This window comes from Drosophila hydei, unplaced genomic scaffold, assembly GCF_003285905.1.
Source record: "Drosophila hydei strain 15085-1641.00,03,60 unplaced genomic scaffold, DhydRS2 tig00008122-arrow-pilon, whole genome shotgun sequence".
NCBI lineage: Eukaryota > Metazoa > Arthropoda > Insecta > Diptera > Drosophilidae > Drosophila > Drosophila hydei.
The window spans coordinates 6,116,699-6,405,056 of record NW_022045833.1 but is presented as its reverse complement, the minus strand read 5'-3'; the positions used below and the strand labels follow the sequence as shown (position 1 = coordinate 6,405,056).

Below are 288,358 nucleotides of genomic sequence, written 5' to 3'. Positions count from 1 at the left end.
ACATATGCCACATGTGAAGCAGTTTCAATTGCATACGTTGCGTATACTTAACGCTGGCACAAAGGCGTGCAAGCAAAATGCTTATAAAACTAAGCGGCAACACGAGCCGCACCGCTTTATAATTGCTTTTTAAATAGTTCAGATTAAATATTAATTAATTTATTACATATAGACTTACCGATTGTGTGGGTGAAAGTGATTGAAGGACTGAAAGCAAGAAAAAACTTTTTAGTTAGATGAAGCAAATTAGTTAAAAAAAAATTATATATAAAATATTTTTTATTATATATAAAAAATTATATAAATAATAAAATATAAATCAATTATGCATTTAAGTTATTAGCTTTAGCAGCAAATTATAGTAGTTGATTGAATATCTAAACCATAATTGTCAGCCAAGAACCAGCCCAGTCGAAGCCAGCCTAGTCTTTAAGTCAATTGATCAAGGGTTAAGCTACTTCAAGCCTGAGGCTAGTTTATAAATGTTGCATAAATTTTCCCATTAGCTTAAAGCCAATAAAGAATATTCTATTTCCTTAAAACTGAATACAAACTATTGTTAAAAATAACTAAATTTAGTTTAAAAGTCCTAATCCACAAATCTATCAAAAGTTTGCAGTCCAATCAGAGCTAAGCTAAACAATAATATTTCTAAGATTATTTTACACAAATTTTGTGCAGTTTTCTTAAAAACTTTTCCTCTCTGGCAGCAATAGCTTTTCAGTTCACTATTCTAAGACTTTTCACTAACTGAAACTTAACAGTTTTCTTAGTAAAAGTTGCTCAGAGAACAATTCAACTGTCGCTTTCATCAAATATGCCCTGCATATTTGCCAGTTCCATTTGAAGCCTTAATAAATAGCCAAATGAATACTTTAAGGCAAAAAACTTTATGAAATACCTTAATTTGCTTAATGCTAAATTCGTGGCAATTTTGTTGTTGGCCTTCTGACTGCCGGAGCTGCCAGCACAATTGGTCAATTACTTTGTTACATTCCGACAATGGCCACAAGATTGTAAATAACATGTAAGGGTACGCGAGTGGGCAGTGCACGACTAGCAGATACCTCGCACCATAGCAACCAGCTGCTATTGCTGAGTTTCTTTTAGCTTCTTAGTTTCCTATATCAACAATATGATTAAAGCATTATTCCACAAACTGAGCATTATTTGTTAAATTTTATAGAAATTTCCTACATATATTACTTGAAGCGGAATTGAAAGAGTATAGAAGAATCGATAAACCAAATCAGACTCTCTTAAAGAGTGCGAACTACCAAGTTCTCAGAACTATAATCTATGAATCTATATGCCAAATATTCTGGTTCTGGCTCTAAAAATTGTAAACTATTCAAAGAACTGGAGCTTGATATGGATTTTAATCTATTTTATGTAAATTCAAATAGTTATGGATGCAGTAGAACAAGCTGTCTTCTCACAAACTATAAAGAGCGCTGAATTTTCTAGCATGCCGCTCTGAAAAGTTATAAAATCGGGATTTTTAAACAGAAGGACATTGCCTTATATGAATAGACCGGGAAACAGTTAAGCAGCCAAGGCTAAATCGTCTAACCCTTTCAGTCTGATTCAAATATATGTATATTATTTATGGAGTCGACCACGCCTACAACCAATATACCCTTCAATTACCATTTTCAAATTGGATCCACTCGGGTATATAAAAAGCGGGCGTAAATTAAAGTCATTCAAGTGCAGCGCAACGGAAACGGAAATGTGCGCAAAACAATTACGTGCGTGCGTGGCAAGGCGAATCTACGCACACGCACACACACACACAACTGTACACATACACACACACATATGCAGATATAAGCCCCAACCAGTTGGTCAGCATTTTAAGAGGCAAATTTATATATAATGCGCGTTTTTATGCTGGCACTCAAGTGCAATCAAAATGCGTTACGCGCAATTTACATTTACAAGTGCAAAGGGCGAGGGCGAGTGCGGAGAGCTGAGCGCTGCGAGCGGCGGGCATTTTGGCTTTCACAATGCTGGCCACAGAATGGACAAAATGTACCAAATGGAGACATGTGAAATTTGCTGCCTGCAATTGAAATGCATTCAACCAATGACAGACTTCCCGCATGGAGAGCTCTCTCTCTCTCTTCCACTCGGTCCACGCCTCTTTATGGCGTTAACATTATCTATTATTTTGACCGACAAAAGTAATTATGTAAATTAGCAATGCTAATTAAAAAACCAACGCCTGCGGGTCCCCAATTGACAAACGCAAAACACAAAAAAAAACTAAAACAAAATCATTTAATAAAAGTTCTAAAAACACGCGTTTCAACAGCTGCAAATGCTGAAGCTGATTCAGCAGGTGAAAAGAGAAAGAGAGGGGAAGAGAGCGAAAAAAGGAGAAGATAGAGGGGAGCAGAGAGTATATGGGTTTCCTTGATTGCCTGGCGAGTTTAAATTTAAATTAAATATAAACCGAACTCGCTTGGTTGAATGAGAAATTGGTAAAAATTAAAATATTTATTAAATAAACTCTATTATTAAAAGCACAATTAAAGTTAGAATGGATATTAAAACTCTTATTATTGGCTTCTTATAAAAATGTCAGACATATGTCGCCCAGCTCATTTGAGGTATTTCTATTCATAGCCAAGAGCCTCAAAACATGGCAACTGACTGTTATTACTAGAACTCCTCTCTATTCTCTATGCCTCTCTAAAATGCTACGCTACAGCACAGAGACTCAAGCGAATATAGCCAACATACTTCAGTTCTTAGCTTCATTTCATTTTGATCACAATATTGAAATAGCTCTTCAACTTCAGCAAGCCTCAAAAATCATTTGTAAAGGGAAATTTATTGCAAAAATTATCTAATATCCTATTTCCATAACGCTCCCGATTGTTCAAGCATGTGAATAGTATTTATTGATAGACATCCAAATCGTTTTTCTTAATTTGCTGTGGATAATTTGGATAATTTCAAGAGCAAGTAAAAAAAAAATGGCAGCCATGCTCCAATTAAATGAGACCACACAGGAGACAAAAATAAATAAGGACAAGAATAAATTAATAGATAAAAAACAAAGGCGAGTAGCTCAGAAAGAACATTACAACTCAAACATTTGGTTATTCAATTCAAAGCATATCGCTATAATGAGTCAGGATCGCTTTACCAAGAATATTAAAAATCACTTATTCCATCCCTCAAGCCGAAGCACAACGCACCAAAAACAAAGTAAAAAAATTACACACTAAACTTTCCACAAATTCAGAGCTGACTTTGCAATAAATTGCCTGCTGATCGACTCTGCAGATAAAGCTATTATAAATTGGGGCGTGGCACATCAGAAATTACATAAATTTAAATGAATTTTGCTATTTTGACTACAGGGAACGAGTTTTGTGCATTCGATTGCGTGCAATTGCAATGTTTTGCATTTCTTTCTACGCCCAGATGCCACGCCCACACGCACACACACGTATGCCAAATGCCCATACTATTTTGCAATGGCTAACGCTTAATCAACGCTGTGTAAGCTTGCTGTATAATAAATATAAATAAGGCTAAAGCGATTTGTTTGGCTTTAGCTAACGACTCCCAAATGCAATTGGGCATTCATCATACGCACTGTGGTCCAGTTCAGGCAGCAGCCGCATTACGATTTCTTATACTATGCGAAATGTGTGTGAGTGCGTGTGTGCATGTGTATGTGTGTATCTGCAAATCCCCAAATAAACATTTAAATAATTTACTACGATTCTCTCAAGCCAGCCCCCTTCATGCTGCGCTCCGTCTCTCACGCGTTCTCTTTCTCCTCAATTACTGTCAACAATAATACGGCACAGCAGTTGCATATGAAATATTTATGACTGCCTTAGTGTGTGTGTGTGTGTGTGTTTCTCTCTCTGTCTCACTCTCGTTCTGTGTGTTTGTGTCATGTGGCATGCCGTTACATTTCCGACAGCGACAGCGACAACGGGGCACAAGCTCAGTGCATTATGCAACAACAACAACAACAACAACAATAACAGCAACAGCAGCATTCGCATGCCAGCTACAAACAAACAAAAGCTACAAAATGAAGTATGAGGTCAGCATACAACAGCAACAACAACAGCAAGCTTGAGCCATACAAAAGAAAAGCACATGATTGTCGCTTGAAACTTGAGCCAGAGCAACTAACCTCATGACATCAGCTTTTGGTTTTCAACTTATTACAATTTCCATATAACCTCCAACGCGCCCCGAGGCGCCTGCAGCTGGACTTACCCCCCTTCCACAGCCCTGTGAAATACAAATGTACAAATGTGCATATGCGAGTGTTATGAAAAGAAAGCAGCAGCAAAACAGCAACAGAGACATTGCTCTGGCATGCCAGCAGAGTGGGTTGCCGGGCGGCAAATGGCATGTCCTTCATTTCGTTGTGCCACGTCCCAGCTGCCCGCCCACCCATTCTTTGCCAGCAAGCAGTTGCCCTTGCGAGGCGGCGGGGTTGGCAGCAACTGCTGTGGGGGTCTTTAAGTTTTATGGCACCATTGTGTCAAGATAATAATATGTACGTTTGCTCTCTCACTCTCCCACACACACACACACTCTGCCTCTCCCTCTCTCTCTCTCTCTTTCTCTCTATGTGTATACGTGACTGCATTTAAGTGCATAGTTGTGTTGCACACACAGAGAGAGCTCAAGCGCCGGGCGACACAGACATTGGCACATAAAATAGCATTCCACTTGCATAACATTTGCCAGAGAATTACTCTAAAACTGCGCTGCATTTGATACAAAAGTAACAAAACAGGCAACACCCCCTAAGACGACACCGCCCCCACGCCCCTACCCTTTGCTGCTATTGCCAACATCAGCTGCTTTTATCAATTTAAATGAATTGCACACGAGTGTGTCATAAATTCATGCCACATGACATTTTGCTAATGTTTGTTTGCAAATAAGTTGCCATGGACATTGCTTAATTAAATACACTAACCATACTTTTACACAAAACACACACACACACACACATTTGTTTAGCTAAGTTGCCACATTGTTTTGTAATTAAAATGAGCAACGAGCGACGCGTTCTCCCTCCATTTTGTGGCCAAAAATTTCAATTTGCATTTGCATAGAGCATAGAGCACACATATATAACATATAGTATATAAATATATACGTTCACATATATATATATATATATATATCTAATACAAAGCATATCCAGCGCGCTCCTGGGAACACAATTGCTACTTCGCGTTAGATAAAAAATAATAAAAAATTAGAATAAAAATAATAAAAAAATATATGAAGAAAACAAAACATATAAAAAGCGAAAGGAAAGCAGAGAAAATAAATATCATAATAAAAAAAGCAGCTAAAAATTATGAGTTACGTTCAACTTGCTGACCAAATAGCCAAAAAAAATTTTGTTTTTTTTTTAGATTTTTTATGGGTTTTAGCATAAAAAATAAACCAAAATAAAAAACTCTAGTCACTCGTGCGTGCGAACAAATAAATAAAAAAAAATTAGAAAAAACAACTTTGAACATAACAGTCGAGCTTAGCCAACTGCAGGATGCGCGCTCAAGCTGCAAAAATAGCCAAATTTAAAGAAAATAAGAGGATGATAGATAGACTTCAGGGCAACTTCTCACTAATTAAGCTTGCAGTTCATTACTCTAAGACTATGTCTGATATAGTTCAACCCGCATTTGCTACCAAGAGACTCTACTCTTTACAATATCAAACTTTTAAAAGAAGTCCTCAGAAATCTTGAGCCACTTGCAGTAAAAGTCGAAAAGATTCTACAATCTACTAATACGATCCCAATGCACAGCCTTAAAGCGTTTTGAATTTATTTATTGCAGAGGCAAATAATAAGGAGCCTAGTTAAGTCTTGCAGTTCTAGCTATTCTAAGCTTGGCTATAGACTAAGCTGTATTTGCTTCTAGAAAATTGTATACGAGATCAGTTCAAAAAGTATCACGAATTTGGATCATGGAACTTCTTCATGAATATTGCTTTTGGTTCCTTCAGAGTAAGTTGCGTCAGATATGCTCCAAATAATATTTTATACTTGTTCAGCGGCTGATTCGCTGCCTTCTTTAGTTCCTACTCAATCGTATTATAGCTTCGTGCTTTTATGATCCTTTTCTACTTGAAGCATTAGAAAACGTCACATCAGCCGTCAGATCAGTAGCTACAGCACTACTCTCTGAGCAGACCTCGTATGAGCTTTCTATTTTCATTTGTAGCTGCTCTCAATGAGCATATATTTTAAATATCACAGTCTCTAGTTATAGGAATACTCAATAAACCATACACAAATTTGACAAATTAAACAAGCACTTTATGTACTTTATAAGATGACCATATATACATACGAATACTCCCAACTTAAGCTCATATATGTAGCCAATCGAACTAATAGCAAGACATAACCCATATACTCTCTTGACCACTTAATCAGCGAGCATAAAAGCCACGCAGCTACAACGTAGAGAAGCTGCTGCCATAGCAGCACAGCTCAACTCGGCTTCATATCTATACCTCTTAGTCGCCATCTGCCCTCTCCATCCATTCCTGCTCTCTCGCTCTCTCTCTCCCCCCATCACCCACTTCTGCTATCTTTTGTCCATTCATTACGCGTAGCAAGTTGCGGCGAGTCGCCTCTTGTTGACCTATAAATAATGTGGCAAATTTGCGAGGCACAATAAATAAATTTCATTCAGTATGCAAATTAATGTAGGAACAAAACCTTATATCTACCATACTCTACATACAATTAGGGCGATTTGTAAGGCACAGCGGTCCAATTACAATGCCAAATACAAAATGCGCATTACGAATATCCTGCTGCGGGCCAGCTCTGCGGTGGACTGCAATCTGTAACAGAAACTGCTTAAGACAATCACAAATGGTCCCCAGCCGAATTCTAATGGGATTGACAGCTTTCATTGAATGCAAATTAAATACAATTTAAGCGACTATATAGGCAATAAGCAGTTACAATAAATGCAGCGCAAAAGTTCTTAAACGGCGCAACTTTCATAATTTGCCAAATAAAATAAAACTCAAATACCAAAAGAATTTCTGCTCTGAATTTTGTACTTAAAAGTGATAAGAAATACTTTTGAGATCAGCATTTGTCAGGGTATACAGATGCGTGCAGCAAACTTTAATGCTTGGCACATGACAGCGCTTAGCTCTAGGATATCTGAAACAAAACCTTCCAAAGCTTTGAGGAGGATTGACATTTGTGCAAGCAGCAACATATAAATAATACATAAGAGTCTCAGCTCTACATCCTCTTGCACTGCTAGGGCCACAGTTTAAAGAGCAGATTTACGCAATGAATGTAGCTAAGAATGTTATATGCCATTAAATAAAGCTAGGTAAAGCTAAATATAGCTCATGTGAGCTATTTAGAACTGGGATTTTAACTAACTAACTTGATTAACTAAACTGAATTCATGTTTTTCATTGCAAAACAAAACGAAGATAGAGATGCATCATAATCGTAGTGAGAATTATCATTATCATCAGTTTTGCAATCAAAAATTTTGCTCTATTTTAACAGTGATATAGAAATTATAATCATAAATCTTTGAATGATATTTTTTATAGGGAAAAATGCTTAAACATTTTTAAATTGTCTTGCTTTATATAGATGCCCAGTAGAAACCATAAAACCTTAGCTTTTTCACTTAAAAAACACAAATTTAAGGCTAGTTTAGAGTAAACAAATCATTGATACGAAACAAATAATAAACTCGCTCTGCCTGTGGAATACAGAAATATAAATTTTAGATGACAAGTCTATAGCTTTTTGAAGAACATGGCTAGAACAACTGGAGTCATCATCCAGTTTAAAAAGTTGTATCAGTTCATGTAGAAATATTAAATAAAGGCAGAGTGTAAAGTCTTTGAATAAAAAGCAGAAAGAGAAAATTTAAGCTGAAGAAAGAGTTTTATATATTCTCTAAAAAACTTGATCTAAAGGAAAAGCCTTAGAAATATTTATATTTATATTTATATATTTATTATATATTTATATATGAATGAAAACTGATCAAAAAAGAAACATTATAATGAATTTTACTACATTACCAAGTTTATCTACAGCAAAATCCAAGTCAAGCTCAATTCATTAAAAGAAATTCATTTAGAACGAAATGAAAGTTGTCTTTAGTTGCTTCTGCTCTGAACTGAAATGTCCACTGTCAAATGAAATATTTTAAAATGTATGCAAAAATAAAATACTTAAATTAAAAATTTTAAAAAAGTTTCTCCAATTAAACCAGCAAAAAAAGAACATCAAAAAAATGTTCAGCATCAAAAGAAAACATTGAAATCAATTACTTGCTTCCAGGAAGCTGGAATCTTAAATCTTAAATTTGAACCCAAAACTGAACAGTGTAAACTTATCTGATTTATGCTCTTTTCTTTTTGCCACTTTCTTTCTAATACACAGCGACCAGAGACTAGATGGATCAGCCAGAACTTATTAAGAGAGCAGCGCAAAATAACTGACAATTCCCCAGAGTGAAAGAAAAAGAAAAAGGAAAAGAAACAAATATATATATATACATATATATATAACAAGTGTATGAAGGACATTACATTAAAAGCGATTCATCATCGACGTGACGTTGTGATTGTGTCGCTTGTTGTTGTTGTTAGCAGTGGCAAAAACAGTAGCAGCAGCGCCACAACAGCAAATTGAATGTAATTTCATAAAAAGCGAGTGTTAATTTTTTACTCTCAGCGGGCGTGTGAGTGTGTGTGTGTGTGTCTGTGCACAACAATAGTAAAAGCAACAACAATAGCAAATACATGGCTCTTGGCTTAATGTGCTAATGCGCAGTGACATGAAAAATGATGGAGAACATGCAAGTTTTACGCCCCGCCCACAGCAGCAGCCAACTCGGCTAGTGTAAGAATACGTACGGCAGGCCAAATAACAAGCTGCAAATTTGATACAAACAACAAGCAGCAGAAGAAGCAGGAGAGAAGACGAAGGCGACGGAACAGCAGGAGGAGTAGAGCAAAAGCACCGCATTGACAAGCGTCAACAATAGAGAAAAAGTGGTAGAAAAATCAGACAGGAAATAGCAATAGCAGCAGCAGCAGCAGCAGCAGGAGCAAGGGACTGCAGCAGCAACAACAACAACAACAACTAAAAGCAGCAGCATCATTTATCAGCGCATCAGCTGTAGAGCAACAACAACTAGCAACTAGCATATGTGTATTAGTTTGTGGCGCCTTTTGTGCTAGCATTTGCTGAAAGGAAACAGCGCGTTCATTCAAAAAGCCATTAACCCTAATAAGCGTGCTATAACAACAACAACAACAACAACAACAATAACAACAGCAAGTAGAGGGCGCGCTATACGCATGGCATCGATGTGCCATTGTGCAGTGTAGTCTAGGCAACTATTGAAAAGACGCCAGCTAGAGCTAAGCTGCCGCAGCTGTTGCAGCTGCCACAACACAACAAAAAAGAGCGCGCGTGCGAGCGAGAAGACAGAAACTGCCACAAATGTTGCCGCCACGGCTGCTGCGCTTGCGGCTGTTGCGTGTGCCGTTGCATTTAATGGAATTGCGCATTTTGCTGCTCTGCCTGCCCACCTTGCTGCTGGCCACAACGCTGGAAACAGGTAAGTGACACGCCCACCCGCCAAATCTGACTGCCCATTTAATTAATGCAACAGCTAGACGCAACAAAAAAAAAAACACGAGACAGTTAAAAGCGAATTCAGGTTTTAGTGGCCTCGAAACAATTGAATTTAAATGAAATTTTCCTAAGCGCAACGCCTCAGTTTATTTAGCGTATTTACATAAAGCGCTGGGCGCGTTGGCCACGCCCAACGCCCCTCGTGCCGCAGTCGCGCAATTAAATGCTATGCCTAAGCCTAGACGAAACTTTGCCAATTTACGGATTTATTACGGGAGCAAATTTTATTAGGCTGTGAGTGAGTAGGGCCGGCGGGCGAGAGAGCTGGAACAGGTAGGTGGGCTAAGCACCTGGCACCTGCGGCTGAAACTTTTTAGACCAAATATTTTCATTAATGGCCAAGAGCGACTATGAGACAGGGAGAGAGACAAAATAAGTTAAAAATGATAGACGGGTATGAACGATTGAGAAATACTAGTTCTTTTTGAGATATCAAATAAGCATAGAAGGTAATGATAGAGGATAGAGCTAGAAGTAGAGATAGATAGAGATAGAAAATAATCGAGAGAAGATAGAAGATAAAAGATGGAAGATATATGTTAGAAGGTAACAAAAAGTAAACAGAAGATAGAACGCAGAAGACAGAAGATGGAAGATAGAAGATAGAAAATGGGAGATGGAAGATGACAGATGAAAGATGGAAGATGGACGATTCCAGATGAAAGATGGAAAATGGAAGATAGAAGATAGAGGATAGAAGATAGAAGATAGAAGATAGAGGATAGAAGATAGAAGATAGAAGATAGAAGATGAAAGACAGAAGATAGAAGACGAAAGATGGAAGATGAAAGATGGAAAATTAAACAGGAAAAATGGAAGATGGAATAAAGAAGATAGCAGACAAAAAATGGAAACAGAAGATGGAAGGTTAAAGACGGAAGATTGAATATATAAGACAGAAAAAAAAGACAAAATAAAAGACAGAAAATAAAAGATAGATAGATGATAGAAAATTAAAGTCAGATAAAGGAAGAGCTCAAAAGCTAACCTCAATACACATATATATAATTAGGTTTTGTTGAATCTGTAGACTGGATTCACAGTAACTAATTTGTCATACTTTCTGGCTCTGGCTCTAAAGCGACTGAGTATGCGCTATATGGGCGCAAGTATATATGCTATATATTTCTAACAAAAGTCTTACAGACAAGTCTACTGCTTAAGTAAAACTTTAGTAACTGACGAGTTGCCACGCCTTAACGATTTGCCAGTCCAACTATTTGAACACTCTAAAAATTAAGTTTAACCAAGTGTACGACACTTCAAGTCTCTAGCTTGCTTTGTTACAGACAGGCGAAAAACCAATATGCTCTCCTTTTACTCTGTGAACGGGCATTGAAATGAAGTAGTACTTGCGCTGGTTAAATGTTTGTCATTCAATTTGAAATGGGCGTGTGGCCTAGAGCTCAAGTGTAGCACAGTTTTTAGCTAAAAACTTTTTTTTGAGAGAACCAAGAGGGGGCGAGAGCCAGGTGAGCGAGTGAGTGCAGGTAAACACATTTTAAAGTCAGCCTCGTCGGCAATTGCTTGGCAAACAATTATTAATTTTTCATCAAGCGCGCAGTGCTTGGCCCGCGGCACATTTTTGACCTTTTGGCTAATTTGGTTTAAATGGATGCGAGAGCTGTGCTAAGAGCACGGCATGCCTTAGCGCCTGCTACTTATGGAGGAGTGTGTGAGAGTCTCTGTCCCTGTGTGTGTGTGTGGCATCACGTATACGCATCGTTAGCCCCGCTAAGTTATGGCCAGCACGTAACATTCACAAATAATAAGGATAATGAAAAATACACAGGGGAGAGATTAGCGTTAAGGGCGAATCGCCATTTTTTTTCGGCTGCTGCTGTTGCTGTTGCCCTTGTGGCTTTGGTTTTGACCTAAAAGCTCCCCGAATGCGACCTTTGTTTCTGCTTCTTCTTCTTTTTTTAGCGGCTTCTTTTTGTTGCGGCCAACGCGTTACGCATAAATTATCAAGCGTCGCTAAAAAAGCGGGCAATGGCGACACCTTATCGGCTCGGCGCTCATTACGCCGCCTCTGCCGCTCTAGCAGCGTGGGCGGGGTGGGGGCGTGGCAGCGTCGCGTGACAGCGCAAAAATTGAAAATTTATTGTCACGCCTTGTGGCTTAAGAATCTATGCCAAACAAAAAATGAGAGACAAGTCAAGTTTTGTCTTTTCTTAAATTGACTTTTTAAAGTGCACGAAAAATAAAAAAAAAACATGAAATTGCAAAATGAAACAGAGAGAAAAATGGCAAGTGGCAAATGTGAAATGTGAAATATGCAAATAATTCAAACAGTCCAAGAACTCGCAACTGTCAGTTTTACCAAACGAAAAAGAAAAGCAAAGGAAAAGACACCAAGCAAAGCACGAACCCAACAAAAAGTATTGAAGCCATACAGTGGCCTGCAAAAGTATTTATATATGTATGAATGTGTATATATGTGTACAGTTATGTATATAGATTATGCAGGCATAGCTACAGCTACAGTCAAAAGTATGCAGACAATGAACACTTTTCGCAGTTTGTTGTTTAGAAATCTTTCAATTTCAGCCCAAAGAAGGCAGCGAAGGGGCAGCTGAGAAAGAAAATGATTTTTTTAAATACTTCGATCATTGGCAAAGACGTGAGCACAAATTAATAACATTTAGTGGGTAATACTTTGAAGGCAAGCGAAATGAATATTCCTAAATAAATAGAGGATTTTTGAACATAATATTAAAATTTCCTGCTACTTTTTGAATAGACCTCGTATATGCATGTTTCATGTGAGCTTGTCTAGGACACAAATAATTATCTAAAATTTGGTAATTTTAATTATTTATATAATTTTATTATTTAATTATTTAATAATTTATATAAATTTACAAATTCAATATCAATATGATATATATTATCAATTTGTTTGACAAGTTCTACAAATAATAGAGTAAGAAATATAAATTTACATTTCTAAAGCAAATAAAATGTGATTAAAATAGTTTAATAACTGATGAATATGAATATCTGCTTCAAATCTTTGCTTCATATAAACTAGCATATGTCCATATGAAGCATAGCTAAACTTATATGAAACATATATTTATATAAATCAACATCTTAAGCCGTACTCCATTTTAGCTGCATCGTAGCTCAACGTCTCCTCAACAATCTACATCTTCTGCAGTAAAATAACTTAAAAAAAAATTTCTTTGTGCACATACTTTTGATTATAAGTGTATCATATATTATATATATGTATGTTGGATAATGTATATGCTATCTGCCAGGTTCAGTGAAAAAAACGTTCAGCTTAGCACTTTCGGCTGACAGGCGAGGCAATACCAACAGCCGAAACACACGTGTCAACTCCTGTCTGTGCACACAGAGAAGAAGCTACATCTCTATCTCTCGCCCTTTCCCTCTTTCACTGTCTCTCTTTCACTCTATCTGCTTCTCTGGCATATTTGCCTGCGTCAAGGTCGACCAGAGCCAGTTTCACGCTTCACACTTCACACACACTCAGAAATATTCACAATATTTTCGTTTTCTTTTTCCTTTCCTTTCGCCCTTTTCTGTCTCCCATTCGCTTGTGACGCTCGCGCTCATGTTTCTCAAGTGCAAATGAGTTTTGCCTTCTGCATGCTCCTCTAATGCGCTGTAAAATTTCAGCTATTTTCGCTAAATTTTCTTAGTGGTTTTCATATTAAGCTCGAGGCATTTGTAACGCTAGACGCGCGATCTTTGGCTTACGGGGTTTAGATAAAATGAGAGCTCAGGTTGTGGCAGTGCTGGGGCTGGGACTGGGGCTGGGCGGTGAGTCAACGCAGCATGTGGCAGGCAGTCAGGCAGCCGAAGTTCGAGTGAGGTCGACTGTCAGGCAGCTTAAAAACTGCTAAGCACTTTGGCCACGTTGACTTAAGCAGCTTTCGGGCTTAACTGCTAGCAGACAGCGCCCAACATATTGGCAGCGCATTAAAATATTACGCATACGCACTCTCTGCCACTCTCAAGTGCGGCAGCAACGGATATAAATAATCATTTTGGAAACATGACAAGTGCGCGCCCCGAAAACAGTTCTGTTTCGTGCCAGACAGCCATAGAACGTTAAACGTTCGCAAGATTGACAAGAAGTATTTATTATTAATAATAAACATGCAAGCAGCAGGCAACGCCACTCGCACTTGCTGGCTTCATTATTTATCGCTTTACAGTTTAGCTCCAAGCAATGCGCAAAAGGCAGCGTTGCTTCATGATTTGTGTTGCCCAGCACAAACAGGGAGCGGCAGGCTGGCAGGCACTATGCTTTGATATAGGGTAACTAGCTAGTCGTGCTAGTGAAAGATAATAGAACAACCAAGATCATCTCCCACTTCACTCTCCTAATATAGGGTAACTAGCTAGTCGTGCCTGCAGTACGTAAAGTATAGGCAGTTGCTCTCTCTCTCTCTGTCTTACGTCACTCTCTTGCTATAGTGTAACTAGTCAGTCCTGTCGTCTCTGTCGCTCTCTCTATCTCTCTCTCTCTTCACTTATCTTCACTCTCCTACTACAGGGTGCCTAGCTAGTCGAGCCTGCAGTCCAGCCTGATAGCTGGCAATCTCTCTCCTCTCTCTCTCCCTCTTCACTTTCCTGCTACAGGGTAACTAGCTAGTCGTGTCTGCTACACAGTACCCAGCTAGTCTTGCCTCTCGCTCTATCTCTCTCTTCACTCATCTTCACTCTCCTACAACTGGCCTAGCAGCTAGTCAAGCCTGCACAGTCTCTAGCCTCTCTCTTTCAATCTCTCTCCATCTTCACTCTCTTTCTACAGGGTAACTAGCTAGTCGTGCCAGTCTGCTGCTGGCTCATTCGGCTCTCTGCACTGTCATTTCTATAGCAGAAAGTTTTATTACTGTTGCCCACTTTCAGGCATAATATAATTCACACTCTCGGCCGCTAAGCCGCGGGCAGCTGACATGCGCACGTATCGAGCCAAAAAGCTAAAGGCGGGTGGCCGGCCAGCAGCGAAATACGCGACTTTTAGCCATTTTATTAGCAGTGCGTGTTTTTTTACTATAATAGCGAGTCACACACACTCCTTCTACTCCCTCTCTCTCCCTGTCTCTATGGCACTTGACCTTAGACTCTGCTTGTGGGCTTGAGCGTGCGTTTGGCTTTCTTCTTCTACGTTTTTTGCTGTGCTAAGTCTAAGCATTTACATTCCTCTTAACATACGCAATATATTTTGACTTGTCAGTGCGTATGTGTGCGTATGTCTGTGCCTATGCGTGTGTGTATGCGCTGTCATGCATACAAATGCAAAGATAAAGAATTTATATTTCTTTCAGCTCTACAGCTAATATATACACACACACGCACACGTACATATATAACTGTCATATATAAGTGTTTTTGCTGTTGACCACCAACATCGACCTGACCCGCCATAAAGTGGCTCTGCCTTGCCTCCGCCTCGCCGATTTGTTGTTATTAATGACGCACTTTTTATTGTCTGCAGACTTTTAATGTATTTTATGATATTTATATATATATAGATATATATATTTATTTAAATTTACAGTCAATGCAGCATAGGCATTGAGCGAAGAGCATTCAGATATAGCAAACGGGCATCATTGACTGCTTAATACCTGTTCACACTACAAAAACCAACCCAATTGACATCTATCTGCAGAGGCAATGAAAAGAAAAGCAGCTGCTGCTAGCTTTGATATTAGATATGGTTTATAGCCGAAATGCCACGCCTTTAAGGCAATGTATAGAGTAGGCTAAGAGTAGTCTTCTAGCTGCAAGGCTTGAGTATGATAAGCGAGATATATAGTTTCTCTTGTAGTTGGTCGTAGATATGATTACGGAACTTGGTACAGCTCTAGAGTATGAGCTATAAATCTTAGATAAGACTATGTTGAGCTGCTCTTTATGAATAGGTCTGTTCCATTTATAGTCTTTGCTGATATAAATAAGAGTGTTTATGCTATAAAAGATATGGACTTGGAAGTTTTAATACTCTATAAGAAGAGGAGACACACAAATCTCTAGCTTTACCTCTCAAAACTCAAGTCTCTGGCTTCAAGTCTCCAACCTGCATGCAGACACATGAACCCACAGCAAGCTAATATACTCTTGCATTTCGCACCATGAACCAGTATTCAAATTAAAGAAGAGCAGCATAAACCAAACAAAAAAAAACACACAGTGCCTTGACGTCATTGGCAAAACAGGCGCATAAATTACATGCACACACACACACACACACCGACAAAAGGACAATGCGCATGTACTCAACAAATACGAAAACGAATACAAATTCAATAACAAATACAAGTGCAGGGCATAAGACGCACACACACACAGACACAGACAGAGAGCGAAACAGTGATATGAGTAGAGGATATGGTTATGTGTAGCTGTATGTTTTCAGGACTGCATACGCATGCCTAAAGTATGAACTATAAAAATTTACGAGGCAATAAAAGTGCGAGCTAAGCTACGCTGTGTTTTATGGCTAACAGCAAAAGGCAGACAGTAGGTAAATATGAGCGGAGCTGCAGAAGGACAGAGACGCGCTCTGCGGCGCTCCCTCGATTTCACTCACACAAAAATCCAATTGCAGTGCCGATTTGGCCAAGGCCGAAAGAGTTCATGTGTGTGTGCGCTGCCTGCTTAAAAGTTTGTGCTCTTTTTTTCTTCTTATTTTGCATCGCTGATTGATTGATTGATTTAATACACTTTTCCTTTTACAGCGTTCCAAGCTCTTGAGTTTATATGCGCTCGGGCGGCTCGTCTTCTGCTCGCTGGTCAGTCATATTCCAGCTGCTTGAGCACGCAATCCATTTTGAAGAAGCAGCAAAAGAAAAACTTAAGACTCAGCGTGGCGGAAATTTAATTTGGCCATGGGTCAGCCGCTCACAGCTGGTGGCCGGTTGCCGGGGCAATCAAAGTTTCCTAATTAAAGTAAACATCAAGTTGAGCATTATAGCAGTTAGTTAGTTAGTTGGTTAGCGTTGCACTCTAGCTCGATTCAAATTAGCACAAGGCGTATACTTAATAAATTGCTTACTAATAAGCCAGCGGGCAGCAGTGCGAGTCGAGCACAGTCCAGTTGCTGGGGTCGCCAAACAACTTACATGCTCTGCCTTTTAATTGCCATTAGCTCTTATCGATTCGTAATAACTCTTTTGTATCGAAATTATATTCTTATTAGGGTCAACTTCAGGACATGCATACGCTTATCTTGAAATCTAGCTAGAAAGCCACTTAGGCTAGACGAAAGTACAGTTTCCTTGCTATTTACCTGCACAGGTAAATATTAACTGTGAGTTTACCGTTGTAATGTAATTTACTTATCATTATTAGCGTTTGTTCAATATAAACAAAAGAGAAAAGTGTTTTCTGGTGACGTCTTTCGACCCATAATGGGTCAAGGGACCTCAGGCAGACTTTGTCCCTTTATTTAAAGCAATTTTGTTTGTCCAGACTAATTGGATTAATCGGCATTTGCTTTCAGATTAATCGATTTTGTTTTTGTATATCATAAAAGCGCGCACTAATTACACATTAAGGCGTCTGCAAAAGTTCATCAGCTATTTAACAGCTCGAAAAATTATGCGGGTCATTGAATTCTGATGTTCCATAAAATGAATGAAAACTGAAATTGGCGGTCGTTTCATGGGGTACACGTGAATGTAAAGATATATGAAACGCCTTTCTCTGCGATTTTCATCAATTCAAAATATATGTTTATTTTTCTAATTACCAATTGACTTCTTTTCTAACTCCCTTTAAACACTAATAAAAGATTCGCTTCTGTAAAGCAAAAGCTTAAAACTTGTCATAAAAGAAGTGAATTTTATTTGAACAGATTTTAATCGCTGTATTATTATACGTCTCCCCCACTTAACTTTGGCTAAATAAATTTTTCAAACCTCTTCTCCATGCCATGTATCCTCGTAATAACTGAATGAATTTTTGCTCATCTCTCAGTTTACTCTGATTATGTTTGCAAAGTTAACATATGCAAGAACTGATTTTATTTAAAACGCCTTTCTATGCGATTTTCATGAATTCCAATTAACAGCTGCACGAATTTACTTTAGAAGAAAAGCATTTATGAATGAAACTTAGGTTGAATTTTTTATTGGTATTATTAATTCCAAATATTTATATAATAGAATTTCTGTCTGTGGAGTGAGGCTATATGTTTTTTCATGAAATCAGAAAAAAAAACTACAAGCTGGTAAACGACAAATCACAAATTGAACTTATTAAATTTCTATAAATAGCAGCGCCATTCTATGCAATTTTCATGAACACCTGGCATGCCCTGACTCAGTAAACTTACATTTATAGAGACTATAATAATTCTTTAAATCTTTTCTTATTCTACTCGAGTATGGTTGGCCTATAATTATTTTCTTTCCTATAGTATTTCAAAACTTACTTCCTTCTGTCCACCACAAAATTAGTTATATTGCAATCGCAATAAGCTGCTGCTTAATTCAAAAGAAATTGTTCCAAGGCTGAGAGTGGATTCTTCTTGTGTTAACTCAATAAAATTCCAGCTAATAATCAATTTTTCAACATGGCTTCAAAGTTGATGTAATTACATTTCATATAAGGCAGTTTGCGTGCTCCAAAAATAAACACAAATTAGACAAGGACTATGGGGAGAACAGTTTCTAAGTACGAGCGTGTGTGTCTGTGTGTGTGTGTGCCCTTTCAACAATGGCTCTGTGAGTAGGACGAATCAATAAATGCCATGTAGAGGCAATAATCGTAAATAACACGCTGAGTTTTCGTATGTCAATCAAAAGCTTTATTATTTCAACAGCTCGCAGCTGATTTTGTGCGGCAGGTAAAGCAAGGATAAAGGATATCTTTTAACTAGCAATTGCAGTCAGCAATAAAAGAGAAAAGAACGAAACTTTATAGACAGATGGATTTATATATATATACTGTAGGTCGCATTTGCTGATTGCCAAACAAAAAAATAGAAGTGTAGGCGACGACCGTGTAGTCCTTTAACGCAATTTGCGATTGCACTTTGGACTTGGCTTATTTGCCAGGCTCTTGTCTAACCTTCTCTCTCTCTTCTTTTAGACCAAAAGTCAATACTCACAGATAACGATTGGAAGAAGCTATGGACGCGCAATGGCATAAATGCCGATTCAAAATTGGATAATAATCTCGACTCCAGCGACAGTCCCATGTTCGAGGACAGCGAGGTAAGTAAGAATTGACAAACTGACTCAATACAGCTACAGCACAAGGACGGACGGACAGTCGATGAAGTGCAACGAAGTGTGTCTACGAAATTGAATTGAATACAAAGCAGAGTGTGCTCGATGCCTTGTAGTCCAAATAGCTATCAGCCTGATCAATATGCTAATGTGAACCAACGAAGGACATGCAAATAGAGTTTAAAAGCGTGGCCAATGCTAATTACTATACAACATGAAGACGCGTCAGCTCTAATTAATCTTTTACTGCTTATTTATATTACACTCGTGCGCGTCTTTAACTATCTAATCAGGCAAAGAGGCCACGCCGTAAATTGGTCAAACTATGTTAATATATATATATATATATGTACATAGATATATATATATATATACATGTGAATATGTATGTCTATCTCTAGCTATACACGTGTATACAGGGTGAGGCAATTGAACTGTTAATATTACAAGGCAACTTGCTCTATGAATATTGACTTAACCTCATAGAAATCTAGAAACAAGCTTAAAAGAATTCTTTTATACATATTTTATATATATATTATTATATCTTATCTTATGACAACTCTATCAGCTATATATGCTTGTCAGTTATATCTGATCTGCAAAATACTCTTCTAAGGCCCAATAAAGCTTTACTTCTGCAGAATCTCTGCCAGTTCCTAGTAGGCTGTTGGCTTGTCTCAGTTGATTTCTTGTCTTTAAAAGTTCCATTGTCAAACTTTTTGGTTCTCAAAGATCTTCAGTCAAACTCTTTCTAGATTCAAAATCTCTTGTTAAATCTTAGGCTATTCAGGAGCTCTCCTGTTTGAGTGACTGTCCAAGTTCTGCTGTCAAACAATCTGGCTATACAAGAGCGCCTGTAAAAGTTTATGAGGATGCACTGTCAAGCTCTTTGGCTCTCAAAGATACCCTCTCAACATCTTTGGCTGTTGAAGATCTGCTGTCAAGTTCCTTGACTATTCAAAATCTCCAGTCAAAATCTGTGTCTATCTCAGTTCTCCTGTCAAAGTGTTGTAACTATCCAAGATCACCTGTTAGAGGCTTTGATCGTTTAAACTCTGAGGCTCCTAAAGATCTCCAGTCACAATATTTGGGTATACAAAATCTTAACAGTTGTTCAACAAACTGGGCAACTTTGCTTGATTTCAAGTTCACGAAAAAAGGAAAGGTAATAAAATCAAATTAACTGTTAAAACAGCGCAAATCTGTAATTGCTGTCTAGCTAGTTGAATTTTTGTTCTTTTTGAAGTAAATTCCTTTTTTGTCTTACCACAAGACGTGACAGTCGTAAAAATAAAACTTGACTCACGCAGCCTGTGAATGCAGCTTAAAAATTTATAGCAGTCTACGTTTGGTAACAGCTCAATCAGCCTCACCCTGTATATGTCTAGCTTTTCTAATTCTGCTGACTAATTGTGGAAGCGGGCAACATTTGTGGGTTTTTTAAGCTTAAATACCCTACCTAATACTATAAACGGGTATAATGTACCTGGCCAAGGGTATGTAACAGTATGGCAGAGGCAGGCGCAGATATTTCTAAGCTAAAAACCCTAAAGGCACAGTTCAGTCAGCCTAGAAGGTGATCAACCCAACTTGCAGTCGTGCATACCCGACTAGCACACTTCTACTTGAATTTTATAGCATTCTTCTGCTTGCCTTTTACCTTTTCTTTCGCAGGTAACACATGAAAAATGAACTTTTAACTTTTTGTCTTGTATTTTTCTCCTCTTTCCCACTACCTACCGCACTCCCTCCTTCCACCGCTTTCCTTTCTCCTTTTCTGCGTCTCTTTTCTTTCACCCACAGCTGATGGCGCATAACACAACCGTCCAACTGGGGGGCACCGCCTTTCTTGTCTGCAAAGTAACCGGCGTGGATCGTGTGGGTGTCAATTGGGTTTGTTTAGCTTTTTTCTTGTGTATCTAATTGTGCGACGCCTCCTGGACGCGTTTTACCCTTTATACTTTAAGCGCAGCCCTAATGTCAATTTGAACTTAAGTTTCGCTTGCATTTTGTTAGTGCATATTTTATATTGCAATTTTCCGTTTTTAATTATATAGCATTTAGCATCAGCTTTCTCTTTGTTTGTATATGGGAATTTGGCTGGGTCGTCGCGGCATCGGGACACGCAAATGTCCAATTTGTTTTGGCAGTCGAGCACGAAATATACTAAATACGAATGCTTAATTTGCAGCTGAAAGCTAGAAAACGTTTGCCATGACATTGTGTACAGTTTGTTTGGCATTCAACGTTTGCTAACAAGCAATTAAATGCTCCCCCGAAAAAAAAATGAACACAAAATGCGGCACGCAATGGAACGCAACAGCCATAGACACGGACATGGACACAGAGCCCATAATTGAGCTAAAGCATGTGACAAAATATCAATTAATCAGAGTCCGCAGAATGCCTTTTGAAAGAGCTGCAGAATATTTTTAGAAATTTATGGCTAAATGCAACAATTATCTGAATATTTATAAGAATTTAGCAAGTTGTGATATGGAGCAGAGTATGAGGTCTTCCCGTGGGGTGGAGACTGATTCTTTAGTTGACAACTTACCTCAGTCATCCTCAGCTGCTTTGACTGTCAGCTACATGCGCCTGGGGATTGAGAGTAGCACTTAACATCTATCTTTCGGTAGAATTCTGTAAAGAAACAAGGCTTAACTTGAGATATATTTTTAGAGGCAGTCAACTTGGAGCGGGAAGAGAGAGGAAAGAGCACGAAGAAGGGCGGAGAAGAGAGGGAGGGAGGGAGGGAGGGAGGGAGGAGGACGAGGAGTGAGGAGGGAGGAGGGAGTAGGGAGGAGGGAGGAGGAGGAGGGAGGAGGGAGGAGGAGGAGGGAGGATGGAGGAGGGAGGAGGAGGAGGAGGAGGGAGGAGGGAGGAGGGAGGAGGGAGGAGGGAGGAGGGAGGAGGGAGGAGGAGGAGGGAGGAGGGAGTGAGGGAGGAGGGAGGAGGAGGAGGGAGGAGGGAGGAGGGAGGAGGGAGGAGGGAGGAGGGAGGAGGGAGGAGGAGGAGGAGGAGGGAGGAGGGAGGAGGGAGGAGGAGGAGGAGGAGGGAGGAGGAGGAGGGGAGGGAGAGGGAGGAGGGAGGAGGGAGGGAGGAGGGAGGAGAGGAGGGAGGAGGGAGGAGGGAGGAGGGAGGAGGGAGGAGGGAGGAGGGAGGAGGGAGGAGGGAGGAGGGAGGAGGAGGAGGGAGGAGGGAGGAGGGAGGAGGGAGGAGGGAGGAGGGAGGAGGGAGGAGGAGGAGGGAGGAGGGAGGAGGGAGGAGGGAGGAGGGAGGAGGGAGGAGGGAGGAGGGAGGAGGGAGGAGGGAGGAGGGAGGAGGGAGGAGGGAGGAGGAGAGGAGGAGGAGGGGGATTATTAGGATTTATTATTTTATTCTTTCTTTTTTTCTTCTTCTTATTTTATGTCTTTCTTTTTCTTCTTGATTCTTATCTCTTTCTTATTTTCTTCTTTATTCTTTATTCTTTATCTTCTTATTTATTTTTATTCTTTCTTTTTCTTATTTTTCTTTTTCTTTTTCTTATTCTTTCTTTTTATTATTTTCTTTTTTTATTTTTATTTATTATTTATTATTTATTATTTATTAATTATTATTATTATTTATAAATATATATTCATTTTGCATATTTTTAAATTTTAATTTAAACCTATTTATGTAAGGAAATAAAAATCTCTTGTTAGGTTTGCACTGATCCAAAGGCACACACATGTGTATATATATCTTCATCTCTACAGTTTTAAGTGCTTTTCATAATCAAACTTGCATGTATTTGTGGCACTAATTGCATGCGCTTGTATCGTGAGTGAATTTTCAATTTTCTGTTGCCTACTTTCGAGCGCGCTGGCGCAATTAACATAGACAATAATATGTGTGATTGTGACCGAGTTCTTTATTATATTTGGCATATAATATTCTCATATTTTGTTGTTGGCAAAACAGAATCAAATATCTTGGATACGACGCCGGGACTGGCACATATTATCCTCGGGCGCCCAGCTCTACACAAATGATGAACGTTTCGCGATACTCCACTCGCCCGGCTCCAACATGTGGACGCTGCAGATAAAGTTTGTACAGCGACGGGATCACGGCATGTACGAGTGCCAGGTGAGTGAGAAAGAGAATGCATTGCATTGCAATTGCATATATTTTGTGCATGCAATGCAGTTGAAATGAACTAAAGTGCATTTGCATATGCTCCATTTCGGCGTTTGGACCCAGACAGCCAGGCGTATACGCAATATTGAGGTTTTTGGGGTTTCAGTCCCCATCCCCACCAACCTATAAACATTTCTCCCATTTTTTTTTTGCCTTTGGTTTTTACGTTGATTTCGACGGCGCATGATTTAATTGTAATATGCAAATGACGTTTCGATCCAAGACAACCTGCTGCATGTACGCATGTACGTACATGTGACGTTGACAGGGCACAGCCGAAACCATGTGGCTGTCACGCGCAGGCAGACGCTGCGGCTGCCAGATAAACTGGACATTGACATATTTAGCCAGCGAGTGAAACGCAAACCGGAATGTGTGCAAAGTAATGCAAAAAGTAAGCCAGTCAGCCAGCCAGCCAGCCATACAAAAGCCCGAAAGTCAAGCGGATATGGTCAGAGGCGTGTCTTGGCTACAGATAGTGGAGTCGAGTCGAGTCGAGTCGAGAGACTGAACTAAGCGAATGGCAACAAAGTTTGGGCAATGCCTGAAATGGACACTTGACAGTAACTCTGTTTGTGCAGCAGCCGCACAAGTGCTGCGCCGAGACTTACAGCTAAGTAGAGACTACAACTAGAGAGATAGAGTGTGAGAGAGAAGCAGATAGATTTCGTTGGGGCAGCTTCAAAAAAGGAAAAAGCGTAGCTTCAATTTCAAAAATTGTTTGCATGCAATTTCAATATAAGAACCAGGCTAGGAGAAGGTCCGCATGTCTGTCTGTCAGTTGGTGCTGCCTCCCGACGAGCACTGCATGCAAATATGCCGAAATGATTATTTTTCCTTTTGCATAGCAGCTCGTCCATCTGCCCTCTGGTTACTTTTGTTCGTATGTAGCTGCACTCCACCACTTGGTACATATATATATAGAAAATGGTTCGTTTTTGTTTCATTTTGCGTGCCAAATTGAAATTGTTTGATTTGCATTTCAATGAGTGCAACATTTCTTTGCAGTCAAAACGTTTCACTGCACCAAAGCCAGATAGACAGACAGCGAGATAGAGAGCCTGTTAGATGCAGAGATGCATTAACATTTGAGTTGATTACGACAAATGCTTAAGCATCGAACATGCGTATCGAACAATTGCCCAAGCATGTACTCAACTGGCATTTACCATTATTTACTTGACTCTGTCTTTGGCTATAGGTATCCACACCCACTGGCATCATATCGCACTTTGTGAATCTTCAAGTGGTTGTGCCCGAGGCGTTTATACTAGGCTCTGGTGAACTGCATGTTGATATGGGCTCAACAATCAATTTGGTCTGCATTATCGAGAAGGTGAGTAAGAAAATACTAAATATAATAAGGAAAATACTAATTTGAGTCAATAATATTAATGCTTGAAAAAGTGAAGGTGCTCTGTATAGAAGCATATGAGAAGATGAAAAGACTTTGCAAATTAAGTCTATCGATAACTTGACTTTTATATCGATAACTAGAAATACAAGCAAACAGGGCAACTGTACTCTAAAGTCTTTATAATCAATTCCAATTATGTATAATCCGTTAGTTCAAAATGTTACAAATAATAAATTCTTATTGATAATCGATAATAATCGAAATTATTTCTACCATAATTTACGGCTTCAATTAAATTTTAGTCAAAGTGTAATCTTTTTGTTTGAATATCGATCGTTTTCGTATCACACACGTCGTATACGTGATATAATGCCTGTGCGTATACTTAATATGCCCAGGCCATGCAATACGCTTGACTTCTGACTACTTATAAAAGCTGATATATATTCAAATAAGCTAGTATTCCTATAATTTTTGTCATACTAAAGAAATATATAAACAGTTTGACTTTTGCTTCAATAATTTTGCTTGGAAATGGAATGGCATTGATAATTATCTATAATTTCATTACAGCATATTCGACGTATGCCTTATTTAGATATTAATTACAGGATCTTAATGCGGAATATAAAGCAAACCGATCGATTACTTAGTATTTCATACCAATAATGATCGATAGACCTAAACAGAAAAGCATTTCAGTCAAATTAACAATCAATTAATTATTTGAATACTTTTACATATACTCAATGCATTCTCTTCTTCTTTCTTCCTATCTCCCCTCTCTTCTTCTCCCTCGCTTCCTTCGCTTCCACAGAGTCCCACACCACCGCAGTACGTGTACTGGCAAAAAAATGATCGTCTCATCAACTACTATGACTCGAGGCGAGACATATCCATTGAAACGACACCGGGTCCACGTACACAGAGTCGCCTCATTATACGCGAGCCCCAAATCACCGATTCTGGCAACTACACCTGCTCTGCCAGCAACACCGAGCCAGCTAGCATTTATGTCTTTGTATCAAAAGGTGAGCGAAATCATGAAATCTGAGTGGGGATTTAGCAGCTGTTGCAGCTGCCGCTGTTGTTGCTAATGCAGCTCAGCTCGTGGCAGCTGTTTAGCGTGCAAATTGTTAAAGAGGGCGTGGGGCAGGGCTGCTGGCGTTGGTGTTTTTAGTTGTTGCACGTAACAGTTGCATGCAATTTGCATGACTGCCTCGCGGCCAAATTGAATTTCTTGTGATTTTAGCATTTAAATAGCCATCGCGAGCGATAAGAAGTGTAAATGAAAATATGCAAATGCCAGCAGCGCGCGTCGCCTGCAGCTTATTAAAATGTTAATGAAAATGCAGAGTATCTGTCGCCAGCTATTGCCATCTACAACAACAACAACAAAACTGCAAATCTAATTCAAATTTATATTTCTCCCATTCACTCTCCCTTAGGCGACAATATGGCTGCCATATCGAGGCGCAAAACTTCCTCGGCCGATCGCATTACGCACATATTTAGGTCAATGCTGGCGCCCTGTCTGCTGCTAAACACGGTTGTCGTTAGGTAAGTACGCCAAGAACACAGCTATAAGAAGCAACTCAACTCAAATTGTTTTCTTTTTTGTCTACTTAATTTCCTGCTGCAGACGCATTTTCTTAACCTAAGCAACTTAAAATACAAAATACAAAATTGCAGCGCAAAAAGCAAAAAAAAAAACAAAATTAAAATATATATATATATATATATATATATATATATATATATATATATATAATATATATATAGTAAAAAATCCTATTTAAGCTATTTCAGTGTTAGAATTTAACAACAAAGAAACAAACAAGTATATATAAATACAAAAAATAAACAAAAGTCTACAAAAATCTAGCATAAAACCTAAGCTAAGTTCCATTTACAGAAAGAAGGAAACAAAAACTGTGTAAAAATCATGTTAAAAATCTGTCTCTGTCTCAGTCTCTGCTAGGCATTTACAACTTAAGTTAAATTAACAACAAAAATCATTTTTCGTCTTAATTGTGTACAGTATGTTTAACCAGTTTGATTAGGCACCAATTTTATATATATATATATATATATATAAATATATATATATAAATATCTATGTCTGTGCGTCATGTAAAATGCATTAGTTAAAGTAATTGTTAAAGTTTCAAAACAAATTGAGTTTAGTTTTTACACTTTTATTGAACTTTAGTTGGCCAAAAGCAATTGCAATTGGCTAATTGCAATTTAATTTGAGCTTTTTATGGCATACTCTGAACACAGGAAATGCATAAGACCGGGTATATTTTGGGCGGACTATATAGCTGGTATATAAACTCTCCATATGAGAGAGACATGCTCAGTAGACTTGCGTCTGCTGCTCTGCTTGTGCGTCCTTCCATTTGTCTGTATGTCTGCAAAAAGGTCTCGAAGATCTTGAAAACTACATAAGCTAACGACTTGAAATTTGATATATATAAACATATATAACAGCAGAATGCCTCAATTGTCTCAAATAGCAACTCCAACTAGTGTTCATGGTATTTTCTAGTCGAACAAGCTCGACTCGTGCACTCTAAGTTCGATTTTCTCTGGTCTTCAGCAGTTGTAAACAGCATGGATCACACTTTTAGATTTCTATACATAAATATATATCTATGCAAAATACATATTGATATATAGAAAACCATTTTGCATAAGTAGCCAATTTCAGTCCATAAAAAATATATATAAAAAACCAAACCAAAAAAAAAGACAGACATACCAAAGCGTTATTATTATTACTGTTACTAATTACTAAATGAAAACCCGAAGGCATAGAAATTAATAAAATAAACAACATAAATATAAAAAATAAAGAATAAAACGATAATTAATTGCATTATTAAGTTTGTAAATAAAATAAATTGCATTGCAAATGGCAAAAGGCAAACACAACACAGCAGAGCAAATAATATAAATATATATGCATATATTTAATTTCAAGTGTAAATACAACTAACAAAATACGACAACAGCAACAACATACAAAAATGACTGAATGAATAAATAAAACTTTATAGGGCAGCAAAGGCAAAAAATGAGTTGATAACCCACATAAAAGCAGAAAAGCTAAGAGAAAAATTCAATTGATGTAGTAGCTATAGCTCACAACTATATATACACACATATATATATATATATATATATATATATATGTGTGTATATATAGTTGTGAGCTATAGCTACTACATCAATTGAATTTTTCTCTTAGCTTATATATATATATATATACCACTATATATATATATATATAGCATAAGTGACAGCAATCAGCCAAAAAAGGAGAAGGCTTATTTTAGATGTTGCTGCTTCGAAACAAAGAGTAGAAGAAAAAATAGCAAAAACGAGGGAAAAAATCTTCGAAAATTCATTAAAAAACCAAAAAAAAAACTAAAAGTTAAAAATCAGCTAAACGAAATTGTTAGCCATAGCAAAAACAACTAGCATAGAGTATGCAACATTTCATAATTACTTTCTACGCTTTCTCAACAAAAAAAAAAAAAACAAAACAAATAAAATGACTAATTAAACAAAACACCTGAAGATTAAAACAACATCTACGTAATCAAATATGTACAATTCTCTCGACTGTTTTTTTTCTCGCGCAGCTAGAAAAAAGAATTCATAAAATAATATATAGAAAAAAATAAACATATTTGTGTGTTGTACAATTAGAAAGAAATAAAACGCAAGGCAAATAAGAACACTGCAGTCGGTTGTAATCGACTGCATAATACTTGTTCAGCTTGCAAAAGGTTACTAATGTTTTTGCAAATTTCCGATTTGTCACAAATTAAAAAAATATATAAATTAAAGAAAAAAGAAGAAAACTATAGTTTCCCTCGTCCTCGTAGTCAATTTAATTTTGGCTTTTTTTGTTAAAAACAGTCAAAACTATATTTGCCTCCCCGACGAGTATTTCAAAGCGCATATCTAACCTCGGAATGCACTTTAATAATTATTATATTTCCAGTTTAAAGTCTGCAACTCCAATAGACACATGCATTTTAAGTTATGTTACAGTAAGTCTATGTCACAGTAATTCTTATGCCTTATATTAGAGTTATTCCTAACTTGCCATTCCTCCAAAGACCTACATACTTCATACGACAAGGGCTAGCACTCCAGTACGTATTCCCAAACTCAAATCCCCAGCTTGGCCGTCATAATGTCAGGCATACATAACACATATGCGCCACCTTTGCCATCATGAACGAGTATACAAATCATCTGACATAAAAAACATGTTTCTCAACACCAGTAAAAACTGGAAAAATTTTAAAATACAAATACATGCATTGCCATATATATAAAGCATAACGACAAAATACATTACTCGAATAAAAATAATATAAATAACAAAAACAAAACCACAGCTGTTAAAGAATTCCATGAAACTTTGAATAGATTCATTAGTGTGAAAAAGACGCGTAAATTAACATAAATAATATTAATAACAAATACGAAAAAACATTAACAGTATGAAGAGAACAAAGCCGAAAATACTTTAAAATGTCTCAATATGTGTGTATGTATTTGTATTTGTGTTTGTGTTTGTGTTTGTGTTTGTATTTATGTTTGCGAAGAGCCAGCAAGCACGTTCTGATTTATGTTTTATAAAAAGATAATTATAATAATATTACTATTATTAAATAAATATATATATAAATATATATGAAACAATGAATATAATATGAATATTGTTTGGTTTCCAATTGTTAAGCATTTTTCACTGTAAATATTTTAATTAAAGCATATTGGTCTATGGCCGCTAATAGCCATTAACTAATTAATGGAAAAAGCATGCGGAAAAAGAAACAAAAAGGAAATTAATATAAGTATGTACTGTATTCAATAAAAGAAAATTGAAAAAAAAAAAATCACAAAAAAATACATAAGCGAAACGAGGAAAAAATCATTTAAAAAGTTTTCAATGTAAAATGCGCTCAGCGCGCATTTATGTAAAATTTCAACTTTGATGAATATGAATTTAAAAATAAAACAAAAAATAAAAAGTAAAATTAAAACTTTAAAACAAACAAACAAAAAATAGCCATATTGCGTGCATGAGCATATGAAATGCATTCAAAACACACACACAAACACACACAAGTGATTATCATGAGAAAATAAATGTAATTTAAATAATAACTAAAAAAATACATAGAAACTTTGTTTTATTTTAAAGTTAAACTTAGTTTGGAGCAGCAAAAAGTTGTTTTTTTTTTTTGGTACATGCCAATCAGTTAGCAGCACTTGAAGTAACATCAAATCGTCGGCCATTGTGGCACGTCTTGCGCTATAATTGGACGCCATTGTTGGCACACCACACCAATACTCACACACACATACACATATATATACTTACAGCTGAGGCATTTTTCAGCTGTACGCCAATTATATTTCAGCATTCTTTGTAAGCCTTGGCACTTGGCAGTTTGCTTTCTGTCAACATTTTATTCAACGCGCCGCCGTTCATTTCGCCAGCAAACATGTTGCACTCAAGCACTCAAACGTACACACACACACACACCCTGCCACACACTCGCATTCAATTCGCAATTCTTAAAGGCCAAAAAACTTTTGCTGAAAATCAAATGCATTGAACATTGCCGTCGCGCGCTACCAAAGAACCGAGAGCCAAAAACTTTTGTGGCCACCAAAGTTTTTCGGGCAAAAACCAAATGAACCTCGACTAAATTTTGCCTTGCACAGAGCGAGCCAGGACCTGAGACGGTAAAGAGCGTAAAAGTAAAACATTGAACTGCAAAAGTAATGGAGAAATTTCAACAGGACTTACACACACACACACACACACACACACTCGCACACTCAAGCCAACTCTGGTCATGCAGCGGCCTTTGAGCTCGGGCAAAAAAACTTTCCATTTATACACTTTATACAGGCATTTGAATTGTGAATTGGAGTTCGAAATCTCTTTGATAAGGGGCGAATATAGGCCTATAAAGTAGGCAATAATGATGAGCACTTTTGACTGCTTATTGATTTAGATAGTGTGGTGGGTAAGTACAGCCTACAGTAGATTAGACTGGAATCCTACGCAGAATTACTTGATAATCTTTTAAGTCTTTTTATTATAATAACTAATTTAATCACTATTATCAATATCGTTCTCTTTTTTATTGTCATTGCCATTGCCATTGTCATTGTCATTGTCATTGTCATTGTCATTTGTCATTTGTCATTGTCATTGTCATTGTCATTGTCATTGTCATTGTCATTGTCATTGTCATTGTCATTGTCATTGTCATTGTCATTGTCATTGTCATTGTCATTGTCATTGTCATTGTCATTGTCATTGTCATTGTCATTGTCATTGTCATTGTCATTGTCATTGTCATTGTCATTGTCATTGTCATTGTCATTGTCATTGTCATTGTCATTGTCATTGTCATTGTCATTGTCATTGTCATTGTCATTGTCATTGTCATTGTCATTGTCATTGTCATTGTCATTGTCATTGTCATTGTCATTGTCATTGTCATTGTCATTGTCATTGTCATTGTCATTGTCATTGTCATTGTCATTGTCATTGTCATTGACATTGACATTGTTATTACCAATATTATTATTATTAGCATTATCATTACCATAAGCATAATCCAATTAAACTAATAAACTATCGATTCTATCAATAGAGCTGCCCTTTAGCATTACCAATATTATGCTCATAGACAAGTCTATGGCATTCGAGCCACAATACCCCAAAATACTTTGAATGCACGGCTAATGAGAACTTCTGAAAGTTTCCCGACTCTTTGTAAGTGTATAGAAAACTTCGCCTATCCAACAATTCTGCACTCTCTCTCTCTCTCTTCGTCCGTCGCTTTCTTTAAGTCTTTCACACAAGCTGTTCGAAAATTCGCAAAATTGGCTGTTGACAGCCCCCCATTTGAGTGTGTCGAAATACTTCGACATCTGGGAGATTGAAAACTTTACCGTTTTTTCTATTTTCGATTTGCTGTTTTGATTAAAAACTTTTCGCTTTCCTTTGAGTGCTGAGCAGCGTTCACTACGGCCATGAACACGCAATAACTGGCAAATAAACGTTTGCTAATTGTTAACCAACACTTAAAAACTCTATAACAATTTACCCATAAATCCACAATGCAGCACATTTTATGGCTAGCTCCAACGCCAGCTCCAACATCAACGTCGCCGTCGACTGCAATTTATGGCAAGTGCTAAAAATTGTTAATAATCGAATTTTCTAGAGCATTAACTTTAATGATTTAACATTAAGGCGAATGAGATTATCAAATTTATTACGTTTGAAACAAAATAAATGCATATAAAAAAATATGTGAAAGGAAAGAGGAATTTATATTATTTCGAAATTCTTCTCGTTTTTTGAGGCCACAAAATTTGTCAGCATTTTGCAAATTATTAGATGAAAAATTAGGCAAATGCAGCCAGACATAAATTAGAAATCCTTTCAGCCAAGGCTTTTAAAGGCCATACATATATACGCGTATAGATAAATATATATAAATATTTGTGTTCAGTTTATGTGTGACTAGTTTTAGGGCTTTTAGGCTGAGTTTCATACAGATTGATGTAGTCAATTATAATAACTATCTCATCATAGCTGTTTCAGCTTTTGCATTAATAACTAATGCAATTAAATATTATATTCAACAATAATATATAAATTCCGATTTTAATATATTTTGTATTTTGTAAGTGAGTTTATAATATTTGTGCTTAGAGATAGAATAGGCAGCTTTCAAGACTTTAAACCTTACTTGACTCTCAGTGTATGCCTGAGCTTATACTGCTAGCCTAGTCAGATTTGGCTTTTCACTTTGTATTGATTTAACTATCTCAGAATTAGATATATATATATATATATATAATATACATATATGATTACTTCATCCATTATTGCGATAGATTGAATGTCCATGTGCACTGAGGGACATGAAGCAATTTTCAATTTTCCACAATTTCTGCACAGAATATGCAACAGGAAAGAGCTGCACTAGAAACTGATTCAAATGCATCATGAAACAGGTTTTGATAACTATTTTGCTCGTGCCACGAGCTAACTTCGGTAGTCCTCTTTAAATTTAATATTTTATTTATCAACTTTTAGCTAAGCTAAGACCTAAGCTTAACCTTCAGCTAAAACTTTACGCTTAGGAATGTTAAGCAAACATTCTGACACTTCAATTGGCTGAATGGGTTTAGCTTTGACTGCAGTTGCAGCTGCCTCCGCTATGCTTTCAATCAATGTAAGAAAAGAACAACAACATACAAACATTATTCTTGCATATGTCTGCCAAATCGTGGCATTCGAATTTCAATTGCCAATGTGCTTGGGCCGCATCAATCAAAGTGGAAATGCCAAAAGTGCATACAATAAATTGTAAATAACTTGCAATAACTGTAATCAACACACACTCGAAGTGAGCGGGGATCTTCGGGCAGCCTGGCGTTAAGCAAACACAGCACAAAACAATCATTCAAATGGCGCACACATTGCGCATACGCTCCGTGGACAGACACACACAGAGAGAGAGAGAGAGAGAGAGAGAGATAATGGAAGCTCTCTCAAGTGTATGCTGAAGGTGGCATTAAGCTGTCGCTGTCATGTACTCCGTGGCTGCCAGAAATTATTGTGCATTTGTGGAAATCTATGCCACGTGGGCGTGTCCCAACGCCCAGCTGCACATTTGCGGTAATTGATTGGAAAACATCGCGACGAGCGACGAGCGAGTCAGCCAACCAAACCCAACCAACTGGCGACTACCAACTGCCGCCGGCCACCCACTGGCTGCGGCAATTGTTTAAAAGCTTTGTTTTTTAATATGCTAAACTCGCTGCAAGTGTTTTTAATGGGGTATATTAGTTTTGTCAATTTGTTTGTCTGTAAAGCTGTTCATAATACCCATTCAGTGCTTATAGAGTGTGTGCTTCTGGGTCCTCTTTCTAGGCCTAGTTCTTCTTGACTTTGCCATGGCCTCCGTCCTTCTAGGACCAATTCTTCTAAGCTATGCGCTTATAGACCTTATCCGACCGTTGGGCTCCCTACTAAGCTCTCTTCTTAGAGGTCCTGTCGCTTTAGACCCTGACTTTTTAGACATCGTCTTATTAAGGCCGCTCGTTCTAGTCTATGACATACTAGGCTCTGTGCTTCTTGGCACTTTTCTTCTAAAATTCATTCTAGGACCTGTTCTTCTAGGTTCTGACTTTCTAGACACAGTCCTTTAAGACCCAGTGCTTCTAGGCCCTGACCTTTTATACCCAGTCATTCTAGGCCCTGTGTTTTTATGCCCTGTCTAGGCTTGCTTATTTGCTTTTGGTTTCCCTGCTCATTTTCTATTACTTCCTTCTGACCTGCTGTCTGATCTGTTCTTATCTTTTTCCTATCCATCTGTTCTTCTGCTTTGATGTTCTCCCACTGACATCTATTCTATTTGGCATATCTGTTACGATTTTATGTAGATTTCAAGCTCTCAGAAACAAATTCATATTTAACACTGTTATGCCTTGTACATCATTCACAGCTATAAAGTAACTTAATGCAATACAAACCCGTTTCCCTTCTTTATTAATGTATAACTTTTCCTCTCTTTATAGCAGCCATATATAAACCATTTTTTGAAGCCCCATTTATGCAGCTAAAAATTGCATAAACAAGGCAAAACAGCGTTGTATAAGACATCTTATATATTAAAGCAAGTTAAGAAACTAAGGAATAAGCAGATACCTAAGAATTCAGAAGCTGAACAACAGATCAATGCATATAGCATATATATTGTATAACTGAATATGCAGGACATCTGCACGTCAATCACACCCAATAGCAGCGCTCTCTCTCTCTCTCTCTCTCTCTCTTGCTTTTATATATTTTTTGTGAAATATTTTATCCGCAATATGCTACAATGTTTGTGTGGCAAAAGTTTTGCGGCAGGAAAAATGCGCGTATCTCGTGTTTAGCACTTCATATTTATTACCTGTCGAGTGCACTCAAATCAGTTGCACTCGCTGCCTGCCTGTTTACGCGAAAGGCAGAGAAGCAGTGGCAAGAGTGAGAGACAGAGGGCTAGGCAGCAAGAGAGCGAGAGTTAGCGGGGCTGCCCTCTTGCTGGTCAGTTGGCAAAAGTTTTACCCCTCACAGCGTTTTGATAAGCATAATTGATGATGCAACCGTGCACAGCATTGGCAAAAAGGCAAAACAATAACAATAACAAGCGCCAACTACAGCTGCACGCCATAAAATAAAGCCAAAAGCCATTTACGTGGTTGCACCCGTACCCCCGTCCCGCCCCTTTTGAACCCTGACCGGGCCCCCAGAAGAAATATTTTTGCACATATTTTATAGCACATTTGTGTATTGAGCGCAAGTGGTGAAAAAAGTTATCATCAATGGCTCGTGGGTAACTGAAAGGCGAGTGCATCATCACGTTCCTGTAATTCACTCAAACACACACAAGCACACAGACTCGGACAGCACGAGTAGCACTTGAAGGTCGAGCAACAGCAGCATAAAAAAATGTGCTGGAAAAACACAAGTTTAATTTTTATTTTCGCTGGGATAATTAAAAAGTTAGCCACATATGCAACGGCTTTCGCTTATGTTGCTGCTGCTGCTGCTGAAAGTAAAAGTGGAAAGTGGAAAGTGGAAAGTATTCTTTAATACGATAAAAAAAAAACTTTGAAAGACCATGAATATATAAATAGAGTACAACATACGTATTATACTATTATATTACTATAGTTTTTACTTGAGCAGAGCGCTTGATTTTAATTAAGAGATGGAGAGATAAGCAAAGTGGATTTTACTTGAGTCTCAACTGCAACAGACAGAGCATAAGAGGAAGAGCAGAAGAGAGAGTGAAAGAGAGAAAAGGTATATAGAGCGCGAGATTCACAGAAATAAACAAAGACAATGAGAGAAAGAGTGAGAAAGCAACAGAGACAGAAAGATATAAAGAGAGAAAGCAAGAATGCGAAGAACAGGCAGAAATAATGCGATAGAGAGGGAGAATGAGAGAGAAAATGAAGGGCAAAACTAGAGAGAGAGAGAGAGAGAATTATATCCAACTAGTCAGTAAGAGAGAGAGAGAGAGAGAGAGAGAGAATTATATCCAACTAGTCAGTAAGAGAGAGAGAGAGAGAGAGAATACGAAGGATATCCAGATAGCAAACGAGAGATGGATACAAAGACTTAGAAAAAGAGATACACAAAGACTGAGAGCTTAGAAAGAGAGAAAGCTGAAGAGTGCGATATTAAGTCAGATAGAGAAAGAGAGAGAAATAAAACAGGAAAGAAAAAATATCTAAGAATAGAGAGTATCAGATAGAAGACTAAATATACTGAGACAATAAAGGAGACAGAATACTAAGACATTTCTTCTTGTCTTAGAAAGACTTAACCCTGAAGTAGCAGCTTGTGTTAATCTTCGAGCTGATAAGCTGATTTCTTTAGCTGTACCTGCAGGTTACAATTCTTGGAACCTTTAACTTTTGGTATAAGTGCAAAAGAAGCAACGCTCTACTTGATTACTTCCATGGAAGAGCCTCGATAATCGTTCCTCTTTTTCCGCATTACTTGCAAGCCAGGACATTTCTTGAAGTATTATTATGAACAAAATTCAATCGAGCTGAATTGTTACATAATTAACATGATTTACCTCAACTTCGACCACCACACTCTAATAGCCACTAAGACTTAATGAGCTTATTATTAAACTGAAAAGTCAGAGTTTCGCTCAGTTACACTTGCCAAATGGCAAATGCCAAACTTGACCTTAAGTATAATATTAAATTAATATATTTATTGAAATGCATAAATATTGCTTCGAGAGGCCAAATGCAAAACAATTAAACTGAAAGCAATTGCTGGCCGACGCAATGCAAATAGCTTTGCATACATCAAGGCGCTCCCCAAAGATGGTAATGCGATCCGTTTGAGTTGAGTTCAGTTGAGCAGCGGATGCATTTATGCATATATATATATAAATATATATATATTTACATATAAGCTTGTGTGTGGGTGTATTACTGTTACCTAATATTCAATTCTCATTAGAGCAAAGCACACAGCAGCAGCCTTGAACATATATGTGACATGCGTTTGTGTGCGCAGGTTAAATCGAAATCATTAATTTTAATGAACAGGATATTGTAGGTGCATCACATTCGGGAATATGCAACGGAAAACCAACTCGCACACTCACATATCTAGTTGACATGTTGCCAACTAATGAGCGTCTCTTGGGTGTGCGGTGCTTGCATATCGCTGTGCCACATAATTGACGCGCTCAACATCAATGTCAGTGTGTGTGTGTGGGTGTGTGTGTGTGTGTTAGCCTAGGCAGCCACGACATTTGACATTTGTAATGACCTTGCTAAAGCCGAGTCAAGTCAAGCTTAGCTTGGCCAAATGCAAATGGCCAATAAAGGGTTTTCGGCCTTACACTCAGCTTACATGCAGCCAGGTCTGACTGACTGGCTGGCTAGCTGCTTGGCCAATTTGCAGTCATTGAACCAAGCATTGCTTGAAGCTGCCTCCAGCTCTTGAGTGCTCATTATGAAAAACAAACAGTGCCTTTTCTTATTTTCACTTATTTTTCCAGTTTTCCCCTCTGCTTTTCCGGCTCTGTTGCACGTGTTTGTTATGCAAACAAGTTGAGAGCTGCACGACAACGACAACGACGACGACGATACGGTAAGGAAGCCTTCGACATGCGGCACTTATAATTTGTTACAGTACGTGCAAATAAACAACAATAACAACGTGTGTGTGCGAGTCTGTGTGTGTACAAGTGGCTGAACTGATGGACACAGTCCAAAGTAGCCAGCGGCGCTTGCATGCAACTTTTATCAAATGCTTTGTGACATGCAAGGGGCTCAGTTTCTCTGCCACTTCCCACTCTCTCTCTCTCTCTCTCTCTTTCACACATGAAATCAAATATGCAAAAGAGCACACACACATACAGATACACACATGCATTGGCGTTTCGAATTTCCGCTTCCGGCTATTTTAATATTATAAGCAAAGGCATTTTATGCTGAGCGCAGCAGAAGCAGCAGCAGCAGCAACAGCAGCAGCTGACGGCCAAAAGTTGAAGTCGGAGTCGAAATTGGAGTCTGTCATTTGCCAAGAAATCGCATGTGTGTGTCTTATATATATATATATATATATATATATCTGGGTAGGTAAGAAATATGCTTGCGCAAGCAAAAAAGGAAACATTGAAGCATTATTAAGCACATATAAAAATCAAGTGAGAAAAAGTGAAACGCAAATCGACTTGAAGATATTCTGTATAGAAATTCTCTTGTTCACAAGTGTCAAGTTCATTTGAGAAACAGATTAAAATGAACCAAAATGGCCAGGCAATTATGCGCGATTGGCTTATTGAGTGAACCGATTAGTTCTTCTGAGTTGTTCAGAGACGTGTAAGAGCGAATGGTTCTTGTGAACTATTTAGCTATTTATGATAGTTTCGTTCCTTTAAGCTATTCAGCTGTTCAGGAACTACTAGTTCTTTTGAACTATTTAGCTAATTATGAAAGACTCATTCTTTTTAGCTGTTAAGCGGTTGGCACGATTAGTTTTTTGCGCTATTAAAGTGCTGAACAACTCTTTAACAGCTTTTCAGCTGCTCATGAACAGCTGGTTCTTTTGAGCTTTAGAGATACTTAGCTGTTCTTAAGCAATTAGCTCTTTTTGGTTATTCAGCTGTCAATGAATTAATCGTGTGTTTGAGCTATTAAAGTGTTCATAAAATATTCATTCTTGTGAGCTAAAATGTGTTTATTTATTTATGTTATGCAGTTGGTTTATAAGTGACTGGTTCCTTTGAGTTGCTTAGCAGTTTATGACTCGTTCTTTAGAGCTATGTAACTGCTGAGCTATAAGCATCATATATATGATATAGTTATTGTGAAAAAATTTGATTAAGCTGTTCAATAGTTCGAGTAAACTGATACGATATAGAGTCAAAAATGCATTCAATATATTGAACTAGAAGTGCCTGCAACAGAGATATTACAAAGAACAACTGCTATAGTTTTAGATTTATAACTAAGGAAAACCTGTAACTCAACAATATGGGAAGACAATAAGGAAACGCTTCAGGCATAAAATTCGATTTAAAGAAATTCAATGGCAGAGCTAAAGCCAATATTTGTGTGAAAGTCTTCAACGCAGATACATTTAGGTTACTCAACTGCACAGCTCTCGCCTCTCATTTAAACAATTATTAGCCAATTTAACTAAATATCGAGTTTAAAGACTTTCATTGTTGACACTCCGTGCTGATTAGACTAACTTGAAGCTACTCCAAGTAAGATCAACTAATCATGAGGCATAATCTGCTCTGCATTTGGCTAATTACTGCAGCTGCAGTTTCCATCTAATTTTATATTCCAACTAGCAAGCACCTCAGACAACTCAGAATTACAGCATACCCAAACACGCAACAGCACTCAACAGGGTATCCTACACAAATGTTGCTTTGTCCTTCGTTTATGTTATGATTTTTTTTGCGCACTTTTTTCGTATTCGCTTTCGCATTTAAATTAATAGGCCGCTGGGCATTTGTGTTTCATTTGCGCATAAAATACACTGCACTTGAGTGGCAATATGCCACGCCCTCGAACGATGTCACCGCCACGCCCACTGGCTTGCTCGCCTGTCCACGCCGCACCGCACCGCTCTGCACCTTAATTACAAATGTGAACTTTGCTTTTATGCTTGACGGAAAAATCCACTTTGCCGTGATATCCGGACTTTGAGAGCGACGTAAAATTAAACAGCAGCACTTAAAACTTAAAAAAACACACACAGCAAATAAGAGCACTTCGACTGGGCATGACCGACCGCCTAATACCCGGCAACCGGCATGAAGGTAACGTAAATTGATTTTAATATGAACATTTGCTGATTTGTCGTGCAGAAGCTTGGAGAGTGAAGGGGAGCTACTGAGCCTCGTTTTCGAGCTAGGATCACAATGAAGACATAGTTTCACTTCAATTTGAAATGACTTTAAGAATAATGAATTTCTAGAGGAGCAGTAGATGTTGTAGCTCGCAAATCTATGCATGATTAAAGCTTTTTTCATGAGCTGAATGAGTCTAGCAGCATATTTGTGCTTATCCTAACAATCCTCTACTTTAGTATATATTTAAAATTATATCCATATATAATAATACATGCAAATATTCTCCTTTAAGTGGGCATATGCACAGTGTCTTAAGACTTTATCAAGCAACGACTATATTAGCCCCAACTTTCAAGTCTCTCGAATTGCTTTTAGTTCGCCTAGAAGACAAGCCAATATACTCGCCAATAATACGCGTGAGCCTGTATAAAAAGTTCGCGAAAAGTAGTTGAAAATTCATTGCAGCGGCTTTTGCTGCGCCGCGCTGTTGCAGTCAAAGATTTATGGGCGCAGGCGACGTCCAGCCGAACGGCATGGCAGCCGAGTCGTATGTGGCACGTAGTTGAGGTGTTAAATTTGCCATTTGCATAATTGATAAAGTTGGGGCGCCAGGTGTAGTAGGTGGGGCAGGTGTCTTAAACTGTCCAAATGGTTAGTTGCCAAACGTTGCCGCTAGCTGGCGCCACAGTACTTAGCATGCTGATTTCTGACCTATGTCGGATGTCCGCATGTCATTTCCATTGCCTGCCAAGAGCTCAAACCAGCCAACGAAGGAACGAACGACCGAACGAACCAAAGACTCTTGATAGTTTTTCCCTTCTTCCCTTTTCCATTTCTTTTTTGCATTTTGCCGCATAATTCAGATTTGAGCCATTATGGGCCACGAACTTCCGCCCTTACCTGTATCTGTAACTGTCTGTGTGTGTTGGCATGCGGCGAGTGCATAAATTCTTGGTCGTAGTTGCTCACGTAGCGACTGCAGCAATTGCTGAGTCAAGCAAACTGGCCCTGGACATTGAGCTGCTTTCTTTAAACTTTTGATTTAGTGCCGAGTCGCAGTTTAAGTTGCACTTAAAAAAAACTACGCCCCACTCCAGCTGAAGGTCTTGACTTTTATGCCCCACTCTGAATGAGTATTTTTCCTTTTATTATTTGCTGCATTGTTCAGCACACACACATAGCTAGACTCAAGCGAGCGAGTGCTCAACTATTTACAAAGGAAATCAAATTCCACTTTTTTATATGTCATAAAATCGGGTCACACAGCTGAATAACCAACATACAACCGACATATATAGAGATAGAGAGAGCGCGCGAGAGTTATGCAAATTTCTTCAATCAACAAAAATTCTCACGAAATGTAAGCAAAATAAACAAACAAAAAAAAAACAGAGCTTTTGATACAAAGCTTAATTAGCGGAGTGCGTAACACGAGTTCAGGTTCATTTTTTTTGTTTGCTTCCGTTTTTAATCCTTTGAAGAACTGCGCGTTAATTAGACTAATTACCCAATAAACGGGAAATGGGCGCCAGCTGAGTGCGAAACCAAATGAAAAAATAGGATCTAAGGCAAAATACAAAATACTACAGCAAGCGAATGAAATAGAGAAGATGAAAAGTAGAAAGAAGCAAGAGCAAAGGCAAAGGCAAAGGCAAAAGAATGCTCCCAAATGAGTCATCAACACAATTCATCATCTTTCGCGCTGACTTGTCTCTGAGGTTCGCCTGTCTACGAGACCAACTTTACCCACTTTATTTATGAGCTTTTGGGGCGTGGGCGTGGTCATGGCCATGGTCGTGCCTGTGCTGGGCGTGTCCGCAGAAGGCATTAAAATAAACTGTTTATGTTGGAATATTAAGCGCTTGACAGCAGCATCTCAGGAGCCACGCATACAGCACAGAGCAAATCACATAAAACACCCGAAAATTGTGACCGAGCTTGTGGCTTAAATTGGCCAAGAGATAGCGCTTGAGTACGATGGGCAGCTTAACATCTTCAGATGCTAAAAATCAAATTTAGATTTTTAGATTTCGGCAGCAAGCAAAGCTGGGAGCAAAAAAAAATCAGCTAACTGCCAGACAGTTAAGCAATTAAGTATAACAGAATATAACACATTATAACAAAATATAATATAACGTTTATCGTAATATAATGAAATATAACACAATACTATCACAATATGACGGAGTATAACAGAATATAACAGTTTGAGCCACTCAATATAACAACAGACTAAAATATCGCAGTAATATATGAAAAGTGCATAATACAGTAGAGTATAACAGAATATAACAGTTTACATAATACTGTATAACAGTCCAGAATACAGCATTATGCAATAAAATAGTGTATATCAGTCAATGCTAGAGCATAAGATAAAATATCAACGTATAACAGTATAATTTTGCTCAGAACGTGCTCAAAATAACACAATATAACAATAGAACCGTATAACACAGTATAACACTTACTTTTTTTGGAGTATACGGCAATATAATAGTCGTAGCAGAGAATAGCAACTTACAATCCCATATAACACACGAAAAATAATGTCAAGCAGTATAACATTTAACAACTTTCGGAGGCAATATATTTGTTTATAACAGCCTATATAACACTTTATAACAAAGTTATATAGTCTTAATACTAATAAAAACAACATCTATAAAACACATTATAAGACTCTAAATAGCAATACATATATATATATATATATATATATAACACATTATGACACATTTCAAGCTTCTTACTGAACTCTTACACTTATAATTGCGATGTTGATACAAATTTCCAGGACCTGAAACATCAAAGTTGTCTAGCCAACCCAGCCCATTGAACTTAAATCAAAATATAAAAACTTTTAATTGCAATCTATTTATGGAAATTGAACGCAATGGACTACACCTGTACGCGCATGACTACACCTGTATGAATATAAGAGTGCGATGTGAAGCCTGGTTCTTTTGAGCTTTAGAGGTACTTAGCTGTTCTTAAGCAATTAGCTCTTTTTGGTTATTCAGCTGTCAATGAATTAATCGTTTGCTTGAGCTATTAAAGTGTTCATAAAATATTCATTCTTGTGAGCTAAAATGTGTTTTTTTATTTATGTTATGCAGTTGGTTTATGAATGACTGGTTCCTTTGAGTTGTTTAGCAGTTTATGACTCGTTCTTTAGAGCTATGTAACTGCTGAGCTATAAGCATCATATATATGATATAGTCAATGTGAAAAAAATTTGATTAAACTGTTCAATAGTTCGTTTAAACTGATACGATATAGAGTCAAAAATGCATTCAATATATTGAACTGGAAGTGCCTGCAACAGAGATATTACAAAGAACAACTGCTATAGTTTTGGATTTATAACTAAGGAAAACATGTAACTCAACAATGTGGGAAGACAATAAGGTAAAGCTTCAGGCATAAAATTCGATTTAAAGAAATTCAATGGCAGAGCTAAAGCCAATATTTGTGTGAAAGTCTTCAACGCAGATACATTTAGGTTACTCAACTGCACAGCTCTCGCCTCTCATTTAAACAATTATAAGCCAATTTAACTAAATATCGAGTTTAAAGAGTTTCATTGTTGACACTTAGTGCTGATTAGACTAACTTGAAGCTACTCCAAGTAGGATCAACTAATCATGAGGCATAATCTGCTCTGCATTTGGCTAATTACTGCAGCTGCAGTTTCCATCTAATTTTATATTCCAACTAGCAAGCACCTCAGCGAACTCAGAACTACAGCATACCCAAACACGCAACAGCACTCAACCTATGAAATATGTCAAGTGCCTGCTGAGGCGTTGGTTAAGTAACCTTTGTTGATACAGTAAGTTCTGTCTCATTTGTGGTGCGCACATGTCACATGGAAATTTATCAAAATACAGTTAGCGTCGCTGCCAGTGTTGGCTAACGACACATTTTTGGTTTAGTGCGTGCCGACGCCTAATAAACTTGATGCGGCAAGTGAGAAATTATGCTGACTGCTCAAATGTATGCAATAAAAATTTTTCAGCTCACGCACACACTGAGGCGTCTCCATGGCGACGCGAGCTGTGTGAGAAATTGCTATCACTGGCGGCACGAGCGGGGGGTGGGCGTGGCAAATGTTTTGTTTTTTTTTTTGTTGCTACTGGCTAAAAGTTATTAATTCGCTCAGTTGACTTTCTTTCGATGAAGCAACGCACAAATAGAGCGGCCAAGTAACACAGGGCATATTGACTGACAGAGAGAGAGAGAGAGCGAGAGATGGTGAGCCTGTGCTGCAGTGTGTGCAATGCGGCGCACAATTTTCATAGTTAATCTGCTTGGAATTTAATTTGCTGCTGATTGATTACAAGCGATTTGGTGTAATGTCCCCAAAGGACGTAGCCATGGCTTCGTTACGCTTTCTTTTGACTTAGCTGGACTCGGGGCTCCAGCTGCTGCTCATTGTTATGGCACTTGTGCGCCATTTGACTTTTAAGCTGCCACGCCCAGCGCCTTCACGTTCTGTGCGCTTGATTGAATGCTTTTTTGGAGGGCTGAGTGAAAGGAAATTTATTTGCTTGTTCAACTCCATTGAATATGTGCAAAATCTTTGTTAGCTGTTAAGTGCAGCATGATAAGTGCCTCAGCCTCTCGCCCTCTCTCTCACTCTAGCTCTTACTCTATCTCTCGCTCCCTCTCTCTCTCGCTCTCTCTCTCTCTTTCGTTTATTGCCACTCAGTCTGCCTGCATTTCTTGCTGCATTTCGTTTAATGACAACGCTCGAAATTAAATTCCTAACTGCGCTTTTGCTTGGCTGCCTGCTCGCTCCCCATCTCCTTCGCTCTCTTGCGCTCTTTCTCTGTTTTTGCTTGCTTTGGCCCCTATTAATTTATTGTCTTGAAATCTAAGGGCATTTATACTTATCTTAAAGTTTGCCAAGTTCTTGTCATTCAAGCTCTGCCTTTTATTGAGTTATTTCCTTGGCAAAGAAATGAATTTATCGACGCTGCCAGCTGCATTTATCTCACTCACTCTCCCTCTCTCTCTCTCTCGCTCTTAATTCAGTTTTTATAAATTAGCCAAGAAACTTTAAACTATTCGCATAATTCCAACTATTTCTTTCGCCTGATATAAATGAGCTGTTACATTTGCCAATTGGACTCTTGATTAATGTTGGCATTTTAATGCTTTAGAGACCGAAAGTGGTCATAAAACTCTAAATTAGAATACATAAAAGCGGGCATTAAAGTGACCCACGAAATTCCCATGTTAAGCATATATATTTTATGATCCTTTTGTCATCGTTCTTGGATAACAATCTCAAATAAGTTGATACAACAAACAACATTTTTAATTGCTATTCGCGCGGCTCGCGAGCTTCAAGGACTCGAGGTGTGTTCTCCCACTCCGCTCTCTATTTCCCTTTCTTTTATTTTATATAGGCATTATCAGCTGCTCTTGTGGCGAACACAAAGCAAATGGATACGCCTTTCATCAGCTGCAAATGGGGTTAAAAGAAATTTATATATATAAAATGCTTAATTGCGGCATCAATAAACCTGACTTAAATTACACGTAGCAGCAAAAAGTGAGTGATTGAATTTGCTTAACTTTAAATATATATACTATATATATATATATATATATATATATATATATATTATTATATTATATTATATTTGCATTGCTTCATGCATTATTGAAAATCCTAATTAAAATCTATTTAAAGCTCTCAAATTTATTCTGGAAAGCAACAAAAAAAGATTTGCTTAAATTGTTGATTGTTTGTCTAGGATAAAAATTTGCATTGTTGGCAGATGTTAGGCGACTTTGCACTGGCTATGAGTTATGGCATTTGTTAAGATGTTTAGAACTGGTATAATGAAGTGAAAAAGATCCCACAAATTTTGTATGTTATTGTTGAGAATAAATACTCAAGTCATCGTAGTGATAAAGAGAGCTGTTGCTGAATACAGTTTCAGCTGTTGCCAAGTGAGAGTGAGATGGCTAGTGTTCGAACAGTGTTGTTATGGACGAAAAGAGTCAACTAGAAATTGATATTCTGGAAATTATCTCCGCGGAAATTCATTATAATACGTTCCGGAAAGTATATATTAAAATGGAAAGTGGCCAAATTGACTTAATCTCTGAAATATATATCTCCGATTGGATTATAAGGCTCAAATTGAAACAGAACAGTTTATCAATCAGTCTGACAAACGGCCTATCAATCGCCAATCAAGTATTTTTAGCATCATTCACAACTTTTCCAATTTCATATCAGATATAATCGAGTCGCACACTTTCGACTAAAGAACTCATATACCCTATATATACTCTACATATATTCCATACATACTCTTCATGCTTCTTAATATACAGCTGCTTGGAGACAATTCAATTCGCATTCAGTCAACCTTTCAAAGCCATTTTGCATTCACTTCAATTCGCCTTCACTTGAATTTTCATGGAAAGAATTAGAATTATTAATTTTGAGCTTCGGGCGAAAACAGGTAGATCAAATCATTTTGCACCTATTTTTCACAATTACAACTCAAATTTTCTGATTGCTGTTAAATTTTTATGACTTTTGCCGTTGTTAAATTTTACAGCTCTTAAATTTTGAGCTGCAGGCAGCACTCAATCTGTCAGTTAGTCAAAAGCTGGCAGATAAATAAAGCTGAAAAGCTTCAAGAAATTTAATTGAAATTAGCTAGCGAAGAAACATTTTATGTATAGATAAAACCAGGTCTGGAACTAGGTTTAGGTAGAAGGTACTGCAAAACATTTGTAATATTCCGTGATCAGAGCAAGTGTTTATATGTCTATTAGATAAGGCAAATGCTTAATTATATATTATACCTGGGGTTTGGAGCCCAGATACTCTTTGTTCACTTACCAAATTACCTTGGCCTACAACTGCCTTACACTGCCCTGTGATTTGAAGCTAGATAGTCCTTGTTCAGTTGTCTAATTATGTTCTGCCATTTGTTTCGGAAACTACAGCAAGCTAGAGTCCACTTGAACTCTTGAAAGAAATCTAAAACTCACATCAATTTCCAACTATTTCTTTGCTGACGCACACATAGGAAAGCTCCACAACTTAGGCTAAGTGCCAGCTTTAATAAATGTAATCCAAATACATTTATGCATAAATATTTAAGCAAAAACTTTATTTTATTTGGAATTCCCTCTCGCCTCTAAATGAAGCTGCCTGAACTAAAATCAACTCTGAGAAGCAAGGTTTTTAGCCAAATTGCAGTGAAATGCAGAGATTTCACATTTTACATGCATCAGCTCAAGTTTTGGCTTATGAAAGCGTTGATGATTGTGAATCGAAGTGTTGAAGTGCTGCCAGAAAGGCAAAGAATGTTAAATAAATGCACTGCTCTCTGTCGACTGCACCAAACAAGGCGTCTTATTATCGTGCCCAGAGCACAGAGAGTGTGTGTGGATAAAGCGAAACTGTGCGAGAAATGTTCGCTTTGTGCATCATTTTGTCCCTTGGGGATGCACTGCAAAATGTGCAGCCAAAGAAATCTGATGACGACGATGACTGCGATGATGATGATGTTGTTGTTGCAAGCTAAAGCCATGTTGGAAGGCAAGAGCTGAGGTAGCTGTTGCACACGCAAATGGTTTCCTTGTAACTGGGCAAATTGGTAGCAGGATAAAGAACAAGGATACAAATCGATTGCCAGTTAGCGTCTGCAGCAGACAGTTGCCGAGTTGTCGAGCTGGCGAGCTGGCAAGCTGGCAAGCTGGAATCGTTTGCCGGCAGGCTTTATTGACAGTCGAATGCGTAATGCTAGCAGCACAGCAATTGCGTATACGCAACGTGCACCAGTTACCTATCTAGCTGTAGCTGCTGCTTCTATTGCATATTTGCATGTGGTCTCCGCACACAGACACGCACTCCCAGCTCTGCATATAACTTAATAAAAAAAGTGTAGGGTACGACTAGTTCAACCAAGTAACAGGCATCAATCTGTGCCAACAAAAGAGAGTGAATGCACACACACACAGGTATCTTTATATAGATATATATATATATATATATATATATATATATATGTAGATGCATGTATGCATGCAGCAAAGGCATATAGCATGCACTAATTACGTAGCCATTGAGGTCGCACGTCCAGCTAGCCAATCAAGTCTGTTTGCCCAGCTACAAAGGTATATTTCAAGGCAGCTGCAGCTTTGCGGCTTTTGTGGTCAGCAAAACTCTTTTTGCAAAAAAAGGTCTAAAAAACGGGGCAGAAAAATCAAAGAAAAAAAAAACGAAATCAAAAATTAAGCAAGCGCCAAGCTTTTGAATTGCACTTTTCTATATAAATACATATACATATCTCTCTCACTCACTCCCGCTCGCTATAGATATATACTATACATACTATATATATATATATATTCGCATTTGTGTGATCAAAGTGCTGCGTTTATATGGCAGCCATGCAAAATGCAATAAACATGAATTTCATAGCCGTTGCTATTAAACGAACCATGCATTTTTTTTGCTTCAGCTGGGGCGGGTGTGCGGCTAGCTTAGGGGGCGTGCCCGCCAGTGGAGGCGAGCTGGAGCAAAAAAAAAAAATATATATATATATATATATATATATAAGAAAGTAAGCTCCGATTGAGCATGCTCGACTAGAAGTTATGCTGAAGCCTGCGCTGCGTGCGCTTCTAGTTCTATTATCTTAATTAAGTTGGCAGAACATAATAATGACATTTTAATTAGTGCCTTTATACACTAAGAAGCCCAAGTTTTCATTAACAAATTTTTGCAATTTTGGCGACAGCATTCATATTCTATTGTTGCAGCACGGAGAGCTGCACAGATCAGTCATAGTCTCGAGCTCATAACGTATTCAACATTTGCATAAGAAGTCATTTCAAAATATCGATAATTATCGATGAGCTAATAATACAAGTTATCTAAAACCAAAATGAAAAGCCTCAGCTGCGTAGGGTATATAAGACTAGGCATTTCCAGCTTCAAGGCATCAGCTCTGGAGCCAAACAAAGGCTGTCACAGCTGGCTCATTAGATCACCTAATTGTTCCAACCTGATCAGGTACACATATATACTTTATAGTGCCTGCCGCCACGCCTATTACCGCCTGCAACATTCTACCCCTTTTACAATACATTCAATGGGTATACAACACACAGCTGAGTGCCGAGCTTTGTTGTCCATTTACGTCAACAATTTCATTGAAGGCAGCGCGCAGAGCAGCAGCTGCAGCAGCAGCAGCAGCAGCAGCTACAGCTAGCAGTAGGAGCGCTGCCGCTGCTGCTTCTATTTGCCAAGTAGTTTCAGATAGATACATAGATAAAATTGAACTGGGATTTGGGGATTGCACAAAAGTAACTGAGCAAATTTTAGCAAGCAGCTAGTTTTGAGCTTTGTGCTGCACGTTTGCTCAAAAACCAAGCAAATTGAATGCTGATACAACAACAACAGCAACAAAGACGACAGGCAGCTGCCTTTGTGTGCGTGTGCGAGTGCGTGTGTGTTAAGTGCGTTCAATTTAAAGCGCGAGGCGCTATAAAACAACGTCAAAGCTAGTGCAATTAAAGGCAGCACAAGAAATGCAGTTGCTGCTGCTGTTTGCTGCTGCTGCTGCTGCAATTTACAACAACAGGAAATTGCATGTGGCACTCGACGCTAATTCACACCGGAAAAGCAACGATGCACACAAGCTGATGTCCGCGCAAAGAGACAGAGAGAGAGAGAGAGAGAGAGAGTCAGGGACAGACAGAGAGAGAGAGAGAGAGAGCGGGCAACGAGATAGCGAGACAACAAAGGACATCTTATTCAAGCTGGCATTGTCCATGAACTGCACGTTCACTGGGGCAAACACACACACAGCTTACACACACACACACACACACACACACACATGCATACATAAATTGCAATCTACACGCGCAACGTTTTCATTTATTAATAATGCATTTGCTCTCGGGGGGTCTACGTTTTGCTTGGCTCCTCGGACGCCGTTTCATGCGCGTTTCTCTTTTCTTCTGCTGCTTTTTTTTTGTTGTATTTTCATTTGAGATTTGCTGCACCGCCACAGCCACATTCATTTGCTGCAGCTGCAGCTGCAACTGCTTAAATCTTCATTAGTTCTGATTTCAAGTTTCAAATTAGCGCAGATTTTTTTCCCACCTTTCAGCACGGCGCACACGTTTCGGTGTGCGGTTTGGCCAGTGTTGACTAACGCTAATTAGCGTTGCAACACGCCAGCTAACAGGGACTTTTGGCTAAGGTATGAATCACAGACAGACGAACACATAAATAAATACCGTTTTATTGATTTTTGCTTTTTTTTTGTTCGAAATTTGTTTTTCGAATCATTTTTGTTTATAACATTTGGCAAATTTCAATGCACTTATTTATTTATATAACCAGAAAATGGCATACAAAATTCATTAGGCACTTCCGTCTCTTACACAAACAAAACAAAATGCCAAATGAAATATTTGAGCGTCATCAAATATTAAAATCCTGCAACAAAATATGCAAATGAATTTCTTTGCAAATCTCATTTTTGTTAATGATGCGAAATAGAAATTAAATGTTTACTAATGTCGTCAGTTGCACAGTTTACCTAAGCTAAAATTACTAACTGAGCAACTGGGTGAGTACGAAAGGACTTTAATGTAGTTTAATTATTTATTTATTGACTTTGCCTTTAGAGTGGAATTACTATTTACATAACACTTTCTCTTTATATACTTAGATATTGTAGCTTTGTTAAGTTATGCTAGAAAAATATTTTAGCTCACACATTTTGAATTTTACTAGAGAAATCTTGACATAAACTTCTTTTTACATGGAAAGTAGTTTAGCGTAGTATTTTCTTTACAGAATTATAGAACTGAAATATTCTAAATTAATAAGAATTCATTGTCAAGTAAAAATCATGGTAAAGCTTTTAGTGTACCAATTTAACACAGATATCTGCTCTAATCAAACACTTATTTATACAATAACTATAATTTTGATCTAGCTATACTACATTAACTATACTTATTTAATCTTTAGTAGACTTTGCAAATAAGTAAAATTCCGCATAAAACTTGTAATAAAATTATTCAAAATAATCGAATAATTATAAAGTTCTTCATACAGGAAAAAAGTTGTTCATGCTGTGTGAAGCAGTGCTCCATATTTATCAAATTTTGGCTAATAATAAGTTTACAAAAGATATTTTACGAAATAAAACAGTTATTCATACTAGAACCACATTTTTGTCCTTCTAACTGTCACATGCTACATTTTAACGAATCCAATATACTCCGATTTCTTATTTTCAATGGATTTAGATTGAGAAGTTTTCATAGAATAGCCAATTTATTGCATATTTTTATAGATATATATATATATATATATATATCTATATATATATCTATGCATATATATATAGATACATATATGTTTCACTTGATCTATATCCCATTTATAAAATACTGCAAAAATTGAATCTCCAAAAGCCTTGCACAGATCAGTCGCATAGAGTACCTATTGATGGATATTGAACGATTTCATAGTGCAGTCAAATAAATTATTATGTTTCATGCATTTGGCATTTATGTAAGCGAGAGAACAGAAGGAGTAGGAGGAGGAGTAGTAAGAAGCAGAAGAGGTGGAGGTGGAGCAGGCAGAGGAGAAGGCAGCAACTGCGACTGACCGAGTGTCAGCAAATATATGGCCATCCACAGACACACACACATACTCTCACTCTCACACACACGCACACTCTCTCTCACACACACAATGTGTCACAGGTCACACACACGTAAAAACAGCAAATAATAGTGCGAACAAACAAACACAAAATTGTGCGCCCTCAAGGTAAGGCCCACTGCAAAGATTTATTGTGCTCGGCGGCTTATCAATTTAAACAATTTTGACAGCTCTCTAAATTACAATACATACATGCTACATATACTATATACTGTATATACTATATACTTTATATAGATATATATATATATCTGTCATAAGTCACATCAGCTATGGTTTTGGAGCTCTTTTGTTCTGTCAACTTAATCTGCTTGCGGCTGTTTATGCCTCTTTTCACTTTTCGCCTTGATAAACATATAATGAGAATAGAAAAAACTTGGCCAACTAACACGACTATTTAATACACTGCCAAATGAAGCATAGCCGCAACTAATCCCATTTCAGTTTTCTATGCTATTTTGCCTCCATTTTTTGTTTGGCCTGAATCATATGAGTGGGTTCTTATTTGCGCAGCGATTCAATTTCATGTCAAATAATGCCGCAGCACAAATTGTTTGTTTTGCAAGCGTGTGTGTGGGCGTGTCTGTTCGTATATTTTTTAATACTTTGCATTTCACTTTTATTTCGGTTTGTGCCAATCGATGGCATTAGTGGAAAATCAATTGAGCGATGGCAGCAATCAAAACCGTAAGCCATGAAACCAAAACCGCACATCAGTTTATATAGCTGTGCGTGGGTGTATGTCTGTGCGAGTGTGTGTGCGTGCCAGAGCATTCTGTGTGCGTATGCGTGTGTGTTTGCCTTTCAGCTTAAATTGCCTTTGACAGCTTGAAATATACGATTTTTATTCAATCAAACACTTTGGGTTAGCTTCTATTTTTAGCCAAAAACAAATTACGCATACGCCCCGCTTGACCAGTTCAAGTTTGCTTTTTTTTTGAGCTTCTGCGCTTCGTTTTTTATTAGTTTGAAAAGCGAAATTAAGCGCCATTACAATTAATTAATTATACACTTTCGATTGCGGCATAGCCTCCCAGGCTAATTTCAATCTTTTCACATTTCTCATGCAATGCACGGCATTTGCATTAAATATTTGTTTTTTTGCTTTGTTATGCTCGCACAACAAGTGAAAAGGCAGAGGGAGTATATTAGCTTTTGTGGCATGTACGTCTGTGTGATTATTACTCTATTTGTATGCAAGCAAAGCAGTTCTCGTTGCTTTTGAAGAAAATAATATCAAATAATTAAGTTCTAGTCGCACTACTATTTTTATGAACGCAGCCATCTGGAGGGTCTTTGAGCTCTTGCTGCAACGCGAGCGAGCATTCTGCAGTCAGTTAAACCCCTTCGCAACATTCCTACTTATTTCTACGTTTATTATTGTTGTTTTTATCACTTTTCTTTTTATTAGCGGGTCGCATTTGCCTTTCAGGTAGCAGTTGCTGTTGCCTTTGCCGCTTTTCTTGTTGTTGTTGTTGCTGTTGTTGTCATGTACTAAATTACGTGCAACTATTTTTTAATGTGTAGCTCGCTTTGTTTTGTAGTAATTTTTTCTTTTGGCTTTTTTTTCGTTTTGGTGAAAATTCTCACTGCGTATCGCACAAAATTTATCACTTTCATTTGACTGGGTTCCAAAAAGGTAAATAAAATTGCGGCCATAAATTGACTGGGCGACATATAGAAAAGGAAAGCTCAATGTAATCGAGCAGACTTTTTGGCTACGCCATGGACATAAAACCAACTGACCATGCTCGTTAAGAAAGGTTAATGAACCGAAATTTTGATATACAAATAAGACTAATATATGCAGGCAGTTCAGATTGCCTAGAGAGTTAAGTAAACTTTTCAATGGAGGAAAGTGGCAGCAGCAGCAGCTACTAGACCTGAGGAAATTGAGTTGCTAATGCAGCTGCCATCGAGTATATGTAGAGTATTTGATAAAGCTATAGAATTATTTAGTTTTTAATTTAATAATAATAATTTAATTTCATTATTTATTAAGAGTATCTAGAGGTAAGGAAACTGTTGGGCAGCAACAATTGCTAAGGCAGCGACTCGATCTCATTAGAAAGCACATATTGTCAAGTCACACAGTTTATATAGTAATAGGAAATATATATATATACTTAAGCCCATTTCACACATTCCTACGAATTTCATCTGTGAACTGACTGTTGAAATCAATAAAGCTCAGAGATTTTATTTTTAACTCTAAAAATGAGTGACAAAAATTATAATAGCCTCAGCTTTTGCAGTAAACTTATTACAAATTATTTTCACGCATAATAGACTTTCATTATGAAGCTATTAAAAATGTTCTAAAAGCGAAAAAAAAAACTAGTATTTAGTTTTATCTAGAGACAGATTTCACAGCAGGCTGTTAATATACTTTATAACATATTCATATAAAATACAAAACACGTTTTGCAGAAACCAGAACAGAAGACCAAATGGCTAAAAGATGATTTATATGTATATATAAATATATACATATATATATATATATATAGAGCCCTAGCAAAACTGAGCATGTTATACGCGCACTTAACATTAATTTCACTTTCTTTTACGAACACACACAGAGAGCGCTTTAATAGCAGCAGAAGAAAGGCAGCAAAAAAACTATAGAAATACATATATATATATATATATAGACATATATAGATATATCTGAGTATGTATAAACATGCTTGATATCAACATAATTAGTCACGTAGTTGTTATGTTTGTTTTAATGTGACGACAAAGGCGTTCATAATGCGGCATTAACATTATGCGAGTCGCAGCAGCAACCGTAGCTGCAGATGCGTGAGGCATCCAGCTAAGACTAGCAAAAGTACTTTAAGCGGGAGTGAATGACTAGAAGATACCCTGAATAGCATTAAGAATGAGTTCTAATAAGAGCACTATTCTAAGCGGAAGTATACGACTAAATAATACCCTGAAAATCTCTTAGAAAAAGATTTTGGAGGAATAGAAGTAGACAGATATAAGAAAGATAGATATGTATTAAATTTAGCTAAATATGCACATACAATTTGATGAGTTTAGCTCTTGAAATATGAGAACTTTGCTTTGATTATAGACATTTAGGCAACACATGAACTCAACTGTTCAGATCTTATATATATAATCATCAGGCATATTGGAATATTTACTTTAAGGAATCGAGCTTTATTGCCCTTACTCCCTCTCTTTCCGCCTTCATAGTAACTCCCACGAAAAACTCCGATATACCCACAATGTCCATTGCTTAATGAGTACAGGGTAAAAGCAAAAAATAATAATACAAATGTTATAAAACAAATAAATTAGCCATAAAGATGTTAGCCAGCTAAAAATAGACAACAGACAGAGAAATGTTTCTGCTGCTGTCAAATCTGCAAAACAAAAAACAAAAAGTTGGCAAAAAAAGTTTTTGATTTTACTTTCAACGGCATTTAAAGTGGCCAAAAGAATGCTGACGGGGCTCGGCTCGACCAACTAAATTAAATGCATTTTCATAATTCATAATTAATTTTATGACTCGACAATAATATTTTAAATTATTTTATTTTTTATTTTATTTTTTGTGCAAAAAGCAGCTTTCAGTGTTGTTAATCGCCGCGAGAGAATATTTTGCGTTATTAACAACAACAACAAGAAGAAGAAATGTATTTCATTGCGTTGATTATCTTTATAATTATGCGAGACACTTTTAGAACAATGCGCGAGAGCTGTGGGAAAAAATGCGGCGCTAACTAGACAAAAAACATGAAAATAACATATAAAAATAAATATAAAAAATTATTTATAAAATATTTAAGCCCACAACAGATTGTATCTAGGCGCTATACAAATGTCAAGTAACAGAAAAAAAATGAATTGAAAAAGATTTATGCAGTCGCATAGCCGCAGAACTTTCACAGCAACAGCAGTTATGAGTGAGGCAGACAAAGAGAGAGAGAGAGCTAGGAAGAGGAAGAGAGACAGAGGTCTGCTACGTGAGACGCATGCGCATGCGTCCAGTGGCTCAACAATTGTCGTTGAAGTCGGCGGCGCATCTTTTACCGTAAGTAAAATTAGCTGCATTTCGCTACAGCTAGGCGTCTACACTCATGGTGGGCGTGGCATGAAGCGGACACGTAATTCGTGTCGCTGAAGGCAAAAGGCAAACAGCAACGGAACTTGAGCTATCCACGAATAAAAAGCGAATGTTAGTTATGAATATGAGTTCGAGCATGTGAGAGAACTACAGCTGACCTTGCGCTAGAAAAATGTGTCTTTTGTGGCTTGAAGTCGACAACTCATCGTTGCTTCTTCCTCACTTCACAGTTGGCATTTATTTTTTTCTTGTTGATTTCAAATGGGCGAAAGCTTGAATGCCATTTTCGGTGGTTTTCACCCACGGTCGTCAAATGTAGCTTGGTGCTAAGCGATGAAAGCGCCGCTGACATTCAGTTTGCTGGCCATTCATCAAGTGCTGCAATTGAAATGCCCAACGCATTTTGACTTAGAAAACAACGCATACAATAATATAAAGCAAAGCGAAGCCAACTGCATGGCTGAAAGATAATCTGTTTGAGTAGATGAATAGATGAATTGAGCAAGCAAGTTTATGCCGAGTTAAGTGAATAAGTGAGGACTTGCTTATATCTCTTCTTGAATAAGCAGCCAGTAAAACGTTTAGACTGACGAAACATAGAAACGCATTTTGAGTTTCTAAGGAGACATAACTAGAGCTAGATAACAGAATGAAACAGTTGAGTCAGGAGAAGTTGAATTTGCTGGTATTTCGAAACAGCCAGTAAAACGTTTAAGAAGTTTAGTGAAATATATACGGATAGATCAGATACTTAAACTGATAGTATTGCTGTTAAGAAAGTATAAGAGAATAAGAAAGTATAAGAAAGAATAAGAAAAACAAAGGGCAAGACAGAAAGAGAAAGAAAGAAAGAAATAGAGAGTGCAAAGCAAAAATACAGACAAAGAGAAATATATATGTATATATATATATATAGAGAGAGAGAGATAGAGAGAGAATGCAAAATATAAGAAGAAAACGACAAAGCGAGAAAAAGTTATGAGAATTATGCCATCAATCCCAATAAAGTTGGTGAATTGCCAATATAGATGTAAATCGTTGCAGCTGACTGACAATTAAATAAGGTCTTACCAGAGGAAAACCCAATTGTAAAAGCAGTCACCACAGAGCACACGCCAGCAGTAGTTCTGCAGCAACTACGCCGACAACAGTTGAGGTGGGCGCAAAAGCATTTTCCGTCTTGCACATTTGATATTAAAAACCATAAATAAAACATAAACTTCTACACATATATATATATAAGAAGTTAAGTCGTAAAACAAATTGAAATTTGTTGAGAGTATTATGCGACAAGTTTATGAACCTTAAAGAACTAGAAATAAGTAAGAATAAAATCTATGCCATTTGCCAAGGTACTAGCTGCATGAATGCATAAATATAAAAGGCAAGCAACAAACTAAACAAGTTCAACAATTTTGGCTGACTGAAAATGCTGCGGACGTACACGTAGAGCCTGTCATAAAAAAGGAAAATAAGCCAATAAAAGAGCAAATCCCAATTATTGCAGAACCAAGGCAAGACACACAGTGGCACACTCGCACACTCGCACACACTCTCGCACTAATGTAGTGAAATAATTTTCGTTAATCGAAAGTTGCGACGCACGTTTAACAACTGCTGGGGACGGGGGGCGGCGGCCAAGCGACTTCGTTGCGCTCATAAAAAGACAATAAAAAAGTGACATTTTGGCCAAAAATACAGTTTTGGGCTATAAAGAAAAGCGGGCGATGGCCAAGGCGAAATGGCAACGACGCAGGCGAAGGCGAAGCCGCTGGCTTTTGGAAAAATGTCAACGGTCAGACAAAAATCAAATCAGTGCCAAAGTGGAAACCAACAGCAACAACAACAACAACAACAACAACAACAGCAAACGAGGGCAAATGCCAAATGGCAATATTGACAATTTATTGTTGCTGCCAAGTTGAATTGGAATCTTTATTTGGTGTCTTCTTGATGCCCACACGCAACGTGTCCAACTGTCTGTCCATCTGCCTGCCTGTCTGTCTCTCTGTCCGTGTTGTATTTGAAGAAAAGTGCTTTATAAGTGCTGCTCCATCAATATCAAACTTCAGCAAAACGAAAGTAGTTCTATGCGAGCCTATTAAATTGTTAAGTTTGGCTGCTGCTGCTGCTCAAGCTCAAATGAAAACATAATTACATGGCCAACAACAAAAACATCCATGGCACATTCACTCAGCAACAAAAACAACAATTTTCATAATGCCAAAATCGAAAAAAAATAAGCGAACAACGCGCTATGTCAACAGCCTGAGGCTAAGTCCGTCTACGTCGCGCCGTCTTACCGTCTACCTGTCCACACGTCCACTTTGTCCAGTTGGCTCAGTTTGTCCGTGTTTTGGCCCGCTTGGCCAGCCGAATGTCACGCAGCACGACGCTGCGGCTGGCTTCATTAAAGCCGCATGAAGAAGACATAAAACTTAACTGAAGAAGATTTATTTAACAGTAACAAAAATTCGCAGAGCGACGACAAAACTTTTGCTAGAATGTCAGCAGTGGTAGCTGACAAAGAAGCTAGGCAAAGGTAACTGACTGACTGCAAGATGCTCTGTTCTCAAGTCATTGAAATTGGGAGAGAGTATTAATTAGTAATGAAGAGAGAGAGAGAGAGAGAGAGAGAGAGAGAGAGAGAGAGAGAGAGAGAGAGAGAGAGAGAGAGAGAATATCAAAAGAAAATTTAGTTTGAGAAAAACATAGTATGAAGTGTGTCTATTAATATGACCAGCAACATCCTTCGTTCGACTGTAATTATATTAATTTGTTTGATTTTCGCATTAAATTATGTATATAGAGAAAGAGTTAAAACGTAATAATTTGTATGAACAGCACTGTAAGCAGTTGGAGTGATCGAACTGGATGTCTTGGATCGTTATAGTTTCAATTTAATTTTATATAAAATTACAAATGTTGCTAATTTTCTGGACACCACTGTATAATACAATGAACTTAACGATTTTCTATGCTCAGAGGTATACGACTTTATTGATTGAAAATTTTGTAGATACTCGTTCTTTAAAGTTAATCAGTTAATTTAAATACAGTTCTTTACAGTTCAGTTTTAATATATGTTCATATATGAAGTGTGTCTAATAGTATGGTCAGCACTGTAAGGAAGGTAGATGCCTGCAAAAAACCTTGTATTAGCTAGCATGTATTCAGCTATAGCTAAAAAGAGCTTAGGAATACGTTGACACGAAGTGCGCCTATTTATATTGCCACCACTGTTGCCATATTTATCAAACTTAATAAGCCCAACTTTTGCCTCTATTACAGAAATATATGTGGCTTTGACATTTTGAACATTTTTATGCTTAAGCATAGCTTTCAGTCTATAACTTCTGTTCGCTACGTGCCTATATACCCGCTTTCAGCCATGCAAAACAGGGCATTCCAAACTAGACTGCCCTTGTGGCCGTCAGCTTTCATGCGGTTTAGATTCTTTTGCGTTTGTTTTCTTGCCGTTGTTTGTTGCTGTTGTTACCCTTGTTGTTGTCTTTCTTTCTTTTGTCGTTATTTCTATTGTTGAAAACATTTTTTAAAACTATTTTTCTTTTTATTGTTATTTAATTTCCGTGTCTGCATTAGAGTATAAAGTCTTAGAAATGTGTTGAGATGTGAAAGAACTGAAAGGAATTGCCGAGACTAACAAAATATTTATGGAACATGCACAGAATGAAATTTGTTTAATTGTAGATTATTTCTATTACCTAAATGTATAGATATATAAATATATATATAAATATATATATATATATAGTTATATGTATATGCTTGGCAGAGCATTCGTGCTTCGTTCTTGCGGGTGGCATTTGAATTCTTTTGATTACTATGTTATTACGCGCTGACACTTTAAGCTGCGATGCTGTCGCCTGTTCGTGGATTTCAGTTTTATTTGTTGCTGTTGTTGCTTTTGCCAATTTTTTGCTTTTTTTGTATTAATTTTTTTTTTGTTTTCTAGGTCAATTCCGCAGACGGAAGCAGTTTGACCAGAATAAACTTTTTTCACTTTTGGCTTTTTGTATGCACACACACACAGGCACACACATGCAGACACGCTGCTGGAGGCACTCCCAGTGGCAACGCACACACTCACACACACACTCTCACACACATAGAGCGCATTTTTGCTAGGCGCTTTTGTTAGCGGCTTTTCTTAGCACATTATTTATGATGTTTTTTTCTTGCTATTTCGCGCACTTTCTTTGTCAAACTATTTTCGGATAGCAGAGGTTAAAAAAAATATATGAAATAGAATAAAAAAAAAAAACAAAGCAAATAGTGTAAAAGAAGTGCAAGCATAAAACCTTCGGCCAAAAGAAGAAATGAGTTATATGGGACCTGAACAATAATTAACTTTGTGTGCCCGCTGCCATTGTGCGCGGCTTTTATTGAAAAAATAATTTACAATAAATACAAAACAAAATGAGTTTTTCTATATCTATTCAGAAGGTGCCAGATTTGGCAGCGATTAAAGCCAAGTATCCCAAATTAATAAAAAGAAACCGAGCAAAAAAATAAATATAGAGACCAGAGCAAATCGAATTGCACTGCAACATTCTGAGCTGGAAAAATCAATTGCTATGCGAGAGCAGAGAAATAATGAAAACAGAACAGCATGGCAAAAAGTAGTTGAGAATGGGAAAAATTGAAAAAATTGAACTTAACTTGGAAGAGAACGAGTTGAGGATACCCTGAATCAGTTTTTCCCGCAGCTGAACCAAACTCAAAAAGTATTTTTGTCTTTACCTTAGCCAAATTTACTGATTTAAGCTCGCTGAATGCCTGAGTCTAGGTCACTGAATCTCTGATTGCAGCTGCCTGAGTCTAGCTCGCTTAGTTCTATGATTAAATAACTAAAGTTTGCTAATAGGCAAAGCTTGATATCGCTTTTATAGATAACGAAATCGTTCTTTTCAGACATACGAATATAATTAATTATACACTTCTAATGCATGCAAGCAACTACCTATCCCGACATGCCTTTAACTCACTCTCAAGCGTATGTCCATCCGACACTTCTGCCTGCACATAAGCATTAAACCCAATTTAACTGGATGCTGGGTATACAACAAAAAATAAGTAATCAGCACAATTTAAGTGCCAGGCCGTATGAGAGCTCAGAGCTCGAGAGCCCGGGAGTTCGAGAGCCCGAGAGCCTGAAAGCTCAGCTCGGCTCAGCTCTGTCTGACTGTAGATGCTGTACGCGCGCTTCTTTTTTTTTGAGGTCGAGCGAGAGATAAAAAAAAAAGACGAAAACACATTGACAAAATAATTAAATAATAGCCCTGGGGCGCAGTCAAGCGTTGCAGTTGGCAGAGGAAAAAAAAGAACTAATAGAAGCATATTTTCCTCTTGGAAAAGCCAAACAGCAATGGCAGCAGCAACAGCAACGGCCAATGTCCAAGCAGCAAAGCCGCTTGGCTTTTAAGAACGCAAGATATATGCTATATATATATATAGTATATGTAGTATATATAGAAAGGAAACATGAATAAGTAAAATTAAACTCAGCATTGCCCACTTAAGAGATGGGCATGCAATTTTAAACATGAATTAAAAGCACAAAAACAAACTTGATGCACAGATGAAACGAATGGCAAGAGTAAGCACTGTGCATGCTGCATATAGTGAGTGGATTCACTGTACTTCTAGAACAACAGCAGCAGCAGCAGCAGCATCTATTTGAAAACCTCTAAACGAATCTTCAATTACAAAATTGATTACCATTGAAAATTGAAAATTAAGTACAGTTTTGAGTTTTCAGCATAATTGCAGTTGATTTCTGTTTGCTGTATCTCTCTGTGTGTGTAAGTGTGCGTGTGTGTGTCTTTGTATGTGTGCAGCCAGAGCTTGGGCTGGGTTGAAGGCATGGGCGGCTTTAATAGAACTTGCCGTGTCATTAGAAGCAGCTTGATTAGGGGTCTATGCCTCCGCCTGTGGCTCTGACTCTGTCTTTCTGTGCAAGCGTGTGTGTGTGTGTGTGTTTATTTGATTTTCCGATGGTACTATAAATGATTAAGTGAAAAAGACAAAGTCAATTGTATACCGACATTGCTTGGCCTCTAGAGAACCAATCAAGCCGAACGTCAGCTTAATTTCATTTAATGTTCAAGTAGCATAATACACAAACAACAATAACAACAACAGCAACTTGGACGTTGGCTAAGCTAAAAGCAATAGCAGCTAATAAATGAAAAAGAAATGACAGAGCCAAAAATACCCTCTAATTGGCTGTGTAACAGATATACGCAGCACAATTATTGAGCGACCAAAGCTAATTAAGTTAAGCTATAACGATTGGAAACAAATGAATTCGATTCAAATACATATCGATAACGACTGACAAAAATCGATTATAGCCAAGCATTCAAATGTGCTTCATGGCATTGATAAGGTTCAAACACTCATAATATCGATAGTTCCTTAAACTACAACAAATTCTATCTATCCACGTGCAACTCTATCTTTCACATATCTATAAAAATATGACAAAATTTGAATTGAAGACTTAAAGCTCTCTGCCTTTAAGTTCAGCTGATCGATAAATATCGATAACTTGCATAAACAGTAAACTCGTGAACTAATGCCAAGCCCAGCAGCTGTTATTACGTTTATCAAAAACTGCTTAGGAAATCTCTTTGAAGCCGAGTCAACTATCGATAGCTAATGAAATCAATCGCTTAATCACAATCCTTTCAGCAGTTTTCCAACACTAACCTCGTCTAATAGCTGTTATACAACTCTACCAGCACAAGACCTACTCAAATAGTATAGCTTACAATTTTTGTCAGATTTTTCGTTTCCTACTTTGTTTAATTTACTCAAATATGCCTTTGTTAAAAAATATTTAATATGCTACGCTTAAGCCTCTCATTACAGGGTATTAGGCAGAATTACAGCCTAAAAGACGACAGCCAAGCAGGCAAGAAAAGAATGAAGCTGAAGAAGACGCAGAAGAGGACAAAAACGAGGCAAAACGCAAATTCGTTTTGCATTATTTCGATTCGTTTTGGGCTTTGGATTCGATTTGAGTTCGAGTTGAGCGAGCGGTTATTAGGGGTTTATAGTGGTGGCAGAGGAATGGCGGGGCAGGGCATACGACGCCGTGCTTTTCTATTTGGTTCTATTTTGTCTGTTCTGTTGATTTGGTTTATCATCAATTTTATTGTCACTAGGCATTTACGAGCGATTATTTTAGTTGTTGGTTTTTATGGACGCTATCGTCGCTTATGTTGTTGCTGTTGTCACTATTGTTTATAGCTGCGCTGTGACTATGATTATCTGTAAGAGCTGCGACGGCCTAAAGCAGCTCTCGTTGACTCTTTGCTATATTTAATTTATAGTTAAATCCGAAATGCCGCCAAACAATTATGATTTATTGGTCAGAAGGTTATTGACCATTATGTTTCGCATATAACTTGGCCAGCAATAGTTGTTAAGATTTGTCGTCGTTGTTGTTGCTGCTGCTGTTTATTCAATTGTTGATCAATGCAATTATTGGCATAACGTTGACAATTGCATAGCTGCAGTCTGTCATAGATGTGGCTGCTGCTGTTGTTGCTGCCAATAAATTTTCAGCGCTAAATGCATAAAATGTTTTACAAAGCCCAATTCGGGGCGATAAATCAAATTATTGCATCGCCCGGAGGCATTTAGAAAATATTTGTTTTACGGCAGGAGTTAGGCGAGCTGTCGTGCCAGTAAATACCCTGTATTTACTATGTAAATAAATACTTTTTTAATTCCATATAATTAAACATGATTAGTTAGAGGCGCAGCTTAAATAGTTTTAACTATAAATATTTATGGAAATTCAGTTTTGGTTTCGCTGGCATAAAAAATGGTTGAAAATGGCAGTTAATGGAATGAAGAAACTAAACAGATTTATAAATAGCAATTCTTTAAATAGAAAGATAGAAAAAATATATGATTATGGGTAAACTTAAAGCTAATCAATTAAGATATATGAATATGATATATGAAATTGAACAGCCTACTCAATCAATAATAGAAAGAGAAGCATCAACTTTTAACTACATGAAAAGAATATTTTAATATTTTAAATTAAATATAAAAATAAAATGGAGTTAAAAAAAAATATATATATATAATAATATAATAAAAAAAATATATATATAATAATATAATAAAAAAAAATATATATAATAATATAATAAAAAAATACTGTTTACATAAATTAGATAAATTGACATTGTTGCTTTGACTACAAAAACATTAAGAGCGATCATCGTAACCGACTACTTAATACCCGTTCACTATAGAAAAAACACTTACCTTGTTTAAGACATTGATGTTTTCTAACCAGCAGCGCTCCGTGTACTTTAGAGAGTTAGTTAGTTAGTTGATACCCTTACATTAACTTATGAGTCACATATCTGCAAGGAGACAATCGTTGTAGTAGAGTTAAGTAAATGTTTAAGTTTTTACCTCTGTGTAACTCTGGAATATATGAAAGTGTGATCATGGAAATAGTAGTGCGACTGAGCTCAAAGCAGGTCGTTTACTATACTATATTTACTATACTATATTTTAATCTATTTCATATGCGAAGACTCTATAGCTTCAAAGGCAATATAAAGATAAAGTAATACTTCATTTTTCACAGCTTTCTAGATCGCAGCAAGCAGAAAAACTCTTGACTTTTAATCAGAAAAAATCTATAAATGCCTGTCGCGCATATAGAAAGATTGACAAATGAAAAGATAGACGAATAGACTAGTAGTCAGCTGCGTTTGGCGCAAAAGCAATATACTCGCTTTACACCTGGTGAACGGGCAAAGTATTTAAATTGTATAAATTATAAAAAACTCATTTTCCGTATGATTTGTAATGATGAGTTTAGATAATAAAGATATAGCTATTATTTAACTTGTTATTAAATACATTAAAAATCTTATAAATTTATTATTTATGTATTTAATATCTTACATTCAAAAGATTATTAAATATTTCGCTAATACTTGCTTTCTTTACATTTAGATTAAATTTGGACTCATGAAACTGCAACTCTTTAGCAACTCTTGCTCAAATATCTAGCTTCACTTAGCCAGCATAGTGCTAATTTATTTTATATATAATAAATTGATATATTAAATATAAAAAAATAATTAAATTATGATTACAACTATAATTGAGTAATCAATTCAAATAAGTAAAGAAATAAATCAAATAAATTTAAATTTTTTTACGAAATACAGTTCTAATCTTATTCTTGCACTCTTTAACCAGAAACTTCTACAGTCTATCATATGCTTATACTACCCTATATATATACCTTTAAATACCCCAACTGCCGTCAAGATATTACACTCCAGTAAAGAAGAGAAAAAACGCAGCTTAATCAGAAGTGTTAAATGCCGCATGAGCTGGCAAATGTTCTTGCCTTCACATGACACACTTTTGCGTTGAGCCATCTCTTCTCGAGAGCGTGCAACAACAGCAACAACGGCAGCAGCAGCAGCAGCAACAACAACAACGCCAATTGCAGCTTGGCAATTGTTGCGCATTTGTGCTTATGATACGTTAGCATATTTCTTTCTGTTCTGCTGCACTCACAGATTGCGGTTAAGCATGCGGCAACAACAACAGCAACAACTACAACAACAACAACTTGTTGCTTGCAAGAACAACAGCAATGTGAGAACATATTTAAGGCCCGGCCCAAACACGCACAGTTGCATGAGCGACCGTCTCGAAACGGTAAAATGCGTGCGTCTCATGGGGCCAAGAGCATTGGGAATTATGATGCTGTGTCTCGCTCTCTCTCTCTCTTGTTCTCTCTCTCTTTTTCTGTCTTGTTGTTAATGTTGTTGCTGTTGTCTGGCTGCCTGTCTGCTTGCATCCCGAAGAAATCGAGTCACATCGCGGCACACAAAGCGGGACAGTTGGAAACTTTTGCTTATTTAACTGTAACTGCCTTTCTTTGTGCTCCCAACAACAGCAACTGCAACAGCAACAACAAGCAACACAACAACAACATTGGCAGCCACTTAGAACGGTTTGACGCTGCGCAGGCGCAGTTTCATTTCATTTTTCAACTGTCAATGGCAAGAGGCGGTCGTTGTCTCAGTAGTTTACTGTATCAACAGCGACGCAAGTGCTACAGCAACAACAACAGCAGCAGCAGAAGCAAAAGCTGCAACAGCAACGGCCGTAAGCAGAGCAATAGCAACACCTAGGCACAGCAATAATAACGCCAGCCAACAACAACGGCTGGAGTAGCAGCAACAGCAGCAGCTACAGCACCAGCAGAATCATTGCGAATAGCAGCAACATACTCACCAACAGCAGCAACAACAACAGCAACAGCACTAACAACAGCAGCAACAATACAAATATCAACAACATTCACACCAACAGTAACAGCAACAACAGCAGCAGCTACAAAAACAACAAGAGCAGCAACAGCAACTACAAACAGCAGCAATAGCAACAGCAACTGTTGCCCGCTTTAATATTTGCCGCAGGTGGAGTTTGTTAACTGCTACGCGCTGTCCCTGCCTCCAACTCAATCTATCTTCTCACTTACATCTCTCACTGTCTTCTGCTTGCCCCAACCGCTCTTGCTCCCTCCATCCATCGCACAGCTTGTTATGATTGAAGTGAGGCATCAATACAAGTGCATTTCATCTTCTACTTCAACGCTTATTCTTGCATCAAATCAAATTCATTCAGCCTTAAACTGCAGGCATTGATCATGCTGCCGATGGCAGCTGTCTACTCGCTGCTGCTGCTGTTGTCGGCTGCTGGCAGGTTGCATGTTTAACCAGCATTTAACTGAAGCCGCTTTACAATTTATGTGAGAGTCAAACAAGTCAGGCATACCAAGCCTAAGACCTTTAGGGTGCACGCACCTCTCTCTCTCTCTAACTCCTACTGTTTGAGCTGCTCATTAGCATGTGGGCGATGGCTGCCTGCTGATAATGATGACCAAGCTGTTTATGTCAATTTGGAGTTTCCTTAGAACTTTGCCGTTTTGTATGCAGCACAATAGAGCGCAGCTCTCTGAAGCAACGTCAGCAAACGTTAGCAGTTTTGCATTGTCTCAGCTATAACGGTGCCTGCAACGGTGCGTAATTGAAATGTCACAGAACAGGTCAAGTGTGCGAGCGAGCGTTGCACGCATTAACCAAAAATCCAAATACAACAAGAGACAGGGAAAGAGAGAGAGGCAGGCAGGGAGGGAGAGCGCACATCGATTATGTGCAACTGCACTTTTTGGCCAGAAATCCAATTATCCATGCACAGCTTTCGATATTTTGGGGGCAAAGCATATGTTGTTGTTATTGCTGGCAGGTCGGTCAGGTCAACATGTTATTATTGACAAATGGAAATGTCAAAAATGAAAAATTAACTGACAAAATCAACAGTCAAAAACAACCTACAACAGCAAAAGCTACGCCAGCCAATGACAATTGAAAATGTCAAAATTTTGCGAGCCCAACAGCAGCCGGCAGCAGCAGCACCATCCACTCGAGGTAATGGGCAAAAACGAGCAACACATTGCTGCCAAATCGCCAGAAATATGGGCGTAATGGTTCTGTCTATACTGCCTGCCACGCCTACTCCAACGCGAACCCTCCCTTCCCCTGCTCTTTGCCATGTAACAAGCAGACAACAAAAGTTGCGCGTGAATAACAGGCAACAAAATTGACACCAGGCGGCAGCAGTGGCAGTGGCAGCAGCAGCAGCAGCAGCAAAAGGCGCCGCAACAATAACAACAGCAACAGTTGCTGGCATTGGCTGTCGTCGCTGACCGTTGTGGACACTCGACGCGACATTTGAATGGCTGCCTGTGCCGCCTGCCGCCTGCCGCCTGCCACCAGCCACTGTCAACTGCTGCTGTTTTTTCGTTGCAGTCAAGTTGTTGTTGCTGCTGCTGCTGCTGTTGTTGTTGTTGCTGTTGTAGTTTTGGCAATAACCACTTGATAAATGATAAATTAATTGAGTACTATTGCCAAATGGCACAGTCTTTTTTGCTCTTGCCCTATGCAAAGCAGTTTGATTCTCTTAACTGTATTGATATGATTAATGGAAATTCAAGTTAACAGATATTTCTTGACTTGTTTGTGGATAAGCTAAATACTTTAAATTAATTGTTCCACAAATTATTTTTATAATTTCAAAGGATGTTTTTTAATTAAAAGTTTGTCAGTTTAGAGACACTTATTATTCTATAATTTAAAAATAATTTTTGGAGATAATTTAGATGTTAATTATTCCATAATTTTTAAAATATTTTTTTAAAGATCTTTTACTTAACTTTTTTATTTTAGAAAATATTTTATAAATTTAGAAATTCTTCATACAATTTTTTAAAATAATTTTTTTCAATAACTTTTTTCGTAATTTAGAAGTTTACATTTTTTTATAATATTATAAATATAAATATATTTTTATATTATAAAAATGTTTATTATTATCGGACTTTTCTGCTTAACTAAACAATGTCCAGCCTCTAAAAGTCAAAAGTTCTTTCAGCTTTAGTTTAAAATTATAAGCATTAAATATATTTTTAAGCAGTTTGCTAATTTTAAGGTTCTAACTGCTTGAAAGTATCTTCTAACCCTTTTTCTTAAACAAAATCTTAATTTTAATGAGTTCAGCTCTGTTTAGTTCTGGCTAAATGTTAACAAATTTGAACTTTTTAGTTATGCAAATTAAATAAAATAGAAATTTATAAGACACAAGTTTTTGAGCTATAAGCCCAAGTTCTCAACTCGAATTACCTCTATATCTATATATAAATATATATCTGCAGCACTTTATATTTTATAGAGTATCCATGCTGCGTATATTCGCAATTTTGTCAATTCATTACATTTGGTGTTTGGGTGGCAACAAATTGCAATGCATTTCGCAAGTATTTTATGTCTGTTTTTGTTTTTTTTTTTATCTTCAGCAACGTTTTGGCTGTGGGTCACAAGGACGTTGCATGTAAATACAATCTAAATCTGTTGCTGTTGCCACACATGGAGGCAACACGCTTGCATTACTTGTAATTAGTGAACAGGTACTTGCAGGCAGGTGTATACTTTAGAGTGGAGAACATAAAAAACTCGAATGTAGAATTTCCAAATCAGCTAAAGTAGAGAAATAGTTTTTCTTTTAGGTGCAAAAAGAGAAAGAGAGAAAGAAATATATAATTAGCCAGAGAACTAATGCAGCTAATGCAAATCTCTTTTAATCTCACTTAAATATTCTAGCATTTAATTAATTGCATAAAAAAAGTAAAGGTGCGCTGGTAGAGAGTATCCGACTGGCAGATGCCGTGACGAGCAGCTTTTTGAAAGATTTTAAAACTGTATCTACACAAAACGCTTACATCTATAGATATATGGCAGCAAATACAACTTTTGAACTTTTAAAATGATTTCGATTATGTGAAAGATATCGATAAATGTTAAACTATATAAAAATAATAATAAATATATATATATAGAAATCGATTAAAATCGATAGCCAATTTTTTCTTCAGTATTATTATAGGTTTTATATATATGTATATATACTTTTAAGTCAATCTTATAAAACTATACTAATACTAAAGAAAAATTGGTTATCGATTTTAATCGATTTCATGCAAATTGTAAAAATTATCGATGATTTGAAAAAAAATTTTGTATTCATATTCACTGCCCTCTCTCTCTGCCTGTCTTTCTCTCTATGAGTTACGATAAACAGGCAGACATAACGACTTAGCTTTTAGTTCCAATCGAAACTACATTTACGTAATGGAGCCTTCAGCATGTTAAAATAAAGTTTACAAACTGTTTACACACTTTCTATGCATTTGAGCTATCGAAAAGTTCTCAATGCTCAATGTCTCTAAATAATGTGTAAAATTCCAAAACTCAGATTTCAAATCTACGCGCTGAGCAAATTAAAACAAAGTCAAAGAAAGCAAAAGCTGCAGCAAAAAAATATGTGATACGCAAATATTTGCATAACACTTCGTGTTTAGCAAATGCCAATGCAAAATATACACAGAGAGGGAGAGCAACAGGGGCTGAGAGTGGCAGGCAGCCCTCCCTTGTCTAATGTGGCTAAAAGTTGCAGCAATCTGCTAAATGTTGCTTATTTTCATCAATTGCTCAGACGAAGAGGGCGGCAAAGAGGGCGTCGAGAGACTAGAGACAACAAAATCAACAGCAATGCTAAATTGTTTAATTGAATTTACCGCAGATGCGCTTAAGTTGGCAGTAATTTAGCAAAGCCATGTAGTATTTTCTAAATGTATCTCACAGATACACTTTGTATCTGTATCTGCATGCCAGCCAGGCAACCGAGGCAGCTAGCTAGGAACGTGCCGGCAGCATGGGCTCGATTGTCGCTTGCAATACAAATATAACAGAACAGACAGCACAACAAGCAATGGCAGTGGCAGTGGCAGTGGCAGTGACTGTGGCAGCAGCATTTGCAATGCAATGAAATGAAATGTATCTATAAGACACACTCAAGCGCACACATGCATCTATCAGCTCAACGACAATGTCCGTGTGTGTCGTTGCTTGTGCATCGGCAAGTGTTTTCCTCCTGTAACTATGCATTAAATTGAAAATGGCAAAGAAAGTGCCTGGCTGCTGCTGCTGCTGCTCCGACGGGTTCTAGATTTCTCCCGGGCCCAATTATGTTCAGCCTCAGCATCTGCTTTCATTTCTCAATTGGTCAGTTACGCCAGGCAGCCAGCCAGCCAGTCAGTTACCAATCGTCAATTGCTCAATGCAGTTGATATTTAAGCTTTACTTTTTTTACTATTTTATTCTGATTTTTTTTTTTTTTTTTTTAGTTCTCTGCTCACTTCAGCTTTATGTCAAAGTTCGTTGCATTGCAACACACACGAGCGGCTAATTAATTTGTTGTTTCTGCCGCTTTCAAGCAGACCTCAAGTTTAGTTCATTAGCTGCGAAGTTTTATTCTATGACATCGAACATCATTAGTCAACATTGACAATTGCAATTGGGCAATTCTTTTGCATACTGCTTAGGCATTCAGGGCAATGTGATTAAGTAAGATGTAGATACTTCTAGACAGATGTTCATACCATGTTTGCGGGCAAACGTTTAACTTTAATAAACTAAGTTTATAGATCTAACTTTGATGTTATAGTTCAAGCATTGCCAGACTTTCGTATCACTAAATTAGCTGTCAAGAGCAGGATCTATGTTGATAAATATTCAAATCTGTCTAAATTTGATTTTAATTAATTTTAATTTAATTTTAATTTAATTTTAAAAGTCAAAAGCAAGGCTAGAGTCTCTATAAAAAACATATATCATAATTTTTTTATAAACAAATTTTCAGTTTATTGAAATATTAATAATGTGTTACTTAACTACAACTGTAATTGAGATTTTAAGTATTCATAATGCTTCTATTAACTATTATAAATGAAATCTTCAAGTTCTTGTGAAATAACATACATTAATAATCGAGTATTAGTTTATGCTTTCAGCTATATATCAGAAGAGTCTCTCAACGTCTATTTAATCTATATAGATAGATATATATAGAAGCGTTTGCCAATTGGTTTGCTTCATCAAGCTCATGTAAATTTAGCAAAAATATTCTAAATATATAAAAGAATTTTTTAGTTATTATTTATCATTTATATTTGATATATTTTTATTTATCATTTATCATTTAATTTCTAAGAGTATTCAAACTGCATCAGCTCAACTAGAACCTCTTCATTTTTCTAGCTCTCTACCACACAGCAATTCGGCAAAGAAGTTACCAAAACAGTTTGTTCCATGGCCAACGCTCTTAGCTTAAGAGCGCGCTTTGAGCGTCTCGTGCGCATGCGCAGCCGGCTGAAATGCTCTTACGTACAACTCTCTCTCTCGCTCGCTCTCTCTCCCGGTCTGTTCGTTACGCTCTTGATGGTCTGCCGGTTACAGCGTCGCGTCGCATCGCTTCGTGTCGATCATCATCATTATCATGGCCATAATGATCATCTGCGCTAATGATGATCATCTTGACCATTTATGTGATCGTGTCTTCGTATATTTGTTTGTTGGCGTCTCTTTCGGCTTGGGAGCTTCCAACTTTTCTTTCTTAGTTGGCTTGGAACTTCTTGGACTTGGACTTTCTTGCGTTCAGCATGCTTAAAAGTCTTTTGGAAGCGCCAAGACGACAGTCAGTACGCTTTGTGCGCTGCAAGCGTTTGGTACGTTGTAACGGAACTTCGATTTTCAATCAAAAACAAATAAATCAAGAAAATAATAAAGCCAACTAGAAATATTTTCATAACGAAAACAATACGTAAAAACAAGGATGCCAAAAGCAAGCAAAAAGTGCGTGAAAACAATTTTTAAAAATTAAAAAACATAAATAAATAAATAATTTTAACACTAATTGGAAACGAGGCAATCAAATAAATAGTAAAAAATATATACAGTTAATTAAAAATAAATAAAAATATAGAAAAGAAAAAATATTTATCACAAATAAATTTCGCGAATTATTTTCAATCAAATTGTTTATGGATTCGCTCGCATTTTGATTGTTTTATGCATTTCCGCTCTAACACGTTGCTGCAACAACGGCTGCCACTGCCACTACTGCTGCTGCCACGGTTGCTGTTGCTTCACATCGCGTCAACAGGTAAGCCTCGCATTCAGCCAGGATTAACTTTGCTTTAAACAAGCCAAAGCGACAGCCAAACAGGCAGCTAGACAACGGCCAAAAGCGAAGTTGAAACCGAAACCCAAAAAATCCTCGTAACCAAAAGTCCGGCGCAAATGCAGTTCAAGCCACTCCAACGAGTGTCGACAAAGCGGATTACTACACAAATATTTACTAGCCTTCAATTATGTGTAGGTGTGTGCAGGTGTGTGTAGGTGTGTTATCCTTTCTGTATTGTTGTATATTATGCACATATTTCATATTTGTTTCTGCTGCTTCTGCTGCTGATAGCATATTTATTTTCAGGCAAGCAGCAACTGTTGCTGCCATTTGCCAGCTGCAATCAACACACTTTTTTCTGCTTCTACTCTTTTTTTTGGGCAACAATGTAAGTTTATTGTGGCTCAAATAGTTAAAGGCACACAGGTGAAAAGAATGAAATGAAAACTTGTCTTTAATTAAAGAAAAGGAGCAAAGCAACAACAGCAACACATAAACAAGTAAGAATGTTGCGCGTTGAGTGTTGCCAACTGTCAAATGCTCGTTCATTGTAAACAAAAACAGTTCAATTTATGTTTTTTTCGAAAATATATAGTTTAGCTGAGCTCAATCTGCTATGAAACTCCGTCACCAGATATATATATTCTCTTGATTTACCACGCTCACAATGGACTCAGCTACGTAAGCCTGACAATCTTAAGTAAAGCTAAGCTAATCTACGTATATATTTATATATCAAAGAACAAAATCTTAAGCTGCAATAACGCTGAACATGCTGTCAGCGCTGAGAGTAACCAGCACTGTTCATAAAAATAGTAGTAACATTTTTTAAATTATAAAATTTCTTACTCTTTAAGCCTGCAGCAACTTTTCACTTGTGCCGCTCACGAAAACCAATATACTTTTTTTTTATTCCATGAGCGAGCATAAAAACAAGTGCAGCAGCCCAACAAGCAGAAACGAGTAACACGCAGACACACACACATACACACATACGGATGTGTGTAACTGGAAAACAAGTTAAAAATGCCTCAGCTACATTTGGTCAAGAAGTTTACAGAGTCAAACATAACCAAACAGTTAAGCAAAGCCAAGAACTGTAGAGTAGCTAGAACGAAAGAGAGAGAGAGAGAGAGAGAGGGAGGTTGCAGAGTTTTCCTAAAACAGCTTTAGTGTGATTTTTAATGAACCTACTCAGAACACTCAGCCAAACTCTCTAACCAAACCAATGCCCAAAAATCTCAGCCAAAACACTAAAAACCTAAAGCTTGGCTTTTCCCATAATATAACCAAAATAGAAAAAAAAAGTAGATGTTATTATAAAAAGACAGAAATAACAATGGGCAAACAATATTTATGCAAGCATTAACACAAGGCAAATCCTCTGTCTGACTTTATATATATATATATATATGTTCTTCTTGGGTAACAAAACTTAAGCTGACAGCGAGAATGCCTGGGCAAAATATATATCCACTGACGTTTGAGTTACTTTCTAAATAGCATTTTACATTTTGCCACCGAGATTTGTGCAGTTGCAGTTGCCACTGTTGCTACTGTTGCTACTGTTGCTGCTGCTGCTGCTGCTATTGTTGCCGTTGTTCTTATTGCGGTTGTTGTTGCGGTTAAATAAATAAGGCAACGACGTGCTCATAGTTTAGCCACAGCTCAACAAATAAGAAATTGCCACAGCACAACTGCCGCTGCTGCTGCCACTGCTGCTGCTGCTGTGATATTATAGATGCGTTCTGTATACGACTTTCCAACCCACTTCCTTTTTGCAGCTAAATGTTATGGCTGCTGCAGTTAATAATTGCCAGACAGTCAGTCAATTTGCTGCACATTAATCAACTCCAACTTCAACTGCGCGCAACCGCTAGATAGCGGGCTCATCTGTAATTTGAGCACTCGCACGAGTATCTTTATTTCACCTCAAGCTGTGTGTGTGTGTGTGCTGTGCTGTGCTGATGGCCAAAACGTGGCTTAGGCTTGGCAACAGCTTGCATTTAGCCAAAATGCCAGCTGACCAAAGAGGCTCAGCTGTTTGCCGCCTGCATGACATAATAACCAGTCGCCTCATAGGTCAAAAGCTACAATTGCTGCAAACTTTTTAGACTTTCTATCTAATACGCAAATCAGTTAATACAATGGCTTATATATATATATATATATATAGTTAAGCATTATGAAATACTGTATGGATGCTTCGAATTCCATGTGAACCAGTTATAAGTAGAGAGCTAAATACAGACTGTGTCATAATAACTGCAGCAGCAGCAAACAAGTCGCAGTTAAATATGTGAAGAGCACAATTGTTCAATTGTTTAGGATGAGATGAGCACGAGTAGGAGTTACTTTGAGATTTGAGTTATCTAATCTATAGATATAGCTATTTAAAACAGCTCTGCGAGCTCTTAGAGAAGAAGCAACTTACTTTTAACTTCTGAACTTTTGACAAACTTATTTCAGGCCAACAATTTTGGTTAGTTAGTTTATTATTTGAAATCGAAAACTTTGAAACCTATAAATCGATAACTTCATAGATATGAATGTGGATATATTTTATGATATTTAAAGCTTTATATATTGATTCTAATAATAACTTCTATTCAACTCTATCTAACCAATAACTTTTCTAATTGTATTTGCTTATAGATACAGAGAAATCGATTAATCGATTTATCTTTTATCAATATGGAAGTACTTTGACATATCGATTTTAAGACAACATTCTCATAACATTCATATATGTAAAATTTAACTTTCATATATATTTTCTAGCTTTATGAACTTGCCTAACGACTCAATTATCCTATATCATGCTATATACGAAAAACTCTATGAACTTGCCTATATAGAACTCATATTAGACTCATGACAGATGGCTTATACTTACTATATCTTACTATCCTACTATATCTTATAGTAAAATATACATTATAGTACTATATTGAATATAATCTCCATAAACTTGCCTATATAGACCTTAGTCTACATTGATCAAAGCACGGTTTATACATTAATATGCATCCTAAATCCGGTTTAACTTAGAAACGATAGTTTGAAGTAAAAAAGTCTGCCACAAGAAATCAATAAGAAACGAAATTCGCATATTTTCTAAAGCTAACATATTCTTCTAAAAGTTCCATCTGTGTCTCTGCAGCTATCCGCTTTACACATTTAGAGTCGAGCATCAAATAAGACAACAAATTTTAGGAAACACATTGGGACATAGATAGAAGAAAAAATTCTATCTACACAATTTGCTTTGGCTCTAAACCATATTCCACTTGGGCCTTTGTTCGGAAATCAGATATTTGAGTGCATATAATTTGTAATCAAAAATGAAAATGAAAATGAAAATGAGAATGAGAATGCAAAATGAATATAGATTGCATTTGGCACAAATATTCGAGCGGCTGCTAATCAAAGATGACAGTCTGAATGGATATATAGGCCTAGACTCTTAATATGAACGTTTTGTGCAGTATTTTCAGCTGTTTTTTTTTTTATTTCTTTCTTTTCATTCTTGTCTTCTCTTTGTGTTGCCAACTTCCATTATTTCGAGCCAAGTTAAACAGCAAGAAGATGTTGCTGCAGTTGCAGTTGCCATCGCCGTCGACGTCGTCGTCGTTGTCTTTGTCTCTTGGGCAGCAGGCAAATGGAGCAAGTTTTTGCAACAACTTCAACGGCAGGCAACAATTTTCGTTTTGTTAATTAAACGCAATTCTATTTATTAGCACACACACACACACAGCTGCAGAGATTGAGCCCCATTTAGATAGCTCTGCTTGTATGTGTGTGTATAGAGAGCGTCTCAGCGTATATAATTGGCGAAAATTATTTAATTATTATTAAGTGCAGCTGGCGCCCAAACCAAAAGCTCTGCAGAAGAAGTAGAAGTCTCTGCCGCTCGAAGTTGCAGCAACTTTTAGCTTGCCGCGTTGCCACGTCTTGGCTGAAGTTATGTTTGTTGTTTCTTATTATACCCTGTATAATAATTTTATGCAAGTGTATGTAATAGGCAGATAGAGTTCTTACTTAAGCTGAGTCTGAAATCCAGTCTTTTTCACCTTTTTCTCAGTCTGTGTGCTCGTTTCTATCTCGGGAACTACGACAGCTAATGACTTAGAATTTGGAATAAATATTCTTGTACTGCGTACGCAACACAATTTGAAATCTTTTTTCCAATATCTCAACTGTTATCAATAAGTACATTTACAGTTCTAGGGTCTAGAACTTTGGTATATTAACATCTTTGTTTGTCATATATTTGCTCTAAAATTTTCATTAAAATTATTAATCTAGAGCCCTAGTTCAAACAGACTCTTTGGCAAAGTAGGGAGCTATAGGAAGTACAAGCACTAGCACGTATATAGAACAAGAGTCTTGAAGTTTATACCAGATAATCTCCCAGTCAAACACTGCTTACTTTAAGTATGTAAGTTTGGCTAGGTATACACAGTAACAGTCTAGAAGTCTATTCCAGAGTATCTGCTAGTCAAGCACTGCCTATACCAGAGCTTGAGTATTAACAAAAGCAATTTGTCATAAAGTTGAGGATATCTTTCAGTCGAGCACTCCCCATTAGAGAACTTGTTTTATTTATTTCGTTTATTTGCTTGATAAAGTTTTACTACGCCAGCTTTTGGCTGTTTCTGGCTGTCTTTTTGGCTGTTTCTGGCTGTCGCCTTAGCTGTTTTCTTCATCTGCATCTTATATTGCATTTCCAATGCCATAATTAGGCAAAATCTAATTTAGCAATCGCACGCTTCGCATATGCAAACAAAAAACTTCCAGCTTCGCATTGAACAATGATGATGCACTGACAACCCAAATTATATATGTATATGCATATATATATATATATATATATATACATACATATTTTTATGGCTGTGTGGGTGGCTGTGTTGTTGTTGGATTTTATGGTTTTGGATGTTGGCTTTTTGGGTTTACCACCCGCCGTTCGCTGAGTGCCATGTAATTAATTTGTGGCGCGCATTGTTGTTGACAGATGAACGTGGCAGCCAGTTGCCGCTGCTGCTGTTGCATTTGCTGCTGCCGCTGTTTGTTAACTTGATTAATTAAAATGCAGCAGCTTTTAATAGCATGGCGTGCACATTTGCCATAAGTTTTGTTATGTGCCAGTTTATCCAGCTTCTTATGCAACGAACAATGCCTGAGGAGTCTTAGCTCATCGTCTAAGCAGAGATTTGCCGATCTTCGATAATGAAATACAAATCAGAATGATTTCTAAAGAAATTCAACAAGAATCAGCTAAGCCAAGTTAACTAGTTAAACTTCTTCTGGGGGGTTTATAGATATTGTGTAGACAATTTATTGCAGCCTCATTTGTTACTTAAGATAAGGCGCTCAAACTACTCAAGAAATAGTTTGGAATTTCAATTTAACTTCAAGTATTTCCTTGTAGAAAATATTCTATAAATATAATGCTATAAAACTTTACCTAAAAAATGTATCCTATAAATTATATATTACAAAAGTGTTCGCAGTTCAAATGCCAGCTGAAAACTTAGGACATTTAGTCAGATATTGTTAAAGATACTCAAAAATAGTTTATATTTATTATAAATATTTTATATAAAAATATATGCTAAGCTCCAATTTACTTAGAAAAAAACATATAAACCAAATCAAGAGATTCAGATTAAAATACCAAAATTTTATTTGGCCTAAGTCAAAAGCAAGAAACATTTCAATGTCAATAAATACAGCCAGCATTTCATATAATATGTTTCTGACCTGAAGACTCTTATAGAACGTCTCATATATATCAAATACAAAACATTTCCACAATAAAAGTTCATTCCGGCACAAAGTTACGTTTCTTAAAATCATATTTCGAGTGCATTTCATTTCAAATCTTGAGAGATATATTTCACACGCAGCGCAAACAGAATTTAGTTTTAATAAATTTCAAACTTTTTCAAATGTGAACAAATAAATAGGTTGCGGTCGGGCATAGCCGACTACATAATACGCGTTCACAAACAAGACACAGTTCAATTGATGTTTTCATATGAGATCATATCATGTATAAGGCTATATCTAGAGTAGGTTAGCAGTAATACATGAAAGACGTTGCTTTGATATAAAGTTTATTTTCTATTTGCCACATAAAATATCTTTACATTCCATCAAAAGAGCATATATGTGCCCAATCTAAACTCAACCAATTAACTCTCTTTGTCTGCTGCTGAGCGTGTATCAAATTGCCGCACTTTTGCATAGTTTTCATCAAAATTCTAGTTGGCCATAATAAAAAAAAGGCAAGAAGCTGCTGCTGTTGGTGATGCAGATTGCAGCACAAAATGTTGACGTGTTGCACGTCAGTGGCAGCAATGAAAGTACGTTTGGTTGCACACTTTTTGGGCGCGCGCACACACAGACACACACAGGTTAATTTGAAAGCATCTAAGTTTTTGATGTGCCCGGGCGCCAAGCCGAGAAGACGCCAAACAGAGCCAAAGCTAAAGCAATAGCTGCTGCTGCTGCTGCTGCTGCTGCTGTTGGCTGACGTTGACTTGTGGCCAACTTGGCTGGCAAACATGACAAACACACACGCACACACTCACACAGACACACACACTCGAGAGCAAGCAGTCAACGTGCCACATGTCATGGGAACTTTTTAGTCGACGCGAAACGCTCAAATAGTTTGCCAGCCAAGCCAAAGCCAAAGCCAAAAGCAACTAAAGCAAAAATAAAAAAAAAATTATGTTGTGAAATCATGGGAGTGAAATATTTTACTTTGTTCATAGCACATTTATTAATAAAGATTTTTTTCTTTGTTTATTTTCGCCTACTTGCCGCAGCTTCTTCTTGTTGCATGCTGGAATTTTTAATTTTATTGCATTCGCGCAGACTATTCTAGATCTAAAACTAACGGTAGAGAGTCTAACAATATATATATCTTTCTATTTATAGCTAAAACAAAATAATTCATGCGCATCTGTGCTAACATTATGCTGTTCCTTTTGGCTGTCAGACACACGACGGCTTAACCCTTATTCGTACCCCTTGAACCAATTTGGTTCGACGCTTTTATTGTGGGCGCATGACTTTGAACTCTTGACACATTTGCCACTTGCCTGCCACAGTTGTTGCTGTTCGACCGCTAACAAAAACAATCAGTAATAGGTCATTGGGGACTTTATGCTCAACTAAAGGGGGCAACACATGTGCCATACACAGACAGCTGCTGCATCTCCTGTAACCTTTTGCTCAACTTCAACCTAACATGCGACCTTCAATATTTGACAACAACGATAACAACAACAATTATTCCACACTAAATTATGTTATTAAGCCGCTTAAAGCGCAGCTCATGAGTTGTTTGTTTTCTGTTTCTTTCTTGTTGTTTTTTTTTTTTTTGTATCTGATTTAATTTCATTCGCTACAATTGATTTTTAATTTTTAATTTATAGCAATTGTATTGCGGCTGCAGCAATATTTATTATTATTTTATGGCACGTGCACAGAAAATAAAATTATGAATACAATAATAATAACAATCTGATGTTACATATTTCATTCATTCATTTTTCATACATACGCCTCGAAGGGCATATTGTTTTTGTTAAACTGTGTGGAAGAGGAGGAAGCCTGAGGAAAACCTTTAACTAAATTGTATTTTTGATCAGTTTAAAGAGCTGCCACTGAGACTCCATCATATCTACTATATGCGCAACGTGCACAAAAGCAATTATGTAGAGTAAGGGTATCTCCCAGTCAGTCACTTCTGTCTAATATCATCAACAGATCGCGCTGTTTAGGGTATCTTCTGCTCGGACACTCCCGTCTAAAGCACTTTAATGCTTGCAACATCAACTTACCACACTGTTCTGGGTATCTTCTAGTCAGGTACTCCCTATACTTATAATATATATTATGTATATAATTATGGCAATGCATAATATAGTAGCTCGCCACGCTCTTTAGGGTATCTTCTAGTCGGGCGCTTCCTACGTTGCATATATAATATATATATCTCCACAAATAGCAACAATTTGTGCAGTTTTTACAATTTTGTTGACGCTTCTTTATGACAGTTTTATGCAATCACTTTCACAATCCATCAAAGGGCTCAGCAGCACAATAAACAAATTGAAATTTCAAACAGCTAAATACAATTAATCATTGTAATTGTAATTGCTGTAGTTGCTGCTGTCGTGGCTGCTGTTGCTGTTGTTAAATATATAAGTATATATAGTTATAAGATACTCATTTAATAAGCTGTAATAATAATTTTTTAACAGCATTAATTAAGCTTTTTTCTGTTGTTGCTGTCCAACGACTGCGAGTCAGAGATAACATAAATGCCACGTGATTAATTTTGTAGCTGCCACAAAAAAAAACAAAGTGCAGTTAAAGCATATTCAAAAAATGTTTTCAGCGTGGCATCATCATCATCATCATCATCATCATCATTCGGATCATTCTCATCATAAAGAGCTGCCTCGGCTTCTTCCACTTTTTCAGCCACATCATGAAATTCATGGCTCAATCGGCGCTCGAGTGCGCTTTTCCTTCCTTCGTACCATGTCCGGCGGCAACAATATGCCAAGCTAAATGCTCGAGTGCTGTCCATAATCCATTAGAAAAAGTAGCAAATTATGATTTATTGCAGCTAAAAATGGAGGAGCGAATGAGGGGCGAAGCGGGGCGTGGCCTGAAAGCCACAAAGTGTGCGCTGCAAAGTATGCAGCAGCAGCAGCAGCAGCAAGTCTTGAACAACAAACGCACACACATTTTCTATGCGAGCGCTAAAATTAGTAAAAGCCAAACACAGGAAGAAAAAAAAAGAAATGTGTGAGAACCTTTAAGGCGGGTATAAGCAACTAAGCAATGCTCTGTTGAAAGTTCATTAATACTTAATATCAGTGGATGTAACTTGTTTTGAAGTAGCTGTAGATGTCAGGCAAATATATAAAGATAAAGGCACAAATATACTTGTAGATGTAGATTAAGATTCAGATAAAGTTTCATATTTACAATAGATATAAATACATATAGATAACGATGTAGATATAGTAGTAGTAGATATGTTATATAAGTAAAGATATATTAAAAATATATAATTCTCGGATGTTCTTATCAAACTGAAGCTGTCTAGACCTTCTGTCAAAGTCATCTTGCCAAGGTGTAACTGTAAAGTTGTATCTTTGCTATATAAAAAATAAGACGAACCGATTATAAGCCTATCAAACTGTGTTTCTAAAGTTCTAAAAGTGTATGTCTATGTGCCTTTCGAACTGTTAATCAAACTTTGCCACGCTTGTCAATCTTCCTGTCAAACTTGAATACAAAGTTAGAGTGAATTTTCAGTTTGATGTGATCTTAAGAGGTCCTAGAGTCACACAATTCCATTCAAATGCCAAAGAGTGATTTCTGGCTATATTAAGTAAGCCATCAAATAGTATTTTCTTTCCTTTTGGACTATATCTTACGCAAATGTCATCTCTATCTTAAGCCAAATACTAAGAATTTACCTTTTCTAGTCCTTAAATAGCTAATCTCCCACCAATATTTGTGCCCAACACAAACCTATATGCCCCAGCACTCCACACACACACAGAGCATTGTAAACTTTGGCTCGTAAGCAGAAAGAGTATACTCGTATAACATCTAAATGTAAAAATCTTGTAACTTATTTATGGGCATGCAACTTTTGTGAAATGTTTTGTTGTTGTTTTTGTTGCGGCACAAAATTAAGTATACGCCGCATTTGGCCGCCATTGCACATGACCCCCAATTAATGCTCTATTTATGACAGCGGACCTGGCCCCGCCCACCAAACAAAAGAAGAAGCATAAAACCTTAAATACCAAAGGTCGCACGAATGATGGCTCAATTATACGCATGAGTAATATGCGTGTATTGCTGCTGCTTCTTCTACTTCTTCGGCTTCGTCTATGCGGTCATGATTGTTGTGCATTAAGTTTTACGCCTAATGAACAACAAATTGGGCCAAGTTTTTGGTCAAAACGAAAAAAAAATTCCCCACAATTGCGTTATGCAGCCCAAGCTGAAAAATCAAGCTGCAGCAATCATTCATTCTTTCATTCCCTCAATACACACACACACACACACTCGCATTCATTCACATGCTCGTTGGCTTATTTACAGTTCTGCTCGAGCTAACCAAATGCCACTTTAGTTAATAACTTTGACCGCAATACCAAAGATCAACAGCCATTAGCATATGCTTAGCACCAGAACCAAATTCCAAAAAAAAAAAAAAATAAAATAAATAAATAGAAAATAAAAGCTGAAAATCAGTTCGAGAAAAAAAACTAAATTTCGAGAAACCAGTTCCATGTTAAATTTTTGACAATAGGAATTAGAACATAGCGTTAACTCGCAACCGTTAAATGGGTCAGAAAAAAATTCTATTCATTGATAGGTTTCAATTAACAGCCAGTGGAACTTGCCGATAAAATATATATATAGAAACTACTTTTCAGATCAGATATAGATAAACTAATTCTTGTCTTTACATATATTAGTTGTAAGCTTCATATTTTTTATAGTTCTAGATGTTTTCAGCAGAGATATACAGTTTACCGCAGCTCTTTATTAGAAACCTTTTTAGCCAGGTAAGGGTATAGTCTAGTCAGTTATATACATATATATATACCATTTGGTATTAGAGATAGTAAAACTGCTAAAATAACTTTACATTTACCCTATTAAAACCTCTTTTAAAGTCTTTAAATCTCTCTTAACTATAAATAAATATCTTAAGGCTGTGATATAGACATACTGACGTATCTTTAGATACAAATCTAAAGTGTGATTTTTTTTAACTTTGGCATACATTTGTCTAATACAAAAGGTTACCAAACTCTGCTGGATGTGTTGAAAATAAAAGCTATAAAGATTGTTTCTAAAGATAAAAGTAGATATAAAGATGGAAAAACTTTAATGTACAAAAATTAATTCGAAATTCATAAAAATATTCAGAAAAAATAAATATTAATATGCATAATTAATAAATATTTTATGTAATAAATTCCATTTATAATTTCTAATTTAATGCATCAAAGTTCAAAACCATATGTGCGTGTTAGTTAGGCTTCACTGTGCTTTTTCCTAGCCTTTAAAGTAGGCTAGTTTTGCATATTTCACACGCTTTTTTTCCATGCCGCATAAATTGAAAAATAACAACAAGAACGCAACTAATTAAAGGTGTGAAGAATGCAACGAGAAATGAGCACGCACCACTTTTTCTCTTCTTCTTTAACACAGGTGCTGAACGCGACACAGGTGTAGCTGTATATCTCCATCTTTATCGGTGTGTATTTGTGTGAAATTGAATGAGTCGACAAAGGCGAAAGGCGCATAATAAACCATAATGACAAAATTACTATATTTAGTATGCGAAAAATCGGTCAAAGTGTCAGTAGGTTGTCAGCAGTTGCCTTCATTAGCACCACACACGCAAACACACACACAGACACTCACACAGAAGCCCACTCGACTCCAGACTGCGCATCAGTTTTTGCTCTCACTTTAGCCAAATAACGTCTGCGACATTCGCATGATATTGCAGAAAAATTATTTTTTTTTTTTTAACTTTTTATTTGCTTTTTGGCATTAACTTCTTTTCACCTGAAGATCAGGTAGCCGCGAGCTAGTGTCTGCGGCGTGCATGAAAATCTCTTCAACACGATTTATGAGTGTATTTCCAATCTTCTGCCGCTGAAGCTGCTGATGCTGCTTCCTCTTCTACTTGTTATTTATTTCTAGCCAGACAACTTTCATTTTTGATGCCATAGAATATCAAATATAGACAAATACTTGATGGATTAGTAAAAAGAAGAAGAAGCGTATCAATAGTTAATTGGCATGTATGTGTGAGTGCCTGCCTGCCTGCCTCTCAATGTGTGTGTGTGTGTGCTTGTCTCTGTTTTTATAGCACTTTATTTAGTCCGCTTTGTGCACTTGACTCGCCGCTTCGCCGCACCGCAGCCTCAACGCCTGCAGCTCAAGTGGTTTCTACTTGTTGTGTTGTCTAGTGTATTTTGACGCGCTTAGAATTGTGTGCATGTGTTCATGTGTACGTGTGTGTGTGTGAGCGCGCTTCATAGTGTCTGAAGTGCGGCAATTACTAGGCGCGCTGCTATACAATCATGCAAGAGCGAGATGGCATGCTGTAACTGGCATTCACAGCTGCTGCCGCTCTTGTCAATCAAATTTGTATGGAAGCGACAAACTTCAGCACAAAATGCTGATCTACAGCCAAGGTAAAGTATAAAGCAAGCGTGTAGCACAGTGTAAATTAAACGAAGCAACAATGCGCAACGACTGAAGCTGTTGATTCTGATTCTTTTTTCGTGTCTTTTGGTTAACGTTATAAAAATTGAAAGCTACGCATTCAGGTGACCCACATTTGCAGCAACAGCAGCAGCAGCTGCTTGTTTGGCATGTTTCCCATGTTCTTAGCTCCAAAAATCTGTCGATGTTCGACCAAAGCAGCAGCAGCAACAACAACAGCTATAACAGCAGCATTAACAACAACAACAACCGCTACTGCTATAAGCAGGCAGCCAGTTTTTTTCTTACACCTTTTGTTGCTCTTTGATGCTCTTCTCTTAAAATTCTTTCTTTTTTATATACACTTGTAGCGGGCATTCTGTACATTCATATCATACGTAACGCAAACCAAAGAGACAAGCAATAAGAATAAGTAAATATTAATTGAATTGTTAAAAAAAACTCATATTGTTAAATTTAATATAATATAATGCTATAACAATTCACATATATAAAAAGTTGTATATAAGCCCCTTGACATAGTTCACTGCAGGGTATTAAGCTCTCGACGAGCTGCGCTTAAATGTTAATTCTTGTTTTCTTTTTGACATGAAATCAATCTCTTTCTCTCTCGCTCTATCTCCTTTACCCTTGCCATTTGCTACTACCCGCTGTGTGCACAATTTGCGCATTTCAATTCTTGTCCCCTCGCCTCATTTTTTTCTTTTACTTATTGGCTGTTTTTTTTTTGCACGCTTACTCGGCTGGAATTTTAAATAATACATTTGACGCTTTCATTTTAGCTAAAATGCTGCGGGGCAAACGCAATTTTATTAACGCCTACCTCTTATACTCTTTCATTTCCATTCCTATTTGTGCTGCTTTGCGTTTTGTTTGGTTTTTTGCCGCTTTTTGCCAGTTGAAACGTCATCATTAACTTTTGGTCATTTTCCATTGAACTTCAATTAGCCACGGCTCGCACTCACATTTTTCGCAAAGCGCTTTTCACTTTTTGCGTATTTATGATTTTTTTTTCTGATTTATGAAAGTGTCGCAATTAAAAATGGAATTGCCATTAAATTGAAATTGAAGAAGGGTCTCGCATTGCAGCTAATTTTTCTTACTTGTCGTCAATTTGCTACACTATTCATTAATCGCAGACTTTACACTTTATACTCCAATTTGCACTTATTTAAATTTCATTTCTCTTTTATTTCATTTTAGCAATACGCACGACTTATTAACGAAATGTTTAAAATGCTAAACAATTAGCTATAAGCGGTAAGTAAACAATGAATGTATAAATAGAATTAAGGGGGAAAGCAAGAGCGAGAAGCTGCAGCTGTTTCTAGTCTAATGAACTAGTATTCTAGCTGTCGTGCACGGTCACACTGATTTTAGCTGCAGAACGTCGCGCTTTCGTTAAGTTGTAAACAGTTGCCTGTGCAAGAAAGAGAAAACAGCATAATTTTGTCAGCTCAGGCAACTGCTGGATGTTATTATTAATATTTGGATTTAATGAGCTGCATTGAATACAAATAAATTTTAGTGCAATTCATTAGCTAAGTAAACTAAATTAAGTTCATAAATAAAACATGATTAATAACAGAAAAATATATAAACTATACATACATATATAATTAATTACTAAGCACTAAAGGGCTAATAGCCTGCTTTCGTTAACCACACAACATACATATATGAGCATGTAACATATGTATATGTATATAAACAGACGTAAGAGCAAAACAATTGCGCTTAGTGGGACCACATATGAAAATAGACCATCTCCCTCGAACGCTCAACTGCAAATGACGTAGAAGCTCCATCGCTTTGCCGATCAAGCAGAGCAAGTATGAAGTTTGTTCGAGACGTTCCTTCCTGAGCTCGCTGTTGTATGAGAGAGCGAGAAAGTAGATGCATTTCTGTTGTAAACAGTTAACGGAGTGTGGCTGCGTATGAGAGAGCGAGAGCGGATAATCAACAATTGCTCGTCATTAAAAGAATTTTAATTCTTCGGTATTGGAAAATCAACAATTTAAATGCATGATTTTGGTAATTCATCTAAATTTAAAATACATAGCTTAAACTACTTTAAATATAAAATTCGCTTTTAAATTTAATTGTATTTTAAGCTGGGGATTTGGGTAATTGGCTCTATGTATATCCATCTATATATATCTGCAATAAATCTAGTTGCCAAAAAAGCAACGGATTCTATTTCTATTTCCATTTTCGTTGCCAACTTATTTTTATTGAAATTTTGGCCCACGAAATTATTTGCAAAAAAAGAAACGAAAAACCAAAGGAATGAAAGCAATCGACATACCACGCCCCCTCGGGCGCATGCAAATTGGAATGCATATACATATATATGTATATATATATATTTATAGCAATAAAAAACTGCCAAAAACAAAATGTTGAACAAATTCAAACAATATTCGCTTTATTGAGCTTTTAAGCCGTTCAGCCGCTCAAAGTATCGAGTACTTTGTGCTGAGTATCGAGTACAGCAGCACTTAATGCGATAGGGAGCTGCTGTAATTTGAATACCCTACAGACAGGCATTTGAAAAGAGTGTATATAAGTTGTAAGATCGTTTAGAGACATGAGAAAAAAGGAAACAACTATAATTGTATACAGATCTAGAATATATGCTTAATCTTGATATTTATTAAGTGAACATACATTTATACATTTATATATACCCTAAAATATTAATACTAATCCATTTCAGTTGTCACTGCGATTTTTTAGTATAAAATTAATTTAAGATTTTAGAGAGTAGATTAAATAGAACTACCATTAATAGATCAAATACTATTGTGGAAATATGTGTAGTTTTTATTAACATATATTCCTCAAATTATAGGGTATTTGCTTATTATAGCATATTAAATATTAAATATATAAGTGCGGCACTATACTCTATATAAATATACTATATTATACTATACTATATTATATATCCCTATAGCAATACATATACCCCATCAAATCTGTTATCAATTTTTTTACATCTTGATTAAAATGTATTATTATTAAAAATTCTGATCAAGAGACCAGTCCTAATTGAAACAGAGTATAGGGTATTCGCTAGTCTCTCAATACTGTTCTTAGTTTATAGTTGTTATTTGCCAATGCATTGATATGAAAGCTTCTCTGTAAAGGAGCCAAAATAAATACCCTAAAAACATATTTCCTTGGATATATATATATATATATATGTGTGTGTGTTTAGAGAGAAGGAGAGAGAACTTCTACAATCTCCAAGTGAAAACTATGTTTTTCCAGCATCCGCACACTCGAGTTGCAATTGGCATTCGCAAGTGTTGGCAAATGCATTCGGCCGAGTGGCAAATTGGAAGCGTCGATTGCAGAATTATCGATACACGATTGCAGTTTCATTTGAGCACTCATCAATGCAAATAGTACTCAAATGTAAATTACATGGAATTTTCAGCGATTTCTGAAACACAATTTCATATTGCTCAACGCATTTACAATTTCGGATTAGTGACTTATTTGTGGGTTTTTGTTGTTGTTGCCGCGTTGCTGCTGGCAGCATGCAACAGCTAATTCAACAAATCAGTGGCATTCCATATGCATATTTAAGCCATATTGACATTGAGTGCGAAAATAACTGCCAAAAAATGGGGAAAAAAATTGGAATATGCAAAGCGTTCGCATAGATGGGAAAATTTACTAACGAACTGTTCGATTTTAGATTTGTGTTGATGGACAAACAGGATGCACAAAAAATTGCAAAAAGGAAGGGAGTTGCTCAACGGCTAGATACTCTGTAAATGACGACAAAACTTGGAAATTTGCGGAATACATTTTTAATATAATAAGATAAAAAAAGAGTATAAAAATAATATTAATTAAACTGAAATCAAGTGAAAAAAACTTACTCGACAGAAGCATATTCTGTAAAATAGCCCAATGAAAAAATGTAGAAAATAATATAACATTTTTTTGATAAAAATGTATGAAGTAAAAGAATTTTATATTTAAATAATGAAACTAATTTACTGGACGACTAGATACTCTGCAGACAGGCATTAGAAAAGAAAAATGAATTGAGTAAAAATAATTTTAAAAAAAATGTATAGACGCACAGATACTCTGTAGATTACAAATATTGGTTAAACTCCCAAAAATAAAGTTTTCAGTATAAAAATAAACAAAAACATATTCTCAATACGCTGCACAGCCAGTTCTGTCTAATTGCAGGGTATTTAAGACACACAACTAACCCTGCTTGAATGTCGCTAAGGTCGTATGTGTGTGTGTATCTGCTATTTTTGGCTAATGAAGCTATTAGTGTTGGCCTTGTTATTGACCATTCATCGTTAAACTCAACTGTTTTTATTTTGTATTTTGTTTTTTTTTTTTCTATTTTTTTGTTTGTTTTATGGAAAACGTTCGCCTGCCCTGCGACGACGGAAATTCCCATTTTCCGCAAACCCCGCAACAAAAACATTTTTTACTTGATTTACTCCATGCTGGGCTACAAAATACAAAAAGGCCAAAGCAAAATGCCAAAAGTTTTTATATATATAAAATTATTTGTATTTTTATGCTCGTTCAGGATGTGAGAAGCGGGTATATGGGCTTGGTACTGTGACTACCCTTGAAGCTCTTGCCTTGACAATTGAAAATTTGATGTCCTTAGCCATCAACAAGATGAGCTGTCAGATAGACCTATGAATTCTATGAAATGCCCATTGAGATCTTAAGAATACTAAAAAATGTAAGCACGAACGGGTATACTACAGTTGAGCATGCCCTGGCATATTTCGCTTTTATGCTAACTGAAAAGTTAAGGCCAGTCGGGCGATTTCTGTAGCATATCCGTTATGTGTTTCATTTTAATTTTCATACTCGACGAAAATGCTTTGAGCCATTCCAAAAAGAGGAAGAGAGAGAGAGAGAGAGGCTGGGGTAGAGTGCGAGTGAGAAGGCCAATGTAAAGCGAATTCAAATGGAATGAAATGAAATAAAATGTTTTCGACTATTGGCGGAAGTGTGCCATAAGTTTATTTCTTGTGCGCGCCATTTTGTAGCCACTGTGTGTGCGTGTGTGTGTGTGTGTGTGTGTGGCATTTAGTTTGCTGCGCATTTGGTTATATTTTGGCTTATTGGCTTTTAGGCGCCATAATATAACGGAAATTGTTCAACTTTTTGCCAAAGATATAAATATTTAATTCAAATGTCGCTAAATGAGCGGGTCAGAGGGGGCGGCAACTGGTGGCTGCTGCTGCTGCTCCGGTTCAATTTAGTGTTTTAAGTTTGCAGCAAACAGCTTCGCTTCAAGGCAGCCAGGCCCCCCAAGCAAACATCTGTTTCTGAGCTCTGGCAGCTGCCAGCCATTAATATTTTTCAACTATTTGCATAAATTAATGTGCGCACGAAACGTTGCCCAAAATATGCCAGCAGCAACTTACCAAAAGGATGAAGGGGGCGGACACGCACACACACACTCCCTCCGCGTGTGGGTCAGCTCTTTAGCAATTGCATTTCAGCCTCTGGCACATATTACTTTCGCAAAACTTTAGCTAACATATTTTAAATACCTCGCAGCGCCTCCCACTACACCTAACTGGCCGGCTGGGCGTGGCTGGCTGGAATTAGGCGTCTGCGCTAATACGTAATTAGTTAGCGGCAACACACGGTAAAAGGTGAAACGTACATTGTGTCAGCTGCTATTTGCTTTTACCTCACCTGCTAAGCTGCCTCTTGCACTCTCATCTACATGCAAGCATTCTCTCTCTCTCTCTCTCTCTCTCTCTCTCTGAAATGCATAATACGTGCAGACTGCAAAGTTTTTGGCCAGCATACGAAGTGCATTGCATGCATAATTTAGCAACGGTTTTCTATTTCTCTCTAGCTCTATCCTTCGCTTATTTAATTAATAAATTAAATTCGTTTACGAAATTTATGATTTTAAACCTCTATTAAATATGAATAATGCATATTAAATAATTATTGCACACATCTTTAATGCATAAATATTAAAATAATGTTTTAAAGCATTTAAAAAAAATTATTTAAATTTATTTTAATACTATTTGGTTAATATTCAATATAATGATGTATGATTATTATTCCAAATAATATTTATAGAAAATTAAAAAATGTGTCAAAAATATATTTATTTTTTTAAATTAATTTTTTGTTCATTTTATTTTTGCATTTTTAAAGCTTTTTAAATTTAATGAAAATTTATATTTTTTTGTTAATAAAATTTTGCTACCAGTTTTAAATGGCTCTTTGCATAAAAAAAGTATTTTGCTTAATTTAAAATTTTAAATATATGAAAAATTTCCAAAAAAATTAATTTTTTCTGTGAAACAAATTTTTTTTTAAATGTGTGTTATTTTTTTATATATTTACTACATATATTTCTACTTGCATAAAATTCTAATAAAAAGCAAGAATGCTCTAGTTAAGACTGCCCGACTAGCAGATACCTGGAATGCTGCGTAGAGCAGCTACGACTAGATCGACTCAGCTGGTCACTCTGTTCAACAATATTTATAAATTATGGGATCTGACACGTCTCCAGTTGCCAGTTGCCAGCAGCCAGCTTAATCAACCTGTTTTTGCTTTACTCCAAGCCTCAAGCTGAAAGTCAAAGTAAAGAACATTGCGAGCACACATTAAGAATTATTATTGAAAATGAAATAAAATAATTGAATTTTCTAACCAACTTCAAGCGCTGCCCACGTGCCTTGGAAATCTAAACGTTTCTAATGGAACTTAAATACTTTAGATTTGTCAGGCAAGAATTCAATTTACAGCCAAAAAGCATAGCCACACTCGTGTGTGCGGTTAATTGCAAGTGTGTGTGTGTGTGTGTGTGTGTGGGTGTGTGTGTGTTAGCTGGAAAATGAGTTGACTGGTAATTGAGTTTTTAGTAGCTGTTAGCGGTGCCACACGAGCTCTTTGCGCCACTTAGTGGCAAAGATGCGCACACACATACTTAAATATGTGTGTGTGTGAGAGAGAGAGAGAGAGAGAGAGAGAGAGAGAGAGCGATAGCTAGCGCGTGCGACAGAGCAAGTTGTTAGCCCAGCAGCAGCAGCAAAGGTGCATTGTAGCGCAAATTAACTACATACATATGTATGCAGACCGCCAGGCAGGCAGGCAGGCAGCTCTATATACATATACACGCACAGACACATAGCCAAAATCCGGCTGTCAGGCTGTTAGGCAGGTCGGCAGGCAGCTAAATGCAAGTTAAAGTTTCCTCAGAGGCGCAAAACCAAATCAAATTTGCACCAAAAACCAAAGGTAAACTTTGAACGCTAGTGGCGGACATTTGCCACGCACACACACGCACACACACACATGCATACATGCATGACTGTGCACATATGTGCACACACACACATGCAAATTCTCACGTCGCTTATTTGTTAATTTACGCGAGTGCGAAAATGCATTGCGTGTGTGTGTGTGTGTGTGTGTGCGTGTGTGTTTGGCAGGCAAACTTCTGCACACACACACGCACACTCTGACACGCTTCCTCTGTTGCCCTCTTTGCCAGCCTTAATTAAGTTATCAAGACATTTTGTAAGCCAAAAAATAGAGAACTCTAGGCCAACTGCAACTGCAACTGCATTTTGTCAGCCGCAATAAATTCGCATAATAAATGGCCAGAGTTTAACTGTGTCAACAGCAGCCAACAGAATCTGTGAGTTGTTGGGCTCTGTGTATTACCATTGCCATTCACAAATTTGGCATGCAAAAAAACTGTAGAAGCAGCTCCTTCACCTGCACGTAAAATGTTAAACAGCGCGCTAATGTCCAAAGAGCCAGCGCACAAAAGTGGCCAAAAATTGTGCCGCAGGGCACAGGACATGAGCAGCTGTTGCTGCCGCTGCTGCAGCATTGAACGTCAGCAACATTCACGTCAGCAGCAGCAGCAGCAGCAGCATCAACTGAGTATATAACAAAAATTATGCTAAATAGGTAAAGCAGCTTTCACGAAACTGAAACTCAACAGCGAGCACTAAATTATGAGTGGGTGTGCGGTCTCTGTGTGTGTGGGCGTGGCTGTTGGCCAACTAAATGGCAATGTCAATGCGGGTCAGCACACAGGCAGACAGGCAGCCAGGCAGCCAGCAACTGCTCTTAAAACAGTTCATGAACTAGTTTAGTTTTGTAACAAAAAACCAGCTAGAGCCTTGCAGGCGGGCATAAGCGACTGCTTCAATACTCGTCAAGTGAGATGCAGAGTGAGATAAAGAGATAGACAAAGAGATAGATAGAGATAGAGAACAAAGTAGAGAGTTCAACTAAAAATAATATCAAATTTTGAGCAACTGTCGGCTATAACTGACTGTCTAATGCTCTTTTAGACACCAATTATTTCAGCTATTTAATTTGCAGTCTCAACTAACGCTTACTTTATCTAAAATTCATTAAACTATTTGCATTTTAGATAAAGAATCTCTAGATAAAGTCTACTCAAGCTGCAGCTGATAAAGCTTTCTAGTTATAGAAGCTATAGACAGTCGCCAGAGTTAGATGGAAGCGACTATTAGCCATTTGATTAGAGCTTTGGAGTAACTTAAAATTTTTTTCATTCATTCAAATTTGGACATTAACTAAGGCACTCTGGGAACTGAGACCTTTAAGCTCTGAGGACTTTATTAATTTTAATTATTATTAATTTATTATTATTAATTATTATTATTTATATAACATATATATTATATCTTATACTTTATATTTTTACTTACTACATACTTTTTATTATATACTATATACCTAAATATTTTAGCAAATTAAATCAAGCTATCCAAACATTTTGCTTATCTAACTCTTCAAGTCGCATCTACATGCCACGCCTCCAAAGAGCTTTAAGAAAAGTACTCTCTTTACAACACACTTTAACTCTCATTACCAAAAAAAAAACCAATCAACTCTCTTAACGCTGCCTGAACAGGCATATAGTAAAACTTTGCATGATCTGGCAACGCTCGCTCTGCTTAATCGATCAAAAATAGCACAAAGGGAAGAAAACTTTAGCATGTAATTAAAAGACAACACACACTCACTTACACACTCACTCACACACACTCTCACACACACACACACAGAATATAGCCAATCGAAAAATTGGCTAAAAACGTCTTAAAGCTAGCTCTTTAAAGCCAGCTGCCATTAGCACACAAATGATATGCGCAGGATATGCGGACCCCAAGTGGGCGTGGGCGTGGGCGTGGGCGTGTCTGTAAGTTGGCCCCGTGGGCATTTGTCAACAGTTGGGCAACGACATTGTTGGCAGCGGCAATTGTGACAGGCAAATAGAAACTTATCTGGACGGCATGCGTTTTAACGGACACCATTTTGGGGGGCCAAATCTTTTGGCAAGTTGGCCCACATAGGTCTAAGCCAACGCTGTCTCGCTGCAGATTCACATGAAAAATGTTCGCACATACCTTTTTCGCCGTTGGCTCAAAAGCTGCTGACTGTTAACACGCTCGCATTTGCTTGGCTGCGCCCGGCCCCAGCCAGCCAGTAAAGGCAGGACTCTGCTCTGGCCCACTGCTGTTCATCTGGCTTGTATTATGCTCCTTTGCATTGGTTTTGTTTGCCGTCTTGATAGCGCTGCGCATGTATATGTGCGAACAGCGCCCTCCAGCTGCCTTTATGTATGCGCAAAATTACACGAAACGAATGGCCAAAACTAACACAGAACGAATCTGGAATGCTCTTTTGTAGAGAGAACATATAGAATGCTTATAGTATTTAAACTAACATATTTGCTGCCTAAACAGTGGTGATCTTAATTGCTAAATTTGGCTGGGGTATTTTGAAAATTAAATAACTTTTTCATATAAGAACTAAATTTTGCACTGATTGCTTCTATTCATACAAGAACTAAATTTTGCACTGATTACTTCTATGGCAGCTATGTGATATAGTGGTCTCATATGGTTTATTTTTGTTTAAACCATAAGTATTTAATTGAATTTAATAATAAACCAAGTAAAGTACAGATTTGTGGGTAAAGCAAAAAGTTGTTCATACAAGAACTAAAATTATTATTAATAAGTCCCAGGTAAGCTAAATGACTTGGTAGTCTGATATGGATAAGCTTGTATTAAACGCTTATATAACTCAAGTTACAAACTATAAGCTAGGTGAGGCTGAATATATGTTAAATAAAAAAGTTTTTCATACAAGAACTAAAATTTCAAGGCCTCTTTATTATGACAGCTATGTGATATAGTAGTCTGATAATGATAAGATATGAGTAAATTCTTAAATATATAGAGTAACTAATTACTGCGCAGTTAAGAACTGATATGTTTGTAAACTGAAAAGTTTTTCATACAAGAACTAAAAATTTTAGTCCTTAGCCCTGAATCGATCTGAATGCTTTCAACATGTGTACTTTCTGATATAGTAATACATAGAATATAGCTGTCAAAGAGAGAAACTGATAGGATACGAGATATAGCAACAGGTACAACTGCCTATAACGAATTCATTGTCGATTCAGCTTGAGTAAACATATATATAGAGGTATAGACATACCTCATACCTCTACTTTTGCTCATGTTACATTCCTTATGTTAAATTTATAATGCTTCACATGCAAAGCAGCTCTCACTCTGTACTTGAGTCCAGGCACCCGCATCTGCACCTGTCTTTCATTTTATCTAGCTGTGTTCGTGTGAGCTACTGCTGCTTGCTGTTCTCGCTGTAGCAGTGTTTACTGTACAAGCAAACTAACTGCCGCTGGGCCAAGTGTAGCATACTTTTTACAGCCAAAATGATGATGCTCTGCTCGTACCAAGCTGCCCTTTTCCCACTTCTGCTTCTACTTCTCCTTCTACTTGTTTCGAAAAATTTAAAATGCAATTTAATATAGATTTAAGCACGAGCTCGGGCGTCTCTAATGTGCTTAATTGTTGGCTGGCTCATACATAATGATAAGCTGCTGGCCCCACGCTTAATTAACATGACTAATGCAATAAGCTGAGTCACGACTAAAAATAGCCAGAAAACAGAACAACAAAAAAACGGCTAAACTAACCGCTAAATAATGAGCTAGTGGCTAATCAGCGAACGTGTTCGGGCTACGCCTATGGCCTATGGCAACAAACGCCCACACACACGAGGCTTAAGCTGAAACTAATTTAGAGAACACAGGGCACACACACACACACACACACACACACACACACACAGGCACACACTTGTCTAGCTGATAAAGCTGAAGAGAAATTGTGCCAGTCATAACTCAAAGGATGTTTGTTGGGACGCGCTATTTGCGTCGCAGCGCGTGTCTGCATTATGGGCCATCATTCAGAGGCGTCAACACGCAGACTGAGTCAGATGGGGGCAGAGTGTGAAATCTCCTGTGAGCGTAATCATAAAAATGCTGGGATACCTAATCCTTTCACACACACACACACACGCAAGAAAAACGCATTTAACCATGAAAGGACGACGACGAGGACAACTTTTTTTTTCGTTAACGCTGTTTGCTGAATACGTAAAAAGGATTTTGTGCACCTTTCAAAATATCCTCTCTTTTTTCACTATTTCCATGATGATTGAATGAATGCCAAGGCCCATGCAAAAGTTTTGCTTGGGTCAGCGTACTAATCAGCCAGTGTCCTGGCCATGTCCTTGCCTCACTTGTTTTGATTATAAATTGAAAACTTTGGCCTGGCCACATTCTTCTTCTTTCTTTCATTTTTTTTTTTTTGCTGCTTTCAAAATCAAAGTGTTTGGCTAGGAATTTCGTAATTCTCGTCGCATTTTTTTTTGTTGCTGTTGGTGTTTCCTGGCATTTCCATATGTCGCAAACCCGGTTACAGGCGGTCAAGCGCATAAGGTCGTTCGTTCAAGTGGAAATGGAAATGGCAATGGTCGTTGGCAGCACACACACAGGCCATAAAGGATATGCTTGTTAGTAACCAAATTTTTTGTGACAATGACAAGCGAACAAAAAGCATGAACACAACTTTTGCTGACACTTTCAAGCACTTTTCATCGAAGGTGTCATGTCACATGGGCCTAATCGATATTTATTAGTGCAAATGAAACTTCCGATTTTGCGGAATTCATATTCGCAAATATTTTGTGTTAAACAAGCCATGGCCTCTGCTCAAGTGAGCCGAAAGGCATATGCAAATCAAATTAATAAGCAAATTTTTAGTTCAATGAAACTCAACAATGATTGAACATAAAATTCCATTCGAAAGACTAGAGCAAAAATTAAAATATTTGCACTAAATTAGACTTAATTCAAGAAATTCCCAAGCTGTAATTGGCTTGATGAGCTGCATTAAGCTGGCTGCTATGGCACTCGCTTGCTGCACTCGAAAGCTCATTGATATAACTGAAATTTAGTGGGAAAGTCATATAAAACCTTAGCCCTACTATATGCTCTAAAACATTTTACAACACTGGCAACAACTTAATTAAAAATAAGTTTAGATTTTACTCAAGCTTAAATTTAAATTTAATTTAATTTCAATTTAAATTCTTAAATGTTTTAATTGCTTTGACAGCAGAAGCTGTCTGCAGTTTGTGTAAAATATTCCTTTTACAACACTGACAAATATAATTGCATATATGTCACATTTAGAAATTTGGTTTTAAGCTCTATTACTCCAAAAATTACAAATATTCTATGTTGCACAAGCTTTTCGTTCACTGTGACAATGGATCGTTATACAACACTGTTATATATGAAACTGCTCAATATGAATATTATATTGATATTGAAATATATAAACATATATGAATCACCTGTAATATATTTTTGATATGAATAATTAAAACTTTTATACGACTTTTGCGTACTTTCCAACACTGTTAAAGACTTTTTGTATTTTCGTAAATTTTCTTAATATTTGTTAATAGCTTCAGCTTTTGGCTTTATCGTTAGACTTTTTAATCATTTCAGGAATTAACAAAAACACATTTTACAACACTGTTTTAGCTAGAATATGCAGCATTTAGCCATTAGCTTATTTTTTTAACAAAAAATATAGTAATAAATACTACGAGGTTCTGATAATCTCTTTAAAACTGCTAAGCTATCTCAACACTGCTGTTAAAAATTAGTGCTATACAACACTGATTACCTTTTACCCAATATACAACCCATTGAAATCCAAGTCTTTCTCACATAAAGCATTGACATTAGCTAAAATTTGTAATTAAACTCTCAACACTGCCCGTGAGCTTTTCCAACACTGTTCGATAAGAGTAAATTCCAGTTGCGGCCAACTTCACGCAGCTTTTTGCACAACTTTTGACACTCGAATCCAGTTGGGGCAAAGAAAGAAATAGAATTAATATCAATCATGTCGATCTCAAACTATAGATTACAGACCAAAGTGCGCCTGCAGCCTCTGGTGCTATTCCAAATTATCGCGGCCTACGAGCGGCGCCCGAAGACGGCCAAAATGGCTGTGGGCACACTGCTGGGACGTCGCGACAGGTGCAACGACATCATCGAGATCACCAACAGCTACACAGTGCAGCACAAGGAGCAGCAGATTGGCGAGATGGAACAGTTCAAGCTGGACACGCAGTACGCGAGCGAAATGTTCGAACTGAATCAGATCACCTATCCACAGGAGAAGATCATCGGATGGTACAGCACCGGGAAGTCGCTCTCGCGCTCGGCTGCTGCGCTGCACGCTTACTATGCGAGGGAATGCCGCGACATGCAGCCGCTGCATTTGCTCGTGGACACAACTCTGAGAGGTGGACACATGACCACGCGCCTCTATTGTGGCGTCACGATGGGCGTGCCGGGCGGCACTAGGGGCCTGCTCTTCACACTGCTGCCGCTGCTCAAAATAAACACAGATGGCGATGAGTCGGTGGCTTTGCGGCTCATGCAGAAGCAGGCGCTGCATCCGACCAAGCAGCTGGGTCGCATGCTGCCGGAGCTGGTGCACGTAATGGAGGCGACTCGAGAGCTGGAACAGAAATTGGATCTAGTGATGCGCTACATCAATGATGTCTTGGCGCGCAAACGTCGACCGGACAACAGCATTGGACGTGCTCTGCACGATGCTCTGACATCTGTTCCGCTGCTGGATGCGGACAGCTTTCGCGTCATGTTCAATGCCAATGTGCGCAACATGCTGATGAGCATTACGCTGTCCAGCATGATCAAGACCCAAATGGAGCTGAGCGAGAAGCTGTCCTATTTGCCAGATCATTGATTGTTGTACTTTGTTTTATGAATTTATTAAATGAGTAATTATTATTGGGCAGTTTCTTGAACTCCAATTGAGAGAAATGAAAACAAGTCGTGTTGCACCTAACAGCTTTGGTCTGTATTCTGACGTGGCTTATGTCTTACTCTAACTTGAAATTCGGGTTTTCCTTTTAGCTGAGTCCTTGGACACTCTTGCTCATATTAGTTTTGTCAACACTGTGAAATATCCTGCTCATTTCTGCTTTGTGTTACTTTTAAAGATATTTCGCATTATATAGAAATATGCCGAAAAAATATGAGCAAAACTAAAAAGGGAGTTTTTTATATTATATTAATATAATATATATAGTTATATATATACATATATTTTTTTTTATTTTTTAATTTCTGCAATTTAATTTTATTTTTTATGCTTTTTTTTATAAATATTTTTCAAATTTTTTATTTTTTTTAGTTTTCTCAGCAATACAATTTTTTTCTTCGACACTTACGGAATTAATTTAAATATGAAAATTTCATACGCATTCGATTTTTTAAAATTTTTTTTTATTAATTTTTTAATATTTTAACTTATTTTTTACTTACTTAATTAAAATATGTAAATTTCATACGCATTCGATTTAAAAATTTTTTTTATTAATTTTTTTAAATTTTAACTTATTTTTTACTCAGTAAAAAAGTTTTTTCTTCTGTAATTCGTTGCATAGTTAAAAAATATTGCGAATTTCTTAGATATTCGAATTTTGATATTTTTGAATATTTAAAAAAACATTTAACTTGTATATTATTATTTTATAACTGATTTTTTAACTTATTTAACATTAAAATTCTTCAATATTTAACTCTTACATATTTATAAATTTTTTTTAATTGTATATATATTTTTCAACTTGAAACTTATGTATAAAAGCAAATATTTTTCAACCGGACTCTATATGCCTAAGAAATAAGCCAAGCTCATGCAAACCATACACTCTTATACACACTTATAAACTCTTATACAAAGCCTACTCAGCACAAAAAAGAGAAGAGCCTTCGACCCAAATAAATGTTAATAACAGCAGATATAATACATTTTATAAGCAGACATTTTATCTGTGCATTGTCGCTGTCAGCGCTGCTATTGTTGTTGCCGTTCAGCTTCGGCTCAATATTTTTTTGCAGTCGTATAATAAATATATATTACAGAAGTGATAATGGCAGCGATTGCATAATGGATTAAGTGCCAGGACTCAACTGGCTGGGCCATGCCAAAGGCAGTCGCCGTTGACGTTTTGCTGTTTGTCGTTATATTTAAGCCATTATCAATGTCGAATGTGGCGCGCATCCGCGAATGCCGCATGCCGCATGCCACATGCCACGTCTCTGGGGTCTTTGCATTTCTGACTCTGTTTGCATTTCAACTTAATTTGAAGCGATTTATTAATTTTTTCCAATACCCAATGAAAAGGTGCCAAATAGGGCATATTAATTTGGTTTGAGTGTGTGTAATGGGTGGAAGTAGGCGTGGCAGTTAGATGACGAGATGAGTTTGTTTGTCTCTCTCCCTCTCTTTCTTTCTCTATATATATATATTTCTATATATAAGTCTCTATACATGCATAGAAGGAAACCATTTTGCGATAACTCTTTTCATGATCGATAAAAATCGATATGTTTATTTAGCTTTTACTTTCGGTAAGATCTTAAAAACTCAAAATTTTTGTAATAGTTAAGGCAAAAACTAATTTTATTAAGGCAAACTAAATTGATTCTAAAGTTTTTCACTTATTCTTTACTTGATCTAAATAAAAATGTAGCTTTCAATAGGCAACACTTTCAATTTTGTCTGAGCACTCTCTCACACACTAAGTTTACCTAATAGCATATCTAAGCCGAATTTATCAATAACTTGATACAGTCTACACTTGATTCAAATGGACAAATGCATAGGCTTCGCTCGCATACAAAGTGTAGGTATTTTCTAGTCAGTCACTCCCATTCAGAGCAGACTTACTTGCTTTTAAAGCAGCGAAAATGATTGTAGCAGCTGCTGCTGCTGTTGCAATTAATTAAAGCAGCGATAATATTGAATGCAGTAATATGTGCCAAATCAAAAGGCAAAAACTAACGGCTCCAGGGCTGGGCTGGGCTGGGCTGTTGGGGGCTGGAGGGCAAATGCAAATGAGCAGCGCACGCGCCATTTTGACAAATGAGGGCAATCAAAAAGTTGCATGCGCCCAGCTTAATGCGTTGCACGAGATCACGTATACGCCACGGTCGCGCTGCTGCTGCTGCTGCTGCCAAGACATTGCAACTTTTTGCGCTAATTAATGTCAAAAGATGTTATATAAATGTATATAAATGTATATATATATAGTGGAATGATTCTGCCACGTGTTTTAATACCCTGCACGCGTTGGCCTCATAACTTTTGGACAGTTTGCCGCCCCTTTCGACGTAGCTGGGCGGCAAACGTGTTTGGATTTTCAGCGCCAAATCAATGGGCGACACACACACAGAGAGAAAAGTGTGTTGCAGCGCAACGAGCTCGATTCAAGCAGGATTTATGCTTTGGCCACCGTTTAGGTGTCAGCTGCAGGCCAAGCCAGCGCTAAAATTACGATTGTGACCGCAGCCAAACGAGCAGCATCTGAGTGAAGCACAAAGTATCGGTGTCAGTGCCAACTTGCTTGCTTGGACTCAGCCAACTCAGCATTTGGCAGAAATGCCCACAACATACATACGCACACATCTGTCTGTCTATATATATATATATATATATATATGCCACAGAAAAAAAGTATAAAGGCAGATAACAAGTTGAAAAAGTGATAGATATTATAATAGACATGCTTCACGTACGCCGGCTTCAAAGCCAAAAAAAACATATAGATGCATACATATCTATATAAACATATATATGTATATATAGCAACAAAACAAATATAAATATGAATGAGCAAGAAAAAGCAGGCAATGAAAATACGAAGTCCAAATGCGCTTGCAGCTCTATATAGAAAAAATACCAGAAAAGCTTAGCAAGCAAAAACTTTTGTTTAAATTGAATCGTTATATATGACTATATGGCATAGTAATGTTAAATTACTTTTGTAAATCTTCACTTCACTAAAATATGAATTTTACTTCAGATATCTTAAGATACAATTAAATTTGTTATACATGAACTAAAATTTTAGCCTATAGCTTCTATAGCATCTATATATAATATTAGTCCTATACAGACAATACTTTACATAAGCATAAAAGGCATCATTAAACTTGCACAAAACAAGTTTGCTTTAGATCTATTGATAAACCATAAACTTGCTCATACAAGAACTAATTTTAGACGGCTCATTGCTATGACAGCTATATATTATAAGTAGCCAATCTTTACAAAATTAAGTAGTTTTTCTAAGAACTTACTCAAATGGTTAAATAAAAATTTCGTCCAAGATAACTTAAAGATCAAAAAAGTTTTTCATACATGAACTAAAAGCTTGACTCATCTAGTCCATCACAGCTTTATGATTTAGTAAGCCAAATGCTTCAAAATTTTATTTTTGCACTAAAAACTAAATAAAGACATATAAATACTAAATTCTCATGAACAATTGTTAATAGTAAAAACTTTTTCATACAAGAACAAAATATTTGAGTTAAAATAGCTACGACAACTATATGACATAGTAGTCCAATAATCCAAAAAATTGCACTTATAGCTAAAAATTAAGGCAAAACTCACTAAGGCCAAGTTTTATCAAGATAACCAAATAAACAAAAAAGTTTCTCATACAAGAACTAAATTCTAAGGCTATTCTGCCTATGGCTATATGATAGAGTCAAACAAAATATTTGAGTGCAATTTATGCTCATATTAGCACTAAAACGAGCTGGCCTAGCAAGTTTCAGCAAGCTAGGACCCAAGCGAGCTCAGTTCATACGGAATATTCCCATTCAAAGTCGAAATAACTAGCCTAACAGCACTGAGAACGCACAGCTGTCACACAAAGCATGAGCAAATTATAATACCCTTATTGGCAAGCGCATAAATATGATGTGCAAAAAAGGTACACACACACAATCGTTGGGTGTGTGTGTGTGGGAATAATAGACAGCGCATTGTGGGCGTGTAAACGGGAAACGAGCTTAAAAGTTGCAAAAGCAAAATAAAGATTGGCATAGATATGCACGTGATTGGAATGTAAGTTGGAAATTAAGTGGCTCCTGCGGCGCCAGGGAAGCCAAAAACAAGAAGAAGAAGTAGACGAAGACGAAGACGAAGAAAATCTTTTTGCAAAAACAATATATGTCATATACACAACACACGCTCTTGACTCGGCTGGAAGCAGACAAGCCAGAAATGGCCAACGAATTGAGTGGCACTGGCAAAACGGAAAATGAAATGCACATTAGCAAGAGGCAAGAGGCGGGCGGTGGGCGGTGGGCGCTCTGTACTCACAGGACGGTTAGGCGTGGCAGCAAATGCCGGCGGCATAAGCGTAGGAAGGAAATTGTTACGTAGGCCAAAAACGCAGCAGGAACAGCCAACAAGAAGAACAGCAAGTTGCTCCCGAAGAAAAGCGCACAAATCGAAATAAATAAATAAAATCAAATGTTCTGTGGAAAAACTTTGGCTTCAGCCAAAGCTAAGTTAGGTGAAAAATCTACACCTCCTGCCTGGCTGCCGCCATCGCTGCCGCCCGAAGTCGCACAAAGCGCTGAAATTACATCTTATGAGCGTCTGGAGGTTACGCTTTAGGGAGCAGCGACTGAACGCCCAGCTTTAGCCACCCAGCCAGTCAGCCAGCTAGCCAGCTTGGCGTATACGTAACGGCAGCGTAACGGAAACGGAAACAAAGCGATAAACTTTTGTTAGTGTAGCGAACGCCAATCCACACTCGAGGCCCACGAGAGCGTAAAAGTGCGAAAGTGCGCGCACCACTGCGACCCACGTAGCAGCAGGCAGCAGGCAGTTACTGTAGCAGCAGCAAGCTCGTCTAGAAGCCATTGCTTTTCAAGTTCTGTGTTGCCTTTGGTTTCGCCTTTTAAGACACAAGCAAAAAAACAGCTCCTAACGGAAGCAGCACAGTAACAGCAGCAGCAGCAGCAGCAGTACTAGTAACAGTAACTACAATAACAACAGCAACAGCAGCAGCAGTAGCAGCAGCAGCAGCGTGTAAATGTCGGCTAACACTTGGCTGCGTTTCCTGACTGTAACAAAGAAAACAAGTCGAATTTGTAAGAGTCTGTTCTAAGCGTGACTAGTAAATGCCCTGTAGTAGAGCCAAGCAATAAATAATATTTTTAATTATATTAAATTAAACTAATTTATTTAATAATTAATTATTTTTATACATATAATAAAAAATTAAGGAATATTTTTCGTTAAATACTTTTAATCATATTAAAATAAATTTATTTATTTTATTTTATATTTAGATTTATTTTATATTTAATTATTCTTTTTTTTTCATATAATAAAAAATTAAGGAATATTTTTCGTTAAATACTTTTAATCATATTAAAATAAATTTATTTATTTTATTTTATATTTAGATTTATTTTATATTTAATTATGCCTTTTTCATATAATAAAAAATTAAAAAATATTTTTCGTTAAATATTCATAATTTATTTATTATTTTAAAAATACTTATATATATTTTTTAAATTATTTTGTCAATAATATTATCAAATTCATATTTAATTTGAAATATTTCAAGCTAAAAAAAATTTGCACTACATCTATATAGATTGAATATAAAATACATGTTACAGAAGCTATTTATGATATATGTGGAATATAGCAATAAGAAGCTTTAAATATTTATATTGCCTATATTATATTATTCATATAGGAATACTCAAAAATGAATACTAATTATTTAGCTATTAGAACTTATGCAAAGTCTCAGCATAGCTTAGCATACCCCATCAAACAACTCAAATTGTGCACAGGGTATACGCAAAGGGGGTAAAAAACAAGAAGAACGAAATAAAGAAAGAATCCCTTATGTGTTACTGAGACTCAATTGCGCCGCGTGCGAGCGCGGGGGACCTCTTACAGAGTCGACTGGCTGCCAATGTGTGAATTACGAGTGTATTTGGTAGCATCTGAGATTTTTAGCCAGCTTTAAAGCCAAGCAAAACCATTGATTAAACAAGAAACCACAAGTAAAAACACAACAAATTGATCCAAAATAAAAAGTCGAATCTAATTTGCTTGACGCAACAACTGATTGACTACACGCATCGCAACCAAAATCCAATAAAACTCGCCAAAAAGAAAAAGAGAGAAATCAATGGCTAACAAGCCCAAAGGAGAAAATCCGTGAAGAAGTTTGTCAAAGGGCAGCGAAAAGTTAGGGCTAAAAATCTTAATTTTCCACAACAGAAACGTGACAAATTTTCGCTGGTCAACGCATTTCCAAAACAGTTTCAAAACTTTACACACATTCATGTGTGTGTGTGTGTTGTTGGTGTAGCTCAATTGTTTGTTGCTTGTTTTCCTTTTTGGTTTTTTGGTCCTTTGGGTTAGCCCCAAAAACCAATTTTCTTTGTGTATTTGCAACATGAAAATTGTTTCGCTTCTATTTCATGCTTTCTGTCTTCGCCTTTGTCTTTAGCTTTGTTTTCAGTTAACTCAAGTGTACTCTCGGCCAGAGTGTCTTAAGCAGCCAATATGTTAGTTGTTAGCATGTTAATTTTATGGACAAGCCACTCCTTTAGGCCAATTAGTATTTGGCTTTTGTGAAAAACAATTGCTGCGGAGTGAGAAACTTGTCGATTGCCAGATGATTGAGCAGCTGGACGAGCTCTTGAGTTCAGTTCGTAGCCCTAACTTTGCGAATGGATTTGACATTGATCAATGCAGAGCACATTAAGAACTATTTGTATGAATATGTAATACACCCAACTTATTTGCTGAAAGATTTATCTCATGCTCAAACTGTCACTCGATTATCAAGCACTATTCTCGTTTGCTAACTGACTTCTATCTTATCTGCTTCTTAACTGCTTAACTATCTTTTTGGAGAGGTTTAAGTATAGATCAAAGAGTTTGTTAAGATTGTTAAAGATGTGGTAGCTGTTAAAAGTCTACTCAGCTTTGACTTTTCTTATTGCAGTTGGGATTTGAAGCTGAGATTAGGCATAGTTAACCCTGCTTAAGTAGCTACGACGTATGAGAATATAAGATAATAATCTATAAGATAAAATATAAACTTTTCTCTTGAGTAAAGCACTTCCAAGTCTACATCTTTTACATATTCCTTCTACATTTTTCATGTTAATTTCAGTTCCCTTCAGATCAAATCTTGCCAGAAGAGTTCTCTTCAAACTGCAAAGAATATTTATGCTATTCCTTTGCATGTTTGTGTCTGCACCGCATTAAATTCCAGCTCAATTTCAGTTAAAATGAAATCTATATTATTCAAGTTTTTATGATAATGGGCACCGTACCTATGTAATCAACTGTACAATAGACCCTCGCACGATTAAACATTTCCTCGAGTGCCAAGCAAAAACTGTCAGCCACATTGGCCAAAAATGTCATTTCATCTAAATGCACCTTTTTTCCTTTTGTCAGTTTTCTCATTTGATTTATTGTATGCCCAAAAGTATTTGCGGTCTGTGTCCCTATGTGTGTGTGTGTGTGTGTGGGGTATATAAAATGTAAATGTCTGGCTGATTTGTTTAAACAAACGTGTGTGTGTGTGTGTGTGTGTGTGTGGGTGAGGGCCTTGTCTCTACAGCTGTCAGGTTCAATCTTGTGCTCGTTTGTGCCCTTAACCCAAACCTGAACCGCACTTTCTTCTAGTGTTTGCTCTGGTTTTGTTACTGTTGAGGTGCTCTCTCTCTCTCTCCCTCCCTCTCTGTGTGTGTGCCGTCGTCCACTTGTCATGTCACTCAGCGTCATTGTCATGCAGACAATGCCAAGCAGTCAGACAGTCAGACAGACAGACTTCAGTCTTCAGTCTGCTGCCCAGAGCTCTAAAGATAGCTCTCTCTCTCTCTCACTCTCTTCCTCACTCATTTTCTCTGTCTCGCTCTTAGCTATTTTTCGGCTTCTGCATTTCATTTACATTTTCAATGTCAGTTTGTCTCTCGCTGCGAGCTGTTAACCAGCAGTTTGCTGACATTTCACGTAATTTACCGTTACAAATCAATTGTCAAGTTATGGTCCAGCCTAGCTCACAATGGACACCAGCCCCCCCCCCAGACAGCCCAGATTTTGGCCAACTTTCTGTCAGCGCGTGCCATTGCGTTGATATCCTTAAGTAAAAGCAACCACAGCGCCAGCTGCCCAAAGTGTTGAGCCACAAAAATACTTAAATGCTATGCTCAAATATTTTATGCACAATTTATGTTAATTTGCCCACAGTTTAGCAATAGAAGAAACAGTCACACACAAACACACACACACACACACAGCGCAACATATTTTTATAGCCTTGCTCGATATTTATGCGCGATTTTTTTCGCATTGAACAGAAATTGTTTGGCTGCTTATAGTATGCCATATATATATGTATATATAAACACATATATGAGCGTACGTGCTTTAGCAAAAGTTTTGGGTTTCATTACACACACACACACAGAGAGAGAGAGAGAGAGAGAGACACACTCACGCACATGTGTATGTCCTGGCTTTCTGTTAACATTTTGACAGCAAAGGCTTTAAGTTGTCAGCGCGTTCTTTGGCCATATTATTGCCATTGTCATTGTTGCTGTTATTGTTGTTGTTGTTTCTGAGCATTTTGGCGCTTATTAACATATTGTTGTTTTGCGCCTGTCGCGCCATTGACAATTCATTTTGTTATCACCACACATGCTAAAGCTTAGCGACAAAAACTCTAAAAACAAAACCCTAAAAAGTTTCGCTCTAACAAACACGACTAAGCGTTTGGCCTGTAGTCAAAAAGGGTTGCCTTGCGTTAGGGGCATGCCTGATTTGTTATCGATTATTAGAAACAATAAGAAAAAACTAGAGCTAAGGCTTTAAATTATCCTACTGAGCGATTACAATGCTTTTTTGTTGGTTATCGCTTATTTAGTCTTCGTTATCGATAAGTTTTTGATATGTTCATAGGTATCGATAATCATAAATTCTGTTAACTTAAGCTCGATTTAAAATATGTATGCTAATAAGCAAAAAAATAAATTTTTTATTTAGACTTTTCATAAGAGTGCAATATTTATCGATTGTTATCGATAATTGCGTTTACTCACATAAGGTCAGTGTTACTAGCATAAAATGGCACTACTCAACATATATTTGTTTTATATTAATGAACATAGAGCAGAATAGAACTAATAAGTGAATTTTGTCGACAGCTATCGATAACATGATACTTGGTAGTGGTATTGATGCACAAATTTATCAAACAAATAAAAAAGTAACTGCGCTAGCTATTAAAAAAATTAAAATATTTGCTGAAACTGAAAGCTGTTAAAAATAAGTGAACGATATGTTATCGATAACATGATTTGTTTTCCCACAATTCTGTTCAACAAGAACTAAATATGCCGGTTTTATGCACACAGAGTGCCATACAGAGTAACATTAGTGAACGATATGTATCGAATGTTATCGATAACATATTTTTTTTTGCCAATTCAACTACACATTGGTATTATTCAACATACACTGAACATTTATTTATTTTAAATGTAATATACCCGCTCTATCACTGCCTACAGGGCATCATCAAATACTTTTTGCCAACAAAGTATTTATGTTTTGGCATGTGAAAAACTTTGCTGTCAGTTGGGAGATTTGTGCTAATGATATGCTCTGACAGTTGAACTAAGCTAAATACACAAGCTACCAAATCTAACATATAATAAAATAACAAGCCTGTCTGTCTCTCTGCCTGGCCATCTGCCTGCCTGAGTGCCTGCGTGTCCTCCTGGCTGTCTGTCTAACATGTTTGGATGATTAAAGAGCAGCTTAAAGGGTGGCAACACCAGCTAAGGTGCAACAGCTGCTGCATCAAGTTGCAACTAGTTGTGCATATGCATATGTGCCAGCATCTTATGACTAAATTGCCATACACTTTAGTTTAGGTGTGCGAGGAGGAGCTAAACTCGTGCTTAGCTGCAAAGACGTTGTTGCAGCTGCCTCTAAAGGCATTTTAAGCTGTGCAACAAACACAGACAGACACACACACACACACAGACACAGACACACACTCGTGTGGTTGCTCGTTATTATTAGCATAATTACAGGCGCATTAGCGTGCTGCGGCTTTGGGCTTTGGGCTTTGAGCCTTCCGCCTGGCCAATTGGCTGTGCTACCTGATTATGACAGCCTAAAAGCCAGCCACAAGCCCCACACCGGACGCCGCCCCACGCCCCCGCCCCTTTTAAAAGCTACTTTATGTTAATTTCGAGCACATATACATATATTTAAATGAACACATTTTGCTTTTTACGCTATTTGCCTGAATTTCCAGTAACTTTGCATTAATTCGTCTATTTTTTTGCTTTCAGCTGAATTTATCGATAGCTAAAAATCCACGCAGAACTTGAAAGCTTTAAAGAGCCAAGCAGCAAAGTCAACACAGACGAAGAGACAGAGAAAGAGAGAGAGAGAGAGACAGTGATATCTGATAGCTGTCCCCAACGCTGGAACTAGAACTAGGAATTGAAAACGATGCGTTTACAGCTGCTCGGGCTGTTTTGCCTGGCATTAGGCGCAGCCGTCGCTGCTGCCTATAACAACAACGACAACAATGCCAACACACAACAGCAGCCAATCTACACTTATCTGACCACATCGAGCACGTCCAGCCACAGGAATGATGCTCCAGCCATGCAGCCGGCCATTGTATACGAGGCGTCTGTGCCAAAGCAGGAGACGCGACCCGTCAGCACAGCCAGCTCAACCACAGCGGAGGTGGCTTCAAAGAAAGTCATCGGTTCCAGGTGAGTGCACACACACAAACAAACACACGCACACTTCTACACACACACACACACACTCACACAGTCTGAGCGCGTTTTTAATACCCTAAAGTCATTGAAAACGAATGAGTTGGGGTATATTGATTATGTGCCAACGTATGAAACAGGCAGCGGATCTGGATCTGGATAAGGAACTGGAACTAGTTCAGATCTGATTTTTGTTGACTAGATCAAGTCATTGAAAATATATTTTTTTGCAAGTTTTTCAGACTTGCGTGCAAAAATTCTATTATTTAAACAATGGCATATCATGCTTAGATCGATAACTTTATCATGTTATACAAAAACGATAAGTATCGCTATCAATCAAGTTTTATTTGACCATAACTCATTCGTATATCTGATAGACATTTGTCTTTTGGCGCACACGCATATTTAAAAGCGTAAAGGCGCTGAATCCAGTCAATAAAATCGATAAATATCGATATTAAACATACTGTATTGTGATTTATCTACTTCTTATATTATCTCTCATAGACATATAAGGCGTAATCTTGTAGATCCAGTCAAAATTGCCATTTAGACATTACTTTTCCATATCTTGCTATCGATCATGTGTTCAATCATTTTAAGAGCTCAGCTCTCTACTCTTGGTACTCTAACTATTCAATACTTTTTTAGTTCCTTAGGCAAAAATTGCAAAAATGTGGGTGGGTTAGATAGCGAGCTCAAGGTATTTGGCTTAGGCTATTTTCTAGTCAGGCACGCCCGACTGAAGCATACTCGTGGTCGCTGCCGCTGCCGCTGCTGCTGTTGGGGCTTTTTTTAACAGTACAGGCCGAGCACCACCCGTGCACCACTCCAGATCCTTGGCTTGGCCTTTGTTTGCGTTTGTTTTTGTTGCTGTTGCTGTTGCTGTTGTCGCTGGTTGTTAGGCAAAAGTCTTTTGTTTGCTCAGTGTTTTTGCAATTTTTGCCACTAATTGAAATAGAATTTGCCTTTTGTTGTTGCCTGCTGCTGGGCGGTAAGGGTGCGTGGGGCGATTGGTGGGGGCGTGGTCAGCTAGCCAAATGCCTTAGTATTTTAATTAATTTGCTCAACAGGCGCCACTTGATGGGCTCCTCGTGCTCCCCCTGCCTCTAAACCCAGCCAGCGCTCGCAAGGGCAATAAAACACGTGGCATACCTAGAGGCGCAGCATTTAAAAGCAAAACAAAAAAGTCTTTTTTTTTAAAGAAAATGGAAATTGTAAAAGGAAAAACAGCGGCAGCAACAACAAAAAGCAAACAGCTAGGCACAAATTGAGTGCTCATTAAGGTCAAATCAATGCTAATCAGTTTGGCTTTTCTCAAGCACTTTCCTTGGGCCTGCCAGCAGTGCCGCTTGCTAAGTGCGCCGCGCTGCCAACCCCTTTCGAGCAGTTGCTTATGAGAATTAATATTTTTTCTTGCCATTTTCCTTTGTGTGCTGCTGCTGCTGCTTCCTCTCACAAATTTTCCCGTTTTCGTATTAACAAATTCACGGCTGGCGCTTGCGGCATATGGTAAACAGTTCCCGCTTAGCGCTTGATAATGTTAACGAACAGCTGTCGCTGCCAGCGACTCATAATGATTATGTTAATGACAATGGTAATGATCATTAAGAGAGTTTACGTTTATGTGGCAAGGCTCTGATGCTGCACGTTACATATATATATACTATATATTTGCTTAGCTTGCTGAACTTTAATAATCCGTTAGTTTTTCTGCAGACTTTGAAACATTTCAAATTTGATTTAATTGCGAAATTTTTTTTTGCCTTCTAAAAAAGTATGCTTAAATATTTATGATAATATTTTATAAATAATTAATATTTCTTGTGCATTTAAGTATATCTAAAACTTTTTTGCCTGCATTTTTTTTCTTTATTTATTATATAAATGTTTTAATATATAAATAATTTTATATTTATCAGACTTTAATTTCATTTGCCAAATATGAATTATTTATTTGAAATAATTTTTTTTCTTTATTTTTTGTTGTTGAAAAGTCAATTTTAATGCTAGCTTATTTTAATCAGGCTGCCATAAACAAATAAATTAATTATGTAAAATGTCAAATACAATTTTTTTTAATCATTATATCCGACATAATGCAAATGGCATTGCAATGCATTGAAAGGAAATGTTATAAACAAATGTAAAGTGCTGCAAGAGCAGGCGAACGACTAGCAGATGCTCTGTTTGTAATTGAATTATAATAGTTATATAACAAATAAAAAAATTGTTCTCAATATTGCGCTTGCCAGTAAAAAATAACTTAAAGCGAAATAATTAAGATATATATTTAATTGTTGCAAGTTTTTGGCTAAACAATTCTGTTTTTTTTTCGTAATTAAATATTCATCTTTAAGAATGTGTTAGGCTTGACAAACGGAAAAATTATTTCGATAAAAATTTTAATTATTTGTTAACGTTCCTCTTGTGTTATTTATCTTTAATGAAATGCCCAGCTTGAGTTTGACTAAAGCAATTATCAAATGTGAAAAGGGTTGTCCAATAAATTAATGTTGCCAACTCAAAGTTGTGAAACTCTAAAAAAGAAGCTATATATAATACACTTTCTTCACTCAATACTAATTTTCTAAAATTCTTCAATTTCTCTCACATAACTTAAGCTGCCTCAGACCAGTCCAAAGTCAATCGTCTGGCTAACTGACAAAAGTTTTCAGTCAAACGTTTTCCCACAAATTTTTCACCTTTAAAATTTGAACCAACATCACTTGCTCGCTCCAATAGCCAAACAGCTGTGCGTCAATCAAATCAGTCAGTCTGCCATAGCAATCAATTTGAAATTTATGATATTATATTGTAGAAAAGGTTCGCTTTCAATTAAAATGAGTGAGCTCTTTTTTTTATGAATATTCAATTATTTCCTAAAAAATGTTTCGCAAACAATTCTGAAAAATATTTGCAATTTGTGAGGCCGTGATTTTTCAGCTGCCTGCTGCATAATCATGGCCAAAACACACAGGCAAGACAGTTGTATGACATGCAGTTAGACAGCAACAGCAGCTGCAGCTGATGTAGTAGCACGCGCGATTCACGTGCTTAAATGTTAATGATGTACCATGTAGAAATCCCTAACTATGCGAATGTGTGTGTGTGTGTGTGTGTGTGTACTAGACACACACACACTTGCATACTTAATGCGTGTCGCTATGTTAACTAACTGCCAGCTAGGCAAATGCAAATGCAAGTGGGGCGAGTGCTGGTGGCCTTCGAGCGTGACTGTGTGACTTTTTTGTGCTCACGCTGCGATTGCACTGCATTCAATTTCCATTAAAATGCCAACGAATGCGCCGCAAAATATGCACCATGACTTGGCTGTAAAATAATTTGCTCAACTTAATCGCATCCATTTGCCATTAATCTCCGTCAGCTCTGGCACTTGATAATATATACATGAATTTCGTTTGCTTTCTAATTCACAGCTCGGTCGCCTCGGTCGCTGTTGTGCTCGACGGCAATGAGCCACAATTTACGGATGCTCTCGGCCAAAAGGTGCCCAAGCCGCAGCCGTCGCTGCAGGTGGCCAGCCCCATTGATCTACTCAATCCCGATCGCTATGAGTTCTACACGTTCGACGAGCACGGCGAGTTGATAAAACGTCTGATGACCATGCAGGAAATTCAAAGTATTGTGGCGAATGGCGATGGCGAAGGTCCCTCGATAATACATACAGCACCGCAGCAGGCAGGTGAGCCCGAGAAGAAGGTGCAGGCCATTGTGGATAGTGTGCAGCATGTGCTCAACAAGGAGGTGGCCAGCAGCTCGTCGAAGAACAACTCTGCGGAGGTGTTGCCCGTGTTGGATACGCCTGACGTTTCGTCCTCCTGGTCGCTCATATTGCCTGCTATATTTGGCAATACGGGTGGTGACATCTTCCCACAGCAGAAGCCACAGCAAATTGTGATGACACCCGAATCGGAGCTCGTGGAAACCTCGACGCGCGCTGCATCCACCACCACAAAGCGTGTGACCAAGAAGCCAAAGCCAGCCAAGCGCAAGCCAGGCACTAGACGCAAGCCCAGCACCACCACAGAGATGACGCCACAGGTGGTGCAAGAGGATTTGGATCCACTCGAATCAGTGTACACGGGCATTCAGCAGTACCAACAGGCGGCGGCCAATATGCACGACTTTGATGTCGCTCACATGCAGCCGATTTATCAGAAGTTGCCCAGCACCACACGCAAGCCGGAGGCAACCACACGGCGGGTATTCTACAACAATCAGGAAATTGTACACACGCCCACCTCGTCCGGCAGTCCGACCAGCACCACTGAGAAGACCCAACACCTGGCCAAGAAACCAGGCAATGTGCATCGCAAACCCACCCAACCACATCGTGTAAAGAAACCCAATGGTGGTCATGCCAGCAACAGCAGCACCACTCACTCCACTAGTAGCAAGCAAAAGTTAAAGAAGAAGACAACCACGCCAGCACCCACCACCACCCAAGCGCCCACAACCACACCAGCACCCACAACCTCAACCACAACCACTCCAGATCCTGTAACAACAGCAGCAACAACTACAACCACTCAACCACCAGTTTCCACCACGCAAAAGAAGAAGAAGCGCAAGCCTACACGCACACCTGGCCATACGGGCACCACTGCCGGCGGCAACAAGCCGAATAAACCCAAACGTAAGCCAACCACCAAGCCTAAGCCGCATCATCCAGCCGCTGAACCAGCCACCGCAGCATCGGCACCACAGCAACAAGAGGTCAGCACACAGAAGCCAGCGCGCCCACATCGTCCACACAAGAAACCCAAGCCCAGCAGCACCACCACAACCACCACTACTACCACAACCACTGAGGCGCCAACAACAACCACTCAAGCAACAACCACAACAACAGAAGCTGCTCCTGCACCACATCATGGGTCGTCCGTGAACATAGTTCATCATGACTCCATGCATCACGAGCCAGCTGCAACAACAACCACAACTACAGAAGCACCCACAACCACAACCACAGCAGCTACAACCACCACGACAGCAGCACCCACAAGCACCACCAGACGTCCCACGCTACATCATCAAAAGATACATGGCAAGCCAGTGCATGTGAGCAGCAGCACCACTACCACCACCACAACCTCCACCACGAAACGACCCACTACGCATCAACACCATAAAATCCATGCCAAGCCTGTACATAATGCGGTAACCACCGAGCCCCACAAGCCACATGGACAACATTTCGAAAGCTATGGCCATGTAAATGCTGTGCCTAGTAAAGCAACCACAACAACAACCACCAGCACCACCCATGCGCCCTTCTACCCCGTGCCCAGCTACGATGCCGAAGCCACCGAAAATTTGCCCACAATAGTTGCCCAGGAAGAGGATAAGACGCAGCTAAAGAAAACGCCGTTGCCATTGCCCTCGCTTGCTCTATTGCAACAACAATTGCAGAGTGGTGCCACACCATCGCCTGCACCACAATTGACGGCGGATCAAATATTGTCCATGGATCAAATCGTGCAGAGTTTGACGCAAGATCTTCTAGCAGCCGATAAAAAGGACGGCAATGCACCACCGATCAAATATGACAGCGCGGATAGCAAAGAGCAAATGGAAAATTTGGCTAATAAAAAGAAAATACCCATTAGCAGCACCACAACCACAACTACCACCAGGTTGCCAACAACTACAACCACATTACCAACAACAACCACGACCACGACGACGCCGACAACCACCACAACCACAACCACACCTAAGCCAATAATACCATCAATTATTGCAAATACACCACAACCACTGGCAGCCAACTATGGCGGCAGCACCTTAGCCACCATGCTGGATGAGGAGGACAGCAGCACCACTGAAGACCTGAACGACTCCACCGAAACCACTGACAATAAGCAAACCACATTGAACAGCATGGAAGGTGAACAAACGCCCGTTGTGCTAATAACGGCCAGACCGCAGTACTTTACCACCAATCAGGCAGCACCACAACTGCAACCACTGACCCCAGTGAAGACGGAGCCAACTCAAGTGGAGCCAGAGACCACAGAGTTGCCCAGCTATACACAATTCCTGCAAACCACGCCCATGGTAATGGATGACGAGCTTGAAGCAGATGCAACCACAATTCGACCCACAGCTGAAGTCAATCATGTGGTTAAATTCGAGCCACTCTATGCCGATGTGCCAGAAGCTGTGGTTACGGAATTGACGGAGCAGCCCACAACCACCGGCTACTATGAACAGCCCGAAGCCGAGCTAACCACCGAAGTGGCAGCTCGCTTACCTGTTACTGAGCGCGTCACCAGCACCACCAATCCGGATGATGAAGACAGCACTGAGGTAACACCGATGATAGCAAACCTGGTGGAGCAATTGAATTTGGAGGTGCTTAAGCCTACCGATCAAATTCTGATGTCCAATTTCCAAACTCAAGCGGCAACAGTAGCCTCCACCTTGGTGGATGGCAGCAATACGCTCGTCTCCGACATCTACATGAATTCAAATGAGACAAAGGATGAGCTGCAGTTCCTCATGTCCGATGTTATACAACAGATCACACAGCATGAGAGCTACAAGCCAGCTGCGAATGATGATGATGCTGATGCTGATGCTGATGCTGCTGATAACTCAAATCGTCTGACCAACTTTGCACAGCTGAATACGTCTTTTCTGCTACCGCCAAAGCTGGAGACGAGGCCAAAGCCGAAGCCGAATCCAGCGCTAGAGCAAAAGATAACAAGCACAACGGAAGAACAGACGCAGGAAATCACAACCATAATGCCAAGCAGAAACGAAGAGGAACAGGAGGAGCTCGTCAAACAGGAAGCTGATTACATCAATACGCCCGCACCTGAAACTGAGCAGTTGGAGAGCAGCACATACAGGGTGCCCGTGTTGTCCTTGTCGCAAATTTATGCACAACAGCAGCAGGACGAAGATGATGAGCAGCAAATATTTGAACTGGAGCGACTAGAGCAGTTAAAGCCGAGCCAAGCTGCCGACAAGCAGGAAGTCATTGAGCAGGCAGCAAAGCTGGAAGAGCAGCATAAGGAACAAATGTTGAAGGAAGAAAAGTTGAAGGAAGAAAAGTTGAAGGAAGAAAAGTTGAAGGAAGAAAAGTTGAAGGAAGAAAAGTTGAAGGCAGAAGAGTTGAAGAAAGAGCAGCTGAAGGAAGAGCAACTGAAGCTGCAGCAGCTGAAGGAAGAGCAACTGAAACAGGAGCAGCTGAAGGAAGAGCAACTGAAGCAGCAGCAGCTGAAGGAAGAGCAACTGAAGCAGCAGCAGCTGAAGGAAGAGCAACTGAAGCAGCAGCAGCTGAAGGAAGAGCAACTGAAACAGGAGCAGCTGAAGGCAGAACAGCTGAAGGAACAGCAGCTGAAAGAAGAGCAGCTCAAGCAAGAGCAGCTGAAAGAAGAACGCTTGAAGGAAGAGCAGAAGCAGCAGGCGCTTTACCAGCTACAACAGCAGCTGGCAACAACAGCACCAACAGCTGATGGCTACGAAACGACAACCATCGAGCAGCTCCAATCGGAGGAGAGCAAGGAGACCAACTCAGCTGAAGAGACGACAACAGCTACCAGCGTGGAGCAGTATCTGCACGACGAAAAGCCAGATGCGCCGGAACGCGAGAGCGAGGAAGAGCAGATGCCCGAAATGTTGACAAATGGTTACAACGAGCAAATCCAAACGGAAGCCAACACAGAGCAAATGGCGGCAACCACAATGCAGGTGCCAGCAGCTGAGCTGGAGGAGGTCCACAAGCTGGCAGCAACAACAGTGGCTGGGTCAACAAATGTTTACCAGGACGCACAAGAACAAACATCAACCGAAAAGGAAGCTGAAAAAAGCGAAGAGGATGCCAAAACAGAAGAGGAGCAAGATGAGCAGCAAGAGGACGAAGAGCAGCTGAAGCAAAGTGTTGAGGATAGCGTCACAAATGCGGCACAGCTGCAGCCACAGTATACGGCCCAGCCAGCTGAACAGGAGCCTCATCAAGATAAGGAGCAAGAGCAGACAACGGCTAGCGTTGAGCTGGTCACGGAAATACCGGGTGATATGTCCGTCGTCTCATCTGAATCGGATATGTCGCTCAGCTCTGAGCAGGTCACCGAAAAACTAGAGCTAAGCACTGTGCGTACCATGGAACTGAACGAGGAGGCACTGGAGGATATATCCGATGAGCTGACAGCCACTCTAACCGAAGAGGATACAAGTGCAGAGAAATATCAGCTGGATGATGAGGATCCCTATGTAAAGTTGGGCGAGACGACGGCCAGTGTGGTAAGGCCACAGCAGTTGGCTAATGTGGACGAGAAGCAACCAGAGGAGCAGTCTACAGAGAAGGTAGAGAAGACACAGCAACAGCAGAACTATCAGATGGCACAGCCTTTGGTACAGGAAAACGAAAAGGTGCAGGAACTGGAACTGGAAGGGGACTCCGAGCAGGAGCAGAACTACAAGGTCACCTTGCCTCTAGCTAGCTATGGAAATCAGCAAGCTGATGAGGAGGATGATGAAGATCAAAATAGTTATCAGCTGCCCATACTCCTACCTAGCAGCAGCAGCAGTTCCACTACATCCACCACGACGACAACAACAACAACCACAGCATCGCCCACAACAACAACAACCAAGCGACTACAGACACTGAAACCCGTTTCATATTATGTGCAGCCTTCACTGCTCGGTGGCTACAATCAATTGGAACCACAGCCACCTAAGCTGCTCGCCTATAATGCCAACAGCAACAGCTTGGCACAGCAGCAACAGTTGCTGTCACCATCGCAGCAACAGCAGCGACCCATGCACCGACCCGCTTCGCTGACAAATTTAATGGCTGCATCCACGCAAGCAACGCGACCGCCCGTTAAACTCGAGCCTAGTCCACAGAGCTCTCAGGGCTTGGAGGCCTCCACCTCGCGACTAGATGACGATGTTTTGTCCTTTGCACGACTTTGCAATGAATTGGCGTTTAGCTACTGGAAATCCATAACCTCGGAGAAGATTAGCTCAGCTCGGAGTTTGGTCATTTCACCATTCGCGCTGACTTCAATGTTGTCCATGGTGTTCCTTGGGGCACGCGGCAGCACCTCGGGTGAAATGAATGAAATACTTAAGCTCGACGATATGGTCACCTTTAATCCACATTTGATTTTCCGTAACATCACCAACTCGGTGGAGCAATCCTTGGAGCAAGATATTGCAACGGCTGCGTTTGTGCGCGAAATCTTTAGCGATCGTGCGAACGGCAAAATTCTGCCCTTCTTCAAGGAGAAGACCCAACAACTGTACGGCGGACACGTGGAAGAGGTTAATTTCCATGTGGTCAACGATATTGTAAGACGTCGCACGAATCTACTCGTGAAACGGCATACCATGGGCAAGGTCTTGGAGTATTTGCGCACGAACAGCGTCTGGGTGAACGGGCCATTGGCCACGGTTTCAGCCAATCTCTTCCAGACAGATTGCACGCGAGGTTCGACAACGGATCGAGATGGTGAGATGTTCTTCCAGGTACATCCGACGGTGCGTCAACGTCGTCTGGTGCCCATACCCGCGGTGCTCTATCGCTCCGGCTTCACAGCGGGCTATGAGCCTAAACTGGATGCTACTGTTGTAGCCTTTGGACGCATACAGGATACGGTGAGCACCATCTATGTAATGCCGGGACATCAGAGTTCGGTGTCGCCCACAGATAACTTAGATCGCTTGGAACGCAATCTGGTTGAGTTGGCCTTTGGACAGGATAATGCGTGGAGCAATCTGATGACATCGCTAATGGATCGCCCCGGCATGGAGGTACAACTGCCCCGCTTCTCGCATCGTTCCTTCGTCAATGCCTCGCTGGGACTGCAGAAGATGGGCCTGAAGGGTCTCTTCAAATCAGACTTTGCTGACTTGCGCGGGCTCACAGGAAACGGTAATCGCGATATCTTCCTCTCCGACATGATACAGATAAACACGTTCAGCACCTGTGGCGAGGAGAAGATCTCGGATCATCATCATGTAGAAATGTATCCAGCGCCGCCTCTACGCAAACGCAACAAGGATGTGGATGCCACAGACGACGATGCGTACGATTCGTCTGAGGCAGTTGTTGACTTTGGTTCGCTGGTCCAAGAATCGGCTTTGGGTCGTGGCTTCTACGACGACTTACTGGATCCCAAGTATTTGGAGCTGCCGTTGCCGCTACGTCCACGTCAAGCACGTGTTCCAGATGCGCCAAGATTGCGCTTCGATAAGCCCTTCCTCTACTTTGTGCGCCACAATCCAACGGGCATGATACTCTTCATGGGTCGCTTCAATCCACGTCTGCTGCCATGAACAAATAAAATGCCCCTTCCCCCCAGCCAGCCTTAAGTAAGCCAAAATACAGATAAATAAAAAATGTTGTTAAAGCCTTTCTCCTCCAGAAATAGAGGCGTCAAAGCAAATTAAATAGTAAATTCAATTTGCATGCAATTAAGTTAATTTTATGATTAATGCCGATTGCTGTGCCTTAATCCCGCGTCCCAGCCACTCAAACGATACGAGATTGATGTGCAGCAAAATAATATTAAAAAGAGAAATACTTGAAATATAATTCTACAAAAATGCCGAAAATACTAAAAAAAGATTTACTTTTGCTACTCAAATATATAAATATATATACATACATATATTCATATTATTTTTTTTATAAATGTTTGCAATTTGCTGCAACAAATAATTTTGAATTTCTGTTCTTTTTTGTTCTTTTGGCTTGCATTTATTTTATTTGCATTATAATATTTTCTACGTGCCGCAAACAACAACAAAATAAAGTTAAGCAAATTGGCTGCGAAATGCGAAAGCAAACGCAATCATATTTTGGCAAAAACAACAACAACAAGACGCAACACAAAATGTAATTTTAGTTAAATAAACTTAAATAATACGCAAAACTAAAAGTTATGTATGCTATTCTGTAAGCTTAATAAAAAATACTTAATAAATATATAAATGAATAAATAAAATACACAAAATATAAAACAAAAATATTTGCAAATATTTCAAATTGATTCGCAAACAACCAACAAATCATCAGCAAAAAATCAGCTCAGCTGCACAGCTGCCCAGCTGCTTGTGGTTTTGAGTCCACAGCTTGTAACCTAAACCGGAAGTGTTCTTGTTTCACAGTTTTTGCATTTCTTTCTTTCTGTTGTTTTGCCTGCCAGTGCTGTGCAATGCTGTCCAATAAAACATGTGACACAACAGCAGATACATTTACACATACACGCACACATGCACGCACCGAAGCAAAGGCATAATAAATTGTGAAGGACAAATGGCGAAGCTTGTATGTTCTATCGAAATGCAAGTAATTAAAGTATACGTAGACCAGTTCTTTTTAAGTAAACAGTGTTGGATAATGTTGTACACTAAATATATTTCTATAAAAAGAACTAACAAAACTCATTTATACTCTCAAAAAACTAGGAAAAAAGAAGTGGAAACGTAGAAAACGCGTAGCATATATGTCAACTAACAAATAACAGTGTTGTAAAATGCTCTCAAGTAAAGCATCACATAAAACACACATATGCATTTTAGAATTGAGTATGGAAAAGCAAATTGAGTGGATATGGTCTTACTATTAGACTTTTTAATCAGTGCGAATTCACTTTTAAAGAAGCCAGTGTTGTATAATGACTTTAAATTTCAATATTCTTAATGAATACACGAAAGGAATATCAATTTTTTAATCTAAATTATCTTTAACTTAAAGAATCAATATGCTTACATATAAGCAAAGCTTAAGTATCAGCAAAACAAATACCAGTGTTGTACAACGTTATATTTTTGTAATTTAAGCTAGATTTAAATTTGATTAAAAAGAAACGCCATTTTGTAGATGCCGGCTATAAAAATGTATATAGAAAAGTAAGCATTTGTTACTTAGCTTAGTCTAACAACTGCCAGTGTTGTATAACGCCGACAAAACTTTAGAATTTTCTATATTAAAGCCATCTTTTCTTGCTCTAGGTATAGCATTTATTAGAACTTCAGTCTAGGGCATACATCTGTTGTATCTTTCCCATTTCTTGTCTATTTCTCATTAGGTAAAACCACATAAGAAATATCCATACCAATAATTGTGTCTTAAACAATGTTCTAGTTTGGCTTTTTACCCCAAATAGAGTACAAGTAGTGCGCACACAATTTACAGCTACGCAAAAACAGATATGTTGTAAAAACAACAAATGCAGATATTTTAATTAATATTTAACAACAATACATATAAACGATGCTTATAATGAAATCTGTAGGGCTTTGTGGGTGTGTGCGAGGGAACGTGGGAGAGAGCGCGTTTGTGTGTGTATTTATGGGCGTTTGTTGGGGGCGTGTGGGTATAAACTGACTGCCTGCAACTTTGTCAAACTTTTGTATACACGACTTTGTTGTTGTTGTTGTTAATAATGTTGTTGCTGTGTTGTTACAGTTGTTGTTGTTGCTGTTGTATTGCGGTTGCGTTGGCAACTTCCAACGTCGACAACTGCGGACGGCTGTTCACTTGCATGTCGTTGTCGTTGTCGTAGTCGTAGTCGTTGCTGTTTTTTGAGCTTTATGCGGTTTTTGCAGCCAACACATACGCAAGTGTGTGTATGTGTGTATGTGCCAGCGTGTGGGTGGTCATGTGCTTTTGTGAAATCACAAACAAGTAGCATACTTTTGGGCCAAAACAATTGCCAGGCAGCCAACTGTAGCAAACTTGAAAAAAATGCAACAAAAACGACGCACTAGAAAAAAGCAAATCGACTCACAACTAACGACTGCGGACTGCCGCAAACTGGTTGTGCGTGTGTGCCAGTGTGTGAAGCACAACATACTCACAGTCACACACACACACACAGTCACATGTGGTGTCAATGCACAGCAATTGAGTCTGCCTTGGCAAACAGCAAGAGCAACAGAAATAGAGCTGGATTTCGAGAGCTGCACACATGCGTGCTTGTTTTGCATAATGATACCCTGTAAGCATGGCAAGCGGGCATGTCTCCTGTATATAAAATTTGTTACCTGGCCTTAATGAGCAAAAATATTTAATAGACGATTTTACTGGAAATTAAGACTATGGAATTTAACTTTCTATAGACAGTTATGCACTCTATAATACCCTATAAATAGTATAAAAGTAGTTGAAATGAATTTAGCTACAAAAAGGCTAAAAACTTAAGTAAAACTGAATTATGTCTGTAATACGACTTTTATAGGCAGTTATTCATGCTGATACTCTGTAATCATAGCAAGAGGGTATGCTCAAGGATAGATATAAAAGAAAGCTATTAATTCAGATACCCCGTAATTATGTAATAATAGCATAAAATATATTCTAAGGCGTTTTTAATACAAAATAAAAACAAATAAAATAGCGAAGGTCTATTTTAAAGTTATTTATAAGGTTATCTAAAGGGTATTTATAAACATATCTAAAGGTATGTGAAGTAGACTATGAGGCAAAGACAAATTGCCTTCTGTAGGTTAAGAGTGCAAATATAAGCAGCCCTAAGGACTTTTCAGTTTTATCTGTCTGGAAAGTTATCCCAATGCATACCCTACAAAAAGATGAAAAGGGTATGCATATTTCAATGATATAAAAATGAGCTAAGTGCAAAATGAATATTCTCTATCTATATATATATATCTATATATATATAAAGCTGTTTACAGGGTATCTGCTAGGCTACAGTTTAGTCACAGAGAAATGTAAATTTTGTATAGGGTATCTGCTGTACTAAAACACTCAGAGCATCTCTTTATCAACTGCCCATTTGCCTAGGCAACAAAGCTTATTTATATTGTAAATAAATTATTTATTTCCATTTAATTTTTTTATAGGGTATCATCCAGGCAAGTGCGCTTATATTTTATGTTAACAGAAATTCGCAAAAATAAATCCTGCATATTTTTCTTATAATACCCGAGAGTGGAGCACTTTATTATGCTGCTAATTTGTCATGCAGCTGCGACTCGCGCCATTTTTGTTCTTGTTGTTCTGCACCAAATAATACTAAAGTGCAACTAATTTGCAAAAAATTTGTATTGCTGTCAGTTGCTGGTAGATGTTGCCGCTGCTACAGCAACTATTTCCGTTGCGATTTATAGTCGCACGTGTTGCGTCTGAGCGGCGTAAAGAAAAAACGGTTGACAAATCTGTCATTGTGCGACACGCTTGTTACTATTATTATTATCATTGCTATTCTTAATATCATCATCATCATCATCATCATCATTATTATTATTGTTGTTATTGTATTCTTTTTGCTGCTGCTAGAGGAACAATGCGACAGCTGGAACAATGTCCGCTTGGGCAAGCCACAAGCTCTCATTGTAATTGTTGTTCAACGAACTTTTCCTTTTTCCGCTTTTCTTTGGCAACTGCCATGGCAGGATTTTCGTTGATGTTTTTTCGGCTTTTCCGCTGCCATTGCCATTGCTGCTGCTGCTGCTGTTGTCTTTGTTTTCTTTCAGTGCTTTTGTGCAAAGTGTTGTCTTATGCTTTCTTAGCACCTGTCGAAATTGCGCAAGTGTCACTCGAAACAGCAACAACAATAACAATAACTACAACAATAACAAGTGTAAGAACAACAATCAAGTTGTTCAAGTCTTTAACCCTTTCAAGCACAAAGGCCTGTTTATTATTTGCATTTCATTCGGCCCACGTGTCGTATACATTTTTGTCATTGTTGCTATTGTTGTTGTGATTTGTACCTTTGACCCGCGCTAATGAGTTGTTTTTCTCGTTATTTTTCTCGCTTTTTTCCTGTCCACAAAACTAAATTCAATGTACAACTTTTTTTATTTCTGTGCACAGCTGCAACTTTTACCAGCACGCAAAAAAAAAAACGAAATAAATAAATAAAAATAAAAAAAGTTTTGACGCTTAATGAACTAGTCACCGCAGCAACCGACTCTGGGGTTACAGCTGCTAATTAATTTACATTAGCAAATTGCAAGCATGTAATTGACTTTTATTGGCATTTTCAGTGCAACAGCAGCAACAAGAACATCCAACACAAACATCCTTTATGTACTCTCTTTATATATATATAAACATTGCACAATAAGCTTTAGTAAAGTTATGCGCTAATCACGCTTTGGAGACCCATTTGTTTGACCACTTTTGTCAACATGGCTTAAATACTTAGAGACCTTAGGAGCAATAATAACAGCAACAACAGCAACTCCACAGGGTAGCTCTATGCACTTAGTTATAGAAACTATTATAGGTAACGAAATTGGGTCAGTTTTCATTAAGTACCAATTATATATGAGTTCATATGAATTTTAAAGTTGTTATTTGTAATTATCACTTTTTTAATATTTATAAATTTACTGCAAGAAAATAATCTAATTAATTAAAATAACCTAATTTAGTTGCCTCTGCTCGCTCTTATAACTTTTAAGTCTATTAATTTAAATTAAAAATAAATATTTATACAACTATTCAAAAACAATTATTTATTTACTGTTTATTATCGTAAAATTTATTAGATATTTTTTAAGGTAACAACATAAATTTCTAAATTAAATATTCATAGTCTTCAATATTTATTTATATATTAATTTATGTTATTTATTTTAGAAAATTCATTTTTTGAAAGCTTTTTTTAGTGATAATTTGCTTAGGTTGATAGTTCGCACATCTTTTATACAATATATTGCTGCATAAGAAGTTAAGAGTTCTTCAGCCAGTCCATGTATATGAATATGAATATAAAAATTATATGCATAAACAAAGATGGCAAATGTATAACATCTGAAGAAGACTGAATTTTTAAGACAATACTTAAAGACAATACTTATCAAATCTAAAGTCGTTTTTCTTAAAGCCTTCGCAAATAAAACTTAGCATAAAGCACACAACTAAAAACAATTTACATTAATCAGCTTTAACACTCTGAATTCTGCAACACAAGAAAATGCAAATAGTTAGCCAATAAAGTTCAACTATTGAAATCCTGCTAAATTCCAATTATCAGCTAAGTAAATAAATAAATAAGCTCTAAAGTGCCAGCTCAACTTATTGGCCATAATCTGCGCTAGCTACAAAGCAAATTGTATTTACTTAAATTTGTTTTTTTTTTTTTTTTTGATTATTACTTCTTTATTTAATGTCATTTTCTATACCAAGGCTTGCGGTTAAATTGCATTTCCATTGATTTAAATGACAAATCAATTTGCTGTGGCTTCTTAAGGCTCAATTAGTATTTGCAAAATAACATCAAAATAATTTGCAATATAATTAACTTTAATAAATCGAAAATGAAGAAATGTTTTTTAGTGTAATGTACGATGAGATGAGCTGCAAAAGTAAGTGAAGGACGGAAACTATATGAATTTATGAAGGAAATAGATTATATATAATGCTATAATAGATGTAGATAGCTTTAAATAAAATTATATATATAAAAAAAATTTAATTATTAGAAATAGAAATATTATATTTATCCGTAGAGAACAAAATATTTTTTTTTTTTTTTTCAAAATATAGTTCAGAACTATAATTATAAAGATTATAAAGATTCAAATCACATTTTAATTTCATGCACAAAATATCATTGTATTTATTGCAGAGTAACTACTAGTCCATCATACCCCGAAACACATTTATATGTCAATTTATTAATTACATAAATTCATTTAATAACTAAAGATATCTTTTTAGGCCTTGAAGCATATTAATTAAGTCGATTGGATTGTGAACTAGATATGTCAATCAAACAGCTAAAAACCACATTACTCAAATGTTTGAACATAATATGCATTTTAAATACATAATATTTTCAATCGACTCTGTTAATGTTTGCCTGGTTTATCAATTTATGGCTGGCATTGTGATGCAACTGCTGAAAACTCAGTTGGGATTTGTATCTAACTACATCTCTCTCTCTCGCTCTATGCACAATGCAGCTTGGAGACTTGGCACACTTGCCTACACAACTGGGGAACGTTAATTTGGCAAGGCGAAAGCGAAAATGCAAAAGAGAAAGCAAGCCAAAACACTCCAAGGATTAATTTGAGCACGAAAAGTGAAAGCTCAGCTGGAGAGAGATTTTCACATAGACAAAGCCAAAAACTTGCTCAAAATTTATGTTATATATATTCGTAACTATATATATATATATGGCCTAGGGAAATCGGGTTAAATGAGAGCACGCCAAATGCTATACGATGTGTAAGAGAATTCGGCAACGAAAGTTTAAACTTAAATTGAAATGATTAGCAGCCAGGCAGCTGAGTCAAAGCCAGGGACAGGAGGGGAGAGGACACTTACGGACGACAGTAGGCTGAGGCACAGGCTGCAGGAAGAAACCAGGTGCAGGCACAGGCAGGCGATATGCAAGAGATGAGCAAGCGGCGGGCAAGGCAGAAAGCAGCTGGTAAAGGCAGGGGATTGGACAGGCAGGCAGGAAAGCGGACATGGCCAGGAGATAGTCAGAAGGCCAGCAGACAGGCTAGGAAAGAAGATGCGAAGTAGAGGCAGCCAAAGGCAGGCAAGAGACTAGAAGTGAGCAGAATTTAAGTATTCAGGTTAAGTAGGGGGCAGAGGCACGAAGGCGGACGCTGAAAGAGGAAAGCTGGCGGCAAGGGGCAAATGCTGGAGGCAGCAGACTAGAGGCAGAGATAGGAGACGACAGGCAGCCGTGTGGAAGCCGCCAGGAGATAGCCAAAATGCCCGAAGGGAGCAGGAGGCCAAAACTGATGCTGGAGCGAGTTGCAAAAATGCACGACGCAGGCAAGAGGCGAAGAGTCTGACAGACTGCGTCCAGTTGGTGCGCCATAAATATTGCCACTAGCCAGCGGCCAAATGGCGACAAAAGCTGGCCACAAGAAAACGCCAGACACGGCTCAGCATGCATGCAGCCCATGGGGCAACACACACACACACACATACGCCAGTGTATATCGTATATGTATATGTAAACAGTTTTAAAGAGCAGCGCCGCATGGCGCCATAGCCATAGTGTCCTAGTCCCGGGTCCAGAGTCGAGAGAGTCCTGTGTGTGGACAGCCCACAGCGTTGCCGAACGATAAAACAGCAAACGAAACAACAAACAACAAACAAACAAACTCCAGCAACAACAATGGCAACAGGGATCTGCAACATACCAAAAAATGGTTGCCTAACAAGTTTTTGCTATCTGCGCTCGCCTCGTTTTTGTATCGAGTGTTTATAAATGTTTATGCCACGCATTTAAGCACTATTCAAGGGGTATATGTATGATATGAGCTTTTTTCTGAACTAAAACACAAAAGTTATTTATTACTTTTGTTTGTTGTTTAATCGGTTGGATCTTCGGTTAGACTTTATCTATTTACTTTCATCATATTTAGAGCTTTCATGTGCTTTTTAGTGCTTTGTTAGATTTTTGGATTTTCATTTTGTGTAACATTAATCAAGCTGTTGTATAAGCTATTGCATATAAACTTAATGCTTCTATGAACAGTTTTCTATATAATTCTACTTAAGCTAAGTTCTAAGTATTGTCAAAAGCTTAGTCTAAATTTTAAACCACTCTAACACAACTGTGCCTCATGAAGAGCATTTAATATTCAAGTAAGCGCTGCTGCTGTTGCTTTCTTACATGAATTTCTATGTAGTTGTTGTTCTCATGTGTGTGTGTGTGTGTGGGCGTGTATATGCCTTGCATGTTTTCTGCTGGACCGCAAATTCTGATTTAATTCTTTTGGTTTTTTTTCAATTGTTCCTTTTTGTGTGTGTGTCGATGTTTCAGCGCTTGCATTTAAAATTAGCCGCTTGTAGTCGCTGCGGTTGTCAAATTGTTGTTGTTGTTGTTAGTGTTGCTGCTGCCAAACAGTTTTCATTTGCAACTCTTTGGCAACTTGCTTCATGCGACATATTTAGTAATTAAATTTAACATGCTCGACGACAGCAGCACGAATCAGCAATGAAACGCACTCTCTCGCTCTCTTTCTCTACCTATCGCACTCTCACTCTCTCCTTCTCTCTGTCGTGGCAATTTAAAGCTCATATGAGCATATAAATTTAATTAGATGCCCATTAAAGTATAATCCTGAATCGGTTTAAGCTTCCACTAATTTATGTCATTATATATATAAAATCTTACATATATATTATTATATATTATGTATATATAACTAGCTAGAGGGCTGATACATAATTAAGATAACTTTTTATAGACAAAAAAAGTTTTTTACATAATTTCAAATGGTTTTGACTATGGCAGCACAGCAATAAATAATTTACACAGCTTCAAAATTATATGCGTTTCAGCCAATTAGACAGACTAAAGCGATTACAACCTCTACACCTTTCCTTTAAGGCGACACTAGATATTAGCTCAAATTTACCATTTGTCCTTAAAATTTTCTTGTTGTCATGAAAACAGCTTTAAATAAACAAAAAATAAATTTATACATATAAATATATATATTGCTGCTTACATCTTATAGAATTACAAAATAAAATATTTGCAAGATTTTATTGTCAACGTTTAGTTTTGCGTATATTTTTGATATACTGTAAAAATAGCATTGAGCAGCAAAAGGAATCATTAAAAGTGGGCAGCTGTACGCAAAATCATTGAATTGTTATGAATGCTAAGCTTTTCTCAGAACATAAACAATAAGAATTCTTAGACTTTTTATAGAAGTTTCAGTTTAAATCTTATGTTTGTATTAAATATTTTTTATTATTTATTAAGTGCATATTTAAATATATAATTTTGTTTTCCTCATTCGAGCAAAACACTTAGAGCCAATGAGTCCTTAAATATCATCGATGAAACTTAGTATATATATATTAAAAATATAATAATAAATATAAAACCGAAATTGGCATGGTAGTTGATTCTAGTAAACTAGCAAGAATCTAAGTAAAACATGCATAAAAACTTAAGTTTATTTTCATAACAGAAGCCATATTAATATTGATAAATATACTAAACACTTTATCCAGCTTCAAGCCTCTCTAGGCAATCATATCTGATGCCAAGGCTCATGAAATATAAAACCAAAACGGAGACTTCATCTTCAATTTGGCAATGCAAATATTTTAATCTCTTTTTAAACATATTCAAATTTATATTTCCATCAATATTCTTACAAATTTGATATTTGCCCAAGCTTGACTATGTGAACATAATATACATATGCCTAATTCGAGCGATATAGGCAAGCAGTAGTATGGCCGCATAAATGTATACTAAATAAATGAAGCATAAGCAAAATGGAATTGCTAACCAAAACTGAGCTTTATTCACATCAAATTGCGGCTCTATAAAATAAATACGAATTTAATCAAACGCAGGCAATGTAAACACACTGGTATGCATAAATATACAACTAACGTGAGTGTAGCTAAAGCGTGTGGGCGCATATGTGTGTGGGTGTGTGTGGGTGAGTGTGGATGTGTTTGGTTTATGCGGCTGCTTGAATCGTAACAACTCGCTGTGTTTTCATGCCAAATACGCTTTCATAAATAATGAAAACTGGCGCTAAAACAGCGCACGTTTGTTATGAGCAACAGCAACAAATACAACAAATTGTAATGCTCTAGTAAGGAGTGCCTGACTAAAAGATATCCTTACTTACCTACTAAGTGCTTTTGCTTTCTTTTATATATACATACAGCAACGAATATTAGTCCTTATACAGCAAATGAATGAAAAGTACATGAAACATCGATAAATGTCAACTATATATGTTATTGAGCAATATATATTTGGAATAGATTTTCTACTTCATATGATGGAAATGGCTGTATCAAATCATCATTCTCTTTAAGACTATATATTCCTTGTCAGCTCGCCCACAGCTCCTTCTGCATGTTACACTCTTTTCCACAAAAACATCACACTCCATTCACACACTTTCACTGGGCCTAGGGTATAGCACAGCAGGAGCAACAACAACAACCACAGCAAAGCCAACAGCAACGAAGCGTGCTGAAATTAGTAGCCAAGGATTACCGGCAATTATTTTCATTGTATGCATTTGCCGCCATTATTTTGATTGCTTCGTTTGCTTTTGATGCCCAGCCAAGGGAAGCTTAGTCCTGACCCCAAAACCCCAGCTCAGCCTGGTCCTGGGCCTGGGGTCAACCACATGCCATTTTTCACAATGCCCACAACCCGACAACAACAACAACAACAACAACAGCAACAAATACGCATGATTGCGTATACAGTATGTAAGGTTTATTTATATTTATGAATTCATCATGTTCACATACATAACATAGCATCATATATGCTATGATAGTGTACACTCTACAGTAAAGCATTGGCAATGACTCCTATATATGCATATATATACATATATATTCATATATAAATATATATATATATATGCCATAAAAATCATGCATTTCAAAACATTTGCTGAAAATGGAGCGAGGCTGCAAACCTACAACAATTGTTTCAATTGCATACAAACTGCTGGCAAAAAATATTTCGCATTGTAAATCTTTCATATTTATAAAGGTTTTCGCTTCTGCAAACATAGTTCTTGATTCAATACTCTGTACGTTAGGTTCTAGTTTATAGTCAAAAGTTAAACGGATATAGAACCTCTTAAAGACTTGATCAGGTATTGTTGCAGGGAAATGCCATAAATGTAATAGGCTGTGAGAGTTTACAAAATCTAGGTGTTCATATGGACGAACAGAAAGGCCGACTTAAAGCACAGACGTATAGACAATAAGGCAGATTACATAGAAGCGGAGTACCTAAAAGTCGAACTAAACGAACAGAGAGCAAGAGTGAGAGAGAGGGAGACAGTCAGCGAGGCTAAAGGGCGGATGGATGAACAGTAAGACGAAGGAAAATTAAGTCAGGCGGACAGCTAGACAGAGAGGTGGTCTAACGAAAGAATGAATGGACAGTATCTTGGACAGACTGTGAGATGGACGCATAGCTAGACAGAGAGGCGAACTAACGAAAGAAAAGACAGTAAGTCGGACGGGCTGCACAGAGACTAACGAATAGACGGACGCAGAGCTAGACAGAGAGCCGGATTAGCCAAAAGACGAAATGGCAGCAACACAAATGTAGATCAACTCAGTTGTAGTTCTTATGCGACCTAGCTAGTCTCTCGCTTTTGTACTCTTTTAGAGACAGACGTATCAATTGACTTCGCTGTTGATCACATTTTCTTCAGCCTGCTACACATATTTTGACTTAGTCCAGTTTAATTATTTTTAAAGTGTTCCCTATTACAAAACAATAAAGTTTATATAAATATGCAAAGAGGCTTAAAAAAGCCTTAAAAACAATAACAACTAAATGCCAATTATCAAATTATTTCTCTAAGCTTTTGTCAAATGGCTTTTCCGATGATTTATCACTTAAGAGTTTTCATTAGTTGCACTTCCTCCACACAAAGATAAAGAGAGAGCGAGCAGGGCTATCATAGTTGGAATGCCTAAATTTAAAGCCCAACAACTAAAACTAATTTGTAACTAGTTTGGAAAAACTTTTTAACCGGCGCCTTTGACATGTGGCCCAACAAAAAATTACGTTAACTAAGTCCTTTAGCCCTCCAGCTCAAATACGAAATGGTTCTATGTTATCTCCTTTCAAGCACACACACTCACACACGCATTAACAGACGGCGCAAGCAGATTAAAAAAGTTTGAAATTTAAACCAAGCGGAGTATTAATTTATTTAAGACCCTTAAATTATATCCTTTGATGTAAAGCATACATTTCTTTGCTTCGCTTTGCCTTTCGACAACTTTTTTGATGTCCCTGTTTTTGTTGTTGCTGTTGTTGCAGCTGTGCTTAGAGCCAGCCCCTGCGCTAGCCGCGCAACTACTTTTTGGCGTATGTAATTACATTTTTTCCACATAAGAAAATCAAAAAAACACAGCCGAAAACAAAACGAAAATAGCAGAAGTTAACTCGTAGCAGAAGTATCCGACTGCATAATACTCGCTCATGAAATAATTAAGAGAATTTTTTTGAATTTTTTGGTACATGATTTATGTAAGAGTTGTTGATCAATGATCCGAAACTGTGGAAGATATTTTTTTTTTATAGTTGACCAATGAATATCAACAATTTATCATAAAAATATATAGAGCTATATAAAAGTATACACATACATGCTTCTTCAAGTCTTTAACTAGCAACCAATATACTCTTTGCAAAGGGACCTACAAAACTAGATGCCACCTAGGACATACACGAAAAAGCGTAAAAATTACACATGCAGCAGTTTTCTGGCCTTTTTATGGACAAAATCAACAAAAAAATAACCGAGTTAATAGCGAACACAACGAAGTTTAAATGCGCTATGAACTTAAAACTTGTAACTTATATAATAGAAATTTTGTAATCGAATTTATAAAGAAGATAAGAAAACACGTACAATATGAATATAAACCAGATAAACTTTATCGTATTACAGAATCACAAGAAACGCCTAGAAGCTTATATATAAAACTAACATTTTTTTTAACTAACTTTTCAACTTTGTCAAAAAATAATATATATATTTAAAAAAATTTATATATTTATATATTTTTCAATATATTATGCAAAACTAGTTATATTAAAAATTAGATATTACTATATTCTTTGAACACACATTGCTTTCATTATAACACGAAATAAAACAAAATATCTTTTCCAAATTTTTTTTTTTTATTAATTTATCAACTATTGAGAACATGTTTATTATATATACATACTGAAACATATAAGCATAAGCAAAGTTCTACAAAATATTATAAAACTATAAATTAATTTTCAAATGTTGTAATAAATAGAATTTGTATATATTTCAACGAAAAGCTGAAAATAATAATTTATATTTGAAGTAAATAAGAAAAAAAACAATAGCAATCCAAATATCAAGCACTTAAATATTTTTACAAAAAACATATAAGCAATTCAGTTAGTTATAAGAACTATCGCAGATAAATCTTATAGAATTATTTGATAGATTTCAAAGGTTTTAAAACTTATAAAATATTTCTTTAAGATTTGAAATTTCTGATCAAAAATTGAAAAAATCATTTTAATTTTAAATAAATAAATGACAAATAGCTTCACGAAATTTTGTTGTTAGAGTACTCGCATCGGGTAATGTCTGAAGTCGCAAAAAAGCAAAAGCCTGCAAGCCGCAGCACACATATGTGCCCACACACATGTCTATGTGTGTGTGTGTGTGTGTGTGGGGGCGCAGCGTAGCGGAAATAATGAAATTATTAACACTTGAGCAACTTCCGGCTAAAAAACAAAAGCTGCAGCAGTAGCGAAGTCGGCGGCGGCGGCGGCGGCGGCGGCCAAACAGAAAAAAAAGAAAGAGAAAATAAAACAAAAAAAAAACGCGGCAGCTGCAAGACAAAAAGGCGAAAAATAAAATAAAAACGCTGGCGAAATATACATTAAATGAGCGAAGAAGGCATGTAAACGGCCGCAAAAAGGCGGAGACAGCAAGCAGGGGGGCGTGACAGTGGGAAAACAGGAATGAGCGAGAGCTCGGTTCATGCAGCAATCATAATTGCAGTGCAAACTTGGCTACGGTTTGCCACAAACTAGAGAAAAAACCAAGTGAAAAATGCACGTGTGTGTGTGCGTGTAAGTGTGTGTGTGTGTGTGCAATATAAAAACGCTTCTTCCATTTTGCATCAAGCAACAGACTGTAAATTTTGAAGAAGTCATAATAGAGCCGTTGGCATATTTTCTATAAACGAATTGTGGAAGCTTTCTCTGTGTATGTGTGCAGCACGTTAAGTATACGTCTAGTTGTGCAGACAATGAGTGCAACAAAAAAAAACATGTAAGAATGCTGTTGTCGTGTGAAACCGACTGCATGATGCTCGTTCAGGATTCCAAAAATAGTCAAAGCATTTTTGGTAGGACTGAAGTGGAAGTCTGCAGTAACTGAAGCTCCAAAACTTTGACTTTTATCAAATCAGACAATTTCAAGTCTCTTTTACCTTAAATGCTGTACCAGTAGTATAGTATTTTCCGATTTATTAAGCTTCAAAAGACTTTATAAACTGAGGCCACCAAGGAGTATATGTTCCAAAGTGCAAGCTTAATTCATTGGGATAGTCGCAAAGAACTAATATATTCTTTTCCCTTCATGAGCAGTCATAAAGAGGGAGCCATGGACAGACACATTAGATGCGACTGCATGCATTTCAAATAAAGTTGCATAATTAACAGACAGCTAACTCTCAACGAGAGACTAACTGGCTAAAATCAGTCTGAAAAGGAACTGCCCCAAGCTTAGCCAAAGTCTTCAATTTGCCTCATATATAAACAGCATATATATCTATATATATATCAAATCCTTTTTTAACTTAATAGTATATACGATTATATCTGCAGCATATGCGATATATTTTTTTGCCTGCTGCTGCTGCTGCTGCTGCTTTTGTCTTTCACTCGCTGCGCATATTTATTCATTTTATTTTTTTCTTTTTTTCTAGGCGAAGTTTTATATTATTTGTTTTGGGCTTCGCTTTTTTTTGTACATGGCTTAAAAGGCGTTCTAAAATGTTAAGCCAAACGTGCAGAGTTTTCTGCTGGGTTAGTCAAAGACAAAATTTGCTTTCGCATAAACAACGTTGGGGGTTGAGCTCCTTTTGCAGTTGCAGGTATTTGCAGTAAATGTTTGGACTGAAGTTTTTACCTAGAGTTTATCATGCAATTCGATTTAAGCATGGAGTATAGAAAGAAAATATGTAGAGCGAAAGATATTGAGCTGAAAATTCGAAATATATAATATATTTAACAAGTCGAAGGTTTGATATGAAGATTAAGCTTTAGACTATGAAATGCTCTACGATTCATCTCGCTTTTCAAATGCCCTTCTGTCAGCAACCAAAAACCATATGCTCATTTGACTGTGATAGTTTATTTGACTGAACCCCATTTATAGTTTTCTGCGTCTCTCATCTAATACTGATCCTACTGATCAGTTGATTATTATGGTTATTTTTTCGTTAGGTTCACTATATATGGCTCAAGACCTTTTCGACGTATTTACTTCAATCTGAATAAAGAACTCTAGACTTATCCATGATTGTAACTTGGGTATTCTCTGCCAGCTTTTTGACTCAACTGTACCTTTTGGCTCGTAAAAACAATACAATCGATCGACATTTAAAAAGTTTTTGTTGGATAATAATTATCAATCTGTAGCAGCATATAAAATCACTTCAGATTGCAGCAACTCCAACCATGGGCTCATGTTTGTGCTTAAATGTCTTAATCATACCTTCAACTGCGGTCAACTTTAATAAGACAGTTTGCTTTATCAGTAATGTATGTATATATATACTTTATATATACTTAATTTATACATACATATGAGACATGCACCTTATCTTTTATGCTTCATGCTTAACTTATTCTCACTTTGTCCGGCAGCTGCAATTTCTGCTGCTGCTGCTGCGGCGGCCTTTGCTGCTGCTGCCTTTAAAAATAAATGCCATAAATTACTCATACGCCGCGTATGAACTGAAAATGATTCATAAATAACATTAAGTCCGTGGCAAATTCAACGATGACGCTGCTCGCTGCCTCGACTTCAGCATCGCCAATACAAATAGCATAACTTTTTAAATTATTTCTGCACACTCATTTTGTGCGCATTTTCCGAAAATTTTTGCCATTTTCTTCTCGCTGCTCTCGTCGCTGTTTTTGTTGTTGCTGCTGTTGTTGCTTTTTCATTTTTGAGTGCATTTTCCCGTTGCGCCAAAGTTTTGACTTCCCGTTTTGCAAGCGCATAAAAATGTTTTTCAGTCAACATTTCCTCCTCCCATTCTGCATCTAGATTTCTCCTTCGCCCTCTCAACGTTCTGCTTTAGCATTTGTTTATCTTTTTATAGAGCGACAATTTTGTAATGAATTTATTACTGTGCCATGCTGCAAGGGTTATGCATAAAAGCAACAACAATAACAGCAACAAACAAATAAAAACTAAAGTAAAAAGTTAAGGCATTCAATAGAGACTATTAAATACCCTTTAAGTCAAGTAGAATATGATTCCAATCGTTCCATCGCTAAGATTGAAGAGCTTTATTAGAGAGAAACTTTCATCTCTAAGATTGATTAAAGAGATTGTTCCATGTCTAAAATTGATGAGATTGATGGGAGGGATGGAATAATCGAAACCCATTTAATATTATAATCATACAAGTAGAACATATCACCCTTGGCGCCATTGACATCTGCGTCTATAATACCCACACTCAATACCCTATTATAAACAAAAAAACTGTTGAAAATAAACTTAAATTAACTTGCGATGCATTGCCGAAGGACGCGGCTTGCATAAAGTACTTCCATTGGCTGGATGATGGCGCGGAGGGGAAATGGGTCTCATATATGGCCGACAGGATAGGATATTTCCCCAGAAATTTGTCAAGTAACCAACGACGCACAACTTTTTTGAGTGCTGTTCCCTATTTTGTGCTGCTTTAACTTTTTTTAGTGTACATTACACTGAGCATACCAAATTTGATTATTACTCTGTAATATCAATGGGGAAATATCTAAAAGGTGGAACTGTAAAGCATTGGTAGACTATGCTAATAATATTTAAAAATATATATAAACTAGTCTTAATTTAATCGCTTAAATACTTCGTAGCAAATATTTCAATACTTCAATAAGTATGCAATGAAAAACTTGAATAATTGTATAAACTATTTGTTATGCAAAACTATATTCGCCCGGCGCTGCTCATAATTATTACAGAGTATCGTCATGCACCCGACTGTCTACAACTTTTCAAGCTAATTTTCTTCATTTCTGCCTGCGGCTGCAATGCTAATTTTTTCAGCACAGCTAAAAGCCAATTTAAACTGCATAAATTATTCAAGTGGCTTGCATATTACATTTTATTCTATATATATATATATATATATATATATATATATATATGTATATATATATATATATATATATATATAATTTTTTTTTCTGTAACTCTTGCTCAAAGCACAAAAGTTTGGAAATTCGTGTCTTTGATCTGACAGCAGCTCGCTTAATTATTGTTGCTAATTGGATGCGTATACTTAATATTTATGTGCATATGTATGGGCCATAGCTCGTTGAACTCGGCGCTGAGTCACGCTGATTCTTAACAAGACATTGAACAATTTTGATACGCGCCATTTGGAAATCCCAGCTGGCTAGTGTAACTGTGTATGAAAGCTTTTACACTTAATTAATTTAACGTAATTGAAAATCAAATAAAATCTACACCAACCGAGACAATAGAAATGCAAGACAATGGCTTAAAATAGCAATTGATATTGTCATTAAGAGGAAATGAGCAAAATAATGAACTGCATTGACACGCACACTAGCACGTATACCCACCCTCACACACACCCCCACACACACAGTTGCACACTCAATACGAAATGAGTTCATGTTCGCAGCTGCTGACAAAGGCTTTATGAACTGCCAGCCAAGACATCTGCCAAAGTTGCCTCGGACAGCAAACAACGAGAATGCGACAAAGTGCATTCCTTTTCGCAATGGCAGCAAGTGGGAGAATGGAATGGAAGAGGCACAAAAGGATACCCTATAAGTACTAAGAGTTGCCTTTTTTCGATGCCGTTAACTGTTCCTGTAAAATCTTTAAATATTGTTCAGTATTTGAAAAGATTTCTGATATAAAATTAACTACGATTTTTACTGAGCATTTGCGAAATTGAGCTAAGAAATGGTATATAAAATCCAAACATAACTCATAAATCTAGGAATACCTATAAAATAAAATAATGAAAATTAAAAAAAAAAATCAAAATAAAAAAATTAAAATAAAATACATTTTAAAATTCAGCAAATTGAAAGCTATTGAAAGCTATTGAAATCCAAGCAAGAAATTGATAAACAAAAACTATTTCATCTGCTATGGTAAAAAGACATTCAAAATTTGATACTAAGAAGGATTTGAACCCTGGTCCCAATAACTTCTAATATAAAAAATATATATTCATAATAAATACTAAAGAAAAAGGTTCTTCTAAGCTAAAATTACTCTATACTAGTATTAAAGTAAATCAATTGAAATTAAATATATATTAAGATAACTGTTAATCAGAACTATTACTAAGGAATTAATACTGAATAGGGAACTTGCATTGGGAAAAGAAATTAACAGCTAATTCAAGAGATACTAAAAGTTGGCTGGAACTATATATAATATAGCTTAAAATAGATAGAATAGAATATAAACTACATCACCAGCATCTCTATTGAAAGACATTTCAATATGACCAATTTCTAGCCACCTGTTATGTAATTAGCACTTCAACATATTTTGCAAAATATTTGCTAAAATTATTCTGAACTCAATTTTGATTGACTTTAGGAAAAATAAAACAGAAAGATTTGAATCCTCGGCTTAAAGACTTTAAATGCTTAATGTATATCTATATTCTAGTTGAAGACTTCACTACCTAGCGCTATATTCTTTCATATTATACCATATTATATATCATCATATACCAATCTCAATTAGTCAAATAAATAACATATGCCAACAGTTGAGATAATAGCAGATATATCACAGCTCAACAAATTCTCTGAAGTATTAATTCGTTATTCAGTGCAAATTATTCAAAGCTGTGTAGATATAAATATCTACAAGCAGAGCAAGCCCCACTTTGACTACATACCAACAGCACATAAACAAGATGTCGAGCACGCAGCCTGGCAGCAGCTGGCAGCAAGAGCTAGAGGTGGCAGAGCTAGAGTGCAAGCTACGCTGCAACAATTGTCTTTTAGCTGCCATAATAAGGCGCGAGACTCGTTCGCCATACCAAAACTGAGCACTTGAGCGGGACTAAAGGCTGTCGAAGTGAGGGTTTTGGCCGGGGCTCGGTTCTAGTGGGGTCTCATGTTCTCATGTAGTGCAATGCAATGCATTGTATTTGGCGTGCCATTTGCTTTAAACACTGACAATTTCAATTGCTGTGTGTGCAGCTTGTAAATGACAATGCAAACAATCGTGGGGGTCCCAAAGTGGGGGGTGTGTAGCAGCGTTGGTTGTCCAAGAGTTGTTAACAAACCAAAAGCTGCACTAAATGTGTGCAGAGAGTGAGCTGCACAATTAATGGCATGCATTGACTACTGATTGATGCAACAGCAGCAGGAGCAGCAGCAACAGGTAAACCGTTAGTAGTTGGGGGCGTTACACTTAACCAACGCACTTGATTGCCTGACTGGCTGGACGCGGATGAGTGCGGGGGCAATACAGTGTTAAAACGCAATCAGCAATTTGCCAAATGACAAGCGAAACACACGAAAAACGATGAAGAAGCAGAAGGAGTAGAATCAGCAGAATTGCAATGGAAAATTAATTACCAGAATGCAAATTAATTGCTGTCCGTTTGCTTGCTTGCAGCTTGGCAAGCGCATAAATCTAAAAAAAAATTGTCCGTCCGTCTATGCTGATATCCGGACGGCGTGTGGATTGGATAAGGATTCGTTGGAGAGTTGAAAGGCGAGTGGGGGCGGGGGGCGGAGTTGGCACAGTATAAACTCAGCAGCAGACAGAATGTGGCAGCTAAAAAGAAGAAAATGCTGAGCATATACACGCTCACACACGCACACACACACAGTCGCACACACATGCAATGACAAACAAATTGCCTAGCCGTAGTCGACGGCAACCAAAAATCTAGTTGTGGCTTGCAGCTGCCTGCCTGCGCACTCGTTATGTGGTGCAAATGGGTGGTGCAATAATGCCAAGGCACGCTCTCTAAATGAATTGCTTGCCAAGGCGTAGCGCAAAGTGTCAAGATTTTTTTGTTGCAGCCAAACGCACGCCCTTTCACAGCCTCTTTCTTTTTTTTTGCTCTACTGTCGTCGGCTCTGCGTGCAAGAGAAAAAAGCAGAAGAGAAAGAAGAAGATATAAGTGTAGAGCATTTAAGCAGACAAGAGCTCACTTCTTTTGTTTTTGATGGTGTCTAGGGTTAAGCAACTATAACAATTGACTTTATCAATATTGTAGTATATCTGAGTATATTACAGTAACTATAAGTATATCAGGGTCAATTGCTGACGATTTGGTATTCAATTTGAAACAATATTTATCTTTGACTAAACAATTTTAAGAAGTTGAATTAGAGTTTGGTAACTAAAACTCTCATATTGAAGTTTCTAGTATATTGTATTTATTTAAAATTTAATATAAATGTTATAATATTATATTACATTAAATGCACATTATATATTTACATATGTGCAATTCTATCCGCAAGTAATACAACAGATCTATTTATATTTTAAATTAAACTTAAGGTATTACCAAAAAATTCTCTCTCTCTCTCAATAAACTACCTCTTCCTCTCATTCTCTCTCTATCTATCTCTTCAGCTCATACCACGCTGCCTCGACATTTTTATACATCTATCAATAAGTATTGCATACTTTTGAGCGCCGAGATGTACTTGAGAATGCATTTGGTATAAGTTGCAACTATTCTAAATAAATTATAAAAAACTATAAAATTTCAAAATTCACATAAGATTTGAATAAGCATAAAAATATATAAAGAAACAAAATCCTAGGATTTCCTAGGCTTTCGAAGAGTGTACTTCCCCATCTCCTAGACTGCAGGTATTTGCAATTTATTATGGAACTTATCTGCTGTATATTTTATATAATGTTTATTGTATTAAGCTTTTATTACTGTAGGCAGTTCTTAACTGACATTAAATGAGCCGCAGGACTTATGGTATTATACATATAAACATATAGCATTATATCTGAAGCATGTGAGATTGTTGTGCTATTATTATTGCAGCAGCTGATCCAAAATAATAACAACGTTTATCCAAAGGCGACAAATAACATAAGCCGCAGCAAATTTAAATACACATGTCGCTGGCTATTGCAGCTGTGCCTTATGTTGTTGTTGTTGTAACTGTTGTTGCTGTTGGCTATTTATGTGGCTTTATGCGGCAGTTGTTGTTGTAGTTGCTGCTGTGGCAGCAACTGCTGAACGGAAATTGTATTGCGGCCAATATGGTAAATTGCCTTGAATCTACCTTAAAACCATATTTCAACACTAGATTACACAAACAGGCAATGCCGTGGTTGTAGCTACGGCAGCAGCAGCAGTTTCTGTTGTTGCTGTTGCTGCTGCTGCTGCTGCTGCTGCTACACTGCGGTACGCCATTACACCAAAATACTATCATAAAATTTCGCGCAAGCGTGTGTCTCGGCATTTTAACCAACGGGGTTTTGGGCCAAAAGCAACAACACACGACAGCAACAGCAGCACACATACACACACACTCGCACACATGGACACTCATGCAAGGCACCGCATATAAAATGCACACACATGCAAGTGCTACCCACACGCTCACTTACACTCGCTGAGCTATGCTTGCGTTGTTGTTACGAGCTGCGGTTGCGCTTAAATGTGTCATTAAAGTAACAGTAAAAACGAACAACAAGAACAACAACTACCGTGGCGGTAGCGCTACGCCAAAGCTTAGATTTGAGCATGAAAAAAATGTTTTTGGGCAGAATGCGGCTTTATAAATCAAATGAAATGCTGACAACATGTGAGTAAACCGAAACCCAAAAGCGCCTCTCTCACACGCTCTCTCACCCTCCCTCTCTGAAAGTGGTCGCTCTCTACACTGCCAAATCATTCATAGCAACAAAAATCTGCAAAAAGAAATAAAGAGAAGCGCACAAAAAGAAGAAGTAGAAATGCAAACCCCAAGCGCTGTGCAAATATGCAGCATAACAAATGCCTCATTAGCATATGCCCAGACCTAGAAGACCAACTCCCAGTTTACAGTTACCAGTGCCCTGTTCCCATGCTCTCTCTCACACACACACACACATGCATGCACATGCAAAACGTTTTGAACTGCAAAGTCACAAAGCAAAATTGTCTTTTGTTACTTTTGCTGCTGCTGCTGGTGCTGCTGCTTCTTCTACTTGTTTTCTCGTTTTTCTTGATTTACAGTTACTTTTTTTTGGTGCATTGTAATTCGTTCACTTTTTGTCATCAGTGTTGAATTTTTGCATAGAAAATTGAGCTTTTGCCAAACTAACGATGAACTAAAATATGCAAATTTATTTAACATGCGAGAGCCAGAGAGAGAGAGGAAGACAGAAGGAGAGAGAGAAGGGCAGCATAGATTAAGCGAGATGGCAATGGGATGTCTAACGGTCGTAGCAATGTATGGAAACTACAATAAACAATCAAGCGTAACAAAATGAACGCTCTAAACTATGCTAAAAATAATACAATGAACAAGAGAATTTATATAAAATATATATACAAATAATCACATTAGTATATGCAAATTTTTAAACCAATATTCATATAAGAAATCGAACTATAAAACTATATAATATAAATAACTATCATTGGTAAAACTTAAATTCCCAACCATTCAGACTAAATCCATATAAATTATAAACTATTGCAAAGCACATAAATGGCTTTTACAGCTAAGAACTGTTTGAAACGTGAACTCAGAAACTGCTTAACAAAGTAACATTTTTTCTTTGCTACAATTTGCTGTGCGCATACTTATCCAGCTCACTGTCGCTAGCATTTGGCATATGTTTCGTACTAAAGCCAGTAAGAAATCTGCTTCAGCCAAAGTCCTATTTCATATTGTCGGCACCTAGAAGGTGTGCACACACACAGACATAAACATGACCAGAGAAGCCGCTTAACGACGCTGCGGCATGCAGCAGCACACTCACTCACACACTCTCGCCTGCACATGTGTGACTTGTGTTTGTATTAGTGTGCGCGCACATGCATATGAAAACCGCTTTCGTTTCCGTTTCAAGAAACAACTTAAAAATGGCGCACGACATGGCGTCTGCTGGCTGGCTGACTGCTGCTTGTTGTTGTTGTTGCAGCCATCAGATAGAGATAGGTGCAAAAAAAAGAGTGGCAACTGCAACAACGTACAACACGGCAACGAGATGACAATCAGGCAGACACACCGAGCCAGCATTGGCGGAAAGTGAAAAAATATGCAAAAGAATAGCTAACTGTGCACTGACGAAGCTTAAATACACTAACACATAAATATATTAGTTAATTTACATATACATATGTAGTATTGGTAGTCAAATTTAAATACTTTCTGTATAAAAAATACCAAATTGTTGACTAGCTAATATATACATATATACATACATACACATATGCTGTCCTTGCTCCCTCTCTCACACTATCGCTCAATCTTCACATTGCGCTCTCTACATCACATATTAATTACTTTTCACACTATATACTTTACTGCAAGTTAAAAAAAAAAACATTTTAATGCCAACGCGCGCAGAGACAACGAACGACGCCAACGGACTAAATTGTCTCTTTCACTCCACTTCATCTCCAGCTTGCCACTGACGTAAGTGGTCTCAGCGCTCAGTCCTCAGCTGACTAGGCAGCTTAGACAACGGGATCAAAATCCTGAAGACCAAACACACAGAGGATTAGCTCTCACGCTTACACCAAGCTTGTAGCTATGTCTGCAATTTGCTGAGTAAACATATAACGGGATCAAAAGCATCTATGCAATTGTTATGAGAGAGAAAGAGTGAAAGTGTAAATACTCTTTGAAATGATAAGGTTCCGCGATTCAGCTGCAATAAAAAAAAAAATTAAATGAAAATAAAGAAAGTCAGAGCAATGAAAAATATTATTGAAATAGTATAAGAATTGAAGTTAAGCCCAAACTTAGTACATGTTTAAGAATATCACCAGCTTACTTGCGCGCGTTACTCATGTATTGCATAAATTGATATACTCCAACTGGTAAGTGTATAGAAGAAACACCCGTTCGGAGCACAGGATTTCATTTGCTTTGCTTTACTTCGTTGGCATTGGTGTTGGCGTTGCAACGGCACTTTGTTATTGTTGTAGTTGTTGCTACTCTGGCTGTTGTTGTTGCTTTTGTAGTAATTTTTTTTTGTCACGCTGTCGGCAGGCAAAGTAAATTATGCGACGTGCAAAATCAATAAATCAACACGTTTATTGCTGTAAACGTATTTTCGGGCATGAGCGAAAAACGGTTCAAACGTGTTGCAAGCACATATGTATGTGTGTGTGTGTGTCTATATACATTTTATATTATATATATATATAAAATACATAAGTTATTCGATCAGCTGAAATTGTGGGCTTTAAATGCGCGCAAATTGAAAGCAGGCGAACTCCAGCTGCCAAATGAATTGCAAATCAGTTGCATGCAACAGCTGCTGCGGCTACGGCTGCTATTGCAATAGTTGCTGCACCAGCTGAGATTCATTACAAAAATGTGATTTTCCCTTGGCGCGGATAAAAAACTTTGCTCGCATTTTACTCAGCGCGAGCAATTTTCAAGCTCACTGAGCAAAACTTGGCTAAAGCTAAAATAAACACGCTTTAGATACACTTGCACACTTACGTGACTGTATGTGTGTGTGTGTGTGCGTCTGTGTTGGTGGTACCTTTGGCTTCGTTTGGCACATGGCAAATGTTGAGTGCTTTATTGTTATGTTTTAAAATTCAATGAATTCTAAAAATTCTTTTGCTGTGAGCCCTGCCGCCATTTGGCATCGCATTTTGTTGGCTTGCACTTTGCAGCGATTCCTTTTTTACCATGCTCGTTCACGGCAAAGGAGGAGTATATTCGCTTGCTGTTTGCTTAGCGGTTCATATAAAATTCTAGGCATTTCATCTCGACAGCAGCTGGTTTGTATACTTGACTTGGTATATGTTCATCTGCTAGGGTATTCGGATAGGCTACGCCTGTTGTGGGCGTGGCAATTGGGGAATTACTGCTACTCTCACAACATCAAAGCTCTAGCGACTTGAAATTTGATATGTCTGCTCGTGTGTGTCCTTTGTCCAAGAGAGTCTCAAGACTTTTTGAACACGCCCACTGGGCGCGTAGCAAATATGAAATAATCAGAGCTAGTTAAAGCTAGAGACTTGAAATTTGGTATATATAATTGCGTGTGCTTTCATCTGATTAGGGGTTGAGCCTATTTGAGGGTGGCAAATTATGGAGTTATGAGAATTTTGTAGTCAAAGACTTCAAATTTGAGATATGTATTTGTCTAGACGAATTTCTTATTGGAATATAAAGACTGTGGAGCAACCGCAATTGGAGGTATATCATATTAAAGAGAAATTTTACATGCTTAAAGCTAGAATAAGTAAAATTAAAGTAAAGCTTGCCCAAAATATGATATATATGCGCCTCTTAGGGGCGTGGTAAATCAAGTAGAAATATATCTGCCATAGTTTTAAAGCTAGCATGAATATACTACTGAGCTGTTTTAGATATAGACCTGGATAGTTCTTTAACGGGCATCAAGCAGTCGACTATGCTTGACTGCAATGTTCCTATTTGCGTTCTATTTGGCTCTCTAGGTTTTTGCTTTGGCAAACGACAAGTCGACAGAATTTTGTAGTCATCGCATTAACAATATAATGTGGCGCCACAATGTTGCAATTGTTGTTGTTGTTGCTGTTGCAGGTTACCCTGATCTGCACTTCATTTATTTAAAATGTGTGCAGCAGGTGCCACACAGCTCTTTCTCTCTCTCTCTCTCTCTCTCTCTATGTGTTAACAAGGTCAAACCTGCCAAGATATATAGATAGGTAAAGAAACAGAGCAAAAGAGAGAGAGAGAGGGAGAGTGAGAGGCACATAAAGTGTAAAGAAAATGAAAATGCAAATGGAAATGCAAATGCAAATGAAATTGTGGCATGGAGCAGCATTGATTAAAACAAAAAACCAACAACAAAAACAATCACGAAAAAAATGCGTATTTAAAATATCTTTTCTTTGGTAAAGTTAACGCAAAAAGTTATTAATGAAATATTGCTTTACCTATAAAAAAGAAATCGAATATGACCAAAGGAAAATGTAAAATTAACAGTGAAAACTGGAAGCTGTGCAAATAGGTAACAAAAGTAGAAGAACTAAAAGAACTTGAATAAATTAATGTTTATATAATTAATATAAATATAAGTAAAACTAAAAGTTGAAACTTCTTAGAAAGTTCGTAGTAGAAAAAAGTGCAGTTTTTAGCAGTTTGCTGCGTTGTTCATTAAAATACTTCAACTTCTTCAATTCCCACATTAATTACTATTGTTGCTCTTCCAGCTACTACCTTTAGTTGAAAGCCTTTCAGTATTACCACTAAATTACTACTAACTCGGCCAACTAGAAATGCTACTACTTCTTCTTAGCGCTACTACTATTAGTATTGCTACTATTATTACTACTATTCTTAACACTATTAGTACTACTACTTAATCTACTATTACTACCTTTTTGGTGTTACTACTAATACTACTACTTCATGATTCTACTACTATTACTACTTTTTTTACTACTACTACTTACTTGGTGGTACTATTAGCATTACTACTATGTATTTGGTACAACTACTTTTACTTTTACTACTATTTATTTAGTGATTCTACTACCACTACTACTTTTACTACTTATTTCGTACTGCTACTACTACTTAATTGGTGCTTTTAAAACTACTACTACTAATTTGACACTACTACCACTACTACTACTATTATTGCTACTACTTTTTTGGCGCTACTACTTCAACTACTACTTCGTTTACAACTACTATTACTACAATTTCTACTACTACTAAAATGATTCTACTACTAATACGAATCTACTCTACTGCTACTACTATTAGTACCACAAACTTCTACTTCTACTTCTACTACTACAAACCTATGCTTCTACTACTATTTCTAAAACGAATACCAACACAATTACTACTATTAGTAATACTACTATTATCACTACTGCAATTTCTACTACGAATGTCGCTAATAAGAGTGGCTCTGCGTAATACTCAACTCAGATATTAGTGTTTCTAAGTAGCTAAGATTATTTTAGAATAAGCTTAAAGTCACTTGTATTTAAATAACCCATTCTTAGACTAGCCGCCACTATCCGAACACTTGGCAAGTCTGTAAGCCTCAACCAAATAGAAAGCCGCATTAATCCTCTTGCAGGCCATGGAGACAATGGAGCCGCAATTTACCCGCCGACCCATTGCTCTTTGCATAAAAATGCGCCAATTGCTCTGAAGTGCAAAAATGGACATCAATCATGGGCACATCATAAATATTGAAGGACAACACACACACATGGACATACAAAAGTAGAATGCAACGCATAAATTCACGCTCGTGTTGCTGGCTGTCCGCATGCTCATAAAGGACAACAGCTGCCGCCATGTCCTTTTGCGCTTATGCAATATTAATTAAGCGACCAAAAACTGAAAGAATGGAAACGCAGCAGCAGAAGCAGCACACTTATTGGACAACGCATTGACTAGAGGCTGTCGTGCTGTGGCGTTGTGGCTCTTGCTGCTCGCATTGAGCAGCATAAGAGACGTCTCCAACTATGCAGCCACAAGAGCAAGAGATCAGATCCGGGCTCGAGGCTTTTGTGCCTGTTAATTTCCAGCTATTGTTGCTCGACGGGCCGTGCCTCAATTGAAAGCGCCGGGCATAAATTAAATTTTCAGCAATTCCTGTACTTGACGGTCCACTTGCAATGAATATACGCATGTGTGTGTGTGTGTAGGTATGTGCGTGTGTCCTAGGTTGCCTATGTGTGCTTGCTTGTGTCTATGAATGTGTGTGCGTGCGTGTGTGTGTGTTTGTATCCATCTGTGCCCATATATGTATACGTCTGTCCCTGTGGCTGCTGAGGCAGTTTCAACACAAATTTCGACTCTGATCTGATGAGCACTTAGAGTTGAGTCTCGTGACACGCAAGAGTCTATGAACTATCGTATTCAAATATTAGCACATATATTTCTAGAAACTTATACAGCCCAAGATTCTAGGTAATATATTGAAAAGTTCTGAAATCTTTAAATATTTTTATTAAATTTTTAACTTAGCTTTCTTAATCAAACCGTTCTCTGATCTAAGCCTATTTAAATGCTCAAAATTCACTTTTATTATATATATTTTTATATCTATATATGTTATATTAACTTCATAATATACTTCAAAGATTTTCACACCAACTTTATGTATAAACTTTTTAGCTGAGGTAAATTCAAAGTGCTCAAATCTTAGGTCAAACATTTCGCTTCGTAGTCAATAAGTAAAGTTGAGATCAGTTGTCTATAGCTTACTTATCAAATATATACCTCATCTGATAAGTTGCATCGTGTCACGCGACCATCTCTAAGCACATATTCTGACAGACTCTCTGCCATTCACTCTGACCCTTGGGCAAGACAATAAAAGCATCTTTCGAGCTGTTGTCGTAGATTGTTGTTGCTGCTGCTGCTGCTGCTGTTGCTGCAGCAGCTGCTGATGTTGCCTCAATTATAATTTGCAAATTGACGCCCAGCACAAATGCATATCTCACTTTCTAATATTAACTTAAATGCGAGCTAAGTGCGAACACTCACAATTGCTACGACTATATCGAATTACTATATAAACCAATATAGTCTATCCGTGTGTGTGGGTGTGTGTGTGTGTGTGTGTGTGTAGTTATGATGGTAACCAACTAACAATTTGGCAGCCACAGTCCATTGGAATTGCAGCTCTTGTGGTCATCTCATTATTGCGAATTCCAACTCATTTGGAATATCAATCGAATGCATTCGATAGACAAACATGAAATATATTCACAATTATTTGCCAATAACTATTTACCAAAGTATGTCCATAGCTATCTAAATTCATTCGATATGCTGTGGCTAGCCAATGTCCATGCGACTTTGATGCGTACTTACGGAGTCAAAGCATTTTGGCTTCAACACATTTAATTAAGATTGTCCCTGATATCTTCTTCAATTAAGGCTACAACATTTGGTATTTAATACGTTTTTTAAGTATTTTAAAGTATTTCTTGTATGTTCAGAGAACACTGAGGATGTAGAATATTGGGAATGTGGAAAATGGAATGGAATGGAATGAAGTCTAGTATAGAAAATGTGAACTAATATTAGCCTAGCAAAATATGGAATATGGAATATGGAATATGGAATATGGAATTGGGAATATGGATTATGGAATATGGAATATGGAATATGGAATATGGAATATGGAATATGGAATATGGAATATGGAATATGGAATATGGAATATGGAATATGGAATATGGAATATAGAATATGGAATATGGAATATGGAATATGGAATATGGAATATGGAATATGGAATATGGAATATGGAATATGGAATATGGAATATGGAATGTGGAATGTGGAATATCGAGTATTTAATATGGAAGGAATATGAAATATGGAATTTGGAATATGAAATGTGTAACATTGAATATTAAACATAAAATATGAATTTATAATATGTCGTAGATTATGTAGTTAGAAATATGCCAAAAGAAATGTGGAATGTGGAACAAAGTATATGAAATGTGATATTGAATGATATGAAATTCAGGCCATGAATCATTGAATCCGAAACCTAAATAAAGCAAATATGAAGTATAGAAGATGGAACTTGGAATTAAGAGTTGGAATATATATTATAGAATTTAGAATTATGGAATGTGGCAAATAAAATATGATAAGATATATATGATATGATATGAATGAAATTTTATGTTATATGTAATGGAATATATGAATTTATGGGCTAATATATAATATAATATAATATAATATATAATGGGATAATAAATGTGGAATTTGGGCTTAATAAACCTTTTTTGTTGAACATTTTCAACAACAATTTTAGATGGTCTTGAATATTATTGCGAAGGTATACAAATAAAGTATATTTATAGAAAGTTTTATTATTAATTTTATGGCTCCCAGTTTAACTTATGGAAAATATCTGGCACAAAAAATTAAACTAAAAATTAATTTATTAATTAAATAAAAACTAGCAAAGTAGCAATAAAAAAGTACGAAACGATGTGAATTAAATTGGCATTGATTTCATAGCTAATGAATTTATAGTATTTTCTAAATTAAGAAAACTCGTTTTTCCTCTCTCCCTCTCTCTCTGTCTCTCTGCAAGCGACACCTGATCAGCCTATCTAACTAGTGCGCCTCTATGTATGTGTTTTTGTTGTGTGTGTGTGTGTATGAGAGTGGTCATTTATGACTTGTCTTTGGCCGCTATCCGCTGTGGGCAATTCAAATGAATTTTTGTGCGCTGCTCAACGATTTTAATTGAAAAACATGTTCGTTTTGGTTTCGTTTCGGTTTTCAGCTTGTTTTCTGGGGCGCGGCTGGAGGAGGCTAAAAAAGAAGTAGCCAAAAAAAATAATGCCGCATGCCACATGCCACATGCCACTTGCCATACTTGCCATACTTGCCACTGGGATCTGACTGTGGCTATGGCTGTTGGGCGGCGGCGGCGGCGACGGCTGCTGTTGGCTATGTCCACTGGCTGCTGCTACTGCTGCCGCTGCTGGCAAACAATTCCCGGACGAGAGCGTACTGTGCGCACGCGTTCGTGCATAAATTCCGCCAAGTGTCCATTTTTCTGATTTGTGTGCAAAGTTTCGTTTTGCTTTCTATTTTGCTTCTTTTTTTTTGAGAATTTCTTGCATTTGGGTTTTTTTCTTGTTTTATTATTTTTGGCATTGAGTGACTGAAAGTCGTCTACGGCCTCGGCCGCTGGCCATGCAAATGCGTGGCCCAAAAGCACCAAAAATAGAAAATGAATTCATTTCAAAGCAGAAATAGTAACAAGAATTTTCTATTACATTTTGCGGCGGCTCAAGCAGAAGCAGCAGCAGTAGCAGCACCAGCCGCAGCAAAAGATGCGCGAGGCAAACAAGAAATTAAAATACGCGCAAAAACGTTTTAAGAATTTTTAATTAAAAATCAACGCAGTTGTCCGGCTCAGAGCTCAGTACAATCAATGCTTAACCACATTTCATTCCAGCCCAGCCAGGACTGAATAATGCTAGTTGAACGTCCATGCACTGCGTATACGTAATATTTGTTTATTTGTATTGCGTATACGCCGCGTGGCACGCAGCATATTAATTCAATTTGTTGCTTAATTTCTACTTATTTTACAGTTCACAGCTAATCTGGCCTTACATCTATTTGCCTAGATTTCCTTTTCGCTTTTCACTTTAGCCTTCCTCGCTTCGAGTTGATGCTGATCCGGCTGCTGCTCGGCATCGCGCGGCTTGAGATAGTCGACCGCATCCCACGGCTGCTGGTCGGTCGTACCCAAAATTATGTACACCAGGTTGCCAATGAAGAACACAATGGCCGTTAATGCGAACACAATTTGCCATTGACTGCGCGAGCTCTGCGAAATAGATAAGGCGTAGAGATATTATCAAAAACAATTGCGAGTAAATTAAGTGCGAGCTAATCGACTAGAAAACATCCTGAAATACGTTTCAAACTGTTTTCTTTTCCACTATGCACAAGTGTGCTTTAACTGAGAGTATATGACTTGTAGATACTCTGTAAATTAAGTTGAACTCTGTTAATTCTATTTCTATTATCTTTTCTTTGTTGGTATAGGCTTTGCTGCTAGGCTCCATTCTACATTTTGCTTAAAAAGTAAGTTCTTAGTATCAATTTTCAAGGGCTTTAGCTATATTAAAGACACATGGATAAGCAAAACAAATAACCAGACAGAGAGGGAGAGAGCTAGACAGACGAAAAGGTAGAATGGATAAGCAGACGGATAAGCCATTCATGGTGATGGGTATACTATATAGATAAATATAGACAGGGGAATAAACAGACATATGATAAGACGCCCAACTATATAGATGTATAGACAGTCGTATAGACGGCTGAAAGAGACGAACGAAAAGCTAATAGACAGATATGTTAAGGTAAGGCAGTTGAATATATGAGCGGATAAAAAAGCGGATAAGCAGTACAAATATGAATGTAAATAAGGAAGAGAATGATGAACACGCAGATAGATAAGGATAAAGCTGGATAGGCTCAAATGAACATGCGTGAACTTATGGATAAATGAATGAATAGAAAGGCGAAAAGACTGTCGAGTAGGCGGATAAACGGATAGCTGTAAGATAGAGTCAGAAATTGAGGTGGAAGCAAAGCTGAATAAGCAGACAAAGCACAATTTTTACACCTGCCAAAACTTTGCCACAAATCTAGCTTCATGCATAGACACTAAGGCAGATGGAAAGACAATCGGACTAACCGAAGGGCAGACAAAGGTCTATAGACACAGCTAAAATTTCTCGCACCTGTTACATAAGCTTACACCTACGGAATCGACCCCTTTTCAAGGCACTTATAATATTACTCAGCGCCAGCTTGGGCTCAAACTTACCGGCTCGGTAACAATGACGGCCACCAGCAGCGGCGTCAGCAGCGGAAAGATGTTGCCGATGCTGTTGACGATGGCCATTAGTACGCCGGAATGATTGGGCGACATGTCGATAATGGTTAAAATGCTGCCAATGCCGGAGCCCGCATTAAGGCCGGCATTAATTGTCATCAGAGCAATGGCCAAGCCCGTTTGGCTCTTGTCGAGGAAGCCGATGCCAATCAGCGCCGCTGCCGGACCCCAGTACGATATCGTATTGATGGACTTGCGTAGCGTGGTCAGCGACAGCCACTGCCTGGACATAATCACATCGGCTATTACCAAATACACGTACGACATACACCACATGGCCAGAAAAGGCAGAGCCGAATATAAGGAATTGCTCTTGATGTCCATTCCGAGGACTCCGTGCATGTATGCCGGCGTTTGCAGCTGCATCGTTGAGTTCGCCCAGCCCTGGGCGCTGCGCACAACGAGCAAGGCATAAAACGGCGCCGAGGTCCAAATCGCACGCCATGGTATCGCAATCTTTTGGTCATGGAAGCCATCGTTGCGTCGCATCGAGCGCTCTATGTAATCACGCTCATCCCCGCCAATCAGACGCGAGCTGGGCGCATTATCCGCAGCTAGCAATAGCCAAAGGATGCTCCAAATGCCACAAAGTCCCCCCGAAACGTACGATATGCCCGGCCAGCCCATAGAGCTATCGGCTATCAGGCCACTAATACCCATGGCCATAACGGAGCCACAATCGGCGCCAGAGTAGGCAAAGGCACCCAGACGATTGCGATCCTTGGGCGGCGACCATTTGGCCAGATGTTCGTGAATGCAGGGAAAGATTGGACCCTGAAAGAGTCCAATTGTAAGGCGTAGCACACTGAACGCCACCCAGCCGCCCCAGCTAATGCAGTACGGGGTTAGACAGCTCAGCACGGCCGTCGCTAAGGTGGGTATGAACAGCACCAGCTTAGCGCCATAGCGACGCACCAGAAATCCGGATGGAAATTGTGTAACGAGGTAGCCCCAATAGAAGCTAGAGAGTATGTACGATTTCTGTGCCTCCGTCCAATCGTATTCCTGCAAGCGGAGCGTGAGTTAAAGCAGTTATCAGAGACTTTGTCTAGCGTTGAGCTTACCGGAAAATCGGGATTGGAGGTCTCGGCATTTGTCATCGCCACAACAGAGACGCTGACATTGAGTCGTGCTATATAGTTCACCATGATGCCCAAGAAGAGCAGCAAAGCCTGCAAATGACGTATGCCAAGACAGGGGCCTTGGAGTAGCAGATGAGGCAAGGAAAGGAAATTGGGAAGATTAACTTATATAATGAAAATACTAACTACCCATCAAGGCAGTAGAGAACATGCTTTTTTTATATGATTATATATGATATATACACGATATACCCTGTAAAAGTTATGGGTCTTTGGGTAAACGAACCCATTCTTAGATATATATAGACTAGACTCTTAATACTTTATCTCTTTTTGGTATGAGCATATATATACCCTGTAAATTATTGAAATTTCAGCACATATCTCTAATTTACAGGGTATATATATTCATGCTAATAATTGATATGAGCTACATGGTAGGAATCAAGTCTAAATTTGCCAATGTTGATGATCATTCTATACTATGCAATGCTACTAACTTGACTAACTTGCATATTTTACAGGGTATATATGTTTTCATATGTCACATATCACATCATATATACCCTGTAAAATAAGCAAGTTAGTCAATATACACAGCTTTTTTTATATCTTCCTCAAGCCAAAATGTTTGAACGTGTTAAGTAAACTTTATTTATTAATATTACAGGGTATATGCAGTGCATTGAACGCACAACGTTTGTAAGGCATAATAATTTCTACGAATTTCCTACAAATTTCAATTAAATTTCACCTCATTTCACTGCCCTGACTACCTTCTACAGGGCATTGCTCAGTCGAGCTCATCCCAGCACAAATTTTGTTTCTATATTACAATATTTTATGCATCGAATGTCGCTGACGCTGGCATATATTAAAAACAGTTATATACACACTTGCTATGTGTTATTCAGTCTAATTTTTGTTAGTTGCGATCGAGGCCAGTTCGACCAGTTTATCGGTCATTCAGGCCGTTTTCATTCCGGTGGATCGCAAAACAAATTCGATAAGTTCAATGGAACTCAAAAATGTAAGAACTTTAGTGGCGGCAATATAACTAAAAATGTGTTTTTAATTGATTAAAAACTTGTTTTCAATCTAATCGTGAGAACAAGAATTCTTTACAGCTAAAAATTTGTGACGTCTATTAATAAACGAAACGGATGTGGGTTAAAGCAACTAATTACATTGAGGTAAGTTTATTGGCGACAATAATAGAGTACTTCAAAGGGCTTACAAATTTGTTAAGTCATCATTTTTCATATTTAATAATAAACCTGTTATAATAATAAGAATTTATTCGAAATTTCGCTTAAGCTTAGAATGAAAAAAAAAAAACAATTTGTATACGACATTAAATAGACGTAAATATTATTTTTAAATATTGTCCATAATTTTTATATTTTTTTTTGTTTTGCTGTCTCAGTCTACTCATCTGTCATCTCTGTTGCTTTGGCTATGCCTCTCCTTTAATGATTGTAACTTTACTCTCTTTTCTATATCTAACTTCTCTCTCTCTGCTTTCTTAATTTCTCTCCCTCTCTCATTCTCCATTTAACATTCTCTGTCTGTCATTCTCTCTATCTCCTTGCCTCCCTTTGTCGCTCTCTCTCATTCATTCTTTCATTCTCCCACTCTCTCTTTCTCTTTCTCCCTCTCATTCTCAGTCTTGCACTTTCTCTCTCATTCCAATTTTCTCTGTGTCTTTCTCTCTCTTCAATTTTCACTTTTACACTCTCTTTCTCTCCCTCTCATTATTCCTCTCTCTCTCTCTCTCCTCCTTTATTCTTTCATTATTTTTCTCCCCCTCTCTCTCTCTCTCTCACTCTCTCTCCTCTGTTATTCTCTCTCTCTCTCCCACTCTCTCTCCTCTGTTATTCTCTCTCTCTCTCTCTCTCTCTCTCTCTCTCTCTCTCTCTATCTCTCTCTCTTCAATCTCTCTTTATCATTCTCTCTCGCATTCTATTTCATTCCATTCGAATCTCCGTTTCTCTCTTTTTGCCGTATTATTTCTCTGTCTCCATCTCTCTCTCTTCCTCGCTCCCTCTCTCTATCTCTCTGTGCATGTCTTCATCTTTCTCTCTCAGACTCCACCTCTTACTTTCCTTCCCACTATCTCTCCAATAATTCTCTCCATCTATCTCTACTGCCTCCTCCTCTCCTTCAATCTCTATAACACTTATCTCAGCTTAGCAAGGGTATTCCCTCGTCTAGCCGTACTTGTTACTCAATGTTTTAATTAAAACTTATCATTCACAAGCGTCAAACATTTCATTTAATTAGTCTAACGTGCAATATCTGTAAAGCTTATTTGAATGGGTTTTGTTTTCAAACGATCTTTGAAAATGTTTTAAGATTAGCGGAAGTTAAAGTGACTCATGTAACAGACGTTGCTCGCTCACAGTTGAAAAATATATAAATTTTAAGTAATTGTACGATTCTCTGCTTGCTACACTCCCATGGGGTGAATCTATAAGCTCAGATCAAAAATGTTATAACTGTAAAACTTGCTGATCCTAACTCTAAAGCTGTAGGCAGTCTCAAGTGGCTATGCCCCTAGTTCAATAGTCTGTGAACAAAAGCCACCGTAAATCACTAATCATATCATTTAGGGCATAGCTGTAAAACTCTAATCGATTAATCAAGGCCTCAATCGAGTTATCTCTATAGCCTTGCTAAGTGTTATATAGCAAGTCACTGGCCTATTAAAATAGGCGCCATAGCTGAAAGATCTTATGGTAATTCCCGTTTAGCCACATTGGAAGTGCCAAGAAATTGCAGAAAACATTATCAAAGAAAGTTATAAATGAATATACTTTATATGTATACTATATACTATATATATATATTTCAAATTTAAAGTCTTTAGCTTGGCAACTCAGACAAAAATTATCTGGACTTTGTGTATGTCTAGTAAACAACAACAACAACTTTGTAGCATAGTGTTATTATATGTTTCTAAACAACAACAATTTTATAGCGTAGTAACATATTATGTTTGTAAACAACAAGAACTTTGTAGCTTAGTGTAATTTTAACTACTTTTTTCAATAAACTTTCTCTCGTTGCTTTCTTTTCTCACACAAATAAAAAATATTTTCGTGCTTCACAACATTTATAAAAATTCAATTAGATTTTAAATAAATATATATTTCACAGTATGTCATTTTATTATGCCACTTCAGCTCGTTAATCCTTTTTGCACTTCAGAATATTCACCTGTATTTTCAATTTCAGCGCCCATTGAGAACGAATATTAAAAGATCACTTATCTCGAAGGCTTTATTATTATAATATTTAATAGTTTTAAAATTGGGCACATAAAACGCTAACTACCCGTTCGCAAACACAGCCGAGTCGAGGCGTCTGCGCGTGTCAATAACTGAAATACGTCTGAGCATTATTTGGTGAGCTCCGACTTGAATATACTATTGACACAGACCCGAGCAGAGCAGACCAGACCAGGCCAGACATCACTATGCATTTATTACCGCAATTAGACGTGCTTAACTCTCTGCTCTACTGTTCCTATACACACACACATATACACTATATATACACATATATATATACATTCATATTTTATCATCTCTCTGATTAAGCGAACGATAACCGCGCGTTATTTAATTGTAAATTCCATTGGTTCATTGCAGCTCTATAGAGCTGACGATTTCTGAAGTTGTAGCAAGTGCATAACGCTCTGATATAATGTTGCATGATATTGATTATATATAATATAATGATTATAAATGATTATTTGGTTAGCATCTTTTTCGTGTTTCTGTTTGTTATTCAATTTTTTTTACATAAGATCGAAAGTGATTCTATAAAAATGTGGAAATTCTATTATATTTACTGGGATGTCATAAAAATTTCCCTGAAAGGTATTACTAAAGCTTTAGTTTTACTTCTATATGGAGTATGAATCAGAGCATTTTTTTTTTGTATATTCGAAATTGGAATATTTTGACTTTAGGCGGATAACAAATTATAACAATGGGGATATTTGCTTTTAAATATATACATTAAATATTGCTTTCCATTGTTTTATTTTGAGTATATTTTGGGTATTTTTTACATGATAATAATAATTTAAAAATACATATTTAAGGGAAATTTGTGAAATCTATAATGTAAATCAAAAAAGTAATATATCTATATTAATACTAGTTATATATATACATAAATATCTTAAGAAAACAATTGCCGCACAAATTAAATAATATAATTAGCCATATTATATAAACTGTCAATAAGCTGCTCAGTGAAATCATAAAAAATTCTATTTTATTCATTGAACTAAAGTATGTAAGTGTATAAAACGGTGTAAAAATAGAAATCATTTAAAAACTAAAAAAAAGCTATTAAATTAACTAAAGACAATTGAATTGAATCATCAATTTTATTGGCTAATTAGAATAAAAAGTATATTTTATATTAATTTGACGAAAAGCCCATATATATATACATAAAACAAAATAATTATAATTACTGTTATTAAAAATATATTTTTTTATATTACTTAAAGTTTATATATTTATATTTTTTATATATTTCAATAATTCTTTCTATTTATAAATTTGCATACTTTTATAGATTTTCAGTTCTTTTTATTAATATAAATATATATTATTTATTTTTTTTTTGGCATTATAAATAAATATTTATGTATTTTATAAATATTTTTATATATTGTAATTTTTATATTATTTTCTATCTATTTCTTGTTTCTCATTTATTTGCATTATATTTATATTGATGAGAAACAATACTATAGCAGTATTTTTTTATTATTTATTATATTAAGAATATTATATTTTGTTTTAATATTTTAGATAAATTCGTAAAAACCCCACAAAATACTCACATTTGTCACTCAATGAGCGAGTCCAAAAACCAACTTAACTCAGGCTCAGTTAGAGCTGAGATCGACGTTGAGTGTGGGAGAGTTGCGCCCGAGCCGCGAGTTGCTGCAGCGCCTCTTCAGTCGCTTAGCTGAGCTCTCCCCGATCGGACGTCCCGTGCAGTGCTCCTCTTCTTCTTCTTCTTCTGGTAAGTGCTGCTAATTGCTTAATCAGTGAAAATATTAATTATTTTAAGTGGAATTGCAATAAATGTCAAAATGTTTATAATTTAAGAAATGGTTTTTCTCTTTATTATAATAATGATTCTTAAGCTAATGATCATTATTAAAGAAACGTGCATTATGATAATTATTGTTGGCTGATCATGATGAGGTTAATAACTGGTTATAAAATCTATTTTGTCAATATCACTATGATTCGATTTAAGAACTTGATTTATTATAAGATTTTCATAATATTTATCAAATCTAAAACATATATAATCTAATCCAATATAATAATATACACAGAACTGAAGCAGTTTCTCTCGTTGCTGACCGTATTGAAGCTCGTCGTTTGCCTAAATTCAAATATATTTAATAAACATTTTTTGCTATTTTTATTATATATAAACTTTTCCAAAATCCTTCAACTTTTCTAATATACACATATATACAAATATATATCCATCTATATTCAGCATCTATTTAAGCCTTTGCTTTTTGCTAATCTCTTCGTATTTCTCTTTTTGCAAAATCCTTATAACAAAACATTGAACTGGCTAAAAATACACATGGCCAATATCTTCTTCTTTTTTATTTTTTTCTGGTATTGTTGCTGGCCAAAAGGACGCGCGCTTTTTTGGGCAGAGCAGCTGCAAAATAAATGTGAATTTCATGAAATAATGGCACAAAAATACTTGATGATGCAAAATGCATGATGGCAGCCCATGCAGACATACGTACATACATACAAATATATTTATATATGTATATCGAGAGAGAGAGAGTCTATGTATGTGTGTGTGTAAGAGCTGCCCAACTCCCTTCGTTATCCTTTTGGGTTTTGCTGCTAAGCTGTGCAGCAACTGTAAATGGTTATGGAAGCTGTGCATGTGGTCCAAACAGCAGCTAAGCGGCAAGCAGCTGCCACAATCAAGTCAACAGGAGCCCCAAAAATGCACACATACACACATATACATATGTGTGTATCTGTGTGCATGTACAACATGCATGACATGGTAAATGGACAGTGTTCATGCCAGCGTGTCTGTGTGTGTGTGTGTGTATGTGTCAGGGTCTAAGGTCATTTTCAATTTGCATAAATCATGTATGTCCATGTGAGACCCAAGCACTGCATTGGTGTCTGTGTGTATGCCTGGCCTCTCAAATAAAACCACAACAATTGCTTGGTAAATAAAACTCCTAGGCGGACTTAGAGCAGCAGCTGCTTTAAATTTGCCAAAAAAAAATAAAAGTATTATATATTTATATATACATATAAACTAAATTCTTCTGCCATATTTCATTGGCTTATTCTATTATCAGGGCTGCTTGGCTTAACGAAAAGTAAAACTAAGTTTGTAGCCCTAGTGCTAATGTTTAAGTACTTATGTAGAAAGTAGATCAAACTTAGGAATTGGAGGTGAGCCGTTTAAATGAAAGTTATTTGGTAGCCCTGGTACATAGGCAACAGCTAGGTCGCAGGCAACTGTATGCGTGCACATGCTATGTGTAGATAAAATTCAATTTCTAGCTAATTGGTCGCCCTTGTACATAAGCAATGTTAATGGATTGGTATTTACATATATAATCGCACATAAAATTGTTGGCTGTCCTGGTACTTATACAAACGCTGAAATGCGAAACGGTTAAATTATCAACCCTGGTACTTATACATGTACTTATACATGTACTGTAGATCAAATGCCGCTACGAACTGGTGCAAACGCAGTGCATGTTCGCAAAATTCAAACGAGAACTAGTTCAGCCAGTTAGCAAGCATACAATATAAGATGTATTTTTCCAATCATACAAGAGTCGTATACATAACTGCCTCAACGAATGCTTTTTTATTTTTGGGTTTGGCTAATCAAAATTTTTGACAAACTGCGCACAGTGCGAATGCGAAGGGAGCCAAAACACACACACAAACATTTTGTGCCAACTTAGCAGCTTGCAGTCAAAAACAGTCAACCGCATGCAATGGTTCCGGCCAGGGCTAACAGCAGCAGCCGCCGCCGTGCAAACACAACGCACACACTCACACACACACACACGCACAGTAGTTGATTTATAAGACTTTCATATGGCAATGTTTGGCAGGGGCAAAGGGAACAAGCCGTTGGCTCGTCTGTTTTGATCATTTGTGAATCATGTCTAGCTGTTTTGACTTTGATTTATATGCTGTGCATATGCACGCACACGAGACCGCAGGGCCAATTGCGATGACATTGCCGGAAACGTTATCTGCCATATATACATATGTATATATGCATGCATGTATGTATATACTCGTAACGACAAAATGCCTGTAAAATGCAAATGGCGCCACATTCGCAAAATACCAAATGCTATAACCCAAATTATTTGATTCAACCAAAAATTGCATTGCACTCGAATTGAGTGGGTGGTCAGCCAGAAAGGGGAGTGGCTAGGACTTGACTGTTATTGCTACGCTTCAGTTAATGCTCGCTGCCGCATTGTAAAATGTACGTAAAACCGCTTAATTGGGTCGAAATTATTTTGTTTATACGCGCAAAATTGTAAAAAGCAACCGCGATTCTAACGGCACAAAAGCGTACAATTGTGGTTGTTTAAAAGGATCATGTAATTGTTGGTAAAATGGATATGCGTTGAGCAAATAAACATACATATTAAATATTTAATCTTAGATAACATAAACACATTGCTTAGAATTTATATTGTTGGTAATAAAAAAAAATACTACTTTAAAATACCAAAGCTTTTCAAAAAATTGCCATAATTATAATTTGTAAACAATGTGGCAACGCCAAGCTCGCTCTTAACGGTTGAACGAAGTGAATTGACAGAAGATATAAATTAAGTTAAATTTAATAACTAAAATTTAAAATATATTTTATATATAAGATTATAGACAATTAGTTAAACATTTCTATCCCTGTCTTTCCATGATCAAATTGAACTTAGTTATGGCCGCCTCAACAAATTTCTCCTTTTCGGCCAGCTCCGACTTAAGCATGGTACGCAGCTGCTGTAAATTGGGCATGCTGCGACAATCGCGCACATTGAGCAGCGTACGGAATATGGACTCCCAGGTCTGACGATTGAAATAACGTGGCAATGCCGTCTTTGGCATCCAAATGCCACTCGGCTGTCTCTGTGTTACCTCCATATAACGGCCAAATAACAGCACATGTATCACGCCGACCAAGCCGAATAAATCCAATTGATATGTCCAACGGCGCTGCGTTCGCATCTCAATGCACTTGAAGGCCTCCTCGTTGTGAACGTAGTCGAACGTCTGGTTCGGCGCGAAGAGTTTCGTGTCAATCGCCACACCAAAGTCTATCAATTGCACACTCAGCTCGTTTGCATCAGCGCTCAAACTGTAAAGCAGAAAGCGGAAAAGTGTTTATGTCAAATATTTACAGGGTATATTGCATTAGTGATGAATTAAGTTGTACAGGGTATTTAAAAATTTTAAAAAATATTTTAAATAATCTTTTCAGGTAATTAATATTTAAGACATATTTGTAAGCAAAAAATAGTGCTTTAGTAGACTGTGACTGACTAGAAGACACCCTGTAGTAACTTAAAAGCTGTTAATCTTTAAATTACAGCTTAGCATGGAACAACTAATATATTTAACAACTTAAGTAACGCATAAAATCTTTAAAAGCGGTTTATGTGACTAGCAGATACCCTGTAAGTCAATATACAAACTGGAAATAATTTTGATAACAACTTTTAGTCATTATTCTTTGATGATTTATGTGAAAGCAAAAATTTGTTTACGGAGCTTGTTTGACTAAAAGATACCCTGTAGTTAATCAAAATGAGTTGACATAGCTTCCATGCTTATTAATAATTAAAAAAACGGAATTCTTTAAGTGCTTATGTGATTGTAAAATGGATTAACATTGTTTGCTTGACTAGAAGATACCCTGTGTGTGGTGAAAAGGCAATTGCAATAACTTATATTGTTGCTAAAATTAGGAAATTCGATTATTTGCCAAGCAAGTACTTTAAGGGATACTGCCAGACTAGAAGATACCCTGTTATTGGGTACATGCAGTGGCCATAATTTGTATTATGAACTAAATTACTTACGGTCGCATTAGCAGAAAGTTATCCGCCTTGATATCCGCATGTATAATGCCTATAGCATGCAGATGATCGACTATATCCAAGAGCTGGCAGCACAGATGCATTACAACATATTCATCCATATTTTTATTCGTATGTTTTTTGAACTTGTTGCAAACGCTGATCAAAGAGCCGTAATCTGAGTACTCCGAGATGTAGACGCTGCTATTATTGCCCACCAGAGCGTAATCGATGTTCATATAGGCGGGTAGCTGCAAACAGGTAATCGAAAAGCTTCAGTTAGTAAGGGGCATAGAGGATTTTTAGAGAATTTACTAAATACCATTTTCTCATTTTCCAATCGCGAATGCACCTCGAGGCATATGTAATACTCCCAGTAGTTGGTGGGACGCTCCTGCTTGAATGCCACCTTCTTGCCCGACTTGCTGTGAATGCCACTGTATATGCAGCCATAAGCTCCTTTGCCTATAATCTTTTGCACCTCGAACTGTTCGCCGTTCACCTCCAGCGTCGACTGCGGCATGAGACGCTTCACATGGCCCTGAAGCTGGCAATTGGGCAGCTTTTCGATGTACAGCGAAAACTCAATGGAGTCCAGCAACGAGTTAATAACATCCACATTGAATGGATTCACATTTTTGCTAGCCAGCGTGCTATTTAGCACAGATTCATCCATGCTGGGCTTGCGATGTGTGAAGTTCTTCGAGCGTGGACTGGCGGCCGACTCATGCCAGGCATTTTGCGAGAGCTTGGGTGTCAGCGGCGTGGTCTTGTAGTAGATGCTGCGCTCATCATTTAGCGGAGGTTCCTGAACAACAACGTTTGGTATGGATATAGAGGAGGAGGCGGCAGCTGCAGCTGGTAACGGCGCAGCTGTCACTTTGCTGGGCAACAGCGTGGAGTTCTTGATCATGCTTAAGTTGCTGGCAAACATCTCGGTAGCTGCATTCAGTTCAAAGTAATCCTTGCCAGCTGACGATGTGGCCGACTGTGAGTTGGACCTTTCTGGCTTGCTTGAACCTGCTGTGGATGTGTTGCCTGGCGTCGATGGGCAGTTGCCCAGCGCTGTGCAATCCTTCATAAAGGAAGCGGTCAGATGAGCTGGTCCCACAGTCTCCAGCTTATCCAGTGCTTCAACGCCCTGTGGCGGCGCGGCTGGAGATGGGGGCATATTTTGCAGAGATTCATCTAGGAATATATCAAAATTTGGAGCATTCGTTGACAGCGGCTGCGGCATGGGACAACTGCTCAAGTCCTTCATAAAAGATGCCGTCAAATGTGCTGGGCCAATCGTGTCCGACTGCGTCTCGGGCAGCGTGCAGTTCATCATGGGCGGCGCTACAGAGGGCGGCGGTGGCGGCGGCGGCATAGTCTCATCTAGAAAGATTTCAAATTTCTTCTGCATGCCTGCTTGACTCTTGCCCTCCACTGGCGCCTGCGACTGTGTCTCCGGCACAAAGGACAGATCTGCCATAAAGGATTCGGCTAGCTTATCGACACTGGCTTTAACGGCTGGCAACGCAAAGCCATCATCTTCGAAGACCTCAAAAGAATTCTTCTTGGGCAGCTCCAGTTGCTTCATCGATTTGCCGAAGACCTCAGGCGTCTCCTGATTGCAAATACGTTTGGAGTTGCCAGCATAAAGTGGTGTGCCGAATGTCTTCAACTTGGGTGGCGTCTTGGAGAACAGTCCGCAAATATCATCCTCGTCGTAGGACGTTGGCATCTCCGGCACTGGCTGCTGTATCATCTGCAGCTTCGATGCATTCGCCGTGTCCGGTTGAGTCAATGGAAACTTGGGCAACGTTTCGGTTTTATCTTCCTGAAAGCAGGCCATCAAGGGCCTGGTCACCGTTTCCGTTTTATCCTCCTGGAAGCGCAAAGATTTCAGCATCGGCACACTTGGTGCATTTGGTTCCCAGAGCTCGAGACGTTGAAAGTTTCCAGCGGCTACAGTCGCACTGCCAATCGTTGGCTCTTCGCCCACTACGGACAACTCGCTGACCATTTGCCGCTGGAAACGCGTCGGTCCGGGCGTATTTTCCATCGCCTGCTCTGATTTGTGGCTAGTTGCCTGCAAGCTAGGCGAAGTGGAGGCTGTGGTCGAAGCGGTGCTGGTCAGTGTGGACTTTGTGGTTGCGCCCATGCCATGCTCTGAAGTTTCCAATATGGTTGACAGTTGTTTGCGCAGCATAGGCGAAGCGGGCTGAGCAGCTGCCTCGCTGCCGTGCTCATCGCTAGGGGGCAACAGTGGTGCAGCCGGCGCTGCTGTAGCAACTGCTGCTGTTGCCTCTGGCGACGAAGCCTTGAGCAAAGTGCCAAATTGACGAGCTGGCGCCTGCTTCTGTGACGCCTTCGGCGTGCTCACCGCCTGCGATTTAATGAATACGTTAAACATTTGCGTCGAACATGTTTCATCTGCATCGAAGAAGGCGCTGGCTGTTGGCTTAAGTGCAGCTGCAGGCGGTGGCGGTGGCATGTTGGCATCATCTTCATATATCTCGATTTTAAGCGTGGGCGGCGGTGGCATCACCAACTTATCATCGTCAGGTGAAACAGATGCGACAGCCGCAGCACGCGATGTGGCAGGAGTTGGCCGGGGAGTAGCTGCAGCTGGTGCAGCTGGTGCGTCATCTTGCCATATTTTAATTGCAGACGCCTCAGCGACTTTGAGCTGCTCCTCCTGGCCCTCATCCTGTTTGTCCTCATCCTCCTCCTCCTCCAAAACATATGAAACACGCATAACCGACTTGTGACTCGTGCCCGGCTGTGTATTGGGAAAGAAGCTTTTGCGTCGCGGCATTTGTTCGCCTGGCAAACAGACCGTCTCCTCCATATCCATGACACCAAGTTTTGTGACCCCCTTCTGTGGCCTCTTAGCTACGAGCAGTTCTTCCAGCTGATATTCCTGCTGCTCCACATCGTTGTAGATCTTGGCTAGCAGCGGTTCTAAAGCTGGCACATTTGGCGGCTTATAATAGGCATCCAATTCGTCGCGTGGCTGGGGCTGCGAAACACTCGCAAAGTTTGGATAGCGACGCACGCCTAGAGCACAGTCATTGGCCCACCAGGACGCATTGCGCAGCACATAGGGATGCTGATTGTCGCGTCGCTTGAACCAACAATAGGCGCGATATTCTTCGACCGAGAATTCCATATTGGGACGCGGATAGAGCATGCACTTGTTATAGCAAGGTAGCGTATTTTTATCCGGCTCATCTTCAATGGTTACGGGCGTTATCCAGGGATCTTGCTTTACGTTCTTCGCCCTAAAGTTGGGTGGAGGCTTGAAGGCTTTCACCTGATTGCCATCGGGATCTACAATGGGCGGCAGCGACTTCTCATCCACATGTATGGCAAAGCCGGGTTCATGTTGTGCCGCGGAGCCAAAGATTTTGCCATGCTTATGCGGCTTGCTCCAGGCAATCGGCTCCTTCAAATTCTCCTGATGACGGGCTGCATCGATAATGGAACGAAGACTGGTCTTGCCCTCTTCTTCAGCAGCGGCTGGAGCTGGTGGTGGTGGCATATTCACATCCACATTCTCATCATTGAACACTTCCAGCTGACGATGGGCATTGCGACTGGCGCGACTGGTGCTGGGCGCAGAGCTCTGAAAATACCAACAAAAATTAGTGTGAAAGCGGGAAGTTGAAAGAATTTGCCATCTCGGTTAACTAACCTGGAATACACCTGGCATATTGCTTTTGATGGCGGCACCTGTGCGCACGCTGCCCACCGTAATGGTATTCTTACGTTTCTGGCCGTGCAGCGAGCGCAAGGCGCGTCGTCGATCGTTGAGCTCCTGTGTAACAGCCGTCGTCTCTTCGCCCTCGCTGTAGAGCATACGCTGAGCCACAGTATAGCCAAAATGCTGTTGCGCCTCCTTCAACTCCTCCAGTGGTTGGGCGCGGCATTCAACGCCCAAGCGAAAAATTTCATTTGCCTTACGCATATTGCCACTGAGATCGTAGCTATATGCCCAGGCTATATAGAAATCGGATAGCATGGTGCCAATGCCACTGTTATACATCTGTTGATAGCACTCGATCTGATCGCCCTGATTACCCATCTATGTGAAAATATAAAAGCTGTAAGTCTGAGTTTTTATGTATATATCTGTCTCGGACTTACATATTTAATAAACAGTTTAATCAGACGCGGATCCTGCTTGTAGCGCTCGTCGTCCTCGAATTTTGTTAGGCATTTGTGCATCACCTTTTGCAAACCCGAATTGCTGCCACCCGCCGGATAGCTTTGCTCTATCCAGCATATGTACGCATACCAGGGCTCCAGTGGATCGTCGCCAGTGTAGTTCTTAATGTCCAGCTCCAGCTGCTTGCGCTGCGCACTTAGCTCCTGCGAAGCGTCTTGACAGAGCGAGGCCTGCAGAAGGCTCACGTTTCGACCACTTGCCAAGGGCTGTATGTTCTCCTTGGCATTATCGAAATCCATTGCGCAATTAATATACTTCACTTTAATAAACAATAAACAAAAGTACGAGTAAATGCAACAAAACAAACGTAATTCGCGCGCACTAAATAGCAAACGACGCGTATTTTAATTGAATGGCGGCGCTAGTTTTGTAAACAATCGATAGTTGTATCGATAACAAGTGCTTAGACTGGTATGCTGCTATTATTGCTTAACAGAGTTATCAAACTGTTTAAATTGCTGTTATATTTAAAAATATTTAAAATATAATGCATAAAATTAAACCGTTATATTATACCAAAATTTGAAGGCCTAATTGTAATATATAAAAATTAAATGTACAAAGTTTCTGCATGAACGACTAAGTATTTAGCTGCAGCCCTGGTTGCACAATCGATATAAATATTTTGTTAAAATCTAACGGCAAATGTGTTCAACTGATATAAAAAAGTTTAATCAAGGAATATCATAATATGTATTAGCTGCGATGACAACTGTAATAATACGTAACCAGCAATTTAGTTGCAGCAAGATTAGCAATGCTTAACAAATTTAAACCGCAGAAAACTAGTTATTTAGCAAGCACCTCAAGCGCGCCATGAATCATCGATAATTAAACCCCTCTATTGCAATCGATAACAAAGTTCAAATTTGAGTATAATATTTATTTTTATTTGCTGTATACATTTCGTAATAGTAGCTATATTATTTATTTTAAATGTAATCAGACATAGTAATAATTATAATACGTAGCACAAGGTGTTTTTAAACGTTAAGCATAATTTCAATAGCGACGATTGGTAAAGCTGCCCCAATTGCCGCCTTCACCGCTTTGGAAATTGTTGTAGCCATTGTTTGATCTGTTATTATAGTTGTTTCTTCCTTGGCTGTAGCCACTGTTGCCTGCTCCTTGATTGTAGCCACTGTTACCTGCTCCTTGATTGTAGCCACTGCTGCCTGCTCCTTGATTGTAACCGTTGTCTGATCCTTGATTGTAACCGTTGTCTGATCCTTGATTGTAACCGTTGTCTGATCCTTGATTGTAGCCACTGTTGCCTGCTCCTTGATTGTAGCCACTGTTGACTCCGCCTTGATTGTAGCCACTGCTGCTCGATCCTTGATTGTAGCCACTGTTGCCCAATCCTTCATTGTAGCCACTGTTGACTCCGCCTTGGTTATAGCTTTCTCCTCCTCCTCCACTGTTAAACTGATTACCTCCGCCGCTGTTGTAGCCACCACCTCCTCTGATGTTATAGCTGCTGCCGCCGCCGCTTCCCCCTTCGTTATTATATCCGCCTACTCCACTATTGGAGTTGCTATCTTCATTATTGTAGTCAACACCAGCTACGTCTTCATTATTATAGCGACCACCTCCGCCACCATTATTGAAGCCTCCACTTCCTCCAGCATTATTGAAGCCTCCACTGCCTCCACTGCCTCCGCCATTATTGAACCCTCCACCTCCTCCTCCTCCCACATTATTGTAGTTTGCATGAAAGTAACGTGCTCCGCCGAGTCCTCGGTTGTTAAAACGACCTCCGCATTGGCCACCTCCATTATTGTAACCACCTGTGCGATTGCCATAGCTGCGGGCTCCGCATCCGCCCCCGCCTCCGCCTGCCCCTCCGTTTCTGCCTGAGCTATTGCCATAATTTGATCCACAGTCAAAGCGTCCACGCTTAGCTGGTCCGCCGCCACCTCCGCGGCCGCTCTCAACGCCGCCACGTGACATATAAGGCAATACGCTCGATTCGCGAACCAGCTGATAGTCGCCAGCATTTTGTACGCAGAGATCCCGGACGACACGCACCAGGCGAGCGTACGGCTCAGAAAGTTGTAGCACACTAGCGGGATTATCGCAGGCAATGGTAATCAGATCCTCTAGCGCCGGCTTTAAGGCGCCGATTTTCGCGGCATGTTCCGGATCGATGTCAAAGTTCAGCCAGTTGTCCACACGCACCAGGCCATTGGACGCAAGATCGATCTTACGACAGCCAAAGATCATGACCTGCAGTGGAGACACCATTGACATTTGCTTGCAGGAGACAGCGCGTGTGCGTATTTTCTCGCCAAAGACGAAGAATGGATAGGGAAAGGTAACCGCCAGGTTGCTGCAGTTCACCGAGGTCTTGTGCAGCAGCGCCGCCTTCGATTCGGTGGTCAATACCTTGCGCTTCTCCTTGTGCACACAGATGTTCGGATAGAGGCCCAAGCAGAGTAGAGCCAATGATATATCCAATTCGGGATCATCTGCATTGGCATCCACCTTATGGGGCACCATGCACTCCTCTGGAAAGCCCGCCTGCAGCAGCAAGTCGAGCAATTGCATCTTGGCATCGAACATTACATTCATCGTGGACAATTGCAGACCTTTCCAGTCGCAGAAGCGTGCCTCCTCGATATCCCCACGATTCTTGGCGCTCTGCCACATCTGTGCGGCGACGATCATGGCCACGTGATCGGAACACTTGCGTCCACTCAATGCTTTTTGATGGGCAGCCAAACGTCGCTGGCCAATGTCTAGAGAAAAGACCTCGGAGAAGGTGCTGGAATAGGAGGCCATGCTGGCCACCAGATCAGCACAGCCAAATACTGCGCCCAGCACCAACATCTTGCCCAGCCTTGGCTCAATGGGCAGACGTGCGAGCAGGCGACCCAGCGGCGTCAACTGATCATCGGCATCCAGGCAGCGCATCTCACGTAGCAACACCTCAGCCTCGATGACAGCGTCCACGGGCGGCGGCTCCAGTGCCTTGGACAGAAAATGATGAATTGCACCCAAGCGCAAGAGCTTCACAGTCAATGCGATTTCATGGAGTGGCGTGCGGAACATCTCGGGCGTCAAGTTCTCCTCCAGTTGAGCAAATCGTGCACGCGAGCACATGGTGAAGCAAAAGCCTGGACGCACACGTCCAGCACGTCCCTTGCGCTGCTCCAGATTCGTTTTGCTGGCCCACACGGTGGCATAGCTGGTCAGATTGTTGTGCGAAGTGAAGAGCTTCATGCGCGCCTTGCATATATCCACTACGAAGACGATATCATCGATGGTAATCGAAGTCTCGGCAATATTTGTGGACAGTATAATCTTTGTAACGCCATCCGGGACAGGTTCGAAGACCTTGCGCTGATCATCGCGCGGTATCTGCGAGTGACACGGCAATATGCGATATTCTGAATTGCCAAAATTCGGCGAGCTCTGCAGGAACTTCATCAGAGCGAAAATCAAATTCCAGCCGGGCAGAAAGACAAGTATGGCACCCGGTATATTCTTGGATTTGATGTGCAGCAAAAGGGATTCGAGCAGCTCGAAGCTGACATCCGACTCGGATAGCATGGCCATGGCATTGCGGGTCTGCACCGAATACTTTTCCTCGCAAACCTTATTTAAATTCAGTTCGCCGTCCTCCTGGTTGTCCCTGAGCAACAGCTGTTCCTCATCGTCGGCCTCTTTGCGCTTGCGACGCGACTCAGCTGACGGCACAAAGCCGGTCATTTGTATGATGTCCTCCAAGAAGAACTGCTGCACAGGAAAAGCGCGTCCAGGCACCTCCAACACGGGGCAATCGCCAAAGTATTTCGAAAAGAGCGTTGTATCAATGGTAGCAGACATCAAAATAACTAGGTAAATGGAAAATAAAATGAGCTTGGGCATAGGGAGGATGATATGCGAGTTAACGTACTATGTAAATCCGGATAGGTGGCCACCATATCTCTGAGTATGACCAGCAGGAAGTCGCTGTTGACATCACGCTCGTGTATCTCATCCACAATGATGTGCGAGATGCCGCGCAAACCTGCCTCCAGCTTGCGCAATAGCACGCCCACGGTGCAAAAGAGTATGGCGCCGTATGGACGCGGAAATACGGATTCAAAGCGCACGGAATAGCCCACAGTTTCGCCCAACTGTTCGCAACGTTCGCGTGACACACGCTCTGCCACGGATATGGCCGAAATGCGACGTGGTTGGGTGACATAGATGTTGGCATAGCCACCCTGACCCGTGCTAATATAATCATCCAATATATATTGGGCAATCTGCGTGGTCTTGCCGCAGCCCGTATTGCCACGTATAATCACCACCGGATTCTCATTGATGGCGGTCATGATCTCTGAGCGCATTGCTGCTATTGGCAGCTTTTCACGAAATTCCAAGAATTGTCTGTATTCGGTATTATTTTGACGGCGTTCGCGTAGCTGTCGCTCATATTCGATGGACAGTTGATCGACGGTGACATTGGCCAGTTCACCTTCATCAATGTTGCAAGCATGCCAGGCATTCCAATTGGACTGCGGCGGTGTCCAGGGTATAACAGCGATGTGCTCCTGACGTGCATCCGTCTCCTGATTCATATCCAGGCGATTCTGAGACACCTATAGAGATGAGAGATTAGTAGAGATCTCGACAGCTTGGCTAACGCTTACAATTAGAGACATGGTTGCTCCGTCTGGGTCCACTTTGATGTTGCGTGGACTAACCACCGGCAAATCCAAATCCTTAATGACCTCATCCACCTCGTCGACCAGCTCTTGCCTCAACTTAACCGGATATGGCTTGAGCTGTTCATCCTTCTTCTTTTTGAGTGTGCCGCTAAAAGCCTCGATTACCTTTAGATGGAATAGCTGACGCACCAGCGAGAGGGCACACGATTTGCTGGCCGATTTCTTATTGGAGCCCGTTTCACGTGCTGTTACCTTGCGGTTAAGAGCCGGCACGAATATGGATAGCTCCGCCATGAAGCTCCTAGCGTTTGAATGCATTAGATCATTTAATTTAAGAATTTCTTTAAAGCTCAAGATTCTCGCTTCCTTTTTACACTTACCATCCAAATTTAGGACCTGCTGTGCGCAATTGATGGGAACGCTCTCTTTAGCCCTCTCTCTCTCACGTTTGCCGCTAGCTTTCAGAGCGACATTGCGCACATATGGATATTATATGTAGCTCAATATCAGGCTTGATCAGTCAATCATTCAGTATATATATAATATATATGTATATATATATCTGTGCATATTGTCTGATATTTGTTCAGACCTGTGTCTTTTGTATTTGTTGTGCCAGCTCGCTCTGAAAGCCCAGCCGCGTTGCAGTTATAATATGTAAGTACAGTACACGCTCGATAGATGCAACTACTCTATATATGCACACAAACATATAGAAGCATAGGAGATAAAGCGAAAAGAATATGTTTAATTAATTTGTTATAATTTTGTTCAAAGCAAATAAATAGTTTTTGTATACTCCTACCATAAAAACTACCTCAAATAACTTGACTTCCCATTAAGTTATTTAGCAAAAAACTGGTATAAAAGATTATTGTGGCTGTAGTTTATAGATATGTCGTTTTAAATGGAATCGGAACCCTGAATCTTAAGAACTTTCCTATATATAGTTTATTATATCCGATTTGTGTGTTCACCTTATCGAGCATGTACTGTAGTCGTATGCTTAGGCACATTGTACTCATTGTAAAATTTCAATGCTTGTTCACGAATTGCGCACAGCAAGCCAATTTTTGTCGATAACTGCGAGCTGCGCTCCAGATTTAGGACGAAACAAACGCTAAATCCAGTGCGCAGCTTGCCATAAACAAAAAAAAAAAGGATAAATCATAATAGATACATGGATGAATGGTTATACCCAATCGAGTTGTTGGTTGATGTTGCCTGGCTGTTACGTACCTCGCGTGATCCGGTCCCACGGGCGTATATTTGTAGTCATCTCTAATATTATTTGATTGCTTATATATATTCAGACGATCTTTGGCATTTTCAATGGTCCAATTGCCGTGAATGGCTGCATTTACATCTATCGATTCGGCTTCATTCATATCCTTTTGCTCTTGAACATGATCGATGATGTTGAAGCGATTGCGGCCACCGTCATGATTGAGCGGGCGATAGGCTTCACCCAAATCTTGTGGACCCGATGAATCGCCGAAGAAACGACGCTGCTGACCGCCTGACATGCGTCCGGCATGACCATCGCCGCCATCAACTGCCGGAGCAGTTGGATCAACCGGCACATCTTTTGCATTTAGCTTGCCAACGCGCACCAAATAGTTAACAAAATCCCGTGAGGCGTTCTTCTCGGCATCCTTTTTGTTAGTAGAATTGCCAACGGCCACGTAAGGACACTGATCGACGCGTACTTCGCACAGAAAACGTTGGCGGTGTTTGGGTCCTTAAAAATCAATAATACTTGAAAATTCTAGCCGGTTCTTGGAACATTTCCTACACTTACCGATAGGCCGCACTTCGAACTTGGGATCTGTTTGATTCTTGGCACAATATGAAAACAGAAAAGACTTTATATCCATTTTGAGAAATTATATATTTAGGGAAAATAATATTGACACTATATATGAGTCCAACCCAAACGCTTGTCATATAAAGAATGAAACTCCTAGAAAGAGTCAGTTTGACTCAATAGTTCGCTCAAAAAAACCATTGAATCATTTTAAACACATTAAGAACATTCGATAAGTTTAATATGTTAATAACATTCAAACATATTAAATACATTTTTTAAATTAATCATAATTTCAAAATATATTATATAGATATATTTTCCTTAAATAATATTTGAAATAATCGTACAACTCAATATATTTGTAATTTGTGTATTTAAGTAAAACAGTATATATTTCAATTTAACAGCTGTTATATATCAATATTCAACAGAATTTAATTTAACATTATTCGATTATAACTCTTGATGTTGCATTCCGACGCATATCGCTTTGCAAGTCTGTTGTGGGCACATACGTATCGATGCTATCGCTTTGGCAGTGCTATCGACTGTCGCGCAGGTTTTCATCGGGGAGCCATTTTCGCTGCAGCTGAAACTCGTAAATTAAATAACTTAAAAATGTAAAAGAAATGCAATAAGTGATCGAAAAATATTAGTATAATAATGTGTGCATGTGCTTCAATAGTTTATCAGTGTTTTTGAATTGTTTTTTTAATGGTCGCGTTCGTCTTGTTGTTTGGCCATCAGCATCACACACATACAGCACATATACACACGCATACATGCAAAAATTCAGAAAAATACATACGCCGTCCGTGTGAGTGTGTGTGAATGTTTAAGCATTTAATATAGTTAGAGAGTGCTGCAATAAATTATAATAGCAATAGACAGCAGTGCGTGTAATAATAAATCGCAACAACAACATCACACACAATAAGCCCATATATTAACACATTAATTAACTGACGACGCGCTAGGCTCGACGCGCAGCAAACATAGGCAAAAGAGCGAGAGAGATAAGTGCCAACACCCCAGTTGATCGCGAGTGAGCAAATAAGCAACAACAACAACCAATTGTGAACTGGTGTGCACACACATATGTATATAAAAGTGTGCGTGTGTGTGTCGTCCTCAGTATAAACAAACGAGTGCAATTGAATTGTAATTGGCGTGCATTCAGCTGTATGTGTGAGTGAAAGTAACCGTTACTCCACAACAGAAATAGCAACAACTTGGCTTCCATTCATTGCATTTAATACGTCACAAATTGTATACTGAGCGTCTCCAGCTCCGACTCGAACTTCAGCGAATCTTCTAAAACCTCCTAAGCACACAATGGGCAACTGTCTACGCACACAGAAACCGGACAACGATAAACCGCATGCTGGCGATGTGCGCAATCCGCTCGATGATCCCGGCGCCAGCATTGGCGTTGTGGGCGTCGGTGTGGGTGTGCCGCAAATAGCAATGCCCATGCCCGGACAGCCGGCTGAGCAAATACGTCCGGTACCCCAGATACCAGAAAGCGATGCGGCCAATGCGAATGCAAAAATATTTGTAGCCCTCTACGATTATGATGCGCGCACAGACGAGGACTTGAGCTTCCGCAAGGGTGAACATTTGGAGATACTGAATGACACACAGGTGAGTGAATCACAATCAAAATGTTAGAGAGAGAAAGAGAGAGACTGTTGACTGATAACACTTATTGAGTCAAATATCTTATCAAGCAAAATATTTTGTAGATACATTAATTCCAATAAAAAAAACATTCATCCAATTGGATTCGCTCAAACTTTTTTGTAGCTGTGCATAAATTTGAAGTTCGTTTAAAAGTTTGTGAAAGCTTTAATTATTCGATTCGTTGAAGCCAATGCGCGCTGCGCTCACCGCTCTGCATGCAATTTTTCATGTTTAATCATGAACAGTTATTTTGCTTTTAGTCATGCAAATGCCATGTTATGAGTTTTTTGCTTTTGTATTTACCTCACGAATGCTTATCGCATTTACTTATCGATAGTTTTTGATTGTTTGTTCGATATATTTTGTTTGCAGAATTTGAGACTAAATAACAATAATAAACAATAAATTGCAAAATAATAAATAATAAATAATAAATAATAAATTATAAATAATAAATAATAAATAATAAATAATAAATAATAAATAATAAATAATAAATAATAAATAATAAATAATAAATAATAAATAATAAATAATAAATAATAAATAATAAATAATAAATAATAAATAATAAATAATAAATAATAAATAATAAATAATAAATAATAAATAATAAATAATAAATAATAAATAATAATTAGTACTTAATAAATAATTTTCTTGAACAATATACAATACTCTTAAATATTCTTAACCACCAATTTATCATTGGTTCTATTTGTTTCTCTCAAGCATGAGTATTAATTTTACATTATGTATATTATTTATTTATTTATCACAATTTAATTTATCGCTCTACTGCGAGCTTCTTCCGCTTTAAATTGCTGTATTTTCTCTCGAAAGTCCACAATTTTATGCAATGCGTCATACGAGGCAGCTAGCCACAAAGCAAAAAGAGAAAAACCAATCTCAGCTATAATTTGCAACTTTTTACTCTTTTTTTTGGTCTGTTTTTGATTTTCCTACGCTTTTTGTTTCAATGTCATTTGGTTTTTTTTTTCTTACTTTGTTGGAAGTTTGGCAGTTGAGAGCTGGCAGAAAACCAGACGCTGTAATTGCGGCCGCCACTTGCCACTTGCCACATGCCACTCGCCACTTGAACCAACTCATAAAACCAGCCGCCAACAAAAACCCAAACTCTAAAATGCCATCTCGTAATACTACAGACTGCATTTTTTGTATGCAACGAGGTCTGTCTGGTTTTCGTCTTATATATATTTGGTATGCATATACCCTAGCGAAAAGAGTCTAACTAGTTAAGCAGTGATAATGAGTAACTAGTTATTTATAGAAGAAACACAGCTGCTTAGCTCAGTTAATGGCTGTTTATTTATAGACAGCTAAAGATGTATTAATTTAGCTTAGCTTAGCTTTGAGTTGGACTTATAAGATATAATGCTTTTATATAAGAATATTGAATAAGAATATTGAAGTAGGCTTCAAGCGACCGCATAATGCCCTCTCAAGCACTCAGAAATAGTTCAACTTACGATAAAATTAGTATATGTAGTTTATACTCTGGAAAACTACGCAACATGAACCAACTGCTAAAGCCAACAATTCGTATGTATAGCTATATAGATTTTAACTAATTTATAGAGATATGCGGGGCTTTAGCTGTAAAACTTTAGAAGTTATATTAATTTCGTTTGAACCAACTCTCAGTATAAATTGATTTTCTATATAATATATATATTCGTTCAATATATTGCAAATTTTTAGCCTGCAACTTTCTTATCGGTGAAATGCTTTCCATTCATGCATGCACGACTCTTTTATCACTTCCGTGGACCAGCATAAAAGAGGCTTTACATCGCTACTTCAACAGCAGCAACCAATTCTGTTAGTTTTTGCTTTCGTTCGTAATTAAAGCAGCAACTGCAGCAGCTACACTTGAAAAAAAAACAGTACAACAAAGTACAGACACTTGCTAACAGCTGCCAGACAGCAAAGACCAAAAAAAAAAAACAGAAAAAAATGCTAATAGCTGACATATTTTTTAGTACAAAAAAGTGCTATGATTAGCCATGTGGAGGTCGCAGCATACATTAGCAACACCCACTCAACCAAACAACCACCAACCCACCCACCTAGCCCCACCTTTTGGGTGGCTTCGCTGCTGCTATTGTGACATAAGGCGCATTCAACTCTTTGCTCAAGACTCAGCCGCACACTGAGATAAATATTGTGGCATGCATATTTAAAGCGTTTACGTCAGCAGCCATGACCACCTTACGGGCTGATCTGTTGACCAGGTTGCGAGGGGGCAAAGAGGCGTGGCAGTTGGCCAATTGCGGCCGCCTCGCTGACTGCTCAGACAAGTGGCGGCGCCTAAAGGCATGACGTCGTCCAACATTTTGGCATCTGGCCAAGAGTTGCGCGTTCGCAGCGGAATGGCCAGCAGTTTGAGCTATATAATATGCTGCAATTTCTAGCTGAGGCCCTCATAATTGAACCCATCAACATTTCACTCACACTCTCTCTAGAGAGAAATGGAGGCAGAGCGCGCAACCTCTCACACCTCTCTCTCTCTTTCTCTCTCTGGCTCCATCTCTGACAACTGTCAGCGAATAAAGTCATCAGCTAGTAGCTCGCTGCTGCTGTTTCCGGTTGCTGTGCGGCCTGCAGCGGCGTTTAATTAACGTGCAACTGCAACAACAGCAACAACAACAACAGCTGCTATTACTACTACTGTTACTGCTGATGCTACTTATGCTACAACAGCAGCAGCAACAATTGTTAGCCCAACAACAACAAGATGCAGACAAGCAAACGGCATTAAACTTAGCAAACACCAAGCAAAAAGGCTAAAGAAATGCGCTCGAGACAGTTGTGTTTGGCAAGCATATACCCTTTACTTAGCTGCCAGCAGCTTTAATCCATATTCATATTTGTATTCTTATCTGTATTTAAAGGGCATTTTATACACATTGATTTATATATAAGTATAATAAATATTGAGATATGTATGTCTATAAACAGCACAAAAATGCCATTGCTAGGCTATAAGATACCCTGTATATGTAACTATTTTACCAGCTCCTCCGCTTAAATTTGATAGTAAATTAACTTCGATAGTAACTTCTATGGTTTCTTTCATAGATACCCTATAAATATATTTATACATATATATTCATGTGCGATTATTTTCTTATATATTAAAGTAACTACAAATAGTTCTAAAAATTTTTGCTTATGGTATATAAGTTATTCTCTCTGTTCGTTACATATATAAATCGATATTTATCGAAGTGTTATCGAGATAAACGTGTTTGGCCAGAGGTATATAAGAGATTCTTACCACAGTTTCTACAAACCCTTTCTAATCGATTTTAATGGGTATGCAAAAAGCAGCACGACTTCCTTTTGAAAACGGTTTTTTCGCTCGGCTCAACGTCATGCATAGAAATCAAAATTGTATGTTAAAATATTTTATGGGTGTGCCTCAGCGTCGTCGGCGTCGGCGTCGTCTTCTGTTCGTTCATTGTCATTTGGCCGAGAAGCAAAGCATAAACACCCAGCACAACATACACACACTGCACACTCACGCCGAGATTTACACACACACAACACACATACTTCTGCAGCTTTTGTCGCTTGCATATTGCAAATTCTCTGCGTGTACAAGAGGAAGAAGCAGAAGAAAATATAATAAAAGTGAGTTGCTTTCATATGTTGGAGCACAGCAATCGCTTCTGGGCTCAACAGGAAGCTAAGTGAAACCCTTCAAGGATAACCGACTTTACAAAGCGAAAGACAGAGACTGAAAGAGGTGGAGATAGAGAGAAAGAGCCGGAGCGATTAGACGCCCTTACAGCCTTCCTTTGTTTGCTGTTGCAGTCTCTTAGTCAGAAAGTTTATGTATAGACTTTTTGTTCTATAAATAACAAAATGCAAGTTAAGGCTTAAGATACAGAAGAATTTATATGTGAATAAGATATATAAGATAGCAAACAAATCTGAAACTCTTGTTATAATTCAAATTAAAACTAGTTCATTACATAAATTAAACAGTTTCTTCGAGAATTCTTACAATTTATAAAAATAAGTTAAAAAAAAAAATATTTTTGTGCAATATAATAAATTCTTTGAGAATTCTTGCCCCATTGAATTGACAATAAAAATACATAAAATGATAATCAATATTTATAAGAAACAAATCTGAGAACTTCATCCAACTGTATATAAATCGAGTGAATGTCCATGTTTTGGGTCAATGTCTTATCTGTGGCTAGGGTTAGCGGTAAAATTCTCGACTTAAACTAACTAGAACAGCAATCATTAATGTAAATCTCGAAAAAGTCTGAAATGCTGTTCTTAAGCCAACAACAAAAGAGAAGCCGAATGCTAGCTATTTCACTTTCAAAACGTATCTTAGAATAAAAATCACTTTAATTTTCAATGGAATCGAGGCGCACATAAACACAGATTTGTGTACATATATATTGTATATATATATACACATTGTATTTACTTTACAACAGTTGCTACCAAAAGGCAACAAACACGCGATTATGAAATGCACTTGTAAAGCCACAAGGCGAGACTGCGATGGCCATGCAGAGAGGGACAGAGAGAGAGAGAGCACAAATAAAATCAAAGCAAACAACAAATAAACAATGAACCCTAAAAAAAAACTGTGCGTTGTGTTCATTGACCTTTCCACAGAGTTTATCGTGTGCCCAGGCTAATGATAGCAAAAGCCACTTGACTTCCAGTTAGGGTCAGATGGCGTAGGGAATATCTTACGATGTTGGGCACATGATAGAAAATTCAATTGCAATTTATTATTAATAATACATTTTGGAGAGCTGAAAACACGTTGCCTTTTGCCTAGATTCCTATGAATAGCTAACTGTTTTTTCTTTTTTTTCTTTGACCAAGCCAAAGCGCTGCACAAATTTGGCAAAGCCAGTTTTGGCTTAAATGTTGTTGTTGTTGTTGCTGTTGGTGAGCTTTATGGAAAGCGCGTAAGCTAACAAAACAAACCAACAATGCCGATTGTATAAAGTTTTAATTTAATTTTCGTTATTTTTCAACAACTTTTTTCCTTCTGTAACGAAGCAAAGCGAATGCGTGAATGGTAAATTGCACGAATATAAAACACAATATGTAATCAAAATTGCAAAGTGAAAAAAAGCTAAAAATAAATAAAAGCATAGCAAAGTAAATATTAAGCGACTAAAAGTTACCCTGTAAAATATAATCAGATATAAAATATAAAATATAAAATATAAAATATAAAATATAAAATATAAAATATAAAATATAAAATATAAAATATAAAATATAAAATATAAATATAAATATAAAATATAAAATATAAATATAAATATAAAATATAAAATATAAAATATAAAATATAAAATATAAATATAAATATAAAATATAAAATATAAAATATAAATATAAAATATAAAATATAAAGTATAAAATATAAAATATAAAATATAAAATATAAAATATAAATATAAATATAAATATAAAATATAAAATATAAAATATAAAATATAAAATATAAAAGAAAATATTAAATATAAAGTAAAAAACAATTTGATCATAAATAGACTTTAGTCACCAATATTATATCTGCTCACACTTTTTAAGTCTAACAGGTTTTTCATTTTAAAAAACATGAAAGATTAACCAGAAGAATCTATAAAAATTTGTTTGCTTCTCAGTCATTTCTCTACATTTATCCATAAATAGATTTTAGTGCTTCAAATTTTATATAACAAAAAGTCTTAAATGTAATTTGTTTTCTTATCACAAAAGCGACAAGAATTTATCAATATTTTTTTAATTCAATTTGTTCAAAAGATTCTCGACCATAGAATACCCTGTACATAGGTAAATACTATATTTAACTCAATAACCCATTTTTGAGAAACAAAGAAAGTATGGTGAACTATGCTCAACTATAACACCAAGACTTTCTTCTTTCTATTGGCTATACAAACTCTAGTATGTGTACACAGCATATATAAATAACATAAAATATTCAGCCCATATGCCCAACGCAGTCACTGTTTTACAGGGTATTGCTAAAGCAAACATAAACTGTGGCTTGGCGTGTCTGCCACCTCGTGGCTGCCGGTGACTGTTATTGCCATCTGGTTGCGTGAATGTGCGAATTTTTTTGTTTCTTTTTTATCTAGCCAAACCGCTCGGTCCCCTCATCACCCATAGTCATAATTGATAATCGAAGAACAACAAAAACGATTGAGTAAAAATTGTTATTACCCGCCCAGACAAATATGAAAACTATGTCCAACCACTCAGCGCTCCAAATGGACAAGTGGCCTCAGTTGATAGTCTAAACTTTATATACGTATTTCATATATAGTATATAGGCTTCCATACCGACATAACTCGTTGGCTTAATCAAAATACTGCGAAACACGTTTCGCATTAGCGCGATTTTCAACACAACAAACCGAAATGAAATTGTACGAATCTTAATTCATTTGGATTTCGTTTTTATTTCACTCTTGACGACAGCTAAATTAATTATAGTTTAAGCTGTTTTCGCAGTGTGTGAAATGTGTTGTGTTGTTCAATGCAATACCAACGACAACGAGAAGCAATCAAAACAACCCGGCAGCTAGAGGAGTTGTTTGTTAATTAATCACAAAATTGTTAGATTTCAACGTTTTCCTGTGAAATAATTTAGGAGTAAAGCAAGGAATGTTGCTGCAAATTTTGTTTTTTTTTTTTTATAAAATTTAATTATGTTATAAGCTTATAAAACATTAAAAATATTAATCTTAATCTAAGTAACTCCCCAGTTATTCAAGTACTTGCCATATCTCCTAGTTCTGCTCAAGATTTTTTTATTGATGAGTCAGCTGTGATTCCCATGCCTCACACTCGTATCGCGTATATATATATATATAAATAGTCTATAGTATTGTAATCAAGTTTGACGTTTATCTCACAATTATATAAAATACAATTCCCTTGATAACTAGCCACTTAGTTGGTAGCTTTATCTTTATCATGGTTTTTTTTTTTTTGTTATTGTTCATTATTTCACATTATATGACATTTATAATTGGGTTTATCAATCTGTTCTATTCAATTTGTATTGATATATTGTTCACTTACATTTACAGGGTGACTGGTGGCTGGCGCGCAGCAAGAAAACCCGTCAAGAGGGTTACATACCTTCCAATTATGTGGCCAAACTAAAGTCCATTGAAGCAGAACCGTAAGTAATATGTATAAATATAAAAGCTAGCAGTCTTCTAGATAGATATAAATAAAATTACTGTAACATTAGGAACTTGAACTTGTCGAATAAATTGTTATATTTTTGTATAAAACATTTTATATCATAAAAAAAACAGTAAGCTGTTCAGAGCTATTATTATACTATAATTAAAGTATATATCAAGTTTCAGTATAAAATGGCACATGTTACTGACAATATGACATATTTTCCTTTGATATCTGACCATAATTTAAACAATTCTAAATATAGATTTGTTTCAACTGGCATGGCCCTGAATGTTTTAGCTTAAGAAACATATTTCTTATTCATATCATTATTTTATAATTATAAATTATTTAACTAGTAATATATTTTTCAATTAATTATGAGTATATATTAAAAACAAATAGTTCACAAAAAGAAATCTAGTCTGTGCAACAACCACACTAACCACACTAACGCGGTTGTTGTCTTGGCTAAGAAAAATCTCGCACTGCCTAAAAGTGTGCAACGTTTTTACTTCAACTCAAAAATGCTTTGCGTATAAATATTTTTATTTTTATTTTTTTATACAATTTGCATTCATTCATGTTGTTTGTTATTTATGCTGCTGCCGGGCAATTGGCAAATGTTTATATTTTTTTATGTGTTGCTATAACAACAGATGTCGTGCGTGTGTTTGGCGTTTATGTATGCAGGTTTTATATATATATATACATATATAATTATTTGTATATGATGGCATGCATATTCATATCGAAAAAACAAAAATATCATAAAATATAACTGACACAAGAGCTGCTGCTGCTGTTAGCTTTGATATTTGGCGGAATTTTAATGCTGAGATTTCCTTTTCATATAAAGTTAAAAACGAAAAAAAAAACTAAATATTATAACTGTGTCAATTGGTTCGTAAACAATAGACGCAGCTTAAGTTTATTGACAGCAATTTGAATGTTGGCATCATGTAGGGTGGTTTTTTTGTTGTTGTCGGAAAACATGGCAAAAATTAACTAAAATGTTAGGTATTAAACAACCTTAATGAACATAAGGAAGGAATCTATCAAAAAATCTATTTTTGAATAGAAAAATATCCTAAGCAAACTCAGCTATCATACTTAACTTTACTATTCTTTCTACAAAAATGCGAACCCATATCAAATATAGATTATATAGACCGTATAGGAACTATGATATCCATGTTCTATAAAGACTAATCAGAGATTATTTAGATTTCATAAGTAAGCTTTTATAGATAAACAGTTATTTCATCAAGTCCCTTCAGCTATTCCCTTCTGTATGCCCGATGCACAGAAAACAATTTTCACTAAATATAGTTTATTTTCAATTTTACTCAAGCAACCCTCGTTCCTTTGCGTGTGGCATTAGTATGCCAGCCAAAGCAATTAAGATTTGATAGTCAACCTTTATGGTCAGGCAGCTGGTTACATATCAATTGTTTATTTTGTTTCTTAAGCCAAAGTGTAAACAGCGTGTTCGATTACAGCCAAAAACAGTTCGGACGTCTCAAAAAAATACAAAAAAAAAACAGTTGAATTTATTATTTTAAGTACTTTTATTTAGTGTTATGTTTCCTCGAATCAAATGCTCAAACGTTCTGCTTGGCAATTAAATTGAACGCGTGTCAGTGTCAAGTGTAAACGACTATAGAAACAAAAACCGAATAAAAATAAAATATAGACTTGACCCAGTTACATAGCTCTCCTTCAAAAGCCCTTAAATGATGAGCAAATGTTTTTGAGGATTAATTGAGGAGCCTTTTTGACACACATGCCTTGGCCTGGAGGATGAAGCACAGCACAGCCCAGCAAGAGATATGCAAATACGAATTCATATGGATTTCACAAACATAAGATGTAAGAGTGCTTTAGTCAGGAGTACATGACTGAAATATACCCTAACTTGTTACATAGCTAAAGCAACTACTGTGCGCTGTGCTTCTTAAAATAATAAAAAAGAAGAATTTTATGACTCAAGCTCTTAACAACGTAACAAATTTCCTATCGATTTTAATCGCTTTGCTAGGAACTTGTGAAAAGTTATCGATGTCTTCAACAAAGTTGATCATCGCGACTTATAGTGGCACCTACATATAAAATCGTTCTCCTTCTCTGGCTGTTATACTAAGCGAATAGTGTTATACTCTCAGCTCTTAGCACTTAGCTCTTATATTATCAGATCTCAGTTCTTATACTCTTAGCTTTTATATCTTCTGTCTGCTCTTATACTGCCTTTTACATTTATACAGACAGACAAACATAGCTATATCATCTCATTTATATCTCTTATATTAGCTCGCTAAATTCTGTTGCCCATTGATTTGAGTCAAGTATTGAGATTCCTTCTGCCTGTTATTAACACTTTTTCAAATTCATTATACCCCGTTTAAGCATTTTACTTAGCTTCAGGGTATCAAAACTGTAAACCGAAAACGAAATGAAACGATGAAAACAACAAAGAGAGCTGCATAAATTAATCGAAAAAGAGAGCTATATATAATATAGAAAAAGACAGCGATACATATATAAATATATATATTTATATATATATACATATTTATCTTAATAAGTGGCTGTTTGGGCGTGAGTCCGTAGGGAAAAGTTCAGAAAACCGGTAAATCGAACAAAAATACACAACACCAAAATCGTCTCATTAATTAAATTTATCTCGTGTTTGTGTATAACGGTAAATCTACTCGAGAGACAAGAGACCTGCCCTCTCTTCTTCTTTCCTTCTCTTCCTCTTTCTCTTTCTTTCGCCGCGAGCTCTGACTGACTGACAACAAATACAATAACAATGTTTATTTTTAATTGTTTTGAAAAGCAAGGAATACCCCTAATGCCGCGTCGCATTTGTTGTTTATCTTGAGCCGAAGAGACTGTGCAGTGCATTAGTTTTATGCATTTCATGTAGCATTTCTCAAGCCATATTTTCAAGGCCAAACTAACAAGCACTCGAAACTGGTTGCCAATATTATTTTGGCCTAATTTGTGGCCAATTGTTGTTGACTTTGCCTGTTGCCTTGTTGTCAGCTTTTAATTGTATGCATAACTCAGCATTACGACTGCGAAATTTCTTGCTATAAATTGCATTTAACCGTAAACAAGCAGCAGCAGCAGCAACCGGCAGCATCCAGAGATTTCTTCTTCTGCGCAATTTCTTTTCTCTGGTCAATTTTTAGCAAATTCACCTTAAGCGCAACTTCTTCTCAGAAGTGTGCCTCTTATTTCGTATTGTCATTGCATAATTTAAGCTCTCATTGACATTAATTTCGTTATTCGATTCGATCTGGTGGTGCAAGCTTCATGCAAATCTCATTTAAGCTCTACTTCCGTCAAGTCACGAGACTCTTTCAACTATAACTGCTAACTGGATCTATGCATATTGATTGGCTGCATTTGGAAATCTATTGCAAGAGCAGCGCATGAAAACCCGGGGAAAACCCGAAACACTTTAATTATGCATATATTTGCTCATATGTAACTGTCATAAAAGAAAGTCGTAAAGATTTTAATTTAAACCAAAACAGAAATACTTTAAACTGGGCATTTTCGGCACTTTTATTTGAATGTTGAATATAAGTGAGAAATATATCTACGGGATGAACTACTAATGAATCTTATCAAACTTAATATTAATAATCATAAAGATATAAATACAAAAAACTTCTAAGAAAAAAAGCTCAGTTCAGAATGAAAACAGTTAATTCAGTAAAAGATTGACGAAACGAATTCTTGAGAAGAAGAACAGAAGGAAAACAGCTAAAGCAAGTGAATGGTTATGCAGACAAACAAAGAAACCAAAGAATGCGAATGGAAAAGATAAATTTTGTAACTTCTGAATATTGCAGATAAAAGTGTGAGAACAACTGAGCGAGATTCGAAAATGAGAATCACATAGAACAGCTTGAAAATGAGTATTAGCTAGGCCAGAAATAAATTAGAGAAAGGGTCACAAAAAAGAAGAAAACACAGCATTAAGAAAATAAGCTAGAGAATGGCAGTCGCAGAGAGAAGCTACTAAACGAATATCAGAATAAAACTGCAGAGTGAGAATAACGTAGAAAGTCAGGAGAAATGACGAAGATGATATCATGAAGAATAGCAAGAACAGCAAGGAAGAAGAATGTCAGAGAATGAGAGAAAGAGAGAGAGAAAAATTCAATAGAATTTGGAATAATATCTAGCTATACAAAAACACATCCACTTTTGATTGATGGAAATCATTAATCAAACGATTTAAACTTAAGCTCTAAGCCAACATTCGCCTAATAATCTCAATTGACCCACCTTATGCCTCACCTGCCATATTCATATAATGCCCATGGAAGAGGGCGTGGTCTTGGAACAGGTTCATGTCAACAGCCAATTGGCAGCGATAGTTCGTATGCAGTCGATGTAGCTGTGGATAGATGTGGAGCCGATGATAGGAGCTTTTGTGACCTGCTGCAGAGCCGACACAAAGCCCAGCAAGTGTTACCTATGTAGCTCATCAGAGATGGAGTTGGGCTGGGAGGGGGCGGCGGAGACATTGAACTGCCTGGCCTGATGACGTCAGCAAATTGAATTGTACAGCTCATTTGGACCAGTCGAGGCTAAAAACTTGAACGAAAAAAAAAAATTCCAATGAATTTTCAGTGTTTCTCGTCAGTTATTTTTTTTAATATATTTTTCTGGGGAAATACCGGGAACTACGCTAATTGAATGCGCTTTCATTTTTGTTTTATATATATATATTTACGACTTGACTTCCGTTGATAAGATGGAGACAACTGCGAACACAAAAACTACTATAACTACCATTTGGCAATTGGCTCAGCACTGAAGCCGTAAATTCACAAATTGCCATTATCTGACCCGTAAATCGCTAATAATGCGACGTTCCCACTGACTATCAATGAGCCGAGGTGCTGGAGGCGCGCAACCAAACGTAAAGTTCGCAAATAAAAATCGGAAGTTCTACAGCGCATTGAACTCTAAAATTGTTTACTCAATTATAAAGCCACCCACAAACCCATAAAACAAATATAGTTAACAATGGTATGGATATATAACTATATTATAAACACGCCACAGCCGTCCATAAATTACAATAGAACAATATTCTAGATGGAATTTGTATTATATATATGTATATATATCTGAGCTGTGCCAATTTAGTAAGCTGCGAGCGTTCCATTTGAAATGCAGGTCTAAAATTCACAACTACTATTAACATTTGTTGTTGGTTTTGTTATTATTTTGACACTCGTTCAGGAAGTGCTAGAGAGAGTATATTGGCTTTTTTTGTATTCTTCACATTTGTCTCTGTTTGGTTTGGCAGTTGAAATTAGTTTTTGATAATGGGTATTTGGGGACTTGGACTATTTCTGCCACTGGATTTATACTTTAACTCCTCTACAGATCGTCTCAAATTTATATGTATAAATGTGGAAAAAATTATGTGTTCCAGTTTTTTCAAGCTAAAATCGTAATGTCTTAGTAGCGTGAACGAGTATCATGCGGTCAGTTGAACTCGCCTGCAAAGTTCTTATTTATTTTTTTCATTACTTAGTTTTTTTTGTTGCTATCCACTCAATAGTTGCCTGGTCGATTGATCCAATGAATGATGCAAACATGTATGTATATATATTATTTTTTATGTTTGTTAACGAACCACATCTTCCGACGCGGAAGGCGACGCCAGACGCAACTGCTGTGTTTTTTCGTATACTTTTTTTTTCTATTTTTTTTTTTGCTTTAAAATTGTCGCAGCGAAATTTTGTTGTTAGCCAAATTTCAATGTCAGTGGCACTCGAATCTCATGTGCATATTAATGGCTTTATTTAATTGCTTCAATCCATTTAAATTGCATTTAAGTAAGTCTTTGTGACATATATAATCGCTTTTAATATAGGTAATCCTATGAAGCCTAATCGTTCAACTGAGCTGACGCATGCTTGCCTACTCCATATATATATATACATATAGTTTTCACATATTTTTATCTGCTAATTGGCTGATTTAATGAAGGTGAATATGAGAGTAGATATTACTCATAGATTTGTTGTTTTGAGATATTTGTGGGAACTTGGAAATAAGCCCATTTTAACATTCATATGTGTAAAGCAATTTCCCTTTACTTGTAAAAGGCTTGGACGATTAATACATAAGTTCGAAAAGAAATTCTTCAGTTATTTAATAATATTTAATAAAATAAAATAAAATATTTAATAATTAAATTAGAAACAGAAATCCTTAAAAACTTTTGAAAAACTAATTTCAAAATGAAAGTCAAGGGAAATTGAAGTAAAAAGCTTTTTAAATACTTATTGGAAGGGGAAATATGAAATGCAAGTCAAGGGAAATTCAGGAGAAGGAAGCAAGCTACTAAATGAGGGTAATTCAATATGGCTTCTGTACGAGGCATATACGAGGGAAATTTTGAATGAAGAGACTTGAACGGGTAATTTGTTAAGCAAGCGAATGAAATTTTAAAAGCAAATCCCTCAGATACTCCTTAATAAAGAAACTCGCTTGATCCATTTTAAATCTATCTCCTCATATAAAGACAAATTAATTGCCTATTATAATTAGCCGCTATTGGCAAAACTGTTAATTAATAAATAAAATATATAAATGTTGTTTATTTTTGTATGTTCATTTTGGTTTGTTTACAAGTTTGTATGGGTCCAATGCAATTGTTGTTATTGAACATGAAACAAAATGTCATCGAACTGTTGAGCGATTGATGGGGTTGTTGTTGTTTGGCTCCAATATGGATTGCGTGTCTGCCTTTCATATTTTCAATATACCAACGAACTACGAATATACTATATATATAAAGATATATATATATAAATACGTTTTAATTCAATTTTCGGTTTCTTTCAATTCATGTTGCGCTGTTTTGTATTCAAAAACGTTGATGACGTTTCGAAGTGCTCATGTTAACAGCAATTCAATAGAACCAGAAAAAAATACATACAGAAAATTAATAAAAGGAAAAGAGAAAAAAATCAACAATCAATTGTTTAAATAAATTTGTCAGCCGTAGCAGAAGATACCCAATTCAGCGGGCAATGCTCGGCAAGGAGGTCAAAGATAATGTTGTATGTATTTATATAATATTTATGCATATTTTAAGTAATTTAAGCAAAAACAAAATTTTAATTTATAAATTGGGAAATTTTCGCGCTTGGTAATAAATTAAGTGGAAATAGCACAGGAAGCTTAAAAATTACAATTAACAAAAATAAACAAGTTTAGAATGCTGGAGGAATTGAACGACTAGGAAATACCTAGAGTTTTAGAAATTTCAAGTCTAGATACTCTGACTTATGGCTATATGTGTAAACATAACACTATATAATAAATAAAACGTATAAAGAAAATGTTTATGTTAAAAATAACCTTAATATTTTTATAGTTATAGATGATTAATAGATCCATGAGCAGTACTTTTTTTCTCGTCTTAAATCTTCAAGCCTAGTGTCTTAAATTGACTCATTTCTAATCGAGGCTAACTAATCTAGCTCTTAATGTATTATCAATACATACGGCTAGGCTCGGATCAACTCACTTCTTGTATATCCATACTAGCTAGCTAGGTAATCTATCTCTATACATTCTTATAGACAGGACATTAGCTCATCTCTGGCACGTATGTGCTAGCTATATCGCTTCTCTTATACACATATACTATACTCTTATACTGTTCCACATTTATGTGCATAGGTAGATCAATTTGGCTATTGATACCGGTCAGGAATAAATATATTTAATTAATAGGTTCGAACCGGTTTAGTATCACCAATTCACTCTACCAATTTCTTAAGTGTGCACAGGGTAATTGGAAAAAAATTAACCTGTCACATTAGACGACAGTGAAGCTAGTTAAAAAGCTCAACTCATCGATTTCACGAGCTTCACAAATTGAATTGAGCTGCCTTAATTTGTTGATTGTCTGGATGTTACAGTTGCAAATGCAATTTTAGCCTTTTTGTTTTTGTTTATTCGAGGCTTTTTATTTATATATATATATATCTATATTCGTTGAGCAGAATTTGCATTAAGTTTTGGCACTTAATTTGCTTTTTTATTGCTTTCCTGATGGCCTTTACACGATTTCCGATAAAATTATAAGGTAATAGGTATATATGTTAACTAACTGTATATTTATACTCAATTTAGCAATAGCTAATGAGTCATACAATCCGTATACATATCGTAGCGTTACACACTTAACTATTATGTCAAATTGTTATCCAATATATTCTAGACAAGTATTACTATTACGATTACGTTTACGACAATTTCTCAATATTTATTACACTTAAATTTTTTCTTGAATATAGCTAAATATATAATTAGTATTATAGCTGAGTTTAGATATAGTTGAACAGTTAGCGGTACTTACACTAAAAACTATCGATATTATAGTAAAGCAAACTATGCAAATACATAGACTGTGTTCACAATTTTATTTTATTTTTGTGATAACTAGCATATAGCATAAGATATCGATAACTTCGATAGATATACGATATTTATGTAAATAATGTATTTGTTGACATTCGAACATAAGTTTCTTAAGTGATATATATGAATTGTTGTAAAACTTTCAGAATATGTTAACTGACGAAATAAACTAATTGATGGGATATTGATATTTATATTTGTTATCGATAATAAACCCCGACAGCTATCAGTTTCTTAATGCATTGATACCCACAACTAATCTTATCTTTATTTTATTCTCTTTCTAGGTAAGTAAAAAATATTTAAAATGCAATTATCAAGCTGAGATCTGGAGCACTTCTGATGACGCATATTTATAAGTGGGTAACTAAAGTAATCTGATGCGTATTTTATGAGCAACTTATTGCAATTAAACTATTCAAAAGTTTATTTATAAATATATTTAATTACACATATATTGGTATATATATCTGTATATATATACTATATGTATTCCAGCAGTTTATGTCTGAAGCTGTGTTACCATAAATTTTCAGGCAAACGTGTATCAATTTAATATGCTCGAGACGGACTAAACACGAGCATGATTTTTTTTGTATTTTTTTATATTTATTTTTTTAGCATTCTTTAACAATTACGAGTTCAATAGCGTTCACAAGAACTCAACAGTTGGCATTTAAAGCGCATAATTTGAATTTAAACGTATTGTTTTATTTATCATTTTGTTTTTCCTTTTTTCATTTTGTTTTTGCCTTTGTTTTTGTTTTGCCAGGCTGACAAAATGTCAAACAACAAATGAGCGCAACAAGTTAATTATATTAAGCTGATCTTTACAATCAAACGCACTTTATGACTAATTACACACGTAAATGAAGCTCGTTTATCTTGTCAGCACCTGTGTTAAGAGAGAGCAGAACAAAGGCAGAGAGCAAAAGGCCAAAGGCAAATGGCAAAGAGAGTTTTTCCTGTCGTCTTATTGCTATCTCTTTCTGTTTTAGAAGAGCAAGAAAAGTGTCAAATCAGCTGTTACAGCGTGCAGATCTTATAGAGAGTGTGACCATTGCGGAGTTAGCGTCTGCTTCTTGCTGCAAAGCTCTTGGAGTATAAGAGAAAAGAGCGCACTTATACAGGCACGCATACAGTCAAAGCTGAGCTCAAGTGGCGCTCGAAGCGCACATAGATATATACACTCACGCTATACTGTGTATATGTGTGTGCGTGTAAGACGTACCGCTGCGTCGGTTTCGTGCGGTTTAAAACCTTTCTATAAAAATTTCATAAACGTATCAGTTGTCTGCGAAGCGGTGCACAAAACAGACGTCGAACGGAAGGTGGCAAAACGATATTTAACAGAAATTAAAACAAAATAAATAAATATTTATATCAAGTCAAATACAAAATAACGTGTGTTTATGAAGCATAAAATTTATATATATATTTGAGTATATATATAGGAAATTCAATTCAGTTCGATTTCAATAATCGCGTTTATTTCCAACTACACAGAAACTTGTTGCACGCGTGCGCGGCATGTTGGCATACTTTTAGCAGCAACTGTTTTTCTTTGTTCAACAGTGGCTCTAAACAACGTTCGTCTCTATATCTACATCTGTATGTGCTTATGTGTGTGTAACGCGCGCGTGTGTGTGTGTGTGTGTTTAAGTGCACTTACAATATGATATGGAGCAGCCGCAGCAGCAGGCATATTGGCAACATTTCTTAGCTTAGCTACATGTTGCTGCAACATACGACTAAAAGGTAGAGATGAAATTAAGTTGCAAGCAACAACAACAGCAGCAGCCGCAGCAACAATGTTTATTATAGTTGTTTGTTGTTGTTTATTGATTGTTGTTGTTGCTTGTTTGTTGTTGTTGTTATCTGTTTTGCCGCTTTGTCAAGTTGCGCAGAACTTTCTATTTTCTTTGCTGTTTCGTGCTGTGCTTTTTATAGCCATAGAGCTTAACTTACTCAGATACAAACTATACATACATATATATATATATATATATATATATATATATATCTAGATAGCTTTAGCTCGTTAGAATTTCAATGAATGAATTTCATAAGAATTTGTGCTGTACGTCAACCATTGCCTGTTGAGCATAATAAACTTGTTTTGAGTTTTTTTGTTTGCATCTGCATTTACGTAATGTCCAAAAATATTGGTTAAATAGGTCTATTGAACGCGCTGCATTTACATCCTCTACACTTATCGGGGACTATGTGCTTGAATGTGCATATTTTGTGGTCAGTTTTAGTTATTTTTTGCAGCAGCAAAAGTTGCCTGCAAAAAATATGCTTCGAAATGCACATAAAAACCATATATATAGAGGAAAAAACCTCTTAACGGGCGATATAAATGCTTAGTTAATGACACTTGGCCACATGGCGATTATACATATATATATATATAGTTTATATAGTATTATACTTTACTCGACTTTTCGAATTGGTTTATTATTTTTATTATTATTTTTTTTTTTGCTTTGCTGCTCAGCTATTATCAATTTTGAACTTACGTGACTTGAACAAATTGCATTATTTCGCACATACATGCCTACATATATATATATATATTTATATATATAAAACACATACATATAATGGCATCTTGGTATAGTTTGTAGCGGGTTCCACAACTTGGTTTCCATGTCTTGCTGCCGTTTTATTTCTTGCTACTTTTATAATTCTTGGACGTCATTTAAGCGCGTTTTCTCTTATCGCTATTCAAGCGACATGTGACGACGGTTTTTTTAAGCTATGATTTCTAGACACTTTATGGAGGTTGAACCGTTTTTGTTTTATATAGAAACAAAATAGGAAACTTTTCACTATCATATATTGAAGCGTGGCTTGTGAATTTTATGAAAACTTTTAGCGACTGAAAGTTGCTTGAATTATGGTTAACTAACTTTAGAAATTAAAGAAGTTATACGAATATCTGAAAAGAAGAATTTGGGGAAAGAATTTCGAAAAATATACTTGAATTTAATTGTTTTTATTGAACTGTTGCAGTATAACAAATATCCAATGAAGTTTCAAAGTACATAACTATTGTTTGACTTGTGTTTTTTTTTAAATAGTTTATCTCAACTTAAATGTTGCTTTACACCTCTCTTTTTAAGCTAGATATGATATATTTGATATTTCAGTATTTTCTATATTATTTTGATTGATTTAATATGTTTCTATTTAATTATTCAGTTTAAATGCAGCATATTTTTTTGCTCTCGTTGTTTCTCTGTATCTCTCTATATATCTGTGTCTTTATATCCCTATGTCTCTGTCTCTCTATATCTCTGTCCCTCTCTATATCTCTGTACCTCTCTATATCTCTGTCCCTCTCTATATCTATTTCCCTGTCTCATTATATATATATTTCTTTTTGTCTATATATATATATATATATCTGTATATCTCTCTTTCTCAATTTCTATGTTTCTCTCTCACTCTATATATGGGTCTCTTTCTCACTCTCCTTCCGCCTACCACTTCCACTTCATCTATTTTTCCAGCACTATAAATTTTTGCTCAGCATGCTCTACTTTATCTTTTGCTAGGGTATACATTTGTTGAGCCTTTTATCTGCCGTAAACACATTTGATGAGTTTGATTTTGTAGCGTGTGCTGCTTGTACTTATGTGTATTCCCACACAGTCCTGCCACTATCTTTATTTTGTGGCTGTCTTCAGCAGACACTTTGCGTCACAGTTGGCGTGTGGCTGCTGCTGTTGTCTCTTCTCTTTGAGCCATAAATTTCCTGTCCGTGACTCATGCGGTCGTCAGTCAGTCGACGGTCGTCAGCAGCAAAACGATAAAGATACAGATACAGATACATACAATATATATAGATATGTATTTTACTTGAAAATACATGAAAATTGCTTACAAAAGGGCGCAAAGAGTAAAAAATATAAAGAGTATGAAAACAAAGTTATTCAGAGCAAAACAAAGACAGCGTAAAAGCAGTTCAATTGTTTTTTGTTTTCTTGTCTGTCGAACTGTCAAGTTTTATCTGTGAACAGCAAATGTTATACAGCTTTTTGCAGCTGAAGCAGGAGAACGCGGCTTAAATTGCAACAGAACTTAACGTAACAATAAGGTCATTGTGATAAGCTAAACGACATTTTGCAATAAAAGTTGTTACAGAAAGCTACTTTTAATGAAAATTAATAACTTTTATGAAAAACCAGGGCTTGAAGAAGTTAAAAAATGTATCGATTTCGTACCTTTAGCTAGTTTTATAAAAGTGTTTCTAACTAGAAAGGCTACAATTTTATATGCTATAAGATTTTTATATATCCAAAGTTGCTTAAAATATAAAATTTCATTAAGTAAATAAATAAATATATATATATATATAATATATAAACATATAGCTTGTAAATCAAATAAGAAATCCATTAACTTGCTGGCGTAAGTTGGGCTTCGTACAGCGTTATTAACACTTTATTATGTATATATTTTGATGCAATTCAAACTGAAATATATATGTTTAGTTAGTTATCCATTATATTAAAATTAAATTACATCAAATCAAATTTCAAGCCAATAAAAAGTTGTCTTTGCTGCGAATCAACTTCCTGCCTTTGACGTGCCTGGTAAGGCTTGGCACTTTCCAGTTTCTTATTCCAGCTTGCCTGCAATGTATATGTAGAATATAAAATTATATATATAGTTATATATTATAATAAAGTAAATTAGATATGAACATTGTCAAGCAACAAAAAAGTTGTTTGTGGTTTAATTTGAGATTCAAATCAACTTGTTGCTTTCGATTTCAATTTGTAAAGCAGTTTTAACTTTTCTATAAAGACAAAAAAAAAGTTATATGCATATATATATATATATATATATATATATATATATATAAATATATTATATATACATATGTATATTGATTGAAAACTTTATAAATTTCTTCTATACACAAATAAACAATTTATATATTATTTTAATTTACAAATGCTATGTACTGAAAATATTGCATTAAATAAATATTCGTATATACCGAAAGTGCTCTATATACATTATATTTAAACAAAGAAAAAAGAAAGAAAAGACTAGATAGAAATAGGACCAAGTTATTATTATTATATCTACTTTACGGCATTGTCTCAAAAGTTTTTATTCAATCAATTTCTAGATAAGCATAGACATCGTTTGGCAACTCGTTAAACTTTGGTGCCCTTTGATATTACGAAAATTTCTAGGAATTGACAGATTTAAACGATTTAGATGCATAGCCTTCACGCCGCTTGCAACCAGTTATAGATAATATGCTTTATTGACTGTTATATGAAAAAGTTTGTGCGAATTTTGAGCGCTGGAAGTTTCCCACAATGACGTATACTTCTTGGAATTCAATACCAAGATAAAGTTATTTTTTTCCGTTTTTTCTTTGGGGTATTTCATGCTTAAAGTCCACAAATCGAAACTGGTTGTCGAAGGAGCTTCACTTTTATTTTATATATGTACACACTTCAGGCTAAACACACAGCTTTCGATCTTCTTTTTATACCCTAAAAGTAGTGTTAAATGGGTATAATGTTTTTGGGACAGGCAAGAGCAGCAACAGCTGATTCAATCTCTAGGTTTGTTGAATTGCTTAGGAGCTAATGACACGAATGAAGGACTTACGCGTCAATCAAGTTCAAGTTCAAGTTCAAGTTTGTCTTTTGATGATGTTGCATTTTTGAGTTATTTAAGCATAGTTCGCATCTTGTAACAGCTTTACTTAATCTATGAGCTATCGAGATTCTTCTGTTGCTTCGTCTATACATTTCACTTTTTATATACTAAACCATTTGCAGCTTAGAGTATCTTCTAGTTGAGCAGTCCCCACTAGAGTACTCTTACTTGTTTTCATCCCCAACTTCCTTCCCAATTTCATGCGAATATCAGAAATTGAGCTGCTCCACATGTGCGCATGTGGGTTAGCGTATCATTCTAGTCTAGCACTCCCCACCAGAGAGCACTCTTACTTGTTTTCAGCTTCGTTTGTTTGGGAAGTTATTTAAGCTCTAGCCACTGAACAGTTTCCAGGCCATTTACAATAATTACATCCGAGGCTGCTCAAAAATTGGTGGCTTTTTTATTTTGGGCGCGCTCTTTTCGGGGGCTGCTGAACTCTGCGTGTCCAAAGTTATTTGGCGCTACTAAATTTAGTCGACGCTCTCGTTACCATTGTGCAATGACCCAAATCAAAGCCAAGCTTATTTTATGTCTGTTTTTGCCTACGTTTCTTTTTTTTCTGTTATGTCTGTGCGAGCCAAGCAACGTTTTGTTTTTGTGTTTTGGCCATTTTTAAATTTGGCTTTAATTTGCACATAAAATGGAAGCTGCGCTCTGGGCTGTTTTTTATTTTGCGCTTGGAGAAAGTATGTGTGTGCTCGTATATTAAAGTCTTAGTTCGAATTGGCTTGGCTGTCTCGCCTCAAATTAGTTGATTATTAATAATTTTGTCTATGTGTGTGTGGGGCGTGGCGGTAGCGGCGACGGCAACAGCGCATTTCATAATTTGCCTGGCAACAAATGCTTGGCAACAATGTTGCGCCCAGCAAACGTTTGACAGCAATGTTGCCAGCCAGCCAAGCAAACGCTTGACTAATAATCTACACACACACACACACACACACACAAAGGCAAAGACAATGAGCAAAAATGGAAAATACAAACCGGTTCAAATTGGGTCGTAGTACTTTTGAGTGCAATTGTTACCTTTGAGCGGTAGCAACAGCAAAACCAAAAAAAAAAACACTTTAACAATGGTTAACACTTCACTCATTATGGCTGGGTTATTATGTTGGTCTTGTTTCAGTTTTCTTGGCACGCGCTCCACAACCAACCGAGTGGCAAGCCAACAAAAAAATTTTTTGCACCGCCTACACCTTGATTTTGTAACGTATTTCGAATTCGGTTAGCATAGGTCAGTCTTGCAGAAGTCTGATCGCATATTGTGTGGTCGCGTGGGGCGTGGCAGGGCTGTCGCCTTCCGCTGCTAACCTTGCTAGTTCTAATGCCAAAAGCTTTGGCATTCCATTGACAAATCGTCGCAAAACCTAGAAACCAAAATCGTTTATTAAACATCTATTAGCGAACATTTCAATTTTGCATACTCACAGCTCTCCGACTACTAGTGTTAGCCTTCCAATTCGTGACTTTTTTGCATTGAAAATCATTTTTTATATCATTTATTAATTCTTTTTCTTTGATTTGCTGTTGAGCCCAAAGTGCATAGCTGCGAGTTCGATTTTTTTTTTTTTTTTTTGTTTGTTTGTTTTCAAATAAAACAAAGCACGACTAGTTCTTGTGACAAAATCCAGCTAATTAATATATAGCATTTTAATATATTCATATACATATATCTCTTCAAATCTACAACCACTTTCGTCTGGGGTTCTGGTTCGACAGGTTTTATGCGTGTCTTTGTATAGCCAAAGATTTTTTTAATATTGTTTTTAGGAACAGCTGTTAAAAGAAACATTATACTCATGTGACTACAATGTATTATTAGACGTAGCGAAAAGTAATCGCACGCTTTATATAAGAATTTCGTTAGAAATCTAAATCCAATCATTTCTGTTTTAGTTTAACGTATAAAGTTAAATGAAAAAAAAATTAACACATAAAAAATAAAATTTATCGATAAATTGAGCGATAATCAAACAGCCAAGCTGTGTCAAAATCTGTAGAAAAAAGTATGAAGTTAGAAACTAACAGGAAAACAACTGAGCCGACACACTAATTTATTGCCAATAATCGATCAGTTATGTTAGCTAATCGATAAATAATAGTCAAGAAATGTAATAAAACGATCTACTGACTGGAAAACTCACAGAAAATGACATAATTCTCTCAGCTAAGATCATAAATAAGCAAATTTTTAAGCCTTAAACAAACTGATTTATTAATCGATAAATTAAATGTTATACTTATCGATAAATTTGGAAAACAATTAATCAAAGATGCACAGACAGGAAAAATACAACAGAAAACTCGAAAAATAACTTCCGAAGGAAAACAGTTAAGCAAATTTGCTTATTTGTTAGCTTATATCACAAAGAACTCCTAAGATTTACCGATTTTATAAATATATTATAAGTTACAGCACTTAGAATATTTGAGTGTTGTATAAGATCTTGGAGAAAGATCAAGATTGATGAGAAACGAAATTAATTTTATAAGACGAGCTTATCCAACTCGGTCATCATCGGCTGTCTCTGAATCTCATAATAGAAATTCTTTATAACGCAGTTAACATGCATAATTAAAAGGTTTACGGAGATTAAGATTGGAGCTCACACATGAAAGGGGATTGTCATTTAGCTGGGATTGTCTTGAGAGCTAGATATTCTATAGATTGCATATGATGAGGGATTGTCTATTGAGTGAAATGATATTGGAGAGAGTGAGAGACGGGGCTTAGAAATATTATGAAATAAATATTTAATATATAAAGTAAAGTAAATATAAATATAATATATTTAAAGAAGAATAAATATAAATAAAGTAAAAAATAAATAAATATAAATATAAATAAATAAATAAATAAATAAATATATAAATAAAAAAATATATAAGAATAAATATATAAATATATATAAAAACTTGGAAACCTTCAGAAGCGTTACATTATATAGTTACATTATATACTTCAATATTTTGCCTTATCCTAATGTTGCCCTATAGAAATTTATTTCTTATAATTTTAATATTTTTGTACTTGTCTTAAGCAGAAAACTTAGTTATGATTTTTAAGATTGTTTACTGAACTTAAAACCGTTTCTCAATTTATGGCTTTATATATAAAAAAATATAATTCGAAACGCCTTGATGCAGTTTTTGTCTCTTTTCTTTGTATTGTTTGCTGTTTTCGATTTCTTTTGTGGGCTGACATTGACATTTGCTGATGCTGTTGTGGCTGATGTTGCTGCTGTTGCTGCTGTAGTTGCTGCTGTAGCTGTAGCTACTATTGTAGCTTCTGCTGTAGTTACTGTGGCTGCTGATTTAGCTGATGCTGCTGTTGCTGATGTTGCTACTGTAGTTGATATTGGAGCTGATGTTGCTGCTGCCATTGCTTTAGCTTCTGCTGCTGCTGTAGTTGCTGATATTGCTGTCACTGCTGTTGCTACCTCGGCTGTAGTTACTGTTGCTGCTGCTGCAGCTGATATTGCTGCTGATGTAGCTGCTACTGCTGCTTTAGCCTCAGCTGCAGCTATTGTAGCAGATACTGCTGCCACTGCTGTTGTTGCTGTAGGTGCTGCTGCTGCTGCTGAAGTACCTTCTGCTGTAGTTGACATTGCTGCTGTTATAGTAAATATTGATGCTGCAGCTGCTGTTGCTGTTGCTGTAGCTGTATCTTCTGCTGTTCTCATGGCTCTTTTTTATGATCATCAGCTTGTTCGTTTATTGTCTTTTGTGTGTAACTAAAGCCATTTGTCTCCAGTCTGTCTCCCAGGATGTTCACTTCAATGGTTGCCTAGGCTGTTCGCTTCTGAGCAACTCTAAATCGCTTTTCGTCTCAAGTGCCCGCCCCATCTGCCCCTTTGCATCTTGCGATGTTTGCTTTGTCGGCATGTTGTTGTCAGTTAGTCAGTCACCGTAAACTTGAACTGCTCTGCGACTGCTGCTGTCCAAGTTGTTTCCATTTCCATTTGCGGCAATGTAGCCTTGAAGTCACACTTATTTACATACACACACTCACACACACACACACACGGCACGCACACTCATGCGTACTCTTATGCACTTACATGGCATACAAATAAAAGTTCATTGGTCAGCTAATGAAGCCCACCTTCAGTTGCTGTTGTTGTTGTGGTTATTGGCCGCAATGAGTTGCGTCTCAGCCATAATTGTTACCAATTATTTCAAGCTCAAACAGCCCACAGCCAAAAAATAATAAAAAATAATAAACAAAAAAATTCATAATATTTCATGGAATTTTACCATAAATTGTCACTCGGCTCGGCATTCATAAATCTTTGGGCCACAAAATCTTAATATTATATTTGCTTAGTTATAAATTTTTGCCAACATTTCAGAACTTTTAGCCACAATAATCATAAATAAGCATATAAAACTTGTTTATACAGCTGTTCAAATGCATAGTTCGTAATTTGTAGAAATCAGCAGTCGAACCATCTTTCAACTGGTACCAAATTCTATATATATCTAAATGTATATAAAGATATTTGTATCTTTGACTAATTGCCATAACTAACATGTGTTCAATTATAAGAAATTCCATTGAATTCTCTAACTTTGCATTAAAAAAACATTTTCTGCTTAGCTCAATTCAGTGGAAAACATATTTTTCCTTTGATTAATCAAATTCTTTTAAATGCAGCTTAATTTACTTATTTGTTTTGCGACAGAAACTAATGTCTTAGACCAGGTGAAATATGTGACAATTGTTAGCTTTCAATTGCCGCAGCGAAACACATGGAGTGTCAAGTTTTATATAATATACTGGAAAGTCGAAACTGCAGTTGCTAGATTTGCTGTGAAATATGCCTGAAATATGTTATTTAAAACTTTTGTACAACCTACTGGCTGATATTGCAAATATTTATGAACTATTCTAGGTATTTCGATCACATATTTTATATTGAAATGTTTTGTTTAAATGGAACTATAGCAATAACATTTATTTTCCACGGTCTGTTTAACAAACGTCTATATTCTGCTACTGAAAAAACATTTGTATGTTAAATTATCTGTATTATCTGTAACATATATGGATGTTCTGTGTAAGCTATACACCTTCCGCTGTTATATTACATATTTTATATTTAACATATGTTAAATTATGCTTAACATATGTAGCTGTTCTGTACAAGCTGTTAACAGAGTTGAAGGCGCATATAAAGACACTTTTATATTATTTTACATGCCATGTTGAGTTTAACATAGATTTGTTTATGTAATATTTGCTGTTAAATATACACGTAACATAAGAAACAATATATTTTTTAGTTGCTTATCTAGCAGAAGCTATACTACTAGCAAATTATGTGAGAGTAGAGCTCCTTTAATATCTTTATGTGCCAGTCTAACATATTGCACAACTCATACCAAATTTAAATTAAATTTACTTCGCTGACAATTTCTGTTATGAGAAGCACTCTTTCCATAATGCTTATAAACAACGAGGCTCCACATTGAGCTTAACTTGCAACATAATAAGTTGATGTTTACTTCAAGCATCTCCACATTCATCTGGCAACATTTTCTCTTTAACATTCTCTGTCATGTTATAGACACTGCTTAACAGTCTATGGATTCGAATTCGAATTTGTTTTCGACTTTTCTGTTTTTGCCTTCTTTCCAATTGTATTTGAATGAATTTAGCGTTTGTGATTGACCAAATCAACTCACCAAATTGTGTGTATTCCCTATGTGTATATATACTTATATATATAAATTCACTATAAACTGAAACATTTTATAGCAGCGGCCAATTCCATCACATGCAAATCGCATAAAACATTCCAAAATTGACAAGAGCGCCATCATTTTGAATGGCAACCACACGACAGCAAAAATTTGTTATTGTTTTTTGTTTTTTTTTTTTATGTGTGCCAAACCGTATAAAATACAAAATAGATACAAAACATTTGCCGTAAACTGTGAAATGTACTCGTTTATCTTGTGCATTCACTGCAATTGCTTTTGTTGCCTTTTCAAGGTTGTCTCTCGCTCTTTCTATGGCTCTCTATTGGATTTGAGCTAGCAAAAAAGTTTTCGATTGCAAATAGAATTTGCCAGGAGTGTTGCAAAAATCGTAGCAAAGATTGCAGCTGATGAGCAAAGCCATTTGCATACCCAGTGGTGTACTGAAACTCAATGGGGTATATTGAATATGAAAACTTTTACTAGCACTTGTGGAAGAGATATATAAAGAATGTGAACTTCAGTAATTGAAATATTTATCAAAGCTTTCATGATTTGTTTAAGTTGTGCTCTAGCACTAAGACTACTGCATGACTCAAGCAACCATAGGCGACTTCAAAGATTTCATGTGCTAGAGCTGCCCCATATAAAGAGATAATGATAGATATGTAAAGTAGGATTGATCTCATTGGAGCCCCAGCCTTCCGGTTATATAATAATATTATTAAAAAATTTATTTATTATCTAATTTAAGATAGATTGCAATTAAAAATTGCAAAATAAAAAAAAAAATAATTTTTTTTTAAATATTAAAATTATTAAACTTAGAAAGTAACTGACTCAACAAACAACTCTAGAGCTTGTGTACAGTTATACTCAATAGCAGAGTAGAGTAATTAAGATTCTGCTTATGATTGTGTAAAAGCACAAATAACGTCTTTTAAAATAAAACTAAAAATTGTAAGCAGGAAATCGAAAATTGGAAACAGAAAACTGAAAACTGAAAACTTAAAACTGAAAACATTGTAAGCAAGTAAAAGCACTTGAGCGCAGTACGAAACAATTGAAGGAAAAACACTGTAAAGTTCAATGAAAGTTAACAACAGCAACAAGAAAGAAGGAAAGAAATGAAAATAGGTTTTTTTTACTTATATATTGAAGTGTTTTATTTTCTTTTTCTAACAGTTTGTTGCCCACTCGCTCGCACAGTCTCCAGCAAGAAAACGGAGATTGACAAAACACTTTGTGCAGAGCGTACATTGAACTATTATTGTTGTGTTGCTGTGCAATAGGTGTTGTTGGTGTTAGTGTTGGTGTTGGTGTTGGTGTTGGTGTTGTGTAATCCCAACAAGATGACCACCATGCCCGTGGTCTGGTGCACCGATCCCAATTCGGTGAACAACAAGCCAACGGCCTTTGCCCTGCATGGCATACAGCTGCAGGGTAATGTGACAGAGAAGCAGGTGAACGCGCTGCGGGAGCTGGTCAATGCAGCGGCCGAGGGACGGCTCATACTGCCCTCGGACGGCACGTTTATGCTGCTCGATAGCGGCCTAAGCATCGAGAGTTCCATATTGGCCGGCAGCAAGCCGACGCCCAACGAGAGCAGCCAAGTGGATGCGCCCAAGAATGCAAAGAATACGTATATATTGATGCCGGTAAGCAATAAGAGTGCAACAAATAACACAGCAACAACAGTAGAAGGAGTTGCCGTAGCAGCAGCAGCAGCAGCAACGACAACAGCTGCTGGCAGGGCACAGTGCACGCCAGCAGCAATTGCAGCTGCAGCTGCACAATTGGAATTTCTGCTGGAGCCGAAATATTCGACATTAACGCCGCCCAGTACGGCGCCCAGTTCACAGATGCCGGACAATGAAACATCCGATGAGATATTGTACGAGTTTTTGTGCTGTGCCAAGTGCATGAACGAGCAGCGGACGATCGGCCATAACGGCACTTGTGGCAATCGGCGCTTGCAACGTTTCCTAAGGCACTGCAACAGCAGCAGCAGCAACAACAACAGCAACAGCAACAGCAGCCTCAGCAATGAGCTGCAGTTCAATGAACCTCTCATTGATCTAGATCCTGTGTGCAACATTGCTAGCAAATATGCAAGACGTCAACAGCAGCTGCGTCATAAACAGCTGTCGACCATCTCGATGGGCATTGCACGTAATCATCGGTCCAATGGTCGTCATCATGGCAAATTACCTATGCACAGTGTGAAAATCTTTCATAATCGCAGCAGTTACACTACGCTCAGCGGCGCGTGTACCATGAGCGTGGGCGTGGCGGCGACAACAACAACAACAATGTCGACGACGGCAGCAGCAGCAGCAGCGCCGTCGACGACGACAATTCCCAGTGACAGTCGGCTAACAACAACAGCGACAGCAATGCCAGCTAGAGTTGAATCGGGCAGTTTAACGGTGACAGCGGCGCTGTCAACAACACAACTGCCCAGCGTAACGCCGCTCTATGCGATTGTGAGCAAAAAGCGTGACGCGAACTATGAAAAGAACAACAGCAGCAGCAACAACAGCAACAACAACAATTTAAACAACATTATGTTAGCTGCTGTGCCAGAGGAGCCTAGCGTAAGCGCTACGGTTAAAGATCTAATCAGTTTTGAGGATGACGATGTTGTTCAACAACAAACAAATGATAGCTTAGCCAATGGAGCAACAACAACAACAACGATAACAACAACAACTACTACTACTACTAACAACAACAACGACAACAACAAGAACTGTGATAATCAAGTGGATTTACTTTGCGGTCCCAACGATGTTGCCGAGGATGGAAATTTGCTGTCGCTTTCGCTGCTTGTTACGCCGCCGCCAACACCGCCCAAGCCAAATTCGCCAGGCTCAAATAATTCGAGTCGCAAGACAAGCTTCGATTCTACCTGCACGATTAGCTCGCTGGACTCGGGCTTTATGGAGATGCAAAACAAATTGGATGCACTGGCAGCAGCGGCAGCAGCAGCAACGTCAACGGCAGCGCCGGCAGCAGCGTCGGGCGAGAAAATCGCTAGACGCAACTATAAGGAATGCTTGACGCAGTCGCGCAATCGTCGCAAATCCTATGAAGAGTTTAAGGCCATGTTTGCTGAGGTGGCACAGCCGGAAGCGTTGGCTCGCCTCACGCGACGACGCAGCGGTGCGATGCAGGAGCAACTGCAGCAGCAACAAGTGGGTGCTGAGGCGGCAGAGTTACTCGTGACGACAGATGACGCAACGCCAACAGCAGCAGTAGCCACAACAACAACACCAGCAGCAGCAGCAACAACTACTACAAATAGCAGCAACACTGTGATGACAACGCTCGCCTCAATATCAGAACAAGAAACCACAAACAACAGCAATAACAACAACAATAACAGCAAACCGGATTGTGGAAACGAGTTTGCGGATGAAATGGATACCGGCGACGATCTAACAACAACAGCAACAACAACGACAGTTGCCACCGCTGCCGCCACCACAGAAGCAATGCGCAAGAATTCAGATTTTCTATCACAAATACTTGATAAACAATTGGCGGCCAAGGAGGAGCAACGTGCCAAAGCGCACAAGCGACGCACATCGTACGAGGAGTTCAAGCGTCTTGTACGCGAAATTGATGCCAGCAGAGACATGGAGCAGCAAACGCAGGAATGCCAGCAGCTGGACACACCCACAAGAACAACAACGGCAGCAACAGCAACAACATCGCCGTTTAAGCGTCAGAATTCGCGACAGCGTAAAAGTTTTGCCTCCTACTTTTTGCCGCGCCGCAACTCGGCAACCAAAGAGCCAAAGACTGAAGAAATTGAGCTGGTAGAGCCAGAGCAACAGCAGCAGCAACAGCAGCAGCAGCAGCAACAGTTGCAATCATATGCCAAAATGGGCAGCAGAAACAACAGTTGCTGCTCGAGCGTTAGCTCCAGTGCCACATATAAGCGTAACTTTAAAATCTATGATAAGTTGGTCTACGGCACCATCTACGATATAATACAGCGTAAGAACGACATCTATCAGCTGACCTATCAGAAATATGATAAATACATGACCTACGGCACCATCTATGAGATACTGCATCGCAAGGCTACGCCGATGCAAGGCAGCAACTCCTTGACGACGGGCAGTGGCGACAAATGGCAGCGCAAAAGCTTGAGCGCCATACTAGAACGCGACACGGCAGCAACATGCCCAACAACGGCAGCGGCAGCGGCAGCAGCAGCAGCAACAGCCACGGCAATGGAAATGCATAAATCAAACGATGTGATTTATGATATAATACAAAAGCAGCAGCAAAAGCGCGAAAAAGAACGTCAGAAACAGCAGCAGCAGCAGCAGCAGCAACAATTGTTGCAACAGGATGCAACAGCAACAGCAGCAGCAACAACGGACAACAGCACAAATTTGGGCACGCATGTCACGCACAAATATGGCACAATTTATGACATCCTACAAGGAGAGAAATTGGAAACCAGCGAGGAGGCAAGTAGCAACACAAAACCAGTTGCTGCTGCCACAACGCGTTTTGTGGTCAGCCATGTGGATGAACAACAGCAGCAGCAGCAGCACGACAACAACAACAACAGCAGCAGCAGCAGCAGAAATGTGACTGCCGACACGAAATGCAGTAAAATGCGACGCTTGTCCAATATTCTAAGCTACAACAAATCAGGCAACAACAATGCCGCGCCGCAGGAGACCGACAACAACAGCAGCGAACAGCAGCAACAGTTGGTGACGACCAAACGCAGTCAGGCCAAACGCCGCGTTGGTGTTAGCAATTTGTTGCTGCCGCTTGACTCCGAGGAGCTTTATACGCGCATCATAGCACAGCAGCGACGCAACGCTGACTGCAACAGCAGCAGCAACAACAACAGCAACAGCTCTGGCAGCGATGCTGATTGTCATATGTCGCTGGTCAAGTCCAATTCTTTGGATGCCATTTCTATGTCGGTGGCCATATCGCCGCCTGCCACGCCCTCGCCGCCGCGTCCACGTCGCAGTCTCAAGCAACACAAATGCCTGCAACAACAACAACAGCAGCAGCAGCAGCAGCAATTGTTGCTGCTGCCGCCGCTTATGAAAAAGCATTCGCTAGATAATTGCCCAACAGCGCCCAAGAAGATGCAGCCGCAAGCGCGTCGCTGGTCGAATCAAACGCTGCTCAAATGCACCTGCCACACGCTCGAAGAGCCACGGCATTGCCATAGCCATAGCCATAGCCATAGTAACAATAGCCATTGCACTTGCCCAACGCCCCCGCCGCCGCCGCCGCCGCCAGCGCCATCAGCGTCCGCCTTCAATGCACTGTCTGTCATTGAGAAGTGCCGCTCGGTGCCCGCTGCCTGTTCGCATACGTGTGTTAATTTAATGGCCGCCGTTGCCGGCTGCGCCGATGCGGCGGCCAAGTCTAACAGCAAATCAACAGCAGCAACAACAACAGCAACAACAACGACAACAACAGCAGCAACAACAACATTAGCAACAACAGCAACAACACAACTAACAACGCTGACAATCAAGAAAGGCAAATCGCGTCGACTTTCGGAATTTACGCGTGGTGAATTTTTAAATGAAAAATCGTAAGTTTCGCCCTCCCTTTGCCCCCACGCCCCCATGCCCTCAACCACCCCAACTGCCCGCTACATTTGTATCCATTAACTTATGATTAGACTATTGACAATAACATTTTGATACTATTTGCGGTTTTATTATAGACTTTGCCTTGTGATTTCATTTCATTCAGCAATTCGCTTCGATTTTTTATCAGAAAAAAAAATTAATATTTATTGCATATGCATGGCCTTTGGAAAGTCTAAATAGGAAACTGAAAGAAAATGCATAAATGTAAATAATAAACAAATTATAGAATAGAATAGAAGTAGATAGAAAGAAAGAATAGAGAAAACGGAGTAGGTTGAGTTCAGCAACGTTAGGCAAATTGCTTAAGAGCCTTCTGAACTCTAAACTCTTATAGCCTATGTAAGATAAAACATATAAGACATGCTTATGAAATTTTTTCCTAGAACAGTCATATCACTGAGCACTTCTATTAGACGAAGTTAAGCTCGAAAACCATTTTATTATATATACTTAAATCATATTTTGATATCTACTATAAAAGTTTAATTATTTTTATAATAAATAAATTCGAGAAGTTTCTTTTTAAGAGCTTCTTTAAAGCCATATTATGTTTGTAAAATAAGATCACATAGAAGTCCGATTCTATTAAGCTTGATATGGCAGTTTCATACCTTTTGTAGAGCAAGATTTAATTAAAAATAGGAAATAATTTGGTGGTTATAGGTGTAGATATTTAGAGACAGTTAGAGAAACAGATAGAGGAAGAGAAAGAGAGAAGATCAAAAAGGTCTCTAATGCGTAACATGCTCAATATTCTCGACTCATAAGAACTCGAACAGAAATAAAGTTTAAAATGACGTCATTTGCAGTGCATTTGTACTTTACATAGTTTTCAAAATTTATGATGCAAAATAGGCGGCATAGCCAATCGGGGCACTCCACACTAATTGTGCCAGATCCCAGACACAGCTGTCAGGTAATTTTGTTTTTCTATATTTTTTTATATATATATTTGTGGGCCAAAAACGTATGCAAAACAATTTGCAGTACATGATATGACTTTCATTCTATAGAAAATCAGTTGTAAGAAGTTGAAGGAAAAAACACAGAAAGCAAAACAGCGAATGACTAATGTTAATGCTATTGCTAATAACAAAGCACTTGACCATAGATAAATAGTCTATAGAAAAACCAATAATTGCAAATTGAAAATAATTATTAATGAATGACAAACGCGAACGTCACACCCAGACTGTAGAACAATCTATGATGTTTGCTTTACAAGTAGGTGGTAAATATGCACAAGACTGGGAAGAACAACAAGTGAGACTGTTGCAGTCGGGCGGTGATGACTGCATAATGCTCGTTCGCGTTACAAAACAGGTCGTATCTGACAAGAGGCAAATTTGCTGTAACTTAACTGTGCAGATTTTGGTAGTATTACCAACACTGGAGTTAAATATATCTATTATATATTTTTGGACTTGGGTTGTCTACACGAATATTTATCTTTCAAATGTCAAATCTCTAACATCTTAAATAAAAGCCTTTCTGTTACACCGGGTGTAATATTTCTCTATTTGCCATGCGTCAAGTGGGCGTCAAAAATGCGGATGCCCACAAATATATGTTCCAAATTTCGAGTTCGTATCTTCAATATACAAAACTAATATACTCTTTTCAGTTCGTAAGCAAGTATAAAAACTATGCCAGTGTGTCTCTTTTTCTATTTAAGGCTATTGCCTCTCTCTCTCTCTCTCTCTCGCTCTTTCACTTTGGTGCGATCTTTCGCTTCCATGTTGTAATCGAGTTAAACGTCACGTCTTTATGTTATTAACCTGCCAATTATTTGACTATCAAAAATCAGTCAGGTACGAGTCAGCAGCTACTCCTCATTTTATACCTTGGGGTATTTGTAGTACCGTTTTTTTTTTTTCTTTTTTTTCGTGCACCTCCCGTCTTTCAACTGTTGCCATGCCCCCAAAACAAAAAAAAAGTCGTGACAATTTTCGAGACAGACTTTAATTAAGCGCTAAACAAACATGGCTCGACACATTTCAAATTTAGCTCTTTTGCTTTTTTGATTTTTGATTTTTGGTTTTTTCTTGTCTAGTCGTGGTTTTGTGTCAAGTGTTACATTCGCTTCGTTTTCTTTGAGTTATCAACAAGTTTGCATTTGTTTGTCCACAACTCGTCGCGTTCGAGCTTTAGCTGAACACGTGTACCACAAGTACACAATTTCGTATTGAAATGCAAATTGAGGGACTGAACCAATTTGAAATGCTTTGGCCTTGAAGTTGACGTGAATTCAATTTGTTTGACAACTATTGGAGCACAGTTGTATATGCATCATCATCCAAAAGAAATATCTGCATAATAATGACATATGCCCACAGAGCTCTTGGCAAAGATTTTCGCAAAAGAATAGTTAAAGCGGGTTAAACACAGATTGAATTAATGCAGCTGAAACTGGGGCAAAGATTTGGAATAGGACTTGGTATAGCGAAAAGTTAAGTAAGAGTTGATAATTGCGAAATTGAGCTGTATTTAGAGCGAAAGTATTTGGAGCTTTATTTCTTTAAGCTTAAATATGATTAAATTTGACCAAAAACTTAAGACTGAACTCTTTTCTTGTATAATTTTCGTAATTTTTGTGTATATGTATCAATAGATACCAAACTTCAAGCGTGTGTAGCCTTAAACATCTGCTAAATATGTTTACTTATATCGATATTTATCGATTTCTGCCACCTTAGCCAAATACTAGCTAAACAAACTCTTACTTAATGTAAATTATTATTAAATCATATTTATGACAAATGTGAAGTGCTTACGCCTTAAAAACTTTAATGTTTAGAAACTCTATAGCTGATATCGTTAATTATCGATATTTGAATGAAAAACCTTTGACAAATACTAACAAAACAAACTTAGCTTGCATTAATCAAGAATAAAGCTAAGGTATTTATATCACTTGTAGCTCGAGGTCCGTAGCTGTTAACAACTACAAAAATATACTCCGAAAACCCATAGCTGATATCGATAATTATCGATTTGTTGATGAAAATATAACTTTACTCAATATGGTTAACTATGAAGCTAAGGCTTTTAAATTTCATTCTTTTACCTTTATCAGTTCCCCTAGAGACCAAATGACTTAACCTCACCCACAAGTTCGCAACTTGCAGTTGGCAAATTAAAAAGACATTAGAAGCTAATTGAAAAGATATTCGTTGTGGAGCAACGCTACTAGCCGAGTCAATTTTGTTGACAACTTTTTCGAGGCATTCGCACATCTACGTAAGCAACGCCAACAATCGAACTATATATATATATATATATATCTATATCTATTGTAGTTTTCTCTATAGGCATATTCTATATTGCGAAACAGTTAATTTGCAGCAACTGCAAATTGTCGGGGCGCGGCTATAATGTCATTGTCTTGGCTGACTGTGCGTGTGTGCGACTTAGCCAGCCCACCAAACTAAGCATTGTTACTGTAACGCCCACTGCGGCTAATCATTAGCTTTCTGTGTGTGCTTTTGGATGGGGGTTATTATATAAGTGAAGCACTAAATGCAACGTGCAGCACGTGTTTAATTCAATTCGATTCAAATAAATATAAGGCAGTCATATATATCCCATAGCTGACATTTATTTGTGAACTGCATTCAAGCGTTACTTTAATAGATATATTCGTAGTCACTAATGATCAAATTTGCTTTGAGCTTTTGGTACTGAGGATGTGATTTTAGTCTCGATATTTATCAAGGTAAATAAATGGGTTAGTCATGTTCGAGAGAACACTCAGTAATGCTCTATACTCGTATGCTTAAGTGGCATATGAATAAGTAAATATATGATGATAGTTAAGTCAAGAAAAGAAGGATCCAAAACTTGCTTTCTCTTCAATCTAGCTGTGTATAAGTAGAGTAATAAAAATGTATAATTAAGTTTTAAATAAGAGGTTTAATTGTTATCGATTATGAATAATTATCGATAAATGGCTAAGTAAGAACTAAATATTTAAGAGAGTCATCAAAAAAAGAGTTAACATCTCTAAAATGCTGTCGATTAACACTTGACTTTATATATTCTTTTCATGAAAGTAACCGATGCTCATAATCTATCGATAGATAGATATATAGATAGATTAAGTAGATGTCACATTTTTTAGTCCAGTTACCACTCACCATTTCATTATAATAATATCCTAATATCCTTTACATATATGTTATCGATTATCAAAGATTATCGATAGTCATGCAAGCAAAACTAACAGTACTAAGAGCCACTTTTTGATTCTCTAGATCATTCTATACGCCAGCAAATATGCTCGAAAGCGCAACTGCAGGGTATCTGGACAATTAGCTAGCCTGAATGCAAGCAATTGCCATTGTCTACAGCTGTTTACATGCACAGAACAATAAACTCAGAGAGATACGTAGATACTGTGCATATAAATACAATAATAAACTCATGATTTCTGCTTCACCTTTCTATCAAAAAAAAAAGCTAGACAATGCAATTGACATTGAACTGCGTGCAGCTTGGATCTGATTACAAATATATAAATAAATATATATATAAAATATATAAATATATATATAAATTAAAGTGTTTTAGCTGACATTCTCCATAATTTGCTGGCCAAATTATCAAAGCTTCAATTGCATTTGCGTGTCAAGAGAGAGGGGTAGACAGGTAGAGAGAGAGAGAGAGAGAACTCTCGTGATGTTATCTGGAAAGCGCATTTTTGTTTTTCTACCAACGCATTAGAAAATGTTCAGCAAATGTTGCACGTTGCACGTTGCCGGAACTTGATAATTTGCTTGGCGCTAGGCAGTTGCAAGCCACAGACGCCGACAACGACGACTCAGTCCACAGAGCTAGCCTTTTACTTACAATGCATTTTATGGCCAGTGGCCGTTTCTATTTGCACATTTTCACTGCTAAAATGGCATCGTGCAACGTGCAACGTGCAGCTTGCCACATTGCTGAGCAGATTCTGAACAACAACAAAAAACACGAGAAGAAAATAATTTTTGTGCATATAAGCAACAAAAAAAAACGTTTGTCCGTCGCATTAGCAGCAAATCGAAAGCCTGGCATTAACAAATTATTTCTGCATAAAATTGTGGCCAGACCCCCATATATGTGTACGTATGCAACAGGCAACATGTCCACATGCAACAGGCAACATGGCCTGCTGTAAATGCTAGTTGGCTATTGGCTATTTTTAGCTGCTGTTCCAGGCTCTCTTGGCCATTAAGTTCGTCCGTTCGTCTGCATTGATTTCAAATTTGTTTCGCACGAACTGCAATAGGCTTTAGCCACGCCCCCAGCAGCCTCGCCCCAGGCTGCATTCGCCTTTAACGTGCTGCTAAAATAAATAAATGTCGTTTGTTAGTCGTGTTAGGCAGTGCAGCCGCCAGTACAGGATGCTCTGGCTAAACAATAATTAAATAAACGCCGGCAACTGTTGCTGTTGCTGCTGCTGTTGCTGTTGCTGTTGCTCTGCAGCTAACAACAACTAGCTAAACAGCATTGTCCATCGGCCAGTTTATGTTATTATTCCATTTTTCTTTTCTTTTTAGCTCGAAGCAACTTTTAGCTGCTCCTCAATTGGCGCCAGCAACAATTATCTTTGGTTCGGTTTCGTTTGGTTTGGTTTTTTTTTTTATATAAAAATAGATATTGCCAGATATGCTGCCATTGTGGTTGGTCCACAACTGTCATTTAGTTTGCTGCGTGTGTCGCTCAGTGATTGACAGCCAATGCAGGAAATGAATTGAATTCAATTGTAGCATTTGATTTATCCAGCATTTGCAGCATATCTCTTCAAGAATACAAGTTTTGCTTTTATAGAGAAATCAAGTTTTATTTTTTGCACAGCTGTTCAAACAACAATTGCATAAGCACAACAATTGTTTAAGCTATAAATGAAACGAATTGACCCAATTTAAGAGCTGCATACAAGGAAAAGTTCAATATTTAATAACAATTGAGTTTTGCATATAACAAGTGTATCTAGTATGCTAAGATGTGCTTAAAAATGTTTGTCTGTTTTTGAAGCTCTCAGAGTAATCCTCATCAATAATTTTTTACGAGGTCCAGGTCGTTAATGCAAAAAAATAAAAAAAAAATATATATATTTTTTTTAAATACATAAAATTTATATCTAGAGTTATAATTAAAAATTTATTTATATATATAAAACATTCATATATATATATATATATATATATATATATATATATATATATATATATATATATATATATATCTATCAGATCTGTGTAATATTCGAAAATGTATCTGGCATTTGATATTTTATCAATTTCCTGTCTTGAGTTGTCAGTTGGAAATGCCAGCTAAATTCTATATGCTCTATAAGCGGTGTCCATTCTACATTCCTTATTCTTCTGCAAAAAAAAAAATTTGAATAGAAAAATGAAAAAAAAAAGGAGAAAAACTTGATGCTGCGTCAGCTTAGTTGTGAATATAATCTTAGTCAACTATTTTGGTTAAAGATTTGACTTATATCATGAAAAATAAATTTTGATTTTAGTTCAGGAGTTGGTTTATTTAAAGCAAAAGAAGTTAAAGTTTCAGAAGTCAAAATCAGCTCGCAGTCACATTATATATTATTTACAAAAAAAACACAAAGAACTATAATCAAGTCAAGATCTGTTCAGTTATTTAGATTAATTTGTCTAATGTCAACAGAAACATAATAAGATCTATATAAAATATGGATATGATCTTTACTCCTATCACTTCTTGACTTCTGTATTTTTAAGAATTAATAAGATGTAATATCAATGGTTTTCATAGGCCTCTTTCCCTCTTGTGTAGACATTCACGAAAACTAAACTTTAACATTACATGTAAAGCTAGGGTATTCGCTAGTCGCCAAACCAAACGCTTTTATTACAGCTTCAAAGGCATGCACAACAGACAGTTCAAGTATGCCAATTCCACATATGTTAATAGCATTTATTAGACAAATAGCTTGGGCATATAGACGACCTTAATGAACTGCATTCAGTGGACACTTTCCCCCTTTTGCTAGCTGCATACAATTTGCCCTAATTAAATATGCAACTCGATTTCAAGTGCACTTTTCTAGGGTATTTGCATAGCTGTTGGACAAGTTACAAGTTCATTCATTCAGCATTTGCCAGCTGCATTTTGCATATTGTCCGATAGCAATCGATGGATATAGCTGTCTGTCTATAATATATAAACAGACGCTTATTGGGGCTGTTATTAATGTTCAAATAAATTATTCATTAAGCAATCATTTTTGTTGCATTGTTGCATTGTTTCAATTTTACAATTGTCGCGTGTCAAAAGTGCTCACATCTCGTAACTAATTAATTATTGTTTTTTTTTTTCAATGTATTTTTTTAATAACTAATTAAATTTTTGATGCTTTTCTTTACAGGTAAGTGTGCGCTGGCTAATTCAAAACAAATTTTGGCTAAGTATTATATACATATGTATACACATATATATTTTTATGTCTATTTCAATTGACGTATACTTAATGCTCGCATTACGCATACGCCGCATTGTGCGCACGTATATTGTTTTTATTAGCTTTATTTGTGACACCAGCGCGCCTCGCTTTTTGGTTTTATAAATGTTTCTAATTAAATATTTAAAAATAAATATATATGCATGTGTCAGCGGATATCGGAACAGGCGAAAAAACAACCGCAAATAAATATAAATAAAATCAAAACATGACCAAGACAACAATTATAGAGAAAGTGACGGCGAGTGCACTGAAAGAAAGAAAAAAAAAACAACGACAAGCTACAAGCTGCATACTCCAATTAATATGCGCAAGTGGAAAACCAAATCAGGAATTAAAGTGCACATATACGTACATATATATATAACTGTATATATATATATATATATATATATATATATATATATATGTATATGTATATTTGGACATATTCAAACACAATAAACAAATCGGCCTCGTGTTCGAGGAAAAGTTTTTTGTTTTTATAATTTAGCCAAAATGAACAGCTGTAAATTGATGGCCTGCGCGCTTTTGGCCAGGCCCAAAACACACACACACATAGCACACACACGCCCAGCAGCTAAGCTGCTGTTATAACATACGTTAATGCGTTAAAATCAATTAAGAACAGTGCAATCGAGCGTAATTGACTGCTTAATACACGTTTACAATTCAAATATAATTATATTTAGCAAGAGTTCAATATTTTCTAAAGTGATACGACCCAAGTAAACTAAGTACAACTAAGGGAAGGAAGGGATATAGTTCTTATTCCAATTTCATCACTAGGCTATGGTCTATCGAATTATAAATATCCATAATTCCAAATCTCTAGTTTCCAAGTAAAGAATATATATTATAATTCCCAATTTGCAATGCCTTCTAAGTATTTTGAGTCTCTATAAACGCCACCAATATACCCGCTTATACTGCCCTGAACAAGCATTAAATAATCTTCTGCTGTAATCCACAGTTAATTCACAGCCTCTGAATCATGCGTGACGTTTCTTAACAAAATATGAATGTGATGAAAACAAAAACCCGTTTGCCTGACGAGCGCGCAAATTACATGTTCAGATATGCACTCACATATATATATATATATATATATATATATATATATATATAGAAATAAGTATCTGTAAACAGATATGTATATATATCTGGCTAATTGCACAAACAATGCAAAATACAAAACATCATGACCTGCTTCAATAAATCGCCCAAGCCCAAGTCCCAATTGCAATACGGACACCCGCTGCTGCTGCTGTTGCTGCCAATTGGCAATTGGGGCAGCTGCATTTGACAGTGGAACGTTTGAACCGTTGCATGGATTTGGATTGAATGCGATTCGATTTGTTGTCAGTTGCTGTTGTTGTCAGAGAGTTAGTTAGTGGCACAATTTGTGGCTCAATTGTCTAGAATTGGGCACGGTGAAAATACAGCCAACACAGAGAGCTGTGTGTGTGTGTGTCAATCACATCCAGTGGGCACGTCAAGTGTTGGCCTAGCAAATTGGAGCAGAGAGACCCAAATGAAGATGTGAGCCACATGCCATAAGCCAAGCCAATATATATATATATATGTGTGTGTGTATCTGATCATAGTTGCAGAGCGAAGGCAGCATCAACTGGCTGAGCAACTGGCTTCAGTTCACTTGTTGCATCTAATCTAATTTTAACTCAAAAAGCGCCTTGTTTGTCTGCCTGGCAATTAAGTTAACAGCCGAAAACAAGCCAAACATGTTGGCCCAAAGCAGCAAAAAAAGTCGCATCGTTCCACTAACCATGGCCAAAAACTTGTAAGAAAAAAACACTTTTATATATATATATAAATTGTTAACAAAAAGCCAAAACATGTAGCAAGTATCTGTGGCTTGCAGCAGCAGCAGCAAGTGCAACTGCAACTGCAACTCGAGTGTGTATATTTTTAGACATTACGTTGAGTTTGCGTTGTTTAAAAATAGTTGCGCCCCAGTCGCCAACCAAACGAGCCACAAAAAGTTGTTGTAAGCCTAGCTGCTGCAACTAAGGCAAAGACTGCAGCAGCAGCAGCAGCAGCAACTGCGCATTTGATTTTGGCTTTGGCCAGCAACTAGCCATAGTCCAATCTATAAATAAAGCAACGCGTTTTTCCTTTTCATTTTTCTTCTAGAACAATTTTTCATGTTACAGCGCTGCAATCTGCTCTCTATGAACATAATATATTGATATTGATATTGATACGTCTGGGGCAGCGAGCTGAATTGAACTGAACTGAAAGATATGAACACAATTGGCACTTGAACATAACAAGACACGCGCAATGTTGCCTCTCTAAATGATCGTAAACATTTCGCCTCTGCTTTACACTGGCAGAAATGGGTTAGTTGTCGCTGGAATATGAATGAATATCCATAGAAATACTTGTAAATATTTGACTCAATTTGCAACTACTCATATAAATACATAACTTATTCAACTTGGTCGCACATCTTTATATACTTAGAAGATATTCTATTGACTAATGAAATAATCATGAACATTGGCATCATGCAAACAAATATTTGAATTTGACTTCTAAATATATGCATAAGCTCAAAAATATTCGCACGGAAGTCTGAAGTCTTGAATCAGAAATTTTTTATAAAAAATTATAAATGTATAAAATGAAATCAAAAATCTCAAATGAACTTCCACAAGTTGAGCACAAATTTCTTGAAGTGTACAGCTCTCTCATGGCCAAGTCCTGCGTGCTTAGACGCTATTGAGTTAAAAAAAAAAAACAGAAAGAAGATTCAAATTCCAAAGCCAAGATGCAGCTTCAAGTTGGCAGTGCTTCAGTGGTGCTGGTGGTGCAGCGTTGCAGTTGTTTGCAGCTTCATTTCACATTAGCCGCCTAACGTAAACAAGTTACCATGGAGCATCTCGAGCAACTGCAACTGCAACTGCAGCTGCAGCGAAGCAAAAGGATGCGCTTGCGCATACCAGCCAAAGCATGTGCAATTAAAGTGTTGCATATTTATGAAAGTCATGCATGCAGAGGCCGGCAGCTATCGATGTGATGATCTATAAATAGGCTAAATGCTATTATGGCCAGGCTAACTGCCTGGCTGGCCTGGCTGGTTGGAAAATGCGCTTTAATGGCGTCTAATAAATGCTCATTGGCATAATAGACACGTGCTACACAATGTGGCATACACATTAATATTGTTATGATTGATTGATCAATCACAGTGTATGCCATTCACAAAAGGATGCAGCTCTAAACATGTCATCCTGACAAGCTTGACTGCCTGCCTTGCCTTGACGCGCAAATTGCTGGCTTTGTTGATGAGGTAGGCATTGTCTGACAACCGTTTGCCTGATGACAACTGCACCATGTGCTAATCAACGTAGCAACAATGTGAGCAGAGACAGAGCGAAACAAGTTCGAGTTGGCATTGCACGACTAAAAGATACCCGGGAACTAAATACAATGCTGCGAAAGTATTCATACTAGACGTTTATGTATATAGAGCCAAGCACATACATAAGTATGTGTGCTTCTTCCTTCTAGATATAGCTTTTAGAGCTTACAAGCGTTCAGAACAGAGAATACATTGGCAGTTGAGGTCTATACTTTGTGCTATCTATCAAATGTCTTGTCTAAAACATCATATCCTCTCTACCCAATTGCAGGGTATACATAAAAAACCAAAATAAAATTAAATCCAACTCCCCTAACGCCAGCAGACAGCCAATTAAAAGTGCCAGCCAAGTTAAGAGTTGAGAGCTGAAATCGAGTCCGAGTCCCCGTGTACGAGCCTGAGTCCGAGTTCAGCTAGTCCGCAAGTTCTTTTAATAATAGCTTTAAATGGTTTTTGCGCAATCAGATTACTTGCAGTTTTGTCCGCTTGAATTCCAGCTAACTGAATGGCTCCAGGCGATGTACAGCAAAAGCCGAAGAAGAAGTAGAAAAATGGAAATGGAATAAAAACACGCACTCCAACTCGTTTCAGCTAGCACTATCTGCCCTCTCCCACTCACCTCTTACCTTCGTTTGCATTCTAAGCCAAAGTGAAATTCAATAGAACTGGCAAATGGCATTGGCCATGCGCCGCTGGTGAGGCCCATCTAGAATCGCATCGTCCATCCTGTCTTGCCAATTGCTGTGCATGTTTGTCTTTGCTTTTTGCTATACCACTTAACTGTGCTTTATCTATCGGGTATATGCCCATAGCCAGGCTGACTAATTAAAATTAATTTACCGTTTCTAATGGGCCATATTATCATAGTCGTAGAAGCATATCGTGTAGCAATTTATGAGCTGTGAGTTTTTACTGCCAATTGCCGGCTTAAAATGTTTTTTATTGGTATCGATATCGATACTTCTAGCAGAAATATTTCTTGGATTCTCTTGTTGTATATTATATTACAGTTGCTATAACGTTTTGCAACACTGTTAATTGTCTACTTTGAACTTTTTCATAAGCTCTGCTTTAAGCTAAAAAACTGATATTTTATGAGCTAGCAAAGTTATCGATTAAGATGCTTAGCATTGCTACTATATTGTGTCTGACTGCTATAACGTTTTACAACACTGTTAGTTATCTTTTGCCTCATTTCTTAGACTATACTTAAAGCTACAAATTTTTAAAGACGCTTTTAACTATTTAGAACTAAATAAGTTATAAATTGTCATGTCAAGAAGTATTGATCCTTTTTCTTCTATCTACTGTTGCTATAACGTTTTACAACACTATAACTTAGCTGTTGGCTGCAATAGTCAGCTGTTAATAGGCTATCTTAAAGCGTACTACTTCATTTTTTGTATTGCTTTGCAGCTGGAACTGACAGCTAGAGCATGCTGTCCACACAGGTCGCAGCTTAAGCTCCCAGGTGCACAGAGGCTGTAGTGGAGGCTGTGGCTGATGCTGTGGCTGTAGTTGAAGCTATTTTTTATGCAAATGGTTTGTGGTTTGGTTGGGGCATTCCAGTCTATTTCGTTATTCCTGTGCATGCACAAGAGCCCAAATAAGAGCTGTCTGGATATATGTATGTGTGTGTGTGCTCACATAAATATATATATATATATGTGTGTACACAGAGGCATGTCCTTGCGCACAACAATTTTTATTTTCACTTTTTTGTTTGCGCCACGTTTCAAGACTTAACACGCCCGTTGGCCTCCTCCTGCTCCTGCGCGTCCTGCTTCAGTTCTTGTTTTTGGTCTAGCGCAGCCATTGAAATGAAAAGTTTTGTATGCCCGGAAAATGTTTTTCTCAGCTGCTGCTGCTGATGAGTTTCCTTTATCGCATTGAGGCCAACATCAAGCGAGTCGTGAGGGGCGCATAATAAAACCGCATTTCAATGCTTAGACAAAAGATCGCAAATGGCTTCGTTTCTACATAGCCCACATAAAAGCTGACTATCTAACTATCTATACACATGGATGTGTGTTAAATATATGCAAATGTCTATGTCTGCATTTCTGTGTGTGTCTCAATTATTACACTGCAACTGTGTGTATCTCTCTCTCTTTCTTTTACAGCACATCTTACATGCATTTTTATGATGTGTCACAAATTTTTTTTTGTTGTTCAAGATTTTGTCATCTTTTTCTCTGTCACGAACTTCACAAAAAAATTGGTTTCGTTTGCGGTTCGATTATATAACAGAAATCTCTTCAATTGTAACAACAGTTGTTCGAAAAGCAGCGAGCGATAGGGATAGAGGTGAAGAGAAATTGACAATAGCTGTTCATTTTTTATTTTTCTTTCGATTTTGGTAAACTTTATTAAGGTCAATGTTAATGCCAGCCCAAGCAGCAATTGACAGCTACTTTAACATGCATGTTAAAACAGATTAGAGAAGGCTGTTAGGTAGAAACAGAGTTTGTATAGCTATTGGAAATGTTATTTACAATATATATCAATTATAAATTGGCATTTAATTTATAAGATATATTCCATAAACATTTTATATAATTTTGAATGTGTTCAAATTGCAAAATTTATCTGAAATTCTAGATGAAAAAAAACAAAGCCATTTGCTGTTAGTCTATATGAATAGTTTGTATATCACAACAAAAATGAAACTCAAGCAATTTAGCTTAATTTTAAAATAAATTCAACTAGATAATGTCACACACTCATACACAGATGCAGCAGCGTACATAAATTTTTATTTAAAACAACAACAAAAGCATAAAAAAAACATATTCAAGTCAAGTTCCGCAATTTTCGATTCGGAAGCGCAATTAAAGTTGAATTTAAAACACTCATAAAATGCATAAATAAAATAAATTTGTCGCTTAAAAACAAATTTGAGAGAGCAGAAACAAATAAAGAAGAAGCAGAAGAGAGGGAAAAATGGTGCATAAATTACACAACATTTGCAATTTGCAACACAACGAAATTGGTTAATAATTGAAAAGCAGGATAATTTTAGTAAATTGTGCACGTTTTTAGATTAACAATAATTGCATAATAATTTAATTACACGCAAACAACTAGAAATTTGCCTGATGAAATATAAACAACAAAAAAAGATTTGAAAATAGAATAAAAACACGTCTCAAAATTAAAGTGGAGAAAAGTGCTCGAACAAAATGGGAGAGTGTGTGTGAGGAGTGTATGTGTATGGAGTGTATGGCCAGTGCAAGTGTAAACAGTATGCGAGGTATGTGAGAATAGAAGTGGAGAAAATTTGCGTAGAAAGGATGTAGGAAGAGAGAGAGAGGAGAATATGTGTAATGAAAATGTGTGGAGAGTGCGTCTACAATTTAAGTATAAGCGTATATCGTGCAGACTTTGTATTTGTAGAGTTTGGAGACTGATAAAAGAGAGCATGTGTTTGGCGAGTGTCTGTAGATAGCATGTGTCTCGAGAGTGTAAGTGTATTGTGTGTGGAGAATGCATATGCGGAGACTATGAGCGCATAGTGCGTGTGGAGAGGACTGTGAAGATTGTGTGTGTAGAATATGTATTTACAATATGTATGTAGAGTGCGTGTATGTATGTAGAATGTATACGAATAGTCTACAGGCGTGACAGTAAAGTGAGTAAGGAGCGTGACAGTGCGAGCATCATGTCAGTATGCGTATGCGTTTGTGTGTGGCAGCACCCACGCACGTGCCTCCTGATTGAAAGGTTTTGTTTTTTACTTATATTAACTTTGCAGCCTTGCGCTGTTAGCAGTTTCCTTAATAAAAACCACAATTTTATGACTATCTGAAAAACAGCTGCTTACTTTTTATTTAGTTTTTATGCATTTACATATTTCGCTAACGACAATTTCCTTTTCTGTTGATTGTAATTGCAGTTGGTACTTCCGCAAAATCAAACGCATTGAGGCTGAGAAAAAACTGCTACTGCCAGAGAACGAGCACGGCGCATTTTTAATACGCGATTCCGAAAGCCGTCACAATGACTATTCGCTATCAGGTGGGTGCTATATACGGCATACCTAATGTCAATCTACTCAATGAATAATGAATATGAATGCATTTTTATATTCGAATCTATCTAATATTGAATTCGAAATTTGCAGTGCGCGATGGCGATACGGTTAAGCATTACCGCATCAGACAATTGGATGAGGGCGGCTTCTTCATTGCCAGACGCACAACATTCAGGTAAATATATAAGCATTTAACCATCAACACAATAACATTATGTTAACTCACTCGCATCTTTCTCGATAACAGAACCCTACAAGAGCTTGTCGAGCACTATTCCAAGGATTCGGATGGCCTGTGCGTCAACCTTTGCAAGCCCTGTGTACAGGTAGGTCACGTTATCTATTTTAACTATATGAATTCCTACTAATTCATGGTATTTAATTATTGTTTAATGCATTTTACATGCACTTAACATGCCATTTAACATTTAACGTACTCTTGTCGCGCATTTAACATGGCATTTCTCAATATAAAACATTTTACATTAAACATTTAACATTTTCATTATAATTTCTGCCATTATTTACGTATACTTAACGAGAAAACGATTTTAAAATGATTTATATATATTTGTTTTTTTGTATTCCTTTAAAAATACTAACGAAAATTATATATTAATACTAACAAACAAATAAAAGACAAATTCATTTTCGGGTATTTTTGAGGTAGGATTTTGTAACTCTAAACATTAACGTTAATTAATGTGTGTGTGTGTGCCAGCATCATGCCAAAAAAAAAAGCCATAAACAAATAATACTAAATAAACAACCCATTCATTTCATTTAATTCATAAATATAGCCGAAGTACAAAGTGCAATTAAGCTGTGAAAAAGAAAAAAACCCCAAAAATAAATTATATTAAGATTTATGCCAGTCGTTTGGAAGTTTAAACAGAAAGCATATATATATATAGATATAATATATACAGAATTGAATTTGCTTTAGTCGAAGCTTAAGCTAAAGTTAATTTATACTCATTGCCTAGTTCAGCTTATAGCTCTACAAGTTCGCAATTATCAAACAAGTCTTCTGCCATAACCAATTGAGAATTATAAGCCCTTATGAAGTACTTCAATTTCATGCTCCAAGCGATTGTGAATTATACTTAAGCTAGAGCTGCGTCTTATTGAGAATTCTTCTTTACAATTCTTATGAATTCAACATACAATGCCATGCTTAAGTATATTTATAAATTTTTTTTCTGATGAGAGTTTGAACAAAGTACCTGACGTTCAAGCCACTTCCAGTTAAGTTTCATGCTTAAAACTTTAGAGTAAACGTACTCAAAATGCCTTGTTAAAATTTCTAATAGATGCAAATGATTAAATGTAATGCTATAATTAAGTGAGCTTACTAAGCTAGACTTGTTAAACATAAAGCCAAATTAATGTAAAAAGCATGCCTCAGTTCAATTTGAAGTCTAAGACAGTTGAGAAATGTAAGCGCACAAAACAAATATGCCATCCAAAACCAGTTGAGAATTACCAAAGCTGTAAAAACGCCTTTCAGCACAGCCTTGCAAATATTTCTCGCAAGTTCTAGTCATAAATATCGAATAAGTGTAGCAGACGTTGTATATATAGTATACTAAATATTGTAAACTTTATTTTTTAATTAAATATTGCTACATACATCTATATATATATATATGTATCGAGTATTTGGTGCAACTGCCAAATCGCGTGTCCAACTTATGCAAACACAAAACAGAAAACCAAAAACTACAAAGCAAAAAAAAACCGCGAAGGGCATGCAAAAATTTCAACTAATGCACTTTCAAATTTGCAATGTTCAAACATGACTAAGCCATTTGGTTGAACTAAGAAAAACCGAAAACGAAATAAAACAAGCTTAAAACAATGGCAAATTTAATTAACTAGACGCAGATTAGTTGCACTTTGACTTTGACCCAAAAGGCCAGACAAACTAAAAGCCCCAAAAATTTACTTACAACTTTTGCCAACTCCGCTCCACTTCTGATCGACATGAATTTGTACATAATGCCTAAGTGTATGCCACAGTTGTCACATCTTTAGCAATCAGCTCTCTCCAATTGGCACCTTCATTCAAAGCGAGCCTAAAAGCACACACCATATTATAAATTGAATTGCTTTAACTCATTTTTATTTTAATTGCATTCACTAATTTGATGTTGTTTTTGCCACACAGATCGAGAAACCTGTCACCGAGGGTCTATCGCATCGAACTCGCGATCAGTGGGAAATCGACAGAACTTCGTTGAAATTCGTACGCAAATTGGGCTCCGGCCAGTTTGGCGATGTCTGGGAGGGACTGTGGAATAATACCACGCCCGTGGCCATCAAAACTCTTAAGTCGGGTAAGTTGAAAGGGAGTGAAATGGGTGTGATATAAGAAGTATAATATAATGTTCAAGACAAGCTCATATACTATGAACCCTTTCAATATGAAAGTTCAGGTTATAATACGACGATGAGCTGAGTGAATCTAGCTATTTCCGTCTGGTTCAGGGTATTTCCTAGTCGGGCACTCCCAGCGAGGGTACTCTTACTTGTTTTAGAGTAGTTTTAAAGATTATATCTGAATGGAAATTTATTTAAGGAAGACTTCTTATCAATACTACTCATATATATAGCCAATATCTAGTTTTAAATATTATCAAAAATGCAAATAACTTATCTTGCCTATATCCCATTGCCAGGCACAATGGATCCCAAGGACTTTTTGGCCGAGGCACAAATAATGAAGAAGCTGCGCCACACCAAGCTCATTCAGCTATATGCGGTCTGCACCGTCGAAGAGCCCATCTACATTATAACGGAGCTGATGAAACACGGCTCCCTATTGGAGTATCTGCAAGGTAAGCTAAAAGGCAAAATGCTAACTTAATCATCTACACATGACATTAACTTGCCTAATTTCTTACATGATCATCGTTCGTTCATTGCTTCAAATTCATCGTGTCATTATTAATATATGATGTATGTGTTTTTAATATCTTTTAGCAATTGCAGGCAAATGTCGTAGTATCAAAATGCAAACACTTATCGATATGGCTGCCCAAATAGCCGCTGGCATGGCATATTTGGAATCGCAAAACTATATACACAGAGATTTGGCGGCGCGTAATGTGCTCGTCGGCGATGGCAATATCGTAAAGATAGCCGATTTCGGTTTGGCACGGTGAGTATTAACTCTGTAACAGTTGTAGAAGAAGAGTCTTAATATCAAATGTTCTATCTACCCCATACAGACTCATCAAGGAGGATGAATACGAGGCACGTGTCGGTGCACGCTTCCCCATCAAATGGACAGCACCAGAAGCAGCCAATTATAGTAAATTCTCCATTAAATCAGATGTGTGGAGCTTTGGCATTTTACTCACCGAGCTGGTTACCTATGGACGTATACCCTATCCAGGTGAGTTTTGCTTAACCATTAGTAAAAAACATTGCTAAATCTCGATTTCTTTTACCTTTTATCAGGCATGACCAACGCTGAAGTATTAACCCAGGTGGAGCATGGCTATCGCATGCCCATGCCACCGAACTGTGAGCAGCGTCTATATGAGATAATGTTGGAGTGCTGGCACAAGGATCCGATGCGTAGACCCACATTCGAAACGTTGCAATGGAAGCTCGAGGATTTCTATACATCCGATCAGAGTGATTATAAGGAGGCGCAGGCCTACTGATAAATGCTTTATGCGCCCGCTGGCAAACGTGGCAGCTGCAACAAGGTAGCGCCCGGACCTGCAGCAGTCAGCCAAGCGGACCAGAGCAACAATAGTGGCGGCAACAGCATCAGCAACAAGACCGAAGCATAAAGCTAACCAACACGGACAATTCTTATTTAGTTACTTATTTCAATTTTTGCACAGATTTTCTAAAGCATTAAGCAAAAGAAAAGAAAAGAAAAGAAAAGCAAATGTAATCCCATGCTCTGGACATGGAGCTGAGTGTACGTCTAGGTATCAATATACATGTTATTAGCATTTAAGTCAGGCAAATTTTAGTATTTAGGAAGCATTGCGGTGTGCTAAGATGAAAGAACATATATATTAATATATATATATATATATACGTATGTGTAAAATTTAAATATTTGTATTTTTGATTACAAAACAGTTTCTATTGTTTGCACTTAATGCTTATATCATATGCATATGTATATATATATATATTAAAATACATGTGTATATCGATATGATTTACGCTGTTTTGTTTTGCAATCAGGCGCTATTCTTGAACGCTGTATCATAATATATAAATATACACACACGAAACGCATAAAGTCACAGTTTATATATAGGATCTTCATATATATATATATATAACATGTATGTATATGCATATTTTCTCTTTTTAGTTATATAGCCATTATATAAACGATATTTAAATACATATATATTTATGCTTTTAGTTAAACAAAAAAAAAACAAAAACAAATAAAAACAAACATTACGTGTCTTACCTTATATATTCATACACTCAACATTATCAACGACATTTATATGCTTTATCTTTATCGTATAATCATAAAAAAGAAACAGAGAAAAGTGCTAGAAAAAAATAAATGCAATAAAGTAAAATCCATATTATTAATGTTATACATTTTAATTGTAATTTTTAACCATTAAATTATGTATTTAAAACTATACACACACTCACACACACACACACAAATCCATGTACATTTAGTGAACAAAAAAAACATCAAAATAAAATTTATCGTAATTTATAAAAAAAAATACGCAGAACAATGAAAACTTTTCATGTATAGCAAGAATATTCATAGCTAAGTTATCATTTTTTTCTGTGTATTTCTTTTGTTGCTTTTTATTGTTTCTTTTTTTCTTTGGTGAGTATTATTTCAAGCTGTCCCATACCCTTGAATCCCCTATGAAAATTAAATAAGTGAAAGAGGAAGAGAAAGGAGGCGTGGTATCAGGGCCGCCCAGAAGTCCGTCCGTTGACACTGCAAAAATCGAGAAACCTAGAACTGATATCGATACAAATCGATATTTCTTAACTTAGTTTTTGAAGCAATTGAACTTAGAGATTATTTCAGCTAGAGGTACCTTATGAGATGTAAAGGTTTCTATAATCTCGGATTCAGTATTCTTCACTTAACATTTAAGCTCAATATCATATTCAGGGTATTCTTAGTCGGACACTCCCGACTAGCAACCTCTTATTTCTGCTATTATATACAGTTATTTTTTCTTTTGTCCTCACATTTTTATTGCTTAAAAAGTGCAATAACTACCATGATAAATTCCACTTATTTAAAAATCCTTATCTACGTACATCTTAACCTAGAAAGCATGAATTGAAGGCTGATTTTATAATGCTAACCTTAGTACTTATGTGTTCTTATCTAATAAATATATATTCAAATGATTTACCCAATGCACAAAAACTATACTTAAAAAACATGTATTTCAAAGCAACTGTAATCAAAAAAAAACAAAGTGAAAACTGAAAATTATTTAACAAAAATTTCTTTTATTAATTTATAGAAATTTCTCTGTACTGGAATCGTTTGCATTTGTAATTAGAAAAAAATCTTGTCATATAAAATAATTTGAGGGCGTGTCTATATATATAAAAACATATGTATAACGATTGCAATAAAAGTAATTTCTATATAAAACAAAATGATATACGTATATATATATATATAAAACTCTTTATAGCTCTATGAAAATGTATAAAAAATTAAGATATACTTGACAATTTAATGATATAATACAGATGGAATAAATCTTGATTTGTCGTATAACCTCAAAGATTTTATTTAATTATTAAAATAGTTTATTTAAAATTGCGCGTTCTGATGAAATTATTTTGAATATTTAATATTTTCATAAAGAATTCGCGCTAAATTTGGTTGTCTACCTAAATTTTAAATTGATAAATTTTTGTTAGATTAACAATTTGTTAATTTATTACATTTTTATGTGGAGAAAACGTTCTAACCCAAGTCAGTTCATAGTTGAAAATCTACAACGATATTCCGGGTTTAAGCCGAATCGTCTCACAACCTTGAGAAATACACACATATACGTAGATCTAAATGTGTATTTCTAAAAAGTCAAATGCTTTTGATCAATCCACATATGGGTGTGATTGCTTACTACCAAAAAAAAAGTTGATTGTATTTTTGGTCAATGCGAGTTTGTGAACCAAAACAAAACGCATTGAAAGCCCTGCCTAAAATGTCGTCTACTATGTGTTCCTCCCCCCTCCGTGCTCTGGCACACCTGCTACTATACGCTGATGTCCCACTCTTCCCTCTGTCGCCCTGGCATTCTATGTTTTTGATTTAATTCTGTTACTATACCGCTCACTCTCCCTCTCACTATGTCCCCTCATCTGCCCTGGCATTGTGTGTGTTTGATTTAGTTCATTTACTACACCGCCTCACGCTCTCTCCCTCTCTCTCACTTCACTTGCTTCCCCAGCATTGTCTGATAGTGTCTTTAGTTCTTTTACTATACATTCCTCTCCCTCTCTCCCTACACTTCTGCTAACTATTTTTCTGTCTGCTACTATAGCCTCCTCTCCCGCACTCTCTGCCCCTGCTGCAGCCCTGGCTTGTGTATGTGTTTGTGTGTAGCCGTAAGTGGTCAAGCCAAACACAAATACATTCGCAAACAATGCGAATTGATGACGATTTCCAATGTTTGCTCGCTGACTCAGGCAATTGTATTTTTGTTGTTGATTAATTCGGGCATAAACTATTGCCAGTGAAAAGCATATGAGACATGCACGTACGTACGTACATATACGCTTTGATACGACTGTATTGTTGCCTTATAAGGTAAACGGCGCTGCTCCAGCTGTTTTAGAGGTAATCAATCAGCGAGGGGCATGGCATGGCAAGTTGTTGGCTCGGTCCGTCACGCTGATAAGCCGCAGCGACTCATAGCCCGCATTTGCCACAACAGAAGCTAAAAATAATGAGAAATCCACAACTAAATACTATATCAGAAATATTTGTAGTCATTTCGCTTATCAAACACTTCCTGCGAAATATCGAGTAGAGCCTTTGTTTTCGTTTAGACAGAAATCAAACATTTTTGGGAAACATTTGTAAGCGGCTTATCGCGCGCGCTGACAAATCTCCATATCCACAAGAGTCTGAGTCACAACAGCTTTAATCATCAAAAAGGAGAAACCAAAACCCATATAAATATTCAATTAATAATAAGTCGTTTTTAACCATATTCAGTTCTTCATCGCTTTTTATTGTTTTTTTGTTTCTTCGTAGCGGTTACAAATACTTTTTAGTTTAAATTTCTTTTGATTTTTGTTTGTTTTCTTTTTGGTTAAGTGTAGTACATAATATTACATATATGTAAAGAATGCTTGGATAATGCCGAATATGGAATATATATATTATATTATATTTTTTTTTATAATACCAATATGTGCGCATGAACTCGTGAATTTCGATCGAACACAAAAATATATGCTAATTACTTATGTGTTATATGTTTGTGAGGATGTGTGGGTGTGTGTATGCGTGTGTGTTTGTGTGTGTATCTATGTGGTACATGACTTCGTATAAAATTGTTGTATATATATATATATATAAAAAAAATGGTAGTATATCTTTGTTGCTGTTGTTCTTGCTGCTGTTGCTGGGACCATGTGCCTGCCTGTGTTAAATATCTGCAGCTTCGCATCTTCTTTGTTTTATCTACCCTATCCTAAATATGTAACGAATAGGAAAATATTGTATATATATGGTTTTTTTTTTGTGTGCGTGAGGCGCAGGCACAGACAGGACCACGCCCAGCTACAGCCGCAATTGTTGTTTGCTTGATGTTGTTCTTGTTGCTGTTCTTGTGGTTGCTTAGAAGCATTTGCGGTGTACAATGGATGGGCCAGACTCATCGTACTCCTGCTTAGAAATCCACATCTGTTGGAATGTAGACAGCGAGGCCAGAATGGAGCCACCAATCCATACGGAATATTTACGCTCCGGTGGCGCCACAATCTTAATCTTCATGGTAGATGGTGCCAAAGCTGTAATCTCCTTTTGCATACGATCAGCAATGCCTGGGTACATGGTGGTACCGCCGGACAGCACTGTGTTGGCATACAAATCCTTACGAATATCAACATCGCACTTCATGATCGAGTTGTAGGTAGTCTCATGGATACCACACGCCTCCATGCCCAGGAATGATGGCTGGAACAGAGACTCGGGGCAACGGAAACGCTCATTGCCAATAGTGATAACCTGTCCGTCGGGAAGCTCATAGGACTTCTCTAGCGAGGAGCTGGAAGCAGCCGTTGCCATCTCCTGCTCAAAGTCTAGGGCGACATAGCATAGCTTCTCCTTTATGTCGCGCACAATTTCACGCTCGGCGGTGGTGGTGAAGGAGTAGCCACGCTCAGTCAGGATCTTCATAAGGTAGTCAGTCAAGTCGCGGCCAGCCAAATCTAGACGAAGGATGGCATGTGGCAGTGCATAGCCCTCGTAGATGGGCACGGTGTGGGTAACACCATCACCAGAATCCAAAACGATGCCAGTGGTACGACCAGAGGCGTATAAGGACAATACAGCTTGGATGGCCACATACATGGCCGGAGTATTGAAAGTCTCGAACATGATTTGAGTCATCTTTTCGCGATTGGCCTTTGGATTCAAGGGCGCCTCAGTTAGGAGCACCGGATGTTCCTCGGGTGCCACACGCAGCTCATTGTAGAAGGTGTGATGCCAGATCTTTTCCATGTCATCCCAATTGGTCACAATGCCGTGTTCAATGGGATATTTAAGGGTGAGTATGCCACGCTTCGACTGCGCCTCATCACCCACATACGAGTCCTTCTGGCCCATGCCAACCATAACGCCCTGGTGGCGGGGACGTCCGACAATTGATGGAAAAACGGCGCGTGGTGCGTCATCACCGGCAAAGCCGGCTTTGCACATGCCGGAACCGTTATCGACAACCAAAGCGGCAACCTCTTCGTCACACATTTTTGCTATATGGATTGTAGTTTAACTTGCTGCAATTGAATGAGAAAAAAATAGACGATCCAAATGAATTTGTATGTACACACTGCTCGATATCGAAAACCGCTCGAGTTTGAGCCTGCGACTGAGAGTCGAAGGCACACGAACGGAACAAAGAAAGACTGAATTTTATTACCTTTTAAGGAAATATAAGAGACGAATGAAGTTTTTTTGTTTTCAGTTTCTCTGAATTAACCGCTGCGCAAACTTTGCACAATGACTGACGCTTCACAATTGAAACGACGCCTACTTTTTTCAAAAGTGGTTGAATTTCGCCGAGTCGCCGGTGCTGCCACTCTTACAAAAAATAATATAATAATACCAAAACGAAAAATGCCTAAAAATTACTTGACTTATCGATAATCGATAATGTCGCTGGTCAACAGCTGCTTAAGCCGCTAAGCGTTTGTTCCTTTTTCCTTTGTTTTTTTTTCAAGTGCAATAAATACGTAATTTAATCAATTAATTTAGTCAATAAGCTAACACATTCGATAAATATATTGTGATAAACATTGCACATCACTAGTCAAGCAGCTAGACAGACATTCACCCACCCACCCCACGATAGCGGCTTTGTGACTTATTTTGATAGCGCCGCGCATTTTAACAACATGGTTGACATTAATTTGGAATGCGTGCGATTGATCGAGCCTCAACCAACGAAATCAACGGAGAAACAGCAAGAGCAATATCTAGAGGCAGTGCGCATATTACTCGTGCTGCTCGAGAATGTGCTTAGTCAGCCAAATAACCTGAAGTATCGCACCATTCGTATGGAGAATAAAACGATCAAGGAAAAGCTGCTCTCGTTGGAGGGCAGCGAGCGATTGCTGAATGCAATTGGTTTTAAACGCATGCCAAGCTCCAATGAGTACACACTGCCCAGTGAAGTACCGTTACAGCAAATACAAAAATACAGAGACGTGCTAAGTAAAAGGCGTGAGGCGTGGCTAAATGGTATACATAGTAAATATACGTAATATAGCCAAGTTAACTGATTGTTAATTAAAATTTAATTTATTTGCATTAGGGCCAGTCCACGACGCGACGAATGTAAAAGAAATGCCAGTTACACGTGCAACGCCTTTGTTTATACAACCTTCAGTGCCCTACAGACAACGCATTGCCTTTCCACGCTTGCTGGTAAGGGTTAAAAGTACAATTTAATTGAATAGAGTATATATAGAATTTCTATTTGCAGCGCACTCCTAATCGGTTCCTGCAGTCCTTGGAGCTCTACAGCGATGCGGTTATGCAGTATGAGGACGAGGCGTTGCTGGTCAGCGGGCGAAGTCTCATACCCATCGATGAGCTAACGACGAATGCCAGCACGAAATTAATTGAAATACAGGAACTAATTGCAGCTGGCGAATGCAAAGAGAAGGAGCCATGCATACGCGATCTGCTTCTCGTTGAGCTGGTCAATTGGTTTAAGACGGAGTTCTTCGAGTGGGTCAATAACATACCATGCCAGGTGTGCGGCAGTGAGGATGGCAAACTGCGTCGCACCCAAACCGAGGGTGATGTGCGAGTCGAGGTCACAGTTTGCTGTGGCCAAGAGACCAAGTTTCATCGCTACAATGACATTTCCCAATTATTGGTGTCGCGGAAGGGACGCTGTGGCGAGTTTGCCAATTGCTTTACATTCCTGTGCAGATGTTTGGACTATGATGCCCGCTTAGTGCATTCCCACTTCGATCATGTGTGGACCGAAGTCTTTTCGGAGAAGCAAATGCGCTGGCTGCATGTCGATCCCTCCGACAATGTTGTCGACTCGCCACTTATGTACCAGCACGGCTGGAAGCGCAATATTGACTATGTCTTTGGCTATTCGCGAGATGATGCACAGGATGTCACTTGGCGATATACGAACAATCATCAACAAATATTGCAGCAACGCAGACTGTGCTCGGAGAAAGAGCTCATCGAAGCGCTGAATGTGATTAGAGCTAAGCGGCAGCAATTTACAAGCGAAGAGCGCAAAAAATTCCTCAGTCAGCGCAACATGTGCGAGGTCATTGAAATGACCGTGGAACGGTATGTATTAAAAAAATATTCATTGATTGTCTTGCTGCTGTTTTGTATGGTGAACACGGGTATATTAGTTTTGTGCAATGCCTGACTGGCTAAGATGTATGCCAAGTCTACATTTGAAAGCGAGCATTATGCAGTCGGTAGCGTTCGACTGCAACGCTTTGTCTTGTTGTTGCTGTAATTAAAGCTGTTCTTTGGATTTTTTTTAATAAACTACGCAGCACTCCTACCGAGAGCGAGCTGAAAGGCAGAAGTTCGGGCAGCTTGTCGTGGCGTCAGTCGCGTGGCGAACACACATTCACAGATGTGAGTCATTTGAGCTGATCATTAATTGTCTTTGTCCTACATAGAAAGATCACACACGATCTCTCATGCATTATTCTATTGCAGATTTTTGTATTTACGCCAAATGACAGCGAGCTGGAACTGCGACAATTCAATTTACGCTACAATTGCGCCAGTGATACGTACGAAAGATATACGAAAGGTTTGATTGAGTAGTTCCATAGAAAAAAACTTATCAATTATGCTCATGAGCGATTACTTTCTTTAATTTTTAGTTGGCGAGCATTTGAATATACTCGAAACCTACAAGACTTGGCAAAGTGCGCAATTCGCATCGAAGAACATTTTTCGCAAGGTGGAGAGAGATTGGAAAATGGCCTATTTGGCCAGGCTAGGTAAGCTATATTAGCTCTTTTCTTTTTCAATCTTATATTGATTTACACAATTCCTGACAGAGGACACAGACAGCGCTGAAATCATTTGGAAATTCAATTTGAGCAAATCAAATCTTCGAGTAAAATCCTATAAACTCACATTCGAAACGAAAACATTTGGAGACGGCAAAATTAATGTGAACGTGGAGACCAGCGATGGCAATAGATGCATTGAGAACTCCAATGAATTTCAGATTGTTGCCAAACTAAGCGGCGGCAAAGGCGACGTGGCTTGGCAGCATACTCAACTGTTTAGGCAAAGCCTTAATTCAAGGGAATATCCATTTGAGTTGCAAGTCGTATTGCATTAACAAACAGAAGCAATTTGCATTAAACGTATTCCCAATTCAACTGTAAATAAGTCAACCATATGCATATATATGTACTGGCTGGACACCAATTCCCAATCTTAGGTTTTTAAAAATAAAGTATTTGGTTATCTGCTGCTGACTATACTGTAAAAAAACTTGTCTTTATATAAAGGAGCATACTTTTAGGCGCGTCTTTTAAATCGAAAGCCAAATGTTGAAAAATATGTAAATACTTTTGGGCTCCTTATTAAATGATGATTTTAATTTATTTACTGATAAGCTGCTTGCGCTCATTTCTGTTCGCCTGGTACTCGAGCAGCATTTCACTCAAAATTTGCGATCCCAGCAACCGTGTCCAATTTTTAGTTTCAATAAATTCCCCGCATTTGTTTACTTATTTTTATTTAATTGTGTTTTATTTAACACTTAAATTCTAATAATTATAAAAATAAAATTTAAATACATCAGCAAATACAATTATGCTTATGACAAACTATTTTTTATATATATATGTGTATCAATAAAAACTGAAATCATATATATTCATATATATTCATACATATTCAGCTTTATAAATTTTGAGTATAATTTATAAAGCAAACATATGTTTTTTTTGTCGGGATATTTTTAGCTAACTTTTGAAGTGGGATGCTGTAAACCGTCTCCTTTTAATTCCTCATATGGTGACTGGTTTGGCTCTAATTCCATATATATACATGTGTTGTTAAGGTACTAAATTTGATTGTACAGGTTCTACACCTTTATATATATAAAAAAAAAATAATAATAAAAAAAATTCATTGTATACTTTCAGGATGTACATAAAGCCGCACACAAACTTGATCGAATAGAACAATTGCATACTTTTTCTTGCGGCATTCCAAATTTTGATTGCATACTTTTGGGGCTGGACATTAATTAGCAAAAGGCGAGCGAGCCGCAAATATGCGATGAAACTCGACCAAAATACCAGGCGAGCAGAAACAACCAGAACAATGCTTTATTTTCTGCAAAATATATCATATAATTTCATAGTATATTTTCAGGCTGTGCATAATAAAACAATTGCATACTTTTTCTTGTGGCACACAAATTAGGACTCCAAATTTGAATTGCATACTTTTGGGGCTGGACATTTATTAGCTAGCAACAGGTAAGCGAGCCGCAAATTTGCGATGAAACTCGACCAAAATACCAGGCGAACAGAAACGAACAGAATAATACTTTTTTCCCTGCATATTTCTTTGCTGAATTATTACAAGGTCGAACATGAGAACAGAGCGAATTTTATTTGCCAACGAATAAAATACAATATTTTTGAATTGTGAATTTAATTCGCTTTATTATGCTATACAAATAAGTAAAGTATACCATAAATTAATCTTTTATCACAAGGCTTGGTAGCGCACCACTGCCTAGTTTGAACTATTTCTTGAAGATGATACTCTGCCGGCTGATTTAAGCTCGGAAAACAATAAATGTTAATATATGATTTATTTAGCTTAAGCATAACATTATAAAGAATCAAATTTTTCAAAAGTTTATAAAAAAAAATAAGTTTTAGTACGTGTTGTTACCTACTTACTATGTACAAAATAATAAGCTACGCTATTCGCTATTGACTAATTCAAACCACTGTCTCATAGCTTCGCTGAGCACTAGAGGCAATTGATTAAGGTCTCGGACAATAACATAATATGGAAATGGAAAGCTATCCAAATATGAATTGATTTTCACCGAGCCATCCGCATTGACCTCGACGTGTTGTATGTCCAGTATTGAATTCTGTAAAAGTAAAGAGTTAGTTATACATTCATTTCCATATCTAATGAGTAAACAGCTCACCTTATTGTCAGGGTTATCGATGATAATATATACAAGGAATATGCGCTGCAGCCGAGCTAGTTTAATGGCATTCTTTACTTTCTGATTGCCCTCACTGAATATATTTCGTCCATCGCTCAATACAAGCAACAGATTCTCAAAGAGGCCGTTATCACCACCCAAGCCACTCTCTTCGATATTAACGGTGCGTATAAAATCGAGCAGACCCGCAATTTTCGTTTTATCCTGATCGAAATTGAGAGCGCTTACCAAACGCGGTCCATCGAACTGCTCCGTATGATTTAGGATAATTTTCGGCGCCTCGCCAAACGACACAATGCTCAGGCGACCGCTTTCGAGCAGTGTCAAAGCCTGTGACACCAACGAGATAGCTTCCAAGGTCAATGTTTTGGAATTGTTATGGTGCATCGACTTGGAATCGTCAATGGCTATGGTTATCTTATAATCGCGCTGAGCGGGTTTTGTGCGTCGTAACCAGATTTTATCCTTTCGGAATTGTGAGGCTATGTATGGAATAATCTTCTTCATGTTAATGCGTCGTCCCGTGCGATAGTCGCCCTTGAGGCGGGTGCACTTCGTCGGTTCCAAAATGAGACGCAACTGCTCGCATAGTTCGCGAGCATTTTGCGTCATGCGATTGGAGATACTCGACCAGCTCTCATAATCCTCATGCTGTGGCAGAATCTGTGGGACAAAAGAAAAGGGGTTCGGCAATTGACCAATAGTGAACAAATATATTACTTACGGGATTCGCGCTGGTCAACTGTTGCTGATACATTTGTCTCAGCTCAATTTGCTCAGCTGTGCTTAGCTCCTGGGCCTGCAGGCTCTTCTCGAGCAGTAGCTCCGTGCTGCAAATAAATTACAATTAGTATATAAATTAAAATAGAGGTTTTCCTTATGGCATTACTTGCTGTGCGCTGTGGTTTCAGCGCTGCGAGGCACAGTCATTGTGGCCACCACTTCGCCCTCGATTTCCATTTGCTGCGGCTCTTCCACACGTTCCTTAGCTTGCTCCGTTTTGGAGGGTTTATCAGATTTCTGATCGGTTCTTTCGGAGCTCAGTTGCTCCAGTTGTGTATCATCCTGTTCTTGCGCTGCTGGCACATCCTCATCTGCCATTAGCTCATCTGCATTTTCGCCCTCTGCTTCGTCTTTAGGCTCTTCATCTTCTAGGTGTTTGATTTGCTTGGATTGTTCCTCTGTGGCATTATCCAAGGTAGTTTTATCGCTGTTCTTTGGCTCCTTGACATGCTGATACTCCTCCGCTTCGACGTTTTCATCCATTTGATCCTGCTGCTCGCTTTCCTTTTGCTTGGATTCTTTCATTTGATCAATTGTTTTCAGCTGCTTTAATTTGTTTTGCTCAGCTTCACCTAGGTGAAGTAAGGAAAATGTAAGTTTACTGCATTTTAGACTGGGAGCGCAATTAATGATAAGCTTACCTAAGGATCGTTCCTCATTTGTACGTCCTTGCTTGCGTTTCTCCTGTGTTTGCTTTTCATTTTTGCGCTCTTCCTGAGAGACAGTTTCCTTGGTCTCGGCTACGCCCTGATGACCACCATCATTTGTCTGTAAGGAAAAAGGGTTAGATATTGTAAAATATTCGAAGTGTTTTATAGCTTACATCATTTTCAGCCTGACCCACGCCATCCTTCTCTTCGCCCGTCTCCTGCTCGTCCATTTTCTGATCCTGCTTAATATCTTCTTCTTGCTGCTGCTGTTGCACCTGATCGGCTGAGCTATTCTGCTCCGTATCTGGAACAGATTGCACATTGTCTTCCTTGCTTGATTTATCCTTGGATTGCGAGTGCTGTTCTGGTTTCTCTTCGCGAGCCTCCGGCTCTGCGGGCGTCTCCTCTGGCTGCTCCTCTTCTTTATCCAATTCACCACGTGTTTGTGTCTCTGGTTCTGTGTTTTCTTGTTCTTCTTCAGCATTGTCATCTTCTTCTGCTTCATCTTTGCCCTTTTGTGTTTGCTCTTTCTCCGTGCCATCCTCCTCTGCATCTGAATCGCTGTCATCCGACATGGGCTGTTCCTCTTTCTTCTCCTCTTCGGCTTCATTCTCTTCTTCATCAGCTGGCTGCATGTTTTCCTTCATGGCGTCTATATCAAAGGGATTCTCGTCGTTTGGCTCATCGGCTTCGTTGTCATGCCCTTCGTCCACATTGTTCATATCACCCAAATCCATGTCCTCTGGCTCTGGTGGCTCTTCCAGTTCATTGTGCATGGCATTGGTTTGCTCTTCATCGACCTCTGGCTCCTTCATATCTTCAATATCCTTGGCCTGCTCCTTGCGTTTGTCCTCGCCACTAGGCTCGTTTGTAGCATCCAGGCCCTCTTTTTCGTGCTCATCCTTACCATCCTCTTTGGCAGCATCGTTCTTAGCGTCCAGATCATTGTGCTCATCCTTCTCATCTTTGCTGCCTTTGCCTTGATCCTCTTCATTCAAATCAGGTTCCTCTTCCTCGGGTTGCTTTTCCTCATCATCGCCCCAGATCTGATCGTCCAGCTTTTCGGCGCCCTCTTCCGTTTCGCCCATTTCTTTGTTCAACTCCTCTTCATTCTCGGATTCGCCACTGTCGTCTTCTTCGTTCTCTGGCTTCTCCACGTCCTGCATTTTCGCATCGAAATCATCGCTCATCTCGATGCCCTTCTCCTCCTTATTGTCGGGCTCCTCTTTGTCGCCCTCATCCTTGCGATCCTCTGGCCGCTTGGCATCATCTAGCTGATCCTCAGACTCGATTTTATCCGATGCATCATTCTCGCCGGTGCCATCCTCCAGACCAAAGCCCTCGCCATTCTTTGAGTCCTGCTTGGATTGACCCTCCTCATCCTGCATAAGATCCGGCGGCACACAGAAACCTTTGCTGCCGATTTCCACAAATGCGGTAAGCATAATGGACAACATCTTTGCGGAGACTCTGTGAGTGCCAAGCTGCTGCAGCAGCATGTAATCCGCCAGCAGTTGATATTGTTGAAGTATGGGCAGCAAGCCCACCGCTCGGCGCAAGCAAACCAATTTCTCCTGGCTGGGATTGGCGTGTTTCAGCACTAGCAGCACATTGGATAGCTTCGACAGAGTGCGAGGCAGGCTTAAAAGTTCCCAATTGGCATTCAGTTGGCCTGTCAAATGCTGCTTTAGATGCTGTTCCTTCAGCGCTTCTTGCTGTTCGGCTTCCTCCTGCCCTGGTTTCTTGCCGTGCTCTTTGTAGATCTTCTGGAGTGCCAGCAGAACGCCATGTGCAATGTTAGCCAGCTCTGTATCTACGTTGCTTAGATCGACAGGCTCTGCTTTGGCTTCGCAGACACCCGAGCTGCTCTCTAGCTGCTGGAGGAGCGCCAGCAGCGGCTGTGCCAGCGGCAAATGCTCCTCGTGACCCACGTCCAGCTGCTCCAGCGCCTGTCTAATATAATCGACAATCTTCTGATAGTTGCGCTGATAGTTAAGTAGTTTTTGGCCGTCCACAAACTCGGTGTGTGCATGCTCCAACTCACGCAGCAGCGCCTGACTGCCACGCAGAGCTAAGCCGCACAGCTCCAATAGTTCAGATTGATGCAGTGGCTTGCTGTGCAGCAGGACGCTATGCTCACTGAGGGGCTGCAGCGGCGCACAGTTCAGCAGCAGCTGCCACTGCTGGAGTACATATTGTATTTGACATAGTTTATGCTTCAGCTGCACACACTCATCTGCCTTGGGGCCGAAGCTCAGCTGCTCAATGTCCACCTCCACGGGCAGCACAATCTGCGCTACCTGCTGCAGCTGCTGCAATGCATTGCGCAGCTCGTGCAGCTGAATGGTGGAGTTGGACAGCTGCTCACGTTGCTGCTGCACGTGAAGAAACAGATCCACGGCAAAGCCCTTGATGCGTTCAATGTTGGGCGGGCCAAGCTCCGAAAGAGGCGTCAACATAATATTCTGCAGCAGCTTCAGCTTAAATACGCTCTTCATGTAATACAAATCCAGATGCTGATTGAGCTGGCGCCAGCTTCCGTGCAGCTGAGGCAACATGGCCTTAATGCTGAACGGTGGCAGTTGGAAGTTCTCAAACTCACCACGCAGCGTGAGCTCCATCAGCCCACTTCTATAGCTCAAGCCCAGTCGGGCGAGCAGCTTGAAGAGATCTATCAAAGCTTTGCGTTTCTGCTGCAGTATTTGTTTGGCCTGCAGCTTTTGCTGGGGTCGCTCCTTGCTGCGATCCACATTCAGATTGCGCAGATGCTCGCAACGTTCCAATTGCACAGCCACTACTTCATCCAACTCTTCTAGGAGCGTGCCATAGCTAGCCTGATTGAGCGTCTGTCGGACAATGTTGCGCGCAGTGCCAAAATGTTTGCCAAGCTGTTGAAGCAGAGGCAAAGCATCAGATGCCATCTCCTTCACTTGATACTTCTCGCGCAGCTGTTCGGGTGCTACAAAGTGCTGAGCATCCATCAAATAGGGCGTTGTCTTGTTCTTTAGTTTGCCGTTCTCCATGCTGTAATCCTTAACAGTGGCATCCTTGGGCTGGAACACCTCGCTGATCTTCTGCTCGAGCAGCAGTCGGTATTCCTTGAGGAACTTGTTCAGATTGCGATGCACATTGGCCACATTGTTGCGCATGCTGAAGTAGCTCAGATCCTTGTTGTAGCTCTGTATCTTAACAAACTCTCTCAGCTTCTTTTCAATGGGAGCACGTCGTGCTTTCACCGTCTCGGCGACCTCCTGTTTAAACTGCTCAAAGTACAGCTGCAAATTGTGCAGAGCAGCTATGAGCGGCTGTAGTTTCATGCGCTTGCCCACACGCTCCAGATTATGCAAATACATCTCGAAGCCATGCAGCAGCTGCAGTCGCACGTGGAAATCTCCATAGCAAGCGGCCTCGACGAACTGTCGCAGTGTTCGTATCAGTTCTGGAAGCTCCACTTCGGTCTGCAGCAGATTGTAGATGAAGAACCAATAGCGATATCCTTGCAGCTCTACTTGCTGTCCCGTTTGATTGAGGCAATTGCGCCAATGCTGCAGCTCGAGCTTTGTCCAGCGTTGCACGAACTCCGCTACCTCAATCTCCTCTGTGACCAAATTGTTATTCTTGTGAGCCACCTCGTTCCACAAAGCCACCTTCTGACGCAACAGCTGGAAGCCTGTATTGAAGCGCACCACAGACGCATTGGCGGGCAGCTTCCGTATGCGTGAGATGACCAGCTTAATGTCCGCCAGGCCTGCATGTTCCGGATAGAGTTCCAGCTGCGCCAGCACTCGCTGCTCTATGCGCTCCATCACATTCAGGCAACCATTCACCTCTGTTATATTGGAGTCCTTGTAGTAGTCATAGGCAGCAGGCGATGCCTGTTGCTCCTCCAGCTCCAAGTCTTTCAACTGCCTCTGCTGCAGCGCCAGCGCAAAGCTCAGCGCATTGTATACGCTGCCATCGAGTGTGGCGCCCAGCGCAGTCTTGTAGTGTCCATGCAGCTGAGCAAAGACTTGGAGACGCGCCTGGTAGGGCTGTATAAGTTGCAGGTGCTTCTGCTCCTGTTGTTGCTGCTCCTTTTCCTGGTAGCTAACAGTTGTGTGCCTGATCATTACCTCGATGAAATTGCGTGCGAGAAAGACGTAATCTTGTTCGTTGACTATTTCCGCCAGCTTCGCCTTCGTACTCGCCTTTTTATCCAGCTTGAGCACCTGCTCGAGCGTAGGCTGATCCACAAAGTCGGCATAGTCCTCGTCTAGGTTGGTGGGGAAATTCTGCTCAATCTCTTGCAGCTCGACAAGCTCCTCATCCTCTATGCCACCTAAGGTTTTAGTTTTGTATAGACTCTCCTCCTCGGCGCGTTGATCCTTTCGACGCTGCTCCTCCTGCTGCCAGGTGCGATTGCAAATGCTTAATGCATCATCGTAAGCAGTGAAAATCGTTTCATCAATGCTCGAGGCGATGGAGATAAAGTTGCGCAGCTCGCAAAGCTTGGCCTTGAGCAAGCGGAAATATTCGTGTTCGCTGTGTGGCAGCTTGGCCAGCAGCCCATAGACATGGCTATTTCTAATTGCCAACGGACGCTGCGCAGGAAACTCAACCATCTGTGTGATTGTCTGCTCCAGTTTAAGTGCCTCTGGAGCACTTCCAGCCGTCAGCACTCGAGTAAACAGCTGCTTCAACTGCTCCAGTCCAAAACGCAGCTGGTTCACGGCGCATTTGATAGGCTGCACAAAGTCCTGATAGTAGGCAGCATAACGCAGCAGCGTGTGATGTACAAAGCGCTGCGCATTAGCCAACCACAGATCCAGTTTGTTCAATAGCTCGGCGCCGCGACGCATCTGCATCTCACCAGCCGCCTGTGGACCCGCAAAGTGCGACCAATTCTCCTTGATTGTAATAATTAATTTATGCAATGCAAGACAATCGCAGTTGGATTTCAAGAAGTGCATTAAATCCTGCACCAAGCTGGCGTACAGGCATTGCTCTGGTCGCAGGGCTAACTTTTGGTTGAGCTGTTGCTGTTGCTGCAGAAGTTGCTGCAGGCGCTGCTGCAGCTGCTCATAGATCTGTTGCCCAAAGTGCTTGTACTTCATGATGATCTTCATGAAATCATAGCTAGCGCTCAAATGCTGCAAACAATCTATATCCTCGGCAACATACAGATTCTTCAAGCGATTCTTCTCCACGGGATCGATAAGAGGTGCATGTGTAAGCACGCACAACTCCAGAGCGCCTATTAACGCATTACCTAGCGCAGCATTGAAGGAGTTGTCTAAACTTGATTGCGACTGCTTTGATTCCAGCTCCTGCAGCACTTGCTGCAATTGCTGTATGCAGCTTTCGAAGCCCGACTCCATTTGCTGCTGCTGTTGCTGCTGCACATGTTCCAATTCCTTGAGCAGCTGTTTGCCACTTTCTTCCACCAGCTCTAGATTGTTCTGCTCAGGACAGTGCCGGCGTCCTAACAGCTGTCCATTCTGCCAGAGCAGCTGTCGCGTTTGTTGCAGAGCTTGCCGCCAGGGCTGCAGCTCGCTGAGCGGCACTGCCAGCATCTGTCCATTGGACTGACAAAGCAGCGCTAAGAGTGCATTCGTCAAGGGCGCGCCTTGATAGCTATAGCGACACATCAGCTCCGTGTCGCTGGGCAACTGGGCGCAATCGAAGCGCGTGGCTAAATTCTCCAGCTGATAGCATTGCAGTGATTGACGATATTCCCGCTGATAGCTGCGCAGCGCCTTGTAGCAACTGCTGCCTGCCAATTGCTGCTGCAGTAACTCTGTAAGCTCCTCAGCATTCTGTTGCCCCTGTAGCACTAGTTGTAGCTCTTTCCAGGCGAGCATTACATTGGCGTGGGTCTTACTGCTCAGCGTATTGAGACACTGCCATAACTGTCCATTCAGCGTAAGCAGCTGCTCGCTGTAGAGCTGATTCACTTGCTCATCAGAATCTGAATGCAATGTTCGGCTTAGAGCACGTTCCATAAAGAAATCCCTCACGACGGATAACAGTAGTTGATAGGACTTCAATTCGCCCGCTTTCAAGTCAACTATGTGCTCATCGCTCGCCTCTTCCGGACCAACTTTGAGCAGCTGCTTAATTTGTGTTAGATCTATGTCTAGTTGCACTTCAGCTTCCGTGGCTGCTTGCTGCTGTTGCTCTTTAAGCTGCATTTCCAGTTTGAGCAGTGCCTCCTGCAGCTTTCCTTTGCAGCTTCCTGTCAGCTCGAACTGCTTTAGCTGGCAGCTGGGCATGTGTCTTTGCAGAAAAGTGCGCCATTTGTGTGCCTCATCTGAGTGCAGAGCCAGCCACTTGTGCACCCACAATTTGCTATCCATGTTGCCATACTGTGGCACCACATTCAACAGCTGCTGCATCTGCGCTAATTGTTCATGCAGTGTGATCTGAAAGAGTAGGAATATATATAAATATAGATTTACATAAGCTACTTAACAGACTCACCTGTTGCTCAAGATAATAAGGCTGAAATTGTGTAAATTGTTTGGCATACAATTTGCATATCACATTCATTGGCCGCTTGGTCTGCTGCACATAGGAGCTCAGCTGTTGCAGACTCTCACGCAGCTCATCATGCACCTCAAGCAGCTCAGGCCAGGCTTCTACTAACGCAGCTATGAGATGCTTCTGCAACCACTTGAAGTGCAGCACATGTTTGTGCATTAGCGGCGCATGCAGCTCATTATTTTGGAGCAGTTTCTGTTGAGCTGTGTTCAGCAAACGATTAAACCACTTAAGTTTAGTCAAAAACTGCGCATATTGGGGCAGCTCAAAGCGAGCAGAGCTCAAATGCTGCTGCAGCACTAGCTGAAGACTGTAGAGAAATCCGGCGAGCTGACTTAGAAAATCATTGCTATACTTGTCTGTGATCTTCTTCTCCTTCAAGGCCTGTGAATATTGCAGCGCATCCAAGTGTTGAAGTTTAGCTAAGGCTTTCTTAGGTATCTTTTCCAACAGTAGCTGGGCTAACAGAGCTGCACTGAGTGCCAAGGCAGCACCTGGCTTAGCATCACTCGCCTCCAGCTGCGTAGCATAGTCACGCAGACGTGGAAAGAGTTTCCGATGCCAAGGCAATTCCACTAGATTATTACGGAAATGTTTGCCCTGAAGCAACAGGCAGTCATATAGGCTAGTCGAGAGCTGCTGCAATTCTGTATCCTCCTCTAGGCATTGCTGCAGATACAGATGCCGCATTTCTAGCTCATCAAACGCGCAAACTTCATAGAGCATGTGAATAAAGTAACGTCTGAACTGCCGCACATTCAGCTGACTTAAATCCAGCGCTTCCATGTGCTGAAACAGTGATAGAAGCTGCTGCTTGGGCAGCTCCTCATCCTCATTGGAAGTCTGCAACAGTACCTTTAAGACAGCTGCTTGTAGTTTTATAAGCGTCAATTCATTCAGTTCATCTGTACGTAATATAACGTCATTCAGATAATCCAACTGCTGTACTTCATTCCCCTCGAAATTCTCTGTATGAGTGAGCACCACTTCACGCAGCTTGTTCTGGTAGTAGGACAGACCATAGCCCATTAAGTCCATACTGGCGGCGTACACATAAACCTCCATGGCAGCTACATATATAGCTCTCTTCAGTTCATATCCAATCCTTTTATAGGCAGCACTCAGGAAAGCGAATTGAGTCAGATGTGAGATGGTGTACGAATTAAATTCCGTAAGTTGAATTATGCCACGATGTATGCTGAGCATGCAGTCAATAGCTGCTATCTGCTGCACGCCTTGGCCATGGACGATAGCACGCATATCATCTATGCTATAGGCGTCCTTTGAAACGCTCAAAGACAGCTCCACGCAGCGGTTGCGCATGGCACGTGAGAGCTCGCCGTTCTTCGGATCCACAGTGAGAAAAGCGCGAAAATTTGGAGCTTTGCGAACCACCTCGGCGCTAGTCTGTGCACTGATGCCCTTCTCCGCAATCAAGAGACTTCCATTCGGCTCAAAGACGGGATTTAGGCGGTCCAGCACAGCTGAGGAGCACAAATTCACATGCTCCAACAAGATATACTGTCCACACTTTAAAGATGTAACAATGCGAGAATCCACCCACTCAAAGGAGCCGCCAGTATTAAGTGAATCTGCGGATTTGATGTAGGCTTGCAGTAGAGACAGCTGCGATTTGTAGTGCGGTAATTGATTGAAGAGTGGAACACGACATTTGCGTGGAGTTTGTGACAGTTTTAAGATGATTTGCTCCAGAGCAGACAAACGACGCTCGAACAGTTGCAGCTCCTCAGCAACAGTGTGTTGGGCGGTTTCTGAAAGAAGTTGCTTGTAGTAATTGACTTGAACAAGAGATGAGCTAGTGTCTCACCAGCGCTCAGTTTTAATAACTGATTGTACTTGCTCCAAGCAGCCCACAGCTGTTGCACAAAAGCATATTCCGTTTGCTGTATGAAAGCTGTTTGAGCTGCAACAAACACCAAACCCTGCACAGCCTTGTATATTTCCTCCAAATGACGATTTAAATCGATCTAAAGAGAGAAAGAAAACTTATTTAAGCCAGTTTTACTTTAATTGAGGTTACCAGCAAGTCTTACCTGTTGAAAACTGCCCGTCACAGAATCATCAATGTTATCCGAGTTGCAAACGCTGTTGGACAGCACACACAGAGCATCGATTAGCTTCGTCTTGCCACTATCCGTGGCACCACAGAGCAGTAGTGGCTTCTCCATATGCACCGTTTCGACAATTTGCTTGAGCAGCTGTCGCTGTGATCCCAGCAACAATGGAGCCTGTTCCTGGCGTTGAGTGGCAGCACCTAGAGGCAACTGCGATCGCTGCAGCACCACATCATTGAGGTAAACTTTATCCGCTGTCCAGTAGATGGCAACATCCTCAGCAATGTCATTCAGCTGTTCCGCATTGCAATTGAAGACGCTGGCGAAGGCGTTGCGTATGTAAAGCTTATCCTGATCGCAACGCATGCGCTGATAATAAACCAGTTGCATGCGCTCATAGAGCGTGAGTAGAAACTGTTGAAAGGCAACGTGGTAGCTGCTGGCTCCGGGCAGCATAAGATAGCCTGTCTCTGGATTGTGCAACAGATCACACCAGCGCAATATATCGCGCAAATTAAACTCAAAGGGACCACCCTTGTAGCCAAACTCCATGGAGGCAACGCCGCGATCCAGCAGCTCAGAGAAGCGCACCAAGCGCGCAGCCAAATCAAACTCCACTTCAGCAGCTTCCTGTTCTTTGTTAAGCTCAAAGAGATTTCCTTTGGGCAGCTGTTCCTGCTGCACTAGTTCTTCAAAGTATGTTCTGAGCTGTGCAAAGTATGTGGCATACTTCTTATTAACCACATGCAGCAAATCCTCTGTGCTTAACTTTCTCAGATAAACCTTGTTGAAACGATTGAGGAACGATTGCGGCAAGCCTTTGCGACCGCCGCCTTGCTTGAGCGGATTCTGACAAGCAAAAATTCGTGTGCTGCTCGTCAGATGGAAACTCTTGTTCAATTCCGGTATATAGACCTCGCCACGATGATCCAGCACTGCATTGAGACCCTCCAGCACAGATTGTGGCGCCAAATTCAACTCATCCAGCAATATCCATGTATTGGGCGCTTTGAGCGCAGCCAGCAGTGGACCATCGCGCCATATAAAGCTGCCCAATTGACTCTGGGCCTCAACGCGCTCCAGCAAATTATCTTCAGCTGGCAGATCAGTGCCAAAGAGATCTGCGAGATCTGTGTGCTCGCACAGATTAATGCGCACTATCTGATAGCCAATGGCATGTGCTATGCTCTCCACAATGGAAGTTTTGCCAACTCCAGGAGGACCCTCCAGTAGCACAGGCTTTTGCAGCGAGAGAGCAGACAGTAATCTGAATAAATTTTGCTTGGTTGTAGGCGCATCGAATAGGAAATTGGAATCGGCGGACATCAGACGCTCCGGATTGACAGCTATGTAAAAGGGACGTATGCCAAATTGTTGCTCATCCAGCTGCACCTGCTGGCCACGTTTCTCAGCCAACTGTGCGAATTCAAATTTCTCTGAGAGTATGACAGCTGCTTGTTGTATAGCATATTCGATAATTCTCGATTTTAGCTCCTCAATTTGCGCCTGCGACTCATGTGGCAACATTTCCAGAGCGTCCAGAAAGATGGTCTCCAGTCCAAAGATGGCCTGCTCCGCGAATGTCAAATGCGCATTGCTGACCATATAGTTGGCCCAGGCAAGTATATCACGCACCGAGAACTTGAATTTCTCATTGGAATCGCGTATGTAGAGTACAATTTCCACTAGATATTCTGCCATTTTGTGGGTATCCTTCAGAGAATTGGCCGCCATGCCACGCTGCATACAATTGTAGGCAATCTCTATGAGGTCTTCTTTGTTGTCCGAGGGCAAACACCAGATTTCGGTGAAACGATTGCGCAAAGCAGGTGAGAGTTCTTTCTTGCCGAAATCTCCACCTGGATTCATGGTGGCCAGAAACTGAAAGCCCGCTTTGGCCTGCACAACAAAGTCTTCATTCGTTTTGCAGTCGCCATCATCATTGGGAGTTACCAGCTGCTCCTCTACAACACCTCCTTTTTCAGCCAACAACACGCTACGTTCCGGCTCCAATATGCAGTTAAGTCGCTCCAGGACTGAATCTTCCGCCAGCGATATTTCATCTGCCATGAAATAGGAGCCCTCCTGCATGGCATAGATGAGCGGTCCATCTGCCCACTCGAATAGCTTTTGAGTATTATTATCCTGACCACGACAAGGACGTAAGCCACCCAGAAAATCCGCACCCTCCGTGTGCATATGACAATTCAGTATGCGCAGACGCACTTGAGCAATGCTCGCCAGCAGTTGACAGACCGTTGTCTTGCCACAGCCCGTGGGACCCACCAAAAGCACCGGCTCATCAAACTGTAGCGCCTTGGCCGTAAGCACTGCCATTCGTGTCATGTTCCGTGTCCAGACAATGTCTCCTCGCTGTTTAAAACTCTTAATCGCTTCCAATATATTTCGACTAACCGGGGAAGTTTCTCGCTGTGTATTTATATCGAAGAGCAGTTCCAAGTCGATGCGTTTCTTAAAGTTTCCATACAGCGTTTGCTCAATCAGCTGCAGTTCCTCGCCAGTGCGTACCTTGGCGGATAAGACCAGATAACCCTCCTCTATAAGATGTTGATTCCAATCATATTTCGTATCCAGCTGCAGTGCCTTGTCTGCTAGCGTATAGCGATTTCCCCAGCGGAAGAGATCACGCAACGTAAATACCTGCTTGGAGGTATTCTTCCGATGCTGCTGCAGCTGTGTCATGCACTGGACCATCTTTCGAGCGTATGAAGCTGGTATAAGGCAGCGTTGCTCCAATATAATTTCCAGCTCCGATCGTGGTATGTCCGCAAAGTGCAGTTCAATGAAACGATTCTTGAAGGCACGTGATAAGGTCTTACGACCACCATATAGACCAGGTGGATTCTGTGTGGCGAAGAGCATAAAATTGGGATGCGCTTTGACCAGCGTTTGTGTCTCTGCAATGTACAGCTCACGATTGTCATCGAGCACGCGATTCAAAGCTTCCAAAATGTCCGTCGAAGCCAAGTTCAGCTCATCCAAGATAATCCAATAGCCATGTCGCATTGCTTGAACCAACACACCTTCCCGGAAGCTCAGCTTGCCGTTAAGGTCCGCTGCATAGGTGCCTATATACTCCTGCAAGTCCGTATGCTCATGATTGTTGATGCGCAGGCAGCGATTGCCACTCTTCCGGGCAACAAAGTCTATAAGACTAGTCTTGCCAGCGCTGGTGGGTCCTTGCAGCAGTATAGGCAGCTTGCCAATGGAGATAATACGCGATAGATCCTGCAGATTCTTCTTGACGCTAGATGTCAATATATAATGCTCGCAAGATTGCAGCTCCAAGCTACCACGCTGTATCCAATAACCTTCAAATTGTAGATAGTTTTCGCCCAATTGGGGCAGGGATTGATTGAGCACAGCTTTCGGGTTCTGAAGCAATGCATTCCGTATGAGCAGCAAGACCATTTGATGTGACTCCGGATCCAGTTGAGTAAGGAAACTTAAGCAGAAGCTCTCATACAGATTACGCTCAATAGAACCACACAGATTCCGTGCGCATATGCGCAAACTACGACAGAGCGTGCGCAGAGAGTAGACAGGGCGGTTGCCAAGGCCATCATTGAGCTGCAGCTCGGAGAGGCGTCGCAAGGATTTATAAAGCTGGACAATGCTATGCACCGATTTGCGCTGAATGCCAGTATTGGCCAGATAATCACCCACGAGCAGTCCCAAGTCTGCATCTGTGGTCAGCTCATCGACGAAGAACTCTGTGAAGCGATTGCGAATGCCCACAGGCAAGTCCTTTTTACCAATATCCGTATTGGGATTCATACAGGCAAATATACGAAAATCTGGATGCCGCTTCACAGGCATAAAATCTCCACGTTCCAATAGCACAACCGAACCTTCCGGCTCAAGGATGGTAGACAGGCATTCGAGTGTCTCCGCCGATGCCAAATTGATTTCATCCAGCAGCACCCAATCACCATTGCTGATGCTATTGACCAAGGAGCCAGGTATAAAGGCAAACGATATATTTATGCTCTTGTCCAGCTGCATTTGCAATCGCTGCAGCTTCTCATGCAACGTTTGCCAGCGTGGCAGCAGAGGATTCGACTTATGCTCCGGTTTGCTAAACATGCTATTCGTGATACTCAACATTGTCCGTATAATCACACTGTGACGCCCATTATTAAAGTGTGTGGCAAAGATGCGCATAAATTGTTGATTCTTATCGACATTGAAGGTCTCTCCAAATAGATGCTCAAACTCATAGCGCAACGGGGCGAGCACATAGTTCAGCTCGACGGGTTTAAAGCCGCCCACTAGATCCGACACATCAGATTGATTATTCATATTAATAGCCACGAGCTTATGGTCGGTACGCTCTGCTAGATACTGCACAGAGGACGTTTTGCCTACACCCGTTTCGCCCACCAGAAGTACGGGCTCTGAGTGATTCACACAGACTGCTATGCGCTCCAATATGCAGCTGGCCAGGCGTGTAAAAGAAAAAGTAGCACGTTTTGCGGCCGGCTTCAAGATTGTCTTTTTGCTTTGCATTGTAAGCTTTTGTCTTTTAGTGCCATTTTGTGTTTCGTTTAGCTCCTCTTCCATAGTCATTGTTGGCAATAAAGCGCGTCCAATTTTAAAACTTTGCTTTCCAAATTCCACATCTGGTTTATATTCATTAGCAAAATGTTCACATCTCGATCTAATGATGCCCAACTTAGCGCCAATATTTGTTATCAAAGCTGTCTTCTCTTTGCTCTGTGGCAGATAGGAGCAGAAGACATCGACTGCATTTTGGAAGACAAAGTAAGCGCATTCAGCGCTTGTCACCGAAAATTGAGCATTTGCACGTTGACACAGCTTGACGAGATCCCGCGTGGATACCAAACGTCCTGAGTTGGACATGCTGGACAGTTCAACTTGTTCAAAAGGTAGCGCTACATACTTTTCAGTGGTATCTGCCTTATCTCCGCTCTCCTGTTGACGTAAATTATCAGCAACAGTGTGATCTCCACTGGAGAAGGTCAAGAAGACATCCACAATGCGATTTGCAACAGTTGCCAATTTAGCATAGTTAGTGCTAACAACTTTGCATAGCTCGTTGCGAGAAAGTGGTAAAATATTGATGGTATATAGATATTTCTCTAGTAGAGAGTATAGGGATTTTTGACTGGAATTATTGGACGATTTATTGGTTCTGGGAAATATAATGCAAAAGTTAAATACATTAATGATTTTAAGTTTAGCTTCACTTACCGCACTGTTACAAACAGTTGAAAGCCTGGCTCCACCTTGACACAATCTCTAAAACCAGGTACACTCAAGTAATTGCGCTCTAATAGACTGCTTAATATCGTATAAGTATCCTGTGTAGCAGCATCTAAATCCTCTAAAAGCAGCCAATAGCCATGCATGACAGCCTGAAAATTGACATTAATTAATATATATAGTAAATATTGATCTCTTTCAATTCCGACCTGTGTCAATACACCAGGCAACCAAACAAATTCGCCAGGCACATCTGTACAACGATATTGACCCAATAACATTTTACTATCCGTCTGATCGCCAAGCTGTATGCGTAAGAAACCATTTCGCTGTGCCAATCCATCGCCATCCTCTAGCACCATTAACTTCTCTAGCGGAATTTCATCTTCTACTTTTCTCTTTCCAGCGGCACTCTTTGGTGTCTTTTGTTTTTTTTTGGGTTTCAGTAGTTCCTCCTCTTGTGCTTGTTCACGGACTTCCAGTTCCTTGGGTTTGGGACAAATGCGCCCTGTTTTCCGTGCGAGGTATTCAATTAATGTGGTTTTGCCACAGCCAACTGGACCGGAGAGGCAAATGGGTTTTGCAGCAGCTACGCCTAGAGCAATGCTACGTAAATTTACACTCGTTGAATCCACTTTAACAATGCGATCGTAGCAGCCATCCGTTTCAGCATAGAACTTTTGATTATCCTCATTAAATATGGGCAGCAGCACGCCTTCCATGTCGATTACACTTTGATTGGCTTGATTTAGTTTTAACTTAATCTTTTGCTCTGGCAGATCGGGTAAGTTGGAGTTGGAGTTAACAAGTGTAGGCAACCGTTGCTGCTGCTCAAATAACATCTGCACAGCATTAGGTATTGCTGAACGTATGTTAAGATCATGCAGTTGCGTACTGGTCATATCTGATAGCAAGGCCAGAATGTGATTCATATAGAGCTGTGTTAGCGGACATGCTTTTTGTTTGTTCGTATAGTGGGCAAGGAATTGCGACCAATCCCAGAGCTCTCTGTAGTAGACTACATCGCTTTTTAGGAGCTGATAACAACATTTGATTAACTCCAAACCAGATGTTCGGTCTGTCGGTTCCATAGTGCCATTTGTATGCGTTCTTTTAGATTTCTTGATAGGCAGCTGCACCTGTATCTCCTCGAATGGTGCAGCCCGATTTCGAAAGTAGCTTTTGGCAAATCTGTAATACATATTTGTATTATTATATATATTGCATTAATATAGATTATGTCCCTTACCTCCTGGCAGCCACTGATAGCTGCAATAACTTAGCCAAAGCAATACATTCCGACCTATATTTCTCTGTTTGAACTGACGGATTTGAACGCAGTGACATGGTCAAAAGTAATAACAGGTGCTCTTCGAAGCTCAAAGCTAGAGGTAGCGTATAATCAGACGAAGTTAATTGTTCGCTAAGACTGTTAAACAATCGATCCACATCCTGTTCAGCATACAGCTTAACATAAAATAAAAACACGTTTTGAATGTTTTCTGATCAAGTAAAAATTAGCTTACCTTCTTCTTTAGGAACTTCTTTAAATTCAATGCAAACACATCATCCTGCTGTTCTTTCGCAATAAGCTGCAACAGCTGTTGAACGCTGCGTCGCAGCTTGTTAATATTTATGTCCATATTTTACTACTCGATTGCATTAAAACTAAATTTTATGCGCAACAATTCGAAACGAACAATGCGAATTTTTAAAACACGTGCAATGCAGTTGGTGCCCGGTTCAAGTGTGACCGCATTGGTCAGATATACCAAATACTACAAATCACTTGCACGCGCAACGGTTTGTTTACATTTTCGTGGTGAATGGCGAGCATAGAAGCAGAGCGCTGTATATAACTGTTTTTAGCGCATCATTCAAAATAAGCCAGCGAAAAAATTTTCAGCCTAGTAAAGTTTACAAAAGTTATTGATATGTATTCAAATTATAAAATTTTAAACATTAATGCGCGAGCGAGTCCGCCCCAGGATAAAGAATCATTTCCCACTGTTAAACAGCCAATTCATGTGGGCGAATACAGTTTGTCCGCCGAGGGCCATTTCGAGAATTCGCCAGCACGAATTTGTTTTCTAAATCAACTGCCGTTAAGCCAATTTCCATTTACTTTAATCCCTAATGTGGAAGATATGCATACAAAGAAATCTAAACCCAAGCCAAGGTATTTGGATAATTTGTTTTACTTTCTACGCTGCTCGTGGGATTCCTTCATTAAACGGAACGTTCACGGATTTCTTCAATTGGAAGCGGACATCGTTTGTAGTCGAGAAGCTTTACAGTTAATCATGTGCGCACCGTATGAGTACAAAAATAACTGGACTCTTGCAGTAAGCAAATATCGTAATACGATATACATATGTCCTGTGCACAATGCTGAACGACCTTTATCGGTATTCGATGAAAAGCACTTTAAAGACTTATTAATGGCCAATTGGATGAGAACATTGAGACAACATTGCCTGACAGCTGGAGGTAACTACCTAGATATTACTTAATAACTCCAGCTTTAGTTAATTCCAACGTGTATTCAGATAGCTATCAGCAAAGCAAATTGGACGGCCAATATTATTGTGTTTTCTGCATAGAAATTTGCGGCTTACAGGTGCTCTTCGATGCGCCCATTCTAGCGGAGCATACTCCCAATACGTTGTAAATATATTGTATCTATTGGTATTGTAGTTATAAAGCTACTTTTTCCTTACAGCTATGGTTTGCCTAAAACCTTTGTGGATCTGAAACTGCGTTTAGATACGATGAATCGCACCGAATGGTCGGCTCACAATCGCAATGAGGTGCTTAAATGGTGGGTTGAATCTTTTCTAGTTGGCATTGAAAAAGTTTATATAGCTTATCATGATAAGGAAGCCAATGTGCAAAAGATTAAACACACAACGGTGCGTGAGCTGTGGCGAGAGTGTGTGAGTCAACTTACTCCTTCAAAGACAGAGCATTCTCAATAAATGAAACATATCTTTATAACAGGAGCATGACTGGTCGCCAAACATATGTGGAAATTTTCTACGACGTCTTTTGGGCAGCATTCAAATGCTTTTGGCCCATGTGGACAGCGCTAGCACAGTTTATATCTTAGAATACGAAGCTAAGAATGGAAGTATTAGCTATAAATATGCAGAGGAGCGTACCGAGCACTCGTTTATACCCGATTGGTTTCGCTTGATGATGGAGGAGCGTATGGAGCATTTGAATGCAGAGATACGATTTCAAATATAAGTCTTCTGCAATTTGTATATATGCTGTACTATATATGGACAACTAATTTTAAATTTAAGTATATAACAATGAATATATATATATAAATGTGTATAATATTTTTTTTATATGAAGAAAGTAGATTTTACGTTTATTGACAGCATTAATTGAATTTGAAGAATCACACTATTAAATAATTTAATACACGTTGTTTACTTGTTGCTGTTGCAGTTGCTGTTTTTGCGATTGGCGGTTGGCTGAGAATGCATTCGATTTTACAAAAATATGGAAATGCTAGTTAGTTACACGCTAATTTAGATTTACGCAGAGATATAGAGAGGTCTCTACAGCTCGGTCTTCTTGGGCTTGCCGCTGCGATCAAAGCTATTCAGTTCTGTGGTCGCCTCCTTGGCAATATATTTGATGAAGTCGTCCAATTCGCGACCTCCATTGTAACTAACGGGCTTGTTCTTCGAGTCCTTGGGCAACCAGAAGAGTGTGGGGAAGCCACGCACGTTGAACTCTGGCGGCACATCGTTGGCAGTGGCATCCATTTTGACAATGGCCACTTCCTCGTTTTGCAGTTTCTCGGCCAGCTCCTCGTAGATGGGCGTAAGTTTCTTGCAGTGTCCGCACCAGGGCGCATAGAACTCGACCAGCGTGTCTTTGCCGTTGTTAATGACCACCTCATCAAAGTTCTTAGCGACTGCCACCTTAACAGGAGTATCATTAGACTCGGGCACGGGTTCACTCTTGATATAGGGCTCTAGTTCGTTGGCCAGCAACTTCTCAACAAAATCTTGCAGATTTTCCACAGAGAATTCATCCTTCAGGGCATATTTGAGATTCTTGGCATCGCGTGCCAAAATGACGGGCTTATCACCAACAAAATCATAGCCGTACTCATTTAATTCATGCTGGAAATCGTCCTTCGAGCTGATAGCAAAGTTAATCTGACCAACAAACTCCTTAGCCACCTTCAGAACACGATTACGCCAGTAGTTCGTACCCTTCGGATTCTTTTGGTAATCAACGGCATAGTAAGCAGTGATCAAAGGATTCTGGAAATCGCGAGAGGTATCCTGTGTACGATGACCGACCAAACCATGGCTGGAAAAGCGAAACGTTTGTTAATGTAAAAATATGTCAACTTAATTATGGTTAACTTACAAATTCTCCTTGACGAAGGTAGTCAAATCAGACTCTGAGCTACCCTCGAACTTAATTGTGGACGACTCGAATTTGTTGGTCAAGTGTGGTGCGCGTATTAGCACAATCTTATCTCTATGGAAGATATGAAAGATAAAACAAATGGTAGATGATTAATAATGGCTATTAGCTAGCAGTCTCAACAAAATTTATAAACTTTAACTTATAGATTAAAATATTGGACTAGCAAATTGCAATTGAAATAGAATTGCATTATACAAAAGAAATTATAAACTATTTATTAAGCTTAAGAAATATATGTATATGAGTAATGGATCTTATGGATCCTGATCTTGAGTCTTGATTACAGTTTCAATCCTGCCCCACTTACGTTTCGCCTTGCTGCTTTAGCACTGCCTCGTTCTCACTGTGTCCAAAACGATATTTCTCGCGATTCTTGTCTGCAAACTTCAAGAAAGTCTTTGCCAATTTGGAGTCAATGTCTTTGAAGTAACCGAAGATGGTTGTATCCTTGGAATCCAGGAATTTGGTTAGTTCCTCGACGCTGCGCACCTGCTTAGATGCAGGTCCCACCTGTGCACGCATATACTTAGCAATGCCATTAGCCTCGCGTGGTCCATTGTAATCCTGCGACACTTCATCCTGGCGGAAAATCTTCAGCGTTGGATAACCGCTCACTGAGTATTTACTACAAATTTCCTTTCCGGCCTCTGTGCAGTCAACCTTTTTGATAAAACCATTAAATGGAAGTGATATTGCTTTATTCGGATATTCATTCAGCTAACCTTGGCCAATTTGATTGGTGGATCGTCATCCTTGATGAGCTCAGCTGCTTTGGCATATTCAGGCTTCAAGCGTTTGCAGTGGCCGCACCTAAAATAAGTGGGAAGGAAATGTTAAATACGCGTCATTTATTCCAAGAAATAATATCGTAGTTTCGGGTTATCTAAAAGCAACTTGCCCAGAAGAAACTATGAGATGTTATCTTCTATGTTCCGAAATTCAGCTACCCTGGCAAGCAGACATGTACTAATTGAAAAAAACAAGTTTCATTAAGAGAAACATGAGGGGAACTATTTCCTGATAATCTTGCAAACAGATATGACAACCGATTTACTAGAAATTGCTGATTAAGTACATACTTAGTATAAAACCGAAAATACCCAATAGCGCCCATAACAAACAGGGTATAATATAAAACTCATTTCAGCACTTATCAGAACACAATTCATGTATGCTCTCTTATCATTCAAGCAAGACTCAATTAAATAGCTTGTTCTGCGCCTATTCTGCAGCTGATAAGTAAATTCGTTCGAGATGTGGCATTTGAAATCAAGCATAGGCGTCCCGGCCGGCATTTCAAGTTGCGCGACTAAATTAATACTTTGTCTACACAAACAAACAAAAATCTACTCACACATACATACAAATCTATTTGTTCATGCATAAGCTTAGACAAGTTTACAGCTTACTTTATCAACCCGCATACACACACTTGTATAAAGAACATCTATTTGCGCATACATATGTATGTACATAAGCTAAAATGGCCGACGCTGACTTGTCAATCCCTTGCTATATGTATGTGCCCTTTCTTTTTACACGGCAATCGCTGACGTGTACTTTTAATTTGATTAATCATGGTCGCAAAATTCACTTAATATTTACAATTGACGTTGCAAATACGAATGCTGCCACGCCCACCGCCCCGACTTACCAGGGTGCGTAGAACATAACCAATGTCGTCTCATGCTGCTTCAAAGTGGAGACGAAATTGTCATCACCAAGCTCCAACACATCATGCTCGGCACCAGCAACAGTTGCAATAAAACTGCACGCAAGAATAGCACCTAGTAAGCGCCACATTTCGTTCTTTGTTACTTAATAAAAAAATTGGTTAAATATATATTTTAACAAATACTGTATTCTCAACCGGCTGCTCTGATATTTTTACGTCTAGACCGGTCAAACGCTTTACGAGAATTGGATACGTTTTGACGGTCTAAGCCACGTCATTGACATTTTATAACACTGTTGGGGGAGTGATTGGCCGATTAACATAATTTACTCCACATTTAACATTCTTGGTTTCTGTTAACTAACAGAATAGCGCCAGCAAATCAATGGATATTCGATATTCGCGGTGCGACTCTGTAACGCCACGCTTGCAGAAACGAGGCTACAAGTTTCCTGTTACGCCGAACTCTCGTTCACTTTGTTCAAGTCTGTCGCCGGATTAGCATAGACTTTGTGATTTCTCATTCAATTTATTCGAGAGTAAGTTGTGTTGCCAAGTGAAAAAGAAATTTGAGTGCATACCTGTTTAAATTAAAAATATATGTGCAACGAACCAGCTGATTGCAGTTAACAATAAATTTATAAACAAATATGCGATTGGACTTTAAAAATGTGCATATTTGACAACATGTGGCTGCGTGTGTGGGCACTTGAAAGTTAACCTCTAAGCCGAGGCAAAGTGAAAGGTGGTGGCGATGACTGGAACGCAAACACGTGGCAAACAGCTTACAATGAAAATTTCACTATAACTATAAATTGTTTATAGTATTTAGTTGCTCATATGAGTCACTTTGTATTTTGGAATATGGTGTAATTGGTGCCTATGATGCCACGCCCACATGTGCGTGGCACATGTAAATGGCTTGACTCGCCACTGCGATCATAAATCAACTTGTATGAATGCAACATGTTTTAAAATTATCATTTGACATGCCTAAGGATTTGCAATTTGCAAATCACAAAAAGTTGCAAGCATTTCATCACCAAGCAAAACGTGGTTTTTTGCATGCGCGAAATTTTCCGCCTTTCTCTATACGTATGAACGCATAGAATTTCAAAATGGCGGCTCACAAAGCAATGGTGTGACTGACTAATCAGAAAGTGCTTGCAGCAATGAAAAAGTCAAACGTTGCCCTCACCGGCACAACACCAATTTTATGCGAATTGAATTAATTCTATGTTGCGAAATTGTAGATTGCAACGATTTAAACACATGGGAAAATTGTTATCTTTGCGTGAACTTCTAGTCCAAGATGGCTGGCGACGGTATGCAATACATGCATTTTTCGATCGTTCCCTATTGTGCTGCCAACCACTGCCTGATCGTCTGCTTTTGTTCGAATCATTGCTCGGTCGCCATTTTATTTTACTTTCTCACTTGCTCTCTTGCGCCACTAAAGCGGCCGGCAACAGCGTCACGCACACACACAACCGCATGGATAGATTAAATTTGCTGGAATTTTCTTTGCACATATGTATTGAAACCTTATGTTTGTATATGCTTACATACATATTGAATTTCATTTGATTAAGTTTTACTTATCTCGATTTTTAAATGATGATGGTACTATACCAGTTCTGCTACTGAATAATAATGAAGATAGCATAAATACCAATTAGCTGAAAAAATCGAGTTCTATACTAGTTACAAATTAGAATTATTTTAATGATATATTTTCTTTGCACGTTCCCTTTTATTGCCAGTTTCGTTTTGTGCCTTTGTTACACACATACACTTCCACCACCGAGACATGCGGCTGCGGCTAAACCTAACCTCAAAGCAATGTGTGCTCGCCGAAGCCAATGGTATAGAAAATGCGAACACAAACACGTTTCGTTTTGAGGTTAGGTCGAACTGTGCTGACAAAATCAAAGTTGAATTTGTGACCGCGTTGGCAAAAATGAATAAGAATTTTTTTGTACTCAATTTACTAATACTTGTGACGACCCATGTTAATTATTTTTTGCTAACAAATTTTGTTTACCCTTCCATTTCTTCCCCCCAATTGCTGGTTGTACCTGTGGGAACCCATTTACACACACTTACAAATATACACCCACTGCACGTTGTGAACCCCACTATTGAACCCAATAGCTCGTATAAACCAAGATGGGCAAGGAAAAGATTCACATCAACATTGTCGTGATTGGACACGTCGACTCCGGCAAGTCCACCACCACCGGTCACTTGATCTACAAGTGCGGTGGTATCGACAAGCGTACCATTGAGAAGTTCGAGAAGGAGGCTCAGGAGATGGGCAAGGGCTCGTTCAAGTACGCATGGGTTTTGGATAAATTGAAGGCTGAGCGTGAGCGTGGTATCACCATTGATATCGCTCTGTGGAAGTTCGAGACTTCCAAGTACTACGTGACCATCATTGATGCTCCCGGCCACAGAGATTTCATCAAGAACATGATCACTGGTACCTCCCAGGCCGATTGTGCTGTCTTGATTGTTGCTGCTGGTACTGGTGAATTCGAGGCCGGTATTTCCAAGAACGGTCAGACTCGCGAGCATGCTCTGCTTGCTTTCACTCTGGGAGTCAAGCAACTGATTGTTGGTGTCAACAAGATGGATTCATCTGAGCCACCATACAGCGAGTCCCGTTATGAGGAAATCAAGAAGGAAGTGTCTTCGTACATCAAGAAGATCGGCTACAACCCGGCGGCTGTTGCCTTCGTGCCCATTTCCGGATGGCACGGTGACAATATGTTGGAACCATCGACCAACATGAACTGGTTCAAGGGATGGAAGGTGGAGCGCAAGGAAGGTAATGCTGAAGGCAAGACCCTCATCGATGCCCTCGATGCTATCCTGCCCCCCTCCCGCCCAACCGAGAAGCCCCTGCGTCTTCCCCTGCAGGATGTCTACAAAATTGGCGGTATCGGAACAGTACCCGTCGGTCGTGTGGAGACTGGTGTCCTGAAACCTGGCTGCCTTGTTGTCTTTGCCCCAGCTAACATCACCACTGAGGTTAAGTCCGTGGAGATGCACCACGAAGCCCTCACCGAGGCCGTTCCCGGTGACAACGTTGGTTTCAACGTTAAGAACGTCTCCGTTAAGGAGCTGCGTCGTGGCTATGTTGCCGGCGATTCCAAGGCCAACCCCCCCAAGGGTGCTGCCGATTTCACCGCTCAGGTCATCGTGCTGAACCACCCTGGCCAGATTGCCAACGGTTACACACCAGTGTTGGATTGCCACACCGCTCACATTGCTTGCAAGTTCGCTGAGATCAAGGAGAAGGTCGATCGTCGTTCCGGCAAGACCACTGAGGAGAACCCCAAGTTCATCAAGTCTGGTGATGCTGCCATCGTCAACTTGGTGCCCTCCAAGCCTCTGTGCGTTGAGTCCTTCCAGGAGTTCCCTCCTCTAGGTCGTTTCGCTGTCCGTGACATGAGACAGACTGTCGCTGTCGGTGTCATCAAGGCTGTCAACTTCAAGGATGCTTCCGGTGGCAAGGTCACCAAGGCCGCCGAGAAGGCTACCAAGGCCAAGAAGTAGCTGGTTTCTATCAATAACAACAAAATTATGATGAAGCAGCCACAACCCAACAACAGCAACAACAATAACAGCAGCAGCAACAACAACAGCAACAATGATAAGCACAACAGTAGTCGAACACAAACACCTGTCCTGGGCAAGATGAATGATAAGATGATGTTCCAGCAAAAGCAAAAATTTAATTTTTTCCATCGTAAAGAATTTCGTCGGATACGAATGTTAAACGCCATCGCCGCCTAGACGATTGAGTGGAAGATGGAGCACACACACTGCAGATTTCAAGAAACAAAATTAAATATTTACCCTCAATCTTAAGTTTACCTACCACATAAATATATATATGATATTATAGTAAATTGATTTTATAATGATATCATACTTTTTCATAGTTCGTATATAATTTGTGTAGCAGCAGTAGCGCAGGCGTATAGCATTTATATATCGTGTATTCGTTAAAATTAAAATTTTGATTTTTTATATATCCTCTATTTTTGTTTTGCACACTACTTTGTACACTATATAAAAGAAAAACAAAGAAACAATACTAGAAGCGAAAAGATAAATAACTTTATTTACAACAAATAAAAGCACACTTTGTATTTATTTTTTCCACATGAAACATTCTTATGTTTTGCTTTTGATTTTCAGCGCTTTTTTTTATCATTTTGTCACTACACCCGCTGCCAAATGAAATATGAAAGTACAAATAACTACGATAAAAAGTACAAGGAACTGCATAACTATACAACAGAACTTTACCTCACTCAGACAGAAACAGATGTAACAAGAGTTTTGAAATAAATCAATATAATTGCAACTTGGACCGCTAAACTCGTTTTTAATTTAAATAAGCTTAGTATACATGTATATATATATATACATATATATATTATATATATATATATATATACAACGGATATATATATTGAACGGATGAAACGATTAGAAGGAATATGGTTACCCTAAAAGTATAAAATTGTGTATGTGGTCAACTAGAACATGTAACGCTAGATTCTTTTTCACTTATTCATTGCCTGCTATTTACTAATCACTAGAGCTGGGTCCTTATAACAAATTTTTTGGTCCCTCCGTATTTGGTCCTGCTGCTGCGGTGGGTCTTCCGGTTCCTGGCGCGGATCTTCGTAACGTATGCCGTTCGGTGTTACAATGGCACATTTCATCAGATACTTGCCAAACTTTTGCACCTGCATTGCCGTTATGCTATCCAGGACCCAAAGTGGCGACAGGTAGACGCGATCATCCTCGGCGCGTCTCTTGTCGCCCACAATGAATTTGGCCTTGTAGCGATTCTCGGTTAACTTGGCACCGCCCAACAGCAACAGCTCCTTGATATTGTTAAATGTGATGGGTCGACAGAGCGAGGAGACATAGAAGGTCTCCATAAAACGAAACAGTTCGCAGCGATAGGATACGCCAAAGGCTTGACGTTCCGTGCGGCAAATCTAGCGGGGATTGAGTAAGTTATTAACACACTTTTGACAGAATTTAGCAAGCAGCTCACCTCAACGGCACGTGAAAATGAGTTCAGTTCATAATGTTCTTCGCTCACCCACTTGCCAACACGAACCGATTCGAGTATCCATTTGAAGTTAACAATCCAAACGCCTCGCATCAAACCACGTAATAGATTCAATGTTCTCCTTGGCTCCAGACTAACCAAATGGGTCGTTCGCTTGGTCACTGTGGGATCCAGACGCATGCCACGCAGCTTGCGTATGGCCTGGGATGGCGTGACAAGCAAATGAGGATATCGGGTCGGGGGTGGAGGTGAGGTACAATAGAATCAATGGATGGATGAATGAATATATTGGTTAATTAATGGCAAAGCCATTAATCGAGCACAAGTTAGAGTCAGCATTTGTTTTGTATAAATATTTTTATGTATAATTTATTTGTGTGAAGCGCTCTGTTGTTTTACGACTGCCCCAAGTTCAACCATGTTTTATCAATATTAATTATGAACCAATGAGGTGGGCGTTGCACTTGAAAACCCAAACTCGAGAAACTCAGTTACTATACAAATAATATAAATGAATCAATTAAAATATAGAACAATATTTGCATATAGGATACAGAGTACAAATAGAGAGAGAAAGCCATCTATCTATATCTATATCTATACCTATATCTAAATCTATATCTATATCTATATCTACATCTAAGCGAGTACAATTTCTTAAGACGAGGATTTTGTGCTACCAACCTTATGGATGATTTGCACCTGCTCCTTATGCATATTCGTATGCACTAGCGTATGTATGACTCGATGCTTAGGTGTAGGCTTCAGACAATCTCCATGCGACTCGGATGTATCCGAATCAAAGGGCGTAACAAATCCCTCCTTGCTCTCAGTACTATCACATGTTACGTAATTGGGGCCTTCTGATATAGTTGGCTTCAGGGCTGACGCCGTTTGTCGCCTTTTCACTGTGTGAGTGGAGGCGTTACTACTATTCGTGCTTGGACGTGATTTGCTGCTGGATGACGATGATGATATGGGAATAGATTCATTGGGCGTGAAAAGTCGACGCATCTTGGGCTCCGTGGATTTCAGTTCCTTAGGGGTTGCACCCGCATTGAACGCCACTGCCTGCAGTGGTTGTGCTGTAAGCGGCGGTGGTGGTGGAGTGAGTAAACAACTCTCGCCCAGCTCCGCCTGATTGGCCAATGCCAGCGAACGCCGCTGCGATTTCGAATTAATGGAATTGATGCGTTCATTAATGTGATCCATGTCGACATTGAACAGAGTACGCCGACGATTTGAGGACGACCTCGTCTCGCTGCGCGGCAAGCGAGTGGAATTAAACACCGGCACAGGAGTATGCTCATCGATGCTGTCCAGCGATGTTTGTGTCGTTACATTCATGGGCGATTTTAAATTGATGTCGCTCAGCCGAGGATTTAAGTTTTCATTATTAAAATCACTTATCTGCATTTGCTCTACGGTATATACAGTACGACGTTCAGTGGCTCGTCCAATAATTGTCGCGCGGCTTGAGCTTATTTCCATTGTCTCTTGAACATAGTTGGTTTTATTAGCCGGCGGCGTTGACTCTGCAATGGATTGTGGCTCCTCGGTTATGGCTTCAAATGTAGGTGGATTCTTAGCCGCAGTCGGTGTGTCCGACTTGAAAGAGGAATTGTGGGAGGCGCTGCGCCGACGTTGATTGCGAGTTTTTTCTTGTAAATTTGTTTTAGTATCTGACAGTTGCAGGCTACAACGACGTTTAGCTCGTGGCTCAACTACTGTTTTAGCCACGACTACTGATACTGATACTGCTGCTGCTGCTGATGCTGATGATGATGCTGATGCTGATGATGTGTCTGACTCCTTCTCCTCTGTGTTAGCTTTCTCTGTGCTTTTTAATTGGCTGCGCCGCCGTGTCAGACGAGGTACCGTTGACAGTGTTTCAGCTACAACAGGTGTTGTGGAATCAAAAGCCAAACTGCTGCGGCGAATTTCTCGCAGCGGCCGAGATCGCTCTTGAGTGGAATCCACAGTCACCGAAGCGCTTCGTCTTTTAATTCTGCCCACACTTTTCTCCTGACACGGGAACAACTCTTTCTGAGTTGCGTCTTTATTGTTGGCAACAATTTTATTCTCTTTGTCCGTCGGAGTTTGTGTGTCCATTTGGTTCTGCACCTTAAATGGCGTAAAGCAGCCGCTGTTTATTCTGAGAAAGATAAAAAATGCGCTTTAGATTTGGACACTCATTATACTAAGAAAAATTAGTAGACACTAATTGACTCCAAAATTTTCCATGTCAATAGAAGTAGCCATGGAAATTGAGTAAAATTTTGTAATTTATATTTATATCACATGCAGAAGGCTTTATGTGCTCTTAATTAGGATTCGATCTAATATGAATAATATCATAGAGGATAATATAGCTATTGTAACAGCTATAGACAACTCAATCTAACTCTCTTAGGCTGTGGCAAAACTCACTCGATATTTTTGGTCTAATGGCAAATTCTAAAACTTGCAAATGGTGCCAAATGTTGATTTGGTTTTGATATTTATGAATTAAGAATGCGAATGTATAAGAGCCTGAAACTATGTTAGCCAATATAAGAGTGAGAATCGAATCGAATCAAATCGATAATTCTTTGTTTCTTCATCTGTACATATGCAACGTATAAGACTTTAAGGCACATATTACTTAACTTTCTTTTCAATTTTTATAGAAACCAATATGGGCATAAGTATAAGCATGGGAGTTACAGAATATCTTTTTTTTTTTAATTGGAATTACCTATTAAGTAGATTAGTAGCCGGCGATTCTGCACCCACGTCCTCCTGCTGCTGCTTGGTTTGGCTGAGAGTCTTAAAAAATCGCGTTATGGGAGTCTGGAAGAGACAAATATATTTAATGTCATATTTAAGAGTTGATCAAAGAATACTCACCTGTGGATTGGTTGGTGATATGGGCTTTGTTACAGACTTGGGCGTTAGATTATTTCTATCCTTGCTGCTAGTGGGCGTTCCAGGTCGTTTGCGTTTCTTGAGCTCTGAATCTGGTTGCATGCACCGTACGCGCTATAAGAGAGAATAACAAGGAAATAAATATAAGATACAATATTTAGCTAGACAACCAACCAACAAATGATAAAACACTTGTTTTACCTAATGATGCCATGAGCTGCTGCTGCTGGTGATTTCTCAACTGTCACTTTTTTAGCTAAAAACCCACTGTTTTATTTGTTTATAATGTACGTGATAACTGAATCGTTGCTAACTTTTGTTTATATTAGCGCGACTTTTATCTCTCTCTTGGTCAGATTGCAAAAAATAAGGTACTTAGCTTGCTCTTAGCATTTCTACATAATAATAAAACGATAAATATTAACAACTGCATTTAGCAATTATTGTCAATAATTATTATTATATTTTTAATAAAGAAAATTATTTTTGCAATTTAAATGCGCCTAAATTTGTATTTTTATTTTATGAAACAAACAGGTGTGGAAACATTGGCAGTAGATTTTGCAGCCCTGGTTACTCTCTCACGGCGACTGCGCTGTAGCAAGAGCGTCAACCCCCTCTTGTTGTATAAAAATTGCTACAGCACAGCCGTCAGCCTCAGTCTGCGGCTCACTCAGCGTTGGTCGCGCTCGCCTCTTGTAAAAGAAACTAAAAGAACGAACGCTCTTAAGCTATGATTTAGTCAAAACCAAAAACTGGCAGTATTACGCGATAACATACATTCTATAACGTTGAAACAGTTTCAATTAAAAGCACGCATCCGCAAAAGATAAGCAACAAGTGTTGCCATACTTGCAACTAAAATCAAATTCATTCAGCAGCCAGCTGCAAGCGGTGTCGGAAGAAAAACCAAAGAGAGAGAGAGAGAGGGAAAGAGAGCGAGCGAACGAGTGAGAGAGCCAACGAGATATTCTGGCAATATTTTTGTGTTTTTACGTTTTGTTTGTTTTGTCACAATTGTCAATCGGCATTGAAATAAGAACAGTTTTAAGAAACTACACAAAATCTGTGCGGAAAAGCAAAAAGAACAAGTAATAACGTGGCAACGCCTCAGCCCGTGTCAGCTGCTGCGCGTTAGTTTGAAAAATAATTTAAAAAAAAAAAACACAGACATCAACAAGAAGAAAACTTGTTTTGTATCTGTGGTTTACGTGCGATAACGATTACAAGTACATAAATAATAAGAACGCTGCAACAACAAGGCCTCATCTGCTATTTCATCAGTAATTCAGCGCCATCCAGCGCCAGGTACTAAATCAAAGCAAAAACAAAATCAAATATAAAGATGATACCTGGCTATGGGCCCGTCACGCAAGCCCTGCTGGGCACCTTGCTCACCTGGGGCCTAACAGCAGCAGGTGCGGCACTGGTGATCTTCGTGCGAGGCAATCAGCGACGTTCATTGGATGCAGCATTGGGTTTTGCGGCGGGCGTCATGATTGCTGCCTCGTTCTGGTCGCTGCTTAACCCAGCCATTGAAATGGCCGAGACCTCGAATCTCTATGGCTCCTATTCATTTCTGCCCGTGGCAGGCGGCTTTCTGCTTGGCTCGATCTTTGTGTATGGCTGCGATAAATTGATGTCATATCTGGGCTTGAATAGCACCAACATGATGATACAGATGACGCAGAATAGCAAAGATAAGGCTGATATTGCCATCGATGAGATGAAAATGAATGGCTCAGCGACGGATAGACATGCATCCAAGAGTCTCGATAGCTTCTCGGACTGTTTGAGTGTGCAACACAGCGGCGAGTCGCGCAGACGGAAGAAGGGTGGCAGCATTGGCGAAGTGGAGCAATGCACGTATACAGTAGGGGCGGCGTTGGAACAGCAACGTGCCCAGGAGGCGTTGTCACAGTGGAAAAGGATTATGCTGCTCGTGGTGGCCATCACTGTGCACAATATACCCGAAGGCTTGGCAGTGGGCGTCAGCTTTGGTGCAGTGGGCACTACGAATAGCTCGACATTCGAGAGCGCTCGAAACCTGGCCATTGGCATTGGCATACAAAATTTCCCAGAAGGATTGGCCGTCAGCTTGCCGTTGCACGCCGCGGGATTTAGTGTGATGCGTGCTCTATGGTACGGTCAATTATCTGGCATGGTGGAGCCGATCTTTGGTGTCCTAGGCGCCGTGGCAGTTACCTTTGCTAACCTAATATTGCCGTATGCTTTGTCATTTGCTGCTGGCGCTATGATCTATATTGTAGCCGATGATATTCTGCCGGAGGCTCATGCCAGTGGCAATGGCACAATTGCGACATGGGGCACAGTGTCTGGATTCCTGATTATGATGTGCCTGGAAGTGGCGCTATCATGATAAAGCAATGGCCACAGCAAAAAAAGAAAACAGAAATGAGACACGTTCCTATGCATGAAGCATTCCAGGCAAAGGACTTCACAAAAATCATTCATAGTGTAAATTCCTTTTAAATATCGTACTTAAAAGAAAGCGCATTTTTTATTGTCTTGTAAATATATATAAGGTATATATAGTATGGCCGAAATCTCTGTATCTTTTATATATGTATATATATATATTTATATACATTTTGTTAGAAATCTCAGAGAATGTTTTTGCCTGCAGCGCGTTTAACGCATTAAGATCGAAAGAAAAACCCAACCGTAACTAAGTATTTTTTTATATAAGTAACTTGGCTTCATTGTTTTTGCCCTGTTATATAAATGCAAAAAAAAGTAACTACTATATACATATTTATAATTTTTAATATCTGTCTGTAAACAGACGTGCGCATGTGAAATAGGTTTTAAGTTGTCAAGTGCCCTGTCTTTTGTTCTTCCTCTTACTGAACTGTCGTAATATTTAAGTAATAAAACATAATGTCTGTGCGTTCAGTACAACACAAAATTTATTAAGAACATTTGCATTTTTTTTCTGCTTTGAACCAGACTATGCCATGAGACCACTTCTCTCACTGCCTCTCTGTATTCTGCTGCCAACTTCCTGGCCACTGATAAGACATATTGTACACTACGTGTTACACGCAAATTGAATTAGATAACCTAAACACAGTCCCGAAGTGCACAAGGCCCAGAGGTAGGCTAAGTGCCTGACATTTGTTGTCTGTGATAAGAATCTGTCGAGCGAAAGTGCAGACGGCACTTAAATAGCAACATTTTGTTTCTATTATATTTGTGCTGCCATCTTTGGATATACTGCGTAAAAGAGGAGAGAAGAGGGTATGCCACAGCAGGTGCTTAGATGTCTATATATGACATATATAGAGGTTATTTCTAAGTCGATCACTTTTGAAATATATATAGCGTATTTTCTAGTGCTCAAGATTATGCTTTTCTGCTGCAAACTTTGATATACCCATTACAATTTCAGCGGCAACGGGTATGCTGACCTAAAGCGCTTTGAATAGCCAAACTCCATTCAAGCAGTAACTTGAAAACATAAAAACATGCTAGTAAAATCTACTCATTCTATGAAGAGAATACACTTAATACAGGGTATTTTAGGTCAATCAAATATTCTATAAGTATAAGTAGAACATATATATACAATAAAAGCCAGGGTAACAGCTAACCCACGACTTTAAACTGGAGCACTGTCAGAGTATACATATCAATTGCTTATCTGACTCATCGTGGCTCGTTCGTGATACTATACCGATTCACTTGGCCTTATCAAAAATGTGTTTGGGCAAAGCCTAAACAACTAATCGATTTGTTTATTTTATAGCATTTTTTATGAGGCCAATAAACCAATTAAATAGCGACTATTTCTAACTGAAGTTGATGGCTTCCGAAGCAATCTGAAATATTTACAATGTCCGATCTCTGGATAACAACAATTGCTGCTTGAGATTAACGAACAGTTTATGTAAATCAATTTTATATAGAAATCGAAACTAGTTGAGCAGCTCTTAAGGTACGTAGCTTTATATGGAAATTCATCTCAGAAACCACGTGCTAGATATAACATAAGAGCTTTGTTTATACTATATTAAGATTATGCAATTTACGAGGGTGATATTTTACGTATAAAGACGACAAAAGATGCAATAGAAATATATGAATAATGCATAAGTAAAATAACATAAGTAAAACGAGATATTTCTATACTGATAATACAGATATTTCTATACTGATAACTATACTACTCTGTTTAGCACAATTGAACTCTTATAAGATGATTCTGAAAGCATTTTAAGCAAAATTTTAAGAAAATCGTTAACAAAAAGATAAGCCTTTTTTTTTGCAACTTCTTATTTAATTCAATTCCAATGCATAGTTTGAAATTTACAAACCTTAATTCTTTTAAAAAATTTCTTAACTTTTTTTTAGTTTACAGAACTTAGAACATATGCATATAAAATCGTGTCTTGTATTATTAGGACAAAATGGATTCATAATCATCTCATCATCATTTTCCATAGATGAAAGGAAAATCTATGGAAAAAATGACTTAAGTAATATCTTGTTTTACGCTTGTTATGCAGTCTTATATAAATAAATATATAGAGTACGATTGCAGTACTCACCGACAATTTGCCATAGAGTTCTGGGAATTCATACATGTGAATATTGCTAATGGGAAACTGTTTGGGATCACATAGACGGCGTTGCACCTTACAAGCCTCAATCCATAAGATGGAAACAATTGGTATATTCCAGCTTTGAGCACGCTTATAGGTGGACAAGAGGCCATCCTTAAAGACCACATGAGTGGTATTGCTATAAAAAACAATTTTTGTTTTATTTTTTAATAAAATATTAAGTTAGGTTAAGTTTACCGCAACAGACGATCGTTGGTCTGGGCGCCTAGTTTTGATATGATGTTCTTAACTCCCTCGGAGCGATTATCATTGCCAGTGCGTACCTCAACGTAGACAATGACATCCTTTAAAATCTCTGAGAGCGTTGGCGGTGGCTGCGGATTTCGCTCTTCTGCCGCTATAATGCTAATCTCAGCATGCGGCACATCGAAATTGTTGTAGGTACTTTTGGTAGATTTTCTAACAAGAGGAGTTATAGATCATTACATGTGTATATAGAAAAGTTTTAGTACTTACTTGAGCGCACTTATGGCGCGCATGCGTAATGCGGCGCTAGGACTATTGAGATCACGCTGCAGTTGGTTTAGATGTGGATCTCGTTTGGCTGCTATGTCGGGATCAATTAATTTGGGACTTGCAGCTATGCTTTCTGCAGCCCTGGATTTGGGCGTCACAATCATGTTAGCAATCGCTGGCGTCGTTGCAATTGTTGTAGCTGAAGGACTGTCGATGACAGTCACAAGCTGATCTGTGTCACAAATATTTTATTAATATTATAAAGAAATATATAGTTAAATATATATTGTAAGTTTACGCACTCTCGGCCATTATTCGAGTTTTCCACATTATATAAAGATCCAAAACTTATTTTTAATACTTTAAATTTAGAGCTCCCCAAATTAACTATAAATTTTTTGATGTTTTAGATAAGTAAAATTACAAAGCTAACCTGTTGTTTTTGTCATATGGACTGCCTTTGAATGCCAACGGAGCTCGTTTACACTCATTTCTGTCATTGTATTCGTATTAAAGAACCACCGCACATATATCTTTCGATTATTATTGCGTAATAAACTTGTCTGTTTAATTATTTGTTTAAAAGTTGCTAAATTTTGCAAATTTTACGCGGCCGCTTGGCTTCGGACAGTCGAACTAAGAACAGGGCTGCACAATTGTTATCGAGTTGGGGCTATCGATCGGAATATGTTAGCTAACAGAGTTTGACTATGTTAGGCTAGCAGCTGTTATTGATTGCGATTGTTAGCGCGCAATAGAGTTCATTTGAAAATAACATGCCGTTCTTATACTTACTTCAGGCTTTTGTCAATTTACTATATATTTTATTGAAATAAATAAATCCTCTTTTGAAAATATTCTTTTAATGCATAAACGTTTACATAGTGTTCACATACATATATGTTATATTCGAACTTATTTACATATGAAAATGTATTTACAGAGAGTAAAACAATAAAAATTAATCGCCTAAAGTAGCAAACAATTTGCCTATGACAACAAATCCTTCCTATACTTTGCTATCAAAATGTGTGCATATCCATATATATTTTAGATTCTTGCATATAAGTATTTATTTGTGCACACAACTCGACTCTAGGACGTTCTCAGTCTTAAACGATTTAAAAACTATGGCAAAATTTTAATTAATTATTACAAATTGCATAATTATTAAATCTCTCATCTCCGGTGTCTAATCCATAACGCCGATCTAATTAGTATAAGTGTTAATGGGTATTATTTTAGGTGTCTGCCCAAAAGTATGCTCTAAATATTTAAAATGATGGCTGCACTTCGCATAATTTATGATCACAAAACTGAGCGAAATGCATTCCACTGACCAAAAATTAAAAAAACATACTTTGACTAAATAAATTGTAATATAATGCTAGGCGATGAATAAATTAGGGCCAATTGCTCCCAGCGCTCATTCTGCAAAAAAGAGAGAGAGTGGAGTTAAGGTATGTTTTCTTTTGTTAAAAGGATAATAAAGGATATATCGGAACACCTACCATGTGCGCTAATTAGACTACGCGCATCCCAGAGCGAAAGCTGCGACTGCGATAGTCGATGCTGTGGTGGATAAAGTTTGTAGGGGAAATAGGAATGATGGAACGTTGCAATGGGTATGGGCGTCGTCGATTGTAGTGACTGATGTTGTTGCTGCTGTGCGGCTAGCAGGAATTGATGATGCTGTGCCGATATCTTGCGCGAGATTTTCGGCTCCTTTTTGGGCTTGCTGGCGCATTGCTGTTTGTTCGACTTAATGAAATTGGGTATGCGTGCCAGCAGGCCGCAATAGTAGGGATCGTCCTGCTTTTTGCGCTGTGGCGTATTCTTCTGGCGCTTCTTTTCCGTATAAACTGGCGCAATGGAGGCCATAGAAGCCATTGATGCCACCTCGTAGTCCGGCTGAAATAGAGAATAAGAGTGATTAGTCAGCTTTTCTAAGAAAGGGATGAGAAATCCCACTTAAAATAATATCGATAATAACAACAATCACGACTTCAAGTATCGCAATATAAATTTCGATACTTAGATAACCGATATCACTCACCTTTGGCACATAGGGACTTTCGTTGAGGAAGGCCGCACTGAAGACGCTGCGTCTGCCCTTGCTTGAGTTGCTCGAGGACTGGGATTCATCAGACGCAGCGGGCGTGGGATAGATCAAACCCACTTGACTCTCAATCGTTGAATACGGATCTTCGTTGCTGTGTGTGAGAGGCACTCGCATGCCCAATGCATCCAAGGACTTGGGCAACGTTTGCAAGCGATTCTTAAGCATATCCATGGCAACCACATTGATGACCATTATCCATAAGGGTGTATTGATTAGATTATTGTTTGACTTGACCAGCGAGACGGCCGACAGGCACTGCCGCTCCAAACGGCTACGTTCCGGATAGCTACGCGCAAATTCCCGATTAATGTTACTCTGAAATTTCTTCATGTCGAACAGCTTGGAGGAGGTGCCCGATGTAAGCGACATTTGTGGCATTTGCAGAATATCGGCTCCAATCACCGTTTCCTCGTTGGCCAACGAGGTGTGATTCACATAGATGCTGCTCTTGCCATATCTCTTAATGAATATATTGCCAGTGTCATCCATTTTGATCTTGAAGCCATCTCCAATTGATTTTTTGATGACTTTTGTCTCTGCATCACGCATGGGATTCTCAAAGCCATTTAGACCAATGCTGCAAAAGAAATGGAGCAGCTAGAGCATAATTCGGGCGAGGCAGAGAGTATTACTTACCGTACGCCATCGAAGCCATGCTTGGAGCCATTTATGGTGATCACATTGGAGCGCGCATAGGCCTTGGCCACGCGTCGATTCTTCTCAAAGACAATGATCTTGGCCCAAATTTCATCATCGATTTGCTCCCATTTGGTCAGCACTTCGTTGATGTGATCCTGCAAAGAAAAAGACAACAATTTAGAATGATTTTTTAAAATGTATATTTAAGGCAAATGAAGGCGTGGCCTTCCCTCTATACATATAATCTTTATCTAAATCAAAGCCAATGCAATTCAGCTCTGCTACCTGTGTGAGCTTATAAAAGTATAAGACTTAGCTTGCATTAGAGTATAAGACTTCACTTTTAACTTAACGTTGCTTCATCGATAGAATTTGCATTTGTATCGAATGGCAATGTATCGATATCAAGCTTGAGGTTTTTAGAGTCAATAAAATTAATCTAAAGATTAAAAAAAAAATGGAATGGATACATTCTCCTCTAAGAGCACTACTTGTTCCACATCTCGTTTGCTTTGCTTACCCGGAACAGCTTTTCGCGATCGTGCCAAACATCTTCCTCCTGCTCCTCCTGCCCAATCGCATCCAAATTGTCCAGGGAACGCGATATAATCTTGCGGCGCGAAATCATTTTATTTAATTTTTTGTCTTGCGTGTGTGGGACTGAAAGAGAAACGTTTTTCCTCAATTATTATTTATTTATTTATAAATATAATTACAGCAGCCGCTGGCTAAGGTTCTAGACAACAACAAGAACAATTAAGTGCTTGCGCGAATGACTCTTTGAGCGCCATTTGTTGCATGATTAGATCTGGGCCGGCATATTAAGTTGTTGGCGTGTAAAGGCATCAAATTATTTATATACATATATATATATATATATAGACATGGTGTAAAAACTTTAATCCGGCTTTAGATTATTAAGCAATCAGCCAATCAATCTGCAAGCCAATGAACTTCAACAAAAAAACCAATTTCGTTGGCTGCGTAGTTTGTCGCCTAAGTCGTTTGATTTTGAAACACCTAATAGAAATGTTGTTGTTTTTTTTATCAATGTCACTGCGTTTAATTGTGCTTTTTATTTTGCATTTTTTCTGTAGTCTACTAAACTTGGATTGCATTTCAATTGCTTTGGTTTTTCTTTGATTTTTATGGCTTTTTTTTAGGTTTTTTTCTTTGTGTCGCAAACCGTTTCAAAGTCAAGCTTTGTCAACGTTTTGTGACAAAATGCCAGCTACCTGTTAACCATATCAGGTGTATTGGCGGTCATGCACGTGCTTGGCATTCAATGCGATTTATCAATATATTTTGTACAGATATACATATAGTCAAAATGTATGTCACACGCATTGAAAGTGAGTCTGAGAATTGTAGCAATTGCCGCGGTTGCTGCTGTTTTCTAGCCTTAGCTGCCACCCAAAACGCATTGCTAAACGTTTTAACACCATTTAGAAGCTCTTATCGTGCTTCTAATGGCCCACATCAATGGGCAGCAGCTCGCTCTGCAATCCTAATGAGCAGCCACTACCTTCGTGCCCAGCTCTACCAGCTGCCGCTGCTGCTCTATTTGCTGTCGTCTGACCAGGTCAAAATCGGTCAATTCCATTGAAGTCAATGCCGCATTTGGCTTTCTATTTGCGTTGGCGTTTGGCTTTAATTAGCAACCAAAATCTGGCCATAAACTTGATATATGTCACGCATAAAGCCCCAAAAAGCCCGTGGCTCAGCTAATCAATTTCTACTTTCAACGGGTTTTCGATTGTCTTTCAGCTTTGTCTTAGAACTTTGTATACCCTATATATATTTATTATAATTTTGTCACGTAATGTGTAACACATAGCAGCAGACAATGAAGGCATCGCCTCTTTCTTTAGCTAACTGTGTGTTTATCTATGCAAACTAGATACGCGCTGTCTGAAAGGTTCTTGATGAACACATCGATTTTATAGCCGATTGATTGCTTGATCTTATACTAAATTAAAGTAGACTTTGGAGCACATCCTAAGCAAACTCATAAATTGTGAGTCTCGCTATCTTCTTAACATAGCTGTAGCATCTTCTTAATATTGCGCTTAGCACTTCACCATATATGACGAGGAAGCCATCAATCAAGCGCTAATATAGAAATTTGCTAGAGTATCTAAACTTCCATCATATTTCATCTGCCATCTCTGGACTATTTACTAAGAACTTTTACTATGCTAATGGCGCTTCACGCCCTCTAAGCAAACAAATTCTCAGACTTTCTAAATTACGCAAAAACTACGTGCTTATACATGAGTCTAAATAATTTACGACTGTGAAAAGAAGAAGCTTTGTAATCAATATATTAATAAACATATCATTCAAGCTGCCCTCTGTCTGTCTCTGTCTGCCTGTCTCCCAGCGCTACCTACTACTATATTTTCAGCATAATGCATCATTCTTCATATAGAATTTGTTAACTAGTTAATTTTCATTCATGAGTCAGCGTCAGCGCGCTTAATGATGCTGCTGCGACCTTACAGTTATCATTCACAGCCAAGCCACGCCAAGCCTTGAAAGGCACAACAGAAGAGAGAGCGAGAGCGAAAGAGAGAAGGTAAAAACCCATTCGGTAAACCTTAAAGTCAAGATTTTATTCTGTTTCATCTGCTATTTTAGAGCGCTGTGATTAAGTTCTTCCAGAATGTTGCTGATTTTTATAAATTTTTGTTATTTCTTTTTCTTATTTTTTTCTCATCTGTTCATCTGCTGATATGTTCATCTGTTTTATATTGTATAATATGTATACAACGAACGCATAACATTTCGTTCTTTTCACCGCTTTTGATTGTTGTTGTTGTTGTTGCTGGCATTTGGTTTGCTAATATATTATATATAAAAGTTTTTTGTACATCGAACGTGCTGCTGATTTTTTAGCGATGATCACATGGCCCACACCAACACCAACACCAACACCAACACCAACACCAACACACACACACACACGCACATACATTATATGAAATTTAATTAGCTAGCTGGCCTTTTGTCCATCTTTTGCTTTCGGCCACATATGTCTATACAGCTATATAAATCTGTGTATATACAAAAGTTAAGTGCACTGAAATTAAACAATTATTATACATAAATAATTTATTTAATTTAACACAAATCATAAAAATCAACAGAAATAAGTAAACATCTAAATAATTTCGCTTCGTTTCGTTTCGTTTGCTTGAGCTTTGTAGCAGCGGGTAAATGGGTTAAGATAAAGGGAATTATATATATTTAAACAATTTGAATTGGGTATAAGTGACTGCACAATACTCTATCTTGGCTATGATTCTGATTTGAGACGAATCAAAGGGCGCAGGATCAAACTCAAATGCATCACTTTAAAGTCCATTTAGAGCGAAGAACTCTCTATGAAGTGGGTTCTAAAGATACATTTCAAGCTTTAGCTTTTCAATTGCCACGCCCCAATGGGCTTAAATTATAATTGAGAACATTAATCTGTGTTGCACAAGCGTCCGCAAGCCAAATAAAAATTTTTAGTTTCATTAAAAACTAAATGCTTCATACAAACAGACGCAAGCCAATATACTCTCTTTGCGCTTCATAAACAGTCAAAAAATTGTAAATGAAATTGATTAAAAAGCGTTTTTGAGTTGTTTAAAGTGCATTAAGTGTTAATTGAGACGCTGCTGTCGCCAGCTGATTGATGTGCGTCACAGTTGCACTCAAGTTTGTGTCTTAAGTCTTTCGTTTGCTGAAGCTGCTTTTCCGCATGCCAAACTACAACTGGCTGTTATTGCAATTAATTATGTAAGCTCGAAGGCCAGCGAAGGCCGAAAAAGCCAGTTGCCTTTTTTATTTATAGCACAAACACAAACCGAACGCATTCTGAACAAAAAGTGTTCTTGGCGTGCGTGAAACTACGTCTCGCACTTCGTCAAGGCCGTTTCGCTCGCTCGTTCATTCCTGCGCAGAAGGAAGTCTTTTGCTTGACTTGGCTAAGCGGCTTACAAAAAAAACTTGCTGACTGCGCCCCACAAATTGGCTTTGTTTTTGCTTGAGATACTCGCTCATGAAAAGGGAAAGTGGGGTATATTGGCTTGTGCAGAATGTGGTAAAGCCATTGAAGCTAGCGACTTGAAATTTAGCATGGAGATTTGGGGTAAGCCCTGTTTGATCAGCCGTAAAGATTTTTGAGTTACGCCCACTTGGGCGTGCCGAATTGTGCAAGCAATAGCTGCTTTGAGCTGGGCTTACGCAGTTTCGGCAGTTCCCAGATAGACTTATGCGCCGCCCATTTGGGGCATGTCTTATAATAATATATCAGATTGTCGTACATTTGGCGCGCATTATGCAGTCAGTTACGCCCGACTGCAACGTTCTTTGTTGATAATTTTCTAGCTTTTAATTGCTCTTTATGAATCATGAAAACAAATAAAAACAAAATTGCGCAACTGCAGTCGGCTTGGCGTGTGCCACAGTGGCCATGTTGCAAGTTGCAAACTGCGCGCCTTTCCAAAAAACGTTTGTCAACCTCAGAAGTGGTTCGAAATGTGGGCCACATGCGGACCCACACCCAAATCCAAATGCAATAATCTGTATGACAGCTGCCAGCCAGCCACAGTCAGCCAGCCAGCCAGGCCGCCTTTCGGTCGAGTTCTTTGCAACCTTGAAAGTGGATACCTCAAACGACCAGGTGGAGGAGGCGTGGCTGGCAGGGGTAGCAGCTTACATGTCCGGCTATGAGTCGGACTAAAAAAAACGAGTTTTTGGCCTTTTGATCTTATATTAAATTTTGTTCGCTTTGTTCGTTTGCGAACAAATTCTATTTGCATTGCGTTCACTTTTCCTTTATATTTTATTTTATATTCATTTATTTCGGTTAACGGGCTTTTTTTGTAGTCATTTAATGTGTTCCATCAATTTCATTAACAATGAGCAAGTTTATATGCTACAAGTAGCTGACTAAAAAAACAATTGAGCTAATTAGCAGGTATATATGCTAACTGCATCTTGCAGTTACTTTATAGGTGAGTATGGGCGAGGTTGGTATGAACAATTTTTGAATAAACAAGTAATATTTGTAGACTTTACACATAAATAAAAAAAATTAAAATATAGAAAAAATATTGAATTTATAAAATAAATAAACTAAAAAAAATATAAATAAGCAACAAATAAAGCAACAATAAAAAATAAAAAGATAAATATATAAAAAGTAAATAATTGAATAAAAAATTGAATAAACAAAAAATAAATAAACAATAAATAAATAAATAAGAAAAACAAATAAATCAAAAAAAAAATAATATAAATAAAAAAATAAAAAGAAAATAAATTGATGAAAAAATAAATAAACAAAATATAAAATACAAGACAAATGAAAAAGTTATAAAAAAAATGATCAGTAATATAAATATCATTGTTTACTTTCCTCACCCACAAAAAAGGAATATTATTATTATTGTTGTTATTATAACTTTTACTATTAACATTATTGGATTTATTTTTACAATTGTGATTATTAACATTTTTAATAATATTTATTTAACGTTACAACTTCTTTTATGTAGGAGGCTGACTTTTTAAATGGCCAATTTCAATTCAATTTTAAAAATAAAATACAATTATAGGTATTTTTTGTCTTCTGTTCGTATCTCTCTTTTATGCACACTTTAAGTTTCTTTAATGTTCATACCACCCTCGCTTATATTTAACTAATAGCAACTTCCAGCTCAAACATTGACTTGGTTTTTCATTAGGTTTTCCTCATTATGTGTCCCATCTATGACTTCTCACTATATAGCTGCTTGTACTATATTAAGTCTTTGTTTATATGCCACAAGCTGAATATGTATATATGCATATTTTTTATTATATGTCATAATCTGATTGTCCATATATATCTCCACCTACTATATATGGACTATAAAATAATTGTCTTTTTTTCTGGGTTTCGTCTGCCTTGCACAATAGGTGCGGGCGGGTGGCTCTGCCTAATGTTATTGTTTGCGACGCAACTATAACAAACAATGACAACAACTTCAACAACAACAACTATAACAACAACTGTGGTTAACTTGATTTTATGAGTTGGCACTTTTTTCTCTCTTTCCATGTTTCATGTGAGCATCGCTCACAATTAGATCTACAGCATGTGGCATTACTGGCTGCTGCTGCTGCATAAAAAAGGGGGGCACGCAACATCATAAACTCATGGAGTGAAGCTGCTTGCTTTATAGCCACACACAGCACGGGGTGTTGTACTTAAGTATAGTTAAGTTATAGTTGCGCTGCTTTTTTTGTTTATTATTTGTGAATGGGGCTCACTCAGCACGTGCATGCGTCAAAATAATGTGGCAGCAGCAGCAGCACCAAGTTGCGATTTTTTAAGTTTTGGTTTCAGTTAGCAGGGCAAGCTAGAAGCTTAATAAAATAATAAATAAGTATAAAATATAAAAAAATTGAGACAAATAAAATAAAAGAAAATCAAACTTAAAAAAAATAAATAAAAAAATTTAGAAAAAAATTAACAAAAATGTAAAATAATAAAATATATATGTAAAATATAAATATATTTGTATATGTGTATGTTATGTATATATATATATATATATATATATATATATATATATATATATATATATATATATATATATATATATATATTAATATATATATATATATATATATATATATATATATATTAATATTAATATATTAATTTGTATGGATTACGAATATTTATATTTTTTTCATTTTAATTAATGACTCTAATATATTTCAGTAATAAAAAAATTGAATTCTTTTAAACAATGGCTAACTAAGTCTTTGATTAGCTTTTGCTCGAATGGCTTAATTAGTTTTGTTTCTTTTTAATAGAAGCAATTATTTTTATATATTTTAAAAAGAGAAAAAATTTATAATTATATTTATAAAGAGTTTTTTTTCAACAAAATCCAAGTCGAGCCTTGATTAGCTATTGTTCGACTCGCTTTATTATTTTTCATATCAAAATGAAGAAACCGATTTTTCAGTTCAATCTCAGCTTCCTGAAGCTGCAAAGCACTTACTTTTCATGCATTCAAGATTTTCCAAGTTGAGCTACATTTTGAAAAGGTTTTTAGGTCAATTCTAAGTCTGAGTGTGCAAAAGCAGAAGCTGCTACAATTTGCTTTTTATCTTTGAGATTGTTGTTGATGAGCCGCTGCAGCAGCAGCAGCTGGCAAGTGTTGCACTCGTTTGGTACAATGCGGCGTATGCGCAACATTTGCTCTGTCACTTGATGCGCATGTCGCTCATTACATCATCAGCAGTAGCTGAGCTGAGCTGAGTTGAGGCAGCTTCAGCAGTGACAAGTGCTGCCCGTGGCTGTCGGCAAAAACCGTTTTTTTTTTATCTTCTTCTTGTTTTTCTTCTTCTTTTTATCGCATTCATGCAAGGGGGAAAATGTTGCGGTTGAAAATCGGCCGCGCTGCATGGCACGAAATTATAAATTCCAATTTTCACTTGCCAGCGGAGGCCTTTCATAATATCTATATATATATATATATTTATTTGTCTATCGACTGTTGTTGTGGCCCGCTTGCATTTTCGTTGAGAATTCTCACAAAAATAATATTCATATTTCGCATTTGGTATTTCGTGCCAGGAAGGCGCCAAAGAGAAAAGACAAAAAATTACACAGCGCTTTCGTGAGACTTCAACTTCCGCTTTTGTTATATATTTTTTTCGCTTTTTGATTATTTTTATGCTTATTTGCTATTGAGTGATTGTACACACACATATATATCTTCACTTATATATACTTTTATATAGTCTCTTTGGCATTGTTTCAAAATTACTTGCAAAAATTTGTGTGGGCCTTGGCTAAGAATGGCCAAGCGACAAGTGTTAAGTCCATAAAACCAAGACATACACGAGTCAAGTGTGATCTGATTGGGAGTGCCCGACTAGAAGATACCCTGAAGCACATGAGCAGTATGAAATCAGTGACTTTGGTGCTAGGCATAAGAATTTCTTTACGAAGTACCTAGTACTCAGTCGAAGCTAATCTGTGAAACTAGGTCTACTTTAATGTGATTTTTTTGATCAATTTTGATCGACTTTTATCGATATGCAGTTTGAAAGCTAATTTTAGTTGAAAGCTAGAGAAATGCATATGTGTAATATTTAATTAAATATTAAAATAAATTAATAGCTATTATATTAGCATGCTTTAGGATCTAGCTCTTTTGCTCTTGATGGATTTAATGAAAGTCGATAAAGTTAGCGCTGATTCTAAGCAAACTTGAGCTAAGTGTTCTATAGATAGTTAGATGTATGATAAGTGTATAATTTCCTTGTATTTTCTAGCTAGCTTAGATCTCTAGCTCTTATATTTTTAATGAGTTACTTGAAAATCTAAGAAGTTATAATTTAAATATACATTAAGCAGTGAGTTCTATGGCAGCACAATTTCATGTCTCTAACTCTTATACTAGCTAGAGCTCTCTCTAGTGCTTATGCTAGCAAGCTTTAGTAGCTAGCTCTTATACTGTATATGAATTTAGTGGAAGTCGCTAAAGTAATCAATGATTTGAAATCAATTTTGGCTGTATCTTTCACTAAACTAACTAAATTCGATTAGAATCAACAGCCAAGTCTGTCTGCCTAGAGGTATAAGACTCCTATACCTTGATACTAATTAATTATATATATATATTTTTTTATTTATGTAATTAATGGCATCTTCCACACTTCCTTACATCTGCCTTGTTGCACACACCTCAACACAATTATGCTACCTTGCTCATCCATTTTCAAGGGTATTACGAAAGCCATCAGGCGTCAAGAACAATGCAGATATCTGCTTAAAATTAGGGTTTATCTTTGCGCAGCCTTTGTTAATTAAACGTGTCTGGCTTTCAAACTTTTGACAGCAGCTTAGTCATTCAGTCAGTCAATCAGTCAGCCAATCAATTTGGCTATGTTAATTTGGCATATATACCTGCTCTAGGCTGTACTTGATGCATGATTCATAGTTCAATTGCTGCTCTGCCAACATTTCACGCTCTTACATTGAGCAAACAAATTACATCATAATTTGACGGCAGCATCATTAACAACTTATAGCCAACTACAAATAACTATATATATATACACAAAACACCCAGACAATTTAATAAATAATAAATATATATAATAACAATAAACAGCTGCGGCAGCAATTGAAGTCTTTTCGAGTTACGCTTAATTGAAGTTCATTAAATTTCAGTTTGAAATTGAAATCGAAATCGAGCTGGTCGCCCAATCAAGTTTCTAATTAAATTTGATTGAGCCGTATGCTGTGTGCGCTTAATTAGAAGCGTATAAGTAGTTATTGTCAAATTCTAAACAAATTATTAACAATAGACGCACATCAATTCAGGGACAGCTTGAAAATTCAAACTCATTTCGATTTAATCGAAAATAAATAAGCTTTAAATTGTGATTCATTAGGGTTTTTTATTCAAAGACCACAAACCCTAAGAACTGGGTCGCATGCAAATTAGTAAAGATATGTATATATAAACTAAACAATATATTGCAATATTTGCCAAGTTTCACATAGAATCTGAAAGTCGGCAAAAAGCTGAAGTCAAAGCGTAGGCCAAAGACCTCAGACTTTGGGCATTACGATAAACATCTGTCACAGGTAAAAGAAGCAAGCGACACTATGATATGGCCTTACATATATATGTACATATATATATATATACATATAGATACATATATATCGTGCTGCATCGTGCTGGCTGTCAAGGCAAAATCTCAACTGTTTTTTTTTTGAATTTTTTGGTTTAATAAAAATGTGAAATTATATTAATGTAAAAATGTTAATCTGGGCGTAAATTAAGCGCACGCAGTTCATGTTTAAAGACCGAACGGGTTTCTTGCTTAACTGAAGGTTGTCAGGCAACGGCAACGGCAACGGCAACGGCAGCGGCAACAGCAACAACAACAGCTACTTGTGTACCACTGTGCATTGTATGTGCTATGCATTATTATGTTTATTAAATTGCGTTGGCTTAGTTTCTATTTCATGCCTAAGAACCTTTTGTTGCGGCTGCATAGCCTAAACAAAAGACTCAAGCAACGAACTTGATTTTGTAATTTACATGCCTACAATGCCTAACAGTTGTTGTTGTTGCTGTTCTTTTCAGCTTGTTCAGTTTTTATTCCACATTCACGGACAACATTCAGCCATTGAGTGGCCTTTGTCGTTTAGCACATCACACAGCCCAACACATATGCACTATTAAAACCAAAAGACCAGGCATCTATACATATTTATAAGCCACACTCAAACACTAATTAAACAACAAACACAGCAACAACAGCAGCGGCAATATAAATATATTTTTTTTAAATTATTGCACAATTTAGCTGCCAATCAAATTGGACGCTGGACGTGCTGTGCTTTTAATTAGCAAAGAATGACAAATTATAGCCAAATGTCAAGGTTATATTCTAAGCTGCAGTTGCTTCTATCTACATCTATATATCGCATCGATTTCAGACACTTACCCGTTGCTTCGTGCAATGCGGCGTATGCGCAATGTTTAATTATCCAAGCGGAGTATAAAGTTATCCAACGTAGTTATGCGACGCCAGTTGAATCAGTTTATGTCCACGCCCACAATCAATTTTATTATCTTGGCTGTTTATGTTTCTTTCCAAATTTAATTTTATTTATTGACTTGTTTTAAATCTATTGTGGGGTTTTTTATTTATATTTGTTTAGCACGCTGTGTCTATTTATTTATTTGTTTTTTTTTTTATTTTTTTGTATTTTTTCTATATTTTTCTAAATTTGCACAACACTCTTCGTTTATTTGGGAAAACGATTCGCGATTCTGCTGTGTCTCTCTGTTAGTATTTTTATTGTTTAGTAGTTTTAGCTGTGGTGGGAAGCGCGCGCTAGAACCGTTCGCCCCAAGCTGCGTAATTCGACTGGCCAAGTAACGGTGCGGCCTGGCCACAAGACAGCACCAAAAAAAGCACACACACACACGCAGTGGCGTCCAAGAGCTAGCAACAAGAATAACAACACAAAAAGTAACGCCGCCAAAAAGACGAGTCGCAACGAAGCGCTGAGCCGAAGCGTAACGAGTACAGAGCCGAAGCTATGTTTAGACTTGACTTGCCAGTTAGCTAGGCAGAGCCGAATGCCAAGCGTCGCTGCAGCTGGAGATTGGACGTGCCAAGCCGAGTCGAGCAGAGCCGAACGCCAAGCTCGGCCTGTTGCCTTGCCAGTAGCTTGCCAGCTGTTAACAGCGTAGGTTGTGTCGTTGCTTGGGCAGGGAAAGAACATTAATTGCTGCATGACGCACTCAACTCAACGGTCTTAAACCAATTTATGCTAATGCTTTACCAACACACACGCCCCAAAAATAAAAACAAAAAACAGAAACACTTTAATTTAACATAAATAATTCACAGCTTGTTCAATTGGCCCGTAATTTGTATAAATTCTTGCTGTTCGCTTCATTTTTATTTTTGGGCGTGTGAATTACTTTTTGAATCATATTCAGCTACAGTTTGCGGATGTGCTGCTGATTTGTAGATTTCTGTTGCTGTTGCTGTTGGTGTTGCTTTTTCTGTTTCTGTTTCTATTTCGATTGCGGGGTATTTCCCGGTCTGTCTACAAAACCACTTAAGACTGCTGTATTTGGCAGCAGTTTTCTGGCTGTCTTTGTTTCTACTTTTTGTTTTTAAGATTAACTCAACGAGCGACATAATTCAGCCCGCTTTTCGTACGCTTATGGCAAATTGTCTTATATGGCATAGAGCTAAATGCAATTTATTTGCTCAACTATGCAAAAAAAAAAATGAAAGAGGCGAGGAAAAAAACGTTTTACTTATGTTTAAATCGAATGCATGATTCATTTGGTCAGTGGGTGTGGCAATTGCCACAATTGTGGCCAATTTTTCTAATTTCCAGTTCAGGTAGCTCGAAAGAAATTAAAATGCAAAAGTGTCGCAAGTTTTTGCCTTTAAAGTTCAGCGCTACAACAAATTATATAAGCATTCAATTCTCTTTTATTAAACTGCAACAATACGAAAATTAATTAAGTTCTTCTGCTTCTTCTTTTTATCAATTCAAGCAGACAAAGGATAAAAAAGTTATGCATATAATTAAAAAGAGGTAAGAGAGCATATCAATTTGCAAAACAATAGCAATAGCAATGGGAGGAACATGATAAGTAACATTTCTATGGCTATAAGAATTTTTGATTTAGATTACCAGTTTGATACCCTGTAATCTATAGGTACATTCAAATGGGGAGTGCTCAGAGATAGTGGCAGGACATCGTCTAGACTCTGACATTATTATTATTATTATTTATTATTATTATTTATTATTATTATTATTATTATTATTATTATTATTATTTATTATTATTATTTATTATTATTATTATTATTATTATTATTATTATTATTATTATTTATTATTATTATTATTATTATTATTATTATTATTATTTATTATTTATTATTTATTATTTATTATTTATTATTTATTATTTATTATTTATTATTTATTATTTATTATTTATTATTTATTATTTATTATTTATTATTTATTATTTATTATTTATTATTTATTATTTATTATTTATTATTTATTATTTATTATTTATTATTTATTATTTATTATTTATTATTTATTATTTATTATTTATTATTATTATTATTATCATGACAATGACAATGAGTATGATAACAATAATGATCATAATGCGATGTGTTGATAATGATAAGTATCCCGCTATAGATCGTACCGTTGATAATGATTATGTCGCTCCTATAGCTGATAATACAGATTATGCTTGTCTTTGGCTATGCCAACACTGCCAGAGCATCCACCCAGTCAGGCTCTCTAAGCTAGCATTCTCGAACTTGTTTTATAAAAAATCTAGTTTTCAGCAGTGATAAGTAAATGTGTTTAGCATATTGGCAAGCTTTAAGTTAAAACATACATTTTGTTGCCTAATTGAATAAAATGTTATAAATGAACAAAAATTCTAGTTGCTTAGCAGCTTTTATAGAAATGAATGCTAATTCGTCTCGCGATATGTAGTTCACATATTCAAATAGAAATTTCGCATATATCATATATGTGTATATATATGGTATATCTATGTAGTTCCGTTTGTGTAACAGTTACTGTGTGAGTGAGCCAATGGCTTTGGAATGCTGTTACCTGTTGCTTTAAATAGAACTTTTCAGATTTTGTTTCAAGTGATCGGCTGTCATAATCAATGTTCATGGATATTCAATCAGAGAAAAACATCTATATATATATAGAAACTATGTGGTAACAATTGCTTAAGAATAATAAACAAATAGTCGGGCGAGGGGGGTTTGTAGAGTAACGGGTTTTGGCTAGGGCGTTTGTTGAACCGCGCATGTTGTAAGCAAATATAATTTGAGCTGTGGCTGCCGCTGTTGTTGCTTTGTTATTATTATTAACATGTTTTGTTTTTGGCTTTTCAATTAAAAAATGGTAACAACAACAGTTTAGGTGAATGGTTAACACTGAAAAAATAATGTGAACAAAATCTTTTTCTTTTCGGCTCGTTTTGCATGGGTATTATATGGCCATAAGATTCGGGCCATGCTAAGTGGGGCCCCGTTGTTTTAATAATCATTACAAATTGCTTTGGCAGTCCCACAACAGCAACAACAAGTTGGGTACAACGAACGACCTTGCTACACAAGCAGCTCGATAAACATGAAGACACGATAGAAAGAGAGGGACAGAGACAGAGACAGAGAGAGAGACAGAGACATAAAATTTGCGACAGTCAAAAACAAACCAAGTTAAATAAAATTAATAAAAAAAGACAAAAATAAAAAGATTTCATAAAATTACAAGCCAAAAAACTGCTTGGGAAATAGACGCAAATGAAAAATGAAAACAAAATGCGAAAGACGAAAATCCAAAACCTCAACCCAAATACAAAGTTGAGAAAAATGTCAACAAGAGGCGTTCAGCTATCAGTCAAGCCTAGATAAGAACAACAAATCTGCCAACTAATACCCTAACAAAGTGTTAAAGTTATTAGGCTTGAGGGCTAAGTGTGACAGCTTAGTGGAGCTTTAACAGCTATTGATAGGCTGAGGCTGGCTTTTGGGTATGTAATTACAGTAAACGTCAATCAAATGGAAGCTGAATTAGATATCGAATGCTTACGAATGTGACATAC

The 288,358-nt window shown here is 38.1% G+C and overlaps 17 protein-coding genes, 2 long non-coding RNA genes and 1 other non-coding gene across 26 annotated transcripts in view; 9 read left to right on the top strand and 11 right to left on the bottom strand.

Moving 5' to 3' along the window:
• The window catches only part of LOC115483366, a 14,248-nt gene extending 5,709 nt beyond the window's left edge, over nt 1-8,539 (bottom strand). The window contains exon 1 of the long non-coding RNA XR_003944328.1: nt 8,448-8,539. This is a non-coding gene — a long non-coding RNA (uncharacterized LOC115483366). The remainder of the gene's footprint in view (nt 1-8,447) is intronic.
• Nucleotides 8,540-9,439: 900 nt separating this feature from the next.
• Nucleotides 9,440-26,156, top strand: LOC111600906 (hemicentin-2; the record flags this gene model as incomplete). The annotated part of the gene is made up of 8 exons (XM_023317262.2): nt 9,440-9,635; nt 18,791-18,915; nt 20,737-20,826; nt 22,879-23,046; nt 24,299-24,433; nt 25,272-25,485; nt 25,903-26,014; nt 26,097-26,156. Coding segments are annotated over 8 exons (1,059 nt in total), but the record flags the coding sequence as incomplete, so codon positions are not given.
• Nucleotides 26,157-51,753: 25,597 nt separating this feature from the next.
• Nucleotides 51,754-51,865, bottom strand: LOC111600907 (the record flags this gene model as incomplete). The annotated part of the gene is given in 2 exon segments (XM_023317263.1): nt 51,754-51,784; nt 51,786-51,865. Coding segments are annotated over 2 exon segments (111 nt in total), but the record flags the coding sequence as incomplete, so codon positions are not given.
• Nucleotides 51,866-97,345: 45,480 nt separating this feature from the next.
• On the top strand, nt 97,346-98,458 carry LOC111600904 (eukaryotic translation initiation factor 3 subunit F-2). Its single transcript, XM_023317260.2, has one exon. The coding sequence runs from the start codon at nt 97,532-97,534 to the stop codon at nt 98,402-98,404; it is 873 nt and encodes a 290-aa protein (XP_023173028.1). The 5' UTR covers nt 97,346-97,531; the 3' UTR covers nt 98,405-98,458.
• Nucleotides 98,459-109,029: 10,571 nt separating this feature from the next.
• LOC111600900 (mucin-5AC) lies at nt 109,030-119,669 on the top strand. Its single transcript, XM_030225110.1, has 6 exons — nt 109,030-109,317; nt 112,767-114,133; nt 114,185-115,518; nt 115,567-116,346; nt 116,764-117,666; nt 117,769-119,669. Exons 1-6 carry the CDS (start codon nt 109,046-109,048, stop codon nt 119,644-119,646), a joined length of 6,534 nt encoding a protein of 2,177 aa, XP_030080970.1. The 5' UTR covers nt 109,030-109,045; the 3' UTR covers nt 119,647-119,669.
• Nucleotides 119,670-151,145: 31,476 nt separating this feature from the next.
• Nucleotides 151,146-157,156, bottom strand: LOC111600891 (putative inorganic phosphate cotransporter). Its single transcript, XM_023317230.2, has 4 exons — nt 156,975-157,156; nt 153,738-153,874; nt 152,605-153,678; nt 151,146-151,593 (listed from the first exon to the last, which is right to left on the bottom strand). The coding sequence occupies exons 1-4, from the start codon at nt 156,997-156,999 to the stop codon at nt 151,387-151,389; spliced, it is 1,443 nt and encodes a 480-aa protein (XP_023172998.1). The 5' UTR covers nt 157,000-157,156; the 3' UTR covers nt 151,146-151,386.
• A 4,258-nt stretch (nt 157,157-161,414) lies between these two features.
• On the bottom strand, nt 161,415-167,474 carry LOC111600886. The gene is made up of 5 exons (XM_030225072.1): nt 167,044-167,474; nt 166,592-166,981; nt 163,232-166,522; nt 162,913-163,160; nt 161,415-162,188 (listed from the first exon to the last, which is right to left on the bottom strand). The coding sequence occupies exons 1-5, from the start codon at nt 167,362-167,364 to the stop codon at nt 161,735-161,737; spliced, it is 4,704 nt and encodes a 1,567-aa protein (XP_030080932.1). The 5' UTR covers nt 167,365-167,474; the 3' UTR covers nt 161,415-161,734.
• Nucleotides 167,475-168,023: 549 nt separating this feature from the next.
• Nucleotides 168,024-173,754, bottom strand: LOC111603406 (dosage compensation regulator). Of its 2 annotated transcripts, XM_023320980.2 has the most exons (5): nt 173,585-173,754; nt 173,023-173,524; nt 171,766-172,084; nt 171,024-171,714; nt 168,024-170,961 (listed from the first exon to the last, which is right to left on the bottom strand). In XM_023320980.2, the coding sequence occupies exons 1-5, from the start codon at nt 173,658-173,660 to the stop codon at nt 168,128-168,130; spliced, it is 4,422 nt and encodes a 1,473-aa protein (XP_023176748.2). In that variant the 5' UTR covers nt 173,661-173,754; the 3' UTR covers nt 168,024-168,127. The 2 variants fall into 2 exon arrangements, with proteins under 2 accessions (XP_023176748.2, XP_023176758.1); XM_023320990.2 differs by lacking the exons at nt 173,023-173,524; nt 173,585-173,754 and adding an exon at nt 172,164-172,184.
• Nucleotides 173,755-174,135: 381 nt separating this feature from the next.
• Nucleotides 174,136-226,951, top strand: LOC111603185 (tyrosine-protein kinase Src42A). 2 transcript variants are annotated; one of them, XM_023320680.2, is made up of 10 exons: nt 174,136-175,237; nt 182,392-182,486; nt 222,787-222,908; nt 223,015-223,099; nt 223,172-223,250; nt 225,095-225,263; nt 225,606-225,764; nt 225,919-226,087; nt 226,158-226,324; nt 226,390-226,951. In XM_023320680.2, the coding sequence occupies exons 1-10, from the start codon at nt 174,929-174,931 to the stop codon at nt 226,596-226,598; spliced, it is 1,563 nt and encodes a 520-aa protein (XP_023176448.1). In that variant the 5' UTR covers nt 174,136-174,928; the 3' UTR covers nt 226,599-226,951. The 2 variants fall into 2 exon arrangements, with proteins under 2 accessions (XP_023176448.1, XP_023176440.1); XM_023320672.2 differs by having other exon boundaries at nt 225,910-226,087.
• Nucleotides 195,536-198,798, bottom strand: LOC111603199. Of its 3 annotated transcripts, XR_002751670.2 has the most exons (4): nt 198,693-198,798; nt 198,095-198,442; nt 196,613-198,033; nt 195,536-195,612 (listed from the first exon to the last, which is right to left on the bottom strand). It is a non-coding gene; the product is annotated as an uncharacterized LOC111603199 (long non-coding RNA). The 3 variants fall into 3 exon arrangements; XR_002751666.2 differs by lacking the exon at nt 198,693-198,798 and having other exon boundaries at nt 198,095-198,563; XR_002751668.2 differs by lacking the exons at nt 195,536-195,612; nt 198,693-198,798 and adding an exon at nt 196,087-196,494 and having other exon boundaries at nt 198,095-198,563.
• A 3,701-nt stretch (nt 226,952-230,652) lies between the features above and the next one.
• LOC111603208 (actin-42A) lies at nt 230,653-232,171 on the bottom strand. The gene is made up of 2 exons (XM_023320707.2): nt 232,071-232,171; nt 230,653-231,927 (listed from the first exon to the last, which is right to left on the bottom strand). Exon 2 carries the CDS (start codon nt 231,896-231,898, stop codon nt 230,768-230,770), a length of 1,131 nt encoding a protein of 376 aa, XP_023176475.1. The 5' UTR covers nt 231,899-231,927; nt 232,071-232,171; the 3' UTR covers nt 230,653-230,767.
• A 124-nt stretch (nt 232,172-232,295) lies between these two features.
• On the top strand, nt 232,296-235,114 carry LOC111603234 (peptide-N(4)-(N-acetyl-beta-glucosaminyl)asparagine amidase). 2 transcript variants are annotated; one of them, XM_023320749.2, is made up of 7 exons: nt 232,296-232,891; nt 232,965-233,077; nt 233,136-233,971; nt 234,190-234,274; nt 234,359-234,455; nt 234,529-234,648; nt 234,709-235,114. In XM_023320749.2, the coding sequence occupies exons 1-7, from the start codon at nt 232,546-232,548 to the stop codon at nt 234,996-234,998; spliced, it is 1,887 nt and encodes a 628-aa protein (XP_023176517.2). In that variant the 5' UTR covers nt 232,296-232,545; the 3' UTR covers nt 234,999-235,114. The 2 variants fall into 2 exon arrangements, with proteins under 2 accessions (XP_023176517.2, XP_023176509.2); XM_023320741.2 differs by having other exon boundaries at nt 232,296-232,900.
• Nucleotides 235,115-236,444: 1,330 nt separating this feature from the next.
• On the bottom strand, nt 236,445-253,847 carry LOC111603554 (midasin). The gene is made up of 13 exons (XM_023321191.2): nt 253,665-253,847; nt 253,388-253,605; nt 252,348-253,329; nt 252,127-252,290; nt 246,871-252,067; nt 246,645-246,804; nt 244,757-246,588; nt 238,471-244,698; nt 238,289-238,415; nt 237,754-238,219; nt 237,589-237,694; nt 236,844-237,527; nt 236,445-236,783 (listed from the first exon to the last, which is right to left on the bottom strand). Exons 1-13 carry the CDS (start codon nt 253,779-253,781, stop codon nt 236,607-236,609), a joined length of 16,458 nt encoding a protein of 5,485 aa, XP_023176959.2. The 5' UTR covers nt 253,782-253,847; the 3' UTR covers nt 236,445-236,606.
• Nucleotides 253,848-253,945: 98 nt separating this feature from the next.
• Nucleotides 253,946-255,424, top strand: LOC111603497 (protein cutoff). The gene is made up of 4 exons (XM_023321107.2): nt 253,946-254,628; nt 254,688-254,805; nt 254,861-255,074; nt 255,139-255,424. Exons 1-4 carry the CDS (start codon nt 254,073-254,075, stop codon nt 255,385-255,387), a joined length of 1,137 nt encoding a protein of 378 aa, XP_023176875.2. The 5' UTR covers nt 253,946-254,072; the 3' UTR covers nt 255,388-255,424.
• Nucleotides 255,425-255,485: 61 nt separating this feature from the next.
• LOC111603275 (protein disulfide-isomerase A3) lies at nt 255,486-258,521 on the bottom strand. Its single transcript, XM_023320791.2, has 5 exons — nt 258,254-258,521; nt 257,322-257,409; nt 256,907-257,259; nt 256,537-256,650; nt 255,486-256,476 (listed from the first exon to the last, which is right to left on the bottom strand). Exons 1-5 carry the CDS (start codon nt 258,400-258,402, stop codon nt 255,711-255,713), a joined length of 1,470 nt encoding a protein of 489 aa, XP_023176559.1. The 5' UTR covers nt 258,403-258,521; the 3' UTR covers nt 255,486-255,710.
• A 196-nt stretch (nt 258,522-258,717) lies between these two features.
• Nucleotides 258,718-262,116, top strand: LOC111603285 (elongation factor 1-alpha 1). The gene is made up of 2 exons (XM_023320803.2): nt 258,718-258,813; nt 260,429-262,116. Exon 2 carries the CDS (start codon nt 260,444-260,446, stop codon nt 261,833-261,835), a length of 1,392 nt encoding a protein of 463 aa, XP_023176571.1. The 5' UTR covers nt 258,718-258,813; nt 260,429-260,443; the 3' UTR covers nt 261,836-262,116.
• On the top strand, nt 259,884-259,960 carry LOC111603568. The gene has a single exon (XR_002751694.1). It is a non-coding gene; the product is annotated as a small nucleolar RNA snR61/Z1/Z11 (small nucleolar RNA).
• Nucleotides 262,117-262,794: 678 nt separating the features above from the next.
• On the bottom strand, nt 262,795-272,026 carry LOC111603249 (microcephalin). Of its 2 annotated transcripts, none has more exons than XM_023320760.2 (9): nt 271,818-272,026; nt 271,385-271,616; nt 271,106-271,327; nt 270,854-271,046; nt 266,265-266,396; nt 266,113-266,207; nt 264,060-265,530; nt 263,358-263,576; nt 262,795-263,298 (listed from the first exon to the last, which is right to left on the bottom strand). In XM_023320760.2, the coding sequence occupies exons 1-9, from the start codon at nt 271,882-271,884 to the stop codon at nt 262,873-262,875; spliced, it is 3,057 nt and encodes a 1,018-aa protein (XP_023176528.2). In that variant the 5' UTR covers nt 271,885-272,026; the 3' UTR covers nt 262,795-262,872. The 2 variants fall into 2 exon arrangements, with proteins under 2 accessions (XP_023176528.2, XP_023176535.2); XM_023320767.2 differs by lacking the exon at nt 271,818-272,026 and adding an exon at nt 271,687-271,796 and having other exon boundaries at nt 262,796-263,298.
• On the top strand, nt 266,807-269,201 carry LOC111603265 (zinc transporter ZIP11). Its single transcript, XM_023320780.2, has one exon. The coding sequence runs from the start codon at nt 267,628-267,630 to the stop codon at nt 268,660-268,662; it is 1,035 nt and encodes a 344-aa protein (XP_023176548.2). The 5' UTR covers nt 266,807-267,627; the 3' UTR covers nt 268,663-269,201.
• Nucleotides 272,027-272,485: 459 nt separating the features above from the next.
• Nucleotides 272,486-284,846, bottom strand: LOC111603465. The gene is made up of 6 exons (XM_023321057.2): nt 284,670-284,846; nt 274,666-274,805; nt 274,143-274,300; nt 273,441-274,083; nt 272,896-273,295; nt 272,486-272,815 (listed from the first exon to the last, which is right to left on the bottom strand). Exons 2-6 carry the CDS (start codon nt 274,771-274,773, stop codon nt 272,811-272,813), a joined length of 1,314 nt encoding a protein of 437 aa, XP_023176825.1. The 5' UTR covers nt 274,774-274,805; nt 284,670-284,846; the 3' UTR covers nt 272,486-272,810.
• Nucleotides 284,847-288,358: the final 3,512 nt, after the last annotated feature.

Bases quoted from the DNA above. Each gene is read 5' to 3' on its own strand.
- LOC111600904 (XM_023317260.2), top strand. From the start codon at position 97,532: ATGTCGATCTCAAACTATAGATTACAGACCAAAGTGCGCCTGCAGCCT.
- LOC111603465 (XM_023321057.2), bottom strand. From the start codon at position 274,773: ATGATTTCGCGCCGCAAGATTATATCGCGTTCCCTGGACAATTTGGAT. The intron at 274,301-274,665 runs GTAAGCAAAGCA...TTTTCTTTGCAG, and splicing joins ATCGCGAAAAGCTGTTCCGG to GATCACATCAACGAAGTGCT. The intron at 273,296-273,440 runs GTGAGTGATATC...TCTCTATTTCAG, and splicing joins AAAGTCCCTATGTGCCAAAG to CCGGACTACGAGGTGGCATC.
- LOC111603285 (XM_023320803.2), top strand. From the start codon at position 260,444: ATGGGCAAGGAAAAGATTCACATCAACATTGTCGTGATTGGACACGTC.
- LOC111603497 (XM_023321107.2), top strand. From the start codon at position 254,073: ATGTATTCAAATTATAAAATTTTAAACATTAATGCGCGAGCGAGTCCG. The intron at 254,806-254,860 runs GTAAATATATTG...TTTTCCTTACAG, and splicing joins GAGCATACTCCCAATACGTT to CTATGGTTTGCCTAAAACCT. The intron at 255,075-255,138 runs GTGAGTCAACTT...TCTTTATAACAG, and splicing joins GTGAGCTGTGGCGAGAGTGT to GAGCATGACTGGTCGCCAAA.
- LOC111600900 (XM_030225110.1), top strand. From the start codon at position 109,046: ATGCGTTTACAGCTGCTCGGGCTGTTTTGCCTGGCATTAGGCGCAGCC. The intron at 116,347-116,763 runs GCAGCAAAGCTG...GAGCAGAAGCAG, and splicing joins AGCAGGAAGTCATTGAGCAG to CAGGCGCTTTACCAGCTACA. The intron at 117,667-117,768 runs GTAGAGAAGACA...GACTCCGAGCAG, and splicing joins AGGAGCAGTCTACAGAGAAG to GAGCAGAACTACAAGGTCAC.
- LOC111603406 (XM_023320980.2), bottom strand. From the start codon at position 173,660: ATGGATATAAAGTCTTTTCTGTTTTCATATTGTGCCAAGAATCAAACA. The intron at 172,085-173,022 runs GTACGTAACAGC...TTCAAACGCTAG, and splicing joins GTGGGACCGGATCACGCGAG to GAGCTTCATGGCGGAGCTAT. The intron at 170,962-171,023 runs GTACGTTAACTC...CCATTTACCTAG, and splicing joins CACCTATCCGGATTTACATA to TTATTTTGATGTCTGCTACC.
- LOC111603234 (XM_023320741.2), top strand. From the start codon at position 232,546: ATGGTTGACATTAATTTGGAATGCGTGCGATTGATCGAGCCTCAACCA. The intron at 233,972-234,189 runs GTATGTATTAAA...TAAACTACGCAG, and splicing joins ATTGAAATGACCGTGGAACG to CACTCCTACCGAGAGCGAGC. The intron at 234,456-234,528 runs GTTTGATTGAGT...TTTAATTTTTAG, and splicing joins GTACGAAAGATATACGAAAG to TTGGCGAGCATTTGAATATA.
- LOC111603249 (XM_023320760.2), bottom strand. From the start codon at position 271,884: ATGACAGAAATGAGTGTAAACGAGCTCCGTTGGCATTCAAAGGCAGTC. The intron at 271,617-271,817 runs GTTAGCTTTGTA...TTTGTGACACAG, and splicing joins CCATATGACAAAAACAACAG to ATCAGCTTGTGACTGTCATC. The intron at 266,397-270,853 runs GTGAGTACTGCA...TCTCTCTTATAG, and splicing joins AACTCTATGGCAAATTGTCG to CGCGTACGGTGCATGCAACC.
- LOC111603554 (XM_023321191.2), bottom strand. From the start codon at position 253,781: ATGGACATAAATATTAACAAGCTGCGACGCAGCGTTCAACAGCTGTTG. The intron at 238,416-238,470 runs GTAAGCTATAAA...TTTTCCTTACAG, and splicing joins TGGGTCAGGCTGAAAATGAT to ACAAATGATGGTGGTCATCA. The intron at 237,695-237,753 runs GTAATGCCATAA...ATTTATTTGCAG, and splicing joins GAAACCACAGCGCACAGCAA to CACGGAGCTACTGCTCGAGA.
- LOC111603275 (XM_023320791.2), bottom strand. From the start codon at position 258,402: ATGTGGCGCTTACTAGGTGCTATTCTTGCGTGCAGTTTTATTGCAACT. The intron at 257,260-257,321 runs GTTAGCTGAATG...TTTATCAAAAAG, and splicing joins CACCAATCAAATTGGCCAAG to GTTGACTGCACAGAGGCCGG. The intron at 256,651-256,906 runs GTAAGTGGGGCA...TATCTTCCATAG, and splicing joins CTAAAGCAGCAAGGCGAAAC to AGATAAGATTGTGCTAATAC.
- LOC111603265 (XM_023320780.2), top strand. From the start codon at position 267,628: ATGATACCTGGCTATGGGCCCGTCACGCAAGCCCTGCTGGGCACCTTG.
- LOC111600891 (XM_023317230.2), bottom strand. From the start codon at position 156,999: ATGGGCGCTGAAATTGAAAATACAG. The intron at 153,875-156,974 runs GTGAATATTCTG...TGCTACTCCAAG, and splicing joins CGCTGAAATTGAAAATACAG to GCCCCTGTCTTGGCATACGT. The intron at 151,594-152,604 runs GTAAGTTTGAGC...TCTATTTCGCAG, and splicing joins CCGTCATTGTTACCGAGCCG to AGCTCGCGCAGTCAATGGCA.
- LOC111600886 (XM_030225072.1), bottom strand. From the start codon at position 167,364: ATGGATTTCGATAATGCCAAGGAGAACATACAGCCCTTGGCAAGTGGT. The intron at 166,982-167,043 runs GTAAGTCCGAGA...ATTTTCACATAG, and splicing joins TTAAACTGTTTATTAAATAT to ATGGGTAATCAGGGCGATCA. The intron at 166,523-166,591 runs GTTAGTTAACCG...TGGTATTTTCAG, and splicing joins ATATGCCAGGTGTATTCCAG to AGCTCTGCGCCCAGCACCAG.
- LOC111603208 (XM_023320707.2), bottom strand. From the start codon at position 231,898: ATGTGTGACGAAGAGGTTGCCGCTTTGGTTGTCGATAACGGTTCCGGC.
- LOC111603185 (XM_023320672.2), top strand. From the start codon at position 174,929: ATGGGCAACTGTCTACGCACACAGAAACCGGACAACGATAAACCGCAT. The intron at 223,100-223,171 runs GTAAATATATAA...TCTCGATAACAG, and splicing joins GCCAGACGCACAACATTCAG to AACCCTACAAGAGCTTGTCG. The intron at 225,264-225,605 runs GTAAGTTGAAAG...TCCCATTGCCAG, and splicing joins CATCAAAACTCTTAAGTCGG to GCACAATGGATCCCAAGGAC.